This window comes from Rhinolophus hipposideros, assembly GCF_964194185.1.
Source record: "Rhinolophus hipposideros genome assembly, chromosome: X".
Taxonomy (NCBI): domain Eukaryota; kingdom Metazoa; phylum Chordata; class Mammalia; order Chiroptera; family Rhinolophidae; genus Rhinolophus; species Rhinolophus hipposideros.
The window spans coordinates 116,714,932-117,003,289 of NC_138046.1; the positions used below are offsets into that span (position 1 = coordinate 116,714,932).

General features: G+C 40.7%; 5 protein-coding genes and 1 pseudogene across 22 annotated transcripts; 2 read left to right on the forward strand and 4 right to left on the reverse strand.

The window, feature by feature from the left end:
• The first annotated feature begins 11,568 nt into the window (after positions 1-11,568).
• RBBP7 (RB binding protein 7, chromatin remodeling factor) lies at positions 11,569-30,011 on the forward strand. Of its 5 annotated transcripts, none has more exons than XM_081041746.1 (12): positions 11,569-11,895; positions 12,718-12,862; positions 16,934-17,079; positions 20,951-21,124; positions 22,117-22,232; positions 23,952-24,112; positions 24,818-24,944; positions 25,068-25,145; positions 25,768-25,844; positions 27,983-28,040; positions 28,666-28,776; positions 29,550-30,011. In XM_081041746.1, the coding sequence occupies exons 1-12, from the start codon at positions 11,880-11,882 to the stop codon at positions 29,616-29,618; spliced, it is 1,278 nt and encodes a 425-aa protein (XP_080897872.1). In that variant the 5' UTR covers positions 11,569-11,879; the 3' UTR covers positions 29,619-30,011. The 5 variants fall into 5 exon arrangements, with proteins under 5 accessions (XP_080897872.1, XP_080897873.1, XP_080897874.1 ...); XM_081041747.1 differs by having other exon boundaries at positions 11,613-11,895; positions 20,978-21,124; XM_081041748.1 differs by lacking the exon at positions 11,569-11,895 and adding an exon at positions 12,017-12,107.
• Positions 30,012-30,937: 926 nt separating this feature from the next.
• Positions 30,938-74,341, reverse strand: TXLNG (taxilin gamma). 2 transcript variants are annotated; one of them, XM_081041741.1, is made up of 10 exons: positions 74,172-74,341; positions 54,857-55,160; positions 52,532-52,623; positions 48,906-49,076; positions 47,364-47,558; positions 45,246-45,365; positions 43,769-43,843; positions 37,239-37,331; positions 35,115-35,210; positions 30,938-34,150 (listed from the first exon to the last, which is right to left on the reverse strand). In XM_081041741.1, the coding sequence occupies exons 1-10, from the start codon at positions 74,271-74,273 to the stop codon at positions 33,845-33,847; spliced, it is 1,554 nt and encodes a 517-aa protein (XP_080897867.1). In that variant the 5' UTR covers positions 74,274-74,341; the 3' UTR covers positions 30,938-33,844. The 2 variants fall into 2 exon arrangements, with proteins under 2 accessions (XP_080897867.1, XP_080897868.1); XM_081041742.1 differs by lacking the exon at positions 74,172-74,341 and having other exon boundaries at positions 52,532-52,652; positions 54,857-54,944.
• Positions 74,342-95,624: 21,283 nt separating this feature from the next.
• SYAP1 (synapse associated protein 1) lies at positions 95,625-122,912 on the reverse strand. Its single transcript, XM_081041759.1, has 9 exons — positions 122,541-122,912; positions 116,077-116,195; positions 115,155-115,221; positions 111,614-111,687; positions 106,892-107,031; positions 102,221-102,369; positions 100,891-100,949; positions 100,297-100,438; positions 95,625-98,447 (listed from the first exon to the last, which is right to left on the reverse strand). Exons 1-9 carry the CDS (start codon positions 122,749-122,751, stop codon positions 98,320-98,322), a joined length of 1,089 nt encoding a protein of 362 aa, XP_080897885.1. The 5' UTR covers positions 122,752-122,912; the 3' UTR covers positions 95,625-98,319.
• A 26-nt stretch (positions 122,913-122,938) lies between these two features.
• On the forward strand, positions 122,939-224,771 carry CTPS2 (CTP synthase 2). 12 transcript variants are annotated; one of them, XM_081041751.1, is made up of 21 exons: positions 123,057-123,446; positions 124,346-124,399; positions 134,565-134,769; positions 138,933-139,103; positions 140,935-141,035; positions 149,348-149,464; positions 149,610-149,693; positions 150,530-150,610; positions 154,735-154,886; positions 158,345-158,477; positions 160,887-160,975; positions 161,895-161,989; positions 164,102-164,164; positions 164,271-164,314; positions 190,492-190,588; positions 201,485-201,540; positions 203,640-203,736; positions 209,459-209,603; positions 219,377-219,394; positions 223,446-223,556; positions 224,546-224,771. In XM_081041751.1, exons 3-20 carry the CDS (start codon positions 134,604-134,606, stop codon positions 223,513-223,515), a joined length of 1,779 nt encoding a protein of 592 aa, XP_080897877.1. In that variant the 5' UTR covers positions 123,057-123,446; positions 124,346-124,399; positions 134,565-134,603; the 3' UTR covers positions 223,516-223,556; positions 224,546-224,771. The 12 variants fall into 12 exon arrangements, 10 of the variants coding, with proteins under 10 accessions (XP_080897882.1, XP_080897877.1, XP_080897884.1 ...); XM_081041756.1 differs by lacking the exon at positions 219,377-219,394 and having other exon boundaries at positions 122,939-123,446; XM_081041758.1 differs by lacking the exon at positions 219,377-219,394 and having other exon boundaries at positions 223,446-223,553.
• On the reverse strand, positions 174,004-177,267 carry S100G (S100 calcium binding protein G). The gene is made up of 2 exons (XM_081041760.1): positions 177,130-177,267; positions 174,004-174,267 (listed from the first exon to the last, which is right to left on the reverse strand). The coding sequence occupies exons 1-2, from the start codon at positions 177,262-177,264 to the stop codon at positions 174,163-174,165; spliced, it is 240 nt and encodes a 79-aa protein (XP_080897886.1). The 5' UTR covers positions 177,265-177,267; the 3' UTR covers positions 174,004-174,162.
• A 2,643-nt stretch (positions 224,772-227,414) lies between the features above and the next one.
• On the reverse strand, positions 227,415-227,864 carry LOC308494230 (large ribosomal subunit protein eL36-like; annotated as a pseudogene). Its single transcript has one exon. The product of its transcript is annotated as a large ribosomal subunit protein eL36-like (transcript).
• Positions 227,865-288,358: the final 60,494 nt, after the last annotated feature.

The following is a 288,358-nucleotide window of genomic DNA, read 5'->3' on the forward strand; positions in this document are numbered from 1 at the left end:
AAAATGAAGATCACCCAGAATCCTGTTACCCAGAGAGAATCACTTAGTAATGTAGCTAAATATAAGGTCGCACTACACATTGTGGTATTCCCCTCCTCACCACACACACAACAATTTACTTAGCTTTAAAAAGATACACAGCAAGCAATGCACGTGGCCAAAAAGCAGCTGCCTCATGGGGTCTGGCCGCAAGGTCAGGCCAGCTTCAGGGTCCCTCCACCATCGGAAGCACGTTCACTTGCAAGCACTGGGCTGAACCTGGGGCAGAGAACAACTGAGGGCAGCCACCTCTTGGATTCTGCACCTACATGTATGTCTACTACGCTTGGTGCATTGCCTCTGAGAATAAGTGCCAAGTCACATCCCCCCACTGCAGCTGCAACTCATCAATCAGGGGGTGCACAATGAATGTTTTTGAAAAGCAGGTACAAGCTGTCCTGCTAACAGTCTGCACTTATCTTAGCTGGGTACATTCTAGATGGCAAACACACAGAGTTGCTTTGTCTTTGCTTTTTAAAAAGTAGCTTTATTGAGATACAATTCACATACCGGACAATTTGTCCATTTAACATATACAGTCGACGACTGGGTCTTAGTATATTCACAGGTTTGTGTGACTATCACCACAATCTAATTTTAGAACATTTCATCCTCCCTAAAAGAAACCCAAAGCCATTAGCAGTCACTCCCCATTTCCCCTCAAACCTCCCAACCCTAGGTAATCACTAACCTCCTATGTATCTCTAACCGATTTGCCTATTATGGACATTTCATACAAACAAAATCATATAACATGTGGCTTTTTATGCCTGGCTTCTTTCACTGAGCTTATTTTCAAGGTTCATCCATGTTGTATCATGTATCAGCACTTCATTTCTTTTTATTGCCAAATAATATTCCATTGTATGGACAGACCATAATTTATTTATCCATTCATCAGCTGGGGGACACTTGGGTTGTTTTCACTTTTGGGTTATTATAAATAATGCTAATATGAACATTCCTGTACAACTTTTTGAATGGATAAGTATTTTCATTTCTTTTGTGTACATACCTAGGAGTAGAATTGCTGGGTCATGTGATAACTCTGTGTCTAACTTTTTGAGGCACTGCCAAACTGTTTTCCAAAGCAGCTGCCCCATTTTACATTCCCATCAGCAATGTTTCAAGGTTCATTTCCCCAATATCCTTGCCAACACTTGTTATTGACTGTCTTCTTTATTATACCCATTCTTGTGGGTGTAAAGTGAATTCTCATGGTTTTTATTTGCATTTCCCTCTTCACATGCTTGTTGGTAACAGGATTCAGGACACACTACCCAAATTTACTACTCTTAGCTCATACTCTTTTTGTCTTACCGTATTTTCCCATGACTCTCTACTCTTCATCAAACCTAGCATAAAAGCATTCAGGTTTAACTGCTTCGTTGGGTCTTCATTTCCTTATGAAGGCTCCCGTGTCATGTAAAACTCATATTAAATAAATGTGTATGCTTTCCTCTTGTTAATCTGTCTTTTGTTACATGAGCCCCAACTGAGTTTAGAAGGGTAGAGGGAAATTTTTTTCCTCCCGTACACCATTTGTACATCTTTATTTGAGAAATGTCTATTCAGATTCTTTGCCCATTTTTAAATTGGGTCATTTGTCTTTTATTATTGATTTATAAGAGTTCTTTATAGGGCCGGCCCAGTGGCTCAGGCGGTTGGAGCTCCGTGCTTCTAACTCCGAAGGCTGCCGGTTCAATTCCCACATGGGCCAGCAGGCTCTCAACCACAAGGTTGCTGGTTCGATTCCTCGACTCCCACAAGGGATGGTGGGCTGCGCCCCCTGCAACTAGAAAATGGCAACTGGACCTGGAGCTGAGCTGCGCCCTCCACAACTAAGATGGAAAGGACAGCAACTTGACTTGGGGAAAAAAAAGTCGCAGAAGTACACACTGTTCCCCAATAAAGTCCTGTTCCACTTCCCCAGTAAAACTCTTTTTAAAAAAATTTTGTTAGCTTTTCCGGGTCCCTTGACCTTGCATATGAATTTGAGGATCAGCTTATCAATTCTGCGAAGAAATTAGCTGAGAGTATGACCGGGATAGCACTGAACCTATAGATCGCTCACACTATTTTATAACCTGCTTTCCTGCTTTTTTTCCTAGTTAAATATATTATGGACACCTTTCCATTTCAATAATTACAGTTTCATTATCTTTTTTTCTTAAGTAATAATTCAACAAATATTTATTAAATAATTACAGGACACAAGGTGGTCTGGTTGCAGATTATACAGAGATGAATCAGGCACATATCCTATCTGTAAAAAGGAGCTTTCTACCTAAGAAGATAAATAGGGCATGAACATAAATAACTGTAGTCCATGGGGCCGGCCCGGTGGCTCAGGCGGTTGGAGCTCCATGCTCCTAACTCCAAAGGCTGCCGGTTCGATTCCCACATGGGCCAGTGGGCTCTCTACCACAAGGTTGCTGGTTTGATCCCCACATGGGCCACTGTGAGCTGCGCCCTCCACAACTAGATTGAAACAATTATTTGACTTGGAGCTGACAGGTCCTGAAAAAACACAAATAAGTAAATAAAATAAAATAAATTTAAAAAAAAAAAACATAAATTAAATAAATAAATAACGTAGTCCAGGTATGAGAGAGAGATAAAATGCTACAATAAAGATTATTTACAAATATGAGGAAGGAGGTAAAGCTTCCACATAGATATAGTCATTTAGCTAGACTAGAGTTTCTCAATCTTAGCACTATTGATATTTGAGGATCATTCTGTGTGGTGGGGCCATCCTGTGCATTGTAGGATGTTTACAGCATCCCTGGTCTCCAGTAGCACTTCCCTCCCCCAGTTGTGAAAACCCGAAATGTCTCTGGACATTGCCAAATGTCCCCTGGGAGGCAAAACTGATTTCCATACTAAATATGGGTTAATCCAAATTTAAAGTCATGGCCCCCTCAATTCAAATTGCCCTGACTTCTTAGGAATTAAAGGATTCAACAAAAATCATCCACATTTTTATATGCTTGCAATTTAAATAGCATTGTGGTATACGTTAAGATGGTTGCCAATGTTTTTCAATCTAGTTCTCTGGTACCTCTTTCTTCACTCAGTTTGATTCATTAAACATCATTATTAAACATTTATGACTACCCATAGGGAACATGGGACATGTGGCTTATATAAATGTTGTACCTCCTCTCACTGAGTAGAAATTAAGAGTGGCTTTATTTCATATCAGGATAACAAAATAAGGTCCCTGTGACCTATTGACTTTACATTATAATAAAAATCTTTATGTTCGTTTAAGACTAAACTATTGTGATGTTTAGTCACAAGGCATAGTTAATAAAGGGTTTCACTGAAACTATAACTAAGATTTCCCCCAAAGGTCAGAATATTTACGCTAACTTGAAATGATCATCTTATTTTCAAGGTCACTGAAGCCAAAATTGTAGATAAACACACAAAATGGCTTTCAAACTAACACAGACAGGAAACATTTGATACAGATATAATAGAAACAAGTTTTCCCTAAAGTTATAAAGTACACCAAAAAGTCTTGATAAAGGAAATTCTGGAATTTTCTGTGTGAGTCTGTTCTTTGCCAGAACTCCCACAGGCAAGTGATGCCAGCTCAGCTGATCTATCAATGCGGTCATTGAAAGCCTCACTGGCTGGGACAGATACAAATCATTAAGTAAATCCTTTGGGAAACGTAAGGGGGGAATTAATCTCTATTTCTAAGGACAGAATTTCACTGACATCGAGTCCAACTCCTCACTTCGGAGGCTTGGAGAGGATAAGACTTTCTTTAATTAATAGACTTAATTTTTTTTAGCAGCTTTAGGTTCACAGAACAATTGCATGGAAGTACAGAGTTCCCACATAGCTCCTCACCGCACCAATCGTTTCCCATGTTAATCTTGATTAAATCAATTTCACACGTGTTAATCCTGCATTTGTGTGGTACCTTTGTTACAACTGATGAGCCAATATAGGCACATTATTGTCATTAACTAAAGTCCATCGTTTACATTAGGGTTACCTCTTTGGGTTGTACATCCTATGGCTTTTGACAAACATATTTACGGAATCATACAAAATAATTTCACTACCCTAAAAGCTCTGCATCCCGTCTATTCATCCCTTCTTCCCTCCTCCTGAAACCCTGGCATTCTTTTTACTGTCTCCATAGTTTTTAGCCATTCTGATAGGTGTGTAGTAGTATCTCATTGCTAGTTTAGTTTGCAATTCTTTACTGACATATGCTATTGACCATCTTTTCATGTGCTTATTTGCCATCAGTATATTTGGTGATATGTCCATTCATTAAATAACAAGATGTGACATTTGCACCAAAATAATGAGCAATGGCAGGAGTGGATGGAGGGGAAAATGAAACACATTTCACCATGAGTTGATAGTGATTGAAGCTGGGTGGTGTGTGCATGGGTGTTTGTTCCACTATTCTCTTTTCTTTTATGTATGTTTGAAATTGTCATAATTTAAAAGTTTTTTTAAAAACCCACACATGCTGGAACTATTGTCTTTACTTCCGTTAATAAATGCAACAAGACTAAAAGTATCACTACGGTTTTTTTTATTGCTCCTGAACACCACTTTTCATTTTAATTAAAATTTTTGAGATAATTGTAGATTCACATACAGTTTAAGAACTACTATAGAGACATCCTGTGTATATGTTACCCAGTTTCCCCAAAACATAACATCTTGCAAAACTATAGTATAATATCACAACCAGGATATTGATATAATCCACTCATTCAGATATCCCATGTTACTTGTACTCATTGGTGTGTGTATGTGTGTGCTATACAATTTTATCACCTGTGTATCACCTGTGTAGGTTTGTGTATCCACCACCACTGTGAAGATTCTGAACAGTTCCAATGCCACAAGCAGAAGGATTCCTCGTTTTGCCCTTTTCTAACCACAATCATATTTCCCGAACCCTCACCCCCAATCCCTAACCCCTGGCAGCTACTAATCTCACCTTGATTTCTAAAAGTTTGTCGTTTCAAAAATGCTATATGGATGGAATCATAAAGAACGTGGCCGGCGCCGGCCCGGTGGCTCAGGTGGTTAGAGCTCCATGCTCCTAACTCCGAAGGCTGCCAGTTCGATTCCCACATGGGCCAGTGGGCTCTCAACCACAAGGTTGCCAGTTCAATTCCTCGAGTCCCGCAAGGGATGGTGGGCAGCGCCCCCCGCAACTAGAAACGGCAACTGGACCTGGAGCTGAGCTGCGCCCTCCACAACTAAGACTGAAAGGACAACAACTTGACTTGGGGAAAAAAAAGGCCTGGAAGTACACACTGTTCCCCAATAAAGTCCTGTTCCCCTTCCCCAATAAAATCTTTAAAAAAAAAAAAGAATGTGGCCTTATGGTACTGGTTTTTTTCGCTGAACATAATTCCCTAGAGATCCATCCAGATTGTTGTGTGTATAAATAGTTTCTTCCTTTTTATTACCGAGTACCGTGTTTCCCTGAAAATAAGACCACGTCTTATATTAATTTTTGCTCTGAAAGACGCCTTAGGGCTTATGTTCAGGGGATGTCATCCTGAAAAATCATGCTAGGCCTTATTTTCCGGTTAGGTCTTATTTTCGGGGAAACACGGCAGTACTCCATGGTATGGCTATAGCAGTCTGTTTAATTATTCACCAACTGAAGGCCACCTGGGCTGACTTCAGTTTTTGGCTATCACAAATAAAGCTGCTATGAACATTCATAGGTGTATTTTTCATCTAACATTTTGTTTTGCTACTAGTACAATAATTTCCCCTTCTATTCATTAATTATAGAAGATTGGTAATTTTGCAAACTTTCCAAATAAAATCTGTTGGCTTAATCGATCCATACATTTGAAGCATGTATAATTTCTCTTAAGGGAGATTATGAAGTATTTTCTTGAAGATATAATTAATTTCTCTCACTTTTCTTCTAACATATTTTGAAAAGCAATTCTCAATAGGAATTTGTAAATGACCTTACAATTACAGACCTTTTGATGACTAAGATAGTTTTACATCAATGCTGGTTTCCTCTTTGTAATAATCAAACGAAACAATCTTGCTGTACCTCCTGCCCCTCATAAATATGTATTAGGAGACAAATTTTCCTACTGATCTATCCATATGCCATCACTAAGGGCCAGAGAACATGTTACGGGTTTGAAATTTGCGCCCTGAGGTCCTTCGGCATAAAGTACAATAATGATGTAATTTACATTCAGCTACAGATATATTGAAAATTTCCAATTCACTAGAAAATTCTATTTTCAAAAGCCATTACTGATCCTTTTAAAAGCAAAGCATGCTTTTGTCGTGACTTTTTACCCACCATCTCTTAGCTCTAAGCTAACCCTTTTTTGCTCTGCTCTTTGATGCCTGGGCTAGGACCCTGCAAATTGCTTTTCCCAAACTCCCAAGCCAGTTGCCTTCCTGGTAGTTTATGTCAATGGGAGGTTCTGAAGGGAGATTATAAGGAGGGAGATAGGACCTCTGGTTGTCAGCTTCCATCAAGAGCCTTACCCCACAACCCTGACCCCAGGACTCCAGCCTCCAGCTTCTTTCAGCCTTCCCAGCATCACCATACCAAGTCCCCACAGAGGCACCAACACCTCGCAGCCATGCCTGACTTGGTGCTCAGAACAGGCGCTGTGTGGAGTGCCTCCACTAGAGATCCGTGCACCAGCCAGCACAGGACCTGTCCTTGGCTCCCAGGTTTTGGTAACCTCACTTCTTTCCTTTTGTTCCCTCAGCCCTAAGCATGATAGCTGCTTCTCAAAGTTACTAATATCATCCCCAGGGGTACAGGAAGCAGTGACAAATATCCGGGTTACCACGTTGTCCCCTCTTTCAGCCTTCTAACACCCATGTACCCAATTATCTCTATCGAATCGCCCTACTGAAAACACAGCATGGCTTTCTGTTTTCCTGTAGCTTTTATACAATTGCATACAAAACTTTGTAATATTTTAGTATCTTATCTATTTCCTCTCCAACTAGGTCATGGTCCTTATTCATGAGAATCTGTGGTTGAATACAGGACTTTGGAGGAGGGAGGGAGAAAGGGTTAGGTGACCACCAGAGATTCTTTGGTTGTAAGCCACAAATGGACTCAGGCTAACTTAAGCAAAAAGGGAATATGGAAGGATATGAGGAGCTCACAGAATCAAAGGAGTGGGATTTGGAAAGGTTGGGAACCAGAACCATTCCAGAGTTCTAGGAAGTACAAACCAATGGTCGGCACCTTTTGGTGCTTCACCAGTAGGAATGTACGGAATCCACATTCCAGGAAGGGCATAGCTGACTGGCCCCCACCGGGGTTAATTGCCTAACCTTTGGCTGGTGGAGAGCAAGGTATCTTGATGGACAGTCCTACCAAACTGCAAGAAGGTTGAAGAAGGAAGGAGGAGCTCACCCAAAAGAGATTTAGCATGCTATTTCCAGGACAATGAAAAATGGTTGATGGCCAGCAATTAACAATAAATTTTCACTACAGTGAACTGCGGAAGCAGTCTTCACTTGTAAATTACAATGCATTGTATATTAAAACTTGCTTGGGCTGGAAAGCTCAGAGCAATTTTTCTAAAAGAAGGTTCGTATGTGAAGCTTCCTTGTCACTGCTTATGGATTGGGATGAGGCCAGGAGGAGTTTCCTATTCAATGTTTTCTGTTTGACAAATATTTATTTACTACGCCCCAGTGATTCTAAGTCTAAGCCCCAGGGAATCTGGTCTAGGTCATTTGCTTTATTCAGTGTCACCAATGAGAAGCCCACATTGCTTAACATTAGCAGCTAATACAACAGGGTAAGTTGGCCTTTCAGAAATCCAGAGGGACACCCTACAAAGATTAAATATTAACACACTTAGAAGTATAAAACAATTACTTCACTATACTTAAATATCACAATAGTAAATGAAAACAAAGTATAGGTTCAAACAAGTACAGTGAGTTTTTACAATAATTTTCCTTCAGCTCTCTCTCACACAATTGCATTAAACAATATTTTAAGAGAAATTACTTAGCATTCTATCACATTAAGACAACTCTTTTCATTTGTCTGCATTACTCTTCTACCATTCGTTTATATTTTTTTTTCTAAAATGTATGGGGGTTTTTCTGTTTATAAGAGTAATGCCTGTCCATTGGAGAAAATTTTTAAATAAAGCAACATATGAATAAAACAACCATCATCCACAATAATACCGGTAACCAAGAGACAATGGCTATTAATATGTTTGTGTATTTTCTTCTGTTGCTAATGATTTGAATGAAAATGATTTGGCCAGAAACAAAATTGGTTTTCATTATGTTCCTCTTTTGCTTGTGTAATTTTCAGATTTTCTTTAATGAGCTTTGATTTGCAATAAGAAAATCAAATGATAAAGCAATGTATAAAAGAGCAGGTGCTCTATATATCTTGTTCATTCCAGGTATATCCAGACCACCAGTTAGCACACAGTAGGTACCTCAAAAATATTTCTGAATGGCTAAGATTTTCTCCAAAAACTAGTGAGACAGGGATGCTAATGAACACAGAATCACTGGGCAGCCATGTTTGGGGATATTCCCTCTCTCATTCCTTTTGGTAAGCAGTTCATTCTAACACATACAATCACTTTTGCTGTCTTCATATAAGACCGATTGAATTCAAATTCCAACTCCAACACTCACTAGCTATGTGATCTTGGCAAGAAATTTCACCACTCTCTGCCTGAGCTTCCTCATCTGGTAAATACTGGCCCAGGTGCTGGGAATACAACAAAACAAAGATCCTGCCATCAATTTACATTCTAGTGTAGGAGGAAAGCCTAAGAACAAACATGTGTCGGGTTATGATAAGTGCTATGAGAAAAAAACATAAAGGGGACAGAGAGTGATTACCTGTGGGGGCAAAATGAGGGAGTGTTGCTATTTTATAAAGGGTGTTCAGGCGACTAGCTAGAGGTTTCAAAAATATCCTAGTGTCCTTTGTTTTTCAAACTCCAAGTTGTGACTAAGAGAGATCACAAAATCAATGTAAAGGGTAACTTGCATATTTAAAAAATGAAATAAAATACCAGCGTGCATCACACATATTAAAGGTCAGCACTGTTTGGTGTAACTTGTTTCAGTTTGTATACAAGTGTACTAGTCTGTAAAACACCATCAGCAAGGAGAAATGGTGATTAACACTACAGCAACTTTGAGGTAAGCAGTCTTAGAGAAAGGTAGGTGCCTAAATAGGGCCCCTCTCGGTTAAGGTAGCCCACACCTTGTGCATGCACCTGTTGGTGCCTTACTCGATGAGTAGACTAAGCTGAGTGCAAGTGAGACAAAAAGGCAACCACAGAGAAAGTGGGAGAAAAGATGAGGACCAGAGCTAAGAAGTTGGGGTGAAAGGCAAAAAAACAAAACTGAACAGTTAAAACAATTCAAAAGAGAAAACTGGTATTTCATTTTTGATGCAAAAAAAGTACCTGACTGGAAAAAAGACCAAAAAATTTTTAGAGAAACAGAATTGATAATTACACACACACACACACACACACAGCTAATGCAATATGCTGTGCATGATACTTTTGGATTACATATATGATAGTGCCTGCATAGTTTCAGAAACTCCTAAGTATCTGCTTCATACTCCCTTCTCTGACCCTCAGTGAACTGGACAATACAAAGATTTTAAAACAACATCGTCTGGTAAAATTTTTCAACTCTTTAAACATTTCATAAGTTTTGGAAATCATGCTCACCCATCAGAAATAAGTAAAATATATTAAAGGGAGACTGGAAATCAAATCGTCTGCCAAGCCTTCTCTTGCTGTGCACGTGAGGAGGTACCCACTGAAGTAGAGCTGTAAGACACAATTATTCCAGAACAAAGTGGGCAAACTACAGTCCTCCGACTAAATTGAACCCTCTGCCTGTTTTTGTATGGTCCATAAGCCAAATTTTTTTTCCATTTTCAAGAGGTTGAAAAAATTCAAAAGAATATTTTGTGACACATGAAAATTACATGAAGTTCAAATTTCAGTGTCTATAAAGTTTTATTGGAATACAGCCAGGTTCACCATGTTATCCAGGGCTGCTTTCTCGCTACAACACGGCCGTTGAGTAGTTGTCCCCAAAGCCTGAAATACGATCTGGTTAGAGAAACGTTTGCCAACTAGTATCCTAAAACATGAGCATGGCTGTATTGTTTAAACACCCTCCCAACTGTCTTCCCTCTCCAGCGCCTCCCCTCCTCGGCTTTGGTCTCTTAAGATTCCTGGGCCTGACATGAAGGCATATCGTATAGGAAACCAAAGACACCCGACAGTAAATTTCTATATAAGGTAATATGAGTGGTTCTGCCAAGACTAGGTTTAACGTCTGGGTTTGTTTCCCGATCAGAAAAGTGGGCATCACAGCGGCAAATGCACGATTTCCTTTGAAAATCACCATGGTGACTTGCATGAAGGCACTTGGAAAATATCAAGGCAGCAAATGTTCCGCGGGATGCTTATGCAGGGCGAGCCTCTCTCGGAGTCTGGATATAGACTATTGTTCCCTTTGCACGTAGCACCACGACCACCTCCTCCTACCCTGTCCCCTCCGCCCCGGGCCCTTTTAGCCTTGCAGCCGGCTTTCTCCTCACCCCAACGCACTCCTCAGGGGCTACCAAGCTCCCGGGCAGAGGAGGGCTCAGGAAAGCCAGCCCATGCTGGTTTCGCGCAGCTTTCCCCAGCCAGCTTCGGGTGGGTTTGCCCTGGGACACCCCGCAGGTGTTAAGAATGACTCAGCAGGGGCCCGGGGCTGGGAAGGAGACAATAACTCCAGTGCAGGGACAAAATCCTCTGAATACACGAGAGGCTGCAAATCATCGTCTGAAGGACCGAAATGTGTGAACAAACGAAAATGTAATTCAAGTCAGCTTTGGGCCTTTGGCGGCCTGCCACAGGTTTAACCTAACAGGGAGGCCCGCGGTCTTCTGCACTCACAAAACGCCCACGGCCTCTGCAAAAAGTCCCCTTTGCCTCCGACAAACCCCACCTAGGCTCGCCCAGGCCTTAGGAAAGGCCAGTCGGCAGGAGGGAAACCTTTCGGGGTGCACAGAATTGCATGCCCGTGATTATCGGGGAGACTTTGAGGGCACACTAATCTCTCGAGACTAGAAACCATTTTCTTCTCTCGCTCTGAGATTTTGCTTGGCTAAGCGGTGGCAGCCTCCCTGCCCCCCTTTCACCCCCACAGCCGCGGCTGCTGCAAGCAACCACGCCCCGCGGCCTCAGGGCTCGCCTCCTGGGCTCGCAGCCCCCGCGCAGCCAGCAAGCCTCGCCTCCAATCGCCCCACCCCCGCGCGCCCCCATCCGCCCCCACGCCCGGCCCTGGGAGCGCAGGGCGAGTCCTCGCGCCTGCGCCTCGACAACTTCCTGTCGCGGAACGCCCCGCCTACCCACAGAAGCCCGCCTCCAAACGCCGCGTGAAACCTACCTGTCACACGTCATTGGTCGAGAGGACGATGCCGTCTGCTCTCAAGCCCGCCTCCCTACCGCCTCTTACTTTTCCCAGGACGGGTGCGCCTGCGCTTAGCTGCCTGGGCGGGCTGGGAGGCGCGGGTTGAAAAGTCTCGTTCCAAGTTTGGAGAGAGAGAGAGAGAGAAGAGCTCCTCAGTCCTCGGTACCCGTGAGCTGGGAGGAGGCGGGAGAGAAGGACTCTGCGTCTGGGGAGCACCCAGGCCGTAAGACAGAGCTCAGGCTTCGAGAGCTAGAAGTGTGTGGCGCGCCTGGGAAAGGCAGGAGCGCCTGCAGTTGGGCTGCTCTTGGCAAGCGAGGGGAGTCCGAGGCGGCGGCGAGGGGCGAACAACCCGACGCAAGATGGCGAGTAAAGAGAGTAAGAGGCCCTGCGGGGCGGCGCGCGCCGGGGCCGCGGGGGGCGGCGGGCTCGCGGGGCCGCGGCACGCGCCGGCGAAAGGCGCGAATTGGCGTGCGGAGCAGGGGGCGGGGCCGGGCGCGAGGCTGGGCGAGCGCCTCCAGGGGCCTACGCGGGACGCGGCGCGGAGCGGAGGGCTCTGAGCACTTCCGGAGTCGGGCGCGGGGCCGCGGGTAGGGCCCCTTTCCCCCCTCTTGCCCCCCCTCTCCGGCGGCGGCGCTCCCTCTGTCGCCCTCGGCCCCCGAGCGGAGGCGGCCTTCGCCGCCGGAAAGCGGGCACGGCGGCTCCTTCCACGCGCGCGCCGACGCCTCGGGGTCGCGGCCCTTGTCCGGGGAATTCTGGAACCCGCCGGTCTATGGCTGCCGAAGCCGGCTTTGTGGGAGCGGAGGCCTCTTGTGGGGGATGGAGGGAGCGGGTCGGTGGCTTTCTGCTACACGTGGATTCGTCTCCCTGGGTGGGTTGTGGAGCCCCTCTACGAACTGGTCGTCGTCTTAGAACAGGTGCGAACGGCTGTAATCGGCAAAACAATTTCGACGTCCGTGTAATTAATTACCCAGTTCTGTATACGCAAGCGATATTGATCTCAAAGTGCAAAATATCAGCTTCCTGGTGTTAATATTCTCTCCATGTTCTGGAGGAGCAGTTGTTCGAGTCCAAATTAGAGGTAAAGAGAAAGAGTAGATTAGGTGTGGCTTTCTCGAGGTGACCTCCAGTATCTGTGTACAGGTTTTTACTTAAATCCCTTTCAACCCTTTAATCGTATGGGCTTTCTCCAAATTTCAGTGTTTGAAGATACTGTGGAGGAGCGTGTCATCAATGAAGAATATAAAATCTGGAAGAAGAATACACCGTTTCTGTATGACCTGGTTATGACCCATGCTCTTCAGTGGCCAAGTCTTACCGTTCAGTGGCTTCCTGAAGTGACTAAGTAAGGGTTCCTGGCAACTTTTATTTTACACAAATTTCACTGTTGGCCTGAATTTCCTACTTCTGGCATTTTATACATAGAACATAAGCGTGTAATCAATTTAGCCCTTGGATGAGGTGGCAGGTGATTTTTTATTTTCAAAACTAACAAGCGATTTATGGGATGATTTCTGATGTATAAGTGGGGCGTTGAAGTGGGAGAAAGAATCTCTTGTGAGATTAATGATATTTGCTGGAAGCACCACATATATTTAACATTTCTTGGGCTTAAATATGAAACAGCATCTCTTTGGGCCCAGATGAATGGATTTCTTTCAAACTTTGTTGAAAAATAAATGTACAGAAGAGTGCACAAATCATAACCATGTGGCTTGATGAATTTTTACAAAGTGAACGCACCCATATAACCAGCCCCCAAGATGCGTACGTTTTAATTGGCAAAGGGGAAAAGAATTTAGCAACAGTTCAAAAAAAAAAGGTGATATTGGCTTACAGTATGGAATACACTTTGAGGTTGCTATTGGTCTTCATAAGAGTGTTTTGTTTTCAGCTATTTCTAAAATTTCTCTGGTAATAATTGCTGACATTTATTGAGCACTTAGAACAGGGCCTGGCACATCTACAGTTTTTAATGTTGTTATTTGGTTTAGTATTCAGAATAAGTACTTTGATTACTTTTTATCATCCTTGTTTTACTGATGTTAAGTAACATGCCTAAGATCGCACAGATGGCAAATGGTGGAGAGGGGCTTTCAAACCTAAAAGAGGTAGCCCCAGAATTTAGGTAGTGCCTGCACTAGACAACCTTCCTCATACGTTTGGACTTTTTCCTGTAGGAACTTGACCATGCACTTTAGAAGCGTATTAAACTTGGGTATTGTGTGCATATAATTGAATGAGGATTAATCAAACTCTAATCTAGAACGGGATTTTGCAACAAGTTACAAAAATAGAGTAAGTTAATTTAATAATAAAATTACTCATAATGGCCAGATTCTCCGTATACGAACATTGACTTCCATACAGTTAGGGGCTTCCTTTGAAGTTCCCAAAGAAATCTCAGTGTAAAAATATGGATGTGGGAAGAGTAGCCAAGAACTAAATAATGGAGACTTCTAAGCGTTGACATTTAAAATAACTTGGAGCATCAATTAGTTAAGGGTACTCATGTGCATTTGACTCTTTGTGTCTTCCTATTAATCGGATTTAAGTTCTTAATTTACATTCTCTTGGAGCTTTTTGACTGACTATAACAATAGCAAAGAGTGAGGGCTTTAAGGTTAGAGACCTGAGTTTCAATCCGCCCCCTTTTTAGTAGCTTTGTGAATTAGGGCAAGTTGGTCAGTCTCTATCCCTGAGTTATCTGGTCTGTTAATGGAGGTGCTGATGGTATTGACTGCCTACGTTTGAGGGAATTAAATAAGGTCATGCATGTTAAAGTGCTGGTGCAGGGTAAGTACACAGCAGTGACTGGTGCTGACTCCTATTCAGAAATAATTTGTTAGAGAGGATGCAGTAACACTGTTTCTCCATTTAGATTTCAATGAAAGCTGCTTACTGGAGTCTTTAGAATGGTACCTATAATGTGTTTTGCATAGAGATTTTTTTAAAGATTATAGATCTGTATACTCTCAGTCCAGGTATTTCTTTTATATGAACACTTAAGAACTTAGCAGAAAATACTTTAAGTAAATTATGTATTCCATGGTGTTCTTTGCATGCAAAGAAGTGGGATCTGGTTGTGGGACGTGCAGTGGCTCTGGGAATGCAAGAAAATGCCAGCCAGCCTGCATTCTTGGATGTTGAGGATGGCTGTGTGTGCTTTGCAGGGTTCTTTTTGGGGTATGAAGGGACTGTGATTGTGTTTTGTCACTACACGGAGCAGTAGAAATGTTGGCTGCTGTTATGGCTTGGGTCTTTGAGGAACTTGACCCTACTCAATCTCACAAGGCCTTCTGCCTACATACAACCTTCTTCTGAATGGTTACCTGCAGTTTCTGAGCTGTTGTCCTTAAATTGAGTTAGGTAATTGTCCACATAATTGATTTGGCTTTTTAAATTTTTTTAGATGTTTCTTAAATTACTTTTCAAAACTGATAGATCATTATTTTATATTCTCTTATTAAATAATTTCTTAGATGTATTGAGACTAATTTATTCTCTACCTAAAAAGCTTTGCAGTCATTCAAATTCAGATGGTACGAAAGTACATAGAGTGAAAAATAAATCCCCCTTCCGCACTCTCCTAGTTTCCTTACCCAGAGTGGAGTCAGTTGTTTGCAATTTCTTATTCATCCTGCCAGCATGAAGCACTTACATATATCTTTCCTCCCATCTTTTTCTCTAGTAGCAAGTTGTTCACTTGACTTTTTAGTTATGGATTTATATTGGAGACTTTTTCCTTATCAGCATGTTTAGATATGCTCTTTTGTTTTAAGGGCTCCATAGAATTCCATTTATGGGTATACTATAGTTTATGTCACCGGTTCCTTGTTGATTGATATTTAGGTTTTCAGTCTTACTGCTTCAGACAATGCTGCTGAGAGTAACCTTGCAATAATCTATAATTGTTGGGTAAATTTCTTAGCAGTGGAGTCAAAGTGCTCAAAAGATTCTGGCACTGAAAATGAACAAGGTCAATTATCATTAGTCTTCTGCAGCCTTAGGCATATCCAGTATTGGAGGAAAATAGTGTAATATTGATTGGTTCAGGAAAATAGGCTTGTATTTTAATGATAGAGACAAAAGGATTTGTAGGAAAAAGAAAAATCCTTATATAATGATCGAGTCGGGAAAGCAGAATAATTGAATTTTAGAGTCGAGGAATTTTTCAGATCCTCCGGTCCATCTTGGGACCGTGCTCCTTAGAAACGTCCTGTTATGAACTGACCTGTTTATCTGCAACTTTTACCTGTTGGTCTTAGTTTTTCTGTGTAACCCCATAAAAAATAAGTCATTTCCTCCTCCCTTTTATGTCAGCCCTAACGTTGCTCTATGGTGCCTCCTTTCTCTCAAGCATTCCTATTTCTTTTCAAATGGTTCTCGTGAGATATGTTTAAGTTCCCTTTCATTTTGAGCCACTATTCCCTGTAAAGGTTTCATTTTGTCTAAGTCCTCCTAAAACACATTGCCTAGAGCCTCATTTTCTAAGTGTGGTTTTTCCAGTTAAAAAAAAGTGGGCGAGTGCTCATGCGCATTGCCTCCCCCGTGTAACTTTTTTAAAGATGGAATTAGTTACCTTTTTGATAACCACATCATATTCTTGGCCACTGAATATAAATCGACTAATACCCATGTCTTTTTTCCATCAAGCTGTTGTTGTTTAGCCATGGCGGCCTTATTCTGTTCTTGGAGTTGTATGTGTGTTTATTGTTCTTTTTTTTACCTTAAGCCAAAGCTTGGTAAAATTTCATTTTGTGTTTTTTAGTTATTACTAAATTACATGCCTCAAACCTTTTTTCAAAACTACTGAATCCAAAGCCCTACTTCTCAGTCCTCCTCACTGAGGTGGGACCATGGGGCACAGATAAAAGTTGTTATTCCAGATAATAAAATGGGAAAGCATTGTTAATTGACATAGATGCAAAATCACTACCCGGACCAGGGTGCCAAGAGGCATCAACAGGTTCTTCAGCCTCAAAGTAAATTTCCATAGAACTAGTAACAAAGACACCTGCCCCGTCCAATTGAGAACGCCCATTTCATAAACTTGAAGCACCATAAACATAATAAATAAGGGGGTTTCACATCATGCCACTTGCACTCATAACCTGTGTTTTTTAAGTGAAGAAACTGAGGCCCGCAGGGAAGTTGTGATTTAAGGAATTGCATATAGCTAACCTTAGTGTGAGCCAGGATTTAAACGCAGTTTTTCTGACTCAGTGCCTTATTCTTTCCATTGCACCTTGTTGTTGCCTTTTATTGGGATATCAGAAACATCTAGTGTATTAAAATGGAAGATACATTTTAGACAAGAAGTCATGATTTATGAGTACAAAGATTGATGACGGACTGAATTTGATAGCAACTCATTTCTTGTAGGATTAGTGTGACTTATTTTGTTTCCAAACAGACCCGAAGGAAAGGATTATGCCCTTCATTGGCTAGTTCTGGGAACTCACACGTCTGATGAGCAGAATCACCTGGTGGTTGCTCGAGTCCATATTCCGAATGATGATGCGCAGTTTGATGCTTCCCACTGTGACAGTGAGAAGGGTGGTAGGTATATCCCAGCTATCCCGATATTGGTGTCTTAAAGGAGTGTGCCTCCATAGAGTTGTATGTTACTAAAACTTGATACTAATATCTTTTTTGGCTCAGCAGTTTAACTACTAGGACTTTATCCTACAGAACTACTCTTCCCACGTGTGCACAAGGATTTCATATGGCATTATTTGCAGGATTGAAAGAAAAATTAGAATCAACCTACCGTGTTTCCCCGAAAATAAGACCTAGCTGGACCATCAAGTCTAATGCATCTTTTGGAGCAAAAAGTAAAATAAGACGGGGTCTTATATTATACCCGGTCTTATGTTAAAATAAGACCGGGTCTTATATTAATTGTTGCTCCAAAAGACGCATTAGAGCTGATGGTCCAGCTAGGTCTTATTTTTTGGGAAACACGGTGGTAAAGCCACCCAGATATTAGTTCATAGGAAATTGGTTAAACACATTATGGTATGTTTGAAATATTGTGTAGCAGTTACTAAGAATGAGATAAATCTGAAATTTCACACACGCGCACAAAGAATGAGAGAAATCTGTATGCACTGGTATGGAAAGATATCCAAGAGAAGTTGAGTGACTGGTGTATGCATAGAAAAAAAGTCAGGAAGCCTATATACCAAACAGTTAATCAGTTAATGGTGGATTTTTTTTATGGAAGCTGTTGACTTCCGTGGGTTTTTTCCTTCCTCCTATACAGTTAATCAGTTAATAGTGGGGGGTTTTTTTATGGAAGCCGTTGACTTCCGTGGGGTTTTTTTTTTTCTTCCTCCTGTCAAACATTTTTATTCTTTTGTTTTGTTATTCCCACCACCACCCAAGTTCCAAGTTCAGTGATAACAAATTATGCTCATGGCTGAAGTTTGTTACAATAAAGGGTACAGAACAAAAGCATCAGGAAGAAGATACACATCAGGGAGGACAGGGAGGTCTGGTACAAGGGGAGGCCGGGGCTGCACACAATGTGCTTTCTGGCAGCAGATGACAGGGCCACGTGCAGAGTATCCACCCAGGGAAACCCATGCCAGTGTCAGGGTCTGAGACTTGTATGGGGGCTGGTTTCGTAGGCACATCCTGCTGGCAGCCAGCATTGACACTGGAACGCAGGACCCCAATAATAAAACCAGGTATGTGTCATCAATCTTGACATTTGTGCACAGCAATCCAGACAAACTGTTACAGCATGGTCCACTGCTCCCGGTGTACATCTCAAAATCATCACTCCATCAGTGACAACGAACATTCAGAGGTCTGTGTTCTCAGGGGTTGGTGAAGGGTCACTCATGGTCCCAGTGTCCCTCAGCTACGAGAACTGAGCGACCAGACCTGCTGAGTTCGTGCTTTCCGCCCAGCCCCAAAGGTTTTTCTCTTTCTAAATGTGTAACTGGTTTCATTTTATTGACATTTTTTTCAGTTCCAGTTGACTTTCAATATTATTTTATATTAGTTTCAGGTGTACAGGGTAGTAGTTAGACATTTATGTAATTTATGAAGTGATTCTCCCCAGTAAGTGTAGTACCACCTAAGTCTACTACCCACTGGTACCATACATGGTTATTGCAATATTATTGACTATATTCCCCATACTGTACTTTACCTCCCTGTGACTATTTTGTAACTATCAATTGTACTTAATCCCTTCCCATTTTTCTCCCAGCCACCTCCCCCCCCCAATGGTTTAATAGACAGATTTTAACATTTTTCTAGTTTTTGCTTTTGGTTTTTTTTCTTATTGAAAACACTATTATAGTTCAAGTCCCACCACGCCTACCCCATCCCTCCCTTCCTCTCCAGAATTCATCACTGTCTTGCAATTAGCGTGCCATTTTCAACTGTTTGTATTTTTATTACTCATACAGTAGTTAAATACACATCGTTCTGCAGCTTGCTTTTTCCACTCAGTGTTGTTTTTTATGTGTATGTATACCATGTTGATGTCTGTCATTCTTTTAACTGCTGTGTAGTATTCCATTGTGATCGATTCTTCTACCAAAGGGCAGTTGGGTTGTACCTATGTGGTTTTTTGGTCTTACAAACAGTGCTTCAGTGAATATCCTTGCCATGTCTCCTTGTCCACATGTGGGAGAATTTATCCAGTGGGGTGGAATTGCTGAGTTGTATCGTGTATTTATTGTCAATTTAAAATAATATACAACTATTTTCCAAAATGATTTATACGGTTTACCACTCCTACAATTCAGTCCATTCCCCTAGAAACGTATGCATTATTTCTGTAAATATTGCTATAATCAGAAAGTTTGTAATGGCTTTTAGTCCTAAAGGATGTACTTATTGGACTTTGTCTTAGGAATTAGTCTCTATGCATAATATGTGGACATATATTAAGTTACTAAAGTCACTTGTCCAATGTATTACATTCTAACAAGTAACTGAAATAATTCAAAGTCAACACTTCTATTATGGCATTTTTTAATGTCATTAAGATAGTTATTCAGACTTTTTCTTTAAAAAAGGGAGCTGTTCAGTTTGGTTTTGCTAAAGGAGTTGGGAAACTTGAGTATCTTCATAACAGAAGGAATCTTTGGAGTTCATGGGGATGGGGGCAAGTTTGGAGCAGGGTCTCAGGAGGTGGGGGGGTGAGCGGATCAGGAGGGGTGGTCTTAGAAAGGCTGAGGCACATACGAGTATCTCCCATGGGCACGGTGGGCAGGGCAAGTGCTGAGAGGGAAATAAGCGACTACATGTGGCTGTTTGAGTGTCATCATCGTGTGGAATGTCATCATCGTGTGGAATGGGAGATGATTTTCAGCCACACAGAAATAGTGAGCTGTGTTTGCCATGGGTAGAATGGCTAAATTATGGTATTAAGCCATGGGAGCCATTCATTAAGCATTCCCACATAGTAAGAGCTGGCTAAAGCTGAAATGGCTTACTGTTTTCAGTGTTTTCTCCAGGTCCCATACAGTCTGTTTGTCTTGTTACCTGCCTGGCTTCATTAGGCATTTGAGTTAGTGTTCCCTGACTTGAGTCACAGGGTGAGCTAAAAGGAATGTGCAAAGAAGAAGCAATATAGGTCAGGAAAAAAAATAACAATTACGTGAAGCCTCCAAACTTTTTAAGCATCAGCAACTAATTCAAGTTTTTATCTATGACCACAAAAAATGTTCTTGTTTGCTATTATCTGCTTAGATGTTCTGCTTGTATTCTTTCTGCTATCGTCCTGCTGCTTCCCAGACATTATCATACTTTTTATGTGGCTTCCTTACTTTCCCAAGGCCTTTTTATTAACTTTTTAACACTAGTAGTCTTATTCCCATACCAGATAGAGAGGCTAAGCCCCTTGTTTTAGCTTTGGCTCTCCACTAGCAGTTGAACCAAGTATGCTGGTGAAACCAACATGTATGTGTGTCTTGCGGGTGGACAGGGGTTAGGTAGCATGGGTATCTTATTTGAGGCTGCTTCTGACTTGAGACTCTAGGAGTGTTTATACTCCTGAGGGTGAAACCTTCCCTGTCTTAATGAAACTAAAATATGATGCTAATTTACTGCAGCGCTTCCAGACGAGTTGTATTTGCACTAAAAGGCTGAGGTGTGTTTATGTAGTTATTTGAATTTTAGTGAATAACTACATCATCACAACTGAAAGAGGCCAATTTTTAATTGTTTTAAATCCAAGGTAGAACTGAATTAACTTGCATAAAATAGCTCTCAATATTTTCCAATGCAAATGGGCTTTGAGAATAAATTCTCAAAGTGGCAAGTGAACCCACATTTTTGTGTCTTCTCTCTTTCTCTCTCTCTCTCGATTTGTTGTATTCTGTCAGGCTAAAATTGGCTGGGTTGATTAAGTGAGTTGTGAATTTTAATCGTAAGTGTATGTGTTTATTCTTTCTTCTCACATTAGAATTTGGTGGCTTTGGTTCTGTGACAGGAAAAATTGAATGTGAAATTAAAATTAATCACGAAGGAGAAGTCAACCGTGCTCGTTACATGCCGCAGAATCCTCACATCATTGCTACCAAAACACCATCTTCTGACGTGCTGGTTTTTGACTATACAAAGCACCCTGCTAAGCCAGGTATGTAGTAAGAAAACCACGCCATTGCTTAACCATTTTTCTTAATTAGAAATAATTGCTTTGAAGTCAAACTAAAATTTCAAAGTTAAAAATTATTTTGTGTATCCCATAACCACCCTCAAATTTAGTGATTTAACAGAAGGACCTCATAGCAGGTTACGCACCTGGCAGCAAAGGATACAGAGCAAAAGCCGGAAGAAAAAAGATACACATCATGCAGAGTCCAGAGAGGTCAGACACAGGCTTCTGGCTCCTTCCCCACTGGGGCTGCAACACGTTTTCTCCCTAGTAGCAAACCGCAGGGCTGTGTGTTTAGTGTCTGCCCAGGAAAGCCCGTTTGAGTCTCAGGGTTTGGTGACATAGACACATCCCACCTACTCTATGGCCCAGCCGTGTAAGGGAACCTCAGGACCCCAGCAGTGAGGCCTTGATAAACAGTCCTACAGGAATCTTGCTAAACAATCTTACAAGTCTTGACAAGCTGCCACAGCATGCCCCATTGCTCTGGGCGTACACAACTTCGTCATTCAGTGACATGAAGAATTTTGTGAGGGGTGTACGCCCAGGGTCTGGCTAAGGGTCAGTTGTAGTTGCAGGCTACCCTGGAGACAGGCAAAGAATGAGCAGCCAGACCTGCTGTGCTGTTTTCCTCACAAAAATATTTTTAAAAATTGACTCGGGTGGGGCAGGTTGTTATCACACAAATTTGTAGGATAGCTATAGTTTTCAGTGTTTTGTGTTAGAGCTAGTACTAGGTTTTAGTACTAAGAAACCAGTCGTTTTCAGGTCATGAGATCTGGTTTACATTGAGTATTTGAAACGAAGCACAAAGAACAGCTTTTCAAGGAGCCTGTGGGTAAGACCGAGTCCTTGTGTGTGTGCAGTGCTTTTCCACGTGTCATAAATGTTACGGCTCACTCAGGAGTGAGACTGCTCTTACCAGTTCTGATAAACAGATAATCAGTAGTTAATGTATTTCTTTTCTTCTTTAGACCCAAGTGGAGAATGCAATCCTGATCTTAGGTTAAGAGGCCACCAGAAGGAAGGCTATGGCCTTTCCTGGAATTCTAATTTGAGTGGACATCTCCTGAGTGCATCTGATGATCATGTGAGAAACCTGTTCTTCCTAACCTACTCGTGTGCTGAGAGTTAAAGACGGTGTCACACTGAAGGAGTACTGCATAGATGACAGCTTTTCTAGGGTGATACTACTGCTTATTGAGATAATGTTTGCACAGGATTTAGAACAGTGGTTATCAGACTGTCCTTTTAGAGCCTTAGAATTCCACAAAGCTCTTTTGAAGCAGCCTTAGAATGGGGGGAAGGTGGGCTAAAGGTGTTCCATTATGTAAAAGTGGACCTCTATAATGGAAACTATAAATAGGAGGCCTGATTAATATAAATTACATCTTAGTTTATTTTGTATTGTGTACTCATCACTACTAATTCTAAAACATTTTCATCACATGTCACAGAAAGAAACTCCATACCCATTAAGCAGTCACTCTCCAATTTCTCCTTCTCCTATCTACTGGAAACCACTAATATAGTCTCTATCTGTATAGATGTGTCTATTCTTAATATTTCATATAAATGAAATCATACGTGTGGCCACTTCTGTCTGGCTTCTTTCATCAAAGGTCATCCATGTTAAAACATATGTCAGTACTTCATTTCTTTTTATAGCTGAATAATATTTCATTATGTAGATGTACTGTAATTTACTAATTTAACAGTTGATGGACATTTGGGTTGTTTCCACTTATGGGCTATTTTGAGTGATGCTGTGAACATTTTTGAACAAGTTTTGTGTGGATGTATGTTTTCATTTCTCTTGGGTAATTACCTAGGAGTGGAATTTCTGGATCATACGGTAACTGTGTTTAACTTACGGAGGAACTGCCAGCCTTTTCCCAAGCAGCTGCACCAGTTCACATTCCCAGCAGCAGTGTGCCAGGGTTCCAGCTTCTCCGTGTCCTCACCAACTCTTGTTATTGTCTGTCGTTTTGAGTCTAGCCATCCTAGTGTGGATGTCAAGATCTCGTGGTTTTGATTTGCATTTCTCTCATGACTAACGATGTTGAGCATTTTTTCATGTGCTTATTGGCCATTTGCACATCTTTGGAAAAATACGTATTGAAATCCTTTGTCCGTTTAAAATTTTTTTATTGAGTTATAAGAGTTCTTTATATATTTTAGATACAGATTCTTTATCAGACACATGATTTCACAGAATTTTCTCCCATTCGGTGGGTTTTCTTTTCACTTTTTTGGTGATGGCCTCTGAAGCACAAAAGTTTTTAATTTTGAGTCCAGTTTATGTATTTTTATTTTGTCTCTTCTGCTTTTGGTATATCTAGTAAGAAACCATTACATAACCCACCATCACACAGATTTCCACCTGTTTTCTTCTAAAAATTGTATAGTTTTAGCTCTTACATGTACCGTGTTTCCCCCAAAATAAGACCTAGCCGGACCATCAGCTCTAATGCGTCCCTTGTAGCAAAGATTAATATAAGGCCCTCTTTTACTTGACTGAATGTATGTAATTCAAACTGAAACCTGAGTGTCCCTTGCTTGGCAGCATGCTGGGTCTCCCCCTGCCCTCATTACGGTGTTTTCCTTTCCTCCCAAGTTCTGATCATGGAAGCTGACAGCCATGTTCTCTACTGTTTGTGAAGCCTCACTTTGTTTATATTACTCTCCCTCATGTTTACTTCTAACCTTGATATAGTTACATGGTTAAGTGTTTACCAGGTGTGTTAGATGAGACGTTAGCATTTACATTCGGTCTCTCGTGCCTTGTGTTGTGTTTTTCTTCCTTTAGACGGTGTGTCTGTGGGATATAAATGCGGGCCCGAAGGAAGGCAAAGTTGTGGATGCTAAAGCGATCTTCACGGGCCACTCGGCTGTTGTGGAGGACGTGGCCTGGCACCTGCTGCACGAGTCCCTCTTTGGCTCTGTCGCTGATGACCAGAAACTTATGATGTAAGGTGGACAACAGGGTCCTGTATGCGTGTCCCGAGTGACCACCAGCGGGTGTGCTGGCTTGTGCTTTCATTTCTTCTTTGCAAGTTCTGTCCCGACCTTTAGCAAAGAAAGGGGTAAAAAACGGCTTTAGCGAGGTAGAACTGACAAATCATAGACTGCACCTACACTATGGCCTTTTCACATAACAGTTACTGCGCTATGTGAATGTACACAACTTTAAAAAGGAAAGAGGTATGTCAACGTGAAGAAACATGCTCGGTGTAGTAGTAAGTACCAGAATTGGGATCAAGGTGACTTGCGTTGAAGATGAGGGCAGAGCATGATTGCATCAGGGCATGGCCACCGGGCTGCATTCAACCACCTGTTGAATGCTTTTTGTCTCATAAAGAAATACCTGAGGCAAATAAGGCTAAAGACTGAAGTTAGACAAGGCCGGGTGGTACATGTTACTCTCTACAGCGTCAGTATTTTGGGTATGCTTGAAATAGCTGGTAAAGTCAGACAGGAATCTAAGAAACAAGAAGCCGGAAACTAGCCCTAGTTCTCTGTAGGTTTAGAATGTATCACTCAGTAGTTGGAAGTCTGAATTGCCACTCGGCGTGGGTGGTGTCTGAAGGGGCAAGTGAAGCCGTGGTGTGCAGTGGTGCTGACAGGGAACGTGGCCTCCTTGTGTGCTGTGTGCCTTGTTCCTTTGTGCTTTAGATGGGACACCAGGTCCAATACCACCTCCAAGCCGAGCCACCTGGTGGATGCGCACACCGCCGAGGTCAATTGCCTGTCATTCAATCCCTACAGCGAGTTCATTCTTGCAACTGGCTCTGCAGATAAGGTTTGTATGTGTTTGCGTATTTGGTGTTTACAGACCCACTTGTCTTGGATGGTAATCAGATATTTTAAAATTCTTATGTAAAGTGCAAAAATGAATTCCTTTTCATTTGTTACTGTTCTTCAGACTGTGGCTTTATGGGATCTGCGCAATTTAAAATTAAAACTCCATACCTTTGAATCTCACAAAGATGAAATTTTCCAGGTATGTGACAGTTTTCTGATGTTTCTATGTCAGGTTTCAGTAACTTTTTGGTAGGAGGAAATGTAAAAAAATTTTCCTTTTATATAGCGGGTATGGGACATTTTATTTTTTTAAATGCTCCTCTAAGTTAACTGGTTAACTAGTGGGAAATAACTTGGAGCTTATTGAGAGATTAGTTCAAAAGTAGAAGAAAACGCCTTGCGAAACAGGATCAGTTTAAAATTCCAAGGATTCTTCGGTTAAGGTATGTGAGCATGGTGGCTCCTCCAGGGAAAAAATATCTTGGACGTGGTTTCAACTAGAGATTTGCATAGGTAAAGATACACTTCATTGAAAATTTTAAAAGCTTCTGGGATGGTTATGGGGCTGGATAAGCTTATTGGGACCTTTAGCTGAGTTCTGCTGTATTGGGGAGCACGACCTTCCTGGGGGCAAGCCAGGGATACGGGCCATTTAAGAGCACTTAAAAGGATAGACGTAGCACAAGGAGGGCCTGAGGGCTGGAGGCCAAGGGGAAGATGCAGAACATGTCATGGGAAAATAGTAAAGATTAGATCAGTACAATAGCCACAAACCTAATATGAACAGATGGTTCTTTACATTTTCAAATATGTATTGCTAGGTCCACTGGTCTCCACATAACGAAACTATTCTGGCTTCAAGTGGTACTGATCGCCGCCTGAATGTGTGGGATTTAAGGTAACTCAGAATCGGTGATACGCTGCTGCATCAATATGCAAACCTGGCAGGTTATGGACTTCATCAATTTAGAAGAGCAATTTGCTAACCCTAGCCTAATAAGTCTGACACTGAAGTAACTTTTAAGTACCTTCCTGAAGAGTCTTTGTTCCATAAAATAGAAGTGAATCAGCACATGGACTGTAAAATAAATTTATGCAGTGTTTTGTTTTTGTATTGATATTCAGGCATGATGTTGGGGGAGGGGTGCATTTGTGTTTTAACATCCCAATGATTGATTGAAAACCCTTTTGCTGTAGAAAGGGGTAAAGATACTAGCTTTTCATGTGTCCTTAGATCTCATGTACACCTGTAGGGATAGTCTTTCTCAGTTTTTCTACCATTTGCTCTTCTGGGCTTTCATCGATTCATTTGGCAGATGAGCTCCTGCTGTGGGTTATGTAACTGCTGGAGATACACTGGGGGATAGGATAAGCACAGCCCATGCTGTCAGACAGCTTATGTTCTCCTGGGGGCTCATTGTATAAAGAGTTTCTCCCAATTCTTAAAGCTCCTTGACTTCAGAGTTGCCATTCTAAGAATTTCAGACTCCTTTCCCTTTTTTTGGTCTCAGCCTTTAGAGCTATTAATAACGTTGCTCAGTTACATATTTCTCTGTAAAATGTCATTATCTTACATTTAGATCACTAAATTACCAAAGAATAACTTTTTCCCTAGCTGTGTTAAATATATTGCTTTGAAATGGACTGTTTTCAGTGTAGTAAAACCAAGGCTACCTTTATTACATACAGATAGTAAAGCCATCCTTCAGAGTACGGAACAGACAGTGCAGAATAAAATGCTGGTATTGTAAAATTTGTAAACATCTAAGTCTCCGTGTTCTTACGGAACAAACTCTGGCCATGATAGATGCTTGAAAATGTAGAGAATCTTTGAAGCAGATATTTGAGTATATTATTCTGCTTTTTTTTAGTTTTTTTTTTAATTGGGGAATATTGGGGAACAATGTGTTTCTCCGAGCCCACCAGCTCCAAGTCGTCGTCCTTCCATCTAGTAGTGGAGGGCGCAGCTCAGCTCCAAGTCCAGGTGCCCGCCGTTTTCAGTCTTTAGTTGCAGGGATCGCAGCCCACCACCCACCATCCCATGCAGGAATTGAACCGCCAACCTTGTTGAGAGCTCGCACTCTAACCAACTGAGCCATCTGGCTGCCCCCTATTCTATTTTATATGAAAACAACTTTAGTAGTAAACTTGGAAACCTTAAACAAAAGTCTGTAGTGGATGTATGAGGTGGTACAGCAAAGTTGGAACTCTGATGCCCTGGCAACTGGATTGTTCTTAAAGGTGCCAATAATAAATTTGCAGGCATTGTATAATTTCTTCTTAAAATCCATCCATGACTTGCTTACTATTAAAATTGCATTAGATAAAATTACAGATTAAAATGGTGTGAGCAATTATACAGTTGTCTAGCAGTCCATATGTTTGGTTTGATTGGGTTTATGGGAAGGAAAAAAAGACTACCACTTGGAAGACTGTGTTTTGGCTATTTTTTCCAGCAGTTATTACTAGCAAAGTCCGCCTTTGGGTTAGATATCAGATAGGGCTGTGGAACTTAAGAGTGATTTCACTGTTGGGACTGCTGCCAGATTCCACAAATTGAAGTTTTATTTAAGAGAAGGAAAAAACTTAATCTTTCCTTGACTTACATATTTCAGTTTTGGTGTCATATCTTTAGACAGATCTGTGGGACTGCTGTTACTATATCTCACTCTTGGAATGAAAAAGGCATTAAGAGTGAAGTGTAGGGACCAGGCCTCATTTCCTCTGTAGGTATTTTATATACTTGTCACCTTTTAATTCTAATGCAGTAAACACTACAGTAAAAATATTGAATGAATTTTATTTACTAAATTTCTGTTTTGCAACATCAGTGATAAACAGCTTTTACCTGTTTCCCGAAAGTAAATACCTCACACTCCCACCAAATAATATAAAAACTAATTCATAGCACTATAGAAAGACATTGTTTTTACAGTATGTGTGCTTTAAGATGTGCTTTCTGGGCTGATAGTGGTTTTTCAAACAGTCATGTTACAAGAATTTCAGTAACGAGAGCATTATATTCTTTCTTAATAGCAAAATTGGAGAAGAACAATCAGCAGAAGATGCAGAAGATGGGCCTCCAGAACTCCTGGTATATATTGGCTTTCTCATATGCAAGATGAGAGGTCACATTTCAGTTAGAGTCTGTCATTGATCCATGTATATGGAAAATGAGTCAGAACTTCAAATTCTAGCTCTTGATGATTTCAAATTGGAGGTCTTGGAAGTTACTGTGATTGGAATATTTATTTTATTATTTTTTTATTTATATTTATTGAAAATAGGAAATGGAGCTCAGTAGGTTTTTACCCATGTTTCATTAAGACTAATTTGAGCTCCTGGGAAATATAGTAATTTCTCACTGATTTTAATTGTTATGTTTCTGAGGGGGGTTTTTTGGTGGGGTGGGGGACACAGGTGTTGGTATTCAATTAGCAACACTTCACACTAACAGTATGGGAAATTTTTAATGACTTGATTTTTAAGTTCCCTGCCCAGAAACGAAACTTCCTTGATCTTGTTGCTGTCAGTGCCCACCATCTCCCTCGTATTCGTAATCGAATCATCTCAGCATCTCCTAGGCCCCTTGAAGGTTTATATAGTAGTGTACTAAGCCTATACCGCCCTCCCTCCAAACAGGACAGTGACCTCCCCACCCCCTGCTGTGGCAAGACTGGTGCTCTAAAAACTAACTTTGAACATTATATTATCAACAGTTCATTCATGGAGGACACACTGCCAAGATATCAGATTTTAGCTGGAACCCCAATGAGCCTTGGGTCATTTGCTCAGTGTCTGAGGATAACATCATGCAGATATGGCAAATGGTGAGCTAAAATACTGTTTTTCCTAAATGACTGTCTTGCAAAGGATTGACTAATGACATAATGTAATAGAAATAGTTCAAACATCTAAGTGTATATTATACCAGTATTTATAGAAAGGAAACAAATCTTTGAAAACTTTGCCATTTTAATGAGTCTGGTTCAGTATTCATCTGTCCGGCCAGGAGAAATCTGTATACAGATGTAGACACAGCATGTGCTGATTTCCATAATTATTGCACTCTTCATCAACTGGGCTCTTGGCGTGGCTGCTGCCCCGAGTCTGCTGTGTCACAGGCATGAGGGATACAGGAGGACAGTGTCCACGCCTCCACGTGATACTGATTGTCTGATGACGAGCACTAAGTACATGAATGACATTTCTAAGGCATTGAGTTGTTAACCAACCCTTTCATAAGCCTCGGGGCTAGCGCTCTCTAAAGGATGCTTGAAATGCTTTGGGGAAACACCTTTTATGAAAAATAATTGAAATACTGCATGGGCAGCTAGGTATGTATGTGAAATTATACACTGGCAAATAATTTTTGAGAACACTGGCCTGCCTTTCCTCATTAAATTGACCAAAAGTCTTTGGGGGAACAACATGCAAAAGAAAGGACTAAATAAATTTAAATGTCTGCATTTAATTTCCAGCACTGAAACACATTGACACATGAATCCAAAAATCTGGAGAGTTATTAAACGCTATTTTTAGATAATTGACGTTGTAAAAACCATGGGGAGTTTTACCTGTGAATTTATTTGGTTATCTCCAGGCTGAAAATATTTACAATGATGAAGAGTCAGATGTCACCACATCGGAACTGGAGGGGCAAGGATCTTAAACCCAAAGTATGAGAAACGTTTCTGTTGAATGTAATGCTAACATGAATGCTTGGTTTATCAAGCACCAAAAAGCATTGTATAGTAGTAAATGTTAAGTGGGCTGGCATATGGCATTCTTTCTTTACCTTCTGATTCTAGCACTTTCAAGTGAGCTATTGCGTACTGTATCATATTGTAGCTTTTAGGGAAGAAATGAAGGTTGCTTAAGAAAGAACATCACAGTTGTTTTAAAATTCAAGTAGCAGGGTACTTACTGCCTTTGATTCAAGTATTTTAAGTCCTTGTTTTCTCAAACTAAGTGCTTGCTGTTCCTGAATATGCAAGAATAACTTTTACACTTTTTCCCTCCAACACTTACTGATTGGCTTTGCAGAAATAAAGTTTTAAAATAATTTTTATTGTATTCTTTTAGAACCTGGGTGTGATGATGTGTGTGTGTGTGTGTGTGTGTGTGTGTGCACGCGCGCGCATGCCTCCTTGTAAGGAAGCTGTTAGGGACCCAATGACAGTACCGTAAGTCCAGAGGTGGGGAGAACTCAGCCGTCGTACATTTGTAAACCTAGAACTATTTTAACTTCCATATCATTTGCCCCATATCCTATTTGTGCCTTAACTTGGGCAGTTTTAAACAAACTATATTTCTACCCCCCAACAAAAAAAAGGAAAGCTTATTTGTTTATATGACAGGCTTCAGCAGAGGGGACAAAATTAGCCTGCAGGTTGGCCCCTCAATCTATTTTGTAGGGCCTGCCAGCTAGGAGTGGTTTTCACATTTATTTTTAAAAGTTGGTTTAGATGGAAATAGAAATATGCAACAAAGATCTTGTGTGACCCACTAAGCCTAAAATACTTACTATACCTGACTTAAGAGAAAAATTTTGTGGACCCCTCATATGTGACTGTATGTTACTTTTTGCTCATCATCAATTAAGATCTTTCCGATGTGCCTCTCTCTGTATATATAATATGTACACCTAAATATACGTATTCTCCTGCTATTCAAATATGTACACCCTGGAATGTGCTGAGCAGGCAAGACTAGAGAAATCCATAGTCCTTGTAGTTTTTTAAAGCTCTGACAGCAGCGACACTAGAATTTTTCTAATTATCTATTTTAAAGGCAAAAAAGGTACTAACAGTAAGTGGTCTGATTACAGGTCTGCTGCCACCCAGAGGGTGGGACGGTTAGCCATCCCTTATTATTTAAATTGTACAGTAACTAAAATACTTTTTAAAGTCTGAGAAACCAACTATCTACAATTGTCTTTGGACTCAACTTATAAGGTCACGTGGATAACGAAAGAATACACAGAAGCTGTTAAATTTATCATACATATTTACTTAATCTATACAGAATCGAGTAGATAAAATCAGATTCACATTAGTGAAAAATCTCTACAAAATGTCTTTGAAAAGCAAAACAAAACTGCCTCTTAACAATTTGTATCCTCATGAAAGACGTGGGCTGTAAAAATAAAGCAGTGTGTTTAGCACAAACTAGAAGATATCTGCATCATTTTTTCACAGTTATTTCCATCTACAGTCTGAAAGAGGTAGATTTTTCTGCAACACCTGAGAACTGAATTGTGATAACCAGGTGTAATAAAGGCAGTTGCATACATAACTAAAAAATACTGGTCTCAAGACCAAGAAATGTATTCCTACAAGTCTGAGGATGAAATGGTCCATTATTCCAAGACCCAAGTTTTCTTTACACCTAGGAGTCTACTGCCACTATAAATAATACACATCAAGACTCCACGACGGTGCAACAAATGCAATTGAAGTGAATTTGAGATTTAAACCTTTTCTGAGCCAGCCTAGTAGCATTACAGTGTTCTAGAATATGGTAGATATAACAGGGCGTGCTACAAAGCCACAACACTGGGCTGGTGAGGTGATTGCTTTAGGGGGGTGACCTCAGAGGGTCCCATTTGTTTTTATTCACAGGATAATAGGAGAGATTCTGAAAGGACACCAAACGCATCCCAGACAGAATCCATATCCTTTAAACACCATGACAGCATCTAGCTAAAAATACATAGTGTAAGCCAAAAGCAGCAGGCCAAGTACTGTTAATCACATTGCTTTATAAAGCCCTTGAAAACAGGCAACGGGTCCAAGAGTTAAAATCTTCCTCACAGCACAAGCACCACAGAGATGTGGTGGGCTACACAAATGGCTTAAAAGGTTAAGAGCTATACGTCCAGCAGAATTCTTGTGAAATGTGATCATTAGTACTAATTTTAAAGTAGATATGTAAGAAATATATATATACACACACACACACATATATATATATAAGATCTATATACAGAGGGTGCCAAAAAAATGCATACACATTTTAAGAAAGGAACAGAATTGCATTAAAATTCTAAAATATGCTGGTAATAAAAGATGAATACAAGTCATGTGTATGCATTTTTTTTGGCACCCCTGGTATATTTGTCTATATATATATGTATATATATATATGTGTGTGTATATATATATGTATATGTATGTATATGTATATATATATCTACATTTCCTCCTGGGAAAATGAGTCCAATGTTTCAGTTAGTAGTCAGGGGGGGTATTTCTAAGAGGCTGCTGGAGGGAGAGTATGTTTCTGCTTTCAGTCCATGCTGAGAGTGATTAACCTACTTTGTGGATTTCTTTTCCTCCACTGTCCGGCCCCTTGATTAACATGACGGATGGTGGAAGCTTACATTTAATCTTCCACTCCAGGCGCTGTTTCCCTATCTATTGGACAATTTTCAATTCTTTCAACCTAGTTTAGATCATAAATGTGATAGGACTTTACAAATAAAACTTTAAGATAGAGAAAACCCCTTGAACTGGAGAGAACAGTTTATTCAGTCCAGTAAGCAATTTAAAAAGTGTCAGTGTGATAAGTTTTGCTCAGTGGAATGTGCTAACATCAGTTCTAATGGAGCCTTTTTATTTCATAAAGTATTTCAATGCAAATTATACTAAGGACAGTCAAAACTTTTATCACTGAAGCCTGATGAACTATTTGCATAACTTAACCATATTCAACACTGTAAACAAAATTAATCCAAAAGTGATGTCCTTAACTTTGATAAGTTCCCACATTCCAAGTATAGAGACCTTGGTAATACTGGTTTTTTTCTTTAAAAATAAACAGCCACTAAGAAAACGGTGAGAAACAGACTTGAAAGCATATGTAATAGATGCTGACTACTTAATTCTGCTAAGTTTTCCCAAAGTGAAAAAAGTTTAGTTCCAGTCTCTTTGGGAAATGGAATCCTCCGTTAAGATAACCCGCTTTAGACAACCTGGAGAACTTGACTGGTGGGAGTCGCGTAACGGCTGAACACCAACCAACTTCAAGTAGCCGGGAGGCAGTGGGGGGACAAGCTACACATGGTCTTCAACTGACCTGAAGGAGGACTATCGGTGACTGCTTTCTTTGGAAAGTGGGAAATGTGTATCCAAATCCCAAATGGAAAGCAAACAGAAAGCACCTACCCCTCAGAAGCATCCGAGTGGTCCAAATTCAGCACTGGTTCTAACTATGTAACCTGAAGCCAAAGCAGTATGACTGTTGTTAGTCACACAAACATTAGGCCTGTATGTCTGGCGATTTGCCTGCATATACTACTTTGTTTAGAAGTGATGCCACTATGTACATGTTTTGCCAAAACAGGAATTTTGAGGGTTGTGGCCTGGTCTCAATTTGTCAAGTGATACAAATATCAAAAAAATCAAATATGAAGAAAATATGCTGTTTGTTTCTGGTCCAACCCTAGAATTTTTTTACTTGGGATTTAAATGGGCTATTAGACAAAACTAGTCATCTTGATGTTTTTTGATTAATATTGATGGGGAGGCAGGACGTTTAAATGAATATTGTTTCACATCAGAACAAAGTTCCCTTGTAATGGTCAGCCCTGTCTTGAGTGAAATTTTAATTAGGATGATTCTGTGCAAGGAGCAGGGAAGAAAGGACAGGGCAGTGACCACATGCATTCCAATGAAGGGCAATGAGGCTGATGTGCCACACAGCTGAGGAAAACGTAGTCGAGTAAAACTATGCAAAACTGCTAAGCAGCCTCCTGTACCACAGAAGTCCAGTAGTTCTAAGAAAATACAGATATGGTAGAAAAAGTAAGAAAATTTTCACCACAAAACCAATAGTTACTACTAACAGAGAAAATTATACACAAAATAGAGCTCTCAGTACAGTGATCAGACTTTCTCAGTCCACTGACTCGATGGCTGGCCCGGCGCCTGGGGACGCGGCCTTGGGCGCCGCCTCTGCAGGGACTCGGGGGCCCCTGTTCGAGGCTGCGTTCAGCTCCTGGGGAGAAAGCAGGGCGCCAGCACAGGGCTGTGTCACACGAGGCGCCGCGTCGGCACCGGCCACTTTCCCCAAGACCTGCTCCTTGAGGACTTCCACCTTCTCGTTGAGCTCGTTCCGCTCTGTCTGAAGAGCCCTGCACAGCTTCTCTAACCGGTCCAGTTTTACTTGAAGGGCCTTATATTCTTTGTCACGGACAGTTTTCTGTACGGAAAAAACAACAACAGGATTTACATTACGTTCAGAGTATGGATGAGGTTCCGGATACCAAAAAGTTAAGTAATCTGAGCTACATCAAAACAATTTATTCTTGAACACGTTCAGTTTCTTCTAACACCTAACATTCTAGGTCGCTTCACTGCAGACGTACCTACAAATACATTTGTAACAATACTGTTCTAGGGTGATGGCAAAGCATTTTTTAAAATAACCAAAATCTACTTTTTAAAACACTGACAAAACATTAAGGAAATTCAAAGTACTCATCACAAAGACTAGTAGATAAAAAAGTAAGGGCCTGATTAAAAAGAGAAAAGGACTTAACTTGGCAGTTTTTCTGTTCTACCAATTTTTAGATGACCAGACTGAGGTGTGAAATCTAGTGCTGTGGACAGTACATTTCAGCTTCATAAGACTGGCAAAAAGTACTTGGCTGCCTTTTTGAAAGGACTAAGTCAAAGCAGGAGGAAAGAAAGGCACATGAGTTGTTCCCTGGGGAAGCTGATCAGTGCTCGGTGCCCTGCACCCCCAGTATCAACACCAACAAGGACAGACACCCCCCTCGGGCTTAGTGAATCAAACTGGGTGGAGCCTAGCAATCTGGGCTTTACTTCAGCTGCAGTTTGATGCGAGCTCAAGGTTGAGAAACCACTGCTGTACAAGCAAGCAAAATCTAGATGCTTTACAGCTGTCTCCAACACAAGCCTGGGCCCACCCACTGGGGACAGGGAAATGTAATGCCGCACACGGGCCCTACACCTACGAGCCAACTTACTGCAGAAAAGCCGGCACACACTGTACTCAGCGAGCCTCCCTCCCTGCCCCAGCTCTGGCCAGAGTCCTCAACTATCACCACTGTCACAACACGCGTCCCCTGCCCTGCCAGGTACCTGCACTTCATGAGTCCCCCTGACTAAGAACATGCCTCAGTGGCAGGAAACCACCTCACCTCTTCAGCCATTTGCAGAAGAGCTTTGTTGTTGTTTTCCCATTTGGTGCGCCATATTATTGTTTCTTTTTCCAGTTTTTTAATTTTCTTTGTCATCTGTGAATCAACACAATTGCAAATTTAAATTCAAACTCTCCACCCTGCACCAGCACAGAAAGGTCTGACCGTTCCTCCCCACCCCCGTCACTGCACCTGCCTGGCCCAGCTGACAGCTGTGCCTGTCTGTTGCTAGCAGAGCTTATCTCAGAAGCTCCTAGGAACCAAAGCAGGGTTTCGTATCGTGAGGAAAACAAATCTAATCTCCCCAGTTTCTGAGGCAGCAGCACGTGGAGGAAGCTGGCAGACACCAGACAGAGCCCAGTTAAGATGGAGTGCATCTTTCATCCCATATGTGGGTAGCAAGAAACGAGACCCTTTCTCCCCAATTAGAATGAAAAAATGGCCCATGTTCATGAGTTTTCTGTCTGAATCAGATAAAGGAATTCACCTGATCCTTGTAAGGACAGGTTTTCAGCCACCCAAAAGATTGAGAAGTGTTCCTCTAACACAGCCTCCAAGAACACATCAGTTTCAGAACTAGAGGAAGCATAATTTAGGTAAGACTCCACTAACCAAGAAAAAAAGTAGTTAATCCTTAGCTTTGGTCACCCTCACAACTCACGAGACTGCTTTACTTCTGATTTTGCTAACAATAAAATGGGTCCCAAAATAAAAAGGTTCTGAAATCTGCTACAAGAACCCAGTTTTGAGATTCAGAATGAGATGTATCTGCCCGTCAGTGAGCCCCACTTTCAGGATCCCTTTATGCACTGTTGACTGTGCCCCAGCTCTGATCCCAGGCACTGGTAAGGGAAACAAGGATAAGACAGAGCCAGTGCCCTGGGCCGCGGGTAATCACCCACAAACGTCTACCACAAAGCCAAGTGAAACAAACGCCATGGGAAGAACACGTGGCAGATATGGGTTGAGTGCTGACCTACTCTAGCCACTAACACAGAGGAAAGTCCAGAGAAGTCGCCAAAAGGATACTGAATGGGGGAGCCCACGTCTTAACACTGTTTGGCCTCAACAGCACGCGTGCTGGAGCCCAGCTAAGGCGTTTGCTGTGTAAGAGTCCCCCTCGAGTGGAGCCTCAGCTGAAAGGACTGGCAGGCAGAACTCATCTGCTGCTCACTGAATTCTCCAGATTGCTGGGTCTAAAAATATCTGAAGGTGGTAATCTGAGAACTTAACATGGCCAAGCACTGTCTATATGATGTTATAAAGGGTAGGGATTTTTGTTCTTTTTAACGAGGAAGGAGCAGAAAGACAGGTTAAATAACTTGTCCACGGCCACATATGATGCACCTGGGACCTTAACCCAGGCTGTGCACTCCCGGCCACTACGTAAAACCTAGTGATAGTCACGACTAACATCTACTGAACACTTACGAAGGGCCGGGCGCCGCTGTACTTCTCCCCAACCCACCAGTTTTCAGAAGTCCTCATTTTAAGGGGAATATGCTAGATAAACTAAGGATGGATCGATGGATGGATGGATGGATGGATGGATGGATGGATGGATGGATGGATATGATGTATTTTGGTTCTCAGCTTGGTATCAAGGATGTCTCTTTCCTTACCGTAGGAAGGAAAATTAAATCAAAGCCAAAGAATTGGTTTGGTTGAGGGAAAAAGAATTCAGTGGGAGTAATAGTTAAGAGAAAAAAGCTAAAAGGGCAGAAACACATATCAACATATCAACCAACCAAAATATGTAATTACTGTTCTGGGTTTGGATGTCTTTTGTTAAGGGGAGGGGGTGGGGGCATGGGAATGACCTGAAGTAAATAAAAAAAGACACAACAAACAAAAGAAGAAACCACTTTATTTCTAACAACAAGTTGTATTTAATAGAGGAATTCATTTTAATAAAGATAGAACTTTAGAAGCACAGAGATCACCAGCTACATGGGGATACACTGAGGGCAAAATGACCAAATGTGATGCCAATGGAGGATCAGAAAAGATGACATTAAGACGGTACCGTAACAACATAAACTCATCCAAGTAGTGATCATGCTTAAAATAGCTTCTTATATAAATTCCCTTTTAAGTAATATTCTACTAAAAATATGCAAATACCTTTTCCATTTCCTGCCGGAAGGTTGTAAATAGTTCATTGCTTTTTGCCATGGTAGTCTGGAATTCTTCAAACTTATCCATATAAAGAGAAAGCTACAGAAAAGAGTATGAAATATTCTGAGTTCCCAATAAACGATTTAAAATCCCAAAGACTTTCAAAAAGAACCACTATCATTAAATGTTACTTGTTTTATAGGTGACAGAAATAAGGAAAAATGCATACCCAATCCTTTAACACCAGACTTAGATGGCTGAAGTTCTAAAAACCCAGTGAAATGCACCGACTGTTGACTTAGCCATCTTTGTAGATGTAATGTTTAAAATGCAAATATTTACTAGTTCCATTCCACCAATTATAATGAAAACTGAGGGATATGGTATAGCTATAAAATTACATATAACTAATCTTTTATGAACTACCCCCCACCCTTCCTTACATCTGAAAAATTGTCCTTGGAAAAAGATCATTCTTTTAGAATACCACCTGCACAGTTCTTAGCTTGATATCAAGGATATCTTATTCCTTACTATAGGCAGGAAAATGAAACAGAAGCCAAAGAATTGGTTTGCTGTGGGGAGAAAGAATTCAGTTAGAGTACAGTTAAGAGAGAAAAGAAAAGCTAAAAGGCAGAAATACTGATTTTTCTTTTAACTCCTATCCTCAAGGAATTATTCCAGCTGGGAAAATAATGCTAATCAACAAGTCAAGTAGAATACAGACTGGGGAATCAAAATTCACTCCCCCTAGAACAGGAGTTCAGAGAAGAGGGGCACAGGAGGGGTCAAAACAGAACAGTCAGGAGAAGTTTCATGTGGGCGAGGCCTGAGCTAGGCCTCAAGGAAGGCTGAATTATTTTAGACCAAGAGGGAACTCTTGGGCTCATCTAATGTAACTACATTAATTTCAGGATGAGGAAACAGGCCCAGAGGAATGAAGTGTTTTGCTCAAGATCACATAATACACATAAGGAAAGCAGAGAAGAATAAAGGATCATCAGAGACCAAGAAATAGCACAAGCGATGCCTTTCCACTTTCAGCAGTGCTGCGTGAGGAATTATTAACCAGAACCAGTGAACAGGATGGGAAGGGGGTAGGTGTGATGGAGTGGAACCCGCCCACCAGTTACCGTGTTTCCCCGAAAATAAGACCGGGTCTTACATTAGGGCTTATGTTCAGGGGATGTCATCCTGAAAAATCACGCTAGGGCTTATTTTCCAGTTAGGTCTTATTCTGGGGGAAACACGGCATCAGGCGGGATGGGCCATGTGGGGAGCACTTAGAAGCAAGCTCTGCTTGTGTGGGAGGGAGAAAGACTGAAAGCACTGGTACCCGTGGCAACAGGCTGGACAAGGGGGCTGTAAGATCACCAAAGCATGCCTGAAGAAAGGTGAGGGCAAGGGCAAGGATGAATGGAAATTTCGGGGCAAAGAAGAATGCAGGGAACTTGTGAGCACGCACTGTGGGTGCCTCTGAAGCTGCTGGCGTGGACACAGAAACAATGGTGGCGGTGCTCAGGCAGAACAAGGAAGCAGTGCTGGCACATGAGGGTCATTAGAAGGCACGGCAGTTTTAGTGCGGTCCGTTTCTGTGGAAGATGGAACACCCAGGAACACTGTCCCGTGCGGGAATTCAATGCTGGCCACACTGGGTAGTCAGTGGGCGCTTCCATCACACCTGAACTTATGTGGCTGGATTACAAAATACTAATACTGTGAGGTCATCAAATCCTGAAAACTGACACGGTAAGGGCACAGAAGGAGACCAACTCTTGGGAAGGACAGCCCCGTTTGGGGAGCAGGAAAAGGAAGAGGTGACAGCAAAGGAAAAGAAATTAGTGCTTAGAGAACATGACCGAGGGTGACAGATCAGACAACAGAAGTGGCACTGGTAACAGTACAACAATCAGCTGCCTGTGGGCTTGACAGATGGGCCCTCTGACGCTTTGCACTGGGGACTTAGCAGTGATGCCACCAGCACTCAAGTCCATTTTCCATCTTCCCAAGCCATGTACAAACTTTTTATACCTTTTCCACATAGATTCTCTTCTCCATTTTTATGGACAACTGAGTTAATAGAGCTAACAAGACGTTCAATTGTCCTATAAGTATTCTAGCATGATCATAACTTAGGGTGGGAAGTTCAAAAGACTTCTTGAATTTTCACTCTAAGTTATGTGAGCTTTGGAGGAAGTATCACCGCAATGTAAAATGTGCCCAAAGACAAACAGCACTCCAAGGAGGTGCTCACAAAGATCCAGGCCGATCTCAATATATCAGTGCATTTTAGAACTAATTTAGAGTCCTTACCTTAAAGAAACTGATTAATAATAAATTTTTAAAATGAACGATACTTTTTTCAATACAATGTAATCTAATTAACTGAAAAAGGGTGATTTATAAGTACAAGCCTAATTTTCCCCGTCCTTAAAGACATGAGAAGTCTTTTCTATACCTCTTCTTTGAGTCAGAAGACAACATCTGATATCCTTAAATCACACAAGGCAACCACAGAGGAAAACTGCATTAGGACAAAACGAAGGGGACTAGATTGAAAAGTAGGGAGGTGTGGGGACAGAGCCAGGAGAGCAGTTTCCAGGCTCTTGGCCTCACATAGAAAGGTGCTGGCTCAGGTAGTAAATGGCCACCAACTGTGATTGGATGGCCATCAGCTGTGGCTAGTTGGCCGTCGGCTGTAACCAGTGAGCCACTGGCCACTAATATAACTGCCGTGGCTACGCTAGCAGAAAATGGGGGCCTAGCAAGAAGATGATGGCTGAGCTGGCAAGCGCGGACTGCTGTTAGGACGGCAGGTTGCGGACAATGTGGCTCCTGCTTCCTGTGTCTCCGCAGGCCGCCCCGCACGACAGGAGGCAACAAAGAAAACCCTAGGCCTCAGTGGCTTCACAGGTGAAGGCTACCAAACATTTACAGAAGAATTAATGCCAACTCTTCTCAAACGCTTCCAAAAAATTAAAGAGGAGAGAACACTCCCAAACTCATTTTACAAGGCCAGCATTATCCTGTTACCAAAGCCAGATGATGATACTTACAAGAAAAATTACAGACCAACATTCCTAATGAAAATAGAAGCAAAAATTCTCAACAACATACTAGCAAACTGATTCAATAGCACATTAAAAGGATCACACACCATGATCAAATAAGATTTATCCATGGGATAGCAAGGACGGTTCAAATATGCAAATCTATATGCAAATCAATAAATGGGATACACCACATTAATAGAAAGACAAAACTCATATGATCATCTCAATAGATGCAGAAAAAGCATCTGACAAATTTAACATCCACTCATGATAAAAACGCTCAACAAATTGAGTATAGAAGGAACATACTTCAACATAATCAAGTCCATATGTGACAGACCCACAGCTAACATCATACTCAACAGTAAAAGGCTGAAAGCTTTTCCTTTAAAATCAGGATCAAGACAAGGGGACCCACTGTCACCATTTCTGTTCATTCTACACAGTACTGGAATTCCTAGCTAGAGCAATTAGGCAAGAAAAAGAAATAAAAGGCATCCAAATTAGAAAGAAGTCAAATTATCTGTTTGCTGATGAGATGATCTTATATACAGCAAATCTGAAGACTCCACCAAAACACTGTTATAACAAATTCAGTAAAGTTTCAGGATACAAAAATCAACATACAGAACTCAAAGGCGTTTCTATATACTAACAACAAAATATCTGAAAAAGAAATAACCCAATTTACAATAGCATCAAAAATAATAATAAAATACTTAAAAAACAAATTTGACCAAAATGAAATACCTATACACTGAAAACTGTAAGACACTGAGGAAAGCAATTGAAGACGACAACAGTTAAGTGAAAAGATAGATATTCCATGTTCATATATCAGAAGAGTTAATTTTGTTAAAATGTTCATACTATCCAAAACTATACATTCAAATGCAATACCTATCAAAATTGCAATGGCTTTTTTCACAGAAATAGGAAAAAACCCTGAAATCTGTATGGAACCCAGAAGAGCCCAAACAGACAAAGCAATCCTGAGAAAGCACAAAGCTGGAGGCACTATGCTCCCTGATGTCAAACTATACTACAAAGCTAAACTAGTAAGAACAGTATGCTACTGGCATAAAAACTGAGACATAGACCAATAGAACAGAACTGAGAGCTAAGAAATAAACCTACACAAATATGGTCAATTAATATTTGAAAAGGGAGCCAAGAAAATGGGGAAAGAAAAGACTCTCTTCAATAAATGGTGCTTAGAAAAATGTGTAACCACATGCAGAATAAAATTGGACCATCTGAACCACTCAAAAATTTACTTGAAATGGATTAAAGATTTAAGATCTGAAACTAAAACTCATAGAAGAAAACATAGGTAAAGAACTCCAACAGTGATCTTAGCAATGATTTTTTTTTGCATATGACACCAAAAACACAAGCAGCAAAATCTAAAATCAACAAATAGAACTACATTGAATTAAAAAGCTTCCGCACAGCAAAAGACACAACAATATGAAAAGGCAACCTATGGAATGGGACAAAATATCTGCAAACCATATATCTGATAGAGGTTAATATCCAAGGTATATAAGGAACTCATACAACTCAACAGCAAAAAAACAAACAATACAACTTAAAAATTGGCTGACAACTTGAATAGACACTTTTCCAAAGACATACAGATGGCCAACAGGTAGATGAATAGATGTTCAACGTCACTAATCATCAGGAAAAAATGCAAATCAAAAGCACAAAGAGATATCACCTCACACCTGTTAGAATGGCTAAAACTAAGAGAGAACAAATGCTGGCAAGGCTGTGGAGAAAAGGGAACTCTGTACAATGTTGGTGGAATTACAAATCGGTGCAGCCGCTGTGGAAACCAGTATGGCGGTTTCTCAAAACATTACCATTAAAACTACCTTATGACCCAGCAATCCCACTACTGGGGACATATCCAAAGGAGATAGAATCGGGATCTCACAGAGATCTCTGCACTCTCATGTTCACTGCAGCATTGTTCACAATAACCATGGTACAGAAACAACCTAAATGTCCGTTGACAGATGAATGGATAGAGAAAATGTGATGTGATATACATATATATATATACACACACACACACACATTTTAAGAGATGTTATCTATGTATTACTTTTCAAAGTTGAACTGAATTACAGTAGCAATGTGTAGTATGACATTCGCTCAAAAGATGGTGTTAATCAAATGAATGTTTAATAGTTTTTTGTGCTTTTTCTAAAGTGCGTTTTCCCACCAGCTCCAAGTCAAGTAGTTGTTTCAATCTAGTTGTGGAGGGCGCAGCTCACAGTGGCCCATGCGGGGATCGAACCAGTAACCTTGTTGTTAAGAGGACCACGCTGTAATCAACTGAGCTAACGGGCTGCCCCTTTAATACAGTTTTTTCCTTTCTTAAAATGTGTATACATTTTTTTGGGCACCCCGGTATATACACACACACAATGGAATATTATTCAGCCATACAAAAGGGATATTTTGCCATTTGTGACAACATGGATGGACCTTGGGGAAATTATGCTAAGTGAAGTCAGAGAAAGACTAATACTGTGCACTCTCACTTATATGTGGAATCTAAAAAAGTCAGTCTTAAAAACAAAGAGTAGAATGGTGGTTGGCAGAGATGAGGGGTGGTAAAAATGGGGAGATGTTGGTCAAAGGGTACAAACTGCCAATCATAAGATGAAAAAATTCCAGGGATCTACTGTATAGCATGGCGAGTATAGTTAACACTGTATCATATACTTAAAAAAAAAGTCAAATACAGAGGGCCCCCATTAAAAACACCTCCAAAGTTCCACCTGGGACTGGAACTGTATGATCAACAGGCAGTTGTTAAACTATATGAAATTGCCATTTTGTAGGTCAAAGAAGTAGCAGCAATTTCATACGGTTCCACTTGATATAAAAGAACTAAATAGGGTAAGGGGGGTGGGGAGAGGGAGATGAGGGTAAGGGGGATCAAATATATGGTGATAGAAGGAGAACTGACTCTGGATGGTGAACACACAATGGGATTTATAGATGATGTAATACAGAATTGTACACCTGAAATCTATGTAATTTCACTAACAATTGTCACCCCAATAAATTAAAAAAAAAAAAGAACTAAATAAAATCTGAAGATTTATCAGTTTTTTTCCTTAGTTGGAAATTAGCTGACACACATGGGTAGACTGAGAAAGGGAAACAAGAGCTGGAATATTAGAAAGGGGACACTGCAGATGCCATGACCAATCTTCCCTGTCTGCCTGAGACCTAAGTGTTTCCTGGGACACAGTACTTTGAGTGCTAACATCAGGAAAGCCCTGGGCGAAGGGCAATAAGTTGGTCACCCTAAATCAAGGGGAAAAGTCCAAGAGGTACACGTGAGCTACTCTCAGTTCTGGCTGGGAACAAACAAAAGAATCTTGGAAGAGATTCGAGGTATATACCAAATGAACCACAGATTTTTCCTACAAATTCTACTATCCCCTGCTGTCAAGTTACCTGCTGTTTTAGTTGTACTTCTTGCTGCTTCATTTGTTCGTATTTGTGCCTCGATTCTGTTGCTTCTTTTAACAACTAGAAAACAGAAACATTCTGGCAAAACACTAATCGTAATTACAAATGTGACTACAATGTCCAGATAGTTAGGCTTAATCCTTCCACTCATTATTTTAGCAAGAACCACAAGTCTATAGGTGAAATATTGTTATATCAAATGCCAGTTACCTATATCTTCAGTCTGTTCCACTTGTTAACACTTAGGAAAGCAGGAATAACCTTATTGCTTAGAGAAAGTACCGTGGAAGCCTAATAATAGGTTTACAAAACCCAGGGTTAAATTGTGTTTTAGGTGAAAATAATCAGAAGTGTAATATTAGCAGAAAGCATGGCTACGAATCTTGACATTATCTGGGTGATTCAGAAAGCCCTTCTACCCCATAGAGGCAAGATGAAGCAGGGTGAAAGGCTATGGAGCAAAGCAATGAAATCAGAGACCTGGTTTCTGATCACATTTTAACAAGTGGGGGAGAGGGAGGTGGGAGCTTTAATTTATATACTTGGGTTTTCAAGAAAATTACACAGTGAAGTTTCATACATAGTAGGCAGCTGTTAAATTCAATCCCTGAAGTAAAATATCACAAACTCCAAATAAGCCTCAAAAAGTCCTTCAACCAACCAGAAAGTATATATGTATAATGTGCGCATGTGTGTGTATACGTGAAATTTACACTCCAACTCTGAAAATGACAACCAAATCATCGGTTATGCACGGGACAGTACTGTCAGTTCACACGAATGCACTCAGCACGACATGTTCACATCATGAGGGCTACTCAAGGAACCAAGTCTTCATATCGGCTCACCTCGGGGCCAAGGCTACTGGAGGGAAAGCTGGATGAACAGTCCTCATTATAACCATTTGTTTTTATTGCTGAATTTGAATTTATTGTTGAATATACATACCCAATGAGATTCCACTGTATTCACAATTATGAACAGGCAATAAAATCTGAGCACACACTCTGAGAACAATGCTGAGTGATTAGGGTATAGAGAATTCTGTTAAAATGTTATCAGAAAATTTTACAACTGAACAAATAATTTCCCTAATTTCAAAACAAAATGTACCAGTATTATATGAAACTCTTGATATTAAATTGAATTGCTAAATTTAATGTGCGAAAATACTGGTATAATTCTTGAACTTGATGACTATTACCTAAGAAGTAAAATAAATATTCTAAGCACAGAAAAGTCAAATAAGTGCAGATCTTTCCAGTAACGTGGTCTAATCTCTCCAGTGTATCTTCTACATAAAAAGGTAAATAGAAATAAAAAGTCAAATGCCTTTTAACACACACATGCCCTTCTCAATCTAGAGCAATGACCCATTGCTACATTAAATGTAGAATAAGCTTACATGTTTAAATGGTTTGGGTTACAAGTTGGCAATAATTTCTTTTTTAAGAAAACTTACGAACTCTCTCTCTCTTTGATGTTTTTCATCAGCTTCTTTTATTAGCTGTGTCGTTTGCTGAAGTTTGGCGTCCACAAGCTGTTGTTGCAGTTCCTTATGTTTGAACACTTTATCAATATGCTATGGGAAAAATCAAATTTCTTCCATCATTTAATGAAAAAGGAGCACAATGACGAGGAAACATAAGTTACAATGCCTTGGTTTTTTTTTTGTTTTTTTTTTGCCTTGCTTCTTACTCTACTTTTCCCGCTAATGCCACCAGAGCTCATAATAACTGTCTTCCTGTCCTGCACCTGAAGATGCTGAGCCTTCCCTTATCACCCCCGTGCCCCTCCCTTTCACAGGTGGGCCGTCAAGAGCCCTGGCAGGCACATGCCTGTACTTCCTATTTCTGTCCTCCAATGACAATGAGGCTCAAACTGTTATCAAGAAAAAAAATGGATAAGGAGCTCAAACTGTTAACCCATACATCATGCCCGGAATTCTTGGAGATTCTTTCTACCCATTAAATTTTCCCAAATTTCTCAGTTGGAGGCAAAAGGCTGTGATAGTAGGAACGGCCCCAGGCAAGTTCCCCAGCTCCCCTACCTATGGGGGGCTGACCACAGCCACACCGCAGAGCTCTCAAGGCCAAGGGTTACACTACGTTAAGGTGTTTGGTAGGAGTAAACATTTGGTAAAGGGATGTTATTTCGAAACAAAATTGTTAAGTGGCTATTTATGTACAATCAAGTCATCAGAACATCCCTTCTCAAATGCAGAAATCTGGAGTTCTTCCTGACCAAAGAAAGAACATCCGATAATATTCAAAATACATAACTCACAAGTAATGTGATTTAAACATACAATTTTCAAATTTTCTACATCTATGATTGTGACAGACTGTCATATTAAACAAAATTAAAAGAATAATTATAAGAAAATTGAGGGCTTTATAATCTAATAGAAAATTTATTCTCTAGGATAAAAAAAAAAAAGTCTTCAATAAACACACCGTAATAAAAAAAGAGAAAAGGAAATCTTTATGTGAGAGACTTGAGACATATCAACCAGTGAAAAGGACAGACTTTATTTGGATTGTTATCTAAATAGTTTTTTTAAAAAATGGGGGGGAGACAACCAGAAAAATCTGAATAATGACTAGGTATTTAATATTAAATAATTATTGTTAATGTTTCAGGTGTGAACATGGTATTGTGGGTAAAAAAGTATCCTTATCTTTTTGAGGTACACCCTCCAAAATCTATGAGTGGCATCGTCTGACATCTTGGATTTGCTTCAAAATAACCCAGAGAAAGGTGATGGGAATATAGCTGAAACTATGGTTTCATCTACTGAAGCCAGGTGGATTGTCAGGCCTCATATTCTCTACTTTTGTTTAAGCCTGTAATTTTCCATTATAAAAAGAAAAGGGGGAAAAAAGGCAGAAGAGTGATAAAATCATTTCAAAAACGAACAGTTTTTGAAGGATTGTATGTAAAACTCCAAATCAATCTAAAGTTTGCCTTGAAAACTGGATAAAGTAACGCCCAGAAGATGACACAATCTTAAGTCTTAGTTGGAGGCCAATAAACCAAGACCAGCAGCCATGGATCCCTCCAGTAAACTCTTTACGTCAATGGGTATATGTATGAGGGTTTAGAAATAGATTCTTAGTTTCTCCCAAACAGTATAAAACCCCCATTTAAAAAATATCTGAAACACGCAGATGTCATGCAATGGTGGTCTACACTGTATAGATTATCACAGATACCTGAGATTTGGGGGATTTGGGGGCCAAATATTTATTCATTATTTGTCTAGGTAAGTGGGAAAAAATCTGGATGTTAAGATCAGCCTTCCACGGTATCCCATGGAAGACAAGTAGTACTTACTATTACTATGTCCCCAAGAACCTGCCGCCCGTACCCAACCCACGGCCCCCCGCACCATTGCGTGGCGACCCCAGAGCATCCCCGTTGCTGTGGTGACCGAGCCTTTCCTAACAAAGGTCCACCTTCCACTACACATACACCAAAGTTCTAAAACACCCTGCGACAACAGTTTTGCTTGCTTTAGTAGTCAATGGTGGAAAGTTCTAGCTAATCACGAGAAGTTGTCAAAACAAAACACCTTTACCTCCTCCCTCAGTGCGTACTGTTCAATGAGCTTCTTCAGCTTCTCTCCCAGTTCAATGTTTTCCTGGCGGAGTTTGGCATTGTGGATGTCATGCTGTTCCAGCTGTGCTTGGATTTCATTTAAAGTAATTTGGAAGTGTGCAGTTGCTTCTTTACGTCTTTCTTCCTCCTCTCGTGCCTGCTGCATATTTTCTTCCTTATTATTAAAAATAGTTTCTGTTAATGGTATAGACCTATGGATAAGATGCTCACAAAAGAAGCTGCTGCTCTGTGGGTTCATTTACTGCTGCCCTGAAATGTTACTTCTGAACTGGAATTCCTTCCCTTTATTTATGACCAGAAGGCTTGCATTTAAAAGCAAGCAGCTTTTCCACCGTAGGTAAAACAAGAGACACAAACTGCCCTGCCATAAGTAAGTGCTACCGGTATGTGACCATCTACAATTCACTACACTGAAAAACAAGGAGCTTGCCCATGCAGTCAGCTCCCCCTACCTATGCTCCCAAATACCCTTCTGGCTGCTTCCATAAGGCAGCATCTAAAATCAGCTTCAAGACACAGATCCCCTCTTGCACCTTATTTTCTGAGTCATACCTTCTACTTTCTAGAGGGCAATGGGACAAATGGAATCTTTAAAAGCCTACCTGCATCTCTTACTAGGATACAAGTGTTAAAAGACTTTTACGCGTCTTAGCAGTTATCAGTCCAATCAAAATAATTGTCTTGCTAGGGGAAAAAATACCACCTATTTTCATTAACACCTAAATCCAAGGGTTCCCATTTCCGAAGCCCCATTTCCTGAGTGCACCTGGATTCCAGGGCCTTAGGGGTTTGCTGTGGTGGGGAGTCTGAGATCCTGCTCAGTCAAAATCACACCTGAAATCTATGTAAATTTACTAACAATTGTCACCCCAATAAAATTAATTAAAAAAAAAAAAGAAAGAAAGAAATAACTAATAGCATTAGAGAACAAGGAAAAAAAAAAAAATCAAACCAAACTGTACACAAGGATGGGCCTGCCCCGATGCCTGCTTTTTCCTTCTTCCCCTGTTGGTACCAATAAATCTTTGGGTGCCTGCTCCCTCTTCCTTTATGACCGGCCAAGGTATAAGCACTATTCTAAAAGTCCTTAGGAACTGGGTAGTTGGGGGTGAAGGAGCTAGCGCAATCCCGGAGGAGCTCAGCACATGCCTTCCTTCCCAGACTCATTCTGCCTCAAGTCTGTTCCCACTCACTTCTCATTTCATGTCAGCTTCTCATACATGGTAATTAACTACATCAGTGCTCAGCAGAAAACTGGCACCTTGGAGCTTCCTAAGCCATGGCTCCAAGCAGGAGAGCTTGCTCTAAACATCAATCTCATCTATATCCCCAGGACCAAGTGTGGGGGGGAGCACTAAGCAGCAGCAGGACAAGCAAACAGAAAGCAAGGTGGCAGTTCTGTCTCCAAGTAGAGACAAGGATTTATTTCAAACAGGTACATGGTAATTATAAAATGAGCTAACTCGTTCCCCCTGAAAAACAGAAAAATGAACCAACTAACCTTTAACGTCTTGTTGTGACGCTGAAGTTCCCTGCAAAGAGACTCCAATTTGCTTCTCGCCAAGATAGCCTTGCTGTGTTCACTCTGCAAGTGAACTTTCTCTTTCACGATCTGGGCTTGCTTCTTCTGCAGAATCTTCATTTGCTTCTGAACATTCCTGCTCTCCTCCAGCTAAAATAACAAGCGCTTTACATTTAGGAAGTACAATGAAAACCTTTGAGTTATGGCTGGAAGAATTACAGTAAGAGCTATGGAACACATTTTCAAATATTATAGTGTAGTACTTTTATTTTGTTTCATGCCATTCTAATCCACCAACCTTCCTTTTTCCAGTTATGATAGGAAAGTAAGCAAATAACTTAGGGTAAGAACAAAACAATCTTAATCTCTATTTCTTATTAAAAACAATAAAAATGATGTTTTCGGAAAACTTTTTAGGAATCAACACCTCAGAATTTTACTTTTCTGAAAATACACACAGGCTACTTTAATGAAATGGTCCTCCGATTAGAACTTAAGCAGCGCTTAGGGTTCTTTGCAGTGAGGGGGAATCACTGCAAATTTAGGTTTGGAGCAAATGAGTCTATTTCAAGGTTAAATCAACACTTAAAGATAAGATGGCAGCCTCACTGACCTTTTACTGAAAGAAATGATGCTGAGTCACAATTTCAAGAGCAAGAGTGACACCTTGTGGCCTATCAAAACATACCAAGCATGTTCACAGGAGATGTGCTTACAGTTATTAAAAATACCTTTATGTTTTTTTGTTTGGTTCCTTCATTTGTTGCTTTCTGTTTTATATTCTACATGAGTGAAATCATATGGTTCTTCTTTTCCGACTGACTTATTTCATTTAGCACGATACTGTTAAGATCCTTCCATGTTGTCACAAATGGGCAGTATTTTATCTTTTCTTATGCCTGAGTAGTACTCCATTGTATAAATGTACCACATCTCAAAGGAGACTAAACTTTGGGTGATGAGCACACAATGCAATGTACAGATGATGTATATAGAACTGTACACACTTGAAACTTATGTAATCTTATTAACCAGTCATCCCAACAAATTTAATTCAAAATGCCTTTATGGAAATCCCTGCTGGAAAATTCATTTTGTTTCTGTATAATACTTTTGTAAAGTAATCTTACTATGGACCACGGGCTGTGGCACAGTTCCAAGAGACTGCCGGTTCTGCACCTACCATATTTAACTCCAGCCCTCCCCGACTCAAGGTAACTACAATCCTGAATCCTGGGATCACTACTCCTTTGCTCTCCTTTCATGGTACATCATGTGTGTGTGGCCCTAAAAGAAATCATTTTGGTTTTAGTTGTTTTGACTTTATTGTGGCTACTGCATCAGAGGAACGAAATTTTTTATTTTCTTTAATTTAAGCTTAAATAGCCACACATGGCTAACGGCTACTATTTCGGACAGCTCAGGTATAGATGCCATTGCTAGGACACATTCAGATTGTTCGCATGTAGCTATGGATCAGGGGACAGCACACTTTTTCGCTAAAAGGCCAGAAAGTAAATGTTTTAGGCTTTTCAGACCACATATGGTATCTGTTGTGTCTTTTCCTAAACAACACTTTAAAAAGGTAAAAACCATTCTTAGCTTGTAGGCAGTACAAAAACAGGCCTCTCTGGATTTGGCCCATAGGTTGCATTAATATTCCACTTTTAAAAAAATATACCACACACAACACATTATTGATCTGTTCTCTTGTCAATGGGCGTTTGGGTTGTTTCCACATTTTACTATAATGGTATGAACATTCTCATATGTGTTTCCTGGTATACACATGCAAGAATTTCTCTTGGGTGCAAACCTAGAAGTGGGGTTGCTAGGCAGTGATTTCTGTGTGTTCTATTCCCATGACAATGCCAAACTGTCTTCCAGAGTAGCTGGCAAATTTCTTCTCCATCAACAATTTATAAGAGGTCATGCAGATGCACTTCCTCTCTACAACTCGTGCAATCAGAATTCTTACTTTATGCCACTACGATGGCCATAAAATGGCATCGTGTTGTGGTCCCGATTTGCATTTCCCTGATCACTAATATGCTCAAACATCTCTTTGTATGTTTATGTACCTTTACATTAAGCTATCCGTACATCTGCATGTTTTTCCACTTATGTAAAATACCTCTGATATGTCTCTTGCCCAGTTTTCCATTGGGTTATTTATTCTTTTTGTGTTTATTTGTAGGTGTTCCTTAGATATTCTTGATACTAAACCTTCTGTAGATTATATTTGTTAGAAATGTTCTCCCAAGTTTGTAATGTCTTCTCGCTTTCTTTTAAAGTGTCTTTTAACGAACAGAAAGTCTTAATTTCAATATAGCCAATTTTTTGCAATGCTTTCACTGATAGTGCTTTCTGTGTTATAAGAAATCCTTCCCTTAACCCAAGTTTGGAAAAATATTCCCCTATTAATATATCTAAACAAATTTAAATGATAGCTAAGATTTTTAAAGGTTAATTTTTGACATTTAAGTCCTTAATTTATTTGGAATTGATCACTGTGTATGATACATAAGGATCTAATTTCATTTTTTTCATAAGGATACCCACTTTTTATGTTCCTTTAATTTCACGAGGATGTGAGGTATCCTCCCAAATGCACCCACAGATTCCAGGAAATGCAATGCCAAATCCCCAAGTGGTATTTTATCCCCATGGAACTAGTAGTTTGAATCTAAAATTTTATAGAGTAAAGAGCCAAGAATAGTCAAGATTGCTAAAGGTTAGGAGAAGAAAGGGCAAACAGTCGCCTAGGGCAATCCTTCTAAGCCTCACACAACTTACTGGGACTTTTGTTAAAAGGCACTTTCTGATTCTCTGGGTCTGGGTTGGGGCCTGAGAGTCTCCATTTTAACAAGCTCCCAGGTGGTGACCACGATACTGTCAGCTCTTGGATCACACTTTAAGTAGCAAGGGTGTAGGGTGTTTTCATTTGTGACTTTTATGTGTAATTCTTCGAGTAATAAACAGAATTCATTTTTAGAGCTGGTCAGTGACAAAAAGTAGTGTTTATACCATGGAATAACTGCTTTAACAACAGATGAAAATGCATATAAATTGTCAATGATAATTAATGCTACTGGAAATAACATAGGACCAGAACAAATGAGGTCAGCTTCTCTGCAAGATGGAAAAAGGAATGTCTGGCACATAGCAGATGCTAAATAAAAATTTCCTGAGGCACAATACTGTTTTAGGAGACTATTTCATCTAACTCACAATTTCAATCACAATGGTTAGGGCCTTTATCTCTAGAATTCCCTTGGGAAAAAAATATAGGAACCACTACACCCCAAATGACAAAAAGCATCATAACACAGGCATGAACTGACTTAGAAATACATTAAGACTGAATTTTACAAAATCTATACCATTATCTTAGCATTATACTGTTCTGTATGTATTACCTTATAAAATGATGTCATACAAGCAACAAAAAAGCCCCAAGAAATCAGATTCTCTTCTTCAATTTTTGAATAAAATACAATTTTACATTTAAAGCTACATCAAAATCATATTTTAAAACTCTTATCAAGCACATACACATTTTGCTATACTTTATATGGACCTCACGCCCTTGATTTAATACTCACAAGATCAGCGTATTTCTTACAAAGAGCTGCCAGCTTCTCTTCTGGAGTTGAAAGGGTGTTTAGGGCTTGCATCAATAATAAAACTTCTTTTCCTGATGATGAATAAGATAAGAAGTAAGTCCTGGAAGAAGAATGAGATCAAATCTAACCTGCAAATTCTGTATAACACTTCCCATGTTCTGACACCCAGAGTAAAATAATTTATGCCTATAACTAGAAATAAGAGATTTAAGAAAGCTATTTTTAAATTCTGGATTAGCAGGCACCCTTCTCCCCACCCACCCCCAAATGTCTTCACTCAATAACACTGCTAGCTATTTGTAAGAATTCTTGCTGAAGGCTTAAAAAGTCCCTTGCTTAACCACTAATGTCCAAGTTAAGACAAAGGGCAAGTTACAAAGGGCAGAATATTTTTAAAAGCTTCCTCCTAACCAAGTACAAATACAGAAGCAAGTTTGAAGGGAATTTCAATTGGTACTCTGCCTAAGATGCACATAATTACTTGTGACATGTCTGTTGTTCTATGAGCAATTTCAGTAACTTCTGATGATTTAGTAAGTATATTCTGTGTGCTAACCAAGTTCATTGTAAATAAAAAGATGCCAAGACAGCTCCTCTTTGGGGAAAAGAGCTTAACAACAATATTTAAAGACTAGGCAGGGAGAAGCAGGTGGCTTAGACAGGAGTGGACAAATGGTGTTTCAAAATAAGTGACAATGTTTTATTTCTTAAGCTGGGTGTTAGGTACCATTTTTATTTTTTTTAATATTCACTCATATGTAGGATATTTCATTAAAAACATATTAAAATGACTTTGGTATATGGTATTCAAACTGCTATGACGAAAAAAGCAGGCTGATTTCAAAATAGAGTACTTTTCTATCCACATAAAATTTCAGTAACAAAACCTTCTTTCAGCCCAAGGCCAGTCAAGAATTTTAAGAGATGATTGAACATGATTATTGAATATAATTAGAAGTCACCGTAATGTAACCTACAATTTTTGTGATGATTTTTAAATTCACACTCCCATCTGGGTTTTTTTGACATACAATTCACATACCATAATATTCACCCTTTTAAAGTATACGATTGACTATCTTTACAGGGTTGTGCAACCATCAGCACTAATTTCAGAACATTTCATCACCCCACAAATAAACTGCATAGCTATTAGCAGTCACTGCCCACCGCTCCTTCCTCCAGGCAACCACTACTCTAACTTTCTGTCTCCATGGATTTGCCAATACTGGACATGTCATGTAACACAGAATCATAGAATGCCTTTTGGGTCTGGTTTCTTTCACTTAGCATAATTTTTTCGAGGTTCACCCACAGAAGATGTATCAGTACTACATTCCTTTTTATAGCTGAACAATATTCCACTGTACAAATATAGCACATTTTCTTATCCATTCTTATCAGTTCATGGTAACTGCTGTTGCAACTTTTTAGCTATTATGAATAATACTGCCACAAACACTCGTGTACACCGTTTTGCATGGACACATATTTTGAATCTTCTTGGGCACATTTCTGGAGGTAGAATTTCTGGGACACATGGTCACGTTATGTGTTAACTTTTTAAGACTATCTGCTTTTACACACACAACTGGGGCTGCTGACTTTGAAGTAATTCGTCTTATTTGTAAGGAATTAAAATTATTTTTGTATTTCCATAAATGTTTAAGTTTTCTAAGTTTGCAGAAAAATGGATTTAATAAGGATAACTCTAATTTAGCATATAGAAAACCATACAAATCAAACACTGTTAATCTTAGGTACAGTAAATATAAAAAACTTAGGGGCAACCACTAAGACTAAACTAAAAGGGGATTTTAGATTTCAGGAGATTCAACATATCACATTCTTAGTCCTCAATGTCAAACACAGCAGGAGAAAGAAAACATACCCTTGAAAGACAGTCTTAAACCACTTTCTGAACTACCGATAACACTATGTCGCCTCTAAAATTTTATGACTAATTTTTAAATAAAGTGATCAAATAAATGTACAGTTTTCACCGTAAATGTAGGTTGGACTACATGAAAGATGCAAACAAGGCAAGTCACGTTTACTTCTGTCAAGTTGGCCCCCAATGTTTTCGCGAAAGCCAGTTCTTGGTTACTTAGAACTCCCCACTCCACTATCTCGGCACCCGCACATAACTGCAGCAGACAGGCAGACAGACCCCACGACAGACAACAGATGCAGCAGCCTAACAACACAACCTAAGTATTGGCCACCTTCATAATCACCTGTGCGGCAGGAATAAGTAAAGGAGCTGCGTGGGCCAAGGCCCAAGCACTGAGCAGATGTTATTACCTAAGGCTTTTTCTTTGTTCCTGCTGCACTCTGCATCTTGCTGACCATCAGGGGGATCTGTTCGAGCTTCTCGCCCAGGAATTTCCTCTCTTGCCTCTGGTGTGCAGTACGCTGGACTCACCAAACTCCTGTTCTTTGTTATAAAGTCACTGCCTTCATCCTCTTCCAGTGAATGCTTGTTATTTGTGCCACCATAATTTGAATCTTGATGCTGAAGAATAGTGTTTGACTGAGAATTATGTAACATATCCGCTTTCACTCCTAGCCCGCACATTCCAGTTTCTTCCATTGTGCCAATCACAAACTAGAGGGAAGGGAGGAGAAAAAAGATGGAAAGAGGGGTTAAATCAAATGTAATCAATGTTTACAACCAATGGCACACCACAGGCTGACAGCTGTTTGCTTAGTTGTTTTGTAAAACGGATGTACATGAAGTAGGTAGTTCCTAAATTTGAATGAGAGGTGAACCATCTGTAAAGTGTAAAAAAATTAAAGTTAAAACAAATCACACAAGAAAGTAGTACTTAAGGAAGCAAGAAATGCCATTTATTTGTAAAGCTAAACTTCTTTCCCTATATAAAGCTCACCATTTAATTAACATCTTAACAGACATGAAATTATCCCAAGTTAATGAACATTAATTATTCTTGTCTTGATGATAACTATAACTAGACTTTTGGTGGTGATCACTTTGTAGTGTGTACAGATGTTGAATTATAATGCTGCACATCTGAAACTTATATAATGTTGTATACCGATTTTACCTCAATTAAAAACATTATTCTGGTCTTAGCTTCAAGGAGATGGTGCAGTAGAGAAGGCTCCCTAGTTATCCAGCATAAACCTATGCTCCTCCAATATCCTATGAGCTGGCAATGCTGGCTGGACAAGTGCTCAGCCAGGGACCACATCTGCCAGCCCTCACAGCTAGGTGGGAGTCCCAATGGAATGTGAGCGCCCAAGTGATGACTGTCCCTTCTGCAACAAGACTTTTATTCTTAGAAGCACACATTCTGGCTGAATGCAGGTCTCCAAGACCCTCAGAAATAAAAGCAGCCTGGAGCCCTAAATCCCATGTACCGACAAGGAAAGTCACGCTTTTACAAAGAATACCCACACCACAATTATTAAACTACAAGGTTTCATGGATGAACCTCGAAATCATTAAGCCACGTGAAAGAACCAGACACAAAAAGCCACATACTGGCCACACAAAACCACTAATAGAGGAGCAAGAAAATAAATTTCTCTCATGTTAAGCCACAGAAATTTTGAGAATAATGTTTTAAACAGCTATCCCTACCCTAATACAGATGGTAGTAGGCACGGAAGAGAGCACTTTATTCTAGTATTTTATTCTCCAATCAGTAATTTTACCTTACTCTCTCTTCTATATTGTTAACCCCATTTATTTATGAGATTTTCCCCTTTGTTAACACTGCTTAATCATATGATGTGGCACAAATTTAGAATCTGTACGTTTCCTCTCAGTATCAAAGAGGGCTTCTTCCTGTTTTGAATAATACAATTGAGGGGGAAGGTATCTAACCTTTCTCTTACCACAAGTGGACAAAAGCTACTTTCCAAAGTTAATGGGAGAACAGAGATTATTTCAAGTTATCATAATATCCAACTGAAAAACTAATTTAAAGTTTCAAAGCAGAGGATAAGGGAGTTAAATCCTTATCTTTTATAGCCTAACATTGATAAATCAAGTACTGTGCTTTTTAAAGTTGGTACAGCCACTTTGAAAAACTCTTCAGCAACATGGATGGATACCTTCTAATCCAGTTAATTCTAATCCTAGAATTTTACCCAAATGTGTACATATGTACAGCTGAAGGCCAAGAATGTTTAGAGCAATGCTATTCGTAACTGCCCCAAAATGGAATCAACCCAAATGTCTATCAACAGAAGAATGGATATATTCTAGTATGTTCATACCATCCAGCAATGAGAAGAAACTACTACTAGATACAGCAACACAGATGAGTCTCATAGATCGAATGTTGCAAGGAAGGTGCCAGAAGAACACACTGCAGGAAACCATCTATATATATAAAGTTTAAAAACCACCCATATATATAAAGCTAAGCAGTGGTGCTGGAAATCTGGATGGCGGTCACTGTGGAGGGTTGGGCTTCCTGGGGTCCTTGGAAATGTTCTCTGTCTGGACCTAGATGGGGCAGTACAGACGCTCACTTTGTGAAAATTCATTAAGCCTAAACATTTGTGCTTTGTATACTTTCCTGAATGGATGTTTGATAAGGTTTATTCTAAAAGTTGTAATTTATACATTATTCCAAAGTTATGAAGGACCAAAACAGAAATATTTCCCTTTGGAGAGAAAGATTAGAGATGTGTTGCTTTTTATGATATTTTAAAAATAAGAATAATATACACGTAATACTTTCATTTAACACTTTTGCTGTGACATTCAGATGTTTTCCTGTGGCTTGCACTAAACAACAAAGATGTTTTGCATATGCCATATTGTGTAACATTTTGTAATCAATTTTTTATGTCATCAATGCCATTTGATTCTAATTTATACTTAAATCTAATTGATGCCACTTAGTATGTTTTCAGTATTTTTTGCTAAAATTCAATATAATGGTAAATTTATTATTTAAACCATATAACAAAGGTTTAAAATAAATATGTCATTTATGTACAAAGCAGTTCAGAATGTTATTAAATACATAAAATAGTCAAAATTATCAACTTTTTATTTTTTGCGGATTTCTGACACATTTTGATTAAAAAAAAACCTTGAAACCAATTAACGCAGTAAAAGAGTTAAGTAATGCATTATGGGGAAATGGGTTGTCTGTTTTCAGAGTTAAGGTTTGACGCCATACTCTAAACCTAATTCAGATTTTAAAAACTTACAAATAGTGAAGAATCTTAAATTTCAAAAAATTTTAAAATTTCACTTTAAATTTTTGTATGTAATGCATTCCACAGTAGTGTTTTCAAGTATAATCCATTGGTATTAAGTTTATTTAAAAATTCATGATGAAGGTTTAGGAAATGCCCTTTGTTAAATTCCATTAGTGCAGAAACTTTTTAAAGCCATTAAGATACCCAAATAACATACTAAAGAAGTATGAATAGCACACCAAATGCAAAGTGATCATTTTAACACCACCTTATATATATATATATATAACTACTAGTGCCACCTCTACCGTATGTCAAATATTAAGCTGCCATGTACTAGTTGGACACATAGATAATGTTAATAGAGACCCTTTACACAAAGGCAATGCAGAGGGGAGAAAAAAAAAGTACAATTAATACCATCTTCCCCAATTTTTAAAAGATAATTTTCAAACCTATTCTCTGAAAACCATTAGTATTAAGAATAGGGTTACAAAACCACAATGATGGCTTTAAATATTGTTGAAAGTCTGTTAAAAGATAATTAAAATAAAGATACATTCTCTAACACATAATAGAATTTCTCAGATGTGTAATAATAAAACCCACATAATACCAGAAAGCGTGATGTCAAACCATATCAAAATATAATGAGCAACAACTTGGTGGAAGACGGGAAGCATAAATAATTTTCACCAAGGAAAACCTGAGGACTCTCCTAGTATCAATTTTAAGAAATCTACGTTAAGGAAATTGGTTAATTTGTAATTTTTTAGTTCTGTTAGTGATTTTTCATAACACCTTTGTTGAGATGTAATTCACATACAATTCACCAACTTAAAATGTACAATTCACTGGTTTTTAATGTAGTCACAGAGTTGTGCAGCCATCACCACAATCATATTTAGAACATTTTCTTCACCTCAGAAAGAAACTCAGTACTCTGACTATAAACTCCTAATCCTCCCATTACCCGCAGCGCTAGATAACTAATGTACTTTCTGTCGCCATGTATGGTTATTCTGGACATTTCATATAAACGAATCATACAATATGTGGCCTGTTGCGTCCAGCTTCTTTCACACAGCGTAATGATTTCAGGGTTCATAGATGAAACCTTGTAGTTGCAGTATATATCAGTACTTCATTTTTCCCCCCTTCACGCACAAGATGTTATGTCAACATTTGTTTACATTTCTCCGGGGTATGTACCTAGGAATGCAACTGCTGGGTCATATGGTCACTCTGTATTTTAACCTTCTGAGGAACTACCACACTGTTTTTCAAGTGAGTCAGCCGTTTTACATTCCCACCAGCAGTGTATGAGGGTTCCAATTGCTTCACCTCAACACTGTCCTTTTGATGATAGCCATCCTAATTGGTGTGAAGGTATCTCATCTAATGACTAATAATGTTGAGAATCTTTTCATGTGCTTACTGGTCATCTGTATACCTTCTTTAGAGAAATGTCTCTTCAGATCCTTTGTCTACTTTTTAATTGGGTTATCTGTTATTTTATTATTGAGTTGTAAGAGTTCTTTACATGCTAGATACAAGTCCCTTATCAGATATATGATTTGCAAATATTTCCTCTTATTACTGTTTTTCATTCTCTCAATTTTGGACAAAAGGCATAATACATTCACCTATTTCAAAATGCCATAGGAGATTTAATTAAAAGTTACTCTGGCTTTCAGATTAAAGGCATACAGGTCAACTACAATTACCACAGATAGAGAAAAGACAGTTTAAAGATTTTAGAAAATCCAAAACATTCATCCAACTCAAATTAACAGCTGGTGGCACTGAACATAAAGATATTAAGTTAATCTGTACAGTACACAACCATCATACCTCATGTTGTCCTAATTTTATCTCATCAATCTCTATCTCTATTTTCAGTTAATACTTCTTATTTTTTGTCTTTCCAGATACTCCTTTCACCTCTAAATTTCTGTCACACATAGTCTACTATCACTTATTTGGCAAGCACATCCTCCTAGCAATAGTTTATATATAAAAGGCACTCAAATGCCGGTTGATGGAGAGCAACAAGGGACCAAAAAGGCTGCTGAAAACCAGCCATGAAAGCACCTAAGCGTTATTACAGAAGTCAGAGAAAAATACTATTATTACTTTATCATTAGGAAAGCAAGACAGTATTTTATTTCCCTTCTCTCCCATGCAATTAATTTTGATGTGTTTTTCACATTTGCTAATAGAGGACTTACTTTGGCTCTACAAAATCTTTTTGTTTATGAATAAGCCCAGTTCCAGATGGGTTTGATTCAAATCCTAGTCTACAAATACTCTACAGCAGGTCCCAGTTTGTAAAGACTATTCTTTCAAGAAGCAACTTGAGGTTCTGCATTGGGCTCATATGAAGCAAATTTTGAGGCCAATAACTTTACTCAAATTGTAAACGATTTCTCAGCCCTCATCTCCTTAAGCAGAGAATTCTACCTCATGTGGCCAATACAACTCCTGTGCTGCCCAATCTGATAGCCATTCTGGATGTCTTTCCTTGGGCACATCACTTGCATAAACAGCAGCGGCAGCTACCACTTACACCACAACTGCTACACCCAGGCATCACTGTAAGCACTTTCCTACATTAACTAATTGAATCCTCATAATAATGCCACAAGATAGGTACTATTATTGCTTCCATTTTACAGGTGGGCAAACTGCAGCATGGTTAAGTACCTTGCCTAAGGTCAGTTAGTAAATAACAGCAAAGATATGAACCCTGGCAGTCTAGCTTGAGTCCACATTCTGAACCATAATAAGACACTGCTTTTGTGACTACTTTTTGTCTTCTGGACACACATCCTTGTTCTGGCCTAGCCATCTTACAAAAGTCTATTTACTAACGGGGAGAGAGGTTCCCAAAATACTATGTATAAAACTAAATTACAAAACAGTATGCACCACATATTTTACACATACACACATATGTGGATGTGTACATACATATATGCATATACACCCTCACATCGAAAGTATTGGGAGGAAATACATCTACATATTAATAATGGTTATTTTTAAATAATATAATTATGGGTGGTGCTTCTTTTTGCTTCACTATGTTTTCTAGTTTTACCACAGTGAATTTTCATTACTCCTGGAATCTAAAAAATCATTCAAAAAGAAACCTACTTGCATTAATAACAGAACACTGGAAGCATCACAGAATGTATGTAAATTGTACTAAAAATTCTAAAAAATTAATCTTCTATTTAACATAAATGGATTCTCAAATGAAGTAAAGAATGCTAAGACCTATAACCCAATAAAAATGGGCAAACGATATGGATATGAAGCAAGAATTCACAGAAAGAAAATACAAGTGTCTTGTAAACATATGCCTAACTTTACTCACAATAAGAGAAACATAACTTAAAACTGGCAGATCCCCTTTTTCACATCAAAAACTTTGACCACATTCTGTGGGAGAGGGTGTGGGTTACTCTCAAGCATTCCTGCCTGGGGAATAAATTGGTTTAACCACTAAGGAGTCCAGTTCAGGATGGGGATTGTCTGGGAAGGGGCACAAGGGAACATTCTGGGTGATGGGAATGGCCTGTGTCTTGATGAAGGTTTGGTTACAGAGAGAGCTGCATGAATTTGTTAAAACTCAGCATGTACATACTTAATACCATGGCTTCATGGGGGAAGAGACAGATGGACAGAGAAGTGAAAAGTCAAGTAAAGTGTCAATGGTAGAATCTAGGTGGTGGCAATATAGATTATTCAGTATCAAATTCTTTCAATTTCACTGTATGTTTGAAAATTTTCATAAGATGTTGGGAAAAAAATGATCATGCCACATGTGGTTTGACCAGCAAATTAATTTCTTATCCATTTTTCCTACCAATAAACCAGTAGATTTGTGAAATGACACACATAAGGATATTTATGCAGCATTATTTGTAGTAACAAAAAAAATCAGAAATACCCTAAATGTCAATCAATAATGGACTAAACTGTGGTACACCCATACAGTGGAGTACAATAGCATCTGTTCAAAAAGAATAAGGTAGTTGTATAGTTACTGATCTGTAAGGATAGGTTGAAAAGGGAAAAAGAAAACTACCCCATAGTATGCATTGTATGCCACAATTTGGGTGGACGTGGAGCGGTGTATAAGAAATATATTAATGGAGAGAAACTGGGTGAGTGGGGTCAGAGGGGAAGACCATGGGGCATTCACAGCATGCCTGTTTTTACCTTTTGACCATGAGCTACCTTCATTACATTTTTTTTAAAATACCAAGATGAACAGAATTCTCTAATATAGTACCTATCGTTAGAAAAGACAAGAGGAAGAGAAAATGCTTATTTAAAGGGGCAGCATATATAGCTCTTGTAGCCTGACAGACACTGGAGAGCACACCATTTGGCCCCAGAAGAGTCTACTAGAACCCTAAACCCCCATAACCCTTCCCCCAGCCACTCCTCTTCTGTCAAAGGATACATTTCTCCATCTTCCTTCCACTGACTCAATACTTGGAGCTAAGAGGACTCCTTCACTGAAGAAAAAATGCCTTCAAAATGGACAATCACCTGTTAATCAACAATTCATTGTAGAAGCAAAGAATAACTATTACAGAAATTTTTGCGAATGAACATGAATATTCTGTATTCATCTATTAGTTGTAATAGCTTCTTGGATCAATACATTTGAAACTGAGACTGCATGGGAATTAAAAGCCTAAAAGAAAAAAAAATTAAGTTTCTTTCCCTTGTACTCTGAATACAGAGAAAGAATAATTTTAAATTTAAAACTTTTAGTTATGTTCTTTCAAATACTGTTGAAGCTAAACACCATATTTTTTTTGGCTTGTTTTGTTTAAAGAGCTTAAATGTTGTCAGTAATGGTTGTTCTTTTACTAAGACTGGTCTAAAAAAAAAAAAAAAAAGCCAACACCCACATTCACTTCCTAATTATTTCAACTACCATCTGCTTAAATGAGCTAGAACGCCTTCAGCCAGTGGCAGGCATGTGCTGAAAGCAGAAATCACAGTCCTGGCCCCAGGAGTCTCCGCCCGACCTTTGGAGAGAGAGGGTGTGAAGGCTTGTGCACATTTATGCATTTTCCTGGGGAGGGATCCTTAGCTTGACTTGGGTTCCCAAAGAAATCGATCAAGTAGATAAAAGGAACCTTCAGAACGTAAGCCCAGTTACCCCACATTTAACCTTTCCCATCCAACTGCGGGGTAAGTCTTATTGTTCCCAGATAAGGAAAATGAGACTTAGTGAGGCGAAGTAACTGACACAAGATCAGTAGAAAGGGCCCGCAAAATTCAAAACCAGGTCTATCAAACTCAAGAGCCTATGCTCTCCACTGCACCGCCCCCTCACTTCATCCGTCAGCCTTGGCAAGTCAAAGGTCAAAGTCAAACAGATCACTCATGCAGTTATAAAATGAATCTAATAAGTTAAAACGTCTAAAAATACATAGCATGCTAGATATACCAGTATGACTAGAAAAACATTGAGAAAGGCCCATACCATTTTTTGTAGTGATTAACTCTGAGATCGAGGAAGGGGAGACAGGATTAATTTGGGGGTACAGATATCTATAAACAATTTTATGTGATTATTTAAGGCATATGGTTGGGTTTTTTTTAAAAAAAACTTCGCATCTTAGTATAAATTATCTCTAAAAACCCCTGCAACCCTGCTTCTAATAACTTACCCTAAGAGTTGTCAACTACCAAAGAGGAATGGGAGGCCGCGAGGGCACGCTGGCCCACTCAGTGTGAGCCAGCAAAGGAAGCAGCAACTCACAGGGAAATGCTGACAACCCCGTACCAGCTCAGGACACCCACAAGCCACTGTATTTAGCTTTTAAATATGAACCTCCATCCTGAACGTTTCCAGTATTTTCAGGGGCTTTTACATTTCCAAATACAAATTTTACAAACATCCCTATTTTAAAAATTGCATTTTCATGTGCTTCTTTATTTTTGTAATAGGTGGATAGAGTTGGTGGGTTCATGTGCTTTTTAAATTAGAAAAGTGACTTAAGCCTTATATGAGTCATTTAAAATAGTTTGTATAACAAAACTATAATATTTTAATATTTCAAAGAATTATTCTGGATAGCAAAGTTTTCCAGACAGCCAACGCTTTATCAATCATTCATCTCAAAATTCTGCTTTAACCATTTTGGATCAAAGTCTTTAAAATATGTATTATATAACTCAATGCCTCCCTTAAATAGTAGTCTGTTTTACTGTGTTAGAACAAAGGAATGAAATAAAATTAAAGGGTTTTATTTGTAACAGATAAAATGATGTATGACTGTGCACTAGTATATAATTATATTCTGGTGTACATGTCTCTACAACATGCCTGTACTCTTTAAAACAATAAATTCCTAATATCTCAAAATATAAACTTCCAAAGGTGAGATCTTATTTTTATTTCAGGCATGAAATACTTGTCTGAGACTTCCTAATTACATAGCACTGTCTTCAAAACCAGACCACACAGACCCATGATATATGGGAATTTACTATATTAAAAATGACGTCATTTCAAATTAAAATGATTTGAAGGAAAGAAATGACTTGAGATATCTCCAAGCCATACGGGGGGAAAAGTGATATCCTATCTCACCTCTCCAAGACTGAAACATGAAAAATGAAAACCACAAAGAAATAGAAGTCCTAAGTAAAAATCTTTTCATAACCTTGGCATGGGAAAGGCCTTTCTAAGGAAATCAAAAAACTCAGAAGCTATTTTATTCTTTAAAGGAGAGTAAAATCAATTTACTAAATAATTGAAAACTTTGCACTAGCCAAAAGACATTAGTAAGGGCTTCAAATGAGTCAGAGACCCAATGTTCAAGGGTTTTTAAACAAGCAAACACAGTTAAATTAAAAATACCCAACATACAAAAACATATTCAACCTCATTCATAATTAAAGAAATACAAATCAAAACACAAATCAAAGTAAGATACCATCTTCTACCTACCAGATTTTAAAGGATTTTACAAAACAAAGCAAACTTTGGTGTGGGCAAACAGGCCCCTCAGTACAGTCCTGGGGAGTGTAAGCTGGTAGAGCATTGGTTTTGTAGAGGTGTTTAGCAGTATCTATCAATGCCTGAATGCACATTCACTTTCACAGTCGATTCCACCACTAGTTTACTCCACAGATACTCTCACTCAAGGGCAAAGGCTATTTATTCACCAAACCACTGCTTGTCTACCAATAAGGAACTTGTTAAATAAATAATGGTCATCCATACAAGGAAAACTGTGCAGCTATTAAAAAAAATAAGGTATATCCGTGTCAATATGGACAGAATGCCAAGGTCTCAGTGAGTAGGCAAAAAGATAAACATCTGGTACAGGACGAACATGTCAGTATAAATAAATGTATTCATACGTAAGCCAGTGCATGGATAAAAGTTTTCTACAAGGATAGTACCAAAATCGCTCACCACGTTTATCTCTGGAGTGTGGACCTAGAAATTAGAAATGAAGGGAGACTTATTTTTTCATTTTATACCTTTCATTCTATTTTAACTTATTTATTATGTGAATGTATGACTTTCACTTTTTAAAAAAAGACCTCTAAAGTTGATTATTTAACTGTAATGAAGTTAAGTTTTGTGTTGATAATCACAGTATTATACTTATTCATTTTTCCACCACTACCCCAAACTCAGTCTGAAGATTGCAGGAGTTTGTATCTCATTTCATATATTCTCCCTTCACCCTGCTCTACACACCTCTGGGGCTGTCCCCCCTAATCTTTACACTCAAGTCTTCTACAGGATGATAGAAGTGAGATCTACTAAGAGTGGAGTTTTGTAGCAGTTCTCATTTATTTCCTTCTTAAAACAATTCTGCAAATTGAAATATCTCATTTAAACTTGGCCTCGATTTATAACTATGGCTAGGATATCTGCTAAATCACTTTGTTTAAAAAAATTCAATCATGGATAATTAACTATTCCCAAGTGGAATCACATGGTCAATATCTAAGCCTACTGTTTGAGATACATGGAATAATAACAGAGGATTAACATAGTGTATCTAAGGCTAGTTCTGAGAGAGAAGAGAAAGGAAAAAAACCTAAAATTTACTAATTGCTATGTGCCATTAATACACTAAGTTTTAATGTATTAATGGCATTTTAATACATCATTTAATACATTATTTAGGTTAGCCATACAATTCTAAAATAGTGAGATTATTCCATTATATAGATAAACTAGGGGGAAAGTAGGAAGGGGAAAAAAGCCATTATTTGAGACCTACATTTATTGAGCGCGGTATGGAAGTAATACTTCTATGGGGGAAGTTCTAAAGAATCACATTTAAAGTTAAGAATCATGATTAATATCGAAATGTCCATCAACAGATGGATGAACAAAATGTGGTATATACATACATTAGAATATTATTCAGCCTTAAACAGGAAGAAAAAGTTCTGACACATGCTACAACATGGATGAACCTGGTAGTCACTATGTTAAGTTAAAAACAACAGACACAAAAGGACAAAACATTGTTATGATCCCACTTACATGAAATACCTAGAATAGTCAAAATCAGAGACAGAAAATAGAAGGGTTGGGTGCCAGGGGCTGGGGGTGAGGAAAATGGAGTACAGAGCTGCAGTTTGGGAAGATGAAAAAGTTCAGATGGCTGGTGCTGTGGGTTGCACGCTGTTAATGTACTTAATCCCACTGAACTATATGCCTAAAAATGGTAAAAACAGTAAATTTCATGTTATGTATATTTTACCACCCACAGAAGAATCCTGATGAATATATTTTGGTTTAGAACGTTCTTCAAGCCTTTAGCAAATAAAAGCTAACTTTATACTGGTCCTCAGGAATTAAATGTAAAAATATTTTGGTTGCTATGTTTACTGAATCGCTCCACTAGCAAGATGAAGCAGCTGAGTCAGTAATAATTGGGATGTAACATTTCTAAGAACAAGTCTTAGGAATAAGGCCATGAATAAGAAGCCTATTCTCTTCTGACAGCATGGTCGTGGGAAAGATGAAACGAGGAAAAGCAGACCCCACTTCTGATAAAATCCTGGTGCAATTGGTTCTCAAACTACGATCTGTGGACCGTTCCAGGTGGTCTGCAAGCTCAAAAACTATTTTCATGATAATACTGAGATGTTATTTGTCTTTTTGGGATTGACATGTACTCCAGTGGTGCAAAAGCAGTAATGAGAAACACTGCTGGCTCCTTAGCACAAATCAAGGCAGTGGCACAAAACTATACTAAAAGTCATGGTTTTCTTCACCACCATGTATTCACTGAGGGCAGAGGAGGGGGAAACCATTTCTACTTAAAAACGCCCTTGAAGAAGCAATAAAAATTTTCAGTTTGTATTAAATATCAACCCTTGAGTACACATCTTTCTATGTGAAGACACAGAGAGTACACATAAAGCACTTCTGCCGCGCACCAAAGTCTGACTGGCAATCTTGAGGAAAAGTACTACCATGTTTCCCTGAAAATAAGATGTAGCCGGACAATCTTATATTAATTTTTGCTACATAAGACACCTTAGAGCTGATGGTCTGGCTAGGTCTTATTTTCGGGGAAATAGGGTAACGCAGTTGTTTGAATTATGAGCCTAACTAGCAGCTTTTTTCATGGATTACCTTGTTTCTTTTTTTTTTAAAGACAAACTGGTTGTTTATTCAGACTTGGGTATTTGGCAGACATTTTCTCTAATATATGAAGTGAGCCTATTACTTCAAGGCAAACAACTGACAATATTTGTTGCCAGTATAAAACCTGAGTTTTCAAGAAAAATTTAAAATTTTTGAAAATTATCTGCCACCATGAGCTTGAAAGCTTCCCAATACTTAAATACTTAAATCTTGTATTAATTGTATGGTATGTGAATTATACCTACATAAAGCTCTTATCCAAAAAATTAATAAATGAATATACGAGTAAAGCCAGAGCAATGACGGACTTCTGAGGGATATAAATTGGAGGCAAGGTAAGTTGTAGTTGTCCCAACTCCTCACTTTTGGCAGCAAAAGGCCCCAGAAAGATATGTCACAGTCTGCATGAAGACAGGGGTAACACATGGAGGCATTAATAGGTAAATGAGAAAAAAGAGGGGCAAACCAGTGCTGACGTCAGGATGAGGGAACCTGACTTCCCCCGCTGGTGAAGGACACAGCTGCTTTGGCCTCATGATCTCTTGTAGGTGAAATCTAGTGGGGCTACTACCTATAGCAATAGGTGCTAACATCTCTATTAGACTGTGCACAGCACTTGCCTTTTAAAATGAGGATGATGGCATTAGATACCACATTTAACTTCTATGGCTATTTCTTTTATAAAAAATAAAGGCTGCTGGACTCCATGATTTGCAAAATCACTTCTAGCTCTAAAACTGTAATTCAATGATTATCTACAATCTGAGCGGTACCTGTTAGCCTAAACACCTATCTAGGAAGCAAAAGGAAATTCAAAGATTTTAATGCCCAAAGCTACTGAAATATGCTTGAGCCTGACACACTTTGCACAGGGGCAGGGCCGGGTCACATAATTGGCATCTTTAAGCCACAGACTCCTGGGATGTAAAATGGTCCTCTGCTTTTATGAAGTACCTAAACAGAACATCCCTGTCCCAACTGATGGAGTCACTCTTCGCCAGCTCCACATGTACCCATGATGCACCCCTGAAACATCAGGCCTTGTTTCCTTGTCATACTGACCCAGACAACTCCAGCTCTTTGTTAACATGCTGTCGTGGGGCCCTTAAAAGTTCTAAAACAGGGGTCTCTCTAAACCCTCTACCTTTCAATTTATCCAAATTACACATGGAGGTGCCTTTGCAGGGAATTTCAGTACAGCACACGTCCCAAGTCATATGTCTTAAGTTCAACCTAGTGCCTAAGTGAATGAAACAAAAGGTATTAGACCTATAAGGCTGAAAACTCCCCTGGTTCCTGGGTTACAAGAGCTTTTCCGTAGCCCTAAAGACCCAACCCCACCCTTCGTACTTTGTTTTCATACCTACCCCCAAGTTTGGCTCACATTCAACAAGGACCACATTTTTATTTACTACCCTCAAAAAATGTGTTAAGAGAGCACAAGCCACATGGAATAGGGGGAACAGCTGTCACTGAATATACCACCTACTACCTCCTGTGTGGCCAGGGAGAGGTCAATCTCTCCGTTTCCTTCTGTCAACTAGGGATAAACAGTACCTACCTTCTAGAGTAGTAAGAATACTAGATATAATTAATATAAATTGCTAGTGTGCAGCAGAACTGTTACAATAATATCTGAATAAGGATGCACTTGCAAATCATGCAAAACACCTACATTCTCACTTTTAATATGGCCCACATGTCAATCCAAAAAATCCTTAAAGAAATGTACTTCTAAGCTACTGGTACATCTTCCTTGCCAAACCATTCTACTTTGACCTTCCTGAGAGGAGGGAAAGAAGAAAAATCAAAAAGTAGGGTTTAGCAATATTACTCATGGTAGACTAGAGCAGGAAGTGGGGGATGAGGGTCATTCTGGGGACATTTTGGAAATGAAACAATGCAAATCAACACCCTGAGCAAGAAATGCTAATAAAATTATTTTGATAGCACAGGAGGACAACACTGGTCGTTTTATATATCTTTTCCTTTAAGCAATAAAATTTAAGTAGTTGTAAGTACCAAGAGAATTTCAATTAGGAAATAAATTGAATCATTAAAATACACTCTCAGGGTTCAAATCCTTAAAGGATCACCTGACCTATTTTTATCTTCTTCTGGAAATGTCCCACTTGGGAATATTTTAAACATAACTAATTCTCAATATTGATAAATACTATATTAAATGTGTACACTACACATTTTAAATACTGTCACATTAACTAAAAGTTACTAATAATCAGAAAAGGAACTGGGGGGAGGAGGGTGGGAAGGAGAGGAAGAGGCAAAGGGATTTCTTCAGGACAGTGGGTGAAAGCTTACTAGGTAAGCAGAAACTGTCCATGCAGTAGGGTACATGAGTTGCACTATCAATTACACATACCAACTCTAGGTCAACATCACCAGCTCTGAGCTATGTTATTTAAGCAAAGGGCTTTTTGTTGTTGTTTTTTATCCCTGACTGAGCCTCAGATGCTTTATCTACATACCTGGGGATACCACCTACTATGCAAAGGACATATTCATATGCAAGCACATTGTAAGTGCCAAGCACAGTGCAGGGAACAGTGAGGACTCATAAATATCTTTCCTTTGAAACACAACTCTACACAGTGTAAAATCTGAACAGTATATCCATTGAAAAGAAATCTATTATAGTGAATTCTGGGAAGAATCCCACACAAAAGCAAATCACATGCACCCTGTATTATGGCATCTGGATTTGACATGCATTCCTAACTAAAACTTCTCTAGCCAAAATCAATATAAACGACACACAAAATAATATATGAAACACCTTCCAGTCACATACAATAAATACACGTAGCATATTATAGTCTAAAACCGTGGTATTACTAGAGGAATATGCTGTGGCTGGTCTGCTCTCATTATTGCTTTGCCTGTTTGGTTCATGTGAAAATGAAATTTACCAAAGCTTGATGACAGAATTAGACAACAATGTTGTAAATAGAAGATCACTTTGATTCTTACTACTTCATCTGTGTGCCCGAAGAGTGGAAATTCATCAAGTCCGCAAATGGGGAGAAAAACAAGATAACGAAATGGTTTCTTCCTACCCCATACTCTTGCCCCACGGTGAACTGATTTCTCCTCATTGTGTCTATCACAGATTCTGGGAAGAGGGAAGAATACAAAGGTTGGAAAATGGATTTACAAAATTAACAGCACCCTAAAAGATTAATGGATCTTTCATATAGTCTCCCCTTCAAACGAAGTAAAATTCTATGTGCCCAACACTGCTGAATGATTCACATCAACTCTTATTCTTCACAACAATCCGATGTGGTCGGTATTAGCGTCACCCCCACTTTAAAGATGATGCAACTGAGGCTTAGAACGATTGAGAAACTTGTCCAAGGTTGCACAGCTAATAAATGGCAGAGAGCCAAGAGTCTTGACTCCAAAATCCATACTATTTACCCATTACTACACTACTTATTACTGTAGTGTAGATGAAAGAATATTTATTGGGTTCCAGACTCAGCTTCACCCCTTGGGCAAATCACTGGCCCTTGGTGAGCAGTTTGTCATTTGTAAATAAGGGCAATGACAGCTGCCCAGCCTTCTCCAGAGCATCCATGTGATGCTGAAAGAGTTAATGTGTGTGCAAATATGCCGTGAAAACTCAGAATGTACACCACCAAGAAACCCTCATGTAAACTATGGACTTTAGTTAGTAATAGTATATCAACATTGGTTCCTCAATTCTAACAATGTACCATACTAATGCAAGATGTAAATAATAAGGAAAAAGGGTGTGGGGGATATATGGGAACTCTGCAATTTATGCTCAATTTTTCTGCAAGCCTAAAACTAACTGCTCAATCTTTATAGAACAAATTCTACATAGGGGTTTAGGAAGTAATATGAATGAGCCTGGTGTTCTAAAAAATGCCTGGAATACCCGAAAATGTGCATCCCATCTTTTTAGACCAATGTCGTCCATTAGCACTTTATACAATGATGGAAATACTCTAGATCTGCTCTAATACAGTAGCCACTGGACCCACTGATTACTTAGCACTTGAAATGTGGCTAGTATGACTAAGGAACAGAATTTTTATTTTTTTATTTAATTTTAACATTTAAGTAGGCACATGTGACTAGAGGCTATCATATTAGACAGGATAGTTTTAGACAATTCAAGAGACCCCCTAGAAATAAACTGTAATATTAACTTTAGAAGAAAAAAGTTACCTCAAAAGACCATTCAAATGGATTTAGTTATGAAACAATGCCACAATTAACCTAGCAGGTCAAGAGTGACTAAGCAGATGGTTAAAACACCAGGAACCAATAAAGCCCACCTCCAATTGCTTCTCACTTTAAGTCTCATAACGTAACCGAAGAGTGACAAAGCAGTTGGTCACTTTTAATTCCTTCAGTATTTTCAAAACAACCCAATTAAACATCATTTCTGCTTCCTGAAAAATAGAGCAGAGGACATGTTAGAATTAGGAATATTTTTTCAATTCAGTGACCCAGAGAAAATAAAAAATTTAGGGTCATAAGGAAATAACTTGAGTGATTTTTGCAAGCCAGTCAACCAATTTTTTAAATGAAAATTCAAAAACTAATATTTACCCATGTATTTTAATTCCTTATCACAAGTCAATTGGAAATCAGAAGGAAAAAAGACGCCCAGAAAAGCATGAGCAAAGAAGGTACAAGAAGTAAACAAAAATGAACAGCACAGACACATGACTATTCATATCCAGCTGTTAACCAAAGGGCTGCCTCAAAGAGTCATTACCTCTTATCTCTGTCATTTAAAATGCTAGTTGGTTAAACCTCAGTTCCTTATTCAGACTTTTTGTCCTTATCCCAGTGGCATAAAAGGGAGGTTATGTCCTCAATTGCGTGGCTTTTTATCAGAGTCCTCCCTTGGGGGACCTATGAAACCAAACACTGAGATTGGCTCCCCACCATCAGGCAATGCCTGAAGTGTCCAAAGTGACAGTGTTGAATCCCTAGAGAACTTTTGGTCCACAGCTTCTTTTTCAGGCCTGCAAGTACTGGATCTTTCTTTCAGAGTACAAAGAGAGGGAGAGAAAGACAGGTAACTGAGAAGTAGTAACACCCTCATGCAGAGACGTAAAAATACCTGACCTTAGAAACAGGCCCGAAAAAGCTAATTCTTGACACTTGCTCACGTGTAAACTGAACCTTTGTTCTCCTTTTTCAAGTTCACGGATCACATTAGAAAAAAATATTTCGTAATTTTATACAGAAGGGATTTTTACAAGTATTCAAATGCATAATTAAGTACAGGTGACCCTTGAACAACACAGGTTTGAACTGCGTGGCCTGCTTATACACAGTGTTTATTTTCAATACCTGTACTGTTTTCCATCTCTGGTTGGGAGTCCATGGACGCAGAGAGCCACCAACTGTACGCACTGATCTTCAGCATTTCATATAGGGTTATTGAACATCCCCTGCTGGATTTTGGTATCTGCGGGTCCTGGAATCAATCCCCCTTGGATACTGGGGGACAACTATGCAGTTAAGTTTTGGGGGAGTCAAAAGTTAGTCGGGGTGGAAGTGCCCCTAACCCCCGCATTGTTCAAGGGTTAACTATAATATTAAACAGCCCTGAGTGATCAAGCAGGAGGTCCAATGTTTCAAGATGTTTAAGGTGTAAGGAAATAGAGAGGGGGTTCCCACCTGCCCAGCCCCTTTCCCTGCAGTTCTCCATTCCTGCACCCTGAAAGCCCTGTTCGCCATTCCTTGTGCAATCTTTTTCAAACTCCACCCACTGACTCCAGAACAAGTGGAATTCTCCCATTCTGAAGGTCTCGATTTTCCTGTATCCAGGCAGACACTGAAAACTCCTTGACGTGAGTCAAGTAAGGCAAGGGGAACGGTCTAGCCAGTCTCCAGATTGAGAGACCAAAGGGCAGGGTCAGGGAGACGGTCAAGTTCGCGCTCACAAAAAAAATTTTAAAAAAAAAAAAAGGGGAAAGAAAGAAAAGGGGGGGAGAGCAAGAAGAGTGAGGGGGGGCAGGATTGGGAAGACCAGCTACCATGCGAAGTGGCTACCAACTCTGAGGGACTCAGGTCCTCCAGCATCGCCTCCCTATCGCCGGCCCCACGTGCACCCAAGCCGGTGGCGCCCAGAGACGACCGCTGGGTGCCTGGGTCTGGGGACCGAGCGGCCCCTCCGGACCCGCGACGACCGCCCGCGCGCTCAGTGACAGGGAGCGCAGGGGGGCGGGGGGAGCGGGGCGCAGAGCAGCTCCGGCTCCCGCGCGGTTATCTTACTGCGCAACAGCCTCGCACGCGCACCCCGCAGCGCTCCCTGCGCACCTGCCGGGCGCGAGGGCGAGCCCGTGGCCCCAACCGCGGACCCCAATAGCAGCACCCAGCACAAGGAGCACAGGGAGCAAGCGGAGGGCGGGGGTTGGGAGAAAGACGTGGTGCCAGCGGCGCCCGCCGCACGTGGCTGTCACACCTGGCGCGCCCCCGCCTCGCACCCCTTCCCCCTCCCAACCGGCTGCGCCCCCTGTCCTTCCTCCCCCCTCCGCCGCGCGTCCCCAAGTCCCAACAGTTGCCCCTTCCCACTCCATCCATCCCAGTCCCACTCCCCCCACCTGCTCCCACTGTCGTCACCCCCGAGAGAAATAAGGGCCGGATGTTCGTCCGGTGGCTAAAGGTAAACCGGGGAGAGTGAAGAGGTGGACCCCGAAAAAGGTAGCCCGAGCATTCCCCCGGCCCAGCAACAACGCGGACGCCCCCTAAACTGACCTTCGGCCGCGGGCTGCGTCGCCGTCCTCCACGTCCGGCCTCAGTCGCCTCCTCGGCACCGCCGCCTCTACCCCGCGCTGCTTCTTCTACCCGCGTCGCCATGAGGTGACGGCAGCAGCCAAACAAGCGTCCCGACAAGGGGCACACAACCTCGCAGGGCCTTGCGTCCCGCCCCTGAACCCGTACGGCCAATCGCCGCACGTCAGGCTCCCCACGTGACCGGAGGAGGTTGACCCCTGAGGGGCTGGAGCAGGATGGGGGTGGGGAGCTTTGAAGCCGGGGCCGGCCTTCTGCAGAGCCGCTAGGCGAACAGAGACCGCGCGCGTCTGCGCAGACGGAGAAAGGGACTCTAGCTGACTACAAGTCCCAGCAGGCTGTGCCGCCACGGCTACTGGCCCGGATCGGGATTGGAGCATAATGCGGCGTGCTGAGACGGGGAGAGTATCCGCCGTGCTGTGCGCGCAACCTACTGGGACTTGTAGTTTTCTGGAGACGACGTGCCGGTACCGCAAGGTACACTTTATTATCCTGCGGGGAAAGTTTAGAACTATTCCAGCGTTTGGCAGGGAGCGGGATGGGGGAGGCCTTGTTGTGTTTTTGTTTTTGTTGCTCTTCTTCGGAATTGAGCTCGACTGATTTGAGGATAAGGGGAAATATTTCGTGACTTTCAAGGCAGGAGAGATGTAATGGCTTTCAGAATTTGAGGTTTCTGACTAGGACACCTGCCCCAAGTTCTGCCTCTCCACCAGAGCTCTCAGCACCGTGCACCTGTTCCGAGCTCCTGCCAGATCCGGGCTGCGTCCTATTCACCTTGGCTGAACCGCCCCGGCTTCTAGCATCGTTCCCCGCACTTAGTTGGCGCTAAATACATGTTGAATGCATACTGTTTTCTCTGCCAGTCCTTTCGTTACGGAATTTTTTTTAAAAACTCAGTTTGCCGAATCGATTTTTTTTTCTTGACATGATTGGGACGGGGGTGGAGTTTTCCTCAGGAATATTCCCTAAATCCATCTGATGGAACCAGATCTCCAGTGACGGAGTTTCTGAAAGTCACAGACCGCCATGAAATCCTGATATATAGTCTTAAATAATTAGTTATGAAAATCTGTGTAAATCCTATACCATTTTTTATTAGAGTTGAATACAAAACAGTGGTAGCAGACTGCAAAAAAAATGTAATCACATACATGAAAGTAAATGTCAACATTGGGGAAATTCCATCTATTAATTATTTCTGTAAATTTGGGCAAAGTACCATTTTATTTTGTGGGCAGAACACCTCTATCCAGCCTTGAGATTTCAAAACTAAAGCAATAGTTAATGAACCCCTACCCAGACTCTGTAAAGTCAATGGTGTCAGCTACCATGCCTCACCTTCTTAAAGGCAAAAGTCCCAGCAAGATGCAGAATACATCTATCAGTGATGTTGCTTCTAAGGTGTCCAGGGAATTGAGCGTCAAAATGCAGTGTAGTTAAATTATGGTACAATGTAATACCATGCAGCTACTAAAAATGATAAACATGTTTTAAATTGACCTAGAAAATATACATAGCGTAGTGAGCTTAAAATTTTCCATTTATATAGAATTGCTTGTATGTTTATAAAGAGATGTTTAGAAGACTATTAACCAAAATGTTAATAATGTTTTTCCCTGGGTTGTGAGATTTGGGAGTATTTTCACTTCATGATTTTCTGTTTGATATAAGTATGTATGGAACAAAAATATCAATAATTATCTTTAGTAAGAAAACAAACTGTGCAAGGGACTTCAAGTCTTAAGATAAATGAAAAATTTAATTGTATTTATTTATACACATTCTTATTTCAAAAGGAGTTTGGGTGGCTTGTAAACATACCAGTATACAAAATATGCCATGACCTACATGTGTATTCGTATATAGATATATATCATGTCATTCAGAGAGAGAGAAGAGTAAAGTGAAAATGAAAGGATAGAAAAAATAAGATGAAGTCATGGGTGAGTTGAATGCATAAAACACATGCCTGAAGGTCTTGTACACAAGCTGGAGGTGAGTCAATTTTTTGTTTTGAGCTTCCTGACTGCTGAGAAAAGAGGAAAATACAATTTTCAGAGTGATTCACAACATTACAACATAAAAACAAACTGGTTGCTCAAGAGAAGCATAGCTATTACTGCTCCTGCAACAAATAGGAATTTTAGAGGTCTGTTTCTTATAACATCTTTAATGTAGGCACTGGTGCTTTTGAAATCTGTCCACAAGTTCCTTGATGCTCCTTCTTTCAAAAGGTGGAGTCTGATTCCCCACTTCTTGAATGTGGGCCAGGCTTAGTGATTGACATCTAAGGAACAGAGCATAGCAGGAGTGCTGTGTAGCTCCCAACGCTGGTGAGAGAAAGAATAGCTTCTGCCTAGCTCTCCAGATCTTGGGTCACTCTCTTCTTCCTTGGGTCAGACCAACCTGATTTCTGATAGACCTATTCTTTGTTTAGATTTTTATCTTAAATGTCGCAAAGAGGTTACTGTCAAGGCTTTGCCCAAGGCCCTGTAAAGCACTTTGCTTATCTCTGCTGGAATTCATTGTTGGGGTAATATTTTAGGTCTTCAAGGGCTGTCAAGTCTTTAAAGGGCACAGCTGCTGTTCTGTTTGTATTAATTATTCTCACTTTTGCTCAAGGAATTATTGTCTCTGTTAAGAAGTGTGCCTGCCTAGAAGGTGAAGGTCAAAAGGAAACAGCTCCTCATTAGGTAGGGGGTGTTCTTCCCAGGCTCCCTGAGGTCTATGGATAGAACCTGAATATGGGCCCATTTATTCGGATATTTATTACACAGCCATGAGCCTGAGGCACAAAACAGTTCTGAACAGTAAGCTCAACAAAGTCCCAATTCTCTATCATTTTTGCATGAAATGCAAGGCACCCTAGAAGGACTCACCACTTATTACAGAGCAAGATTCTGTCAACCTTATGGGAGGTATCGGGAAACTTGGAACCCTCAGAGGACCATTTAGATGTTTAGCCTGCAGTATCTTTAAAGCAACAGGCTTCAGACTTGCTAGGTTCTTATACCCTGTCAGTGCAAGGGTGAGGAGAGTCTCACAGATTTTACACAGTGCACATATCTTGAATATCATTGATTTCACCAGTGTGAGCCCATTTCTGACACCCGTTATACTGACTAACAAGCTATTCATTTCACCAATGAAAATCCATTTCTAACCTTCATTTTGCTGCTTAGCAAAGCCTTGGTATTAATTGAACTATGGCTAACAGAAGCATTTATAGTAGCTGGAATATGGACTCCCTGAATAATACAGCTGACCACCCCTGGCGTGTGAAGTCCTGAGCAAGGTCATTGCCAGACCCTAATTTAACACACACACACACACACACACACACAGGCTCCTACTACTACTACACTGTCTACTGACAGTAAATTACAGACCATGTCATACTCTATAATATGATCACAGGCATTGACAAATCTAAAGAAGCAATATGTCTTATCAGAAGAGTGGAAAGCTAGAAAAGAGTCAGAGAGGCCAGTCTGGAAGAGCCTATCCAAGCAATGTTTGGGAGAGAGGATCTTGGTAAAAAAAGAGATCTTCAAAAATAATGGCCCTATTTGCAAGGCTATCCCTAGTGTGGGGGTGGAGGCCCTAGCTTCCTAACCTAATGCCTTTGAATAGAGAGAATTGCTTTGATTTCTTACTCACAAAACAACCTTGCCATTATAATCTGTCTCCCACATAGGTCTGACTACTGGGAGAGAGATTGGGGGGAGGCGCACGTAGATATGTGTACATTTCCATTCCGTGAGATTCTTCCGTTGCTCATTGTTAAGAAAGGAATATTCTGACTTTGCAGATCAGGTCTGAGAGCTGTATTCTGGAGAGAGTGTATTCTGGGAATGTGTCCAGAAGCCCCGCTGGCACCCAGAGTGTTTTAGGTGCGCCCATTATGCATTCCTAGCACGCGGTACTTCCCATACCTGGCCAGTCCCACTCTTCAGGGTAAGGGCTTGTTTAATTCACTCTTTCCCCAGCCAGGTGATAAAGAAAGTGAGGGCAGGGACTATGCCCACGGAACCCCTGCATTCCCAGTGCCCAACAGAATGCCAGGCTCAGAGAAAGCTCTCAACACATACGTATTGAGAAAAAGAACCTTAGAATAGATAAAATGCACTTATCACTCACTTTTCTGTATCTGTACAAATGAGGGCCAAACCCTGAATTCCCCAAGGTGATGTCCCTTCGTGCGACCTCTTGGAGAGTCTCGTGGTGGTAATGTCCCTCTGCAACACTGAGAAGACCTCAGGCAGTGACGGGTCCAAGATCTTCCCAGGATAAATTTGGTGGCAATTGAAAGTTCATCAATTAAATATTTAGTGAGCACCTACTACATTCTGAGCACTTTATTAGACACCAGGCATACCACGATTTAGAATAAGGGCTCCCAGGCCATCACTGGATGGTGACATGCACAACAAATAATAGCATAATTCATCACACAGAGGTATTGCAAAATAACCTCTTAAGGGTTATTTTCTACTGGTGGTGAGGGGGGGCGAGGTTTAAGGTGGCATCTGAGCTGTATCTTGAAGGGTCAACAACAATTAACTATGCTAGTTTGACTTATCCAACTCAGTATATTTGCAGAGAAAGAAAAGCTCCTACTAACCGTTAAAGTAGCCAAAAGTATTATTTCATCAAAAGAATTGAATTTCATGTTTGTTGCGTACTATTGGGGTTGTAGGTAGTGAAAAGGAGTGTTTGCTTTTTCATAGAACAAAGAGCTTATTGTTTAACTTGATCACCCAATATCATCCTTCTGAGCTAACCCTGATTTTAGTCCTTATAGGAATTCAGCCAATTTCAGCATTTGCTATACACTTCCACATTTCTGGCAGATACTGAAAGATTTAGAAAATGACTATACTTTGTACCTAGATTGTTCAGGCTTATTAATGGCAGGCTGTAGAGTATACTATTAGATTGGCACACTCTGGAGTGCCAGATCCTGCAGGAAGAGGATACTTCAAATAAAAACTCTTGTCATGTACAGCATATTCGGAAAGAGCACACGCATTTCAAAAATTCAAATACAGATATTGCAGACTTCAGAGCATTGGTTTCATGAATTTTGTCCTGATTTATTTCCCCAAGTCTTGGCTATAATTATAGAGTTTCAAGGAAATGGAAACTATATTATACATAAGGACAATGGTAAAGAAAAATACAAAATATTCTTGGGGTTAGGCTTTACAGAAAATCACCATATAAAATGTCAAGTTTTCCTGGAGAAAATATTCTGACTCGAAGTATTATCCTTCATCACCAGTGTTTTCCAAAGTTGGTGTGAGAAACACAATTTCAAATTCTCCTAGATAATAAAATACAGATTCTAGGGCCCCCTCCAAGATCTAATTTGGAGAAGACTAGCTTCTTAAGGGATATTTGTCTTCCCATCCATGAATATAGCATATCTTTCCATTCATTTATGTGTTCTTTAATATCTCCTTATATTGCATGTACATCTTTTGCCAGGTTTATTCCTAGCTATCGTATAATTTTTGTTGCTAATTAAAATGGTAAAATGAAAATATTAAAAAAAATAAAATATTAGAATGAAATATTTCAGATATACAAAAAGCTATAAAGCAAATATAAAGAATAACTGTCTACAGGTTATTCATCAGACATATCCTGTCAAAGACAGAAACCATACGGTTATTTTCACATATAAAATTTAATATAAAGATAAGATAACATGACTGAATTACCTGACATGTTGGAATGTATTGAGAGGAGAATAACATTTCTAGCAGAGACTCTGGAAAAGAAATGGGAATAAGTGTATGGAAAATCAAGTAAATGAAAACATAAGGCAATTATTAACTCAGAGACCAAAAAAGTTGATCAAGAAAAGTAATGTAGTCACAGTACACTATATGACAAGATTGTGAATAGTATTCACATGGAAATAATGTAAAAAAGAGATTAACAAAATTAAAACAGAACTGTATCAGGAGGATGGTGATGTGGAAATGTATACAAGGTCAGACACTTAAGTTTGCAAACTCATCCTAGAAAAAGTGCTACATACCTCATTGCTGAATATCACTATGGTCACCTTTGAAGTACTCCCCTTGGGAAACTATGCACCAAGGCCAGCACCTAGTCCACCTTTCAAAGCAATTTTGGAACTCTTTCTGGAATGGCCATCAGAGCTGTCGTCGTATTACGCTTGATGTCCCGAGTGTGATCAAAATGTCTTCCTTTCAATATTTACTTTATCTTTGGGTAAAGAAAGAAGTCATTGGGGGCCAGATCAGGTGAGTAAGGAGGGTGTTCCAATACAGTTATTTGTTTAGTGGCTAAAAACTCCCTTACAGACAGTGCCATGTGAGCTGGAGCATTGCCGTGATGCAAGAGCCATGAATTGTTGGTGAAAAGTTCAGGTCGTCTAACATTTTCACACAGCCTTTTCAGCACTTCCAAATAGTAAACTTTGTTAACTGTCCAGCTGGTACAAATTCATAATGAATAATCCCTCTGATATCAAAACAGGTTAGTAACATCGTTGCGACAAGTTTGCAAACTTAATTGTCTGACCTTCTTTGCTCTAGAAAAGTTTCTTTAATTCATTCATAATATTTTCCTCTCCATTTATTTTTCTCTTTCTGGACTTCCATTAGTTAGATGTACATTCTGGAATCATCCCCTGATTTTTCTTATATTTTCTTTCCTATTTTCTACATCTTATTTGGCTCTATTTTCTAGAAGGTGGTCTCAACTTTGTCTTCTAATATTTCTAATGAAATTTTGACCTACACCACCATATTTTTAATTCTGTAGACCTATTTCTTATTCTCTTAATTTTTTTTTCTATAGCATACTGTTATTTTTTCATGGATGCAACACTTTCTAAAATCCCATTCAAGATATTAGAGTTTCTGTTTCTTTTCATAAAGTTTCCTAACTGCCTTTCTTCTAATGGTTTTAGCATCATTGGTGAAAATTGACTAGATTCTTACTTTATTTGGCCTTGCAAAATGATACTTCTTGTATTTATTAGCTGGAATTATTCTATAAGAATTCTTTGTGTCATCAACACTTCTTCAAAACTACTTTTACATCCTGAATATGGTAAACAAAGGGCTAAAAATAGTTAAGACAATTCTTGAAGAATAAATACTTTTTCCCATCAAAAGGAACCAGACCTCCTTGGAGAAATGTCTTATTCCAGGTCTGGGGCAGGAAATCTAAAAGATGAGTATGGAACATCATGTCTTGTGTACATTTGTATATGAGTGAGTGAGTGTGTGTGTGAGTGTGTGTGTGTGTGTGTGTGCCACAAAGCAATGAAGCTATCAAAAATTACTAAGGTTGTGGGGTGGCCGGTGAGTTCAGTTGGTTAGAGCACTAGCTCTTAACAACAAGGTTGCCGGTTCGAGCCCCACGTGGGCCACTGTGAGCTGTGCCCTCCACAACTAGATTGAAACAACTACTTGACTTGGAGCTGATGGGTCCTGGAAAAACACACCTAAATAAATAAAAGTTAAAAAAAAGATTACTAAGGTTGAATCAAAAGGACTCAGGAGACTACTTGAAGAAGCTCCTATTGGTCTAAGATGGGACAATTTAGGCATCGATAAGGATAAAAACCGAAAATGGATAAACACACATCAAATATATTTAAACTATGAGTTCACAGAGCCTCAACTATTGGGGTTGAGGTCCCTGTAATTCTTTGACTTCTTTTTCTTGGTCTCAAGGAGGTATCTGAATCTGCAGCCATTACATCCATGTTCCAGGAAACAGAAAAAAGATCGAAACGAACTAGCATTTCTGGAAGTTCCCCAAAGACTGACTTACTTCTCATTGGCCATTCTCACCTGCTGGGTACACTAGAAAATGTAGTTACGTAGTTTTATTCCTCCAATCTGAGCACATTGCTGCCCCTAAAATACAAACGCTCTGTTAGGAGCATGGACGGAGAGAAATGATGCTGGATAGGGAGTCAGCTGTGTCGGCCACACTTTTGTATCTTTAGTTATATCCCATTTCTCATTTCTAATTATTATTTGGACTTTCTTTTTTCCTTTGATCAAATCTTTTTAAAAATTATTTTGGCTTCCTTGATTCTTTGTTGTACTTCTGCTATGTTTATTATCTTACTCTTGCAATTTCTTTTTCTTTGCTTTTTATGAAATCACTATTGATTTTTCTTATTTTTTTTTACTATGTGAAGCACAGAAATTTCTGAAAACAGGTAAAAATAAAGAATTTTTAAAAAGTCATGACCACCGATAATATTTTTGTGTAAGCATTTTTCTATGCATAAACATGCCCAATACACACATACATATGCATTTTTGAAAGAAAAAGTATAGACAAATTTTTGTAATTTGCCTTTTTTTATATTTCATTTATTCTATTGTGAACCTTCTCTCATGTCAAATACAGACCTCCGACATCATTTTAAGTGGTCAACAAAATCCGTTATCCCAAAGAAATCACTCTCAGAGCCTTGGATGAACAAAGCATGTGGAATCAGGATCCCGGGTAGACTGAGGACCAGGCCTTTGCCTGCCAAGCAGACTTCAGTGGACTTCAGCTACAGCTCCAATCTCCAGGGCGATGACTCAGATCTCATTTGCATAACCATAGTTGCACTACAGGCAATATATTTTCAAGTTAAAGCTGCAGGTTTCTTTTAAACCTATTATTTCAAAGAATGAGGCTTTTCTTTACCCAATTGACTGAAGGAGCTGACAGACCTCTAAACTGGGCTTAACTTCACCCTCAGTGTTCCAGGAGTGGCAGATCCCTGGCAACTGTCTCTCCGGGAGCCAAAACATGTTTGGGTTTCTCTTAAGATGAAACAAATTTTGCACCTTTTCTTAAAGGTTTCCGTGCAGAAAAACAAACTTGAGGTTTGATTCAATTCTTCAAGTTCTTGTGTTTGTGTTTAATATGTAGCACATATTGTATGTTCTTTCTATTGGACAGCTGTGACATTTTTCTTACTGTTTCCTTGAAATCTTGATGAAGTCTTCTTTTCTTATTCTAGTTCTATAGTCTCTACCTCTTTTCACTTTACTGTTTGTAGAATTTTTTTTTCCACCTGTATTTGAAGCTTACCTAGGTGAAGTCATTCTGTTCTTTTGGGTCTTGCTTTTTTTTTGTTGTTCAACATTATATTTGTAAGATTCATAGATTCATTCACATGACTGTGTGTACCTGTTGTTTGTTCAAGTTCTTTGTTCTTCACTGTGGCGTTATGAAATTATATTTCCATTCTATGTTGATGGACATTTGGGTAGGGTGCAGCCGGAAGCTACGGTACTAAAATACTATTATGAACATTCTTGCACAAATCACCTAGTTGCATATAGGGGTATAACCTTCCATTTAGCTTGCATTTTACTAAGTAATGGTAATTTTCTTCATAAGTAGTTATATCATTTTATACTCCCTAGGAGAGGAATTTCTGGTCAAAGAGAAGTGCATATTCAACTTTTTATTTAAGTAATGCCAATTTTTGCTTTTTCCCAAAGACATCGAACCAGTGTACACTCTCAACAGCAGTATATCGACATTTTTGTTGTTTCACATGCTCACCAACTCTTGCTATTTTCAGAATTTTGCATTTTTGACCTTCTGGTGGGTGTGAAATCCATCATTTAAAATATTTGCATGTAATTCCATTGTATGGATGAGCCATCACTCGTTGAAATCAAGATTCTGGTGTAGGATATGTAAGTAGTTTCTAAGTTTTCTGTTTTATAATCAAAGCAGCGCTTGTCCAATGACTTCCTTAGAATAAATTCCAGAGTGGAAATGAACATTTAAATTTTTGATCCATATTACCCAACTGCCATCTGGAAACATTTTGCAATTTTACATTCCCATCTACATTATTTGCATACCTCCCCCCACCCTTGTCAAAAGTAGCTTTTTAAAAAAGTTATTTTGTTAATCTAAATGATGCATAATTTTAATTTTAGCAGTCAAATGACACAAGGCTTTTAAAACAGCACACTCTTGACTTGTCCTTCCCTTTCCCCAATTCCCACTTCCCAAGAGCCACCATTTTAAACTCTTAGCAGTTTCATCAGTTTTTCCTTTATCTCATAATATACCACGCTTTCTTGATTTTCAGTTTTAAATTGTGGCAGAGACTGCTAGTTTCCCATCCTGATACCAATTTTTCCTTGGCCTTCAGAGGCAGCACACCTCCCAAATTCCTGAGGTTTTCCAGGGTTCTGAAACATCAAAATGTTCTTGTCACCTCCTGACTGCTGTTGCCTGCCCTCCCTTTTTGGTCATTATTATGAATTTATAACTTTTCTTTTTATTCCTTTACTGTTATTTAATGGAGTTTGTGGATGGAGTGGAGACATATGCACATATTCAACCTACCACGTTCAATTTGAAAGTCCAAGATATTGTATATTTCAGAAAATTAAAAAAACACTGAAAACAGATCTAAAACAGTATCTATTTCACAAAAGCCTACCTTAAAATAGGATAACATGTAGGACATGGCATAGACCTTAAAAAAGCATTCAATCCCATCCTTTCATTTTTCTTTTTTTAAATAATTTTTTAATTTTTAATTTTTTTTGAAAGACACACACTGAGTGAAACAAAAGGAATGGGAAAAGATATTTCAGGAAAATGGAAACAAACAAACAAATGCAATATTATTCAATATTATATTATCATATGTATAATACTATATATATATTTTTTTTTAATTTATTGGGATGACAATTGTTAATGAAATTACATAATTTCAGGTGTACAATTCTGTATTACATCATCTATAAATCCCATTGTGTGTTCACCACCCAGAGTCAGTTCTCCTTCCATCACCATATATTTGATCCCCCTTACCCTCATCTCCCACCCCCCACCCAATACAATATATATTGATATACAATATTTTATTAGTTTCAGGTGTACAACATAGTGATTAGACATTTATATAACTTATGAAGTGATCACCCTGATAAATCTAGTACTCATCTGACACCATACATAGTTATTACAATATTATTGACTATATTCCTTATCCTACACTTTACATCCACATGACTATTTTGTAACTACCAATTTGTACTTCTTAATCCCTTCTTCTTTTTCACCCACCCACCCAAACTCCCACCTATCTGATAACCATCAGTTCATCCTCTGTATCCGTGAGTCGGTTTCTGTTTTATTTTACATTCAACATATAAGTGAGATCATATGGCACTTGTCTTTCTCTGTCTGACATACTCCATTCAGCACAATACCCTCTATGTTGTCCATCCATGTTGTTGCAATATTTGCCAATATTTCATTCTTTTTTATGGTTGACTAATATTCCATTGTGTATATGTACCACCTCTTCTTTATCCATTCATCCATTGATGGACATCCAGGCTGCTTCCATATCTTGGCCATTGTAAATAATGCTGCAATGAACATATGGATGCACATGTCCCTTTGATGTAGTGTTTTGGGTTTCTTTGGATAAATACCCAGAAGTGGGATTCTGGGTCTTCTTTGTCTCTTGTTATAGCCTTTGCTTTAAAGTCTGTTTAGTCTGGTACAAGTATTGCTTCTCTAGCATCTGTTTGTTTGTTTCCATTTTCATGAAATATCTTTTTCCATTCTTTTACTTTCAGTCAGTGTGTGTCTTTCAATCTGAAGTAAATCTCTTGCAGGCAGCATATGTAAGGGTCTTGTTTTTTTATTTAGTCAGCCACTCTATGTTTTTTGATTGAAGAATTTAGTCCATTTACCTTTAAAGAAATTGCTGATAGATATGTAGTTATTGCCATTTTACTACTCATATTTTTTATTTAGTTTTTCTTCTTTTTCTTAAAGAAGTCCCTTTAACATTTCTTGTAATAGTAGTTTGGTGTTGAACTCCTTTAGCTTTTCCTTGTCTGAGATGCTCTTTATCTCTCTTTTGATTCTAAATGAAAGCTTTGCTAAGTAGAGTAATCTTGGTTGTAGGTCCTTGCTTTTCATTATTTTGAATATTTCATGTCAATCTCTTCTGGCCTGCAAAGTCTCTGTTGAGAAATCAGCTGACAGTCTTATGGGAGCTCCCTTGTAGGTAACTAACTGCTTTTCTCTTGCTGTTTTTAAGATTCTCTCTTTGTCTTTAACCTTTGACATTCTAATTATGATGTGTCTTGGTGTGGGCCTCTTTTGGTTCATCTTATTTAGGAATCTTTGCATTTCCTGGGCTTGTATGTCTGATTCCATTGCCAGGTTATGGAAGATTTCCATCATTATGTCTTTAAATAGATTTTCAATTCCTTGCTCTCTCTCTCTCTCTCTCTCTCTCTCTCTCTCTCTCCTCCTTCTGGTACTTGAATGATTTGAATGTTGGTATGCTTGATGTTGTCCCAGAGGCCCCTTAAACTATACTCATTTTTTGGATTTATTTTTCTTTTTGCTGTTCTGATTGGGTGTTTTATGCTACCTTAACTTCTAAATCACTGATTAAGTTCTTTGCTTTATTTAATCTACTGTTGATTCCCTCTAATGTATTCTCCATTTTAGTTATTGTATTCTTCATTTCTGACTAGCTCTTTTTTATGTTTTCTATCTCCATTTTTATGTTTCCTATCTCTTTGTTGAAGTTCTCCCTGAGATCACTGAGCATCCTTAAAAGCAGTGTTTTGAACTCTGCATCTGCTAGATTGCTTATCTCCATTTTGTTTAGTTCTTTTTCTGGAGCTTTGTTCTGTTCTTTCATTTGGAACATGTTTGTCTCCCCATTTGGGCTGCCTTCCTGTGTTTGTTTCTATGTATTTGTAGGGCTGCTATGTCTCCTGGTCTTAGTAGAGTGGCCTTATGTAGTAGGTGTCCTGTGGGGCCCAGTGGCACAGTCTCCCTAGTCACCTGAGCCGGGTGCTCCCGGTGTGTCCTTTGTGTGGATTGTGTGTGCCCTCCTATTGTCATTGAGTGGTGGTTGCTGTTTGCATGCCAGTGGGAGGAACTGACACTCAGACTGATTGGTTGTGAGGACTAGCCTTGACTGCAGTGGAGGAGCTGTTGTGCAGGAGCTGAACCTATGGAGTAGGATTCTCTTTAGCAGGGCTCTGGTGCCCACCCAGTCTGCCCTTTGCATGTGTTGTCAACGAAGGCAATTTAGTGGTTCTCTGGCTAGGTCTGAAGATGGCCACTGGGTGTGCCAGCCCTGGGGCCTCCTGGGAGGGGCCCCAAGTCAGACTAAGTTCAGCTACAGCTTGTGCCCTACCCGGGGTCACCTGGCATGAGCCACAAAGCAATCTGCAGTTGACAGCCAACCGTGTTGGGCTTGGAGTTGCCTAGGAGAGACTAAGCTGCAAACCAAGGCTAGCTGCCACTAGTGCAGGGGTTGGGGCTGCTCAGCAAGATGTATGGGGCATGCCAAGGTCAGATGCTACTTGTTTGGGTTTTGTGAAACTTTGAGAGATTTTAGAAAAGTCCACAGCCTGAGCCAAGACAGGCTATTTTTATGGAAAAGTCACTGGAAGTGGCTGGGATGGACCCACAAGTTGGGTGGAGTGGGTTCCAGGGAATCATCAGGGCGGGGCAATCCCTGTTAGCCACATTGATGGAGACTCTGATATGGCAGCCCAGGAGAGGGGAGGGCTCAGCAAAAAAATAATGGATTCTGCCAGCACTTGTGTCTGTGAGAAAGCTGCCCTTCTAGCCCTCGCATTGAAGCCAGAAAGTTCAGTTCCTCCCTGTATGTCTCCACCGCCCCCTAAGCTGTTGTCCCCGCACTGGAGCTCAGATCAAGTGAGCCATCAGGGAGTCAGTCTATGCACGGTCCCATGAAGAGGAATGCCTGGGACTGCAGCTGCCCTTGTCTCACTCAGCCACAATTTCCTCTGGTTTTCACAGCCAGAAGTTGTGGGGACTTCTCTTCCCAGCATTGGACACCTGGGCTGGGCCTCCTGGTATCCCTCACTGCTTGCGGGGAATCTTTGCAGCTGAGATATCCCTCCCACCACCCACAGGTTTGAGACAAGCCCGTTCCATGTCTCTGCCCCTCCTACCAGTCTCATAGTGACCTCTTCTGTATATCCTTAGTTATAGGACTTCTGTTCAGTTAGACTTCAGGTGATTCTTGTTATGAAATTACTTTTGTGTGTTGTCCAGATTTTGAAGTGTCTATTTTCATGCCTTAATTTCACAAACATGCATTCTGTTAATTTGATTAACAAAGAACACTTTACAGGTGATGTCATAGAAATGGCGGCAGCAGGATGCACTCTTTGAGTTCTCCTCCGGATCCTATCACAAACGGGACATCTATAATCCATCGAAGGACTCTCTCCTCATCATGCAGAACAGCTAAGAGACTTGTACAAGGATTACTTGAAGGACAATATACACAACACAAGCGTCACCTTTGGAGCACACACAGAGGAGAAGAACGAAGTAGTACAAATCAAATATAAAGGACACATACTACATAAGATAACCCAGCAAGAACTAATAACTGTAGGGGATCTACCTAATACATTGAAGCAAACACAGAGAGTCAGCCAGAATGAGAAAACAAAGAAACATGTCCCAAATAAAAGAACAGAAGAAACCTCCAGAAATGGAACCAAATGAAACAGAGGTAACCAACCTATCAGAGACAGAGTTCAGAACACTGGTGATAAGAATGTTTAAGGAGCTTAGAGAAGACATAAAGAAGGATAGTGAAATTATAATGAACAACCAGTTAGAACTAAAGAACCCAATTACTGAAATAAAGAACTCACTTGAAGGAATTAACAGCAGGTTAGATGAAGCAGAGGATCGAATCAGCAACTTAGAAGAAAAGTTAGCAGAGATCACCCAAACAGAACAACAGAAAGAAAGAAGAATAAAAAACAAGATGGTTTAAGAGACCTCTGGGGTAACATCAAGCACAACAACATGTGCATCATAGGAATACCAGAAGGTGAAGAGAGGAAGCAAGGAACTGAGAACATATTTGAAGTAATAATGTCTGAAAACTTCCCTAATCTGATGAAAGAAACCAACATACAAGCCCAGGAAGTGCAGAGAGTTCCAACCAGGATAAACCCAAACAGGTCCACACCAAGACACATTATAGTTAAAATGGCAAAGGTTAAAGACAAAGAGAATCCTAAAAGCAGCAAGAGAAAGACAGAGGGTTACATACAAAGTAACTCCCATAAGACTATCAAATGACTTTTCTACAGAAATATTGAAGGCCAGGAGGGAGTGGCAGGAGATACTCAAAGTGATGGAAAACAAAGGCCTACAACCTAGATTGCTTTATCCAGCAAGGCTATCATTTAAAGTTGATGGAGAGATAAAGAGCTTCCCAGAAAAGAATAACCTAAAGGAATTTATTACCACCAAGCTAGCATTGCAAGAAATACTAAAAGGACTTCTGTAAATAGAAGAAAGATGAAAACAATCTAACAATCTAACTACAAATTTTAAAATGGCAATAACTATATACCTATCAATAATCACTTTAAATGTAAATGGATTAAATGCTCCAATCAAGAGACATAGGGTGGCTGAGTGGATAAGAAAGCAAGACTCTTGTATATGCTGTAGTCCAGAGACTCACCTCAGATCAAAAGACACACACAGGCTGAAAGTCAAGGGTTGGACTAAGATATTTCATGCAAATGGAAATGAGAAAAAATCTGGAGTTGCAATACTTATATCTGACAAAATAGACTTTAAAATGAAAAACGTATTAAAAGACAAAGATGGGCACTATATAATAATAAAGGGATTGATCCGAGAAGAGGACATAACCCTAGTAAACATCTATGCACCCAACATAGGAGCACCTAAATATATAAAATATATAAATATATAAATATAATATAATATATATTTATATATTTATATATATATATAAATATATAAATATATAAATATATAAAACAGATATTGACTGACATAAAGACAGAGATCAACAGTAACACTATCATAGTAGGGGACTTGAAAACACGTCTGACAACAAGGGACAAGTCTTCCAGACAGAAAATCAATATGGAAACAACAGCCTTAAATGACACATTGGACCACTTGAATTTAATTGATATTTTCAGAGCATTTCATCCCAAAGATGCAGAATACACGTTCTTCTCAAGCGTGCATGGAACATTTTCCAAGATAGACCATATGTTAGGCCACAAAACAAGTCTTGATAAATTTAAGAAAATTGAAATCATACCAATTGTCTTCTCTGACTACAGTGCTATGAAATTAGAAATGAACTACAGGAAAAAAACTGGAAGACACACCAATTCATGGAGGCTGAATAAAATGTTACTAAATAATGAATGGGTCAAGCAGGAGATCAAGGAAGAAATCAAAAGATATCTTGAGACAAATGAAAATGAAAATACGACGACCCAAAATCTTTGGGATGCCACGAAAGCAGTCCTAAGAGGGAAATTCATAGCATTGCAGGCCTACCTAAAGAAACAAGAAAAATCACTAATCACAGTCTATCTTCACACTTAAGGGATCTGGAAAAAGAACAGCAAAATAAGCCCAAAGGGAGTACAGGGAAGGAGATAATAAGCATCATAGCGGAAATAAATGAAATAGAAACCAGAAAAACAATACAAAAGATCAATGAATCCAAGAGTTGGTTCTTAGAGAAGATACACAAAATTGACAAACCTTTAGCCAGACTCATTAAAAAAAAGAGAGGACCCAAATTAATAAAATCAGAAATGAAAGAGGAGAAGTAACAACAGACACCGCAGAAATACAAAAAATTTTAAGAAATTACTATGAGCAACTATATGCCAACAAATTTGACAAGCTGGAAGAAATGGACAATTTTCTAGAGGCGTACAGCCTTCCAAGGCAAACTCAAGAAGAAACAAAACCTGAATAGATTGATTACCACCATGGAAATTGAATCAGTAATCAACAATCTCCCAACAAACAAAAGCCCTGGACCAGATGGCTTTACAGGTGAATTTTACAAAACGTTCAAAAAAGAATTATCACCTATTCTCCTCAAGCTCTTCCAAAAAATCTAGAAGGAGGGAAGCCTCCCAAACACTTTTTACGAAGCCACTATCACCCTGATCCCAAAATCAGACAAAGACACCACACAAAAAAGAAAACTACAGGCCGATATCTCTAATGAACATAGATACAAAAATCCTCAACACAATATTTGCAAACAGAATTTAGCAATACATTAAAAAGATCATACACCATGATCAAGTGGGATTCATCCCTGGTATGCAAGGGTGGTTCAACATCCGCAAATCAATTAATGTGATACACCACATTAACAAAATGAAAAATAAAACCACATGATGATATCAATAGATGCAGAAAAAGCATTTGATAAAATCCAGCAGCCATTTATGATAAAAACCCTAAGAAAGTGGGAATAAAGGGATCATATCTCAACATAATAAAGGCCATATATGATAAACCCACAGCTAACATCATACTCAATGGGGAAAAGCTAAAACCATTCCCCTTAAGATCAGGAACAAGGTTGCCCACTTTCTTCACTTCTATTCAACATAGTGCTGGAAGTTCTAGCCACAGCAATCAGACAAGAAAAAGAAATAAAAGGCATCCAAATCGATAAGGAGGAAGTAAAATTGTCATTATATGCAGATGACATGATACTATATAAAGAGAACCCTAAAGACTCCACCAAGAAACTATTAGAGCTGATAGATGAATTTAGTAAAGTAGCAGGACACAAAATTAATATTCAGAAATTAGTTGCATTTGTATATACCAATAATAAAACATCAGAAGGAGAAATGTTAAAAAGGAATTCAATTTACAATTGCTCCAAAGACTATAAAATACCTGAGAATAAATTTAACCAAAGAAGTAAAAGATCTATACTCAGAAAATTATAAGACACTGAAGAAAGAAATGAAAGAAGATACAAATAGATGGAAACACATACCATGTTCATGGATAGGAAGAATTAATATAGTTAAAATGTCCATACTGCCTAAGGCAATATACATATTCAACACAATTCCTATCAAACTACCAATGAGGTTTTTCACAGAAATAGAACATATAATCCTAAAATTTATATGGGACCATAAAAGACCCCAGATAGCCTCAGCAATGTTGAGAAATAAGAACTAAGTGGGAGGTATAACAATACCTGACGTCAAATTATACTACAAGGCTATAGTAATCAAAACCACATGGTACTGGCATAAAAACAGACACATGGATCAATGGAACAGAATAGAGAGTCCAGAAATAAATCCTTGCCTATATGGCCATTTAATCTATGACAATGGAAGCAAGAATGTACAGTGGGGTAAAGACAGTCTATTCAATAAATGGTGCTGGGAAACCTGGACAGACACATGCAAAAAAATGAAGCTGGACCACCTCCTTACACCATATACAAAAATAAATTCAAAATTGGTTAAAGACTTAAATGTAAGATCTGAGACCATAAAATTCCTAGAAGAAAATATAGGAAGAAATTTCACAGACATTACCCAGAGTAAGATTTTTACTGATATATCCCCTCATGCCAGGGAAGTAAGAGAAAAATAAACATGTGGGATTACATCAAACTAAAAAGTTTTTTCACAGCAAAGGAAACCATCAATAAAACAAAAAGAGATCCTACTGAATGGGGAAAGATATTTGCCAATGGTATATCTGATAAGGGGTTAATAACACAAATTTATAAAAAAAACTCACTCAACTCAACTGCAAAAAACAAACAACCCAATTAAAACATGGGCAGAGGACATGAAGAGACATTTTTCTAAAAAGGACATACAGATGGCAAACAGACATATGAAGAAATGGTCAACCTCACTAACCATCAGAGAAATGCAAATATAAACCACAATGAGATACCACCTCACCCCAGTCAAAATGGCTATTATCAATAAATCAACAAACAACAAGTGCTGGCGCGGATGTGGAGAAAAGGGAACGCTTGTGCAGTGTTGGTGGGATTGCAGATTGGTGCAGCCACTATGGAAAACAGTATGGAGGTATCTCAAAAATCTGAAAATGGAACTACCTTATGACCCAGCAATTCCACTCCTAGGTATCTATCCGGAGAAACCCAAAACTCCAATTCAAAAATCTTTATGCACTCCTATGTTTATTGCAGCACTATTCACAATAGCCAAGGCATGGAAACAACTGAAATGCCCATTGGTAGATGACTGGATTAAGAAACTGTGGGACATTTATGCAATGGAGTATTACGCAGCCATAAAGAAGAAAGAAATCTTACCATTTGCAACAACATGGATGGACCTAGAGAACATTAAGTGAAATAAGTCAGACAGAGAAAGACAAATACCATATGATCTCACTTATATGTGGAATCTAAAGAAAAGAATAAGTGAATGAACTAATCAGAAACAGTTTTGGAGACATAGAGGAAAAACTGAGGGTTGCTAGATGGGAGGGGGGGTGGTGATAAGGGGGAAGGTGAGGGGATTAGAAAACAGTCAGTAACCACAAGATGGCCATGGGGTTTTGAAAATTAATTTGGGGAATATAATCAACAATGTTGTAAAGATTTTGTAGGGTATCGATGGACACGTGTCCCATTTGGGAGACCACCTCAGGGATGATGTAGATGCCTGATCACTGCACTGTACACCTGAAGCTGAAGCTGAACAATAATGAATGCCAAGTACAATTTTGTATATATATGTATATACTAATTAAAAAAAACGAAAAAGACCATTCTCTGTAAAAAAGAAAAGAACACTTTACACTAATTTTGCTAGTGGCATTACATTGTATTCTTGTGCCACACTCAATTGATACAGGCATACAATTTAGCTCAGTTCTCACATTACATTTACACCCTGCAGTAATCACCATTAAAGAGTTAAAATTGTTGAGTGATTCAGCCATTTTGCTGTATCTGGATTTTTGCAATGTCTAAGTGCAGTAATAGCAGAGAAGAATATTATGCACTTAATGGCTATTATGATTATAACGTGGATACTTTGGTAATAACCAAAATCCCCCATTATGATGAATTGACGTATTACATCTACTTATTAGACCACAGGCTTAATTTTTTCCCAGCTTTATTGAGAACAGGCTTAATTCTTATAGGAGCTGGTTAACTTTGTCGAGTTTTAGCTCTAGCTAGCAGGAAGCATAGTCAGCGCTCATCATAGTCATCAGGAAAGAACTAGATCAACATATATCATCACTGGTGGAGGAGCAAAAATCCCACAGGAAGCTTGAGTCAAAGACCTACTGACTGTGGATTAGAATGATCTTTTATTATAAAGGACAACCTACTGCATTTGAGAAGTCTACAATGTAAAATATTTTCTTAAGACTCTATGTTACCTCAAGGCAGTTTTAATTCTAACAATAGGAGCTTACACACAGATAACTGAAATAGTTACAGGCCCACTTTACCAGAATTTTTATTCAGGAAAAACCATTGTAACATAGCTTACCATTATAAGTGAGGTTTATTTATTTAGAACAAAGTGTAATATAGTTTTTAATATTGCAAATAAATCAGGATGCACTGAATAAATGCTGTAAAAAGTCATAGTTTAACAACTGAAATAATAAATGGCTCTATTTAAACAAATCCCTCTGTGTGAAGACCAGATAATAATGATTTGTGAGAAATATATACCTGCATGTGATTAAAGTTTCATGTATATTTGTCATCTGTCATGACTCATTAGTCTTCTTAGCACCTTCATTTTGAGGTACTGCAACATGCATTTTGTAATTGTATTTTCTTATCAATGTAGTCTGTGGAAGTAATCATTCATTCAAATGGCCTGTTTCCTCCCCAATAAATCTGATTATACTGACTATATCAAAATCTCTACCACTTAGATTTTTAAAAGCCAAAAACTAAATTTTCTAAAATTAAATTCACCTAGTTTTTATAGTTGAAAAATGTTTATCTTTACTTAAAAATGGAGGGAAAATCTATTACCAGAAAGAGCAACTATTATCAAATTATTTAAATTACAGAAGCACATTCAGGGTCCTGGTTTTTACATCAAAGCAGTCAAGGAGGCAAATAAAATGTTGCAAGTTGGATGTGACCATAAATTTTCTTTTGGTAAACCTTTAATATGTTATAAAAACCCTATTTGTAACAATATTTTGATTGTGGAAAACCATCTTGGTTACAGTAGAGCATCTGAAAGCACTGTGAGTAGAAGTATAAAAGCTCTGGTTTGACGTTTCAAAAATTACAAATTGAGATTTCCCACTTTGTGTGAGACTTCCCACTTTTGAGTATAAGCAGATTCTGCCATTGTAACCGAGTCCACCGTAACACAGCAGCCTCCTGCTAAGTCAGGCCATGTCCGCTGAGGATTTAACATTCTTGTCATAAAGTGCTGTAACCATAAATGGATATGGTTATTTCTTGTACAATACTGACTTCATGTACCTAAAACAGGCTTTAAAGACTTAGTTTGGTTCGATGCCTTATTACCTTTTAAACTATTTTTATTTGGTCTCACATGCATAAACATGCCCCACACATGAGCCATCCATCCTTTACAGCCTTCAGGGCGCGTCAGTGCCCTCCCTCCCCCCGCTGCCACCCAAGCAGCTTGCAAACATGTACAACGGTTCTCAGAGAGCCTCATCTCTGCGCTTCGTAGCGTCCTTATCCTCTGAAATGTGTGGTATTAGAAATGTCTGATTTCACAAGCTTATTTGTGGTCTCCCTGGGAACTTGGTTCCTCTTAATTTGGCAGTGTGGAAAGGGGAGTGGGCAGTGGGTACCGACTGGAATAGCAGAGGAAGCACCTGTAACTAGAAAAAGACAGTCATCCGAGGACGCCAGTGGTTGGGTAAGAAGCAAAAGGCACCAGAATCCTTGGCTGCCTTGAGTGCATCAGTTCAGCGCTTCTCAACCCATAACGTCCATTCTAACCCCTGGGCGTCTTGGTAATGTGGAGTCTGGGCCAACGTCTGAGCTCCTCAGAAACTCCCAAGACAGGCTGCCCATACTGGTTCCAGCCAGCAGTGAGCAGTGAGGTATAATTCCCTTAGTATCTTTGTATTTTAACATTTTGTGAAGCTTATGTGTTTTTATGCTCCATGTATCTTGTTGGCTAAGCCCCAGGCATGTCATAAGTACTTAGAAATTTTCCACCAAACATGGTTACAAATTATTTTGCCCTTTAAGGGAATAACACTTCAGTTACCTGTAAAATTTGCAAAAGCAGAACATTTTACTCCTTGATGAATCCATAAAAACATAATTAACCATTTTTATGCTGTGTATAAAGTTTTATTTTATTCTTTTATTTTTACATGGCAATGCACAATTCCGTTCTTTTGTTTTCTTTCTAAAGAGGGCGCAGCTCACGGTGGCCTATGCGGGGATCGAACTGGCAACTTTGGTGCTACCAGCACCGCGCTCTAACCAACCGAGCTAACGGGCCATCCCCAATTGGCTTGTTTTTAAATACAATGAGTATCATGTAAAATTGACAGTAACAATGGTAACATATTTCTATTATGATTTTAGGTTTTCAATTTTCTCTAAAAGCTTTCTTTTGTATTTATTCAACATTCATCAGTAAAAATTTTAGTGCATCTACTAAGAGCCAAACACTGTCATATTCTGATCTGCTTACACCTAGGATTTTCAGCTACTTAAAAACATTTAATGTTTTTCCCTCCAGCAAACTCTTTGAAACCAAACCTTTCCCTCTAATAGGATTACTTCAGAAGTTGCCAGTTATCACCTCTGACTGAACCCAAACTCAACAATCAGCAACTGTGGAAGCACGGTGGAAATCTCTTGATAATGGGGGCAGCGGTTTCATAGAATACAAGCGGTTTATTGCTACGACTCAAGTGATCCAAGCTGAGACAGTCTGACTCATTTACATGTGAGTATCCCAAACTACAAACATAACAGTAGCAAACGCTTGGACCTACATTCATTTCTCTCGTTGACTACACGTTTGCCAAAGGACCACAGACTAATTTTTATGGGGCCAAGAATAAAAATATGTACATTTTTCTTAAAAAGAATTGTTTTAATTCTATTCCCCTTTGTGAAATAAAGGCTCCTTGAAAAATATGAAAAGTTCAGGAAGCAAATACCTCAGATGTTAAGCTACCCTGTTCTTTTAAAATAACCATCTTCTGGGAATATGGGCCTAATAGTTTAGCAGAATACAAGTATGAAGTTCTGTAAGTTGTATGCAGAGGAACACAATTTTATAAAGACTGACAGTTTAATTAAGACAAGCAAAGCCAAAACACATATGTGGTGATGATTTAAGCAACAAGAGATTTTAAGGTGAACAGGCTTCTGATGGTCATTAATACAAAAAGGACGAGAGGCTCTGCTTTCTACAAAAACCATGATTTTTGTACAAGTATAAAAGCTCTGGTTTAATGTTTCAAAAATTACAAATTGAGATTTCCCACTTTGTGTAAGACTTCCCACTTTTGAGTATAAGGAGATTCTGCCATTGTAATTTAGGAAAACAGTATTATACTATACTTGAAACTATACTTGAAATTTAGGAAAACAGTGTTATTAAATGTGGCACAATGAAGAACAAACAAGAAAGAAAGAAAAGGCCCCCGAGAAAAATATTTTTGCAGTCTTTCTCAATGTAAAATCGCATGATGTTTATACCATTCAAATTGACATAATTATTTTAGTTTTTGGCTTCCAGATGGAATTTTAGAAAATATCAAGAAAAAAGTTCTAAAAGTGCTTCCTCTTAAGTTCTTTGGTACAATTTGGTCATTTTGATAGCTGTCAATCATTAAGTGCGTTAACATAATTATCAATGAAAATGCAACATGAAGTACAAATGTTTAGAAAACCACAGCTGAAGAATATATTTTTGACCTCACGGAAAACAGAACTCTAAGATTTTACTTATGTTTCTGAAGCTAGGATATACATACTGACTACAGTACATCTCTAACTGGATTTATATTAAAGAAATATTACATAAAACATCCTTTTTTGATTACTACAATAACTGTCTCATATACTTTTTTTAAAAGAGGCAAGTTTCAAGTTGAAAAAGGAATAATTTTGAATTTCATAAAGTTATACTCTTTTGTGCCTTCTGATTCAGTGAGTGTTGCCATCTAGAATTTAATGTCAGTTACAGAATGTTAAGGATTATTCTTATATTTCGGGAAACAGCTAATTTTCCTCCTGCAGCATCTTCTCTATTTCCTTATCCCAGTTTTCATCTCGTTTCTCTGATTCTGTCACCACTTCATATTCTTGAAGTTCTTGTTGTAGTTCTTTTTCCCAATCTGCAGAATCCTCTAAAAGAAATAAATGAGAAGGAAAAGATTCTGAATTCATCATGTTGGCTTTAACAATTTTCTCAATTATAACTACCTATGTAAGTCTGAGCCACAGTAATTTTTAACGTCTCAGACTTCCTCACTGTGTGAGCTCAGAAAAACGGAGCAAATTTTAACAGTGACCAAGAGAAACATGATTAGAAAGATAAATTTGTTAAATGTAGAACCAAAGGTGTCAGATGTTGTCAGTAAATTTGGGGTGTTATTTCACTTCACCTAGGCCTCTCGTTTCCTTCAACTTATATGGATAATTGATAATGAATATTTGGTTGCAAATTAGTTTTTACCACTAACAATGATGATGATTGTTAGTGGTTAACAGCTAATGTTTCTTGAGCACTTACTGAGCCAGGTACTGTGCTAACCACTCTCTACATATCACTCTTTTTTTTTTTCCTTTAGAACAGTCCATGGACTAGACACCACTATTATACACATTGTACAAATGGGGAAATGGAGGCTGACAGAGGTTAAGGGACTTGCCCAAGATCACACAGCTTGACAGTGACAGATAAACGGATGGAACCAGATCTGCAGGCTCCACAGTCCCACTTTAGCAGTAGTGTCCCTAGAGTGGCAAGAGACACCAGCACCGGAAGTCAGGCGGTCTCTTGCTGAAGGCTGGCCCCTCACATTGGGCTCCATCTGAGCTCTCTCGCACTGGTCTTCTGCGTTGTGATTTAGAACGGCAACTTTCTGTTTGGATACTCACTATACCTGTGTGTGTGTGTGTGTGTGTGTGTGTGTACACATATGTGCATATGTTTCTACAGGATAAGGCGTCTGCTATGCAAGGTTATAAAATAGGGAGGAAACAAAACAAACCGGCTATTTAAAAAGTTAAGCTAAAATACATTTTCATCTTTTAAAAATAGACAAACTTAGTAGCTATAGAGAAAACAAAAACCAAATCTTTTAATTTTTTGCAGCAGTGACCTCAAGGGAAAAGACAGTGTGTTGCATAGCAACCAAACAATTTCAGATATATTTATTAGGCACTTACTATGTGCCAGGCTCCATGTTAGGTACTCTGGGGGACAACTACCCTTGAGGAACTTACAACTACTATAGAAAAGAATATGAAGTGGCCCCAGTTACAACTAGGACAGAAATTCAGAGAAAAACAGCTTGCCAGAGCAGCAGGGAGCTAGCCTTTGAGAGGCTGGATAGTTTTCCCAGCGGTGCTCTCTGCACAACCTGTGGGAACAGCCGGCTCCCTGAACTGTAAGTCTCAGAAGGCTTCAGGAACCACCTTCATTGGAAAGCCAGTCATTTGTCCTGATGTGCCAAAGAAAGCAACGTTTTTCCTAAACCATTTTTTTAGAGGCAGCATGCATCTTCCCGGAAGCAATGCTCCTGAAGCACACACAGCAGCTGGGAAAAGAATCTTCTAGCTGCAAGCATAAACCCAAGGAGGATACCAGCTTTTAAAGCAGAGCGCCAGGGGGCAGTGTCTCCACGTGAAAGATGTGCTTGCTTTCTCCCCAGTTCCTGGGCACATGTCCTCGGGACTGAGAGGCCTTGGGGGTATCACTTACCCTCTCTGGGTCTGAGTTTCTCTTTGCTGCTGTGCATACCTAGAGCAGAGGGGTGTGAGATCTGGCCACGTGTGCTAGAATCCACCTTCTACTGGGGGACAGAGAAGCAATTCTGGAAGGCAGCTATGCTCCCCACTATACCACCAATGCAGCCCGAGAAGCAATTTGATGCAAGTGACAACGTATTTCTATATATCAGCTTCAGAATAACGATTTTCTACAATCAACTTCAGAACTGGGGAACAGAATGGTTGTGGGGTTTTTTGTACCTTCTAGTACGGTCTCCTCCTTTTTGTCGAGCACCAGCTGCTCCATTTCCTTCCTCAGATCCTCCTGATTTAAGTTACAGGCATCGAAGGCGTCACTGACAAACTCAGAAACAACTGGGCTGGTAGAGATCTCCTCTTCATCCTGAAATGCAACAAACGAGCTCTGGAAATGGTTTTCTCAGCGACAGTTTTGTGCTAGTGCTCATTTGTGGCCATCTCACAATTTAATCCCGCTTCATTTTCGTTTCCTTCTTCTGCTAGTCAAATGATCACCGCTCTCCCACCTTCTAACCTGCACAGTTGGTTGGTAACTCAATGAGTTACCTCCTGAATCTATTATGTTCACTCATGGTTTGTTTGGTTCATGCCAATCATTCTGTCCAATTCCCGATGAGCACTTGTAGAATGATTTATGCCAGGGATCACCTCACGTCTCAGCTGTAGGTCCTTAACTATTCAAGTACCAGACCCCGCTTCTTCAGAACAAATAAGACCCGTATTCATAAGTCATTTGAAATGGTATCTCAGGTAGTTAACACAGAGTGACTTCATTTCCAGATATCAACTATTAAGTACAACATAAAACTGTATTACCTCTTGAGTTTTAAGCTGAGATTTGATTACAACAGGTGGCGTTTTGGGCCGTACTGCCTCTAAGAAGTGAGAATAAAAGAGACAATAATTGCTCGATTCAATTCTGAATACATATAATAATAACAACTAAAATATCCACAAGTATGATTGATACTAAGTAATTTACAGAAATGAGCTTTTAAAATGTTCTGCTTTCAGCTTTTAAGTCAGTACAAGAAATAGGCAGGTGAAACCATCTCAACCTCTTTCTTTTACGGATATTTTAAATATATCATCACATCTGATGCCGCTTACATAAAATTTTCAGCAGGAAATAATTTTGACTTTAGTGTTAGCAAAATCCACTGACAAATAGTTCTGTTCTTTCTTTTAGGTAATGAGAATTATTTGCCAACTTTTCCTTTTGTCACAAATGCTAAAAATCACAAATGCTTGGGCCGCCTTTGTATCTTATTAACCTTACCAGATGTACAGTCTTTACTGAACCCTGTCTTAAGCCCATTTTTGTTATACAGGTGGTATTTGGTAAAATGGTATTTTCCAATAAAATTAATAAAAGGAAATACTAAAGAATGATAGGCACTTGGGACTCATGTTACTATCTATACACAAAATGCAAAATTTTACTGTGTAGAACAACTGCATTAGTGGTCTGTGCCCTCGGACACACTGCTTTGCATGAATTATTTCCATGAAATTCCATGAACAGAAAAGTCTCCAGTTGTAAAGAGTACACAAATTTGACACAAAATACATTTATTTTAATTATTCTTAGATATTAAATCATTGCTGATAATTATAAAACACTTTCCCCAACAACCAGGGGTAAACTGTCACAATAAGAAAGAGTCAAATGTGTAAGTTAATGGCGTCTAGCTCCGAGCTGGATATTTGTAACTTGGAGTGGAATGGAGCTTAGTTCTGCTTTAGACTATAGTAGTGGGGGAACATCAGGTTGAATGGAAGACTGAGAAAGAAAGAAAAGGGGTAGACTGATTCAGTGGAGGACAGAAGGTAAAAAAAAAAACAGTCACATGGTAAAGGGCAAGGAAAGAGACGGGAAGATGGCTGGTGATCGAGGGAGAAATAAATGGAAGAAATAAAAAAACAAGAATGAGAAAAAGATAGCAAAGTAAAAGAGAGCTTGGCAAAGACATGTGGGTGGGATCAGAGAGAAGACAACAAGAGCAGAAAGAATATTTCCTCTGGAAAGAAAAGAATTTTCCATTTAATGATGACATTCCTGGTACATACAAGATGACAAGCTCATGGGAGTCTCTAAGACTGTTTTAAAAGTAACTCGTTATTTCCCAGTGTTCTCGGAACGTACCCGTCAGGGGCGATGCATTCTCTCCGCCATGGCTCTTCCCCTCTTTCCTGACGGCCTGCTGCTGGGCGGCCAGGGCTGTGAGCTGGGCCGACTGCTTAATCAGGGAGACTCGGTAAAAGTAGTTCCTCCAAAACACTTCTTCCTTCACGCTTTTAAAGACAAACAACACATTTGAGCACACATGCACACAAATGCATGCAGGGGTTATATGTTGCAGTGGAGATTGGAATAGAAGATTTTTAGGGGCATTTGCAAATCCAAGTGAGGTTCAAAGATTCTCATTTGCTTTCGAAGTGAGTAACAGGATAAAAAGAACAGTTATCTCCACAGCAGCCAAAGCAAACTTGCAGAACACCCATGAAGCCGCAGCATTTCTGGATATTTTAATGATGCCAACACTGCCCTCAGCAGAGGAAAACAGGCTGCTGCTGGGAAAGCAGCTTGATCAACCTGGGAGACGGGAAGCACAGCCAGGACTCCACCAATTATTTGCTGTTTACCGAACAATTAAGCGCTTTCAAACAGTGAGAAGAAAGGATTGTGGGCGTTGTTCCTTATAAAAGGAAATGTTTGGCAGCTTGCAACTAACTAGCAATCTGTAAGAATCAGCAATGAAGTGACAGATGGGTGATAATGTGACATGTGAGTCTGAACTGGATCCTTTTGCTAAAAAGGATGTTATTGGGACAAAAGGACAAACCCGAATAGTGGCTGAGAATTAGATTGCAATAACGGGCAGAAGCGAGTTTCCTGGTTCAGATGGTTACATTATGGTTGTACAGGAGAATCCTTGTTTATAGGAAATACACAGTAAAGCAATCAGGGGTGGTGGGGCATCAGGTCCCAAATGGCTCAGAAAAAAAAAGTTCTTTAGACTGTACTTCTCACCTTTCTATAAGTTTGTGATTGTTCCAAAATAATAATAATAATAACAACAACAACAACAACAACAACAACATTGATGACTATGCTCACCTCAGAGCAATTCAATAAAAATATCAAGGGTAGAAGACAAAAGAAGACTCCGCAAAAACAGAATGCACCCTACCCTCCCACCCCTGTCACACACACAGAAACCTAGGACAGCTAAGGAATGGCTTTGGTGACCTGCAGGCTATTTACGGTGGTTTTGTTTTTTGCCTGAGAAGTCCTTCATTTTATGTTCTAAAAATGCCTTGCTAGTAGAAATGACAAAAGAGTAGGAGGGAAGGTTTCTCTACCTCCTGGTTTACTAGAAGAAAGGCAGGTTCTTGGGGGGGGGGGGGGGTGGGAGGAATCGAGGAAGAAAACATGACAGAAAGACTTGGAAGGAATAGAAGAAAATCAGTGACAACTAAGAGGAAACACTGAGACCCAGGCTTGTGAATGAGGACAGGGCTTGCCTTAGATAGGACATCAGAACACGGGGCTGTCACATCTGTGAGTGGGGAAGCTGGGCCAGGAAGCTAGCTAGCTTTTTAAGTGCCAGAGGCAAAATGCAAGATTATTTCCACAAACTAGGCCACGTAACAAGCCGATATGCTGCTAGATGCAGCCATCTTTTCTTTCATTAATCCCAGCATTTACTGGTGCCACATGCACCAGGCCCCATGCTAGGTGCTGGGGGCTAAAGGATGAATAAGATAAGTGGTCTGCCCACATAGATGATCACAGGAATAATGACCTCTTACTTGTTCAGTTCTTACCATGTGCCCAAAGCAGCATTTCCCAAACTTACGTGGCCTCACAACTCTCTTTTCCTCGTAATGTCTTTTGGAAGGAGGGAGACCGGGCTTAACAGCACTCAGTAAGGATTCACAGCCGAACACAAGTTCAGCACAGCACGTATCAGTATGCTGCACGTGCTGGAAGAGCTAATGAAATTGTAGGCTGCATTTAAAATTACACGAGACACACTGCGGTGTGCTCTTCTGCAATCAGACAACGTGTCATATCCACTTCGGGTAACTCACTTTCACAGGGTAAATAACTCGGAGGGTGAGGGGGTACAGAGACTAAGACACCTGGGGAACAAATGCAGGAACCGGGGCTTTTACCCGGATAAGTTCAAGCGCCTTAAACCATCACATCACAGCTACACAAAACTGAGCTTAGCTTTCCCATGAGGTAGTGAGCGGCCTGAATATTTTCAAGGTCACTTTTAATTTTGACTCTATAGAATGAACAAAATGAAACTGTGTACTATCCAACTACAGTGGATTATGGGCAATGTTTGCTCTCCATAATAACAAACATCTGGATTGTCTTCTTTTCCAGTCTCTCCCTCTTGACGTAAGAGGAAGTGGTCACAGGCACACTGCAGAAATATTCAGTTACCCTCTGGAGAGTGTCACAAGGCAGATGCCGTACTAAAGGTTCAGAGAAGCCCTATAATAAAGAAAGAATCCATGGAACGTAGCAACTCTCCAACATTTATCTGACTGCTTGTGCTGTCATGGACTATTTGAAGGCATTAGTATGCTGTGAAGAGCCTCCGGGAAATGAAGGGCATATGTCCCAGTCCAGGACTGGAAAGGACTGTGTGATTTCCCTATTGTCGGAGTGAAGGCCTCAAGGCATTTTGAAATACAGACCGAGTGTTTGTTTTCTAAGTCATTCCCGGTTAAGGATGGCTTCTGTTAAGAACAAGTGTCTCAAATGATCAAAGATGCACTTCTGTATGTCAGAAGGAAGAGTCCAGAAGTCTTATATTTTTGTGTTACGGCTCCATTTTGTTTTGTTATGGAAATTTCAACAACAGTGGAGAGACTACAACAAAAAACCTTCACGTACCCGTGAGCTAACTTCAATAATTATCAGTATTTTGTCAGTCAGGTTGCATCTACGCCTTGCCCCCACCCCCACGCTTTGCTGTGGGTGGGGGTTGGAATATTTGAAGGCAATGCCAGATATCATAGCTTTTCATCCATAAATATTTCAGTAAGCATTTCTAATACATAAAGACTTATAAAAATAATAACCCTAATTTCTAAAGCATCCCTAACAGAATTTGCAGTAGGAAACTAGACTTATATGACTCAATGGGCCGCTTACTTAGCGACAAATCCAAAATACTATTTGCCAAATACCAATTCTCCCAAGCTTTAAAAAACTACGATTACCGTCAGCAGTGAGAGGGAGTCCCGGATTGTCCAAACCAAAACTATGGACGACAACCCAGGCCTTGTGTCATGACGCCTCAAGGCCTCTGGACAGTCCCGAGTGTCGAGCCTGCGGCTTGGCCCAGGGTGATTCCAATGTTCTTCACACTGATGGAGCCTTCAAGTGCGAAGCCCACCTGATCCCCAGAGCTTTGCTGCTCTTCTCTCAGAAAGAGGCTGCTCTGCAGAACAGGTACAACCTCAAATTCTGAGGTGAAAGAGCTTAAAACAGATACATACATACAAATGAACTGTTCAAAAGTCAACTCCCAGGGTTTGGTAAGCATAATAGTAATTAACGACCAATATGCTAATAATCGTGGAGACAAGAGTTTCACTAAAAAGAAAAAAAATAAAGAAAAGATTCTACACAACTGTTGTTCTAAGTCTGGGCTGAACAGGAGGAGAGGTGGACAGGCCCTAAAGGAGCGGTGACATGGCTCCAATTCCCATGCTGCCCCTTCCGGCCAGGGACTGTTCCCACTGGGCAGAGATTGAGGGTTCACTATGAGCTAAGCTACTCCACACTCAAGGACAGCTGGCACAGCTGAGAATGGGGGTGTAACGTTGCATAGAAGCCCCAGGGGCCAGGCTGTCTCCATTATTCTGCCTGTGGCCAGGCAGGAGGTTAAGGAGTCCCTTTGGGGAAGCCACCAGGCCCAGAAGGCCTGCGGGAACACACAACCTGAAACACCTTTCAGCATGGCACCGTCACCCAAAGGATGGATAAAGAAATCCTACAACACAAAAGACAGCAGAAAGTGAACACAAAGATTCAGAGAAAAGAGCAGAGAGAAAAGAGTTATCTCAAGAAAACTATACTTCATGTCCTCAGAGAACAGTGACACTGCATCCCTATAATGAGAATAGAGGGTTAGAAACAAAGAATACTCACAGAATAAGAAGGATGGCTGACTCTAAAAATGTGAGATGCGAAACAAGGGATTGGAATTAGAAAAGGTGAGGAAGAGCCTGTGGTGGCAGAGGGGAAGGGAAGGGGACCTACAGCTGACGACTGTCCCAGAAACAGAAGACATTATGCTTGTGCGGAACTCAAAGGGCAGGCAGGGATTCTGGGAGGGGAGAGAGAGAGCCTTAGGGCAGAGGAAAAGCAGCAGGTGGGTGGGGAAGAGAACAAGAACACTGCTGCTGGAGGGCAGAGCTGGAGTGGCCGGTCCTGATGGGCCTGGGAGACCTTAACTGTATTCTGGAAGACACCAGCACATCTGTTTTTGTAGGAAAATGCGTCCTACCTTCTAACCAGAGATAAAAGAGCACATCTCAGCCCTACTCCAAACTTCCCAAAAGTCCACTCCTGGTTTCCATTCTTTGGTGCCGTGTGTGTGGGGGGGTGGGGGTGGGTGGGTGTATGTGTGTGTGGTGCTGAAGGGCCACAGAGCAGAGTCTGAGACTGTTCTGGCCCCCATTCCAAGATTCTTCCCTGATACGGTGCACATGACCAAGGCCATTAGAAAATGCAAATCTATGTTTCGTGAGCGGTGCCACTCCGGCTCGAGAAGACAATGCTTACAGTTTCGGAACAAGGGAGAATCTCATCCTGCTCAGCAGTTCGTCCTCTTGGAGCATGACCAGGGCAACGGGGTACATCTGATCAAAGTCAAAATGAAACTGCACACCAGCTGGAGGGTCACGAAGGAAATTCCTCTTGTCCTTTGATGAAAAGGGGGAAAACCATAAATGCAATTAACATGTAATAATGCATCATTGATTTGACAAATACTGAATTCTCCCAGAGACTTCAGCCCGAAGTCCAATAAGCTATCATTAACCTGTCCACTTAAGAGAGCAGAGAATGAGCAGAAAACGACCAACTCTCTTGATAAGAGAGACTGTAATGGGGACTGTAATGGTGGCACTAAATCTTCTATTTTGAGATTTAAATCTCTGGTATAATTCGATTAAACAAGTGTAATTTAGCTTGGGACTTCTTGAAAGCTTTCTTTTCTTTCTTTGCCTCCTTTCCACCAAGCCTTAATGACTCTGTTTACTATACATTTACAATTTAATCTAGGACAATTTAATCCAGTTTCAATGGTTCTATTTACTTGGGCCTTACAGACCTGGCCCTGTGACTTAGGCGAGGTTTTCACATCTGTATGGGATCCACTCCTAGCTCCAACTTAAATTTACATAATATATGCAAAGGTTGTGATAACCAGTTTAACTGAACCTTCCCCCACCCCAACAGACAAAGCCAAACATAATAGAAGATTCCCTTACAGGCCAAAGCAATTTACATGCTGGTTAGAAAATATAAAACTTCAGATGAAACAAAGACTCGGGGCAGTAGTCTCCAGCAGACTCTGCCCTGCCCTCCCTCCTCTTACTTTAATAAATCTTCCTTCTGTATTTCTACCGGCCTCGTGAATTCTTTCACAACCCTTGAGCGAACAGCCACAACAACTATCATGTATTTTTAAGTCTCAATTGGAGAGAGCGGCTTGGGAGGCTGGGAAATTCAATCATGAATTAGTTGAAATTATACAGTTTGAAATCATACGAACACATGTTTGTTTCAGTGGGCACCATTAGATATGTGAAAACTAGTATAAATAAACTTAGAAACATTCTAACCCAAAGTTCAAGTCAGCTAACCATGGTGGCCATATTGGGAAAGTCAGGTGCACAGCCCTGCTCATTTCTCAAGTGTGCACGGGCCATGCTTTTGTCCCACACTTCTTGACAGCACATGAAGGCCCAGGCTCTGCCTGATAAATCTCTGCGAAGCTCCACGGGTCAGTCCCTGAACCAAGGGCCAGGCAATGCCAGGGTGACTGACAGAGCCACGGTGTGGCTTCTCTGCAGAGCGTGGCCAGGCTGGGGAAGGGCTCAGTGTTGGTTCATTAACAAACATTCACTGAGTGCTGGTGTTACAGTCTGGGCCCCCACTCTACATCCCAGCTTCTCTGTCATGACACTGTGAAGCAAGCACTTCCATCCTCGCTTAACAGATGAGGAAAGTGGGTCAGGGAAGCAAAAGGCCTTGTCCAAGGTCAGGTATGTGCTAGAGCGAGCGGCAGGGCCAGCATGCCGAGCCTCCCCTTCTGGTCGGGTGCTCCTCTGAGTCTAGCACAGCCTCAAACAAAGGGCTGCCTATGCGTCTCACAGGCTCTGTCCAATTTAATCTAGGACGTTCACTTTGCTCTGCAAGATGAACACGGCCACAGGTGTGACAACACTATGGGGACAACAAGACACTGAAATCCTGCCACCTTGGACTTAGCAGTGCTGCCAGCTTTCTCACGTAAACTCTGAGCTGCTCACTGCAGCGAACTCTGACTCCTGCAAGTTTCCGATGATAGGATGCCGACAGTAGGGAGGGGAGGAAAGTGAAATAACGGGCTCCCCTCAACACTTCCCTGCCTTGCCAGATATCCATCTGTCTTTTAAAAATATCCGACAAATAACAACTTTAAATGAATTCTTCACAGTGCTACACTCAGGTTTAGGATACCTTAAAAAAAGGGTTAGAGAATTCACAATCCATTAAGAGGTAGTCAACACATGGATAAAATGTCACACAAATATTGTATTATCAGTATATTAAATTGGAGTCTCATTAAAAAACAATTCAATCCAAGACTGTTAGAGAAAACATCCCCCTCACAGAAGACCCTTGTATGGCTTGCGACCCACAGCCAGTACAGAATGTGCGAATTCTGAAAGGGTGCTGTGGGTGCTGTGACTCTCCAACGCACCCAGGCCCATGACACCCAACCTGGAAGATCTGTGAGAGTCCGTGTTTCATTTGGAGCACTTCTCTTTGGTTAGCCAAGAAGGAAACAAAATGAAAGACCCAAAGTCAAATTCCCTGGGTTACCTCACCCTGGACAGGCAATTTCTGAGGAAAGGAGGGTGGCTTTGAATTCCTCTGCGATGGAGCGTGACTCACGCTGGTTAGCATATAAAGGGATGTCTCCAAACCATCCTCTCTCCTATAGACTGAGCATATAACCAAGGCAAAAAACTGCTGTTGTGGACCACTCAAAGCATTAAAATTGGTTTTTTGTTTGTTTTTTTTTAAGAAATAGGGTAGAAACAATCAAACAGCAAACATCATTTTGTTTGTAAATATGATACACACCTGTTTTTTAAAAATTTGAAACACCAAAGAAAAGCAGAGTCAAAACTCCCACCATCTACAGACAACCCCACAACCCCTCCTAGACATGTCTCTCTGCATATATACAGTTTGACATAAATAGGAAGATACTCCCTTTTCACTCAGGGTCATCAACATCTTCCCATCTCCGAAGTAGACACATTTACTCTGAATGAACCACAATGTATTTAACCAGGCCCATGTTGGTAGTCAGCACATTGTTTCTAATCTTTCCTTATACAGAACTCTGCAGTAACATCACTTTACAGATAGACAACGTTTATTCTCTTCTAAAGCGATCCCTTCAGGCTAAATTCCTAGAAGTGGGATTTCTGGTTCAAGACTAGTATTATTTCAATACATAGTGCCCAAACTCTCTTCCAGAAAGATTGTAGCAGTGTATGCTGCTACTGAAAGTACCAGTTTCATCTCACCTTGCCCATGTTGGATTTTTAACCATTTTTGGTTTTTGAGAATTCCTACATTAATAAAGCAAGAACCTGAACCTAAGTGGATTTTAGTTGTTACCTTCTAATATAAAACATTTCCAAGCTTGAAACTGCCCCCAATGTTTCCCCTAAGTTTCTACAACAGCCTCCTAATGGGCCTAGTTACAAAACAATGGCTGGAGTGCGGGCAGTCAGGGCAGTGGGGCCTGAGGCAGGAGACGTGTATACAACAGGAAGCCTCAGAAGCCAGCAGAGGGAGTTTAGATTTTAGTCCCTGAGCAACGAGGATTAGAAGGGTCCATGTCAGGGAGTGACACAAAGTGATGTACACCATCAGTGGATCCCTCAGGCTGCTGAGATACGCTTGTACTGGAAAGGGGTAAGGAAGGGACAATTGGGATGTCTCAGGCAGGAGATGATGGCACCAGGACCTCAGGACCACAGTGGTGGCAGTAGAGAAGTAAACTAGGACTATATTATGAACACAGCATTGTCAGGACCAGGGTGCGATGGGGGAGGGAAGGCCTGACTCAAGGAAGACCCCTAGGTTTGTGGCTAGAAAAAAATTGATGAATAACTGGAATCTTATTCTGAGATGGAGAAGATAAGGAGAGGAACAGGTATGGGGGAAACAGGCACTGGGGGGACTTGACTGGAGAGTATCTGATGTTTGCCCTCACATGACACTGGCTCTCACTGCCCAATTCCCTTCTGGGGACAAGCAGGGCTGTGACATCAGTGTCGGGTTTGGCTGTAACATCGTGTTCACAATGAACTCGTAATGGATGTTCCGGCCTTTCAAGTGCTTACTAATGGAAAGAAAAACTTTAAAATGCCCTGGGGGAGGGCAATGGAAAGGAGGTACAACCCAGCTCTATGTTTGTTTGTTGCCTAGACTGAGGTTCCATTTATGACTGCTTAAAAAAAAAAAAGTGGGTGAAAAACAAAGCTTGAAAACCACTGATATAGTAAAAAGCTCTGTTTGTTGAGTCCCATGCCAGGCGGGGTGCTCAGTGCTGAGGGCAGACATCAAAGCCAGTGTCTGACCGCTACGAGTTCACAGCCCAGTGCAGACACAGATAAGAGAGAGTCACAATTGAGAGTCTTGTCCCCACACTTGTACAATGGTGATAAAAGCCCTTACCTACTTCACAGATGTGTGGTGAGGCTCTAAAGAGATAATGTGTGAGAAAGTGCTTTCCGGAACTGGCAGGTATACACAATTGTTAACTGGTATTGCTATGTTCCCTCTGAGGTCCCAAGTGAAATTTTTGTGGGCCAGCATATGGAATTTTATTTCTTTCAATTTCAGTTTCAAAGAAATACATATAGCAGTTAAAAAGAACATTTAGAATACAATCATTTCATTCAGAAGAATTAGAATGCTGTCTAGAAACTATATGATAGCATATTTCAAAAGATTATCTATCTTAATAACATAAAAGAATTCTTTTAAGGCCGAAAGAATTATTTTGTATAGTAGGCTATACTTTTCCATTAGGAAAAAAGGACTTAAGGAGAAGCAAATTAAAAGTTAGTGAAAAAAAATAGTAAAAGTTGATGTGTACATTCCTAATATCTCAAAATATTTAAAAAATTGTATAGAAGAAAAACATTCTGCTAAGGATAAAGTCATGATAGGAAGAAAGTACTTCTATACAGAATATCACAAGATACTTACAGCTGATAAGGCCAAAATTTGTTGTTGAATTGTTTCTTCATCATTACTATCAACCCATGGGGGTACTGCTGCTTCTAAAAGGTTTTTAACAGCAAAGAAGAAAAAACAGGTTACAAGGGTTACACTGCAAACGTGGTTTGAAAAAAAATGAAAAAGTTCCACACAACCTTTTTAGCAATTAACTAATGAGTTCCAAATATGACCATTCAACACAATTCCCAGACTTAATGTATGAATCTCGTGCATGTATGCATTTGGTAAAAAAATTACTTGAAATATGCAGTGGAGATATTGGGCAACACCTTGACCAGGTGATCAAAATCAGTATCAGCAGTGAGGGAGAGATAGCCATTGTGACCTCCAAATGTGATATTCTGAGAAGGACACATCATTTCTGTAGTATTCTGGCCACGAATGCATAATCTGAGTCTAATCCCAAGGAAATATCATACAAAACCCAAATGAGGAATGGTCCATTTAACAAAAAAGGGGGGAGGGTTATTCTTAAAAAACATTAATGTTATAAAAGACAAGGAAAGGCTATGGGAATGTTCCAGATTAAAGGAGGCTAAGAGACATGACAAAAAATGCAATACTGTACCCTAGACTGGATGCTGCGTTGAGGGTGAAATGTACAAAGGACCTCACTAGGTCAATTCATGAAATCAGAATATGAGTATTGTATCAGTGTTAAATTTCCTAAAGCTGGAAAACTAACAATCTAAGTAGGGGTATACGGGTGTTCTCTGTACTACTCATTCTTGCAACTTTTCTGTATATTGAAATTATTTCCTAATAAAAGTTTTTGTAAAAAGTTACTGTACTTGACTCATGACAAACGGTGATAAGGAGGCTGCAAGATAGCGGCTAGAAATTGAGAAAAGGGTTGTCAAGAGTGAAAGCAAATGCAGAAAGAAATGGGCAAATCGGCGCAATAAACAACAGGGCTGGGATCAAACCCTCTGAGCCTTTGGAAGTGCTGGGAATACCAAGACACCTAACACCCAGCCTGTGTCTCTGGGGCTCACAAGGAAACGAGATGATTACAACTGAGCATGATTAGCATGCCAGATGACAAATGGCAACCACCTGGACAGGTGAGTCCTATGGGGTTTCTCTGGTGACTCTGGAACCCATCTTGGACTAGGAGGAGGAGTTCACTGGTGGGAGTGTGTGTGTGGGGGGCGCAGTGTGTTCAGAGAGAGCAGCTCTACCGTCCAAGCCTGGAGCAGGGCAAGAGGGCAGAGTTAAGGCTATGGAGGTGGGTGGTCAGCACAGAAGACATACGTGCAAAGGGTCCTCATATTTTTGCAGAAAGAATCCCTTTTATTATTATGCTGCAAAAGTCGGATGGAGAAAACATCCTGTAGTGGGCCAATTGATAGAAAACTGATGTGCATGCATGGATGAAAACATGGGCAGATGGACAGACACCCAGTTCATTCTTTGGCTCATCTTGAACAAGCAAATGGTGGCAATTATAATCCAAATTCTGTTAATTATAAGATAAAATAAACATATTTTCATACTTAAAAGAAATTGGGGTAAAGACCCTCTAAGACTTTTTTTCTTATGTTACTTACTATAACATTTTTGTCTCCATTTTAAGTCTATTCACCTTGGGCAGCTTCTCCTAGCACTACTTACCTCAGATAATGAGGTCCTCACAAGGCCTGAGCTGGTAAGGATAAGACACCCTCCATACCCCCCTTCCTCTGAAACTGCTCTATTTTGAGTGACCAATAACTTCCTGGTTGTCCAACCCTGTGGACACTTCCTAGTTCTTTTCTCTCTAGGCCGGTTTCCTTGTCTGGAAAATGGAGGTAACAATAAGTACTTCACAGAGTTACTATGACCGTCAGGCGAACAAATGAATGCGGAGCATTTTACAATCCCTTTCCTCTCTGCAGACCATGCTCTCCTTGAAATTCTCCCTCCTCGGGCTTCCACTGCTTCTCTCTTCCTTGGGTAAATTGGCACTGTTTTTTTGTTGTTGCTTTGTTTTTTTAAATTTATTGGGGTGACAATTGTTAGTAAAATTACGTAGATTTCAGGTGTACAATTCTGTATTACATCATCTATAAACCCATTGTGTGTTCACCACCCAGAGTCAGCTCTCCTTCCATCACCATATATTTGATCCCCGGGCACTGGTTTTGATGGCAGATTTGTTTCATCACTTACCAGCTGAGTGACCTTCAGCAAATTACTTAACCTTGCTGAGCTTTCCATTCATTACATGAGATGTTACATATAAAGTGCCCGCCATTTAGCAGGCACTCAGAAACTGTCAATTCCTTCCGCTCCTCACTTTCCCTAAACACCATAAATCTCTGCTCATCTCTCTTCATGCTTGGCACACTCTGCATCTCGGAGCTCACCTACTCTTACGGTTCTTCCATGACTTGACTACTAATCTGTATCTATAGATGGAATTCTCCTTCATGCTTCCAACAGAAATAAATAGCTGCTGTAGCCTGTTCACTTAATTTAGAGCACTGCCACGCAACGGAACTATCTGCAAGGATGGGAATGTTCTACATCTGCATGGAACAGTATGGAAGCCACCAGCCCCATGTGGTTACTGGGCAATTGAAATGTGACTGAAGAATGGAATTTTCCCAACATGCCACCTGCATTCCCTTCCTGCCTTGGTACATGTTCCTCTCACCTGGCTGTCTAATGGGCACCTCAAAAATGAAATCACCTCCAAGCTTTTCATCCCCATGCCCTCACAATCCCTATCTCAGAGGCACCAACCAGCTCCTATACCAAGTCCCCGAGCTAGGGTCAATTTTACTGCTTCGCGTGACACTCTAGGTTATGCTAATCTGTATAGTTTATTTGTCCCAGAGAGCTGCTTCATACTTTTGAGTTTATGTAGGAACGACAATGCCTGATGGGAACTCACCACAGGACTAACCAGTTCTTTTTGAATTTGTAGCACTGCTCAAACCGAGTGAATTATTTTACCCTATTTTTGCCAAGTTCAAAGACATGATGCCAGTTTTGTGTTTGAACACCATCAAACAGTAAAAGTGGACATTTTGAGATCTTGTAACTGCAAACATTGAAAAAAGCATTTGTCAGTAAAGAAACGTATTAAGTTCCTCAAACCCTCATGACTTTGCATGGCCCTCTGTCATTTCCCTGGAAAACTCTTTTGTTCTTTGAAGAGAATGGAAAGGGAGCTAACATTTGCTAAGGGTCCATTATATGCACATCAGACACTGTGTTGGACGTGACATAAACTGAGAAATGAAAGCTTACTCTCTCTTTTTCAGAGCCAGCTCCTCAGAGGGGCCGTCACTGGCTGACCTCACCCACTATCCCAGCCGCAGGGAATGATTCCTTCCTTCCTTTAAACGCCAAAGGTTTATGTGTTTGTCTTTCCCACGAGTGTTTGCCCTACCCAAAGGATGGAAGCCGTTACTTATACATTTTTTGTATTCTCAGAGCCTTATCATGGTGTTTGCATGTAAAAGGTGCTCAATAAAATTTGGCAGGTAAGTGAGTCGTGTACAACAAACCTATACCATACCTGATTTTTTTGTATGCTGTTCCTCAACAAATTTTTTCTGTTCCTTCTGAAAATCCCCTATAATTGTCTGTCAAAAAAATACATAAAGAGTCAAATTACCTTGAAAAATCTATTATTAGATAAGAATTACATTCAAGATCGGTGAAGTCTATTTGAGATATTTTATTCATTTTCTTCAATAAAAAGGCTAAAAAAGTGGTAGTTCCCCCTTTCCACAAGAAGGATTGTCAACATTTTTCAATTTTAAGTATACAACCCCCTTTATGATGAATTATCTTTGCAAATGCAAACATAAAATAAGTTAAAAATTGAAATTTTGTATTATTCAAAAAAATAAGACAGCTCACACAAAAATTGAAATTTTGTATTATTCAAAAAAATAAGACAGCTCAACTCTCATTCTGACAAATAGTACACACAACAAAAATATCTAAACGACAAGCTATCTAAAGTTTAATTGATGACCTCCTTCGTTCAAATTACCAACAGAAACGAAATTCCCTAGGCCCCCTTTTTTTTTAACCACTATAAAAAAATTAACACACTCATGCGTTAGTGTCTAAAAGGGTTGTTCCTAATGAGCTAAGACTTTAAAAACTTAACCAGATGATACAAAAGTATAAATATACTTTGAAGTGGTTACAGTTGAAAATTAAACTCACAATATGAAAAGTTTAGTATTACCCAAAAGTATCAATATATTTTAGACTGCATTAAAATAAAAACCAAGGTTATTTAAATCAGATGATTTATGTCACAGCCACTTGTTACACAAAGAGAGAAAAAAACCAAGAATCTCAACTATTAATATTTTTATCAGAATATGATATCCTACTTGGGTTAATAAAGTTCCTAAGAAGGGACAATATTAGCTGTTAATGAATTTCATAAATTTCTACTACCAAAAGAAATTTAAATGTACCTTATCAATGATGTCATCTATCTTCCCTTCTTCTACTGATTTCTTTATCGTTTGTGCTGTTTCAGCAACTGATTCAGTTATTTTTTTTGTAGCAGCGGTCGCAAAATTGAATAGATAGTCTGTAAAGAATAAAAATGAGTCAATGCTCCATTTGAGTACAATGGTTATTGTATTTGTAATTTCTCCCTGAAAGAGCTCTTATAAGAATCTTAAATCACAGGGCATGTTCCTTATCAACCAGGACTTAAAACGAAAAATGAGAAGCACTGATAGTACTCCACTTTCTTGGTGGATTGGCCACCCATATTGGGCCATTGATTCATCTCTTTCAAAGACCCTTAGCAAACTCCCCAGTTCTCCCCCTGTAGCTGTTTCAAACTTGCCTTGCCCTTCTCCAGTCTCTAGTTCTAACTTATCTCAGTAAATAACCTCCCCTCCAACTTTACAAATAAGATCAAGGCTCCTTTATACTTTTCCTCCTTTGTAGACCCTCAGTATCCCATCTTTATTTTCTTCCTCTTCCTCCTGTTCAAAGAAAAAACCATCCCTCCTTTCTTAGATTAACCCATCCCATGATAAATCTGGGGGATTTCAATAAATAGAAATCTTGGCAAGTCCTAATATAAATATAAATCCTTCTTTAATAATGAGCAAATATGTAGAACAAAACGAAAACCGTAAGACACAAACTTCCACTTTCACCTTCACCTTCACCAAACGAAAACAAAACTAACCTTCCTGAAGACCTGAAAATACGTATGTGTCAAGGCTCTACTGCACTACAATATAAAGGCCTGTATGCAGATAATATAATGTCAAAGTCCACACTCTCTCTGCACAATCTGGTCCGCAGGAAGTGACCTCAGGTAGGTCCCGAAACTGGACTTGCAGGGGGATGGTTCAGGGCAACTGGCCTTTGAATGTCATCTCACAGGAAAGATTCTAAGGGCAGTCTTGCCTCTGCCACCTGCATGTGCTGGGGGGTCGAGGGGCGGGGATGGTGATGGTGGTTAACTCTCAAAATACTCAGGCAGGCAGAAAACCCCGATAAGAATGACAAAGGGAGCTTGGCATACCTGACAAAATCCTCACTCTGTGATACCACTTTTAGACAATCAGGCAACTTGTCCCTGGAGCAGCAGTACGGCTCCCAATCTGAATGACCATCTCTCCCACTTCCCACATCCTTTACCATTAAACAGTCTTTTCCCCACTGTGTCTGGTGGCACCCATCTGTCAATGACATCAACACCCCATTATGACTATACCAGAGGACACTACTTGTTGCTGGTCTCACTCTCCCCTCTCTTATTCTACATTCATATGACCACAAGAAATTCTCGAGGATCTCCAAGGAGGCGACAAATACGTTATTCCTTGCTTTGAAAACTTTTATCTGCTCTCCCTTTACCTGGCTAAGTTTACACAGGCTATGGATCTCTGCGCATGTATCACTTCTCAGGAAATGTTCCCGGACTCCTTGACTGGAGTAGGCGCCTGAGATATGCTCCCTCAGAACCCACATTGCCCAATCAACAATACTCAGGACCCTCTACTGATCCCCTAGTGAGTCTGTCTTCTCAGACTGAAGGCCTGGCCTACGCCGGACTGGGGCAGTGACCAAGGCTGTCTGATTCACCCAGTGAGTGACCAGTATTTATTGAAAGGATGCATGGGGAGTGACACAAGTGTGAGCGTTAGGGAGATCCTTCACTTCTCTCTCAGTGTGACTAGTCTACTTGCCCAGAGTGGTAAGACAACATGGGTAGACAGCCACACTTTGTGAAAATATTCTTTGCAGATAGACAAAGAAATCTAAAGTTCCAACAGAGCAGGGTTATCTATAAGATTTCTCAGGAATACGTTTTGAATTAGAATCGACATTTTTTCCTAAGGGAGGACTGTCATTTAAAAACTGGTATTTTTAGGGGCAGCTGGATAGCTCAGATGGTTAGAGCGTGAGCTCTGAACAACAGGGTTGGTGGTTCAATTCCCACATGGGCCAGTGAGCTGCGCCCTCCACAACTAGATTGAAGGACAACCACTTGGAGTTGATGGGCCCTGAGAAACACACTGTTCCCCAATAAAATTTATAAAAAACGAAAACAAAAAAAAAACCCCAAAGTGGTATTTTTAGCATAATAATCTCAACTCTCAGATTTTAATGACTCCAGGGGTGGAGTACACTGAACACACTAAACAAAGGTGAAAGCACAGTTCTGGCCCGCAAGGAATGTCCGTTTCTAAACAAACAAACAAACAAACAAACCAACAAACAACTTAAAGGCAACCAGAAGAGCAAGATTATTCATAAAACAAAGCCACTCAGAGAAGGTCTCCCAGGAGTAATTAGAGTGGCCTGGATTCTGAAGTCAGAGGGAGAGGGAAGCGGGAGAGCATGACAAGAGATTTTCAGGTAGAAGCTCATAAAGACGAGAAGTGGTTTATTAACTTTCCCAAGAGATCATCTGACACCAGGTTAAAGACAGTTTTTATTAAGTGGTTAGAAAAAAACTGAGACTAAGATCAGAGTCAACAGGAAGTAAACGGAGGTCAATGTCAACTTCTGGAACTTAGGCACAAAAAAGGGTGGCACCGAAGAAGAGGAAGTAAAACATCTGTGAGTTAGTCAACCTCCACAACCTTATGGAAGGAGGAGGCAGATTGTGAACACCAAAAGTAGTCATTTGATTTTCATTTTCATTATGTCATTTTAGTCTCACAACCATCCTGGGAAGAGCAGGTATAACTGCTCAGTTTACAGACAGGAAGCCAAGGCTCGCAGAGGATACACGATTTGTCCATTATGATGGGGCAGACCCATCTCACTGACTGCCCAGCCAAGAGCCTATCCCCGCCCTCCTTGCTAAAGAAACCCCAATTTAGATGGATGCTCATCAAACCTGGTGGTGGTTTTAGGGACCCCGAACACAAACAATCAAGCTCTTCTCGTTAAGCCTCTGTTGGGCTTTCTATAATTTGCAGCTGAACTTTTTGTAAGTTGCAAATGGGACCACAATAAAGACAGTAAGTAGTGTATGGATCTCAAACACAGGCTATCTGCCTTGAAGTGGCAAGCTGGTGTCCCAATCCCGTACAGCCTCACGTCAAATGAGCAAATGACAAAGGCTTGCAGAATTGAATGAAATGATAAAGGTAAAGGAAAGTGGGAAGGTTCTCAAAGGTCAGAAAACACATACATTCATCAGAGTAAAGAGAGGAAGGCAGAGTTTAAGGCTTCCTGTTAGAATGGGAAAATAAATTCAGATAGTGGTTTCCAAGGCATATATAAGAATATTAACATTCTTCTGAAGAGGCTGGCTAATTTTTCCAAAATACTATATTTCATACAATTTTAGAATCTTTTGTGTTGGAAGGGACTTTAGAAGTTACCTAATTCAACCTCCTATCCAGGTACCCCACTTCCAGGGATGGGGAACACATGACTTCTAAGGGCAGCCAATTATTACTGTTATCCATCTCTAATTCAGAAATCCTTTTTCACTTCCCTTGTCATTTTCACCTCTCAGACTAAGATCTGTCCTCTTAATATACAACAACTGTAAAAAATAAATAAATAACCTGAGAGAATTTTGAGCAACGCCCCTCAGTTTCTTCTTCAAGCTACAATTTCCAGTTCCTTTCAGTATTTTGTTCATAAGCTGTGGGATCCAAGCCCTTGACCATCTGTCTGCACTCCTCATGGTAAACCTGGGTTTGTCATCAGATCTGAATTGGGATTTTACTTCTGTATCAAAGCAGACATGTATTTTTCTATATACACAGTAACTTTTGGAGCCCTCTTAGTTGTAAACTAAGCAAAATAGTCACCTAGAACTTGAAATACATTTGCCTTGCAGAAAAAGAGGCGGCTGGCCTAATTAACACAGTTCCACTGCAAATACTAAGAGCACTTTTCAAAGGAGAAGGAAAAGGAGGTCGCCCTTCCTCCATTCCTGGGCATGGACTGGTCTTAGGGATGGTTTTAAAAAAGCCAAAGCTCATCTTGGACCACCCTCCCACTTATTTAAACTGTGTGAGTGACTCAGACATTTAACTCTCTTAGAGGCTCGGGTATTTTTTCTTTTTAAAGAAAGAGTGTAGGTAAAGCTCTAATTTGGTCAACTGTAACAAAAACCAACCAACCAATTTGTGAATAAGAAGTTACTTTGGGGCATGAGGCCTTCAGGGAGGTAGGGAGGAGTTCTTCAAGGAGTTCCCTCATAAACTACCCTCCCCTGAAGCAGGTGATCCTAAGTTTATCAGAATGGAGGGCCAAGGATGGGAAGGTTTGGTTATTGATGAGGGAGTGGAAAGCAGGCCTACTTGTAACTGGTTAAGTTGCCTAAATTTGTAAATATGTCATGAACTAGAAGGATTTAGGGTCCAATCTTGAAGGGAGGCACTAAACAAATGTTTACAGAACAAATGGGGCTCCTAGAAGATTCCATGTAGATTTGTAAAGGCTAAAGAAACTAATCTACTTAGTGAAACTCAGGCTCAGAGATGTTTAGTTTCAGTTTTCAAAACATAGATGGGTATTTTTACTATTTTTTAAAATTTTTATTTATTTATTTATTTTTTTAAGGAGGGCGCAGCTCATGGTGGCCCATGCGGGGATTTACCTGGCAGCCTTGGTGCTACCAGCACCGCGCTCTAACCAACTGAGCTCACCAGCCACCCCTAGATGGGCCTTTTTAAAGATAACATACCTCTTAGGATGAATATGTCGAAATGAAAAAATATCATCTCTCGCCTTTCTGAATGAAGACTTGTGTATAAACTAGAACCTTTACTTCTTTTTAAAAAATCACATAAATATCAGAACCAAAAGAGCCTCGGCAGTGAGTTTGGAATTTATTCCAAATGAGTTTCATTTATTTGGCAGTGAGTTTCCATTTATTTGGAAACTTTAAATTCACAATACATGTGTGGGCAGGGAAAGGGGATACTTCCATCTAACCTCGGCTTCCCCAAACATCAAGGAAGTCTGGTGAGAAAAGAGATCGCAGCATTAGGTTCCCAAGTAGACATACGTATCGAATACACATTTATTAAAAAATATTCACAGGTCTTTGTCACTAAATACAAACGTGAAGTTCAATAAAGCTGTCACTAAGTTTTAAGAAGCCAATTTTGACACTGCCCTGAAGAAAAATGAAAATGGTTCTCTAAGTGCTATGAAATCGGGTAAACCCCCATAACCTGCTTTTCCTAATGTGGCTCCACTTTTATCTATCCCAACTACTTAATATGGCTTTTCTTCTCTGGTCAAATTCATCTCACATCTCTTTGTCCAATAGGCCAAGCTTATTTTCCCCCAGTTTTCCACACAGGAAATAGTCATTCCCTCTTTAGTGATTTCATTACACAGCACTTAGTTTTATTTCTCTTGTGCACTGTTTGGGGGCCTTGCACTGAGACTATGTACTGCCATGATTTGAGGTTATGTCTGTTTCCCGTGCTCCTCTACCCTGAAGTAAAACTTTTTGAATATTGCAGCCTTTCTTATTCAAGTATGTGTTTCTCTACTCAGGCTCCAGCCTCTCCCAGTGCTCCTGACTTAGTAGCTTCTTTAAAAATGCTCGCTAAATGTAATATGTACCTTTGCTACAAGTTCTCTCACTTGTAGCAATGTGTGCTTTAGGGCCTATCTTCTCAAAGACGTTTTCGTTCACTAAACTGGCCATGGTCTCTCCAGAATCAGAATTACTAGAGCACCTGTTTATCCTTCAAGACTACGTACTACTTCTATTCTCTTCCCTAACTACACAGTAAACTCTGGAAAGGGCACGGGCTTTGAAATTAGACAAGCCTAGGTTCAAATTCCACCGTTACCACTTACTATCTATCAGTATAACTCAGGGCAACGGGCTCTGAGCTTGTTCTCCCAACTCACTGGGGTGTTTAACAGATGAAATGAGATATCGTTCATAAAACATCTAGTACTGAAACTTGCACAGACAAAAACTGGCAGGAAAAAGGTCCCACTGCACCTGAAAAGGAGATGAGCCGAGGTCTTCAATAAGTCTTCCTCAATTTACTTAGGACAATACGTTCTGCCCTAAGGGCAAAAACGCCCTTTTTCAACCAACTCAAGCTCCCCAACTGGCTGCCATCCTGGGGGTGGGAAGTTGTGGAGGTGAAAGTTGGCGAGTTGAACACAAAGATTCCTTGTCAAACCTAAAGACGTCGGGCCATACCGCTTTACTGCGGCCCTGCTCCTAATGTTTACACTTTGCAAAGAGTGACAAGTCACCAGGAACTTGAGGCACCGTATTTGACTGCTAGATGAAGCTTTGGCCCAGTTCTTCACCAACCTCTCCCGTCCTGAGAGGACCTACCGACAAGACACACCTTCCTCCACCCCCACATCCCTCGATCAGCCAGGCCCGCGCCCCAGGGGTATCAAAAGGAAGGTTGCGAGCACTCCCAGACAGTCTCTGGTCCCTGGGGAGACTCACTGCCGAGGCCTTTGGCCTGGTGAAGGAGCTCCTGGTCCTCGGCTTGGTGCGACTCCCCGTCTGCCGGCTCCGCCACCGCCTCGGAGCGCTGCTCGGGTGCAGTGTCTCCCTTAGGCTGCCCGTCTCCCTCAGGCTGCCCGTTTTCCTCGGACTGGCGGTCACCGGTCTCTGGCTGCTGCAAGCCAAACCAACTGCTCAAACCCCGGAACATCCCGCCCTCCGGGCCGCTGCCGCGATCCCGGTCACCGGAGACCCTAGCGGGTGTCGCCTTCACAATGCGCGTTTCCCCAGGAGATGACCGGAAGTGCGACCCCACAGCAGCCAATCTGTCCGTCACCCCGCCTCTATAGCAACTCCGACGCCGGCCTCGCTGTGTCACTTCCGTCCAGGAGCCCCGCCCCCTCTGGCTGTTTATTTCGGTCACTATTACGCGCGTGGAAAGCGGAGGAAGGGCTTTTCCCACGTAGTCCCGCTCCGCCCCTTTTCCTCCATCCCCAGCTTTGTACTGGCTGACCTAGGCGTATAAACGGCGTCTTTGTCACTCTAAGAAGCTTGGCTGGTGACTTAGCCTCGCCTTTTCTGGTTCAGCTGGGCTGGCCCCGTGTAAATGGATATCTTTAGCCTCCTCCTGCGTCGGAATCAAAACTAGCCCAGAACCTCTAGATCCAGCTACCAATTTACAGAGAATACAGACGACGGAGAAAGGTGTTAAAGGACATCGCAGGATGCAGGCACCAGAATCTAAGTTGTGAGAAACCACAGGACAAACGATATTGTTTATTCAAATAAATACCAAGGAAAGGCAGAAAGGGAACCTATAGATTCAAAACGATTTAAGAGACATAATGCATGGCACTTTGTGGATTTTATTCGAATCCTAATTCAAACAAGCACATTGGGGAAAAGGTATGATTTTATAAAAATTGGAAGTTTGGGCACTCGATAGATCATGAAATTATGGAATTGCTAAATTTAAAAAATTTTAATTGTGGTAGAATACACAGGAAATTTACCATCTTAACCATTTTATTTTTGGTTGCCAAATGATCTTTAATTGAAATCTTTTCCCTTGTACTCCTTAACTAGCTGGGCATTCCACTGCATCACCACACCCTCTATGATGTCATGAGGGTGGTGGCCATCAACATTGCAGCCCACAGACTGGGCAGTCCCGGAGAGCTCTTTATGGTTCCAGAGAGTTCTCTAAGTAAAGACCGGTGCCACATCTGTCGGGCAATGTTGACAATCTCATCAAAAGTGGTATTTCCACTGTGCTTAATGTTTTTTGCTTCTGTGTGTCTCTTGGCGGTTTTTCAAGGGCTTTGATGATCAGGGCAGAGGCAGAAGGTACCACCTCAATCTGGGCCTGTGTGTTCTGCATGCTCAGTTTCACTGTAATCCTCAGACCCTTCTAATCACGGGTTGCTTTGGTCATTTCATCACCAACCTTTTTTGGAGAGAGACCCAGGGGGCTGATCTTGGGGATTAGGGCAGACGTGCCACCAACTTCCCAATGGTGCACCTCAGGTTTACGACTGATCTTATTGGGGTGGAACCAATGAACTTCAGCGGCCTGGTGGAGGTGGCTGGTGTCTGATGAACCTGGACTCCGGATGACAGAAGAAATTTGCCCTTTGGCTTCCTCTGAGTTAAAAGCCATAGGCCATCTTAACCATTTTTAAGTGTACAGTTCAGTAGTGTTAAGCACATTCACACTGTTATGCAACCAATCTCCAAAACTTTTTGTAGTGCAAAAATGAAATTCTGTACCCATTAAACAACTCCCCATTCTCTCCTCTCCCCAGACCTTGGTAACCAAGCTACTTTCTGTATGAATTTGATTACTTCAGGAACCTCAGGTAAGTGGAATTGTACCATATTTGTCTTTCTGTGACTGGCTTATTTCACTTAGCAAATGTCGCTGAGGTTCATTTATATTGTAGCATGTGTCAGAATTTCTTTAAAATCCTGCCTTAAGAAAAGCTACCTTAAAAAACGCTCAATAACATTCCATTGTATGTATATACCACATTTTGTTTATCAATTCATGTGTTTATAGACATAGGAATTGTTAATTTTTAAATTGTAATGGGGTGTGTATGTGTGTGTATAAAGGCATTCTTTTAGAGAGTCATACTGAGATATTTACCAATGAAATTGTAGGGTTGCTGGCATTTGCTTCAAATTAATACAAGATGTGGGAGAGGGTATGGGTGGAGATATAGGTGAAACAAGCCTGGCCATGGTTTGATAATTGTTGAGGCTGGGTGGTTATACTATTATGTCTGCTTTTCTATATACCGGGGATGCCAAAAAAAATGTATACACATTTTAAGAGATGTTATCTATGCTCAAGTAGTAGTTTGCTGTAATCAGAAGTGTCTGGACGCTGATGCCAACCACTTTGAGCACCTCTTGTAATTGCAGAAGTCAAACGTGACTTGTATTCATCTTTTGTTATCCGTATATATTGAGTATTACAATTAATAGTTTTTTTCCTTTCTTAAAATGTGTATACATTTTTTGACACCCTCTGTATTTAACCTTTTCCATAATAACATATAAACAAATGAACAAAAAGCTGGCCAAGTTAACAACTACCCCTTCAAAGCAGGGAGTTCATGAACATATTTTCCAAACACAGTCTCAAACAATCTGTTGGCGAAGGACACCCCTTAGTCCTCCCCCTCCTCCCACCATTTTGAGAAGAGTAGCCTAGTTCCCGTGAGTATGTGGGGAATGAATTCCAATTCTGATTTCCCTGATCTTCTGATTTCCCTGATCTCCAGTTTTCCAGCCTGAGGCATATTTACAATTCAGGTCCAGGAATTTGGCTTAACAAGCCCAACCTGTTTTGCTTTGTTTTTCCAAATAGCTTTAGTGAGATACAACTCACATACCATAAAACTCACCAGTTTAAAGTGGACAATTAGATGGTTTTTGGTGTATTACACTATTAATTTTTTAAATTATAGTAAATTATATAAAACATAAAATTTGCCATTATAACCATTTTGAAGTGTACAATTCAGTGGCATCAATGACATTCCAACCTGTTTTTAGAGATTGGGTATTGATTCAGCTTTGAAAGTCAAGAGACATCTTAGGACCAATGTCTTTTTAGGATTTATTGAGTAAGTGAGAACCTGAAAGTGGTCAACACTTTCCAGAAAAAGAATATTTAGTTCAAGTGTAATTGGAATGAGCTCAGAATTCCATTCAGAAGCCTGGGAGGATGGTTCTAACTCCACCGTCTAATAGGTGAAGACTTTTGACTTGTTATTCTTCAAGTTTCTTCTCCAAAAGGAATGCAGTGCTGGCCCTTCCAATAGCAGAGGTGGGGGCCCAGCCCATTCAGCCTTACTTTTGCTTTATCTCCAGGACCACCCAAATCCATGGTGAAGGCTATATTCCCCAAGGGACAGACATTCTGTCCCTCACAATCATTTGGAAAAGAAGACTTTTTCAAAATGAGAGATTTAAAAAAACATGAACAATCAACTTAATGACAGACTTTTGTTCCTCTCTTTTTTATCCTCAATGCTATGCTGGTAGTAAGTAAGCCATGAATAAACACTTGTTGAAGTAGGACACACCCTTATCCCACAGAAATCAGTCAGTCTTCTGAACTCTATTATCAAATTTGTTTTTCTGCTCACTTTTTTTTCCATTTTGGATTGCTAATACAATAGTTATCATAATAACCCCCGTGTAGTCACAAAGTATCTTTCTTTCATTAGCCTCATAGCTCAGTGGAATAAGATAAAGATGAGGACTTACATCCTGTGGTGAAGAGTCTGGCTTTGGGGACAGATGTTTTATATTGATATTGAGGGTAAACAGAGTTTGTCACTCCCAAATATACCTTTTGGGATATTGATTATTTTAAGCTGATTATTTTCAAGAAACGAAAGACTCAGGAAAAAACTTGGACCTTCCCCCTAACTGCCTAAAAGAATTTATTTAGAGGACCTGCTCCAGGAAGGGAGATGTCATCAGAGATAACTAACTACAGTTTAATATAAACTAGTGTGTGACAGACAGAGAGGAGACTAGCAAGGACCATTTGTTAAGTCCTCCCTGTGTCCCATCGTTCAAGGTGGCTCAGCAAACATCTATTTACCAACCATTTGCTTTTCCATCTCCATGGGAATTGCCTTCCTGCCCTGGAAGTCCCCCAAACAACACCCCCTACCCTTCTCCTTAGCTCAAGATGACATATATACCTTAACTGCCTGATCTGTCCTCAGGTCTCATACTCTTATGGAACCCCCACGTGTACATATGTAATAACTTTGGTCATTTTCTCCTGTTAATCTGTCTCATGTTAATTTGATTATTAGTCTAGAAGAAGTTAAAGGGGTAGGAGGAAATATTATTTTTCCTCCCCACAATGTTCTGGCTTTGCTACTTATATTAGCTAATGTACCTTTGGTCAGGGCACTTCACATCTCTAAGCCTCAGGTTCGTCATATTTACAAAAAGAAGAACATAACTGTCCTGGTTGTAAAAAGGAAATGAAGTACTGCAATGTGGAAGGAAACCTTACGTACATGGCAGGTGTTAAGTATTACCATTAATGTCAACCTGTATCACAAGCATCCTTCCACTGAGTCTTCTGGACTACTTGTTTCATAGCAAACTTCTGTGCCTCCTGCCTTTTTACAAGGTGTTTCCTCCTTTAAAAAATCTTATTCATTCATTTATTCATTCATTCCTGGCCTTCACAGAGACTTGGGTCTCCCCTCTAGTTCCTGCTGTGTGGAGCTTCTGCTCATTTTCCCAGAAGTTGACATCACTATCCCTAGCTCCTTACTGTTCTTCCATGACACTGCTCTGTCATACTTAGGCAGGAGAAACTCCCTTCTGTTTTGAAATTCATTTAATTTTGCCATACAACCCTCTACACTACCTTGGTGCTGTCATCTATTAGCTTTGGGGTCACTCCTCCACAGTCACGGGGGACTTGGTTTATTGACCTCATTTGACTCCTCTAAGATCCACCATCCTTCCAGGGTCCTCAGTGTCCCACACCCTGGCCTGGTAGGCGCTAGATTCAATGCCAGCAATGCCTACTCACTTGACTGTTTCAGCAGTCAGACCCTAAACCATACCATCCAGAAGTACTTCCTCTTTGGCGCCTTTAATATCAATACCACACTCTGGTGACAACTCATCACTTCCCTCATTCCCATGGGCCCCTGTCTTTGGTCCCTCTCTTCTCTTTCCCCCAGTCTATCAGAGACCTGCTGCTCTCTGTTTCTTTCCTCTGTGGACTAGACCTCTGATGCATTACTACTGTTCTTTCAGTGTCCTCAACTTCCTCATTCTCTTGTCCTTCTACTGTACTCAAACGGCAAACTCTGGTGTTATCATAAATATCTATATTTATATACCTACATCTCGATATCTTGTAAAATAATATCTGAACATCATTATACAGTTATGGTTTCTAAACTCCACTAGGTGTTCAGTGACACTTGTCGAACTTGGCACACTAGAGTGTCCAAATTTTCACCCCGCTCCTAACCCTTTCATTTTACTCTAAACCCTTCTCTTGTCCATAGTTAGATGCTTTCTCCTTCAGTGGTTTGTGTATGGTCTTCCCTTTACCTTAATGACCTCCTGTGTTCCTTCCCAGGCACCAACCATCCTCCAAAAATACTCTTAAAAAGTCACTTGGTAAAGTCCTGATTGTCCGCCTTCCTGCATTTTCTTAATACACAGTGATTGTTCTGGGAACCTTACTGATTCCAATAGACATGCAGACCCCTCAGATTGTGAGCCCCTCAAAGGCAGGTACCCCCCCCCTTTTTTTGTCCTCTTCTCAGCACTCCTGCAGTTCCTGGAGTGTAGCAGGGGACCCACAAACTTTTATGACAGTGAGGTTCTTCACAGTGGTTAGAACAGGACAGGAGGACCCCACGAAAGGATCTCGGGGTGCCAAGGGGCCAGGGCTTTTGCTGGACCGTGCTATTCACCTGGGTCCCCGAAGGGTCTTTGCTAAGTGAGCCGCAGAGGGGAGGAGCAGTCCCAGGCCGAGTGAGGCCTGGGGCCAAATGCGTCCAGGGCAGAGGGTGACGGGAAGCTGTGCCGTAGGAGTCACTTTTTAGGCGCTGTTTTGTTGCATCGCACAAACCCGGGTGTAAACCTCAAGCTCACCAGCGTGAGTCAGCTGGGCCGGCGGCGGCAGGCGAGGGAAAGGTGGGCGAAGAGGGCGCCGCGCACCCCGAGGCCTGCGCCGGAGGCGGGAAGAACCCGGGGGCTACTCAAGACACCCCTAGCGGCGGCCCCCTCTCCAGCCCCACAGGTGAGCGCGGGCCAGCCGTGGGGCGGAGCCCGTCGTTACCACCCTCCACCCTCCAGGCGCCACCACCACCGCGCAGGTAACTCCCCGTCCGGCCCACCCCCGGGCTCCCAGGGCCTCTTCGCCGGGGCCACCCGCGTCCCCAAGGCCTCTCCGCCCGCGCCCCCAGCCCGGGTGCTCACTTAAGGCCGGGCGCCTTTGTCCCCTCCCCAATGGCGCCAGCGCCCAGTCCGAGAGAGGCCAGCGGCCGGGCGCATCCCGGCACCCAGATCACGCAGACCCAGTGGGTGCGGGGCCGAGGCCGCCCCGCGGGTGCTCACTGCGGTCCAGCCCTGTCGCGGCCGCTACCCTGGGCTGGTAGCGTAGCGTCTCCAGGGTGCGCTTCTCCCCTCCCCATTTCTCCGGGGCCTGGGGAGCTCTGAGATGGCGTTGGCGGAAGTGAAGCCCCGCGCAGTGAAATGGCCTTTCTGTGCTCTCCTGGCCTATACACTCGTTAAACAACGACCCTCGCGTTTCCCCCATAATAGCTGGTTAGGGTGCACTGTGCAGAAGTACGATGCTGCTACAAAACAGCTTTCTTTTCCCAGCAATTTTTACAAATTTGATGTATACTTTACATACAATAAAATGTCCCCTTTTAAGTGTGCAGATCGGGGTCTGACAAATTATACACTCCTGTAACCACTACCCCGACATAGACCATTTCCATCACTCCAGAATGTTCCCTCCTGCCCCTTCCAGTCAATCCACATCCTCCTCCCCTCCCCCCCATTTCTATCATAGCTTAATTTTGCCTATTCTGGAGCTTCATAAAATGGGATCATTCAGTAAGTACTGTCGCTTCTAACATTGCGTTTTAAATGGCTGTTGACAAGGTGTCTCTTGGTGCTTCTGATGTTTTTAGTTGCTCTAGGCCTGCACTATCCAGTGTGGCAGCCACTGGTGAGTGGAGCACTGGAAATGTGGCAAGTCTGAATTGAGATGTGCAGAGTGAACACACCTGATTTTAGAGGACTTAGTACCAAAAAAAAAAAAAAAGAAGATGTAGAATGAAAGCATTTTGGATACATTGGGTTAAATAAGATTATTACAATTAACTTCATCTGTTTATTTTTTACTATGGCTACTAGAGAATTTAAAATTACACAGCTGGCTTGTGTAATGTTTTTGTAGGACAAGCAGACCGTGTAGCCCTACGTACTCCTATTTTACAGACATTTTGTCCCGCTCACTGTATGTGAGTAAGTGAAAACTTCAGTCTTCACATGGGAAACAAAACATCTCGATTGAGGGAAGTAGCTTGAAGAGCCTGCCTTTTCCTGCAGTTTTAAAAACTTTGCTTCAAACTTTTTGTTTGTTTAAAAGAGGTTTAAAAAGGACTAGGTGTCTCTTTGGTATTAAGTGACATAATCAAGAAGGTCTTTGTAAAACATCTAATGTGCTTCAAAAAGCACATTTGAAAATATATAGAACTCGTAATTGCCTACACTCCACTTTTCTATGGCATTCTTTGATTTTGCTAACTTTTCTAAATGGGAAGTCATTTCAACAGTGTGACGGTGCCAGAATAAGGTATAATTACAGCACCGCTTATTTGTGCCTTAATTGCACAGGAAAGGTGAAGTCTAAGACTGCAGGGACCTTAACTTTTTGTTCACCCCAGGAATCCCCAGGACCTGGGAACATGCTAAGCATATAGTAGACATTTAGCAAACATTTGTGGGCTGATTGAATCAGCAAGTAGAGGGCTCTGAACACAACAGCTGAATTCATTTAGCACTTGGGTGCACTCTTGTAAATGCTCATACACCTCTATAAGGCAGGCACTGTTATGATCCCTGTGTACTGCGTAGGTAGAGAAAATTGAGGTTTAGAAAAGTTGAAGAAGTTGCCCATGGTCAGAGCTGTAAATGACAGAGTAGCATTTGAATCCAGGCTCAGACTTGAGGAGGGGCAGTTATCAAAATAGAAGAAGTCAGGAGTGGGATGGGTAAGGGAGGGCTGTGAAAAAATTACCACTATAATGAGAACCTGGGCCAGTAGGAGTAGAAAGAGATGAATATTCAGATACATTTTGGATCTACAGGGGGAGCATTCTGGGTTTGGATTGAGATTCTTTTAAGCTAAATGAGTGGATGGCCAGGTAGTTAGGGAAGAGGACCAATGGCGTTGAAGGAGACCAAGTGTATTGTGTAGAGAAAGGCAGGCCCAGGGACTTAGGGAAGCCATTTGGGATGGGACATGTATATTGTGGATGGCTTCGGTTTACTCACCCTCACCATGGTCAGGTAGTTCAAATTCAACTCACAGCTCAGAAGTGAGATAACTTTACACCTTTAAGTTAAGATAGTTTGCTTTGAATGTTAAGCAATGGACAGTACAAAATCAGGATGGGTGTTCCTTTGAGGAAATAAGATAAATGGGTGATTGAAACCATTCCTCCCTGATTGCGTTTGTGCTTAATTTCCAAGTATTTTAAAAAATTCATGAATTAAAATAGAAAGAAGGATTTATACTTATTAGCTTTTATTAGTTACTTTCTTTTTTTGCAGTTGTAATTTTGTGTTAGTGGTCTTAGTTGCCAATTTGCCTGCCATCCATGACTATGCAAATAACATTGTTAAAGCTTACTTGCACATGCGTGGTGAAATGGCAAGCACGGAAGGCCCCTGCACAGGTTCAAGGGAAAAACAATAGTATTCAAAGTAAAGAAAACCAAGTAGCTATTGGGCTTCCTGTCTGACTCTCAAACAAAAAGGTTTGAATCAGACAGCTGCAGAAAAGTCAAATAAAATTTCCGTATGACATAATTTCTCTTTTTTTCCCTGCTTGGATATTCCTGCATGGTAAAACTGATAGGTAATGGAACAGATTCAGTGCTCAGCATGCTTAGTTAAGGAAGATACATTTATTATTATTAATAGTGACATTAATAGCTAAATTTTATTAAGTTCTTACTATCTGTTAATATAGGAGTTGATTTTGACCCCCTCCATACCAGGCATCAGCAAATATTTCCTGTAAAAGGCCAGATAGTAAATATTTCAGGCTTTGTAGGCCAGAGGTCTCTGTCATCACAATTACCCAGCTCTGCCACTGTAGCGAGAAAGTGACCGTAGACAATATGTGAGTGGGTGTGGCTGTGGGCTCATAAAACTCGATTTATGGACACTGAAGTTTGAATTTCATACAATTTTAATATGTCATGAAATATTCTTCTTTTGATCTTTTCTTAACATTCAAAATGTTAAAAAACATTCTTATCTTGGGGACCATACAAAAATAGACAGTGGGTCAGATGTGACCAGTGGGCTCTGGTTTGCTGACCTCTGATCTATACCTTAGCTCAATTAATCTTGAGAACCACCTAGAGATTTTTTCATGTTGGCATATTTGAATATTTATTTTTTAAAAATAGACTTTACTTTTTAGAGCAATTTTGGGTTCACAGTGAAACTGAGCAGAAAGTACTGAGTTCCCATATACACCCTGACCCATGTACACAGCCTCCCCCACTATCAGCATCCCCACTGGAGTGGTACATTTGTTACAATCGACGAACCTACGCTGACACATCAATGTAGTCTGCATTTCAGTTATTGTATTCTTCATATCTGACTGGTTCTTTTTTATGTTTTCTATCTCCAGTTTTATGTTTCCTATCTCTGTTGAAGTTCTCCCTGAGATCACTGAGCATCCTTAAAAGCAGTGTTTTGAACTCTGCATCTGGTAGATTGCTTGTCTCCATTTTGTTTAGTTCTTTTCATGGAGCCTTAGTCTGTTCTTTCATTTGGGACATGTTTCTTTGTCTCCACATTTTGGCTGCCTCCCTGTGTTTGTTTTTACGTATTAGTTGGGCTGCTATGTCTCCTGGTCTTAGTAGAGTGGCCTTATGTAGTAGGTGCCCTGTGGGGCCCAGTGGCTCAGTCTCCCTGTTCACTTGAGCCCAGTGCTGCAGGTATGTCACTTGTTTGGGTTGTGTGTGCCTTCCTGTTGTAGCTGAGCCTTCATTGCTGTTAGCATGTCACTGGGAGGGATTGTCCCTCAGGCTGATTGGTTGTGAGGATTGGCTGTAACTACAGTGGAGGAGTTGTTGTGCAAGGGCTGACCCTATGGAGCAGCATTCTCTTTAGTAGGACTCTAGTGCCTGCCCATTGTGCCCTTTGGGTGTGTCTTTTGTGAAGGTGTGGTCTGAAACTGGCCAATGTGGTATGTTGGTTCTGGGGCCTTTTGGGAGGGGCTCTGGTGCAGCCAAGGTCACCTGCTGCCTGTGGCCTGTCCGAGGCCACTTGGTATGAGCTGCAAAGTGATCTGCAGGTGGTTGCCGCTTGTGCTGGGCTTGGAGGTGCCTAGGAGAGGATAAGCTGCCAGCCAAGGCTAGTGCCGTGCTTGGGGCTACTTGGCAAGAGGTATGGGGCATGCTGAGACCAGATGTTGCTTGTTTTGGGTTTGTGAACCTTTGGGACATTTTAAGAAAATCTGCAGCATGAGCCGAGACAGGCTGTTTGTATGGAAAAGACACTGAAGTGGCTTTGGTGGGCCCGCAAATTGGGTGGGGTGGGGTCTCAGGGAATCACCAGGGCAGGGGAACAGTGTTGGCTAGGTTGATGAAAATTCAGATATGGTGGCCACCTGTGTCTGCATGCTGGGATGGGGAAGGGCTCAGCAAAGGAACAATGGCTTCTGCCAGCACTTGTGTGGGGGCGGGGGCGGGGGAAGCTGTCCCTCCAACCCTTGTCTTGAAGCCAGACAGTTCAGTTTCTCCCCGTATGTCCCTGGCACCCCCTGAGCTGATGCCCCAGCACTTGGAACTGCGTGAGTGAGTCCGTCAGTGAGTAAGTCCATGAGTGGACCCTTTAAGAGTAGCTCCTGGGACTCCAGCTGCCTCCTGTCTCACTCAGCCACAATCTCCACTGGTTTTTATAGCCAGGAGTTGTGGGGACTTCTCTTCCAGGCACTGGAACCCCAGGGTGGGGAGCCTTACGTGGGGCTAGAACCCCTCGCTCCTCAGAGGGACTTCTGCAGCTGAGATATCCCTCCTGATTTTTAACTAACGCACATGGGTGTGGGACCAGGCCTTCCGCGTCTGCCATTCCTTCCAGTCTCGTAGTAGCTTCTTCTGTATATCCTTAGTTATAGGACTTCTGTTCAGCTCGACTGCAGGCAATTCTCAATGATGGTTGTTCTGTAGTTTAGTTGTAATTTTGATGTGGTCATGAAAGGAGGCAAGCACAGCATTTACCTATTCCGCCATCTTGACTGGGAGTCTCCTCCCCTGAATTCTAAGGGACTGCTATTTTTCCTTTACACAGGTGAAGAAACAGGCACAGAATGGATTAGTAACTTGCCCACGTACAGCTTGTACATATCTGTCTGACAAGAGCACCTGATCTCTTATAAATTTTACCATGCCTCTGAATCCCAGAGAAATTTGTTGGTTTTTTTTGTGGTGAAGTTTGTTGCATGACATAGTTGAGGTAAATGGAAAATCAGGTCAATGGGATCAGCCACTTTGCTTGCAGAAAGTAGCCACATCTTCTTACATGTTGACAAAAATTAAAAGCCTAGAAGATAAGACTTTGTTTCAAAACTTTCAAATATTTAGGTTAGATAGAAAAATGCAGTATGCTTTTGAAATTCTGGTTTAACACACTCTCTGCTTTACTGGTTTAAGAACATTTTTCTCTTCTCTGATCCTCAGTTTTATTACCTTTCAGATTATATCTGGGTGTTGGCATCCAGCCATTCCTCTGCCAATGAAGTACATCCTGGTCACTGGTGGGGTCATTTCAGGCATTGGGAAAGGGATCATTGCGAGCAGCATTGGGACTATTCTGAAGTCATGTGGACTCCGAGTTACTGCCATCAAAATCGACCCCTATATCAACATCGATGCGGGCACTTTTTCACCTTATGAGCATGGTATGAAAGAGAACCACTTCCTCACTTTTAAAGCACTGGGTTAAATTGCAGTTCTTTCTTATATTTTGGTAATTTCTTTAGGATGGAGTTCCAGAAGTAGAGCTGTTGGATCATACATTATGAATATGCGAAATGTTCTCATGGTCGTTGATACATTGTTCAGATTGCTGATGACATTCCAAATCAGTCCACCCTTTTAGAAAACAATGTGAGGATACCATTTTTATTGCACCGTTTGCAGTATGAATTAGTTTTATTTTATCATAAAGGTTATATATTTCTCTTAATATTTTATTGTTAAGAGAAAATTCAGACAATGTAGAATATATGACAATTATATTGACAATATATGATGGCATGAAGAAAATAAAAATCATCCATTTCCCACTTCTCGGAGTGACTATTATTAATGTGTACGTTTTGATGTACATAGTAATTATTTTTAAAAAGACAGCCCTTACTTTCATTTAAAAATTTTTACATACAATCAGGAAAGTGCATAAATCATGTGTATCTCTTGATGAAATGAACATACTGTGTAGTCAGCCCCCAAATCAAAAACCAGAAAACCCCTTTGCCCCAAACCACCAAGGTAACTGTCTTGTAACACCATAAATTAGTTTTGCTTGTTTTTGAACTTTTAATGAATTGACTCTTACAATCTTACATTATTTTAAATCTAATTTACAAAACTTAATGTACTGTGAATATTTTTCTGTATTCTGTACTCTTAAAGGCTTCACAGAATCTGAACAATAATAGGAAATAATTTCCACTGTATTGATATAAACAACACTGTGATGGAAATCTTTAAAATTTATTTTTTTAAACACCTAGGTGTGGAATTTCTGATTTGACAGGTAGGCATGTTTTTCAGGCTTTTGACACATAATGCATATTGCCAAAGGTTTTTTAGGTTCATGATCCTTTATTTATAACTCTAAAATCCATGAAGTTCTGAAATTTTAAAATTCTTCATAGGTTTGTGGCTATTTATAGTCTTGTTTCAAAAATGTTGAAATTGAAAAAAATTCATAAAGCGGTGGCTATTTCTAGTCTTCATTTTACTTGGAATGTGTTTACTTTGGGGGTGTTTTCTAATATGTAGAAAGTATTCTATGTCCTTTCTATAATCAGAGAAATTCCAAATTCCAACTTTCATCTTGTCTCCAAGATTTTTCCGATAATGCTTGTAGATCTGCACCAATCTATATCCTCATCAACAGTGTATAAAAGACTCCAATTCTTTATATCCTTGCTGAATATTATTCTTTTTACATTTTACTAACCTGAGCATCAACCAAAAAACCAAAAAAGGGTATTTCATTGTTTTAATTTAGATTTGATTTTCATTTTGTCTCTAGAATGATTTATTCAAATCTATGGTAGACTGTATTTTTGTTTGAAACTGTCACCCAAAGTCCTTCTGTGGAGTAAATTTCCCCGCCCCATTGATGTTGGCCTTTGGCCATTTACGGTGGTTAACTCGACCTGGTTTGTTTGGAACTTTCCTGATTTCGAAACTAAAAGTCCTGCATCCTGGGAGCCCTATTAGTCCTGGGCAAAGTGGAGAGGTTGGTAGCCATACTTGGCCATGTGATTTATTCTTTCTATGGGAGATTAGTGAATATGACATATGTCTTGTTGAAGCAGAAATTTTCAGCGCAATGGCATGATTTGGCTCAGTCTCTCCTGTGTTTCTGCCCTCTGCCATGATATTTCTCCTGCAGCCTGGGTCCTGGAATGAGAATGCCCAGCAGACTCACAACTGACCCACAGCCCCCATGTAACATGAGGGAGAAATCAATAAATGTTGTGTAAGTTGCTGAGATTTTAGGCTTGTTTGGTATGCAGTAAAATTGATGAATGCCATGTGATATGCCAGTTTTCCTTTGGGTTTTTAAAATGATTTTCAAGAATACTTGGTGTAAAGTATATTAACCTATATTTATCACATGTATATATTTTTACTCTGTTTGAAATTTGTCTTGATATGACCTCTGTTAGTTCCTGATACATTTCAATTTACCATTTATGTGATTAAATATATCAGCTGTTTCCTTTATGTTTTCTGCCTTTGATGTCACCTTTAGGCTTCTCTGCCCCAGGAATACTTAAATATCCACCCATATTTTCTTCTGGCACGTTTATAGTTTAATTTACTTTTACTTTAACATTGTTAACACATCTGGTGTGAGGTAAGGATATAACATAATTTGTTTTCTCAAAGTTTTTTTTCTGACTAGCCAATTATTCCTTGTGGCTTTTATCAAAGATTTCATCCTTTCTCCACTGACTTGAAATACCACCTTTTATTATGTACTAAATTTCTCTCTATACTTAGGTCTGTCTTTGTACTCTGTTCTGTTCCAAATCTCTTTGTTTCTTCCTGTCTACCATTTTAATAGCTGCAGCTTTTTATTATCAAGTAGGTCAGGACTTTTCTCATTATTCCTTTTCTTCTTTTTTAAAATGTTTCGAAATGTTCACTGTCTTCAAGATTAACTAGGAATTATTTTGTCAAACTTTACAAGAAATCAAATTGAAGTTTTTGACAGGAATTGCTTTAACTTTATAAATTAACTTGGGAAGAATTAAACACTAAAAAGTATTGACTGGCCCATTCAGGAACTTTATAAGTGGCTTTGATTTTATTCATACCTTCTTTTATGTCTCTAAAGTAAGGTTTATAGGTTTTCTTCATGTAAGTCCTAACATTTCTTTGAAGTTTATTTCTGAGTATTTTATATACTTTGATTTGTGATGATATCTTTTGTTTTTGAGTCACATGTTAAATTCCTTTATGTAATAGAGACCTTTTTGGATATTTCGGTTTTGTGTATTTGTTAATGTTATCTTGTTCTATATTTGTATATATTGAAATATATAGATGTATTTCAATCTTCCTTTACTCACTGTTATTCATTGTAAGGGCTTTTATTTATATTTGTTTTTTGGTTTGGTAATCACACCTGTTTTTCTTCCAAATTAACTTTGCTGTCACTATCAAGTTTAAAAAAATCTATTGGAATTTTAATTATAATTGCTGTTTTTGAAGACTTGTCATCTGCAGTTTTTCTTTCTCTTCTAAGAACATAATGCGTACATACTTTTAAAATTTAGGAATGTATAATTTGAAGACCTTTGCCATATACCTGGAGTACTGCCAAACTGGATCTGGCTTAAATTACCTAAAGGGGTTTCAGAGATCGTCTCTTATTTGTCAGAAGTTAAGATTATCAAAGTAAAAAGACTTTTTCATAGATTGGTGCTTCCTGATTAACGTGACAAAGTGGAATTTGGACTGGAAATAGAATTTAGGAAATAGGAAAATATTGTAATTTCATCAATTTCCTCTTTTGTCCTTAGAGATCTTCCCGACCACACTTAGGTACCTTATAAGGGAGACATAAAGGAGGATATAAAAGGTTTCTGATTAGGTTTGCAAACAAGCCAACCTTTTTTGCTGTGAACATCTCACAGCAGGAGTAAATGATAGAATTTCCTTCATCAGGTTCAATTCTTATTAGGTGGCTTTAGAACATTGGACTCCCAACTGACGCCCCCAAATGACACTGGAGACCCAGAGACATGCGCAATAATCAACGCAGGTACTCCTTGTGGGGTTAAGACTATATCTAGATCCTTTTTCATGGGGCTGTTGTGCAGATGGCTTATTGCACACACTGGTTTTTTTGCTTCACTTTCACCAAGTTGCCCCATGGGCTCCCTGGGGCCCTGCTTTTCACCTACTGTCAGTTTAATTGTGGCTTTAACCAAGAAGGGAGTCAATTAAAACTTTCTTATGCCAATTCCAGAGTCCAAGATACCTGTGCTTTGAAGTAAATTGCTATTAATTTTAAAACTTGCTGTTTCAGAGTCCCTTTTTCATGTGGTATGTGAGGAGTTTGAAAAAGTTAAATCTTGAAGACAGAATTTCAGTAAGCATTTAAAGAAATACCACAATAGGATACCAGAATTTTTCTGATGCGTTTTCAAGGATATAAGTGAATTGTTAAGTTTTTCCATCAAAATAATGAAATGATGATAGAATATGGCTTATAAATAAGTCTCTTAGCAGCTTTTTAATAAAATGTGTCCGTCTTTGAAAAATGATCTACTGGGAGCAAATTAAACATTTTTACATTGCCTTTTTTTTCTAGGTGAGGTGTTTGTCTTAAATGATGGTGGAGAAGTTGATTTAGACCTTGGAAATTATGAAAGGTTCTTGGATATTAATCTTTATAAAGACAACAACATCACCACTGGGAAGATATATCAGCATGTGATTAATAAAGAGAGGCGTGGTGACTACCTGGGGAAAACAGTACAAGGTATTATATTCCCCAAACATTAGGGAGCCCTGTGTGCTGCGCACCTATATCCTGCTGTAAATAGACGTGACTGTGACGAGGTCCTTGCCCTCCACATGGTCGCATCCTTTTCAGATCTTTCCCTTTTCCTCAGAAGTGTCAATTCATCCTCCATGTTCCTGATTGTATTCTCATCAGTCCTTTTTTTTTTTTTTTTTACTAATGCCATTGCTTCCCTTAGTGCATAGATTGCCTGTCTTGTCTCTCTCTAGCTTTTAGTTATGAAATCCATGGAGAACCACTTATTCATTATTTTTATCTGATTGGGATGCAGCTTTTTTTTGTGGTTTTATTTTTTTGTCTTTTATTTAATATGATCTGTTTCTCCTCTTCTCTCATATCTTTGCATGCGTGCTGATTACTCCCCTTTGAAGGACAGCGTTGGGGAGGGACTGAGGGATTGAACTGGAGTGGCAGGTAGCGTGGGCTGACCCTTTGTTCACCAACCCTTTCCCTCGATGGTATGGTTCTCTTTTATCTTAGAAGGGATTCCCCCCACACACACACCTCTGAAGTCTTGTATTTGTAAGTTCCTACATGGTAGGGTAAAGGCCCCTTTAAATCACTTTCATGTTGGAACCAGCTGAGAAGTAGATGTAGGATTAACACAGATCGAGAGCAAAAGATCAGCTATGTTATTGCTAAAATTGGCTGGTGTGGCCTAGACGTCCAGTACAATGATGCTTTCTAATAGTTTTCCCCCAAGTGTCAATCTTGGGAAGAGCCACGGAAGGGAGAGTTGCTGCCTCACATCTGTGTTGTCCCAATGATGGAGGAGATGGCAAGTCCCCAGACCTGGACCCTGAGCCCTAATCCATGCGTAGTCCACATGGAGGCAGAACGCAGCAGACCTCATCCTCCCTGAAAGGAGTGGGCCAGGCATGTGCAGTGGGTCGTTCCAAATGCACCGATCAAAGATGACTTCTTCCTGCCTTCCAGGGTGCTGCAGGGGTGAGGTGGGGCAGGTGACAGGTGGAAGCTTCGCCTCAGCTTCCTAAAGGCTAACGTTTCTACTTCCTGCCGTCACATTAGGTTAGGTGGCTGTGCTGAGTCCCCATGCCCCCACGGGGATGTCACCTTTCTGTCTGTTCAGTTGAGATAGCTAGCTGCAAGCCTGCTCACCACCCAAGGGAACCTTGGGCCTCATAGACTTGCAGAGATGTTGCCTTTTGTCCTCTTCAGCTGACATTAGTAGGTACAGGCCCCTGGTCAGCACACAGACCTTGTCTATACCCTCTTGAGTGGATTCCCCCACACTGGCTGGTGGGCTGCCTAGGGTCTGCAGGGCCCGGCCACTCTGCGTTCTTCTTTCCTCTGAAGTCTAGCATTCAGCATCCTAGGCAGCCCTCCTTGCACAGTTTTTCGTTGGCATCATAGGTGCTTTCTAGTTGCATCAAGATGGTATTTCTGCTTTCTGTTTCTTGTTCTCTGTGGTCGGTCAGTTTCAAGAGAAAAGACATAACACTTAAATGACTAAATCTATACTGCACCTGTGGTATTAATTTCAGTGAAGGAAGATCATAGCATTAGGACTGTAGCTTATCTAATTTCCCAGGTGGCTGTCAGGTTATTTGGGAGATCTAAAGACAGTGATACAGTGATAGGGGCGGCCGATTAGCTCAGTTGGTTAGAGCCTAGTGCTAATAACACCAAGGTCACCAGTTCGATCCCCACTTGGGCCACTGTGAGCTACGCCCTCCTTAAAAAAAAAAAAAAAAGAAAAAAAGGCAGTGATACATTCCTTTCTTGTGACCATGAAATAAGCTTTTGTGCTAATTAATTCTTTCTACAGTTGTCCCTCACATTACCGATGCTGTCCAGGAGTGGGTTATGAATCAAGCCATGGTGCCCGTGGATGGGCATAAGGAAGAGCCCCAAATATGCGTTATTGAGGTAAGCGTGGCACTGTTCTTTATAAACTTATATCCTTCTGGGTTTTTAAGCATCTGATCTTTATTCATTCAACAAATATGTAGAGATGGTCTCCTGTGTGCCAGACACTGGGCTAGGAGGTAGATTACACCGGGGAGTGACATAAACGGTCCCTGCCCTTTTCACAAGTCAGTGGGCAAGGTTGGCATTAAACAGAGTGAGTACCCTTGGGGTGGGCATGCAGCAACCTGCATGCGAAGACCTCAGTTGCTTATAACGTCAATGTTTGGGGCTCCTCTGCCAAGCCTGGGTTAGGAGTCTCTGGCCTTGAGGAGCTTGCAGATCACCCTGCCTCACACAACTGAATGCATTCTAGTGAGCGCTATTTGAGAAGCATTTGCAAAGTGCATTGGAAGTAGAGAGAGACGGAGTTAGGGAAGTCTGATGGGAGAGGTGATTTGGAGGTATTAGCAGTTTAAAGGAAGAACATAGTATTTGAACGTGCTACTTGTTCCCTTCTTCCCTTACTGTCAATGTGCAGAATGAGAATAACATCCATATACTCCTTATTTAAATGTCAGTTGATGTAATAGCTAGGCAGGAGAGCAGAATAACGAACATTTTGTTTCCTAGGGTCAGACTGCTCAGGGTCAAATTCTTCCTGTGACCCCTGAGTGGTGTCTAGGTCAGTGGTGAGAGACTGGAGCTAGACTGTTTGTGTTCATGGCCCAGTTGGGTCCCTTACCAGCTGGGCGACCTTGGACGAGTTCTCTTAACTTCTTTGTGTCTCAATATATTCATCTGGTCAATAGGGATAATGATAATACTTAACTCATTGTTTTGAGGATTAAATAAGTCAGCACATTTAGTGCTTAGAATAGTGTAGATCTATAGTATGTGCTCAAAAATCATTAGCCATTATTAAGGTGCCTGTGTGACTCTTGGCAAATTACTTCTCAAAGCTTCAATGTACTCATCTATAACAATGTGATAATAATGTAATATTGTAATAATGACAAGATGATAATAACAGAGTTGTTGCGAGGATTCAATGTGACAATATAAAGCGCTTGGCAATGTCTGGCTTTCGAAAGTGCTCAATAAACATGTTAGTTGTTATTATTGCCATCGCTATCAGTGTTAGCAGATAGATATTATGCTATCTACGAGATCCATTTTGTTAATAATAGAGCTGAAAAATGTAACATAATGTGCCATAGTATATATTAACTATTTTGTACTACTGCAATAGTATGGCTGATAAACTTAATATAAATGTGTAAGTGTGCTATACAAAATTTTCTCTTCCTTGGTATTTATTCCTTCACAATTTACGAGGCAAGAGGGAATGCTTCCTTTCTAATTGTTTAAAATTGGAGTATAACAGAAACACAGAAAAGTGTACATATACATGTATAGGCTGATGAAGTTTTACAAATGGAATACACCTGCATAATTAGGCTTGCTTCCTTCAAAGACATTTAATATCTAATACAGTGAACAGTTTGCAAGCAAATTGGGCAACAATAAAAACAAACAGTGTGAGAAAAGAGAAAGGCAGGTAAAAGCTCCAGGAAGAATACCAACTGGGCATAGATTGACTGTACAGCGAAGGAGATTTACACGGTCACTCCATTTACTGATTTTCAATTTTTAGGCTCGATGTCAGGATGTATCAGATGAGGCTTAAAAGCAGGGATGTAAATGATCTCAGCTCTGAAAAGAGGATTCATGAGGTGGACGGGGTGGAGAAGTGTTGGGGTGAAGGAGGGAGATAAGAACCTCATTTACTCTGTGAGGTGCCTACAGATACTGTTAGCACATTCATTCGCTGCTTGATGACAGGGGATGTCTGAGTTCTGAGAAATGTGTCATCAGGTGATTCTGTCACTGTGCAAACATCATAGCATGCACTTACACACGCCTAGATGGTCTGGCCTACTGCACACTCAGGCTGTGTGGGGTAGCCCATTGCTCCTGGGCTACAAGCCTGGACAGCATGTCACTGTGCAAAACATGAGAGTAAATCAAGAACAAGCCAAAATGATGCAATCAAGAGACGCGTGCAGTAAACATGAGCTATATGGGGCTGCTGCTGGCGTAACATGGCATACTGTTTTACGGCAAACATTTCTTTTTTCCTTTTTTCCTTTTTGTTAAATTTATTGGGGTGACAAGCAAACATTTCAAATAAGTAGATAGAGTAGACTCTAAAGTAGCAACACAAATTCTAGTTTGGTAAGTACATAAACCAGTGACATAGTCGTTTATTGTCATTATCAAGTATTACGTAGTGTATTTGGATAACAGTATAATGTAACATTTGTATACACTACAAAGCGATCACTCCCAAAGTGTAGTTACTGTCCATCACCATACAATTAACGCCTTGTATCCCTTTTGCCCATCCTTACCCCCGTTTCCCTCTAGTTACCACTGATCTATTTTCTGTATAAGTTTGTTTTTGTTGAGTTTTTTTTGTACTTTTTTTTTTCTTTTTAGATTCCATATAGGAGTGAGGCATTTGTCGTTTTCCTTCTGACTTGTTTCGCTTAGCATAATAGCCTCAAGGTCCATCCATGTTGTCACAAATGGCAAAACTTCATTCTTTTTTTGTGGCTGAGCAGTATTCCGTGTGTGTGTGTGTGTGTGTGTGTGTGTCACATCTTCTATATCCATTCATCCATTGACAGACATTTTGTTTTAGTTTTTATAGGTGAAAAAATAGCCTTTTCTTAAGACTATTAGCTTAATCACAAGGAAAGTTCCAAATGGTCGTGTGTATGGATGTTTTTGCTTTTTATTGTCTGATTCTACTCCTTTTTAAAAAGTCTATATTTTTAATAGTAATCACAAAAAAAGAGAATTTTTTTTTTTTAATGTACTTGAGGTGCCCCTGAACTTCATTAAAATATAAGCCCAATTTGACCTTGGGATGAGCCTTATTAATACTTTTTAATCTTCCCAGCTTTTCTAGCCATTGTTTTTGGAGAATCATCCTTGAACAAAGCTTTCATATTTCATTCTGGGCCTGGCACACTTGAGTCTCTTTGTCATCATTTTACAAAGAAGTTTGCTATAGAGTCAGACTTTAATTGTTTGCACAATGAAATCAAGAATTCTCAATGACATCTCAAATTAAATTGCAGTTTCCATCTCAACAAACAACAAACAAACATTTTAGGCCTGTATCTGCATTTTGTTCTTTTTTTTTCATGTGTATGTTCTTTATATTTTTTTATTCTGCTCTTGAATTCACTTGTTTGGCTTAACAAACATTAATTTAGCACTTTAATAACTAGTAGCTTTATGATAGCTACAAAGATGATGAGACAATGACTCCTGCTATTCAGGACTCATCGTCTCAATTTTTAATGTCATGGAAACAGAGAAACGGTGCCACGTTGTCCCTAGCAAAACTTCTCCATGCAACCCTGATGTTTGTATTTGCTTATTGGACATCAGGTCAGACATCCTTCTGGGTTTGTTTTAAGTTGTGTTCAACATTTGTGTTTGTGCATGATTTAAGCTTTCGAAGAAGGGTCGCCAAAGCTGATTTTTAGTTTTAAGTGTGTAGAAGCTTTTGAAATGTCTCCAAAGCCTTTTTGTAGTGAGGCGTTAACTTCTCAGGCCAGTGGAGCTGACAGGCATTTGTACAGGTCAACTAAGCATGAACCTGCAATAATTTTTGATTGGCTTCAAAGAATAAAAGGTCCCTCCCTCCCTCTTTCCCTCTTTTCCTCCTTCTTTCCTTCCTTCCTTCTTTCCTTCCCTCCTTCCTTCCTTTTCAAAAGAGAGGACACCTTTTAAGGCAAAACCGACATTGCACATCTCATTAATTTGCTGCGGCTTCAATTTCAACTTTGGATAGATCTTAAAATATTGTCACGAGTGCTATTTTCCCTATTATGTGGGAAAATAATTAACTTAGGACTATTCTAGTAATAATACTGAAACTTTCTGATCATGATGATAATGGAGAGCCAGAGGGGCTGTAAGGGAACCTTCTGAATTAGCAGAGAGAATGCAGTACCACGGCAGGCCACGTGAGGGCAGAAGCGAATAATGTTTAAAGTTTTTGCCTCCTTTTTCCAGATTTCCTGTTGACTCCCAGAATGCCCCCATCAAAAAACAGAAGCTATCTCCATAGGGTTTAGTTTAAGTGCAGACCTCTTTTTTTCCTAAAAAAAATTTTCCCCATTAGATTCTCCTGCACTGTAGTTGTTGAGCCCTTATACTGCTCACCCCCTGCCAGTTTCCTGATTGCTTGTGCTCTTCCTTGGATTTTCATAATTAAGATTGTCATTCTTTTACAGAACGATCATGTTTCTATCTGTTCCATACCCAGGAAACCCGAATTTTAATTATGTTTTACTATCTGAGTTAAAGATAATTTCTTCTGTAGCAATGAAATCCTGAGACTTCTTAGTTTGATTTCATTGTAATTATGGAAACAGGTACCAGAATGCTGTTACCTAGGGCTTATACTGAATTTTGACACCCTTCTGTTCTGTCCTGACAAGTAACCTAAACCCCCAGTGCTGCGTGTAGGGCGCTGGGCTTATGCTGGAGATATATGGCAGGCATGTTCCTGCCCTCATGGGGCTTCCAGCCTAGAAGGATAGAGAGACAGGAAACAAGGACACAAATAAAATAATGGCACCTTGTGGTGAATTACCAGGAAGGGCACAGACAGGATGCTGTGATAGGGGCAGCGGGAGGGAGGCTGCTTTAGGTGTGTGATCAACCTTGGGCTTTCTGAGGGGGGACACAGCTCCCTGGGCTGAAGAATAAAAGGGAGATAGATGCAAATGAATAAGGAGGGTCGGAGGGAGAGCTCCAGGGGCCAGAGCTCGAGGGGCCGGAAGGAAGGGTGTGCCCTTCTGAGGCCCTGAAAGACCAGTGGGACCCAAGCACAGGGAGCACGTGAGGGTGGGGGAGACAGGGTGCAAGGGCCAGATCCAATAGGGCCATTTGCTGGCTGCATAAAGGAGTTTAGATTTTATTTTTAGTGAAGCAGTGAGCCACAGCAGGGTGTAAGCACAGGAGAGAGATATTCTGAGTTTTTAAAAGGTCACTCAGCTTGGTGTGTGACAAATGGTTTTATTGTAGGACTGGAGAGGGTGGAGGTTGGGGGGCTATTAAGATTGAGGGTCAGCAAACTTTTTTAGTAAAGGGCCAGATAGTAAATAGATTTAGCCTTGCAGGTCAGAGAGTCCCTGTCACAGCTACTCGACTCTGCAATTGTAGTGCAAAAGCAGCCATAGGCAAAATGTAAAGGAATGGGCATAGCCATGTGCCAATAAAACTATGCATAAAGACAGGCTGCAGGCCATGGTTTGCCACCCCGTGGTTTAGATTACTGCAGTAATCCTGGCAAAAGATGGTGTGGGTTTTGGTGTCTAGGATGGAAGCAATGGAGAGCTGTGCAAGAGGTTTTGGAGGTATGACCCACTGAACCGGGTTGGGTGAAGAAAAGGGGGCATGGAAGATAACTTCCAAGAATTCTAGCTTGAACCATTTGGTGGGAGGAGATGCTATTTGCTGAGATGAGGAAGCACCCAGAGAAACAGGCCCAGAGGTCGGGGACCAGGAGCTCAGTTTGGGACACGGTAAGTTTGAGTAATTATTGTCAAGGACAAACTGGCCACAAAGCCCAGTGGTGCTGGGAAGAGAGGTCAGGGCTCGAAGTAGATTCCAGACCCCATCAGGCAGCAGAAGCCAAAGAAGATGGTGAATTCTGGGGCTGGGCCCACTGTGATCTCTTCTTCCTTAACATCCAGATCATTCCACATAGTGCTGAAATTTTACTCCAGATTATTGTTCTCTAGCTCTGCCTTATTTTCTTTGCTACATTCTGAGCTCCTCAGGAGCACCTGTCTTAAATTCTTCCCAGCACCGCATGTATAGTGTTGAGCATGGGGTAGCTGTTCAAATGCTAAATTTATTTTAAAATCCATGTGATAGTCTTTAAGTATTTAAATATGAGGATGAATGAGTTAAGGTGAACTTTATCCTGGGCTAAAGTAAAATGCTTAAGTAACTATTGAAAGCACATTGTAAATTAACATTTGTCAAAGGATTATACTGTCAGACATATTCTCAGGGCTTTTGGTACTGCTTGTTTTATAAAGCCAGCATGTTTTAATAGTAGTGATTTAATTCTAGTAGTACCACCATTGCAAGGAGACTGTTCAGATGCTTGCAGGTGTGTGTGTGTGTGTGTGTGTGTGTGTGTGTGTGTGTTTGTGTGTACGTGTACACGTGTGTACACGCGCGGTGCTCAGGTGTTCATTCATGGAGAGAAAGAGAAAGAAGGGGAGGGAGAGAGAGAGAGAATGCTCACTATTTCACACCAGGCAGAGCCAGGTACCTCTCACTTTTCTCATATTGTCACTGGATTTGAATTTTACCTTTCAACTGGACCATTGGTAGAACCAAGCTGATGTTGCTCCTCTGTGGCCTAATGCTGAATCTTTTTATCTGCTTATGAATTCCCTTCTCTTAAAGCCCTCCATTTTACTGTTTAACATTTTCAGTCTTGATAAGGTGAGGCGTTGACAGCCTTATAATGATCCCCCATTTTGGGGAGTGGGGTGGGAATTTACTAGTCTGCAACATTGAAGCGAATCAGTCGTAGCATGACTCGCTCACTTAATTTAGTCCATCTCTCCACACAACAGGCAGAGTGATATGAACACCAGAATCAGATCATTCTTGAAGTCCTCCTTGCTGTCGCTTTCTTCTCTCTTCTTTTTTTATTTTATTTTATTATTATTATTTTTAAAGACTTGATTGGGGAAGGGGAACAGGACTTTATTGGGGAACAGTGTTTACTTCCAGGACTTTTTTCCAAGTTGCTGTCTGTGGGGACACAGCCCCAAAAAGCAGTTTCCAGGCTCTCGGCCTCACATAGAAAGGTGCTGGCTCGGGTAGTAAATGGCCATCAACTGTGATCAGATGGCCAGCAGCTGTGGCTAGTTGGCCGTCAGCTGTAACCCGTAAGCCATTGGCCACTAATATAACGGCTGTGGCTACGCTAGCAGGTAGGAAATGGGGGCTAGCAAGAAGATGGTGGCTGGCAAGCGCAGACTGCTGTTAGGCAGATTATGTAGATCCTGCTTCCTGTGTCTCCAGCCCAGCTGCCAGCGAGAATATATTGGTTTGACTCCCCTATCTATGGCTCCATAAGTGTTCCTTTTTGGCCTTACCGTGTCCTGCGTTCTTATGTGGGGAGCGGGACCAGAGACCCTGCACGACAAATGGCGCAGCGAGCAGGGTTCCCTGCACGACACTGTCCTTTCAATCTTAGTTGTGGAAGGTGCCGTTCAGCTTCAAGTTGTTGTCCTTTCAGTCTTAGTTGTGGAGGGCACAGCTCAGCTCCAGGTCCAGTTGCTGTTGCTAGTTGCAGGGGCCGCAGCCCATATCCCTTGTGGGAGTCGAACCGGCAACCTTGTGGTTGAGAGCCCACTGGTTGGGCCCACTGGTTGGTTGGGCTCTCCAACCAACTGAGCCATCGGGATCTCAGCGGCAGCTCAGCTCAAGGTGCCGTGTTCAATGTTAGTTGCAGGGTGCGGAGCCCACCATCCCTTGTGGGACTCGAGGAATTGAACTGGCAACCTTGTAGTTGAGAGCCCACTGGCCCAGGTGGGAATCAAACCGGCAGCCTTCGGAGTTAGGAGCATGGATCGCTAACTGCCTGAGCCACCGGGCCGGCCCTCTTCTCTCTTAAGCCTCTGCTTGTTCTCTTTCCTGTTTACCTAGCTGTTACACACCATCCCTTCTTCTTATTTTATTTTCTAGTCTTCATTTTCTCTTCCCTTTGCTTCTTCTCCCTCTTAAATGTACAGCACTTTTCTTTTTTATTTCTAACAGCTTTAGTGAGGTTTAATTTATAGATCATAAATTTCACCTGTTTTATTTTTTAAATTTCTTTTCTTTTCTTTTTTAATTGGGGAATATTGGGGAACAGTGTGTTTCTCCAGGGCCCATCAGCTCCAAGTCATTGTCCAATCTAGTTGTGGAGGGCGCAGCTCAGCTCCAACTCCAGCTGCTGTTTTCAATCTTTAGTTGCAGGGGGCACAGCCCACCATCCCATGTGGGAATCGAACTGGCAACCCTGTTGTTAAGAGCCTGCGCTCTAACCAACTGAGCCATCCGGCCGCCCAGTCTCATCTGTCTTAAGTGTACAATTCAGTGATCTTTCGTATATTTACAAACTTCTGTTCTTGTACAACCATCAAACTTTAGTTGTTCTGCTTAGCTTATCAAGAATTTTTCTATTAGTCTGTGTAACATGGAAGATCACTTGAGTCTTTTCTTTCCATTCCCAGCTGGGCGGCACCATCGGAGACATTGAAGGAATGCCATTTGTGGAAGCGTTCAGACAATTCCAGTTTAAAGCAAAAAAAGACAATTTCTGTAACATCCATGTTAGCCTTGTCCCACAGGTGAGCTTTCCAGAGAAGTATGTAGACAAGAACTTCTGTAAGTCTTCCTGTGATGTTCTGTTTATTCCACATTTTAACTAGAGAGCCATTCACTATCCAGGAGAGCTAAATGCCCAATGTACTGACAGTGACCCTTTCTTTTCAGCCCAGTGCTACCGGAGAGCAGAAAACCAAACCCACACAAAATAGTGTCCGTGCGCTGAGGGGGTTAGGCCTGTCTCCTGATCTGGTGAGTTAAAGAGAGTTGGTAAATTTCTTGGAATAGGATCTCCTTTTCTTAACCTATAATATCGTTTAAGTCCTTTCTAGCTCTCAAATGGTTCCTGTGACATTGAGCTTTTTGTATCTGGGAGTCAGGGAAGGCTTATTCCCTCATCCTCAAGGGTTGTTTCACACATTTCTAAATTGGCCATCGGTTCTCCAGGCCCTCCGTTGATTGGCCACAATGACAGCTGAGCAAGTGCCATGTCCTGTCATTTCGTACGGTACCTGGGTCCTTGGGAATGAGATGGGACCCTGGAGATTTTCCTGTGACCCTGCTAGGATGGGCTATCACTGCTCTTGTTTATAAGTAAATAAGGGCCTGTAGGCCTGCAGCCTGTAAATAAAGTTTTATTGGGACATGGTACCATCCACTGTCTACATTTGTCTATAGCTGCCTTTGCACAGCAGGGTGCAATTGCATAGTCAGGATGGTGACTGCATGACCTGCAAAACCTAAAATATTTAATACCTGGCCCTTAGACAAAGTTTCCCAACCCCTGGTCTAGCTCTGTTCTTGTGTTTTTAAAAAAGTAACATTTGTGAGCCTTGCCTCTACTTGTGAGAGACGCCTTCACATTGTGAGCTCTTACTGGTAGATTTGTGTTGAGTTTGATTATAGTTGCTTATATCAGTGTTCAGACCAGTTTCTAAAAGTCCAATGGAATGCCCAGAGTGAATATGTACATACTTGGTCAAGTCTATTGTAGCAAAAAGAAATTTACCTAGCTTCCTCCTGAAAATGAATGGTGGCGTGGACAGCCGATTCCTGCCTGCTGACCTGTGCATAACTAACTTTGACAGATTGTCTGCCGAAGTTCAACGCCCATCGAAATGGCCGTGAAGGAAAAGATTTCTATGTTTTGTCACGTGAACCCTGAACAGGTTAGTGCTACTCTTTAGATTTTATTGCCTTGCAGGCACTTCTGCTGATGCCAAAGTTTTACAGCTCTTAAATTATCGTATTGCTTTTCATAGCATTTATGAAAATTCATATCCAACCATGGCTTCCTTGCCTTTAAGTGAACACTCCTGAGTCCTTAGATAGAGTGCATGTTTCGTTGCATATTCATTCCTTAAGTTATAGGTACAAAACCAGGTGGGCTTTTTAACTTGTAGTCATATCTCTAGAGAGAGAACCATGTGAAGCCTGCTTATCCGTTTCTTTATCTTGTCTTTCTAGGGCACTGACTGCTTTCACTGCGATTTCTCCTTTGTACCTGCTACAGCTTAACTCACCCCAAAGCACACATTACATTGACATTCATGCTATCACTTCTGATTACATCAGTGGCCTCGGTTCAGTTCACTGCCACAGAAACTGTACCGTGATTTGGGCTCAGGTCCTCTGTCCTGTCAGATTTTCCACCTGGGTATCTGAGAGTCCACTTTTCCTTTTCCTTTTATTCTCTTATCTCTGTCTCTTGTTTACAGTAAGGCTCAGGCACAAGGGATTGGAGTTGGCTATAATTTAAAAAGTGATACAACCAGCGCTCAGGAAAAGGGTGAGGTTTAGCAGAAGCCTTTTGTTTTCTTCAGATAAGCTCTGAGTTCTCTGAAGCCTGAAAACCATCCAATCAGATTTCTATATCGTGGGGAAGTCTGATGAAGTGCCTCCTGTCCCATGCTTCAGGGTCAGTGCATAAGTCTGAACTACTTTGAAAAATGTCATGGCAGGTTGAAAGCACTCTCCTGTGTTTGTATGGTGTCAAGCCACTTTGATTGTATTCAATTTTTTTTTGTACCCTTCCAATTGGTAAATAGTACTCTCTGTATTAAACAAATATAACTTGGTTTCCTAAATAGAAGGAGACTACAGCTTTTAGAGTTGGGTGTTTTGAGAGCTCTATTGACGTGCAAACATCCAAACCTGTAGAGAACTTTTATAAGAGTTTATTTGAGCCAAACAGATGAATGCCAGGAAGCAAGATCTCAAATGCTCCGAAGAATGAGAGTTTTGCAGTTCTTTTTATATATTTGGAATTAAGGAGGGAAAGTAAGGAAGATTACATGAAGGTGGGAGAAAGCAAGGTGGGGATTGGATTACAGGATAGTTAAAAAGATTATGTACTCCCTTTAGGGTGGTTATGCCTCTGAGGGGTCTGAAAAAGAGGGTTACTCTGGCATTTCAAAATTGTGTTAACCTAGACACACAATAACAATGGACAGGGCTGGCTTAAGGCAAGGATAAACTGTTTACTAGAGAAGTTTATAGGCCTAAGGTGTGACTACCCGCCATGACCTACCCAATTAGAAATCTGTGATCAGATCACCCTGTGAGGTTATTTTCAGTCACCGGGCTTGTCATATTTACAGAGCCCCCTTTTCCCTCACAGTTCTGAGACAGGAGATTTAGTTCAAACTTTTGACCATATTGAGTATTTTTTCTATATAACTATAGATTCTGAAGAATGCTGTGTCCCATCAGTCCACAGGACAGTTTATTAGCCATTTTTCAGCGCATCATTTTTTCTGATAATGAGTTAATGCTCCCATTTCATAGTTCCCAGCGAATTTGCTTTTAAAGCACTTCTCATCTGGGTTGCCCAAGAGGGAATAGAGAATCCAAGGTGTCTCTGTGGATGTGGCCCATTACTGTGACATCTGAAAAAATATCTCTCTGGCTTGGAGGATGAGTAACTAGGTCCAGATTCCATGTCTTCCACGTGTGGGAGTTGTGGACGTCCAGAGCTTTAATTTTTGTGACAGAGCCTCATATGAGTGACATCTCGGCACTTTCATTTGTGTTGGTGAATGCACAAGTGAGGCATACTAGTCTTAAGTATCAGGTTGGTGATGTCCAAACAGCTTAGGAATTCCCTGGATGGATAGCGATGGATTTGGGGAAGACTGCACACATATTGTTGGCAGAGCATTTTTTGGCGTTTATTTAGGATGTAGCAGATCCTTAAGTGCCTGCCAGTAGCTTCTTGGATGTACTTGAGAGGATGGTGAAAGCTTGTTAGGGTAAGTGTGAAAAACAACCACACCACCTGGCAGGGGAGCCATTCACCTCTAACAGGTGCAATTAATTTGATTGTGGGCTTGTAAATGAAGGGGGCGGACAAAAGCAACCACAGCAGCAGCAACAGCAACAAATGAATGAACAAATAGACTGCATACCCACATTTCGGAGACAAGGTGTATGTCTTCAATGCTACTGCTTTAACCTAAACTTAGAAGATGGTACCTTGGGCCATATGTTTTGATATTGACATATAAAACACCCACATTCCAACACCAATTCTCTGACACCAGCTGGGGGTCCTGCAATTCAACTCTGACACTAATGCCCCAGAGTGACAGTCAGACTCCCTAGGTTTAAGGGCTCAGTCCTTCACAAGACTGCCCTCGCTTCAGACACCAGCCACAGTTTCCCCAAACTACTCACACTTCTGCCTGGCTGACTACAAATTTGGGTCTCCCCACCACTCCTTCAGGTTTGAGAATTCTCTAGAATGACTCACAAAACTCAGGAAAGTGCTATATATTTACCATTTGTATGGACGGAGTCCCAGAGAGCAGTTTCCAGGCTCTCGACCTCATGTGGAGAAGTGCTGGCTCGGATAGTAGATGGCCATCAGCTGTGACTAATTGGCCGTCAGCTGTAACCAGTTAGCCATTAGCCACTAATATAACTGCTGTGGCTACGCTGGCAAGCATGGGTTGTGGCTAGCAAGCAGATTGTGGGTTGCTGATTGTGTTGATCCTACTTCCTGTGTCTTTCCCGGCCACCAGCGAGACTGGCGTGCAGGAAGACCCCTCATTGGGGTACTGGCGGATGTTTGCTTTTGTGTCTCGACCAGCTGCCAGCGAGAATATAGTGGTATGACTCCCCTATCTATGGCTCCGTTGTTGTTCCTTTTTGGCCTCACCATATCCTGCTTTCTTGTGCGAGGAGCGGCAGCTGAGTCCCCGCATTTGACCATTACTATGTTATTATGAAGGGTTCAGATGAACAGCTAGATGAAGAGACACATAGGGCAAAATCTAGGAGAGTCCTGAGTACCAGAGCTTTTATCTCCATGGAGTCAGGGTGAGCCAGCCTCCTGGCACACCTGTGTATTCACCAACCAGGATCTGAGTCTTGGTGTTCACTAAATCATTATTGTCATGCGGGGTGGCATGTGGGACGTCATGCAAGATCTCTAGTCCCACTCCCCACATAACGAAGGATAGGGTGAGGCCAAAAAGGAAGACACACAGAGCCAGAGATAGGGGAGTCATATCACTATAATCTCGCTGGCGGCTGGGTTGGAGACATAGGAAGCAGGAGCCACACTGTCCACAACCCGCCGTCCTAACTGCAATCTGCGTTTGCCAGCCACCATCTCCTTGCTGCTAGCGTAGCCACGGCAGTTATATTATTGGCTAATGGCTCACTGGTTACAGCCAACAGCCAACTAGCCACAGCTGATGGCCATCCAATCACAGTTGATGGCCGTTTACTACCTGAGCCAGCACCTTTCCACATGAGGCCGAGAGCCTGGAAACTGCACTCCTGGCTCTGTCCCCACAATTGTCCAGGATATTGAACTCAATCTCTAGCCGCCCATTCCCTCCCCGGAGGTCAGGTGGCTAAAAGTTCCAGCCCTCTAATGACTTGGTTAGTTTTTCTGGTGAATAACTCCCATCCTGAAGCCATCTAGGGGCCACCCTGAGTCACCTCATTAGCATAATGAAAATACCCCATCACTCAGGAAATTCCAAAGGTTTTTGAATCTCTGTTTCAGTAACTGGAAACAAAAACCATATACTATATATTTTTTTTATTCTACCACAGCATCCATGGTTCCAGAGGTAGAATAATGAATTCAAACCTTTTTGTAATTAGATGAAACTAACCTTGGGTGAATTCTGCCTCTTGTTTAGGTGGCTGGACTCTTGGTTTTGTTCTATTAGTATAAATGAACTGCCAGGCTGTTGAGTTCTGGCTTTTTCTTCAGCTCCTTCTTATGTCATATTTGAGTCATTCCACTTAAATATGGTGTTTTATCATCATTAACCAGGTCATATGTATCCATGATGTTTCTTCCACGTACCGAGTGCCTGTGCTTTTGGAGGAACAAGGCATTGTTAAATATTTTAAAGAGAGATTGGATTTGCCCATTGGTGATTCTGCAAGTAATTTGCTTTTCAAGTGGAGAAATATGGCTGACAGGTACGTGAAAGATGTTACTAATGTAATCTTTAATAATTCTTGTGTTTAGGAGTAGGACTGAGACGTACCTTAAAAGGTACCTATATTGCGTTCGGCTTTCTCTGTATGTATGTTTTTTGTCTGGATATGTCTAAAGCTCTAGCACATTGTTAGAATGTTTTGCTGTATTCTTTGAAGATTTCTGGGGCCTTTGGAGCATTTTGTTAGCTTATTTCTTAGTTTCTGTATATTTTAAAGTTTTAAATGTCGTGGGTTTTTCTGTTTGTTTTTTTGTCTTGTTTTGCTAGTTTTTAAGATTTTGGGGAAAGGGAGTCATCACTTTGTGAGGGGTGTAATGTCTAACTTTTACATTGTTTTGTACACCTGAAACAAACAAAACAAACAAACAAAAAGATTTGGTTAACATTTCCTAAAGAAAATCGTTTTGAATGGGAAGTTTTGCCTATATTATTGTTGTTCCATCCTGCGTTTATTAGCTCTCAGCATCTTTATTAAAACCCCTGATAAGTTTTAATTTTATTAGTTTCTGCAAGGTTGTTTCATTTGAAGTCATGTGGAAATTAAATCTCCATCGCCTGTTTTCTTTTATTAAATATAGATGGGGTGTGACTCCGTAAAGCCTTGGCTGCCTGGTTTCTTGTGCAGCTTAGGGAGAGGCAGGAGATGCCCCAGTTACAAGTGTAGGCTCTGGTCTTGCTAAGAGAGTAGAACTTAAAAGTTCTCATCACAAGAAATAAAATTTGCAACTATATGTGGTGACAGATGTTAACTACACTTATTGTGGTGATCATTTTGCAATATCTATATCAAATCATTATGTTGTGTACACTGATACTAATATGTTACATGTCAATTATATCTAAATTAAAAAAAAAAAGTGGGCTTTGGCATCAGGCACAGTGGATCCTGATCCCAGCTGCTTCTCTTCTCACTAGCTGTGTGAGTTTGAGCAGATTACTTAACCACTCTGGGCTTTTTCTCCTATCCATGTATAACAGGGGGATACTAGTACATACATAGTGGAAATTATGAGAGAAAACAGGTAAGGCTTTAACAGTGAATTAGATACTAAATATTGATTATTGATGTTGGTAACAATAATTAAAATGATTTGGTGACAAAAATCACTGACCTTGGTAGAAGACTAGTAGATTGAAATTCTCTTACCCTTTCACTTAAAAATTTAAAAAGTGTTTTAGAATTTCTAGGGCAAGTAGAATCAGGAATAAAATGCAGTTTCTGAGCTTAGGTACTCTAATGAATGATGATAAATTAAACCGCTGCCCTGCAGAATGCTTAAGGAATCAGTCATTTTGTAGGAATTTTCTGAGTAGCTTCGGGCTGATTCTCTTTGAGCACTAGAAATTTAAATATTTTAACTCTTTTTATTGGAAATAGCTCTAGATTATACTCTGTGCCTCTGTGCTTTTTTTTTTTGAAATGTGTGTGTGTGTGTTTTGTTTTTTGTTTTTTTATTGGGGAATATTGGGGAACAGTGTGTTTCTCTCAGCTCTAAGTCGTTGTCCTTCAATCTAGTTGTAGAGGGCGCAGCTCAGTTCCAAGTCCAGTTGCCATTTTCAATCTTAGTTGCAGGGTGCTCAGCCCACCATGCCATGCAGGAATTGAACCGGCAACCTGTTGTTGAGAGCTTGCGCTCTAACCAACTGAGCCATCTGGCTGCCCCTTCAGGAGCTCAGCGGCAGCTCAGCTCAAGTCATTTTCTTCAGTCTAGTTGTGGAGGGTGCAGCTCACTGACCCATGTGGGAATCGAACCGGCAACCCTATTGTTCAGAGCTCGTACTCTAACCAACTGAGCCATCCGGCCGCCCTGCCTCTGTGCTTTTTAAAGCCAGTTTTTGGTTTTCCTATTAGTTTCCTGTGGCTGCTATATAACAAAGCACAACAAACTAGGTGGCTTAAAACAGCATTCTCTCACAGTTATGGAGGTCAAAAGTTCAAAATCAAGGCATCAGCAGGGTTGGTTCCTTCCAGAGGTTCAGAGAGAGAATCTGTCCCTTGTTCTGTCCTAGCTTCTGGTGACTGTCAGCAGTCCTTGGTGTTCCTTGGTTTGTGGCTGTAGGTCCAAGAGGGAAAGAGGTCACCAGGGAGATGGGCTGAGGATAACTGCCTGGACAGTGGCCCTTCTCCATGGTTGGTGTGACCCAGTGCACTCACCTGTCCCACCTGGCTTGGATGACTCCTCCTCACTTGAGAAGACCGGACATGAGTGAGTGGAAAGGAAGGAGGACTTGGCAGTATTGACTCCAGTCTTGCGTCCTTCCCGGGAGCAGAGCTGATGTCCCTCCCTCGATGCAGGAGTGAGAACGGGTTGGGGGAGGAGGAGGGCTCAGCTAAGCTGCTGTGCTCAAATGTGGTTGTGATCGCCAGTGCGCATAGGCCAAACTCTGGGCCAGGAAGCACTTCCCTCTGGTGTCTCTTGACATCTTAGCTTGACACCGACTTGCTTTGTTACCAGTGTCCTTTATGTAGAGCTGGGGTGAAGCATGCGCAGCTCTGTAATCTCCAGAGCAACATAAACTTAAGTAGCAAGTGAAAGGTTGAGTCCCCTTCTCTCAGGTACTTCAGTCAGCTTCCTAGAAAGTCAGCTTTACTGTCAGTTTTGACCTCTTCACTTCTTGTGCATTTCTCTCCTCCCAGCCTGTTGACATCTTGTTGCTCTTGTGCTCTCTGCAGATGTTAATATGAATGAAGAATATTCCACACTACAGTAGCATAAGGTGTTGGGAGGAAGAGTTTGCTTCCAAGCCTTAAAATATCTTCAGCCCCAAGATGACATTTCCACATACTTAGTATCAGACCAGACATTTTTCATGTTCTTTGAACAGATTTCCTGACAAAACCAACAGTAAAGATTGTGGCTCTAATAGTAAAATGTGATTGAGCGTTTTATGTAGAATGGAATTTTCTCATAAAAATGATCTAAACGCATTGTAACACTTTAAATAGTACTCTTAGCACCATTTTTCAGGCATGCCATGAATAACCTGGCTTTTGTGGGCCAGCTGGGAATGTAACAATTTTTACTGTAGACACTTGGAATGTATTTTCTTATATAATGTCACCTTACAAAGTTAATATTGGAATGTTTCCTGTTGACACTTGGAATGCATTTTCTTATACAGTGCTATTTAAGGATAGCTCATGTTTATGAGATGCGGACAACTTTTTATATTTTTAATGCTTTTAACTTTTTCTCTGATTTATATCTGTGCCTGCTTATGTAAACCAATATTGGGATTTCCTATGATTTTGAAATCCGTTGGCATTAGGTTTTAGTTCTTTGTGGGTGGGATGGGGATTTGAATTAAGTACATTAAGTTCAGGGCGCATCTGCTCCTAAGGTTTTGAAAAGTACCTTGGGATAAGAGGGGTGGCTGTCATTATGTTGGTGATGGCATGTTACATGCGTATAACCTTAAATTTGTCTTCCCTCCCAGGTACGAAAGATTACAGAAAACCTGCTCCATCGCCCTGGTCGGCAAATACACCAAGCTCAGAGACTGCTATGCCTCTGTGTTCAAAGCCCTGGAACACTCAGCCTTGGCCATCAACCACAAGTTGAATCTGATGGTGAGTCCCTGCCTGGTCTTCTGGATATTTCAGTCATTCACCCTAATATCTTGTGTCTCAGAGAGGTAGGTTGTGTTGAAGGAGCCCTCAAACCACCTCCAGGTTTGATGATTCTCTAGGACTCAGCATATACTCAGACTTATGGCTAAGCTTAATTACAGTGAAAGGATACAGAGCAAAATCAGCAAGGAGAAAAGGCACACAGGATCAAGTTTGGGGGCAACTTCAAAGAGGCCTCTCCCAGTGGAGTCACAGAGGACTTGCTGAATTCCCCCAGCAACGAGCTGTGACAACATGTATGAAGTAGTGCTGTCTGCCAGGGGAGCTCACTACAGACTCGGCACCCAGGGTTTTTATTGGGAGCTGGTCACATTGGAACCCTCTGCTTACAAAGTACCAAAATACCATGCTCCCAGAAAGAAAGCAGGTGATCAGCATAAATTGTGTTGTTTCTACAAACTGTAGGCACAATGAGCCACTCTTACCAGTTCTGAAAATAGGGGGTACCTTTCCCAAATCCAAGTTTCCAGATGCCAGCCAAGGGCCAACCTTATAAGCAGCCTTTCCAAGGATGGCGATCAGGCCTGCTGTGCTAACTTTGTTCTGCATACAGGTTTAAGGCACAATTTTTGAAATTAGGCCGCACGTATCCAGGGCCATATATACTTCATGCGCATTTAAGTACATTGTATTTGCCTAACTGGAAAATAGAACTTTTTTCCTTTCAGTTTTGGAATTCACTCCAGTTTTTCAAAATGCTGTATTGCCTTTTCTAACTTGGAGGAGTGATATCTGGCAAACAGTGACCATTTTTTAAAATCAGTATTATGGGATAGCAGAGGTGGAGCTATTTATATGGCTTGAGTATTTTTTGTGTGTTTGTTAGCTATAGAAGTAGTATATACTCAGTGCAGAAAATTTTAAAAAGGCATCATGTAAAATGCAGACAGCAAGATTCCTCCTCCCTGAAGTCACACTTCTCTGTAGTACCTGTTACCCCAGTTTGATGAATATCTTTCCAGACTTTTCTCTCTCTCTCTATATATATAAATGTTTATAATGGTATTCTGTATGGGTATATCACAGTTCAGTCAGTCCTTATTGTATTGATTTAAGTGGTAAAACCGTTACATATGAGCAAAAGGACACATTTATGTGTCCAAGAAATTTAGTAACTTGCACTTAGACACCAGCTTAGGACCTATCCGACTTCTCTCTCATCGCTATGTAGCCACCTTCTTTTCTAACCACTTTTTATTTTTGGCTTTACAATTAATGTTTTACTTCCCGTTCTCCTCCAAGTCCTCTACCCCCTAGTAGTAAAAAGGAAACAGGAATAGAAAAATTGTTATGATACAAATTTTGTGAAGCCATTAAAATTTTGTATGTTAAGATATAGTCAGATAGTGATTTTTACAAAAGATACTGAAATAATATAGTTATGTAGGGACTGTTATGTACATAGGAATTGTACATGATTTTAAAAAATTACTATTTTTAATTAAAGTTTCTTGGGGTGACAGTGGTTCGTATGGTTACATAGGTCTCAAATGTACAATTCTGTGATACATCATTTATAAATCCCATTGTGTGTTCACCACCCAGAGTCAGTTCTCCTTCCATCATCATATATTTGATCCCGTTTACCTTCATTTTTCGTTTAATAGAGTTTATTGACACTCGCTTCTACTCAGTACTATTGGAGACATGGTCTTGGCATATTCTTTTTGAGTCCAGTCTGTTGCTGTGTTTACCTCACCTGCTTTCCAGTCCTTCCTCCATTTCCCATTTTGTCCCAGAATGACCCTTCCAAAATCACTCTCGGCTCCTTCTGTTCCTGTTGTCCCCTTACTTAAGACCTTTCAGTGGCTTCAAGTGTAAACTTCTCTGACTGGGTGGAGCCTCTTTTGAGGGTCCCAGAGTGGTCACCACTTTCTCTCTTTCCTCTGAGGTTTCATGCACACTGTTTCTTCACCCCCCCACTTTGTGTCCCGCACACCTCCCAGTGTGCACATACGTGCTCATCTTACTTCTGCTCGTCCTCGAGGGCTTCGCGTCTTGGGCATCACCTCCCCAGCAGTCTTCCCTGATGGTGCTCCCTCCCTTCTTTACTCCAGTGTCTAGGTCTAGACTTGGTGTGGGTCCTGGTTTCCTCCCCAGCATTCTCTTCCCTGCTCACTATAGCCATTATCCCATTATGGTGTTGTTGCCTGTTTATCTGGTTTCTTAATCTTCCTGAAAGATTATAAAAGCCTCAAGACCAGAGATCACGTTTTTCTGTCCCAAGTGTCCAGTATAGGGTTTGCATAACAAGTACTTCCTAAATTGTGTCATAGTGTTAGACAGTTCTAGTATTTCTGAGTATTTGTTTTTCTTAAATGTTCCTTTAATCTGTTGGATGTTTTTTAGTACATAGACTCCATCGACCTGGAGCACAGCACTGAAGCTGAGGACCCTGTCAAATTCCATGAAGCGTGGCAGAAGCTATGCAAAGCTGAGTGAGTCTTGGGGACCATCTATCCCAGTTAGCAGAACGCCATTGTGCTTTTTCTGTCATGATTTGATTGACCCCAGTTACTAATTTTCGTGCATTTGGAAAGGTGGTCTGGAGTACGGTGGTCATTACGGGTGCTTGGGCCGCATTCACACTGCACTTACTTTACAAGGTGCCATGCTAATGTTAGTGGCTTGTGCTATGAAAACGGTTTTGTTTTGGGGACAATGGGGATCCTGTCTCGGAGAGAAAGTATGCTTATTGTACCGAATGGTGCAGCACAAGGATGACAACCCTTCTCTCTTGGTTATGTTTTCTTTTGCATGTCATTTGATTCTTGTTTCTATTCCGTAAGTAATCAACAGAACTCTTGGGTGGCATTGTATTGTGAGGGTAGCATGACCCTGCCCCCCTTTTTTTCTCTTGAACACCTGTCTTTTCAAATGACTATTTGCTTAGAAGGTCTCTAAAGTGTCTTCTAACAAGGAAATTTTCACATGCCCTGCTTTAATTAGCAATTGAAATCTTAACCTGATTTTACCAGTTTAACTCTTTCTGATTATATAGGAGATCTTAACATTTTTATGTTGTTTTTTTTTAAAAAAATACCTTAAGCTATTTTTATTCAGATAATTCTCTCAGTGGCATTTTTAACTGGATTGAGTTTCTCAATCTCTATGCTTATGCCACACAGATCTACTAAAAATATATATCGAGGTCAATTGTGAAAAATTATTGCCTCTTCTTCATACCCTGGGAGGATTTCAAGCAGAAAGTTCAAGATGTCAGATCATGTAATCAATTGTGAATACAGACCTCAAGCATATGCTCTAGCATTGGATTGGGGACCAGGAAGCATGAAAGGTTGAAAACAAGAGTCTTAAAATAATGTGAAATTCACCCTCATCTTTTGTTGATTGCAGTGGTGTTCTTGTGCCAGGAGGCTTTGGAATCAGAGGAACGCTGGGAAAACTCCAGGCGATTTCTTGGGCAAGGGCGAAGAAGATTCCTTTTCTGGGTAAAGCTCATGTTTATTGATCCTAACTGAGTTTATTAGATTTAAAAAAAAAAATTAGTTTCAGGTGTACAAAGCAATATAATAGTTAGACATTTCACCCCTCACAAAGTGATGACCCCCCGCCCCCAAGTTTATTAGAGTTTTGACACCTAGTAGGGGTAACACTTAATAGGGTTTGTTAACATGAAAGTGTGAACACTGATTTGAGTATTCAGGCACCAAATAGTCTCAGGGGTCAGCAAACTATATCTTGCAGGTCATACCTGGCTTGTGTCCTGTTTTTGTAAATAAAGTTTTATTGGTATACAGCCACTCCAATTTGCTTATATATTGTCTATAGCAGCTTTTGTGGTCCAATGGCAGGGTGTGAGACCCTACAGCCTGCAAAGCCTAAAGTCTTTACTATCTGGCCTTTTACAGAAAGAGTTTGTTGACCTAGGAGAACTTACCATTGCTCTGGTTGGGTAGCAAGAGGCCTGGCCAAGTTGTGTCCATACCTGCCCTTACCTTCTCCAGTTCCCACCCAAATCCACCTTTTCATCATTTCAAGCAGAGAAACCATTCAACAGAACTCCACAATGTTCTTTGTAATCAGAAAAAGAATGTTTAAGTTGAAATTTATATGCTCTTTCTATTAGGTTGGTGCAAAAGTAATTGCGGTTTAAAAGGTTTTTAAAAAAATTATAAAAACTGTGATTGCTTTTGCACCAACCTAATAGAAAAGATAATACAGAAAGACCGTCCAACATTATAGGAACAGCTCTGTTGAAATTTGGTAGTGCTGGGTCTTTTAAATGCCTTTGTTCACATTGTAAAGCATGGCTTCTATGCCAGTGAAATCAGATGAAATGGACCCTTGATGGGACAAAGGCAGTCCTGCAGGTGGGATTCAGGCAGGAGAGGGAGGAGGGAGAGGCTGTACTTCACACTGTGCTTGGATCTATTGGTTGGTTTACAGTCCGAGTGGACACGTTTTGGTACCTTTTACTATCAGCAGACTATTCATTTGCCCCATTGCCTTTGTTCTTTGATTAACTTTCTAGATGTTCTCCACTGGGATCCATTTTCAAAAGAGAATCCAGTAGTTACCTTGATACCTCGTTTCGTTTTACTTGTCTAAGCTCATCTGGGCCATTGTTTTCTTTTGAAGTAACCTTGTTTGGTTTCTGTCTAAACGTGGTTAGTGTTCTTCAGATAATTTTCGCTGTGCAGAAAGCTCGCAGCTCTTTAGCTTTCTCTTTAACACGGCGTGTCTTTATGCCTTAGCCATATGGAACTTTCTGAAATCCCCCCAAAGCGCTCAGCTGTTTCATGCTTACTGACTTTCGTTCTGGCATGCCTGGCATATTGACTGCTCTCTCCTTTGAGTTCCTTCTGTACCTTGGATATATCTACAAGAGCATCTGGAATGCTCCTCGGCATTTGTTTAGTGGAGAGAATTGGTGAGCCTCAGTGAATGTGGAGGTGGTGAAGAGTGCATCCCTGTGGCAACAGGCGTGGGGCTACACTGGACTCTTTCCCTCCTTATTGAGCACTCTCTTCAATTCCATTTTGCATCTCCCTGCCCTTCCCTCCACCACGCTCAAGCCCACAGTGTAGGTGCCAGCTCCCCCAGCTTCTGCTGTTTTCCTACAGTGAGGTTATAGGGCTGTTTTGGGCTCCCCTGCCCACCTGTGGGCTCTCCTCAGATTCCAGCCCGCTGGCCAACCTGAGGTTGCTCTCAGGCAAAGCCTGTATTTAAGGCTGGGAAACTGAAAAGGGGGAGTATGAAGTCTCCTTGAGTTGGATGTTGTTACGTATTCTCTGAAGGACTCAGGTACTCTGGGAAAGCCCTGCAGCCTGCACATCTGCCTTAATTTAGACACACATTTGGAGGGAGGCAGATTTGCCTTTTGGACCTTGCCCTGTCCTTTTCTGCCCTTTTCTGACATTGAATTCCTTCTTCAAGATCAGGTCATCTAACCCCCTTCCCTCCCTCTGCTACAGACATTCTGAGTGCACAGGGTACAGCAGTGAATCAAGCAGGCAGAGACAGACAGCAAACAAACGAACAGAAAATAGGAAGCAATACAATATATGTTCATGTGCTTTACATATGTGCTTTTTCAATAGGAGTTTGCCTTGGGATGCAACTAGCAGTGATAGAGTTTGCAAGGAACTGCCTGAACTTGAAAGGTAGGTCTGAGATTTACTACTAACCTTTTATTTAGAAAAATTCTTTATACTTAAATGATTTTTCAGCAATATTGATGAATTATTGAACTCATTTCTTAATCTTCAGATGCTGATTCCACAGAATTTGAGCCAAACGCCCGCTTTCCTGTGGTAAGTGGCTTGTGTATCTTTCTGGATCGGGTCATTGTCATTTCGTTTCTGGCTCTTGCCTAAACTTATAAGGGGCTATTATAATTTTTTTCATTATACTATCTGGATATTTTTAAATTATATATGATTTGATTATTATTTTTCTTACATCCAACTGCTTTGTTTTCCATATTCCATCTTATCAGCCATGTCTTGAAGAAAGACACAATCCTGGACTTATTTCTCTTTGCAGCAGTTTGCAAGCTTAATGTTTAGGAAAGGATTAAATTGACTGTGACAACAATTTATAGCAGCTAATATAAATAAATGGGCTGGCCTATCCCTAGACTCATCCCAGTCTGTCTAGTTTCCACACTGGCAATCATCTGTCTTTCTAAAGCAAAAGTGACAGCTGTTCTTCCACTGCTTCTCATCGTCCACTGATTCTTTTTCTCGTAAAATATTCAATTCAAGGTTCTTGTCTGGAAGTGAAGGCTGTTGTGCTCTGTCACCTGCCGCTTTGCTAATTCAACCCATGGCATCCCTGTCCCTCCCATGCTTGGGGTTTATGTTTGGACAATCTGAAAAAGGTTTTAGATGTATCCTGAGAATTCCCTATACCTGAGATGTCCCACTCCTGCAACCTCCCTTCCCCTGGAGTCGCAATAAAACCAGTGAAGAATTTCGTTAAAAAAATAAACCAAGCCCAACGACTGGCAACTTCCTATTCATCCTTGGAAGCCTTTCCTGACCTTTCTTTTCTAGCTTCTGCTGTGGGGGAGGAAGAAACTTTCCTCTACCCTTCAAGTTCTTCTAGCTGGTCAATAATTAAATCTACATGAGACAGAGTAACAAGAGAAAATAGCCAAATTTAATTACATACGTACGTATGGGAACCCCACATACATGAGAGGTCCAGGGACAGAAACGTAAATGAGCATCCTGACCTAAGGATAAGGTAAGGCACCTTGGAGCTTCTGAGGGGAGGACGGTTATTCTCAGGTCAATATGAAGAGCAGATGTTCAGTAATTAGTCGTTTGCCTGCCCTATAGACAGGTTTTTTAAAAAGGTTATCTTTGATAATCTCTTATTATGAGCAAGGGCCCTAATTCAAATTCTTCTAGGTAGTTAAGCAGGGGAGGCAGAAGTTTCTCTTGAGCCCACAGCATCTTAACTGCCTTTAGCTCAAAACAATCCACATACCAACAGAGGCACATCTTGGGGTGACTTGTTCTGAACTCCTACAGTGCCATGCACCCACCTCTATCAGAGTGCGTACCTCGCCATTGTAATTTTTTTTAAAACAGTTTTATTGAGATATAATTCACATATCATAAAATTTAGCCATTTAAAATGTATAATTCAATGGCTTTTAGCATATTCACAGATCTGTGCAACCATCACCACAATCGATTTTGGACCATTTTCAATACCCTGAAGGAAACCCCATACCCCTTAGCAGACACCCCAAGCCTCCTCGTCTCCCTCCCCTCCCCCAGCCCTAGGCAACCATTAATCTGTTTCCTGTCTCTATGAGTTTGCCTGTTCTGGGCATTCCATATAAATAGAATCATAGAACATGTGGCCTTTTATGACTGGCTTTTTTTCACTTAACATGTTGTCAAGATCTGTGTATATTATAGCATCTATCAGTACTTCGTTTCTTTTTATTGCTGAATAACATTCCATTACATAGACATACCACATTTTAGTAATCCATTCGTCCTCTGATGGACATTTGAATTGTTTCCATTTTTCGGCAATTACGAATAATGCTGCTGTGAACATTTGTGTACAAGTTGTTGTGTGAACATCTGTTTTCATTTCACATGGGTATATATACCTAGGAGTGCACTTGTAGGTCATATGGCAACTGTATGTTTAACCTTTGGAGGAACTGCCAGACTCTTTTCCAAAGTGGCTGCAACATTTTACATTCCCACCAGCAGTGGATGAGGGCTTCACTTTTTCCATATCTTACTCCTTATTGTCTGTCTTTTGCATATAGGCACCCTAGTACACAAAGTTGCATCTCTTTGTGGCTTTGATTTGCATTTCCCTCATGGCTTAGGATGTTGAGCATCTTTTCATGTGTTTACTGACCACTTTTATGTCATCTTTGGAGACATAGCTATTCAGATCCCTTGCCCATTTTTAAATCAGGTTATTTGGCTTTTTATTATTAAATTGTAAGTGTTGATAAAGTAAACTGGCATCTTAAGATGACTAACCATAGAACTGGGAGGTCTATGGGCGGAGCTGGGCTCCCTGTTGCTCTCTAGACCTGACTTCCTGTTAAAACTTTGTGGTTCTAACTTCCACGAGAGGGATTTATTTATACGTATAGGGGGCCATCTTGGGAAGAGGTCACTTTTTGCACATGGGTGGCTGGCCGGAGGTCCCCGGCCAGAGGTGTCCGTCCTCACACTGCTGTGGTGGTTTTCTTTCTTTTTATTTTCCCGAATAAAACCGACAGTGTTCTTTATGTATTCTAGGTACAAGTTCCTCATTAGATATGTAATTTGCACTATTGACATTTTGGGCCGGGTAATTATTATAGGGACTGTCCTGGGCGTTCAGCAGCCTCCTTTGACCTCTACCCACTAGATGTCAGTAATACACTTCTTCCAACCCCCAACTGTGACACTAAAAACATACCTCCAGACATTGCCAAACATCCTCTAGAGGCACAGGCAGAATCATCCCCATTGAGAACCACCGATTTAGAGATGTTCACTTATATTTCTCTCCCCTCCAGCCTATTACCTCCCTTCCTTTATGGTAGCCACTAATTCTTTTTTTTTAATGTGTTATCTTACCATTTTAAAAATATAAGTAAACCTGTATGTCTATTTGTAACCCCCTCCACTTCTTAGATAAGTGGTAGCATACTCTGCACATTTTTTTCTGCTTGCTTTTTTCACTTAACACTATATTCTGGAGATCACTCCATGGGAGGATATACAGATACTCTTCACTCCTTTTGTAACTTACAGTTCAGACCACAATAAACCATAACTTCCCAGGCAGATGGTACTCTTAAGTTTTATGCTCAGAAGACCTAATACTAATGAAGAGTTCCTGATGAGGCTTTAATATAAACACATTTCCTGACAAATGGTTGCAGACAGATCATGGATTTTCTTTTTTAAGATAATACTTTGGGATAGGAAATGATTTTACCAGTAGGTGCCACTGTTACAATAGCTTTGGCAACTTTCTTTGATGATTTTACTGGTTTTGTTTGTGCGTGTGTGTACACTCACCTACCCACACACATACATGGACACATGTTTCCTTTTTAACAAACACATGTTAGCATGCTTGAGACACTGTTTCCTCTTGCTTTTTGTACTGATCACATCAATGCCCAGGTATATTCCACATGCTTGCCCTACTGTCTGCATCATTTTTTATTTAACCGGTCTCATACTGATGAATATTTGGGTTGTGTTCATTATTTTGCTACTTTAAATCATGCTGTAAATTAGTAACCATTTACATATGTCCTTGTACCCATACATACACACTTCCATGGGATGAATTCCTAGAAGGCGAATTGCTAAGTCAGGATGTGTGCATTTTATGTTTTGAAAGCTTCTATACTCACAAGTGAGATGAGAACAATAAAACCTAATTGCTACTGAAAATCTTTATGGCCTGCAATCAGTTTGTTGGAGAAAAATAGCCTTAAGAGCCAGCATTTGTGATGATGGTGAGAAGTCTTATTAAAGAAAAAAACCAAGGTAATAGAATCACCAGGTAGCAAATACCAGGAAGCCTGGGGAATCACTTGAGCAAATAACAATGACTTACAGTGGGTAATGGCCATTCTGGCCCTTGTAGCTAAATAGTAAATAATTTGGAAACCTGGAGCCTCCTTTAGGATGTATTTGCTGCTAAAATCTGTTTCATAGGTATGGGGGAGGAAAAATACTTTTCCCTCTACCCTTCTAGGTTCTTGGTTGAAAACCCCCTGTAATAAAAGACAGGTTAACAGGAAAAAAACACAAACAGAAGTTTAGTAACACGTATCCCTCCTGTCTACATGGGAGAGATCCAGGAAAACAGTAACTCCCCCAAATGACCCAAGCCACCACCTTCAATACCATCTCCAGCTAAAGACAAAAGAAGTTGTTGGGAGTGGGGGGATGAGTTAGTTACCGGAGATCCCCCAGAAAAGAAGAAAACAAGGGTAAGATTGTTATGCAGATTTAAGTTCTGCCTTCTCCTTTGGTAAGTTTCTAGAGATTTAGAGTCACCTCTTACTCCTGGTACAGAGAGGGAGACTCCCTTACAAACGGAGATTTCCCTTATAAATGTCTCTAAAAAAAGGGTAACTCCTACTAGTTTTCAGAGTTTCCCCTGTGTATGCTGTTTCTTAAAAATAATCAGCTCAAGCTAATCCTATGTGAAAGAGACATATTTTAGGGTGTTAAATTTTCATCCCCTTTGTGAGCCATCATGCATAATACCCACCTTGGGCATGCATAATTAATCTCATGGTTGCTCATGAAATCAGCAGAGACACTGGTGTCCAGGACAGGTATCTAAGAGGAAGTGTCTTTTATACACATAAAGAGAGAAATCAATTTTTCTCTAAGAGTGAAGGTAGACTCTGAGAGTACCAGGGGAGAGTGAGTAAAATTTATTTTATTGTGTCAGTTCTCTGCTTAACCCACAAGGTGAAATAGAGAGCTCTGGGACTTGGCAGAAATTTAGGGTTCTACAGTGAGTCTGATTTTTTGGTGTGCTTCAGAGTAGCTTTCCCTGCCTTCTAGATGATGCTTACCAGGAACGCAGCTGTAAGTGACTTGCATTTTGACTCTATATCAATCACATGGCGGCTGCTGTCACCCTTGACCTTGAATTTGGCTTTAGACCTCTCCCGTTCAAGTGGAGAATAGTTCATGGCATCATGGACTTTATATTTAGAATATCTTTGGCTTTTGAGACATATAGGAAAAGGATTTCAATCCAATGTTTAGGTATATGAATGTACTTAATTTTTAGCATTTCTTTTTTGTTGATTGAAAACAGTAACTTTAAAAATCTGAATTTCCATAAGATATATAGCATCCTAAAAACAGAACCCATGTCCCACCTTCAGACACATCAACACACACATGCACACTTGGATGGTGGTATTCTTAAGGAAAAATGAGAAATCTGAAGGATTTCAAGCAGATGCCAGTGGAAATTTGAGATTGAGGTATTTGATAATATTTCACTTTTAGTTATTGATCATAGATGTGACTTCTTTTACAATTTTTTGATCCAGGGATTTCCAAAGTCAAAAATAATTTTACCTCCGACACAGTGGGTTTGTGAAATAGCCACAAAAAATTAAAAGTCAATTCAGGTGAAGCGTAATTTGTGTTATTCATTAAGCATAATTAATGCATAACATTTTCCTACCTTTAGTTGAAGCTCTGTTTGAGATATTTTCTTCTTCCATGTTATTTTTCAATAACTTCACATGGAAAGCAAATTAAGAGACATTTAAAAAACAAAACAAAACACCAGACCACCACTTAGAGTGACCTTTTAGGCAACTTTTATTACTTTGATGACTGCTTTGCATTTAGAACATTGTAGTAAATATCTCCCAACTAACAAAATGACCTTATAGAAGTCATTTGGAGCTTAGTTTGGGCTAAAGAACTTTTTTCCCCATAAAAGCAGCTGACAAAGACAGCTATACTTGTGTAAAATGGCCTTTTATGGACCAGTCTGGGAGCCTAGTAGTCATTTAATCCTGTCTCTGTGGGGACGATAGGTTCAGAGTTGATATAAGGCCATAGTAACTACTTTCTGCATGGGGAAAAAAAAAAAATCTCCCAGGCATGATGGCCACTGCCTAATGGCTAGGGCATCTTTTCCACCCGACCCTCCCCCTGAACCGAGACTACTTTTTGAAAAGAGACAGCCTGGCTAGGAGTAAGCCCTATTAGTGAATCACAAGGGTAGTCCATAATTTTAACAATAAATGAATGACTAAATGAGTCCTTCAAAGCTAATGTATTTTAAAGCTTTTATACCTTGAGCTCAATGGGAAATGCCTTAGGAATAGGTATTTCAACCACTTGAAAGGTTTTTTTGCGCTAGAAATAACTGGATACTAGCGGAAAGAGATTATTAAAAAGAAAAAAGTCACCGTGCATTTGGAGCTCGTCCATTTAAGTGCAGTCCTAAATACAGTGTATTACAAATGAGCTGCTGCCACCACCCTGTTGGTAGTTTAGTTGGAGATACAAAACAGACTGGTGAGACATACAACCAAATATATGGGCAGTATGTGAGTACGCCCTCATTAATGCTATCAGCACTGTCAGCTAGAACTTTCTGCCGTGGTAGAATGTTCTGTATATGTGCCATCTAATAACCATATGGGGCTATGGAGCACTTGAAATGTAGCTAGTGTGGCAGAGGTGCTGAATTTTACCATGTTTCCCTGCAAATAAAACCTAACCGGAAAATAAGCCCTAGCATGATTTTTCAGGAGGACATCCCTTGAACCTAAGTCCTGATGCGTCTTTTGGAGCAAAAATTAATATAAGACCCAGTCTTATTTTCAGGGAAACACGGTAGATTTCATTTAATTTTAATTAATTTAAATGTCAATAGCCACCTGATCTGGTGGTCAGGGGATTACACAGCACAGGTGGACCTTAGATACTTAAGAATTCAGTTGGGAAAAATACTGTGGGTTAGAGTAAGAAGGGAAGATTGTCAAAGGCTTGGAGACTTAATAGAAAGGAGGGGAAGCATGTACTAGGCCGGAATGTCCAATATTTGGTCATAAAATAGTAGCTTGGCTGAAGCATATCACTCGTGTAGGGAAGTGAAGGGAAAGAAAGGAGATTGGTGTGGATTTATGGAGGTCCTTGAGTGTCAGTGTCAAAATTAATCCTGAAGACAATAGGGAACCAAGAAGATGACACCTGTTAACTGTGACATATTATGCTAATACCATACTCGTTACTGAAGGCTTTCCAATAGAATGGGCACTTTAGGGAGCTTCAACTAACACGGGAGATAGAGGGCTGAGGGGGAAGACAAGACTCCGGGCAGGGCGCAGCGCTGAGTATTACAGCAGCCCTGGTCTGCAATCTAAGGAGCCAGGTTGGAACGGGAATTAAAGTAGAAAGACCTGACTGGCAGAGCGGCTTTAAGGAACGAATCAACAAGATTTAGTGACTGGACAGTTAAGAATTATTCCTTCAGCAAATAGCTGTTGGGCCTCTCCTATGTGCCGGGCCTGGATCTAGATTTGGGGGCACATCAGGGGGGAAAACCAGATAAAACCCTTGCCCTGGTGGAGCCTATAGTCTAGTGAGGATTGCAGTTTTGTGACTGACAAAATGCTGGTACTATTGATTCAAGAGGAAATTCAACTGAATCCTGTTGGGTTTGGGAGATGAGATCAATGTTGGAAATCTAGCCATGGAGAACAAAATAGACATGTATACACAAACAAACACACACACACACACAGACATCACACACCCACACCACACACAGTGCTCCATATGTTTTCACCCTTCCTCAGGGTTAAACCTCAAACCATAATTTGTCTAAGCAATGCAGAGAAGGTATTCCTCCCATGCATTTCCTGTGTGTCACCATTGTTCCTTGGAGGCCTTCTGCCTCGCTACTGCCTCCACCCTACCCCCCACCACAGACTCTTTGTTGGTGCCTCATCTTCCTAAAGCACATTCATGTCACTCTGTGACTCCTACACCTTCCTGTTCCCTTTCAGACGTTTGTTTAGCACAGGAACTAAGGACTTGAATGATCTGAAGCCAGTGTGCCCTTTTCATTCCTCGTAGCTGGCTTTCCACTCAAAATAGAGTGTGTATGCTCCCTGAACTGCCTTGCACTTGGACATGATGTGTGTACTTGGGGTGTTTTCTCTCCTTTTGAATGCCAATTGCTGCCCCCTCCATGTAGGCTCCCCTCAAGCCTCTTGCTACAAATCACAGTTGAAATACTACTGCCATTAAGCCTTTTCCTGGCCTGCCTGATCCCAGACTTCCTGACTTAGGATCTCAGAGACCTGGAAATGGGTATCTCTTAAGGTATCTTGTATAATGCCTTGCCCATAGTAGGTGCTTTGTATATGTTGGAGTTGTAAGCGATCATGTGTATTTACTCTGCAAGTGGCTGATTGCGATTAGGACATAGGCTAAAATGGGAAGCTAGCATGATGTAGATAATAGAACTCAACACAGCACACGCAACAAAAAATGAAACCCCAAGCTGTAGATTAATATTGGTTATTAATAAAGATGTGAAAAACTTAAATAAAATATTAGAGTGTCTAAAAGCACTAAAGATTAATCGATCATGACTGGATAGTGTGTCTCAGGAATTAAATTGATTAATGCATCATATTGATCAAACAGAGAACGCTTATATCACCACACATGCTCAGCAGGCAATCTACAGTAGCTAAACCCTGGTGCTCACAATCTCATAACAAACTAGCAAGAGAAGGGTAATTTTTAAACATGAAAGAATATCTTTTATAAACCAATATCCAACAGTAAACTCAGTGGGGAAATGGTAGGAGATTCCTATTAAAACCAGAAACGAATGAAAGATGAGTACTCTTGTGACTAATAAAGTTGTTAAAATGAGACCGACTAATGCTGTCTGGGGATTGAAGCTGGCGTTCTCCTGCCTGTTTGTAGAAATATGAATCAATACAACCTTTTGGAAAATCAATTAGGTGATCTGTTTCACAAACCGTAAAAATATTCATACCCTCTGACTCAGACATTTGCTTCCCAGAAATTCTCCTAAGGAAATCTGATATGTTGACAGAGATATGAACAGGTACTCATTATGACATTGTTTAAAAGAATCAGAAATGGCAATAATCTAAATGCCCCACAATGGGGAAATAGTTAAGACTATTATAGGGTATCCCTACAGTGGAATATAATTAGTCATTAGAAATGTTTAGGGCTTTTGATGCCATGAGAACGTGCTTGTGTTGAATTAGAATGATCCAGGTTGTATTTAAACATTCCCTCGCTGTATGTGAAAATCTCCTTTGTTTCTTGGTGGAGGGTTAGAAGTCAGTTTTCTTGTTGTTGTTTTTCCCCCGTTAAACTTCCCTCCCACACTCCCTCCCCACAGCTGGGCTCCACAAGGGGAACTTGAGGGCAAGCTGTTTCTCAGACCTCCAGAGTCCCGGCAGCACAGGGTACCAGAGCTGGGAGGGCCCTACGTCTTCCCGTCCCTTGTATTTTCCTCATCACATACCAGAACTAAGGCCACCCCCTTAGTGATGGAACAGAACTGACTCTTGGTGCTGTATTCCTTCTACTCCCTGAGAGGGTCATTGATTCAGAAAGCACCCCGAGTCCTGGAAGATGACTTTAAAGACAAGTGTCTATTTTTGGAAGTAAGTTTCTCGCCAGCTATTGACTAGAGTTGAAATTGGAAATGATGCGAGCACTAAGTAGTCGGGGAGGGAGAGAAGGAGAGGGTTATTCTGGTGGAAGAGTGAAAGGAGTTGATTTGGCATGCCACGATTCTTTCCAAGTCTCTGGCACCATCTTTGTAGTCTTTGTCAAAATCATGGAACTATTCTGGATCTTCTTTCTTTTTTTTTTTTGACTCTATAAAACTAGATGCATCACACTAAGGTTCCTTTCAAGTCTGTTAAACTATTGGGGTCAGTAATAGACAAGGTGAAGCATGTCTAAGAAATTCTTTATTAGCCATAATTGGATATCACTGCCAGATCATTATAACTGGAAAGAATTAAACAGAGACATTGGGAACTCTGTGTAGAATAGGGCCACATGTCAGGTGCTCTTCTCTGGGTCATCAGAATAATACTTGGTTTTTTCTTTCACTGGGCTATCTTGTTCAGTACCACCTGGAATTCTTCAAAACTAACTTCTCCGTCTCCATTCTTGTCCAGTTCTTTAAAGAGGTCCTCTAGGGTGCTTGGACCCTGGTGTTAGACAGAAAGGATGAGATGGGGAGAGGAGAGAAAATGAATCAGTTGTCTGCTGCTACACATTTTCCAAACTTAGAAGCTCTGTGTCTGTGTTCCAAGAAGGTAGCTGAGTTTTCAATTACATGCTACTGATAGTTAGAGGTGGAAAAACCAACGTTAGCTGTAGTGCTGCTCCATGTCACAGGATGGACTACCCTTTTTATTTTCTATATCACCCATTATTTTAATATTGATAATTTATATTTTAATATATATATAATTGGTTTTCTATGTAATCTTATGTATTTTCCTTTATGCGTCTAAAATCATTCTATTGAGGAGTTTGAGGGCTTAACTGGACTGCCGAGGTGCCTATGGCCCACTAACAGTTGAGGACCGCTGCCCCAAGGCTTCTTGGGGGCTGGTTTTGTGTCTGACACCAGGGCTGGGCTGGCACACAACCGAGGCAGCACGCATAGCTTGCTACTGGCCGGTACTGTGCCAAGGGCTTCCCTGTAGCTTGTGCAATCCTCCCAACCACTCTGTGGGGGAGATCCACCTCACAGATAAGGAAACTGAGGGTCTGAGACAGCAGCTAACTTACTCCAGGGCCCACAGCTGGTAAGTAGGGGGCTTGGGGTTCAAACATGGACTCTGAAGCCCAACCGCTTAACTAGCCACCACCTCATTTTCCCCAAACCCTTGGTGGCAGCCTACCTCTGTGCTATGTGAGATGACTTTGGATCACTGGTTCTCACAATTTGGTACACATCCGAATCACTGGATGGGCCTGCTAACCTTAGTAAATACAGATTGATGGGCCCACTCCCAGAGTTGCTGATTCACCTGGCCTGGGGTGGGGCCTGAGAATCTGTATTCTGTTCCCAGGCGGTATGGATGTTCCTGGTCCAGGCCCAGCCATGCTCAGAGCCACTGCTTGAGATGTTACATGAGATCATGTGCAGCCTGTAGAATCTAAGCAGCCTTAATACTAAGTCTTATCTCCATTACAAAAATTCAAATCTTAAAGCCATTACAGCTCTGACTTTCAGGTAAGAGTCTATCCGTGGCAAAACAGTACTTAGGAAACCTCTTGAAATAACAGCTTGTTTTATACATCAGCTTCAAGAAAATGTTTTTAATTGTAAAACTCACATAACATAACATTTACCGTCTTAACTATTTCTAAGTGTACAGTTCAGTAGTGTTAACTATGTTCGCGCTGTTGGACAGCAGACCTATATATCAAGATATGTTTTAACCCTTAAGATTCCTACAAAGACACTTGGCACTTTGCTATGATCACAAGACCAAACTGTAAGTTAGTTATTCAGCACTTAACTTGGTAATAAGTTAGTTATTACTAAACACTGTTTTCCTGAAAGCATTTACTCGATTCTAAACCATACAAGGTGATGATGTAAACAGAGTGTAGCATGGAAAAACTTAGTGATCCTTTTGGAAATATAATCAGGCACATGACTTGGTAAGTAGATTTTTCAGAACTTACCATTAGTCTTCCGACCGCTATCCAAATTTTAAGCCATATGTACTTTTTATGGGAAATACATACAATGTAGAAAAATTTAGAAAACTTCACCAGTCTTGCCATTTAAAACAACTTGTTTGATTGCCCAGGCTCTCGTGTCAGATTATTATTTTTCTTTCTTTTATCATTATATTCCTTCCTTTTATTATTATTCCTTCCTATTATTATTTTTCTTTCTTTTGGAAAAAAATAAGAGGTTTTTTAGAATTTAATCTTTTCCCCAGAAAACTTTGTTTTAATTTTTAATTCTATTTTTCTGCTAGTGCCTTTTATCGTGTTTTAAAGTTATTTTATATTTCAACTGTAAGAAAAATGAGAAGATATTGGATTATAAGGTCATTGAATTCAGCTGTTTTTCTTTTTAGTTCTAGAAACAGAAACCTCCTCAACAACTAAAACCAGAAAACTTCTTATATGTCATAGTGGCAGAAGGGACATTTCTGGTTGAAATCTGGGAAGCAAATGCTTTCTTTTGAAGTTACAGCTAAAAAGTGACCAAGTTGGACGTAACAATTGCTGTCCTTCCAGTTTGAAAATAGTTTTTAGTTGCAAAGCAAAGAAAGTATATCAGAACACAGAGAATGCTCCTTTCTCTCTTCCTTACTGCCTCTAAATGCATTTTGATTCTGACAACTCTGTGATGGTTCTTTATGGCTAAAGAAATTGTATCATTTCCTGAAAGTGGCTGAGAAATGCATGTTTGCCTCCTTAACACAAATTTATCGCTAAACACAAATTAACAGAACTTTAAATGCATTTGAAATATAAATGGATTTTCCCCGAGGGTAATTTGTCAGACAGAAGCTGGGTTTTTTTTTAACAGACTGCCAAGTCAGTGTTGGTCTTTTTGAGAGATTCTGCCTATGACAGTGAAGCATGTCCAGTGCCAACTAATATTATTTTACTGGCCTCTTTGTTTTCCTAAAGCTTGGCACAGATGTGCTGAATCCAGGCTGGAGACCTTAGTGTGTTTGCGTGGTGACCTGTGTGGGTCTTCCAGGGCTAGCTGGGTAAAAGTGCCATCGCTGCTTCCACTTCCTATGGCTGGCCTTGGAGAGTTGTGTGCTAAGGCTGTGGGGGATAGAAGGCTTGGCCCCTGCTTTCTAGGAGCTTGCCATCTAAAATGTGGCCTGCCCAACCGGGGGAGGAAAGCACATGTCTAAGTGCTCTCCCTTCCGCAATGCCTGCACCTTGGCTGCTGTGCGCTTTGCTCCAGACAGAGCTCTGAGCCGTATCACAGACCTCAGCCTCTCCCCGTGTCCTTCCCTCTCCCCTCCCTTCCCAGCCTCAGAGGCCCACTTCAGCCAGCTCTGCAGTTGTGCACTCACTTTCAGTAAACTGGGGAATTCAGTCTGAATGAGGAGTGTCAGCTCATTCTTTGACAGCTGATTTGGATCACCTTCTCTGGCTGCGTATTTTTCAAAAATGCTCTTCAGTTCTTTAGAAGACATCTTGGCACTCATCTTGGTGTCCTGTAAATTGGGAAAGAAATTAACTTACCAAAAAGCTGCAGTGGAGTTTTGTAACGATGATTACCAGCAGGAGATGAGTGTCATGGTGCTATTTCCTTGGCATAGGTGGGGGACAGTAAAGAAAAGACTGGGGAAGGAGGAGAAGAGAGGGAGAGGGAACTGTGGGAGCTATATCAGTGACTGCCAATGTGTTTAAAAAAGTAAGCATCTTAGATAGTATGTTAAATGTCTGTTCTCAGAGTATATCTGTTCGGAGATAGTCCCTGGAGCCGAACACTTAGTAACTATGACATTCTTTACTTTTTATGTACCTGGTCTGAACTCTGTAGGCTGTGGTCTTGAAGAACCTGACCACAGCTTCTAGCCTCTAAATTACTGGTAATATCTTTAGTTGGTACAAACCCACTTTCTCTCCAGGCTATTCTCTTTCACACCATTCTGAAAGGTAGCAGAAGGACCTCCAGGTAGTACTAGAAGGACACTTACCTGTTCCCTGAACAGCGAGGCAGCTGAAAGAATCAAATAGGAGTGTGGAGAGCTGAGCAGAATCATGCGACTTTTATAGTCTGTACAGATAGACACACCACCCTGATGATGAAATTTTCCTTTCGTTTGCCATTTAAAGGTAATTATTAATGGTTTTTGAAATCCAATCTTAAGACTGCATAAACCTCATAATTAAGGGTGTTGTAAAACTGGCCAACCAGCACAGACTTGTTGAAGCACCTGACTGGTAGAATGGATACCTTGATCACTGAAGTTCCCCAGGTAGGGATAATCTTCTCTAACAGGACTTTAGCCGCTAAGAGGCAGTGGCCTGTCTACAAGGGAAAGCTTCAGCCCAGTGAGAAAACATACAGACCATGACTAAAACATATGTGTATCCATGAAACGGGGGAAGCTGTATGAAATCTATTTGCCAGACTGTGAATATTCCATTAGGCCATTTAAAATGTCCAGCGGCAGTACGAACAGGCTTTCCTGGGTTGTACTTTGGACAGGTAGTACAAGTAAGGCAGGTACTTTCACGGCCTTAATATAATATCTCCCCATCAATATTGATTCATAAATGTTATCATTTTGTCAGTGGACCAATGGTTTAATGCGTATACAGTAATTAATAGTGGAAACTTCAGAGTCTCTGGTAGGACTGGCTTGTTTTTTGGTCCGAACCAGAGCTTTCTCTTCTATTAAATCAGCAATTGTTGGATTTCCAAACTTGTTTTTCTTTTTCTGAAACCAGCTGTTGGGCTTTTCTGGCCAGTTTTTCTAAGTTATCAACTGGGGAAATATCCCTTTGGACCATGAAAGAGGTTTGACTGCTGCTGATGCCTGTAAGGGCAGCATTCCTTGTAGAAGTGTCAGCAAGGTGATTTCTTTTAGCTTTCAAAGTCAAGTTTAGAATGCCCTGGGATCTTAATACTAGCTAATGCAGCAAATAAAAGTATAGCATCCAATAATTCCTGAACATACGGGCCGTTTTAAGTTTTATTTCCTTACTGGAAGTAAAGAAGCCACATTGCTTCCATAGCATTCCCAAATCATGAGCTACTTCAAAGGCATATTGACTATCAGTATAAATGCTGGCAGTTTTGCCCTTGGCCAAAATACAAACCTGAGTGAAAGCAAATAACTCAGCCTGCTGTGCTGCAGTAGCCAAAGGTAGAAATGCCTCAAGGACTTCAAAAGGGGCTACAATTGCATGACCAGCATAGTACTTACCACTTTTCGTTTTTAAAATATGAACCATCTGTAAACCATGAGAAATCAGCTTTACCCAGAGTAGCCTCCTCCAAACCATGATGAGAAGTCAGGAGGTGATCCGTTGGTGTCAGGCAGTCAAGAAGGGCTTCATGGGTCTCAGAAGGGCGAAGAGTAGCTGGATTGAGGTTATCAGAATGTGAAAGAGTTATATGGGAATCGGTTAACAAAAGGATTTCATAGGAGGTGGAGGCAGCTAACTGAAAAATGTTGAGTGTGTTGAGAATTCAGAAGGGGTTCTACTGCATGGGGCACAAAGATGTTTAGAGGGAATCCTACAGCAATTTCCTCTGTGGCCTTAACCAGGCGGGCAGTGGCAGTAATGGCTCTAAGTCAAGGGGGGGAATCCCCATGCCACAGGGTCCAGTTGCTGACTGCAATATCCTAGGGGTCTATGGTGGTCCCCATGTTTTGTGGGTGAGTACCCCAAGGGCATTCCTTTCCTTTTCGTATACAAGAAGGAAAAAGGGGATCTGATCATTGGGATGTCCAAAAGAGGGGGTGGGGGTGAGGGAGAAGGATCATTAAACTCTCATTTAAGGCTTTAAAGGCAACTATGTTGTCCCATTCTTCCCAGTAAATTGGGTCAAGACCGTCATTCTTTAGTAATACGTACATAGCTTTTGTCATAAGAGAGAGATTCGTTATCAATTTGAAGAAAAGTTTCTCCAAGCCAATTAAGAGGGGAGATTGGAAAAACGTCCCTGTAGTTCCTTGGGGCCCCATCACTGGGGATGGGGAAGACCTTGGGAAGGGTGGTCAGAAGTCTGATTACAAGCCAAGAGCTCCTGAAGCATTTAAACTTGCGACCGTCCCTTTTCCAACGTCCTGGCTCCTTGCAAAAATGGCAGAAACTGGGAGTCTTTTGGTTTCATATTGGGGCTTTCATCTGCCAAGGCTGAAAATGAAAAGTCTTGGTAATCTTACTTCTAAGTGGCCCATCTAGAGTATGAGCACGCTGATTAGCCAAATTGACCAAATCTAGGATGGACGTAGTCTCCCATTTCATCCTGCTTTTCTGAAGTAGGAGGGGAAAGGTCTTGGTTCAGCTCATTGACAAACAAAGAGTTAAAGGTCATCCAAGTGAAATCAACATCTGAAGAAAGGCCAGAATTTTCCTTAAAAATGACCTGAAGTCGGTTATAATATTTATGAACAGATTCATCAGACTTTTGTGAGCAAGTCTGAATTTTGCTCCAATCAACGGGCTTTGGGAAAGCCTTAGGAATTGCTCCTTGTAGTTCTCTAGTGAATTCTCAAGTTTCTTCTCAACAAATTAGAGGCGTGTTGTTTTACATCCCTTTCAGAATGTTCCCATTGGGCAATTCTCATCCAGTATCGAGCCTGGCCTTCACCAACTAACGTATGAATTAACCGATATAAATCAGAAAACTCAGGCTGATAGGTCTGAATAACAATAACAAATTTCTCAGCAAACTTGTGAGGGTCCTCAGTTACCTTAGGAAATTCCTAACTCAGCTTTAGTCCAGGGAATGTATGAAATCTGAGGTCTATTAGGATCCCCACAGGGCTTCACTTCAAATGGAAAGATACTGATAAGTTCAGAGGAGGAAGGAGTGGGAGAGAATTCAGGGGAAGGAGGCACAGAGGTGAGTCTGGGGATATAAGGAAGACATAGTAGACGGCAAGATGGCATCAGATGACATTGAGGTGGAGCTTGAAACAAAGGAATTGGAGAAAAAGAGCTTGAAGATGCTGGAGAAGAAGCCTGAGGCAAAGTATTCATAGAATAGGGTACCCGTAGATGGAGCCTGAGACAGTGGAGTACAGGGCAAGGACAAGACAGCGCTGTAGATGAAGGACATGTGGGAAGCCATGTTTTCTCTCTTTAAAAGTTCAGTAGCCTCTGTTAATTCTAAAACTTTATTTTGCAAAGAGGCAACTTCAGATTCTTGGTCCCATTTGGAAGCCTCAAACTTCCATCCAAACTAGGCATTCCATTCAGCTTTGCCAATTTTAGCACTATTGTTGTCCAGTTTGGTTTTAGGAAAATTAAATTTGAGAATCTCAAAAGTTCGTCACAGTGGCCACTGGTTTTATGAATTACTTTTGATCATATCTGTCCATTTAGTTAAGTATGTGAATGAAAAGTGCTAGAGTCCCTGAAGGAGAGATGGTCTTAAAGTATTAAATAACTGAGATCCACTTTTCAGATACTTCTCTCTAGCGTAAGGGTCCAAAGGTATCTACAACACCTCAAGCAACCTGCAGGGCAGAAATCAGCCAGCCTTATTCTAGAACAGTCTGATCACAGATCAGACCAAAGGCTTAACAAGCCAGTTCTAGGAAACAACTGGCTCTCTGGAGAGCCTGTGTGTATGTAGGCTGAGCAGCACTTTTTAAAATGAGACAGTCCGGTCTAATACTCAACCAAAAGCCGACTAATTTCAGTAGAAATAGCCCCAGTTCCAAAAGGAATTGGACGAAAACCAGCTAGTCTCAAAAGATAACCTGGTCCTAAAGAAAATCAGGCTGCCATGCCAAATCGAGTACTCACGGACAAACAACAACCAACAGACAAAGAAAGCCTTTTAACAAACAAAAAAACCTCTCTAAACAGTTCCTAAATAAAGTCCAGAGAGCTTCAAAATGCAAAAAGCAGAAGGTGGATTCCAGGAGAAACCTGCAGTTAGCCCAAGAGGCTTCCTGTGGCCCCAGCACCTAGCTGCTCATCTATTCAAATGCTGTCAGGGTTTAGGAAGTGGGGAGAAGATGCACAATAATTTGTAGTTCTGTTTGGCAAAGCAAGATTACCAAGTAGCATGGTCATTTTTAAACTTTTAAATTATTATTATTATTATTTTTTTTAAATGAAGGTTTATATATATTTTTTTTACATTTTTTTTTTTGCCTCTTTGTGTGTGTGTGTGTGTGTGTGTGTTGAGAGCCCACTGGCCCATGTGGGAATCGAACCGGCAGCCTTGGGAGTTAGGAGCATGGAGCTCTAACCGCCTGAGCCACCGGGCCGGCCCAACTTTTAAATTATTTGTTGTCTCCATATCTGCTTTTTATTTCTTGTTACCCTTTTCTTTACCAAATACATTTTGTTAATCATTCTGAAAACTTGTGAAAACACTTGACTTTTAATTCAGTTGGAAATACTTTTGGAATTGCCAGGATTTAAAATTGGAGACTAAATTTATTTCTATTGGAAAGAGTTCCATGAAAGAACTAGGACATTTTCAGAGGACATTGATCTAATACTGATTGTAACCCACAAGAAGTGGTTCCAGATCAACTTTAAAAGCATTTACAGCTTTTAAATACTTCCACACTTGTGTAATTTTCTCTGACCCTTCATTATATTATGTACAAATTGAGATTGAAACTATTGGATTGTATTTCTCGCTGATGCTTTTTAGTCTAAAATTCTAGGGACTTATTTACCTTGGACAACAAATGTGAAATCTTACAGAGTTCCTTAAAAGCTTCCTGCCAATCCTAAGCATTTATCATTCCATGCACCTTTGCTGTGTTGTATATGTTATTCTTGCTTTTATTACAGATTATTTTACTTTGGAATGCATTGTATTGACCATGTATTGACTCCCTTCTTGGAGTAAAGAAAGATAGGTATTTTGTTTTCAGTTGTAAGATTTTTACACAAAAATATTCTGATTTTGGCAGTGTATTTTAATCAAGATTTTATAGATTTTTTGGTGTTTTTTGTACTTACACTCTGTTTTACCTGGGAGGAAGTAGGCTTCTGTTGAACGATCATAAGAAATATTCTTTTCCCCCAATACCTTTAAAAAAATGTAAATCTATAGAAAATTTGCAAAAATAGTCAATGAACAGCAATTCAACTTTTGCCCAAATTCACTAATTGCTAACATTTCCTTTCTCTTTCTATGGATGGACACTCCTCCCACCCCCCTGCCAATCATTTGAGAATCAGTTACAGACATCCAGACACTTTCCCACTAAATGCCTCAGCATCTTCTAAGGACAAGGACATTCTCCTACACAGCCACAATGCCATTATCACAGCCCATATTCAAATCCCCCCCCAGTTGTTGAAATAGCATCTTATCATCTGTTCTCTCAAATTACCACTTGTGAGCTAGAATCCACATGGCAGTTGTTATATTTCTTGAGTCTATTGAAGAAATAATTTTAATAACTATATATGATCTTAATAACTATATGACATGTAACTATATGATTTTAATAACTATGTATTATATGACAGATAACATGTTATATATAAAACATGGCATGTATTGTATAATGACACATGTGTCTGTGCATAAAATTAACTCCAAGGAAAACATTTGGAACAGTATTGGTTAATAGTCTTTTAGGCTACAAATCTCTTGTTTCAAGGGAAGACCTCTGATTAAAATAGGCCCAGTGCTACTTATTGTCAGAACTTATGTTTGTAATAAATGCTAACAGAACTTGAAAAACTACCTGTGGGTCTTCTTCAATTTTCACTTGCTTCCCTCTGCCAGTCACATCTCCTGTCTCCTATTTTTCCATTTACCTGTGGTCTCAAATGTGAGGGTATACCTGCAGTGGGAAGCATGAAATCCACCAATACACATTCACATGAAACATTAACTAAAAATATATGGACACGGGTGATAAATACAGGGTGTGTTCAAAAGAGTGCATTTTGAAACCAGAGAAGGGGAAAAATGACAGGCATAAGATTGGTAATGGAAAAATGGAGAGGCAAAGGTTATTTATCACTTCTGTTCAATTGCTTGATCTTTGGACAGACTTAAGTTTTTCCTGGGAAAGCCAAGAGGAACTTATTTTAAACACTCCAGGCACCGCAGCCATGTTATTCCACTTGAAGTCCACAGCAGGCAGAGTGCCTGGAAAAGCACCTTTGGGAAGAGGGTAGAAAGTCAGAATCCAGGCCCTGCAATACAAATAGTGTGGAATGCTGTCTGTGAGTTTGTGTTGTCTTTGATCCTGCGACTTAGAGGAAACCCTGACTAAAGTGCAGTTGCCCCCAAAAGGGAGCACCCTTCCCCTTGCCTGCACCCTGTGCCCTCCGACAGAGCTCACCTTCTTTTGCACGTCCAGCCTTTGCCTGGGCTGTGAGGCTCACAGGCTTGGGGCCTGTCTGTGCTGCCCTGGGAGTTGAGTTCCTAGGGGCCTCTTCATTGTAGCCTGCTCTTACTGAGGGCTCATTTTTACCGTGGGCTGTGTATTGCCCCCGACACCTGACCTATTATTACCTTGGGAAGTCCTCACAGCATCCTTGTGAAGTGGGTACTGCTGTTACCTGCAGCCTATAGAGACATTCAAGGACCTGCTCAAGGTCACATCGCCCGGGAGTTGTGGAGGTGGAGTTCAAGTTCAGGGCCAGCTTGCACACTCAGCCAGGAAGAGGACTTCTGTGAGGAGAGCTGGCCAATGTTGGTGTGAGGCCCAGAGGTAGGACTTAGACTTAAATGTTATGGTCACACCCGAGGATATAAAAACATTCTTTTCCTAATGGAAGTAACATAGGCCCTTCTTCTACTCGTTTAAAAAAACAAGTTTAAAAGACTAGAGCGGTGGCTGGTTAGCTCAGTTGGTTAGAGCATGGTGCTAATAACACCAAGGGTGCTGGTTCGATCCCCGCATGGGGCGCTGTGAGCTGCGCCCTCCTAAAAAAAAAAAAAAGGCGAAAAAAACCCGCCAACAAAACCCAGACTGGACAATATATACATATTCACAGTACTGCTCAGTGGGGTTACCATCGTAGACTCCATTCACGCTGCTCCGCGATGCCGCAGGTTGGGAAGACAGAAAGGGAGGTAGGTGAGAGGCAGACTTGGGCACTGCAGTGCCCCTGACCCAGAGCAGGGCGCTGCCCTCCCCTCCTGTCTGCTGAAGTGACCCACCTGCAGGTCGGGACAATCCACGGCATCTCAGCCCCCTCCACTACTCTCAGGCCCACCGACTAGTCCCTCGGTCTCTGTTAGTTTTTGATAAAAATCTAGGGAGATCTCATTATGGAGCACTTGATCGGAGTCTGAGACTGTGCTGAACTCTGGTGGAGACACATGAGCCCTCACTTTAGTTTATGAGAGGAGGCACATATATGAAAGGAGGGAGGAGGTTAAAGTTGTATACAATAAAGGGCTGTGTCCGTTTCCTGCCGCGGCCGTGCAAATTACCGCAACCTTAGTGGCTTAAAACAACACACATTTATTACAGTCCTGGAGCTCAGAAGTATAAAGTGGGTCGGTCAGAAGCGCTGTGTTCCTTCTGGAGGCTCTCGGGGAGAATCTGTTCCCTTGCCTTTTCCAGCTTCTAGAGGCTGTCTTCTCATGGCCCCTTCCTTCATCTTCAAAGCCAGCGACGTGGCCTCTTCCAATCTCTCTCTCTCTGTGTTCTCTACTTTATTGTCACATCTCCGTCTCTTACTCTGACCCTCCTTTGTCCTTCTCATAAAGACCCTGTGGTGACATTGGGCTCACCCAGATAACCCAGGATAATCTTCCCATCTCAAGAGCCTTAATTTAATGTCTGCAAAGTCCCTTTTGCCATAGAAGGTGACATATTCCCAGGTTCTGGGGACTAGGAGTTGGACATCTTTTGGGGGGCCATTATTCAACTTGCCATAAGGACTAATTGAACATGAATTACCAGTCTATAGGTTATTTATTTGGTAGGATGAGCATAACAATGGCATTTATTATGGAACAGTGGGAGAACTGGACGGGGTGCCTCTAATCCATGAGCCCTTGTGGAATCGTAGGGGAAGGCATCTCAGGAGAAGTAGTCAAGAGTGTAGTGGGATTGTGGGGAGGGGAGCAGAGGGGCCATCAGCAATGGACCGATCGGGCTGAGGTAGAAACCACAAGTGAGAATATGTGGGGAGAGCAAAGCTAGATGGTTCCTGAATGAGGTGGAACCTGAATGCCACATGGAAGAGTTTGGATTTGATTTGTAATGATGGGAGGCTATTGTAGCTAGCAATGCGAAACAGTATTAGGTAACATAATATTGATATAAAATTGGTTCATACTTTATACTCAACTTGATTATGACTCATAGAGAATCAAAATCAGAAGTAGACTTGGAAAAAAAAAATGAACAGAAAACCTAATATGCAGGAAGAAAGGAACAGGTTAGGGAAATCCTTGTAAGGAATACTTGAGGAATATTCTAGAAAGTCTGAGAGAATCACTGTGTGTGTTGCCTAAAAGATTAGAAATGGTGTGCTGGCGGGGAGGGGGGAGGCTCCTCCACTGTTTCCAAATGAAATATCCAAAGGCACGGGACGTGAGGGCAGCCAGCCTTACCAGGGTTCTTTAAGGTCGTAGGAAGGCTTATGGTACTTCATGTGCTGCCACTCAGGAATTTCATCTTTGATAAGAGAGCCTAACCACCCTAGACTTTGTTGTTTAAGGCGCCTGGGACGTATGAAGTGTTGAACCCATTACACTTTTATCATGTGCTGCAGAAATCTCAGTAAAGGTTAATTAGTGCATATCTATCCCTATGTGGTACTTTTACATCTCCTAAAGCTTTATCACCACCAATATTCGTTACTTATTGATTCTTTTTTATTTTTCTTACGCTATTTGACTCGGTTCCAAGAAAGGACAGATCTGTAGTAGGACTCAGATGACAGCCAGTATTTAGGCAAAATCAGAGTGGGCCGAAGCAATCCTTTTGCAATGGAAAAGGCATTTTCTTCTTCGATGCAAGCTCTAGGGAATTTGGGAAATGTTGGGATTAAAACTAAAGCATATTCAAGGTTCTCTTCTTTCACCACCCCAGTAATGATAAACGATATGTTTTGTAACTGTAACATTCTCCTGTCTCTCAGGCTTTCTCAGGAAGGAATGCCAGGAACAAAGATGTTTTCCTTAATTTTGTTGCTCAATCAGGTGGCTTCTAACCCACCAGGCAGTCATATTGTCATCTTTACAGCTTGCAGGATTGCCTGATAGCTCTCCAAGGCAGCTGGTTGGACCAGGCTTGGCCTCTGTCTTCTCAAACCTTCCCTTTCCTGAGTGTTTCGACCCCACCAGCTTGTGCCCGGCCAGGACGTTCTCTGACTGATTGTGTGTTGGGCATCCCACGATGAGGCCCTCCTAAGCCAGGCCAGAGAGAGTGGCAACTCTCCTGTCAGTTCTGGCTCTGCTTTTCTCCTTTCACTGACGTTCAGGGCATCATTCAGAGTTGGAAAGCTACTTCCACCTGCTCCCGCCTCTTTTCTCTATCATTTTCTTTGCCTTCTCCACTGGTTTCTGTGCTATCGCATGTTTTAGTAGGAGGATCAGCATGGTTGTCACACCTTGGGATTTCTTTCTGTGCTATCATTTCAGGAGAAGGTTATATTTATTGCTTCTGAAAACAGCAGGGATGATGTGAACTAATACCCCAGTGGAAGATCTAAATAATACATTTCACTATTTGCCTGTAAATTTGTATTTTCATTAAAATAATACCATGTACAAAGTTTTAAAAAACTAACAGTTCCCCCCCAAAAAAAATCACCAACAGTTTCAAAAGGCCTTTAAAGAAAAAATTCAGTAATCCTCACCTCCTCTCTACCACTCTCAACTTTTCTGGCCTTTTCTCCTGATATTTACCTCCATGTTTCTAAATAATGTTCTCATGTTGCTCTGTCAGGAATTTGCAGGCCTCCTTCTATGTTGGAAGAGTATTTAACAGCCCCTGTGCCCACTTCATTTTCTATGTTGGAAGAGTATTTAACAGCCCCTGTGCCCACTTCATTTTCTATGTTGGAAGAGTATTTAACAGCCCCTGTGCCCACTTCATTTTCTATGTTGGAAGAGTATTTAACAGCCCCTGTGCCCACTTCATTTTCCTTCTCTCCTCCTCCCCACTTTAATTTTGGAAATATTCTCTGGTCTTGAGGTGTTTGTCAAGTTCATCCCAAGTAAGCAGTAAGTCAGGCTTCCTGTTCTTTGTTGAGTCGTTTGACTCTATTCTCAGTGGTTCACATTAGAACATTTCTTGACTACCAAAGGTGCCAATACCTGAACAAACTGTATTAAAAGACTCTTTTTGGGTAGATGGACCCCATGCAGTAAATAAGAGTGGTGAAGAATCACAGTACAATTATAAGAGGAAACCAGGGGGAGCTCATCGCTGTGGTCTTCCTAAGACAGTTCAAGTTGTCTTAAACGTATAAGTGGAAATTGAGGCTGTGAATAAACTTAGGACTTTTTACAAATCTCTGGCAGGTAGTGCAGTCTCACCTGAAACTTTCCTAGAAAATACATACAGGGCTGGGCATTTGCAAACTGGAAGCTAATGCCCTCTGTAACCTCACTCCAGTAATACTTAATCTAGGCATAATTAGCCAACCAGAGAAGATAGGAAAGAGATGCCAAAGCCAAGAGCACTTCAGAACAGAGCATTCCACCAACAAGATGTGTAATAAACTTTTTTTCTCTACCCCTTCTCCTCTGTGACTCTTAGAGCATTACTTAGGGCACAGAGTTCAGATGGCTTGGAAAATTCTTCTGGGGTACTGATAAGATCAGTCAAGTTCCTGGAAAATTTTTATTTCAGGGAATTCCAGTTAAGGCTTCCTATAGAGCAATATGTAGCACTTAGGGTATGAAAAAAAACAAAAACAAAAAAACAGAAGCAAAGGTTATGAGAGGGAAGCCTGAGGAATTCCATTAGAACAGGTTTACTCACCAAGCTGTAGTCTGTTCTAACAACTTAAAAAAATAGATGATGTGGGTGAGGAGGTAGAAGAGGGTAAAAGGGGTCAAATATATGGTGATGGAAGGAGAACTGACTCTGGGTGGTGAGCACACAATGCAGTGTACAGATGATGTACTATAGAAATGTATACTTGAAACCTATATAATCTTATTAACCAATGTCACCCCAATAAATGTAATAAAATTTTTAAAAATAGATGAAACAAAACCATGAGACGGTAGGAAACAGAACTGAGAAAACAGCATGGCTAACAAGAGCAAGCTTCTCATAAAAATCACGTTTCTGAATTTCTGAAGTAATCATAAAAATAAATCTGAAATTATTTAGTCTGAGTTCGTTCATTTGCGCATTCATTCAGTAGATACCATATGGCAGTTCCACAAATCAAGGGGCTGGGAATGCAAAAGTAAGGAAGAACAGCACTGTTCCAGCTCTCAAAGATTTAAGTCTAACAGAGCACTGTGCAGACACAAACTAAGGGAAGTGCGATGGCGGGGAGGGCGTAGATAGAGGACCCTGACTAGGCTATGGCGCCCAGGAATATCCGCTCCCATAGAAGCTCATATTGGATAGTTGAGCTAAGATCTCAAGGTTGAGGATGGTGTCACTTAGAAAAAGAGGGTCGGGGAATGGGAGAAGATGTTCTAGGCAGAGGAAACAGCATGTGTCAAGTCCCCATGGCAGGAGGAAAGAAAAAGCACTTGAGGAACTGAAGTAAGGCCACAGTGTCACAGCTCAGGGTGTGAGGGGAAGGTCATGGCAGATGAGTCTGGAGAGCTAGGCTGGACTGATACCACGTAATCAAGGATTTCAAGCAGGAAAAATAGCACAAGTACTCTGCCTGCTGCGTACAGGGTGGACTAGGGCCTTGCGAATGTGGGGCAACCAGTCAGTAAGCTCTGGCTGTAGCCTGGGTGAGGGGCTGTGGTTTGGGTGTTGGTCGGAGCTGTGGATGCATGCAGGAAGTCTGGAGAGGGGAAATTGATAGGATTTGACAGATTGGGTATGAGGGGTGAGGAAGAGGGAGAGATCCACGGTGACGCTTAGATTTCTGACCTGTACAGTGTGTTAGAATGGATGCTATTACCCTTTTTTCTTTTTAATTTTTTTTTATTGGGGAACAGTGTGTTTTTCCAGGACCCATCAGCTCCAAGTCAAGTCGTTGTTTTCAATCTAGTTGTGGAGGGCGCAGCTCCCTGGCCCATGTGGGAACTGAACCGGCGACCTTGGTGTTATAAACACTGAGCTCTAACCATTGAGCAAACTAGCCACCTCCCCTCCCCCCCCTTTTAAAGAATCCTTCTAATGGTTTTCTACAAATAAGTACTTCTGATATACTTTTCCACAAGGATTGACAGATTTGCTTGTGGAAAATCTTTAGGAAATGAAGTGGGCAGTGGGAGAGGGTGGTTATTATGGGAGGGATGTGAAAACCAAAGTGGGAGGCCCCAGATAGACATCCAGAACTTGAAGTGTGAACATTGCCCAGAACTGACAAGTTGAGTAATGACAGGAGGAAGGTCATAAAGACGCCCCTGATGAATTTTTTTTACAAGTGATTTGAATGAAAGATGAGAAGCAGAGAGGAAAAGGAAACAAACTGGGAGGCCTGTGTAAAGCGTGGCTGTATTTGAATAGGAAAATTGGAAGGAGCCTCAGATCTTATTGTTTATGGAACATCCTTATGCAATGATCATTCCTCTAAAAGTAGAGCTTGAAATTTGGGGAATTACATGTTTACAAGATGACAAAACCAGACTTGTTTTGTTTTCTAAGGTGATCGATATGCCGGAACACAACCCTGGCAATATGGGAGGAACAATGAGGCTGGGAATAAGAAGAACTGTTTTCAAAACTGAAAATTCGATTTTAAGTAAGTTTCTCAGAGCATTTGTTTTATAAGACGTCTGGTGTCATTTGCCTTATCCCTTCTACCTCTGCCGCTTTCCTTCCAGCAACCTCAGGTGTTCCGACTTCCTCTCACCAATCCCCCTCACCTGGCTGGTCCTCCTGCTTCCTGATTCCTCTCCCTGGAAGGGTTGGGAGAACACACATCAGCGCCCCTTCTCATTTGGTCCCCATCGATACCCTGTCCAGCGTGCTGCTTTGTGATTTGCAGTGCTCCTGGAGATGGCCGTCCACTTGGCAGGCCCTGATTCCAATTCGGTTCTTGTGAATCCACTTCTCTCCACTATGTTGAAACCCGCTCCCTGTTTAATTGTTTCATGTCTGACTGGTTTGAGCCACTAATTTAGGGACTTCTAGAGGAGGAGGGTAGTTAAGCCTCAGAAGTATATTTCTCTGTTCCCCCAGTAGGTCCAGCATGGGGAGAGGAAAATATGATGTGATCATATTTGCTGATCTGCTCACCTGATATTTGCTGGTCTTCTACTCCGGATAAGATTATTCTAACTTCTGTGGAATTTTGCCCATAGATTAACATAGTCTATGAGAATAACTTAATGTGAAAAAACCCCAAAGCCCTTAATTCAGTTTAGTAAATATATCTCGAGTGCGTACTCTGTGCCATATGCACCAGACTAGATTCTGCAGATATAGTAGTGACCAGGACAGATACCAGCCCTGCCCTCTTGGGGCCTCCAAACAAGTGGAAAGAGTGAGATGAAAGGTGATGTGCACAGTGCTAAAAGGGCCAGCTGCAGAGGAGGAGCCCAGGTACCTGGGGTGCCCAGCATCATTCCCGTGAAGTTATAAGGATACCTGAGAAAAACGCCTTCTTAACTCAAGGAAGAGTAAGACCAGAAACATGGGTTTCTCCTTTAAGGATGATAAACCGCTTCTAAGGAATAAAAAGGTTCCTAGCAAGAAGGAAATTGAAACAGGAAAAGTTTCAAAGTGCACACCTTTCCCAACTTTCTCTGTATAAGAAAACAGACATTGTTCTCTAAGTGACTTTTTTCTTTAAGAATATAAGACTTTTTTCCCTTTATGGCTATTAGCAGCAATTATTTAGCTTTCAGGTGATTTCAAAAACTTTGAAACTTTGTTCAAATGATTGCCTAAATGACAAAAAACAGTTAGAAATTTAATGTTTTAAAATTGCATCTGCTGTAAAAACTTCAGTGATAATCGTACTAAGCTTTTGAAAAAGAGCATGTGTTTAATGTGTTTAAAAATTTTATCTGTCTTGATAGAAATAAGACTGATTTAGGATTTGTTTTTCTTTACACTAGACAAAAAAGTAATGTTGACGATTTTTAAACATAACACTAAAGCTCATTGCTTAATATCTTTTGCCTGCCTGGAAAAAAATTTTAAACAGCTTTATTGAGATATAATTTACATATTATACAATCTCTCTGTTAAAAGTGTACGATTTACTGTTTTTTATTGATTTTCACAGAGTTGTGCAACTGTCACCACAGTCAATTTTTGAACATTTTTATCACCTCAAAAAGAAACTCTGTTCCCTTTAGCTATCACTGTCACTCCTTCAGCCCTAAGCAACCATTAATCTACAAACTGCCTCTTCTGGACATTTCATATAAGGAACCATATGATATGTGGTATTTTGTTTGGCTTCTTTCATTCAGCATATTTTCAGGGTACATCCAACATTGTAACATGTATCAGTCCTTCATTCCCTTTTATGTCTGAATAATATTCCATTGTATGGATATATCACATTGTTTATCAATTCCTCAGTTGATAGACATTTGGGTTGTTTCCAGGCCTGCCTTAAATTGCAGTTATGCTTCACAGTTTGCAAAAGGCATATGTGAACCTGAGGTCCCCTGCAGGCATAAAGTTTTACCCTCCCACCTGTGTGAGGTCTTTTACAAGTCTCCCAAATAGGTTGTGTGGAAGATAAGAGATAAGCATAAGACCACTGACTCTATTGAGTGTCATAAAAATATAAAAACAAATAGCACCATAGTATTTTGTGGCTTTTGTTTTTCCTAGTCGGCATATTTCTTTTGTAGGAGCTTATCTTTTTCCCAAGCCGGCACATTTCTTTTGTAGGACTTTTTTTTTTTTCTCTAGGCAGCGCATTTATTTTGTAGACATTTTTTCCTAGTCTGCACATTTCTACAAGAATGGTTGGAACAAAATGCATTTGGCCACATTGCCTGTGACAATAACTTACTGTTTTGATGCAGAGTATTTTGATACTATTCGTTCTTTATATTTGAATTATATGTCAGTAATTGCAATGCTCTGGATTAAATGGAAAAACAGGAAAGTAAAGAGGGTTTGGTTTTTTTTTAAGTAAAGGAGAATACTTTGAAATAGTACGAAAGCCTAAAGATATTGGTAGACACAATGGCTGTATTACTAGAATGAATCTAATTTTTATTTTTATTTATTTATTTATTTTTTTAAAAGATTTTATTGGGGAAGGGGAACAGGACTTTATTGGGGAACAGTGTGTACTTCCAGGCCTTTTTTCCAAGTCCAGTTGTTGTCCTTTCAGTCTTAGTTGTGGAGAGCGCAGCTCAGCTCCAGGTCCAGTTGCCATTTTTCTAGTTGCAGGGGGCGCAGCCCACCATCCCTTGTGGGAGTCGAACCAGCAACCTTGTGGTTGAGAGGACGCGCTCCAACCAACTGAGCCATCTGGGAGCTCAGGGGCAGCTCAGCTCAAGGTGCCGTGTTCAATTTTAGTTGCAGGGGGCGCTGCCCACCATCCCTTGCGGGACTCGAGGAGTTGAACTGGCAACCTTGTGGTTGAGAGCCCACTGGCCCATGTGGGAATTGAACCGGCAGCCTTCGGAGTTAGGAGCATGGAGCTCTAACCGCCTGAGCCACTGGGCCAGCCCGAATCTAATTTTTATATTCATTAAGAACAGTTCTCTTCTCAGTCACCTGAAAACTATGAATTTGATCTTTCTTTTTTTTTTAACCACTTTATTGAGGAAAGATTGACATGCAAAAAGCTGTGCATATTTAATATGAGTTTTCTGAAGTGGAGATTATAAGTATACATTGATTTGGACAAAGACATAAAATAAATTGGTTTGGACAAAAGTACTGCTAATCATTTCCTGTATTTGTAGGAAATGTGTTCCCAGAGGCTCACTTCTGTCCAGAGTCGTGTGTGTGTGTGTGTGTGTGTGTGTGTGTGTGTGTGTGTGTGTGTGTTGTCTTGGTCTGGAAATGCTTTTTCTTATAAAGGACTGATGATAGTGTATGTGGAATTGTCAAAGCTGGTTCAAGGGTTTTTAGAAATAAGGTATTTTTCCAAACTGTATATCCCTAACTCTTCTCCTAAGTATTAGTTGCATATTCATGGCCTTTTCCAAACTTTATCTATCATACTTAGTTTTTATACAGTCTTCTATTGTAGCATGACTTTTTCATGTATCTAGTCTTCATGTCTATTATTTGGGCAAACAACTTTTAATTGAGTTAAGGAACTGTAATTTACGGATTCATTTCCTGTTGTTAAACATTTCAGGTTGTTCCCCACATTTTGTTAGAAAAATGCTGACGGGAACATCTTGACACAGTGTTTATGTACTTTAGATTATTTCCTTGGGGTAGATTTCCAAGAGTGGGACTAATAGGTCAAAGGGTATGAGCACTTTTATGACTAATATTTCTGCCGGATTGTTTGAAAGAAGAGGTGAACCAGTTCATAATGACATTAACTGCACTGTAGTGTTCTTGCTTTCTCTAGTCTTTTTGCTAGTATATTTAGTATTTTTTTTCTTGCTGTATTAGCAAGTACAAAAAGAACCTTTTATTGTTGTACTTTATTTTGCATTTCTATTCCACTGCTATACAGTAGAAACTCCTCCCCCCCAAAATGTTGATTTACTTGTGTGAATACTGCCCATGTCTCAAGTCTCCAGTAGGACTAAACATGAGAAGGGAGCCATCTACCTGCCCAAAGTCTATTACCTAAATGGTTTCAACCAGAGGTCCATAAACTTTTTCTTTAAACAGCCAGATACTAAACATTTCTGGCTTGGAGGCCATATGGTCTCTGTCTTAACTACTCAACTCTCCCCTTGTAGTATAAAAGCAGCCACAGGTAAATATGGAAAGGGATGAGCAAGATTGTGTTTCAATAAACCTTTATTTATTTATGGACACTGAAATTTGAATTTCATGTCATTTTCATGCATCATGAAATATTCTTCTTGTTTTGACTTTATTCAACCATTTGAAGATGTAAAAGCCATTCTTAGTTCAAGGACTGAACAAAAACAGTCAAGCGAATACTGTTTTGTCTGGGGGTTGCCGTGCTTTGCAGAAACCTGGACTAAACAGAAGGGCAGACTGAATGAAGCACACCTGAGGAAGGAGGCTGCTGCCCTCCTGGAGAGGGTTCAAAGACATCTCCCTACTTGCCCACTTGCCTGCATTTTTCAACTGAGGGAGCAGAGGCTGGGGAAGTGGCTGACGGTCTCTGTGTGGTCAGGACAAGCCTGGCCACTCTTCTTATACAGTTTCTAGTCTCTATTGGAACACCCTGGCTCCACAGCTCGCCATTACGATTGCTCACTCTCCAAAATTTAACTATTAAAACACACGTTTTACAATTGGTAAACTTGTCGAATGCTTTATCCTTCAGATCTGTATATTTTATGCCGTACAAATTACACCTCGATTTGAAAAAGAGCCCCACGTTTTATCTGGGAATGTAGATAGTAGGACTTGTCTGCTTATAGTGACATGTTACTTGGTTGACTAACTCATTCGATGGCTTTTGAAACGCAGGGAGAAATGGTGCAGAGCAGTGAAGCAGTAAACAGGGTGCTTTGAAGTGTGAGAAATCTAGAATGAGTTGTGGCTAGAGATGGAGGGGGTCAGGCTCAGGTGAGAGGGGAGCCAGAGAGAGTACTGAGGAACTTTGTTATGAGAGGGTTTTAAGACTCCAAAAGTAAACTTTATTGTTTTGCCTGTGGCTTAGCTGAGCATGAGAAATGGGAAGATAATAAAGTACATAGCAATTTAGACAAAGTTCAGAGCTCATTCAGGGGACAGCTGACAGCTTGTTTGATGTGTTTCCAAAATATTCCAGGCCCCAGGCTCAAATGTTTTGTCAGGTCCCAGAAATGTTGCCAAGACTTGCCCTGGAATGGAAGCAAGTCTTTGTGCCAAGTGTGGTTTTCAAACCAAAGTGCCACCTACTGGAAAGCACATGTTTTTCAGACCAGTCAAGGTAACATGTTTGAATATGGCATACTCTGGTGTATGTGTGCTGGTAGGAAAGGTAGAGAAAACCCAATTTAAAATAGTCCCGAATTCTACATGTAATTTGTGTAACTCTGCCCTCCAAATCAGCACCCAAATGGTTAGGGAGCCCTTACCTTTAGGAACAGAGGAATGTGAGGGGATAGAAGGGTGCAGAGGAGGCCTGAGCACTCCAGGAGGCGCAGGAGGGAAAGGGCTACCCCCTGAGCACTGGGCTGGGCCAGGGGTGTCCTTAAAAGGGAGCAGATGCCGTTTTGCTCTCTTGGGGTGTCCAGACTAGTGCAGATTGCAGCACCAGGACATATTGGAAGGAATCAGGAGCCCCCTGCAGGGCAGCGTACACAACTGGAGACCAGGTCCTGGTGATTTTCCATTCAGAGTTCTGAGAAGGTGACCCTCATGCTCAGGGCAGATGACACGGAGACAGTGAGACTTGACTCAGTGCTGGCAGATGTCAGCTGGCAGAGGAGGCCATGGAGCGCTCCTCTGGGTGATGCCACAGGCAATGTGGCAGAGTCTAGGGTGCAGGAGGCTGGCAAAGCTGGCTGGACATGGCAGGTGGAAATTGAATGCTTTAGGAAAAGACTTAATTCCTTTTGGGGACCTTCTCTGCATTTTCTCATAATAAGGAGAAGGACTTGACTAAACGCTTGGTTCTGCTTCACTGTAAGAGAAAAGATATTTGTTCTGAGAAAACAGGAAAGAGGCGAATCAGGAGGAGCTGAGTGAGTCCCAGTCTTAAGGATCTGGGTAAAATTCATGGCATTGGAAATGTCAAGTGGTTCAATCGCAAATTTAAAAGAACTGGGGGTAAAAGGAGACAAATTTTCAGGGGCTGGAAAGATTGCTTTTGCTTTCTTATCTCTTATCAGAGCCTTGATAGAGAAAAACAGCTTCTAGTTCCTGGTGTGATTAGATTCTTAGGAAGTTTAAGGAAAAAACCCACACCACACAAAAATCCTTGGCTGGGTTAATGAGGTGATTTACAAAACAGTTTCAAAGAGGTTGCCAGAGATTTAGGGACACGGAAAGTCCGTGCCACGGTCATTTGTCGTGCTGAGACATGAAGTTGAAAGGAGAGTGGTGGGGCGTGACCTCCCAGCCTCCCCATGAATGGTCCATGCTACAGGGTGGCTCTTTTCCCTGCCTCGTCCTGCCTTTTTGTGGGGAAACCACTCGTAACGTGTATTTGTTAATATGGGGGTTCATAGGTCTTGAGACATAGCTCCTTTAATTGTAGCAATGGTACAGGTAAGCTAACATGTCCCTAGGTAGACAGGGAGGTCCCTGGTGGAATAAACAAAGACAATCATATCCTAAAACTTCAGGTTTTGAAATCACTCCTTCACTCCAGGGCATAATGTAACAAGTCCTTGAGGTTAATCATAAAATTCCTTTTGACCTGACAAAGGGAACAGATCTGATAGATAAAGAGTGGGTTACTTTGCAAATTCCTGTAGGATGGGCAAGTATAACAAACCTGGTAGACGAATTTCATTAGAAGGCGCCAGTTCCCTTCTTCAAACAAGTTTCCTTCTTCAAACAGCTCCCCTTCCCCAAGCAGGCAAGGGAAGGTATAAAAGTAGGAGCTTTTGCCTCAGTCATTGGGCACCCCCATTCGGGACCCCCTCCCGCTCGGGAGCTGCAACCTCCTCTCCTGCCTCTACTAAACTATCCTCTTTTTAAAACTTTTTGCCTCTCCTGGGTCCGTGTTTCCATTCTTTGGCTTCAGGAGACACAATCCCAACCTGCACTCAGAAACTGCTAGCAGATCCAACATCACCTACATCAACAACAGATGGCATTCATGTCCCCCTTACTGGACTGTCACCGTGCTGAGCACTTCTCTCAGGACAACTAGTGGAGCACTTCACAGCCTAGCCCCTGGGGCCACACTGGCCTGTCAGAGGCCCCTCCGGCCCCAGCTCTCAGTCACACGCTGCGGAGCTTCTCACCCTTGCTATGCCACAGGTTCTGCACCTGTCAGATGGACATCAGAGTAGTACCCGCTTCGTGGGGTTCTTGTAAGAATTAAATCAGCCATACATGTGGGTCCTTAGAACAGTGCCTTGCCCAGAGAAAGCTCTATTCAAGTGTGGCTGGTAGGATCATAATGTGAAGGGTTTATCGTATTGACCTGTGATTCTCTCAAAGCTCAGCTAAACTTCAGTTAGTGACCTAGTATTAGGCGTGGGGTCCCACTAGGACAGTGGGAGAAAGAGGGGGGCAGGCAGAATCTTTGTTTTACAGGTTCTCTCTGGTCCCTCTGGTCTGCTGCCTTGCTACTGCTAATATGGACTAGAAGAATGCAAAAAAAAAATCTAAGAAAAGAGATGTTAAAAATGGGATAAGAATACTAACTGGGGAGAGGGGGGAACATACAAACAATGAAAAAGAATGTAACACTACAATGTAAAGGTAAAGGCAAAGATTAACATTTTTAAAGTAGAAAATTAGCATTTTTGTACTAGAAAATTGAGATAAAAGCAGATCACGAAAAATAAAATTAGAGAAAAGGGACAAGTTTATACACTGAAATGAAGTGCGATGTTTTATAAAGGAATGATAAACTAAAATCCAAAAGTAATAAATGGAGAAGGAGAAAGATAGTATCTGGCCCTGACTGTGCACTTTCTAAGCACCTGTAATTAAGATATTATGTGCATCATTTCAGTTATTCTTCTTAAGACCCAGCTGCATTTTGTGTGAGAGGAAGGAATTTTAGCAAGGTTAAGTCACTTGGTAGAAAGTCACTGAGTTGATTCTTGACCACCTCACCATACCAGGTGGCTGGGCTTTAGTCAAAGAAGGGATGGCAAAACCCCAACAGCTCCCAGAGCTGAAAGCTTCCTAGTGCTGAGAGCCCTGAGACAGGGTTCCTCAGGTTTCAGCAGGAGTGTCTTATGGGAGGAGAGCAGGGGCTGCAAAACATGAAGACCCCGGTGCTGGCTTCAGAAAGCTAGTCTGAAACCATATGCTTGGCTGGAAGTGGGACATAAACACTGAATCAACATTGGATTGAGCAGCTGGCCAGTCTGGCCCCAGGGCCACATAGGGAATATAAGTGAGTCCACCAGCCAGGGCAAGTCTTGGCAACATATCTGGCATTACTGTGCTATTATTTTCCATTTTTTCTTTCATTTTTATGAACTGATAGTTTGAGTACAAAGGCTCTGTCTTGAATGACCCCCCCCCCATAGCATGGTAGAGTTCTCTCAAAGGAGCTCCCTGCCCCCACGATTCCTGTTTTTTTCTAAAAACGCATACTTTGAGTACTCTCTGTCATTAATATCATCACCAGGGAGCTCAGTCTATATGGACAGAATCGCAAATAGAAGTTCAGTCGTGATAGTTGATCATACCGAGAATACAATCTATTTGCATTTTCTTTTTTTTTTTTTAAAGAGGAGAGTTTATTGAAAGCAAAGGGTCAGAGCTCCCAAGCAGGAGGGGTCCCGAAAGGGGGTGCCCCTATTTCCATTTTCTTCATCCAAGTCAAAAGCTCAAATCAGATACCAGGCATTTGGTCTCTCTTGGTCTCACAGCCTCCTGATATCTTGGAGAGTCAGATAATCCTCTGCCTGTTGAACTGAGCATGGCTCCTGATTCTGTTGGGATTTGACAATGTTCCAGCACTATTGGCAGGTCTTCTCGTCCCTTGGCTGTGTTCTTGGGGTCTGTGTCATGAGGGCTAGTACTGGGGGAATAGTCGTTGGCCCCTCCGACTGCTCCAGTGCTGTAAGCCACTTGGTGCTTGGGCCACCCTGCTTCTCCACCTGCTCCAGTGGGGCCTGTTTCTGAGAGGTATCTGGTGGTGGACCCCACTGCGATCCAGCTGACATTGTGGTCGCTGGCCATCCCACTGATTGCCATGTCCATTGCCGAATAGGTCATGCCCAAGACGCTGCCCTGGGCTGCAGCATGTGCAGGAACCTGGGCATCTTTAAGAAGCCCCACGTGTGACTCTTAGCCGTTGGTATACCAAGAGCGTTGGTGTAGGTGTATTCTCATTTAATCCAGCAGTCCTCTCTCAGCAGTCCTCTCTTCCCTGGCGCTTAGCTTATTTCCAGTTGTTCATTGTTAAATAACGCAGCAGTGCGCATATTCGTAGTTAAATCTCTGTCCTCATTTCTGTTTTCTGGGGTGAAGTCTTAGAGGTTAAATTTAGAGTCAAAGGATAGGCTTTTTTTTTTTTTTTTAATTGGGTAACAGCGTGTTTCTCCAGGGCCCATCAGCTCCAAGTCAAGTCATTGTCCTTCAATCTCGTTGTAGAGGGCGCAGCTCAGCTCCAAGTCCAGGTGCTGTTTTCAATCTAGTTGCAGGGGGCGCAGGGGAATCGAACTGGCAACCTTGTTGTTAAAGGCATGCACTCTAACCAACTGAGCCATCTGGCTGCCCACTGGCAGCTCAGCAGCAGCTCAGCTCAAGTTGTCTTCAATCTAGTTGTGGAGGGCGCAGCTCACTGGCCCATGTGGAAATCCAACCGACAACCGTGTTATTTAGAGCTCACACTCTAACCAACTGAGCCACCTTCTGTCCTTCCGGAAGCTCAGCGGCAGCTCGCTGTCTTCAATCTAGTTGTGGAGGGCGCAGCTCACTGGCCCATGTGGGAATCGAACTGGCAACCTTGTTAAGAGCACACACTCTAACCAACTGAGCTAACTGGCCAACCCTGGATGGGCATATTTTTAAGGTTGGGTGTAAACCAATTTGGCTAGTACCATGTTCAAGTGTGTAATGGAGAAAGCTTTGGGCCAGGTATTGGGACACCCAGGCTCAAGACCACACTGTCCGATGGACCCTTGTCTCATTAGGGAGACCACCTCAGGGATGATGTAGATGCCTGATCCCTGCACTGTACACCTGAAGCTGAAGCTGAACAATAATGAATGTCAACTACAATTTTGTATGTGTATATATATATATATATATATATATATATATATATATATATATATACATGGTTACAAGAAGCAGAGTACAGCAGTACAGCATTAGGAATAGAGGCAGTGGAAATGTATTGGCTGTGTGCGATGTCAGAGGGGTAGTGGATGGGCGGAGGGGGGTTCACACAGTGTGAGGGATATAAATGATAAACGTCTATTACATTGTTTTGTGCACTGGAAACTAATAAAAAAAAAAAGGAAAGAAGGGAGGGAGGGAGGAAGGAAAGAAAGAAAAAGACCACACTGTGCTGCCAGCAGAGCAGGGCTTTGGGCAAGTTTTTTGGTTTCGTTTCTCTTTCTTTGGTTTCATTTTCTTCTTTTGTAAAATGAGCGCCGATATGAATCTACACAGAGTGACGGTGCGGATAGTGCTCGGTCTCAGTCCGGCAGGCAGGTGTATAAAAGGAGGGCACATCCGCTGGAGTCCATGGTGGACTGGCTTAACGGCAGGCTTCCCTTTATGCAACGTGATGGCTTCCTTGAGAATTGCTTCAGGGTTTTCAAGAAGATATTGCTGTCCTGTATTATGTGAGAAGAAAATCTAGATTACTATCTGGAGTCTACTTCATTTTTAGGCCTCTGATAGAGATCAAACAAACTTCCCTCACATATACTCCAAAGCTGATTACTCCAGTATTAATTTCACTCTTGTATCTTTACAGGGAAACTTTATGGTGATGTTCCTTTTATAGAAGAAAGACACAGACATCGCTATGAGGTATGTGTTCACAGTGAATTACTGTGAAATATAGATGCTTAGTGTAAGGAACTCCAGTGATTACAAGCAGGCCTCTGGAGAAGAATGGGGGACGTGGACCTTATGTGGGTGGAGTAGATACTAGAATCAGCCCAGAGTTCTGTTTTCAGGGAGGACTGGTGGGAATCGCTGCTTGGTATGCTATCCACAGTGTCACAACAATTAGGAAAAATAATTTGCTGAGTATAGACCCCTTTTGGTCTTATTTCCATTGGGAATTGACCCAATTGGTGGGACAAAAGCTATTGATCTGCTTTGCTTAAGTGGTGGCTACAAAGTGTAAGGACTACTATGTAGATGACAGTGTGGCTATTCATTCCTTTATACTTAATTTGCATCTGATATGCACTGGAGAGAAAAGGGGCAAAGACACACATAGTCTCCCTCCTGTTGGGAAGCTTACATTCTAATTGGAGAGGACAAAAAAATAGGTAACAAAAATAATTACAGATTAAATCACATATCAGACAAGGCACGTGTATCTAGACTATTAAAAGAATTCTTCCAACTCAGTAATAATAAATAATGGCAAAGGATCTGAATTGACATTTCTCCAAAGAAGATATACAAACGGACAATAAGGAAACGAAAAGATGCTCAACATCATTTGTCATCAGGGAAATGCACAGCAAAACCACAGAGATACTACTTCACACCTGCTAGGATGGCTATAATCAGAAGATGGATTATAGCCAGTGTTGGTGAGGATGTGGAGTAATTGGAACTCTCATACATTGCTGGTAGGGATATAAAATGGTGCAGCCACTTTGGAAAATCATCTGGAAATTCCTTAAAAGGTTCAACGTAGAGTGACCATCTGACCCAGTAATTCCATCCTTAGGTATAGCCCCAAGAGAAATGAAAACATAAGTACATGTAACAACTTGTACACAAATGGTTATAGCAGCATTACTCATAATAGCCAAAAAAGTAGAAACAATTCAAAAGTCCATCAACTAATGAACAAAACATAAAATGTGGTATATCTGTACAATGGAATATTTGACAATAAAAAGAAATGAAATATTGGTACATGCTACAGTATAGATGAACCCAGAAAACATACAGTATGACTCCATTAACATGAAGTGCCTAGAATAGGCAAATATAAAGAGACAGAATGTAGGTTAGTGTTCGCTAGGGCTGAGATGGAGTTGATGAGGGGGTTTGGGGGATGATGGTTAGAGGGTACAGGGTGTATTTTTGTATTGATTGTGGTGATGGTTGAATATACTAAAAACCATTGAGTTGTACATTTTTCGTAGGTGAATTATGTAATATAAGAATTATTTATATATACATATATATATATATATATATATATATATATATATATATGTCAATAAAGCTGTTAACAAAAGGAACAATAATTACAAATTAGGAGAATTAGCCTAATGTTCAAAAATAAAATCAAAGTGTATGGGGTTAAAATTGAGAAGGACAGATGGGACCCATTTTGATTTTAGGTGAGGAAGTGCTTTCTGTGAAGGAGAGTCTGAAAAGTTTGGGAGAAAGCTAGTTATGAGATGAGTGAGGGAGGGGTCCATGAGCTAGGTCATCAAGTTGTCATTTATCACCAGTATTTTAGTAGAAAACTTGCTCCGAGCTTCTCTTTAGCGTTTTTATGAAACTACCTGTAAAGGAAGCTTTGGGGTAACAAGGGAAATAAGACAGTTTCAATCCTCAAGAAGGTTTGTGATTTGGAGAGAGATAGTTGATTTTACACATAACCCAAGGCAAGAAGCAAATATGGGGATGGCTATAAATAGCTGGTTTCAAGGTCCCAACTCAGAATGTCTGTTGTCACAGTCCTACTTTTTGAATCTCATCTTTGGATGAGAGAATGTGGGCCTCCCAGATTTAAGGGTTGTGATTAGACTATTTTTCAGGTTCATCATGAGTTTAAAAATAGGCTTTGGGGGCTGAATATAGAAATTAACTACTAGTTAGAGCATCACTGAAATGGAAAATCCACCTAGTTGATGGAGGACATTTTAATAAGCTGATATGTCTGTATTGTTCTGCTGCCCAAAGACACTTTTGATTTCTTGTTTCTCCAGGTGAACCCTGGCTTGATCAACCAGTTTGAGCAGAGTGACTTAAGTTTTGTAGGTCAGGATGTGGATGGGGAGAGGATGGAAATCATTGAACTCGCAAGTAAGTGGGCTTTTCACTTTTGAAAATTTTTATGGTGCGCTAGCATCTTTTTGTGAACCATAGACATACAAAGCTATAACTTGAGACCCATTTTGTTTGTTCTCTGTCTTTTCCTCTCTCTATCTCTTTGAGATAAATTCCTATCTCTTTCAGATAAATATGCAACTAAATATAAATAATATGACTAAATTTAAAGTGTGTAAAAAAACAGATCGTTGTTGACAAAAAACACCCAACCTAAGAGAAAGCTTATAAGAGTTTGAGTCAAACTGGCGACTATTGCTGGGAAAAAAAATCTCAATGGATTGAGAAAATGCTCTGTGAAATGACGGTTTGCAGCTTATTTTATACATAAAATCAGAGGAGAAAGGTTACATGAAATCCATTGGTGATAGATTAAAGGAGTGGGAGAAAGCAAAGTGGAGAAATCTCTGGGATTGGATAAAAGTAAATTGGAGAGACAGGTATTTCTTTTACATAGGTGGGTACAGGATAGTTAACAGAGATGGTAATCAGGAGACAAGCATAATAATGAGGGATTTTACAGTTGCCAGGTCTGGTCTGGAAAAAGGATTACTGACATTCCAAGGATTTTATCTTAGGTGAAAAAAGACAACAGACAGGCCCACTTAAAGGCACAGATTAACTTTATGAAGGAAGCTAAAGATGTGACTTCCCGCCATGTCCCACTTAGCTACGAAATTTTTTTTATGGTCATGGCATTTTATGTGGTTATTTTCAGTCTCCTGAGCTTGTCAGGTTTACTATGTGGCCCTTTTCCGTCCACACCGTTTATAATCCTAATCATTTGAGCCTATTAGTGTGAACCTACCATAAAATGATGTATTGTTCTGCTTCTCCCAGTTCTACCAGTGGTATGCTTCCTTACCATCCTCCCTGCCCCCTTCTCTTGTTGCCAGCCTCTAGGTTAGGTGCTCTGGGAAAGGCAGGCAGCCCACTGTTGCGTAGTACTCTGCTTTCTCCCTCCTTTGAGGAAGAATAGCCCAGTGCCCTCCTCACTTACTGCTGACTGGTGTTGATGTCTGTTACGTGTGTGGGATCTGGTCTCTTCTTGCACTTAGTTTCTGCCTTTCCCTGTTATTCATGCTCCATGGTCAAGCTTAGGCCAGTCGTTTAACTTTTGAACACTGATGGCTGTACTCAGAGAAGGTTTTAGTAAGACCAACACAGCACAAAGGGATTGGACTTGTGTTGAGGAAGATCACCAAAGAAGTTGAGGGCCTGGGACGCCCTCAGGGGCAGAGGCACAAGCCATACCTGTATTTGTTGATGAGACAGAGGGTGGTGTTCTCATTCAGAGCTGCAAAGACATGGTAAGCCAATGCTTACAGCTGGTCCCAGCCCTTTCTCTTGGCATTCTAGCCCAGGGGTGGGCAGACTGGCCTGTGGGACAGATTCAGCCTGCTGACTCTTTTTGTACCGGTGATGATTTAAGAATGGCTTTCACATTTTTAAATGGTTAAAAAATACATTATGAGATTTGTGACCTGTGAAAATTATATGACATTTTAGTATCCATAAACAGTTTTATTAGAGCACAGTCACACTCATTCATTTGTGTATTGTCTATGGCTGCTTTTATGCTACAATGGCAGTGATGAGTAGTTGGAAAGAGACTTTATGGTCTCCAAAGGCTAACATTATTTACTGTTTGGACCTTTACAGAAATGTTTACCAACCCCTGTTCTAGACCCACACATAGGCACTTCATTTAACTAACTTGAATTTAACATTTTCAGGTGCCTGCTTGACCTGTTTGTGTATCTGGAAATTCTCCTAGCACTTCCTTTATTTAAAGCTAAATTTACATGTTCTCCAAACTATGTAGTTCTTCTTCCTCTTAACTATTTCGGTTAAGGTAGCATCACTCTTCTTGTCCAGGGTTTCTCACCCTCACTATTAACATTTGGAGCAGGTGCATTCTCTGTGGTGGGGGCCGTCCTGTGCACGGTAGGATGTTTAGCAGCGTCCCTGGGCTCTGCACACTGGATGCCAGTAGCACCACCTCCCTCAGCACCCCGAGTTATGACACTTAAAAAAATATCTCCAGACATTGTCAAATGTCCTTGAGGGGCACATTTGCCCCTGGTTGGGAACCACTGTTCTAAACCATGGGCTTGAAATTGGACTTATTTAGCTTTTTCTCTCCCCTTCATATCCCCAACTTGTAATCAGTTGTCAAGTTCTGTAGATTCCATCTCTGGAAAGAAAGACCGCTTATCGGATTGCATTCCCATCCCTATCACCCTAGTCCCAGCACGTTGTGACTCCTAAGGAGGACAGGGCTCCATGCAATGAATGTGACACTAATATGTTGGATAAACCACTCTCATTTGTTGAATGCTTTGTATGTACAGGATACTCTAAAAATGGTAGCATAACTTTCTAGAACCTACCTTTTCAATCTATATAGTGTAGGTTCCAGATGACCTGGACTACTTCCTCTTCTTCTAACTTTCCTATTTCTTTTTCCCTCTTAGCCCATGTCGCTATCCTCTGCTTCATATTCCTTTTCTTTGTCCCTTTCTTTTTCTGTCTCTAATCTGTTCAGATACTTCAGGAGTCCTGAGCAGGGAGGAGAATTGCAGTTGGAAAAGGCTTCTTTGAACTCAGTAGTATGTTACCTGGCTCCTGAAAGAGGAAAGCAAAGGACATTGAATGTGCACTCACTAGATGCTTCTCGCTATACCCCTTCTAGGGACTCCGTGTGCCTTATGTAACTTACAAGGCAGGTAATGTCATTCCCACGTTACACAGGAGACTGAGTGCAAAGAGGTTAAATAACCTGCGCAGAGCCATCCAGCTAGAGTACCTGGTGGGGTTGGAGCCAAACCAGGTCATTTTCTCCTTCTGCCACCACCCCTGTGGGATTTTGTTGTTCTTTTGTTTTTATTGGGCATTCTACTTAAGATTATCAACCCATCCTAAAGTTTTGAATTAGAGCCCAGGGGATTTATTTCCTATAGTCTTTCTGATGGAAATGCCCATCATTTAGAATTTGTATAGAGTGGATCATTGTTTGATGTTGAAGTCTCTTCTGTCTTTCTGGCATCTGAAAGGGCAGAGAATTTCTTAAGCAGATTTCTATTTGTTTGGTTCAAGTATTTATTCTCTCTTAATTCTCCTGGCTCTCATTATTGTCAGCAAATATTAGAAGGCTCTTTTATCACAAGGATTTAGATTCCCATTGACACTTTCAAATTTCATGAGGGTTGTAAAGGAAACAGCACCACTATAAAACCTTGCAATTTTAAAAAGCTGACTGCAAGGGAATTCATTTTATTAAGGAAAATTCCCCAGAAGCTTTGGATCTTAGCTGTCCCTTAGAAGCATATCCACAAATTTCTACATTCCTAAAGGAGTTCTAAAAAGAACAACAAAGCTTGAGATTAGTACAATGTCAGAATTTGGTTCAAAGCAATTAAGAGTATTACTTAAAAGATACTTTATCTGACAGATAGAACATCATCAAAATAAAAACTTTATAGCCTCTTTTATCATATTGGCATAGGAGTCTTTTGGATAAAGTGATTCAAAACAATGATCCATTTATTCAAATATTCTGTCCCTGGCTATGACATGATCCATTCAACTTCTGTCTATAGCGGTACAAAAACACAATTACTGTCTGCTTCTTTCAAAGATATCCCTAGATACCGCAAGATGCATTACATCTTAAATTTAAAGCTACATTGCTTAGTTTCTTTTCTAAGTGTGGATTATTTTTCTTCTACTTTTCTTGAGAGGATACATTCCTAAGAGAAGGTAGCATTCCTCTCACCATAATTTCATTCCTGAGTGATGAAGGCTTCTTCCTAGATGTGGTGTAGAGACTTTCTACACTGATTTTTTCTGGAGTCAGAGATGTCCAGAACTTGCTGCAGTGATGATTCTGCCCTGTTCAGTATGGTAGCCATTAACCATTTGTAGCTATTGAGTATTTGAAACATGCTCAATTAATTTGAATGAATTTAAATAGCCACATTTGGCTAGGGGCTACACTTTTGTAGAGCAAAGCTTTAAATTATAACCGTAGAAAAGTAGACATTTCTGATCAACCATCATGTCCTCACTACTATAAGGTAGCTTTGGGTCTCCAGTGGTAAGTGATGTGGGGATTTGTGATTTTGAATTCCATACTAAATTTTTAGATCATTTCATAAAGCATCTCTTTGAAAGCTTTAAAATTGTTGTACTTATTTCCCCCTATAAAACCTATGTTTTGGGGCCGCCGAATGGCTCAGTTGGTTAGAGTGCGAGCTCTGAGAAACAGGGTTGCCGGTTCGATTCCCACATGGGCCAGTGAGCTGTGCCCTCCACAACTAGATTGAAGACAATGAGCTGCTGCTGAGCTTCCACAGGGGTGGCCAGATGGCTCAGTTGGTTAGAGCGGGAGCTCTCAACAACAAGGTTGCCAATTCAATTCTCGCATGGGATGATGGGCTGCACCCCCTGCAACTAAAGATTGAAAACGGTGACTGGACTTGGAGCTGAGCTGCGCCCTCCACAACTAGGTTGAAGGACAAACGGCTTAGAGCTGATGGGCCCTGGAGAAACACACTGTTCCCCCGATATTCCCCAATAAAATTTATTTTAAAAAAACACCTATATTTTATCATCTTCAGTTTGATATATACAAAGAGAGAAATTTAAGTGATTTTTAAAATAGGGACTACAGCACACAGGCCATGCTCTGTACTATAGTAATTATGGGATTAGAGAGTTACCCAATCTCTAATTAGGAGTTGCTTCCTAACCTGGTGGGGGAAAAAAAAACAACTACAGTTTTTGAGAATTCCAACTGGAGGAAATAATTTTTAATCCTAGAAAATTTCTACCCAGATTTTGAAATGTTGCCCATTTAATTCTTACCATTACAAAATGGGATTTCTGTTAAAAGTAGCTGGGGAAAGCTACTTTTCTGTTCCTATTACATTTAGGAGAATTTGGATTGCTCATATAGGGGCTTCTTACAACCCTCAATGTGAAAAATAGCGTAATTTCCCCCTGATAATGGAAGTAACATGCTCATTGTAAGATTCACACAACACAGAAAAGTATAAGGAAGAAAATGTTTTAAAAATCTTGAACTCTTACCACCTTGAGCCATAACCACCATTAACATGTTGAAAGTCCATCCTTTTTTCACTCAGAGGTTCTTTATCACCAGGGATAAGTTGGCATTGGCTGAAATATGAGTTCAGTTTCATGGCACTATGATTAATACCCAACTTAAAGTTGTGACTAGAAAAGCAGTTGTACTTGCTGTATTCTTAGGGGACGCTTACCTTGGGAAAGGAGACCTTGTAGGAAATGGCCTGAAGCCATCTAAGAGAAAGAATGACCTACAGTCAGCCTAAAGTGTGGGGAATACCGTGAAAAGGGAGCCAATGTAAGTCTATGAAGGGCCTTCAAAAAGCAGGCAGATTTGGGGAAAGCACAATTCATCTTGCCATTTAAAAATTTTTGCTTGACTTTGTTCACTCTAACACCTTCCACAAATGGAATGTTGGATCTCTTAGTAAGTGAGACGTGTTTTGCAATTTGCAATTCTACTGTGAAGATAGATCATGAAAGTTACCAGCTATGATGATAAGTTAAATAAACATCTCACCATTGCATGCGTTTCTGATTCAAAGATAAGACCTTTAAAGTATTTCTCATGTTTGCTTCACTCGCGTCATGGTTGTTCTCATTTCAGATCACCCTTATTTTGTTGGTGTCCAATTCCATCCTGAGTTTTCTTCTAGGCCGATGAAGCCTTCCCCTCCGTACTTGGGACTATTACTCGCGGCAACTGGGAACCTGAATGCCTTCGTGCAACAAGGATGCAAACTGTCCTCCAGGTAAGCAGCTTCCTGCTCTTAGCAATCATCCAAGATTCCATTATCAACATCTCAGTTTTCTCATAAAATTTAATATCGTACTAGGATTTTGTTTTAAGTGAAGAACCATTTTGTCCTTCTCAACAATCGTGACTTTTTCTCTTAATAAAAATAATCACATCTACAACTGTAACATATCAGTTTTCCAAATCATGCTAACGCTGGACATTATTTTAGAAATTTTTGTTATTTTGATAGGTGTAAAATGGGATTTTCTTTTGTGGACTCTGATTAATACGTATATATGATTATTTTATATGTTTATTGGCTCTGTTTAATGAATAGACTGTTCATATCCTTTGCCCTATTTTTCCTTTTGCTATTATATCCTTTCCCTTAATGATTGGGTAAGCTCTTTAAAGGACGTTGATCTTTTGTTAAGTTGCATATATTTTTTCAAAGTGATTTTGTTTTCTTCTAAGTTGTCAATGGTAGTTTTTATTTTCCTTAAAGGGTTTTAAATAAGGACTATAAGTACCGTGTTTCCCCCAAAATAAGACCTAACCGGAAAATAAGCCCTACCATGATTTTTCAGGATGACATCCCCTGAACATAAGCCCTAATGTGTCTTTGGGAGCAAAAATTAATATAAGACCCGGTCTTATTTTCAGAGAAACACGGTAGTTCTCATTTATATACATTTTTAAATTTACGTAGTCAGATCTTTTATGGATTCTGCCTTGAGTGTCATGCATAAAGTCTTTCCTCATCAAAAGATTATATAAATAATAACCCATTGTTTTCACTAGCACTTTTATGGTTTCTATTTTATGCAGTAGTTTAAATCTATAATCTATATGTACTTTATTTTTGGTATAGTGTGTGAGGTAGAGATCTGGCTCCTTCCTGCCCTCAATTGTTAGTAAGTTGAGTAATTTCGGTGGGTTTTAGGGATTTCTGTTTTGTTCCATTAATGATGTCATCTCTTATTTCTGAACCCTTACAACCCTTTGCATTATCATAGCATTATCATAAATCAAGCCCTTGTCTACCTTGTTATTATTTAACATTTTAAAAAAGGTATTTTGCTGCTCTTTGAATCGTACAATGATTTTTAAAATCAGATTTGAATAAAAAATCACGCAGGGGATTTTCATTAAAATTTCTTTACATTTAAATACTAGTTTGGGGAGAATTTATATTTTACTTTTTCTCGTCCAGGTATATGATATGTAATAACTTTTAAAAGTGGAAGGAACTAGCTAGCATTATAGACTAGTTATGGGTTAGTACAATAATAACTGGATATATGTTGTTTAGAAGATTACCATTGCCGACCCTCATCCTAGCAAACAACTCTTGCCATATTGCAGTGGAGGACTGCTGAGATCTGTGCATGGTGTTATATGTGTGTCCTTGCGTTACGCAAGCCTGCTTATTTGCGATGTTACCTGCTAGGAGAAGCTCACGGCTCCCTAGCATTTCTTTTAGCTATGTGTTCAAATGGGAACAGCTTTATATATTTTGCATGTCAGGCGTCTCACTGAACTAATGATCACTCCTTGTACTCTTGAACCAGTGCTGTGGTTTGTACGCTGTGCCCTCTGGAGCTGGAGTCTGGCCTGCTGTGAGGAGCAGGCTGAGGGGCTCCAGGCTCTTCCCGGCTTGAGCTCATGCGGCATGGTTCTGCATTCGAGTCCATATAAAGACGGTCTTCCTGTGTTCTGAGGCTGCATGGCTTACGCAGCAGATCGGAAATTCCAGTGTGCTCCCAGTGTTGGCTGTGTGCTGTGATCCTTCTCAGCCACTTTATTGTCTCCATTATTTCAGGTGCTCACATGTGAAAGGAGGGTGACAGTGAAGCAAGTTAGACGGCTGGGAGAAGTAATTCACACTTAGTAATTCATGCATAGCTATCTGGTTGTTTGTAAGCATCAACTAATATACGAATGGTGTCTGGGTTGTGTGGCCTGCCCACCTGTTTGCTGGATGGCCTGCCAATTCCTGCATGGGGACTGGTGGTTTATGGGTAAAGCTCACTGGAAGTTTCTCAGAAAAGTGAATGCTTGCTAGTGACTACTGAGGAAGGCACAGTATGTCTCGGGGAGAAGGAAAGACCTCTTAACAAAACTCTGATGCTGGTATTGAAATTATAGCTGACTAGCCCACTTCCACGGTTGTCAGAGAATTCCTATGTATCAGCCACACACTGGCGCATTCCTTAAGAGCAGCCAGCATCTTATTTATCTTTGTCTCCCTGGCTCCGTAGCACACTGGGTTTTTTAAAAATTTTTATTCCCCATTAAAGTAATAAATGTAAATAACAGGGGAGGATGGATATAGTCTAGTCTAATCTTGACACCTTACAGGGGGTTTTCCCACTAAGAATGATGACCATGAATTAATCCAGTGACAGACACTAGGATTCCAGAGGAACCCTGCACTTCAACTCTTCTCTGCCCAGCTCCATGGCACTAGCAAGCATCGAAAAGCAAATGATGGCTTTGATGGCCAGGCTCTAATGTGAGCTGATATGGGACTGTATTTCTGTCAGACAAGATTACTGTCTGTAATCAACCCTAAACAAATGTGACAAGGAATATGAACACTAGAATAATGACTTCCTTTCCCAGAAATTGGCGGATGATATTTAACTGTGGCACATGCGCAGGCAACATCTTTAAAGCCCAGAATGTAACAATCCTTGGCTTTGAGCAAACCTACCTGAGCTATAACCTCTGCGTTCTGCCTCATGGAGAACATTTATCTTTTAATGCCTGGGAAGTTGCAGTAAGAATATTATTTGGGGATCTAGAGCTGGTGAGCTAAATTCTCAGCTACTCTGCTATGTGTGGAATGACAGCAGTTATGAAGACCATTCCACCTGGTTTTAGACTTTAGTGGTCTGTTCAAGATGCACATGGTTTTAGGATAGTATTTTTTAGGCTTGTATGATCTACTCAAAACTAACATGCAAAAGCAAACTAAGAGTTTTGGTTTTGGGGGGGGGGTCCCCCAAGACCACCCACATATTCGATGATTCACTAGAAGGAATCAGAATATATTAGGTTGGTGCAAAAGTAATTGCGGTTTTTGCAATTATTTTTAACCTTTTAAACTGCAATTACATTTGCACCAACCTAATAGTTATACTCATGACTAAAATTTATTACAGTGGCAAAATAAGCATACACAGCTGGATCAGTAAGGGAAAAAGGTGTAAGTGGATTCTGGAGAAATCTGTTTGCAGGTTTCCTGTGTTCTCTCTCTCCTGTGAGATGTCACACAGAGCTCACCCTCCCTCTAGCAGTGAAAATGCAATAGCACAGGTGTGTTGTGTATGCCCAGAGAAGCCGATTTGAGATTCAGAGTTCAGGGTTTTCATTGGGGGCTGGTCACATAGGCTTTCTCTACCTAGCAACCACTCAAATTCCAGACTCTCAGAAGGAAAACAAGTGTTTACCATAAATCACGTTGTTTGTGCAGACAGCCTAGGCCCAGTGAAATGAACTTATCAGTTAGTGATGGAGAAAACACTCGGAAAGCCAAGTTCCCAAGTTCCCCCAGAAGCAGGCCCTTTTAGAGATAGCAGCTTCAGGCCTGCTGCGTTAATTCTTTTGCGTAAATCTAACAAATCACTTTTAGAATCAATAAATCCAATGGGAAATTACGGTCCATTAAATACATCTTTGTAATTCTTTGCTGATATCTACCCTCTGGTATCTAAATATAATTTGTCCCATGTATGAAAAGTAACCACAAATTTGTATGGTCTTACTGGCATGTAATGTAGTAGAATGAGACTGTTTCATGTACTTGTAAGAAAAAAATGCTAGGAGATTTACTAAATAAGGGTATACAAAGGTGCTTATAATTGTGAGTTCTTTAGTATCTAGAAACAAGCACATAATCTCTCTCCAGAATTCCATTTTAAGCAACTGGAAACTGAAGAGGGATCAAAGTTTAAAGTTCATAGGTTGTTTTTGAGCACGTGTGTCTCTGGGGCTGCTCTGCAAGGTTCTTTGGCACAAACAATACACACCAAGTTTAGGGACGACTTCCAGTTTTTAGGATGCTGGCATTTACCATGCCCATTTGTCAGGTCAGAGTAAAACTCTCTTGCTTAAGTGGTACTCATTCAACATTGGAAAGCAAGAACTTAAATGAGGTTCAGTCAGCAGTTCACAGAAATGCAGCTCTTTGGAGAAACATGTTTTAAAAGTATAGAATTGGAATCTTAAGACATTTGAGTAGCATTTTATCCTGGATTTTAGAATCTTGGATTCCATGTCTCCACCCACCATATACTCTCTCTTGTGCAGAGAAATTGTCTTTTGGTGGCCAATCAGGAGGCAGGCTGGTACAGAAACAACAGGAAGGAAGTTACTTGGTGATTCACTGTATTCGCTTGATTATGTCAGACCAAACTCAAAAGTTGAACTACTTTTTAATCAAAGGATCCTTAAAAGAAGTACATACCCAGAGCCACTTCCATTTCCTGATCTCTTGCATACTCCTAGGATCTAAGTCCATTCTCTCCTTTGAACTTACTCTTCCCTCTCTACTTTTATCTTTGAATCCTGGCAGCAGTCAAGGAGAGAAGGCACTCCTTTCATTCATCATTGTTTCTGGTCTCTCTTTGGTGACTCTTTGGGTTTTCCTTTTATGTGACATGCTGGCTTCCAGCCTGGGAAGATTTTGTTTTCTGTTGACTTCTAGATGTAGCATTACAGAAAATTTGGAAAATAAAAATGGACCCATACACCCACCAGCCTAACACAATGACTGTGCTCAGTTTTGAATATTTTCTTCCAGTCTTTACTCTATATCCATATATTCTTTTAATGGTTGTAATCATATTAGTGCATGTGTGTATATATATTTTTCTCTCCAACTCTTTTATTTTGAAAACTTTCAAACTTACAGAAAAGATGCAAGAATAGTGCAGTGCACACTTGTATACCTTTCACCTGGATTCATCAATTGTTGCCATTTTACATTTGCTTCTGTATGTGTGTGTGTAAACTTATTTTGGAACACTTATATTAAGTTGCAAAACATCATTGCACTCCACCTCTAAATACTTATCACACATTTCCTAAAATTAAAGACATTTTTCTCACATAACTGCAATATCATTATCACACTTACGAAAATTAACATTTATTCAATGGTATCATTTAATATCCAGTCCATATTTAAATTCTTCCATTTATCCCCAAATGTCTTTTTAACTTTTAAAAAATGAAAAATGTAATAAATGATCCATTCAAGGTTCATTTGGTTATGGTGGTGGGGGAAGAAACTTGCCCCTACCCTTCAAGGTTCTTCCCACTGGTCTAATAATTAAATCGACATGAGACAGATTAACAAGAGAAAATAACCACATTTAATTACATATGTATGTATGGGAACCACACATACATGTGAGAGTCAGAAACCTCACATACACAAGAGGTTCGGAGACAGAAAAGCAAAATGTACATATGATATTCTGCACTAGGGATGAGATAAGGCACCTTGAGGCTTAAGAGAAAAGGAAGGTCATTGCAGGACTATAAGAAGAACATTTATTCAATAATTAGAAGTTTACCCTTCCCTATAGATAAGTCATAAAGAGTTATTGCTGACGATAACTGTTATTATGGGCCTGGGCCCTAATCTAAATTCTTTAAAAGAGAGGTGAAAGTTTCTCGTGAACCTATAGGGTCTCAGTTGCCTTCAGCTCAAAAGAATCCGCATACCACAGAGGCATATCTTGGGGTGACTCATTCAGAACCCCTACATTGCGTTTCCTTAGTTTCTTTTAATCTGGATAAATCACACACACCCCTTTTTAAAATATAACATTGACTTCCCCCCCATTCTTTGTGATTAATTTCACCCATCTACTCACCCACCCCCACTTTCACAACCATCAACTTGTTCTCTGTATCTATGGGTCTGTTTCTGTTTTGTTCATTCATTTGTTTTGTTTTTTCAGATTCCACATATAAATGAAATCATATAGTGTTGGTCTTTCTCTGTCTGACTTATTTCACTTAGTATTACTAATACCCTCACATTCCATCCATGTTTTACAAATGGCAAGATCTCATTCTTTTTTATTTCTGGGTATATTCCATTGTAATAATATTGACTTTTATAAAAAGTCCTGGCTATTTGTCTTGTAGAAATGACCAGAATCTGGATTCATCTGATAGTTTTTTCGTGCTTAGAATCAGGTTAGACATTTTTGGAAGAATAGTTCATTGGGGTTGTTATGTACTTTATAGGTACACATCAGGAGACACGTAAGGCTCATAACTTTCTCTTTTTTTGGTCGCACTGTGGATGATGCTGTTAATCGCCTGGTTAAGGTAGTGACTGGATGTCTCTTTCGTAAAGGAATATTTTCTTCCATTTTGGTTTCTAAAATACCATCCCCCACCGAAATGAACTAGGGTTCCTGGAATAAATGGTTGATTCCAGTACTGGGACAGGGAAAGTATAAGATGAGCCTGGGACGTATTGCTGGACTTATGAGGTGTGATCAGAAAGTAACGGTGAATGTTTAAATTTTAAAAAGAAATTATTACAGTAAAAGACACATTGGCATTAATCCCCCTCAAAATACCTCCCTCCCTCACTTCACACACACTTATCTCATTGTTCGTGCCATTTTCTGAAGCAGTTCTGAAAGTTCTCTTTCATGAATGTCTTTAGTTGTGCTGTTATAGCTGCCTCGATGTACAGAATCATTTCAAAACTCTTACCTTTCATGGTCATTTTGGCTTTGGGGAAGAGCCAGAAGTCACATGGTGCCAGATCCAATGAATAAGGTGGATGAGCACACACCATAATGTTTTTATTGGACAGAAATCGCAGTACCGTAAGCGATGTGTGACACAGAGCCTTTCCGTTGTGATCAGAAAACACGGTGGATGCTGCTGCTGAATGCCATCCAACAGAAAGGCAGGGATCTTCAATACAGGAAGCGGCGCACTGAACCTTAGTAACAGTGTGTGACAAGTTTTAGCTTGTTTGGTGCAGTCAGTCGGGAGTGAGCTATGGTTGAGAGAAGGTGTGTTTTAAAGTGTGCCGTCAATCACCCTCCATAATGACAATGCTCCGTGTCACACATCGTTTCTGGTATACGGCAATTTCTGTCAAATAAAAACATTACGGTGTGTCCTCATCCACCTTATTCACTGGATCTGGCACTGTGCGGCTTCTGGCTCTTCCCCAACGTCAAAATGATTCAGGACATCGAGGTAGCCACGACAGTGCAACTAAAGACACTCAAGAAAGAGGACTTCCAGAACTGCTTCAGAAAGTGGCAAGAATGATGGGATAAGTGTGTTTGAGGGGGGTATTTTGAGGGGGATTAATGGCAATGTGTCTTTTACTGTGATAAATTTTTTTTATTTAAACATTCACCATGTTGTTTGATCATATCTCGTAAAGGAAGGAGGAGCTGAAAAACCAATGGGGAAGTTTTATGCAATGGGGAAGTCAAAGAAGCCAGTTTGATAGGGCTCCTGCTGCCCTCATTTTGGACAATTTGAATATCAAAAAAGAGTAATGACAGTATTGGATTATAACACATTACATTTTTTAAAATTACATAATGATACTCAGAAAAAAAATTTTTTAAGGCCAATTAAAAATGTAGAAGCAACCCCTTCTGTGATAACTACGTCAAATACAGATCAGCAGTGGATGCCAAAAACATTGGAGAAAAGCTTGTGGGAAACAGGATATGTATATGTTCTTAAAGCATCACCACAGATTCTTTATTAATTACAATAGCTTGTCTTTTGAACTTAGCACCTCATGTGCATTTTTCTAAGTTGGATGATGCTCATAATGTTTATTGCCTGCATACTTGAGCGGCACCCAATGCACCACATGTATGAAAGTTTACTTTATCCCAGCCACAGTGCTGTGCACGAGAGAATCCAGGGCTAGTTGAATAAGAACACATTCCCCGTCCTGGAGGACTCATCAGGTAGTATACGTTCTGTAGGTTCTCTACATTTGGGGCCGACAAATCACCTTCCGAGAAAGTGATAAAAACTGTGGACCCACTTCTGGGACAGCCCCAGCATGTGGGAAGTGCCACATTTATAGCTTGTTCTCTTTTCTATGACCACACCCCAGGGGGGACTCCCAGGCTCTCAGGATTATGACTAACATCAGGATAGACATCTCGCTGCCAGTGGTACTCCCATCCCCATCGTCCACAAACCAGGCTGGACTCCCAGAGTAAGCTCAGATTCCTCCCTCCTCCTCCCCATCTCTCATAGTCAGGTGGTCCTGGAGAATATGGGCGTTGGAATCTATCTCCCCTCCCCATGTTGTCTGCTGTGCTGCAAGGGGTGTGGCCTGGACCTCAGCACTCAGGTTCTGGAGCGGAGACTGGCCTCACTCCTCTGTGCATCGGTTTCTTTATAAAAAGGGGATGGTAATAGTACCCACTTTATATGGGAGTAATGAAGATTAAGTCTGCACTAAATGTAAAGCACTCGGCACAGTACCTGGTCTATGGTAGCAAATTAAAGGGGAAGCATTATTATGCTATTATTATTCATTCGACCTTAGTTCTGGTCTTCTTCATGTCTTGCCCACTGCAAAGCCTCCTACTTGGTCTCTGTGTGTCCACCATTCCTTCTCTCAATCCATCTTCTGCCGGTGGAATGATCTTCCTACATTATCTTGGAGCTCAAAACTCTCAGTGGCTTCCCTTGACTATAGGGTAAAATGCACACAAATCCATACGGAACAGTTTGCAGTCCCCTGATCTTCCCAGAGGGATTTAATGCCTTTGCCTCCGCTCACACTGCCCTCTTGACTCTTGATGTACATTCCTGCAGTGCTTAGCGAGAGGGGAGTACAACTCATATCCTGTTAGGCTGTGAGTTCACCTGTCATTACTGACCGAGGGCCTGGGAAGTAGGAGAGACCTCTCTATTGATTATAAGGTGGCATTTCTCCCTCTAAGCCATACTCGTTTTGGCAGCCCTTTGCCTTTGACTAGGAGAGTAAAATACTCTTCTCCCCCTGCATGAATCTGACATGCATTTTCCAGCACTATTTTAAACTTGGAATCATCTTGCCTTTTTTTTTTTTTTTTTTTTTTAACCTTTGGGCTGTGTGGTTCATGTTGCCAAGGGCCATTCTTGCAATATATGGTGCAAATATTTTATTTCCATTGGGACAGTGCGGACGCGTAGAGCGGGTGCTATGGATTTAATTTCTGGGTTTGCCAGTTACTGGGTAATTTTTTCCATATCCTCTCCTAAACCTCAGGCTCTCCATCCTTTAGGGTTGCTATGAGGAACAGTTGAGATGGTGCCTTGTAAACTTCAAACTGATGGGGAAATATTACTTTCCCCCTTTTGTCACATTTCAAGCAAAAGTGAACTGGAAAACAATGATTCTTTTTTTGCTTTAGTTTTTCTAACAGCCCTTTTAAACATCTTCTAAAACAACTCCCCCCGCCCTTTCTCCCGTGATTGTTGGACTCCAACTCCGTACCTTGAGACTTTTCTGGTAAAGTGCTGCTAATAAACCACTTTGCCTACACCTTCCCTTGGGGGTTCGGTGTTGGTTAAAAGGTGCTCTTTATTGATTGTGGTTCACTGCAGTGCTGATGAGGTGGTGGCAGTCAGGAACTGAGTTAATAGTGATATAGACTATTGTGTTCTTTATGCCCTGCCGGGCTTGTATTCTACCGTTTACTATTCATGCAAAACTCATTTAAAGCATACTAAGTTTTTATTCCATTGCTCTTATATTTTTATGGCTTCCAGGGGCTCTTTGAGAAGGAAGTAAGTACAGCAGTAACAATGCTTTGGGGAAAATTGTGTGCATGGCAACCTGTTTTAAAATACGCTTTTTCCACATGAAATGAATTTTGATATAAAGCATTGTAGGAACTCATGCATGCTGGGAATCCTAAGTATGCCATTAAAAAAAATTTAATTCCAACCACCTCTTCCTGTCAATGGGAGAAGAAATAGTTTAACGGCTGCCTCCAGGGTAGCATAAAAGGTGGAATAGATGAGGCATTGCTGTATCCTTTCCCTAGTGCCTTGGAATATATATTTTTTTATATTGGGAATTTCTTAGGAGCCAGGAGTCTTTGACAAACAAACTTGACTGTGGCAAGCCATTTGTTTGTCACAGAACCACATGTAGACTGTTGCTACCAAGTCTTGTAAGTCAAGCCAGGGTTGTAAGGATAGTGATTCCCTGCCTTGCTGCTGGTGATTTTGATTTTGTCTTGTAAGAAATAGTACAGTGAAAAACCTTTTTTAAAAGAATGCTTCCATTATGTGGGGGGCACCTGCATGCATGAGACACATTTGCTGTGATTTTAATTAACTGTAGATAGTCAGACCTAAAAACAAACAAACAAACAAACAAAAAAAAACTTTTTAGGGAGTGACAGGAGGACTTTGCATGGTGATTATGGTTTGTTTTTTAAAATTCTTCATTTGTTTTTAAATCAACACTGTCTAATAGAACTTTCTGCAATGATAGAAATAGTTTATAATCTGCAGCACCGAATATGGCAGTCACCAGCCACGCAAGGCTATTGAGCACTGAAGTGTGGCCCAATGTGTTCGAGTGAGAAATAGTCATTTAGATTTTATTTGATTTTAATTGATTCAAATTTAGATAGGTACGGTGGCTTGTGGCTACCGTACTAGACAGTGGAGGTTTAAGACTTTTCCCTCCTCAAATGTAACAAGACACCCATGAATGGGTCTGTATTCTGTGGCATTTCATAAAATTTAACATGCAAGACCCACGTATCTAGTAACTCTCCCCACCGAGGAGTGTGTGTGTGTGTGTGTGAGTAGATTATTTAAAAAGACAGGTTAGTCTTAAGATAGAGCTGCGATGTCTTGAATTAAGTGAAAATATACCCAGATAAGTGTATCTTAGGACTTCTTTAAGTCTGTTCTGTATGAAACAAAAATGAACCCTTAAGTTACATGTGTCATAGAGTAGCACCCACATTTTTTTGAATGCGCAGGAGCCACTGCTGTTCTGCGCGTGAATGATGATCCGTGTTTGATTTCTAGCAGTTGTTTTTCGCTGCCTCATGAATGCCATAAAATCAGCAAGTTTAGCAGCAATGCCTCTTTTGATAATTCTGTTCTTGAGTGTCGTGGTTTATCTGGTTGTCTTCACCTGGCCCCTGACACACATGAAAGAAAATTAGTGAACCCAGTCATTTGCCTTGGATATGAGTAAATCCAGGCTGAGCCTCACTTATTTAGACTCAGCCTGTGCTATTTTGATGTGTTGGCAGAGTTTGGGGCAGACAGCCATCAGACAGGAAATGAGAGCCATTAGGTTAAAAACAGACCCACCCAAGTCCACTTGCTAGTTTAGATAGTGAATTACTCTTGGTATAGGAAACAATTCTGACAGTCATGCACTTGGCAGTTTTCATGACTTTTTTATATTGCCATGACTTTTTGAGAGATACCATATTATGAACATGTAATCCCCATAAGTAGCAACAGTTTATATTTTGATATGGTTTTTAACGGCACCTTTATACATTCTCTTTTGGCCCTCATAACATTTTGGTGAGATTGTTGGCATTAATACTACTATTTCTAGGCTCTCAAGAGTCAAGTGATCAGTGCATAGGCATATGGCCAATATATCATACAACCAGGAGTGTGAGGGGCAAGATGTGGGCCCACCCTACTCTTCCCCAGGCTCAGAGATGGAGAAGGAAGCAAGTGTAAAACCTGATGATTGAGGAAATGGAGTTTCTTCAGCCATTTGGGCCTTCTCACTTGTGGTGTCAGGGGACATATGTCTCCTTGAGAGGTGATGCTAGCACACTGCAGTACGGCTTCAGTTTGAGCTTGTGGTCTGGGTTAGTATGATGGGGATTCTGGCCTTGAACAAGCTGTGTACCCCCTGAATCACTTGAACACCTTTGGCCTTCATTTCTTCTCAGATAGGGAGTTAAGTGCAATTTCCAAATCCCCTTTCTTTGCTAATTCTATGACAGGAAAGGTTGCATGGAACCAGGAAGGATGCTGCACTTGTACAACAAGTGGTGTGCATGGATAAGGACATATCAACTTTGGGGGCCAGTTTTTTAAAAAAACATTCTTCAGTTATTCCTGTGTTTTCTTTATCGGAAACCATTTTGTAACAGTAGAAGCGATTTTCCTAAACTAAAATATAGCTAGGAGGAAACCTCTACTCGATTGCTTTTAAGGATATGTTCATTTATGTTTAAGATGTCTTTTCTGCCAATTCTTAATCTTCTTCTATCTCCTCTCCAGACTCTAGGCCATCCTCCACCCCTGCCCTTTCCAGTATTTTGTCTAAAAGGCAGGGAGGGCAAGGAAGTTATCTTTTATGATTTTGTTTAGGTATTTATTGATGATACATGCTAAACATGTTTAGAGTAAATCTTTGTTTTCTAACCTGTCAGCATAGAGTTTTTCCAATTGTTCCCTCTCCTCCCTTAAAAAAAAAAAAAAAAAAAAAAAGTTGATTTTCACCTTTTATAGAATTCAGACTTCTATTGCTACAAGTCAGCAAAAACTTGGCCAAGGGTAGGGATAGGTCTGGCATGAAACTGAATTCCTGGCGACGTTATCCCCATAGATCAGTAGAATTCTTGTGGAATTGATCAACCTGCTGACTTATTTGGAATCAAGCAAGAGGAACCCCAAACTGAGCACACAGCTCAGAGCAAAGTGCAATTGTAAGGCTGTCTCACGGAGAAGGTGTATTCCTAAGGGACCCCAACATGGTGACATCTATGCCAATACTTGGTCCTGTTTTGAATATTCCATGTGACTCAGGGTGGTCGAAGCATTTCATAAAGTTTCTAATTTGAAAATTGCATAGTTGTGCAAATTATTTCTCAAATCTTTGGACCTATGAAAATATTTGTGGGACTGGGAAACTTTCATGCTGCTAACCCATAAATCATAGTGAAAGTAGGATCTGAAGTGGATAGGATTTCAAGGCGAGTTTAGAGAGTACATGAATATTTTTTATGCGCACTACTGGGTGTTTCCTGGGTCTTGAGCCATCATGTATGTGCAAATGACCACCAAGTTCAGTGTCCCCATGGAGTTTGCTGACTGTGGATGAGCAACTCTTCCACAATGGAGTTAGCTGTGGTCCTCAAACACAGAGGCAAAAGCCAACCTGCTGTTGAACAAAAAGGAGAGCATTTGACTAACATAATCAAGGATGTGCAGCTATTCTCACTGTTCTCTAGTCCTTTTATATTGCTAAAGGAAAGAGTTATTGTCAGAAAGGTGAAAAATGAAAAAAGTTTGAATGTCCAGGCATTATTATATGCTGTGTTATTGTACTTGAGAACAAACTGAGGTCAGCAGGAATAGGACTAGTGATGCTTAACCTCACATGCAAGAGCAGAGTCACAGAAAAGAAATGGGTCCATCAGCTGACTCTTTCATTTTAACTTCATTTTTTAACATAGTACCTCCGGTAGAAAGCAGACAATAGGTAAGAGGGTCGGGAGCAATCTGCTTTCAAGGCTTTTGTCAAAGTTTAGAAATGATTCGTGGTCTTCTGAAGATTATAAATTTAATCTAAATTGAAATGCTTTTATACATTTTCTGAATAAGTTACTTCCAATTTAAGACAAAAGCAAGTGATTACTTCCTTTGACAAAAGGAGACCGTTGTGTGTGGTTGGACTAACCTCTTCCTGTAGTGAGTAGAAAATAATAATAGAACATTCCTTAGTACTATCGCTGAGTGGGAATTGATTATGGAAAGTGTTTGGGATTGTAAATAGGATAATTGTCTGGTGTGTTTTTTTTAACACCTTACTAAGTTAGTTCCTCTTTTGATCTAGCGATAGATACAGCGACGCCAGTGATGACAGCTTTTCAGAGCCGAGGATAGCTGAGTTGGAAATAAGCTGAAACTAATCCATGACTTGGAGTGCAAGGGACTGCCGGAGGTGGTAAGAAGGACTCTTGAAGTCCTTGTTTGTTTTCCAGACAAGCTGTCCTCTTGATGTAGAAGGGAGCACTGCACTTTTCCACAGGACCCTGCTTACTTGACTAGCAGGTGTAGTCAGACAGACTTGACAGCCGACAATGCCTTTGGAAAGCTGGAATGCACCCGAGGAAGCTAGCGGTTATCATGGAGAGAATGGAATGCACTCGAGCCCAGGAATCAATATATAAGCGCACCTATAAAAGTATACATGGAGGCCGAAGTGATTCGAGTTCGAATAGTTTAGGTCAGGGATCAGCAAACTTTCTCAGGAAAGGACAAATATGTTCAGCTGTGCAGGCCGCGCAGTGTCGGCCACAGATACTCCAGTCGGCCATTTTAGAGGAGAAGCAACCGCAGACAATACGTAACTGAGTGGGCACTGGCAGTGTCCCAGTAAAACTCTCTTTATAATAATAGTTTGCTGGCCCCCGGTCTAAGTCGTTCATGGAGAAGCAGATTTCTTTGGATTTGTATAAAATAGAATAGTATTTTATTTCTTTGTAGGGGGATGCCAGAGCCTGGCTTGGCTTCTGAGGGCAGCTTGTTTTCCCTGCGGCTCTATTAGGCTTTATTAGAGAGGCTAGCAGCCTGGCTAGCTTTATCACATTCCAGCTCAGAGGTTGCTAGTGCCTGGGATTGATTACCCTAGGGTTGTGACAGGCCTTGGAGTGGATGAGCTGCTCTTTTTAGCAGGGACAGCAGCTTTGGGGAAATTTGTAAAGAGCACATGGCTCCACTGTGAGCTCTGTTCATATTTCACTTACGGGATTATTATTCATATTCACCAGGGAAAGTGTGTCCATGTGTATTTAGGTTTGTCTCAAACATGGAGGTCTTTAGAAGCAAACAAAAATGATGCCAAGATTAGCTGGAGGTATTTTAAGGACTTATTCAGGTTCTGATGTTGCTAATACTTATATTCTGGGTTTTTTTGTTTGTTTTGTTTTTAAGGCTCTGAAGTAATTGAAACCAAGATGAAGGAACTATCTGAAGAAAGCACCACATTCATAAAGAATCACTCTGTTCTCCACCAAACATGGGATGTAAAGCCGCAAAGAGAATTAATGATATGTACTTTCATGAAGCAGAACCAAAGGGGTCTTTTCCATTTTCCTCCAGAGTCAGCCTTTGGTTCTCACAAATTTCTGTAGCTGATTAAACCTTTGCCAACAACCTCGCTGGGGAGAAAGTGTGTTCGTTCATGTTTTGTGTGGTATAGCGTGATGTCTGGGTGGTGAGCAAGGATCCTGGTAACTGAGACTTCATCGTGCTGTATGGGAAGGGTGGCAGGGCACATGGGATAACTAATTTTGAGTCAAAAATGAGTCATTCTGTTATCTGGAACTTAACCACAGATTTGGGTGTGGCCCAAGCTTATTTGAATTTCTCACCCTCTCTATTTCTAGTTAAAAGGAAATTTAAACAGGTCCAAGACTAGGGGAGGCAAGTAAGGCTCTCGCTCAGGCACAGAATTGAAGGGGCCATAAAAGCAACAACAACTGAAAACCTCAGGAATCAAGATCAGTAATATATATATTTTTTAATTGAGGTGAAATTCACATAACAGAATTAACCATTTTAAAGTGAACAATCCAGTGGCATTTGGTACATTCACAATGTTGTGCAACCCCATCTTTGTCTATTTTTGAAACATCTCCGAGATTCCAAAATAAATCCCCATACCCATTATCGGTCACTCCCCATTCCTACCTCCCAGCGCCTGGCAACTGCTAATTTCCTTTCTGTTTCTATGATTTGCCTATTCTGGATATTTCATATAAGTGGAATCATACAATATGTGGCTTTATGTGTCTGGCTTCTTTCATTTAACATCATGGTTTCCAGGGTCATCCTTATTGTAGCATACGTCAGTACTTCATTCCTTTTTATCGCTAAATAAAATCCCATTGTATGTATCTACCACAATTTGTTTATCTATTCATCTGTTGATGGACATTTGGGTTGTTTCCCCCTTTCCGCTGTTACGATATCGCTGTTACGAACGTCCACGGGCAAATATTTGTTTGATGCCTGTTTTTAATTCTTTTGGGTTCATACCTAGGATTGGAATTGCTGAGTTTTACAGTAATTCTGTGTAACTTTTTGAGGAAGCATCAGTAATATTTTAATGCAGTATTTTTTTAAAAATCAAAATGAATTTAAAATTTTCACCATGAACAAAGTATCAAATTTTAAAATAAAGACAGGATCCAACCCTGCCCCTCCCTCACCTCCTCCAGTCCTGGCCCTGTTATACATTTTCAACCACTATGCTTCCTGATTTTCCCTGTTGAGTGTGCTTCAGTTAACGTAGTTGTTGCTTACATTTGAGCTTCCTGGTGCTAATTTAGATATTTTAACTGCTTGGTTAATTTTTTGTGGTTGTTTTTGGCCTTTTAACTTTTTTTCCCTTAATGCTCTAAGGTGTTACAGCATTCTTTTGTAAGATGCTGTAGACAATTCACCTACCAAACACATGCAGAAATGAAATGAGTAAGTCTGGTAAACAAAAATATTAAGGAGCTGCAGGACTCCATTTGTGAAAATTACAAGTTGGAGATCACAAGAGGTTCCAAATAAAAAGCCCACAGGTAGGGTAAAACCTGAAATAGGTCTCAAAGAGAGAGGGCTGTAAGCACAGAAGGCATAGTTAATATAACGAAGGGGTAGTCTGGCTGAAATGGGAGTTTTTAATTGTAATGATTACGATTTCTAAAGTCTCTTACAACAGAGTGCTTTCCCTGCTGAGCTAATGATGCATGTAAATAGCACGGGAAGGAAGGGCACTTAAAAACAATAAACCAGCCTTCTTGTTGCTACATAAGATTTTCTCTTTGGGATACCCTTGAACTTGGAATCCAGTAAAGCCACAGAATGGTAGTAGTATGACTGCTTAGGATAGTGGAGCTGCTGTGGGCCGTGAACACATTAAAAGTTATTATAAATCATCAATTCAACAAATGTATCTTGAGCCCCCTGCATGCGTCAAGCATGGTGTCAGGTGCTGGGGAAAGTGTAGGGGAGCAGAATTTGCCCCCCAAATATGTCTCTTTCGTTTAAGGATTATTTTAGGCTGATTATTTTTAAGAAGCCTTCGAAAAGATTTGAAAACCAAGTAGAAGTCACCCTTTTGTAAGAAAGTTACATGTGTAAGGGAAATCTCCGTTTGTAAGATGTCTCCCTCTGTACCCGAAGAGGAGGATGAATAAATCTCTAGAGACTGTTTATCAATGGAGAAGGCTAGGACTTAAATCTATATAACCACCTCTCCCTTGTTTACTGTGCTTTTCCTAGTCACCTCCCATAACTGGTTCCCCACCCCAACATCTTCCTTGTCTTTAGCTGGAGATGGTATCGAAGGTGGTGTCTTGGGCCATTTGGGGAGTTACTCGGTTTTCCTGGGTCTCTCCCATGTAGACAGGAGGGAAACATATTAAACTTCTGTTTGTTTTTCTCCTGTTAATGTGCATTTTTATTACAGGAAGGTCTCAGCCAAGAGCCTAGACGAGTAGAGGGAAAATTATTTTTCCTTCTCTACAGGAACAACCTACCCTCCTTCACCTGACTGTCTCTTGAGGGAAGGCAGGCTTTAAACAGATATATAGGAAAATAAGTCTTTAATTATAATTGTGATATATTCAGGGGGCTATGGGAGTATCAAAGAATAAGGACAGAGAGACTTGTGAGAGTATAAAATGGAGTCCAATGACAAACTGGGGAGCTGGGAAGGCTTACTGAGCAAATCTGGTAAATGTTTTACCCAAATTTGTACCTGTGATCACACAGTACAAAGACGGTAGGCCAAGAACTAGGAGAAACTCAGTGAGCATGTGGTTTCCCAGATGGGCAGGGCAGTTGGCTGAGTGGGGCACTGTTTCAATGATGTCATCACCTGCTTGGTATCAGTCTACACTCCCCCCAACCCCCGAAAAGGTTTCATTACACACAGAGGGTACAGGACTCAGTCCTTCTTGGCTTCCTCGGGGCTGCAAGGACATTGCTCAGCTCCTCCCTCGTCCTCTTGGCTCGGATGTGTGTCCCCACCCTTTTCTTGATGAACTTCAGGACCCGCTTGTCCTTAGAGACCTTGAGCAGCCCCATGGCATGCCGCTCAGAGGGGGCAAAGCCACATACCTCCCGATCATGTTCTGCACAAACTTGGTGTATTTGGTGAGGCGCCCGCGGTGGCGGCTGTGCCTCGGCTTACTGACGTTCTTGGTCACCTTGTGGCCCTTGTTGAGGCCACAGCCATAGGGTAACACAGAGCCATGGCCAGTCATCCCCCAAGCGGCACTGGGACCCCGAGGGTCAGGATGGAGGCAGGTGCTACCCTCATGGGGTCCCACTAAGCTCTACACTTTTACTTGATTGAAATCTGGATTGGGCTAAAGCTGAAAGGACTCATTCTTTCTGTTTTCTCCATAAATAAACCATCTAGTTCCATTCCTAATTGTCACTTTGGTTGCTATTATTTCTTTCTTTACCTTCTATTTTGTTGAAATAAAAAGTACTAGTTATATGCACATCTATGCTCCGTTAAGGTCAGTGCCAGACATTGGCACTCGCCACCATTGCCGCTAGAGCTGAGGTTCTGTAACCCGAAGATGCTGTACAAAATGAGGTCAGATACACAGAAATGTCACCAGAAATCCAGTTGATGAGATGCTGCCTATGGGGAGATCCTTTCTGTGCTGGTGTCTTTGGAGTTTAATTGGATTTCTTGAATGGAGCAAGGAAGAATTCAAAATCATGTAACAGCAACATGTCTAAACCACTCTCTCCCTAAGCTGCCAAACCCCTCCCAGAGCCTCCCTTCTCGCACATCTGTTTTGTTTATGAATGAGATGTGGGATTCTTGCAATCTGTAAAATGGAATCCTACTCGTATTCTCTGGGTCAGTGGTAAGGAACTAGGCTATATACTCAATCTGAGTGGCACTATTTGACTTGTAGTTACATTTGAATATGGGTTTCTTAATAAGCTAAATGTAATGATGATCTGCCATTCTGCCCACACAACTACTTCTAATATTAACAGAAATCATAGGTGAACCATTTTGAAAAACAGATCATTCTATTGTGACTCACACTGACCTTGAACAAAGTAATTGAATTTCCATTTTTCTTTGGGTTTGCTAAACATCAAGATTTTTCACTGGTCTGGTGGGCACCCTACCCTATTACAATGTAGGCTTTCCATGTGGGGGCATCTAGGCTCTGATGGGAATGCAAATTGAACTTGTTGAGCGGCTATTTGCCATGTGGCTTTTGGTCTTTAATCTGAACAGGGAACACTTTCCATCCTTGTAGGTCTTCCTCTGAGAAGAATACCAGTAAAGATCTGGGGGAATCCCGGTAGGCACTGTTATATAGCTGATTTTTAAGCCTTAATGTTAAGTTTAAACTTCCCATCTTTTTCCTGAACAGGAAATTGTTTTGAAAATACATGGCTTTGATTTGTTTTCTCAGGGGGGAGACTATGCTTTCAGTTAATATGCTGGGAGTATTTGGTAGAGTAAGATAAAAGCCTAGAACCTGGGGGTTGAGGACAGCCTTTTAGAAAACTAAATTTTTCCACACTGAATCACCCTCTCTAGGGGAGTCTCTGAATGAGAGAAACCTCATCACGTGTCACAGGCCAGGACAATGACAGTACTTGTTATAATGAACACTTCTATAGAGAATTGCATGGCAAGAGAGCGATATTTAATTAATTTAGATTATCTACATTTCTGAGGTAGCAATTTCTGAATTTATTTGCACAAATATATATTGTTTTAAGGTCAAACTTGAGAAGTATGAAGATTCAGAAGTAAGTTTCAACCCAGACTATGATTTCTTTGTTGCCACCATTGATTTATGCCAGGAAGATTTCTAATAGGATGAATGTGTTTCATGGTTTTTGAAACACCTTTGCTTTCCTGAGTGAATATCACGAGTCTATGGTTTTATACCATAGCCAGATGTTTTTCTTCTGTTCTCCATTGTCCTTTCTGTATTCCAATCTTCCTAAGCACAGCTCTTAACTTGGGTGGAAGGGAGATCCATTTGAACCTGTTTAAGAATAAAAAAGTAAAGCACATGGTTACCCATTCTTTAGTGTTTAAAGGAGGCACTATCTAAAGCCAAGGGGTGGCAAACTATGGCCACGGGCTGAATCCTATCTGTTTTTGTTAAAAAGTGTTGCTGGCACACATTCCTTTACATATCGTGTATGGCTGCTTTCCTGCTAAAACAGCAGAGTTGAATAGTTGCCAGGGAGACCCACAAAGCCTAAAACATTTACTATCTGGCACTTTACAGAAAAAAATTGTTGACTGTTGATCTAAAAGATACAATGCAAGAAAAATTCTTTACAAGACTTCAGTGGAATCTAAGTTTTAAAAATCTTTTTTTTCTGGGCCGGCCCGGTGGCTGAAGCAGTTGGAGCTCTGTGCTCCTAACTCCGAAGGCTGCCGGTTCGATTCCCATATGGGCCGGTGGGCTCTCAGCCACCAGGTTGTCAGTTTGATTCCTCGACTCCCACAAGGGATGGTGGGCTGCGCCCCTGTAACTAGCAACGGCAACTGGACCTGGAGTTGAGCCACGCCCTCCACAACTAAGAATGAAAGGACAACAACTTGACTTGGAAAAAAAGGCCTGGAAGTACACACTGTTCCCTAATAAAGTCCTGTTCCCCTTCCCCAATAAAATCTTTAAAAAACAAACAAACAAACAAACAAAAAACAACATAGTTCTTAAAAAAAAATCTTTTTTTCTATGTCATGAAGCTATTCTCTTTAAAAGGGAATTCATGACATGAGGTTCCACATTGAAAGATTACAGAAAAGTCTCCTTTCAACCTTTGTCCTCAGCCACCTTGCTCCCTTCCCTGGAGGTCATACTAGCAAATGTTCTGCGTTCTTCCAGAGACACATCATGCAAAGATGATTGTTTTACCCTAATATTTAAGCAGCTTTTTTATTTCAGATGAGATTATGTTTCTCTAGTTAGTGAAAAAATAATAATTATGAGATACTGAGGAAAAGTTTACAGGGGAAAGGTCCATAGTTAGTTCGGCTTCTCACAGATACTGCACACATGCTGTGGGCCTAACCCTGAGACAATGCAGCAGAGAATATGGAAGACCTGTAGGATGTGGTCTAGCTGGGGGAGGGCTTAATACAGTGCTTGAACCGAATCCTGATGGATGGCTAGGAGATCAGTAGATGTGTCTGTGTATTATAAACACCGACAAGACCAATCATTGGCTAACCCAAACATTTCACAACAGTGCTCCTGAGACATAGTGAGCCCGCCTCCTCAAATTTGGAACATCCTGAAAATTGTGAGTTGTGAGGGCTGTCAGTATTCTCATTAACAGTCAGAGATACTGGTGGTGAGAACCCCAGGTTCCCATACCAGGTTTTAGAAGAGCTCCAAGATCCCCTTTCTCTTCCCTTCTCTACTCCAGCTGCTGTCTAGACCAGCACTGTCCAAAAGATAGAATGCGAGCCACGTGCATTATTTGAACTTTTCTGGTGGGCATATCAAAAACTAAAAAGAAACAGGTGAAATTAATTTCAGTAATATATTTTAACACAATATGTCTAAAATATTATAATTTTAACTGGTAATCATTATAAAAATTATTAATGAGATATTGTATACTTTTTTTCTCATATTACATCTTCGAAATTTAGTGTGGATTTTATACTTACAGCACATCTCAGTTCAGACCAGCCACATTTCCAGTGCTCAGTAGTGACATGTGGGAGTGCTGTGATAATGCTACACAACAACTAACCCCCCAAATCCCAGTGGCTTACAAAAGCAAGCATTTATTCCTTACTCGTGGGTCTGCAAGTGGTTGTGGATCTGTAGCACTCGGCTTCTGGCTGCAGGTAGGTTTCTTGTCTGCTCGTTTATCTCCAGTGGCTACTCAGGCCCTGTTCTTCTCATGGCCAATGGTGGAAGTGCTAAAGAGGCCCAGCCAGACCAAAGCGGTGAGGGTTGGGATTTATTCTCTGCCCACAGTCAAGGAGGGGACGGAAGGAAGAACTGAGAACAATCCATTCTACCACACTCCTTCTTCTGAGAAATCAACTATGTGGTTTAAATGTGTTTCCTCTCTTAACAGATTACATCATTATCCATTCAGTTGCTCATGTTAGAAGCCTAGGATATATGAGAAGGTCCGGATTGGGAAGGGAGGAACATTTGTTCAATTTTAGATATATTGAGTTTGAGATGACTATGGGGTAGTCAGCGAGATGAGGATACTGGTTTTGGTTGTTTATTTTCCCCTCAAGCTCCTACGGGTTTTGTGCGTGGGGCTGAGGACGAGTATTACTAGTTTCTTAGAGTCCGCTCCACTAAGGTGTCCTGATGATAACCCTCATGAAGTTCCTCTGGATTCTGAACCAAGATTCGCTCTGTTTCCTTTCGTATATAACCCTGTAGTTATTAAATGTCCACATCTAGTCTCTCGGTGTGAAATCCTCATGTGGATTTTTATTACTTCCGAGAAGTTATGTGACTGAAAGGCATTGACAGGTGGTATTTTTCCATCTAGATCTGCTTCAGTCCACCACTTGTAAAGATTCTCCTCAAAAAGAATTTTCTGTGTTTGTGTAAATACACTTGAGTCATCATATCTCGTGCAAATTGTCTGTATTGATTAATGGTCTCTTGTTTGCTTCCTTTTGCTTGTTGTATTTATAGCTCACATTACTTATAATTGTTGGACAACATAATATGGACCAGATGGCTTCATTATTCTGCATTTCACATTTTGAATTTTAAACGTTGTGTTGGACTGCCTGCCAGTGGCCAGCTGTGTCCTAGACGAGATGGGGAAACCAGACCGCATTTCACAGATCCCCGGCCAGATACCATGGACAGTAAGTGCTGTTGAGGCATGAGCACGTAACGTTTCCTCTGGCCCCTTTGCCCTTAATTTCACCTGTGAGTTTAGACTGGAAGGCCAGGGAGGCAGACTGTGCATCAAAGGACGTCTGAATCACTTAGCAGGCCTATGATGGCACTGTGTTCGAAAAGGCTTTTTACCGATAAGCTCACATAATTTATTATATGTTAGGAATTTTAACTATAGCTACTCATATTTAAAAAGGAGAGTATCAGTCAGGGGCCCAGCAAGATTGTATACTCAAACAGCAAAATTGAGGAACGGTTACTTAAGCGACTATTTACGATAGTATGGCTTCCGGAAAACAAAGTACAGTGTAGTAACATTCTAGATTTGAATGGACAGGAGGAGGGAGAACCCAGAGAAAGCAGCTATGGCTACACGAGAGGATGATACTATACAGTAGGTTTCCCAGTAAGTTTTAATTACTGCAAAGATAAAGTACTCCCTTTACTATTTTCTTTACATTTTCCTTAGTTTTATTTTCTTACGTTTATTCTTCCAGATAAACTTTTAAGTCATTTCACTCATTAAAAAATTCTCGTTCTATAATGACTGGGATGGCATTTATACATAACTTTTAGAATTGAAAACTGTCTTCCCTTCTAGAAATGTTCTAACTTTCCATTTATTCAGTCACCTTTTCTTCTCCATGAGTATAGATAATCAAAAGTTGACTACAATTATGTTCACTGCTTTATGTCTTTTATTTGAATATCTGAAAGTAATATTGATTTTGCATTATGCAACTTAACCAGGTAATAGTGCTACCTTAGTTAATCGGTTACTAGTCTAAACATTTCCAACATTTCAAGTATGTCATTTTGAATATAGAAATTCTTCTTGCTCCGAGAACGACTGAAAACCTCTGATTCATGATTAGGTTGGAGAGAAGGAAAGGTATTAAAATTAAATTATTCAATTTTATTTAACTTAACAGACTCTTATATGTAACTTTTGAATTTGTTACGTACCATTGTTTATTTTACGGGTGCCCCGTCCCAGCTTTTGATTTGGTGCCCCGTCCCAGCTTTTGATTTCATCATGTAGCAAAGATACGGGGGAGCAGGTTTAGGATGTGAATCAAATTATCTTCATAATTTCTGGGTGAATAAGGATTTGAAGTTCATCCAGAATTACTGAACAATCAGTAATGGATCTGCTTGGACATCTAACATCCTCCACTGCCCCCCACAGCCACTACCGTGATACGTAGAGAGGAAAGAGAGACCACTTTCTTTCTTTCTTTTTTTTTTTTCCCCAGTTTAGTTGTGGAGGGCGCAGCTCAGCTCCAGGTCAAGTCGTTGTTTTCAATCTAGTTTATGGAGGACGCAGCTCACTGGCCCATGTGGGAATTGAACCGGCGACCTTGGTGTTATTGAGCACTGCGCTTTAACCACTCAGCAAACTGGCTGCCCAAAAGAGGGTACTTTCAAATAGCAAGACTCCCAATGAGTGGGAACCATCAAAAGATGTTATCAACATTAGCCGTTATTTTTCTTTCATGTTTTAGTGATATTTTGGTCTAGCAGAATAAGATGACAGGTGCAGCCCCTATTTGTTACTTGAGTTTCCTTACAGAAAAGGTTCTGGAAACACCAACAGACTTGTACTGTTACCTGAGGCAGAGGGTGTTTGCAGGTGAACATTGGGGTGAAAGGGAAGGAGAGTTGTTGATTTGTTCTCTGCTTCCCATCTGGGTCCAGAGTCAGTTGCTTCTTTACTTTGTTTTAACCTCTCCTCTCTCTTGCCAAGGACAAATCCTGCTTTATTTAGAAGAGACTGTAGCCAAACCAGAAACTGCAAAACTGTAAAAGGGAATTATTTTGGGAAATTATTTTTCTTGATACCTTTAACTAAAATGAAGCAGGCATGAGAATGTGAGGGGGAAATCTAAATGTGGTATGTTTGGGAGAAGGGATGACAGGGTTATTTATTTTTCAGTATATTTTAATTCAAGCAACATGTGAGTCTGCTAGAATCACACAGGTAAAGTGGGGCTCCTTTGTGGCATTGGGTGTCAACCCATGCTGCATATTTGAATCACCTGGGGTGATATGGAAAATGCTAGTGCCTCAGCCTAACCCACAAGTTCTTACTCAGGTTGCCTGGGCTTGGGCCTGGGCCTGGGTCTTTTTTAAAGCTCCCTAGTTATTCTAATGTGCAGCCAACGTTGAGAACCGTTTTGGGGAAATTACCAAGGGTCTGGGAGGATCAGGTTTTAAAATAATGTGTAAAACAAAATCACAGCAATATTTGGCAGGGGATTACAAAATGATGTGTCAACAGAAAGTAGCAGACATCTATTTTAACTCCTCTTGTTAGGGAACAACCAATGTCCTACTAGTTAAGTTTGTGGGGTTATTCTTTTCTAAATTGGCCTTTTCATACTGAAGCAATATTTATATCAAATGAAGACTGGTGTCATTCCCTCACATTTGTCATTAATCAAAGTCATATCTTGACCTTCCAAAATATAACTATCTAGAAAGATCTGACATAGTATGATCAGCCTTCAGATTGTAGAGCTATTCATGCCTGCCATTGTTATAAGATGATTTCCACAAAAAGCAATCTCAAAAAATCATTTTTGGGTCTTCTTTCCTTCCTAAAACATACATAACCATGTCAGTTGCTTCCTGAAAAAAACCTTGGGTTTTATTTCAGCCTTAAATTTATAATTTATATTGGAATACAAAGGTCATTGAACCTTTTGGGATTCATTCATAAAGTATGGGGATTATAGATATTCCTAGCACCTCACAGGCCTCTCATTTTCCCCAGCTTCCAAAAGAGTTCTGCCTAATAATGTGCAGCTAAAGCCAAGATTGAACCTGTGTTTCTGATTACTCTTTATTATGGTTTTTTAATTAAAAAGTTATTACATCGCTGTATTCTTGACACTTTCCTCTGATGCTCCAATTATCCAGGCATCAAAGATCATAAGGAAATAACAAGAGAGAAGAATATTTAAAAAAAACCACCTTGATAACACCAAGGTACACATGCGATAAAATTAGCTCTCTAACTTGTGAATGTGCCTGCATGACGCATAGGTCCTTCTTTCCTATGAGAAGTCGAGTCAAATTTTCAGATTTAAAAAAAAAAGGGAGGGGGGCTGTATCAATTGGGACTAGTTTAATTGTAACATAAATGCCCAATAGAAGTTTGAAGTGTGGAGGTAAGTCTTCCATGGCTCATGTGGTGGTTCTGCTCTACAAAGTCTTCAGAGGCCCAGGCTACTTCCAGCTCTTCCCTCTGCCATTCCTGGGGTATGGCCCCCAGCCTAATGCTCTAAAATGGAACTAGAGCCATCACATCAACATATGAAACAGCAGGATGAAGGAAGGGTTGATGGGGGTCAAGATGGGGGGAAGAGAAAAGGTGATCTCTTACTTTTAAGTAAGGTCCTCACGTAAGATAACATGATAAGATCACATTTACAACTCATTGGCTAGAACTAGGTCTCATGGCCAGCCTAGCTGAACAGGAGGCTGGGAAAGGTAGTCTTTATCTGGTGACCATATGCCCGTCTGAAAATCAGGAGTTTTAAAAAAGGGAGAATGGATATTAGGGGGCAACCAGTAGTCTATGCCTTAGATGGCATATAATGGACTGGATAGTCTCTGGGGAATTGCTTTTCTGAGGCTGAATTCTGCTCCATAAACTCTTATTTTCTTTTGGAGACTCCTCTGCACACACAATTACTATTCAATTATTTTTCAGGATTTCTTCTCTTTTTCTGTGGAACCACAATGGGATAAACAAATAGAACTCCATAGAAATCAAATTTAAAAGAGATCATCCTGCAAAGAAGTGTATTTACATTTTAACCCATCCCTTATTCACACAGACAATTCATTCAGTTGGTCTCATGATATTTTTATTGGAACCCCTCTAAAATTGACATCACAAGATGGAAAAGGTGGTCACCCAAAGAGAAGGATTTGAGCAATGCTGCTGAAGGCCTTCTTGCAAAAAAATATTTCTGCACCCTTACCAACACATCACCAAAGATTCCACCATTAATAGCGCACAGCTTTTTAAAATACAAAGTACCTTGGGGAAACTGTAAAGCATGACTTTCTTTTTAAGCTATTTATAACTTAAAATAAATTAGTTCATTATATACATGAGATCTAGCTGTAATAGGAATTTTGAGATGTGCGACGAAAGGAAAATATAAATTAGGAACATGATGGAAGGACCTGGGTAGGGCCACAAAGGTGCCCCACCTGTCTCCTAAGCATCTCTCATTCCAGTATATACCACTGCTTCCTACTGAAATATAAAGACACTGGTTGGGAATGTTAAAGGGGTTGCTGAAAGAATGGCAGAGCAAAAAAGACAAATATCACTTCAGACTCCAGTTGAAAAAGATATTTGCACACTTAGTTAATTTACTTGGAGGAAATAATCATTTCACAATCTCATATTTATCTGTAATCCAATAAGATTAAATCATGTTTTGAGGCCAAGACTTTATGACAGAAAAAAATAAATCGTACTGCATTACTGGAAACTCTCACTCTGCCCTAAGCCAAGGTATCTGAATCCAATATCACTTTTACAAGCGTTTCCTTTCCTGGTAATGGATTTTTTCCTTTACTTCTTCTGCTGATCAATGAGAATTTGTAAGCCAAGATTGAAAGTGAGAAAGTTCATTGGGATAAGTAAGCTGTCAAAATGGTGGGAAGAAGCATTGGAATTAAATGTCATCTACCATGTCGGCAAGTAATGATACATATCACTTGCATTTCACTGACGTGTTTGTTCTTCTCTGCTGAGTTAACTAGGCTGTAAGAATTCCTCTGAAACAGTTCCCAGAGAACAGAAGAGCCAGGTCAATCATGCTGGGTGATTAGAGTGCAAGCTAGTTGTCTTGTGCCTGTTGGATACTATATGGGAATAGTGCCACCAGGCAGGGCTGGTGTGGAGGCTGAAGGGGTCTAGGTTCTTCATCACAGCAGATGAAGTTAGTGCACCCATCACACCCCCGAGACGCTCATCATTCCTGTACCTACCTGGGCCATGGCTTCTTACCAAACGCACTTGCAACTCTGTCTGACGGGTTTCTCTGGCTGCAGGAGCAGCTTTCTTTTTTCTTTTTTTTTTTTTTAGTTTTAGGTGTACAAAACAATGTAATAGTTAGACATTTACACCCTTCACAAAGTGATAACCCCCTCCCCCAATCTACTACCCCTCTACCATCGTATATAGCTGCTACAATTCCATTGACTATTCCCTGTGCTGTATTCCACATTCTGTGGCTATATATATTTTAAACTATAGTTGACATTCAGTATTATTCAGCTTCAGCTTTCAGCTTCAGGTGTACACTGCAGTGGAGCAGGCTTGTGCTTCAGTCCTGTGCAAGACAAGACAGAGGTAGCAGGGCCTGAAGGCCTCTGGGAGCTACCCTCAACCAGTGAGGGATGGGGTTGGGGGCTAAATCCCTCAGTTTCCCTGTCTCTTGACCTGTCTCTTGAGAAGCCTGTTCAACACTATGTCCTGAGAGCCTCAACAGGATGAAGTCCCTTTTGCTCAGAGTGACAAGATGCTCCTGAGTGCACTCTATATTGGCTTCCTCCCCTTTTCTGTTTCATGTTTTCACTGCCCTATCTGAGCTTCCTCGGATCACCTCCCAAATTAGCCACTTTCATTCAAATCCCTGTCTCAGTGCCTGCTTTTGGGGGAACCCCACCTGAGGTTTAGGCAAGAAAAGTAATAAGAGGAGCAGCCGGTTAGCTAAGTGGTTAGAGCACAGTGCTCAAAGCACCCAGGTCATCGGTTTGATTCCCACATGGGCCAGTGAGCTGCGCCCCCCCCCCCCACAACTAGATTGAAAACAACGACTTGACTTGGAGCTGATGCGTCCTGGAAAAACACACCATTCCCCAATATTCCCCAATAAAAATTTAAAAAGAAAAGTAACAGGAAATAGAAGAAGACATAAAGCCTATCAGTGCAAGAAATTGGACTTCAGTATGCAGAAACCAGGTGGTTATTCCCTCTCAAGAACTTTAACGAACGATTGTGAGAACAAGTAGCAGGGGAAATTTGCTTTCAGTTTAGAAATGATCCTGCTTAGAGAGATGGATTGAGATAGAGATAAATTTAGGCATCAAAGGTCCTCTTCACAGTGCACTATAGATGTTTGGAAGTCTTGCCTGTTTGTGGTAGTCACTGAGACATCTTGGTACTGAGAGAGAGAGGCTAATCTTCATGAATAAATTAAAATTTGGAGCTGTAGAGTGGGGGGATCATCCATTTGGGATGAAGAGGAGACGATCACACAGGTGCAGAGGAGAAACAGGAAGAGAGTGGGGGAATAGTAGAGGCTCTTGCACTCTCACATATGACCACGGTTTGCAAGCTCTTCTGTAGGGAGCGGGCTGTAAGCTGACAAGGGCCTTGCAGCCTGAAAGGTCATTCCCATGGGAAGCCTCGCCTCAGCATCTTCCCAGGAAGAACAAGATAACTAACACTAATACAGCCACAGACATACAAACTTACCAGTACACAAAACAGAATGTTCTACTGGTACCTGCTTGTTTTGCTAATACTTGTTTGTATGGACAATTGTTCTAACACTGTATATAAACCATGTGTGAAATAAAGACTGTGCCACTGCTCTGCCATCCGTGGATGGTGGACCTCCTGATCCCAGCTTTCCTGTCTCCATGTCTTTTCTCAATCTCCTCGCCCTTCCCCCTCAGGCCGAGCCCTCCTGGCTGCGCGGGGCCGTGGCACTCTTCAACCTTGAGAATGTTATACTAAAACTCGTGAAACACTTGGGGTGAATAGGTTCCTTGTAGGTGAAGTGGTGAAGGAACTACTCTTTGCATCTGGGAGGACTTGGGACGCATCAGAGATGGTACTGTTGAACTCTGGTACTCCCACAACTCTGGGAATAAGCAGAAATCAGGAGGAAAATTTTAGGACTGCGCAGGTCATGACATTGGCTTGGGTCTGTGCCCCTTTTTTTCTGGCCTCCTAGGTGCCCAGGGGCCACAGCTGGCATCTCTGAGATGGGTTGAGTACCAGAAAGGGGAACTGAGGAGATGGTAGGAGTTCTTCCAAAATGTCTTCAAAATTTTTCTTTTGAATCAGTTAAGTGTTCCTACTTTCTGGAACAGATAATTGGTTTAAATGGATTTTGGAATTTCCTCTGGTTTGATTTATGACTCTGTGAAAGGGACCTGAAATTGTGCAGTTGTGGGTTAGTTGGAAATTTTTCTTGAAAAATTCAAAGGAAATAGGCAGAAGGCTTTACCTGACTTGGGGTTCTGCTTTCAGCATCACATCCAGCAACTGCCTAATTCTATTTTCTCTTGGTATAATTGTTAAATATTCATTTTCTGTCTATATCTGAAATTCATGAGTTATAGTCTTTCCTCTGCATTTTCCATGATCGATCCTTGTTTCCAGCCAGAAGAATCTTTTCTTATTTTTAATTTCCCAAAAGGCTTCTTAGAACTTAGTTTTTATATACCTTCAATTTTTATATACCCAATTTATGTTGCTCCTCTACGACCATTGCTGTAGGATTCCGTGGTCTTCTCTATCGGTCGCTATTAGTTTTTTTTTGGTTTTTGTTTTTAAACACACACACACACACACACACACACACATTCAACAAACGTTTCTTAAATGCCTACGATGTGTCAAACACTGTGCTTTGCCAGGTACTGAGGCCTGAGGTATTTGCCCTTAAGACGCTTGCATGTGGGAAGTGTCACAGGCAGTGGGCATACTTCACTGTATTGTATAGGAATTAGGGGAGCTGTAGGCGAGGTGGGGACTTGGCATTCAGTCGGAACCAAGTACAGAGTGCTTGAGAGGAAAGTTTTCTTCATAAGTGTTCAGCACCTAATTTAAACATAAATTTTGTTTAGTTTTCATAGTTAATCAACCTACTTTAAAATGCCTACAAGTAAACCTTAAGAAGTCATTTCTAATTCCCAAAATCAGAAGGCCAGGTAATATATGCTGATTGTAAAGTTATCAAAACACACATGCAATTAATTGTACAATCACTTTTTTCATGGACTATGACTTTGTAAACACTTCACCCTGTACTTAGAGTTAATGTTGGTCATCTTACCCATAGCAGAATATTCTGTCATGTTGAGACGGCGTATATATAACCATTACAATTTTGGTGGTCTTTTAGAATACTTCTTATTTTTTGCTTTATAAATAAAATGGTTACAAAATCTTGGTCCATAATCTTTTGTTCCCCTTGTACTAATTCCTTGAGATACATTCTCAGGAGTAAAATAACTGGGTAAAAATATATGACATTTCAATGACTTTAGATATATATTGTCCAACTGTCCTTCAAAAGGATTATTATACTTTTGTTTATTTCTTTTGTTCTTTAGATTCCACATATAGGCAAAATTACATTCATCTGTCTCTCTCTGTCTGACATACTCCACTCAGCACAGTACCCTGCAAGTCCATTCATGCTGCCACAGATGGCAAGAACCTATTCCTTTCCACAGCCAAGCAATATTCCATTGTATATATGTACCACCTCCTCTTTATCCATTCATCCATGGATGGACACCCAAGCTTCCTCTACATCTTGGCCATTGTAAACAGTGCTGCAATGAACATATGGATGCACACGTCCCCTCAAAGTAGCGTTTGGGTTTCTTCGGATGAATACCCGGAAGTGGGGTTACTGGGTCCTTCTTTGTCTCCTGTTATAGCCTTTGTTTTAAAGTCTGTTTTGTCTGGTATAAGTATGGCTACTCCAGATTTTTTGGTTTTTTTCCATTTCCATTTTCATGAAATATCTTTTTCCATCCCTCTACCTTCAGTCTGTGTGTGTCTTTCCATCTGAAGTGAGTCTTTTGTAGGTAGCATATGTAAGGGTTTTGTTTTCTTATCCATTCAGCCTTCCTCTGTGTTTGATCAGAGCATTTAATCCACTTACATTGAAAGTCATTATTGATAGATATATGTAAATATTGCCATTTTATTATTCATATTTTATATCATATTTTTTCTTCTTAAAGAAGTCCCTCTAACATTGCTTGCAATATTGGTTTGGTATTGATGAACTCCTTTACTTTTTTCTTTTCTGGGAAGCTGTTTATCTGTCCTTCAATTCTAAATGATAGCTTCTCTGGGTAGAGTAATCTTGGTTGTAGGTCCTACCTTTTCATCATGTTGAATATTTTGTGCCGGGGCTGGCCCGGTGGCTCAGGCGGTTGGAGCTCCGTGCTCCTAACTCCGAAGGCTGCCAGTTCGATTCCCACATGGGCCAGTGGGCTCTCAACCACAAGGTTGCCGGTTTGACTCCTCGACTCCTGCAAGGGATGGTGGGCAGCCCCCCCTGCAACTAAGATTGAACACCTTGAGCTAAGCTGCCGCTGAGCTGCCACTGAGCTCCCAAATGGCTCAGTTGGTTGGAGCGAGTCCTCTGAACCACAAGGTTGCCAGTTCGACTCCCGCAAGGGATGGTGGGCAATGCCCCCTGCAACTAGCAACTGGCAACTGGACCTGGAGCTGAGCTGCTCCCTCCACAACTAAGATTGAAAGGACAACAACTTGACTTGGAAAAAAGGCCTGGAAGTACACACTGTTCCCCAATAAAGTCCTGTTCCCCTTGCCCCCCCCCAAAAAAAAAAAGAATATTTTGTGCCAATCCCTTCTGGCCTGCAATGTTTCTGTTGATAAATCATTGACATGGGGGCTCCCTTGTAGGCAACTAACTGCTTTTTTTCTTGCTGCTTTTAGGATTCTTTCTTTGTCTTTAACCTTTGCCATTTTAATTATAATGTGTCTTGGTGTGGCCCTGCTTGGGTTCATCTCATTTGGGACTCTCTGCACTTCCTGGGCTTGTATGTCTATTTCCTTTGCCAGGTTAGAAAAGTTGTTAGTCATTATTTCTTCAAATAGGTTCTAAATCCCTTGCTTTCTATCTTCTCATTCTGGTACCCCTATGCTGTGAATGTTATGTTTGATGCTGTCCCAGAGGTCTCTTAAACTATTCTCTTTTTTTTTTTCTTTTTTCCTTTTGCTGTTCTGATTGGGCATTTTCTGCTACCTTGTCTTCCAAATTGCTGATGCGGTCCTCTGCTTCATCTAATCTGCTGGTGATTCCTTCTACTGCATTCTTCATTTCAGTTATTGTATTTTTCACTTCTGACTTGTTCTTTTTTATAGTTTTTATGTCTTTTTCCCCCCTACATTTCTCATTTTTATTTGACAGAAAAAGTTGCTCTTACTGTACAGATTTGAACCTATATGTTTTTTATTTTATGCTTGCTATCTCTTTGTTGAAGTTCTCACTAAGTTCCTTGAGCATTCTTATAACCATTGTTTTGAATTCTGTCTATGGTAGGTTGCTTGCCTCCATTTCATTTAGTTTTTTGTGGAGTTTTCTCCTATTCTTTCATTTGGGACATATTTCTTTGTTTCCTCATTTTGGCTGCCTCTCTGTTTGATTTTATGTATTAGGTAGATCTGCTACATTTCTTGCCAGATGGCCCTATGTAGTAGATGCCCCGTGGGCCCCTGGCACAGTCTCCCTGGTGACCTGAGCTGGGTGCCCCACGAGTGTCCCTTGTGTGGGTTTTGTGTGCCCTCCTATTATATTGAGCTGTGATTGCTGTTGGCATGTGAGTAGGTAGGATGGATCCTTAGGCTGACTTGCTGTGGGGTTTGGCCACGTCTACAGCTTAGGGGTGCTGTGCTGGGGGCTTACCCCACCAAATGGCATTCACCCCAGTGGGCTCTGGTGCCTGTTGAGACTACCCTTTGTGTGTGCCACTTGTGGGGCTAACTGGGCAGTGCTCTGCTGTGGTCTGAAGCCAACCTCCAAGTATGTTGGTTCTGGGGCCTTTTGGGAGGGGCTCTGGTGCAAGCCCAGGTCAGCCACTGCCTGTGATTGGTTCGGACTACCTGGTAAGAGCTACAAAGTGATCCACGGTTGGTCACTGCCTGTGCTGGACCTGGAGGTATATGGGAGAGGCCACGCTGCGAACTGAGGATGGCTGCCACCAGTAATGGGCCTGGGGTAGCTCAACAAAAAGCCACAACACACCAACGCCTGCTGCCACCTGCTGCCGGTTGCCGGCTCTGGTAAGGTTCAGCCACCAATAAAGCCTTTTGCGGTACGGAGTGGCGTGTGACTGGGTCCCAGTGAGTCAGCATGGCAGAGCTGCGGAGCTCACCAAGCCAATCAGATTCAGATTTGGCTAGAGGGTGTGGGCTCAACACAGGAAAGATGGCGCCTCCCTGCCGGCTGCTTGGGAGAAGAACCCCACACTGGGAAATTGCCAGCTGTCCTCCAGGCTGCCCCCTGAAGCCACACACCTCAGTGTGCCCCACATATGACTCCAAGGCCCCCCAAGTCACTGTCCCTCTGCTGGAGCCCAGGGTAAGTGCCTGTGAGCAAGCGAGTCTGTCTGCAGGCCTTTTAAAAGGATGTCTGGGTTTCCCACAACCAACCTGTCCTACCCAGATGGTTGGAATGCCCACTGATTTTAACAGCCACATGTTGTGGGGGCTCCTTTCCTGGCACCAGTACTCCAGGCTAAGGAACCTGATGTGAGGCTTCATTGCTCCTCTGTAGGGAACCTCTGTGGCTGAGATATCCCTCCCAATTTTCATCTGCCACATGGAGGTTTGGGACCAGCCTGTTTCATGTCTCTGCCCCTCCTACCAGTCTTGACGTGGCTTCTTCTTTATATCCTTAGTTATAAAACTTCTGTTCAGTTAGACTTCAGATGGTTCTCCTGGTTGTTTGTTCTATAATTTAGTTGTAATTTTGATGTGTTCATTGGATGAGGCAAGCACATCATGTACCTACTCCTCCATTTTGGATCGTTTCAGGATTATAATATTTTTAAAGCCACATCGATGCGCCCTCACTTTGAGCCAGCAGTGTGGTAAGTGCTTGACACACAGGAGCTCATCCAAGGCCCACAGCAGCTTTAGGACATGAGTACTATTATCTCCCATTTTCCAGATGAGGATACTGTGGGGACAGAGCCAGGAGAGCAGTTTCCAGGCTCTCGGCCTCACGTGGAAAGGTGCTGGCTCAGGTAGTAAATGACCATCAGCTGTGATTAGATGGCCATCAGCTGTGGCTAGTTGGCCGTCAGCTGTAACCAGTGAGCCGTTAGCCACTAATATAACTGCTGTGGCCACGCTGGCAGAAAGAATGGGGGCTAGCAAGAAGATGGCGGCTGGGCTGGCAAGCGTGGATTGCAGTTAGCACGGCGGAGTGCAGTTAGCAAGTGAGGTTGGTTGGCAGAGAGAAGTGGATGGCGGGTTGTGGATCGTGTGGCTCCTCCTGCCTCTTGTGTCTCCAACCCAGCCTCCAGTGAGACTATAGTGGTATGACTCGCCTACCTATGGCTCCATGGGTGTTCCTTTTTGGCCTCACCATATCCTGCGTTCTTATGTGGGGAGCGGAACTAGAGACCCCAGAAGAGACCCCACCGGATGCCCCACGTGACAATACCGAGGCAGTTTCCTGCTCGCAGTCACAATTCAAGCAAGTAGCTGGTTGATATTGTTTTTGCTTGATTTAATTCTGGACTCCTAAACAAAGCATTTCTGTTCAGAAATTTGCAGATTTCCTGATGCTGCTTCATTGCTGATTCTGGTCTGACATAGAGTAGGGAAAGTCCCAAGTGCTGGGTCCTGCAGGTTTCCCTCCACCCTATCCATGGCTGGAGATAACAGGCTTTTTTTAGAGCTCCCTTTGTCTGTGCCCTCTCTCATTCCTGGGATGCAGGCTACTCCAGAGCTTTAGCTGGGATATACAGAAGGGAAAATATAGAAGAAAAAAAACCCCAAGGAACTCTCTTCCAGGTCATCCTGTGAAGCCTGGTTCCTTACCCAGTCCCCCTGCTCTTTACCTACTGTAGTAGGCAAAATAATACCCGTCCGCCCCTCCCACCCCCACACTCCCTGCAAAGATGTTCATGTTCAAATTACTAGAACCTATGAATATGTTACTTTACATAGCAAAGGGACGTTACAAACTTGATTAAGTTAAGGATCTCGCTATGGGGAGATTATCCTGGATTATCTGGCTGGGTCCAATGTAATCACTAGGGTCCTCATAAGAGGGAGGCAGGAGAGTCAGAGTCAGAGGAGATGTGAGGACAGAAGCAGAAGTCAGAGTGATGTGAGGAAGGGACCATGGGCCAAGGAATGCAGGTGGCCTCTAGAAGGTGGAAAGGGCAGGAAATACATTCTCTTCTAGAGTCTACAGATGGAACCCAGCCCTGCAGACCTGTTTTAGGTTTCTGACCTCCAAAACTCCAAGATAACATATTTGTGTTGTTTTAAACCATTAAATTTATGATAATTTGTTTCAGCAGCAAAAGAAAGTGAATTCATCCACCTTTCTGAGTCTTTTGGTGGTTGCCTTATGTATCTTATGTAGGGTTTTTTGTTATAATTACGGGGAGCAATGGAGTAGAGTGTCCTTACTCCATCTTGAATGAAACCAGAGTCCATTATTCTTAATTTTCAAATTTTTATGACTTTGGACAGTAGGAGCTAACTTCTGTGCTCTGTGGACCCTACCTATTAATCCTTGAAAAATTCCTTGCTTTCTGACTCAGCATGATATCTTGTCTCTTTCCTGCTTCAAACATGGAAATAGGGCCAGCCCGGTGGCTCAGGCGGTTAGAGCTCCGTGCTCCTAACTGCAAAGGCTGCTGGTTCAATTCCCATATGGGCCAGTGGGCTCTCAACCACAAGGTTGCCAGTTTAACTCCTCGAGTCCCGCAAGGGATGGTGGGCTGCGCCCCCTGCAACTAGCAATGGCAACTGGACCTGGAGCTGAGCTGCACCCTCCACAACTAAGACTGAAAGGACAACAACTTGACTTGGAAAAAATGTCCTGGAAGTACACACTGTTCTCCAATAAAGGCCTGTTCCCCTTCCCCAATAAAATCTTTAAAAAACAAAAAAAACAACAACATGGAAATAGCCATTTCTCTGAGGAAAATGTTTAAATTAGTGAAAAAATGTTTACATTAAAATGTGTTATCGAATGTTTAAAAAGTTATCGTTGAAGCCCATCACTGTCCCGGTCCTCTTTTCCTTATAAGCACAGGGCAACGCAGGGCTCCACTATCCACATCGCTGACCTACCTGCCAGGAGATACCTCCCTGCCCCTTTTTAGGTACCAACTGACAGGGTTCTGGGGTTCTCCTTCAACAGCCACCCCCACCCCAGGCACATCCATACTCTGGGAGGCTCAGTGAAAGCTTACTTGGGCAGAAGTACTGTGGGGACAGAGCCAGGAGTGCAGTTTCCAGGCTCTCGCCCTCACTTGGAAAGGTGCTCGCTCGGGTAGTAAATGGCCATCAACTGTGATCAGATGGCCAGCAGCTGTGGCTATTTGGCCGTCATCTGTAACCAGTGAGCCATTGGCCACTAATATAACTGCCGTGGCTACGCTCGCAGAAAATGGGGGCTAGCAAGAAGATGGTGGCTGGCAAGCATGGATTGCAGTTAGGACGGCGGGTTGTGGACAATGAGGCTCCTGCTTCCTGTGTCTCCAACCCAGCCACCAGCGAGAATATAGTGATATGACTCCCCTACTTATGGCTCCATGGGTGTTCCTTTTTGGCCTCACCATGTCCTGCGTTCTTATGTGAGGAGTGGGAGCTGAGACCCCCCATGACACCCTGCATGACAAATACCCAGGTTTGCAGCATCCCTCTAACTCAGCACAATGCCTGGTCCACAGAAAGGGGATAAACGTGTATTTAATCAAAGCTAATGGTTCATAATGAGCTGTTCAAAACAAGACAGATATTGCAGAATGCACATAAGTAAGCAAAAAGGCTTATAGAAACAAACCCCAGTCAAGCAATCATGATAAACACACAGGCTTACAACACATCTCACTGGCTCCAGACCCTGCCCACTGAGGTGTTAGGAAGCCTATGCAGTGGGAGAGGCAAGGAATGCTGGGAACTGATTTAGCAATGGCAGGCAGCCTTTTTCACATCCTGTGGGGTTGGGTACAGAATTTATCTTGGGGAAAGACTACTGTGGGGACAGAGTCCTAGCGAGCAGGCTCTTGGTCTCGCGTGGAAAGATGCTGGCTCAGGTAGTAGATGGCCATCAGCTGTGACTAGTTGGCCATCAGCTGTTACTGGTTAGACATTAGCCACTGACATAACTGCCATGGCTACGCTAGGGGGTTGGTTGGTTGGCAGAGAAGCAGACGGCAGGTTGCGGATCTTGCGGCTCCTGCTTCCTTTGTCTCCAACCCAGACGCCAGTGAGAATATAGTGGTGTGACTCCCCTATCTATGGCTCTGTTGTTGTTCCTTTTTGGCCTCACCATATTCTGCATTCTTATGCAGGTAGCAGGACCAGAGACCCCGCATAACAACGACTTTCATTTGGAATGACATTTTGAGGGGCTTTTTGGTTATGCAAATAAATAACCCAGAGTCGAGTCTGGTGACAGAGGTTGAGAACATGGGGAACTAAATTACTTCTTAGAGCTCTGTCTCATTAAGAAAAGGTGTTTGTCCATGAAAAACAGTATTTATTTATTTATTTTGGTAAGAATTTTTTGTAAGCCTAGGAACACAGTTTCATAGGGGGCTGAAACTAGACGTGTGGGGAGATGGGAAAAGATACTGTGCTCTGAGGGGGCAGAAGTATGGAGGCAATTCAGAATGACAGGCAGAACATATACACACTCCCTATAGATATTCTGAAATATTCTGGAGAGATCTGGACCTCCACCAATGGAAAAGTGATAAATTGTCCAGCCCTAGCATGCTTTTTATATAAAGGTGGAGAAAGAAAATGATAATGGGGGAGTAATGGCAGCATCTAACTCAGAGCTGTTGAGAAGAAATATAATGTAAGCTACATACATTGTTTTAAATTTTCTATTAGTCTCATTAAAAAGGTAAAAAAAACCAGATGAAATCAATTTTAGTACCCTATTTTACTTAACCCAATATATCCAAACTATTATTATTTCACTGTTTAATGAACATAAAATATTAATCAGACCTTTTACATTTTTTATTTTAAACCTTTGAAATCCAGTGTATGTTTCACATTAAAAGCACAGCTCAATCCAAATTAGGCCCCATTTAAAGTGCTCAATAGCCAATATGGTTAATAGCTATCATAGTGGACAGTGCAGGTCTGTTTATACTCTGTGATTACTAAGTTAATTCCAAAGCCTGTTTAAAAAAATAAACAGAACTTGCTGTAAGGCCTTGCTTATCTCAAGGACTACATTTCCCTTTGCCATGAAAAACAAAAATGAAAATCCATAATAGCATACATGGTCTCTTTATTTCAGAAGACAGTCTTTACAAAAAACGCACGCACTGCTTACTGCCATGGGTGACTTCTGAGTGGGCGGATAAAATTAAACCCATAGAGAGATGAAAAATAGATTGATGTAATCACTGATGAATTGAAAAATAAAAATATTACAGCTGCATCTGTTTAATGGTTACTTAGGTGATAAATCTCTGCAGGAGCTAGTTTAAAAATGCAATTTCTACTTAATTCATTTTCAGGAGTCTTCTGCGAAAGTGCAATGATGTAAGAAAGGAGGTATTAACTTATTAAAATGAAAGGAAAAGGCACTTTTTTCATTGATTAGAATGGCTGTATCTGACTCATTAACCTTTTTGTCTCTGCTATTTATATGACCCAAGCAACCCTGCCATACCAACCTGGAGTTTGAATAGGTCAAAGCAACAGTGACAAAGCTCATACGCCTTGCATAATTCAAAACCCACGTCATTCAGGTAAATATTTTAATAGGAACATTATTTCTGTTTAATAGCTAACGTGGCTGGGCCATGTGACAATAGGATAAACTCAATATGACATTCACTTGGTCATGCAGCTTTGGAATTATGAGATTCTTGAGTTTAAAAAAATGATGGGAGGCCGGCCCAGTGGCTCAGGCGGTTGGAGCTCCTTGCTCCTAACTCCGAAGGCTGCTGGTTCGATTCCCACATGGGCCAGTGGGCTCTCAACCACAAGGTTGCCAGTTCAATTCCTCGAGTCCCGCAAGGGATGGTGGGCTCTGCCCCCTGCAACTAAGATTGAACACGGCACCTTGAGCTGAGCTGCCTCCCAGATGGCTCAGTTGGTTGGAGCGCGTCCTCTCAACCACAATGTTGCCGGTTCGACTCCCGCAGGGGATGGTGGGCTTGTGCCTCCTGCAACTAGCAATGGCGGCTGGACCTGGGGCTGAGCTGCGCCCTCCACAACTAAGATTGAAAGGACAACAACTTAACTTGGAAAAAAAGTCCTGGAGGTACACACTGTTCCCCAATAAAGTCCTGTTCCCCTTCCCCAATAAAATCTTTTAAAAAAAATTATGGATGAAGTATTTTACATTTCACACATAAAATGAGATCTTCTCACAATGCAACATTACAAATCTGCTTAACACAAATTGGCAGAAAATGAACACTCTTAAATTATCAGGCTCAGCCTCCACCTTCATCACTCTGTTGGAACTCTGGAAGGCTCTCTAATTCCTTCCCATGATCTTCAGAGACTCCAGGAGGTGTCTCATGAAGGCTCCAGGAACTAGCTCCCTTGGCTGCTCTGTGACAACCACATTTATTTCCTCTCCTACTCCAGATCTTTATGGGAAAGTCTCTCCACACTTCTAATGCTTGAGATGGCAGCTGGTTCACTGTTGGTGGTTTCCTGAGATGAGACCGCAGGTGAGGTTTGTCTTGAAGCTGCACGAGTCCCACGTTGAGGGCACTGATGTCTGCCTGGAAGGCACAGTTTCTCTTTGCTGCAAAAGACATGGACAATGGGTCCTGTTGCTCAAGAATGGAACTGCCACAGTGGACACATGGTTGTTCAGCTCTTATGGGTTTTACTTTCTGCTTTGCTTCCGATCCCTTGTTCTGGGACTGTATCATCAACTCAGATAGTATGAAGACATACCTTTTTCTTTGACCTTGCCCACTCTCCTAGTGCCCAAATTGTTCTTTATGATTTTCTTCCCTTAACATGAATTTCTTTAAAAGGCACATTTTAAAAAAAATTAGTATCAGGTGCACAAAACAAGGTAATAGACATTTATCATTTATATCCCTCACACTGTGAATCCCCCTCCCCCCATCCACTACCCCTCTGACATCGCACAGAGCCATTACACTTCCACTGCCTCTATTCCTAATGGTGTACTCCACTTCTTGTAAATATATATATATACAAAATTATAGTTGGCATTCATTATTGTTCAGCTTCAGGTGTACAGTGCAGTGATCAGGCATCTACATCATCCCTGAGGTGGTCTCCGTAATGAGACAATAAAAGGCACATTTTCATAAATGTTCAAGGATCCCCTGTTCCACCTTTCAAACCCCTAAATGTACCTGATTTCTGTGATAAACACAATTTAGACTCAAGCTGAGTTCCCTGTTATACCTAAGGAGAATATTCTAAATTATATTTTTTCCTCTTTTTCATCCTCCTTAGTAAAGTGGTAAATTACCCAGTGAGTAGTATCCATTTCTTTCTTTTTACGGAAACATAAAGTATTTGTTTATTATTGCTACAATTAAGGCAAAATCTCTTTAACAATTGGACTTGATAATGGAAGTATAATCAGAACCATTATTCATGAATTTACAGTTTGTTGTTCTCTGCTATTCAGATTTCACGGTTTCATACACACCATCTACCACAAGACCTTTATTACACAAGAGGAAGAAGAAGGACCTTGGAAGCCACGAAGCATGGCTTAACCCCTTCCCTAGTTACCTGACTTCAGACCAACCACTTACTTGCTGTGAACCTGTTTAATCCTATTAATTTAGTAATCAGCTCCCAGAAGAAAGTCAGGCACACAATAGGTATCCAATGAATATTTGTTGAGTGAAAGAGAGCATTTGTTTGCAAAAAAATCATTTTGAGAATGAGACAGAATCTTTTTTTCTGGTACCCTCATCAAAGTCAAATTTCAATCTTTGTTCTTTTTGGCATTGGTGTCAGATATATGAATAGTGGCAGGGCACAAGACAACATGGTAGGATAGTTAAGAGTCAGAGAAACATGAAGCAGCATAGTGATTAGACGAGTTAGTTAACCTTTCTGATCCTCTTTCCTCACTGCATAAAGGGAATAACGTCTAAGTCTAAGATTGCATGAGGATTAAATGAGGCAACAAGTCTTTAACATATACCTATCACATAATGTTTGCACAACAAATGGTAGCTGTTAAAAAATACTATTGATATTTTTAGAGAAAGAAAAAGAATCTCAAGTGTTTGAACATTATTTGAGTTTGTCACTATTATCTCTGAGCACAGGGCTTGGAAACCATGAAACTTCAAATCTTATGCAAAGGCTATAAAAATGTTCCCCAAATTCTGCATGCTTATATAGATGATATGTATATATTTATATATTAAATATTAATTGTATATTAAATATAAATCAAATATTTATATAAGGCATGCAGAATTTGGGAAACATTTCTACATGTATGTGGATAGGAATAATATTGCAGCAAATTAGTTTGGAGCTCAATGTTTAAGAAGGTTTTATTTTGGGTCATTTCTGCTTTTGTTCCTGGGGGCAGAAACTATTTGACATTCTTGATCCCTATACCTTGTGTATGAATACAATGTCAGAAACTTAATACATTTCTAGGCAGTGATTGCAACAAGGAACTCCATTTCTGAAATACTGTTTTGCCTATTAATTGTAAATGAAGAACAAATAGAAGTCACTGCAAAATTATTGTCTAGGAGAAACAAGAGTTTGGGAGTTGTATTATATAAAAACTGCTCAGCAATAAAGTTTGTGTTATTTTTATAGATAGCTATGGTAATATTTGAGTGTCAAAGCCCTATATTTTTAAAGTATATTGTATATTGAGTTAAAGTAACGAGAATAACTGAGGTTATAGTTATATCAGATTAATGTGATGGTTCAATAAATTTTTCAGAATGCTAGTCTCTCATATAATTAACTATATGTACAACCTAGTACCTACTCTTGATGTTCCCTTAGATGCAAAGCTCTTTTGAAAGTAGAGAAATATTGTTTGGACCAAACTCAATGTGAGTAAATTTTGTTTTATTCTTCAGACAAATATTATAATTGAAACCCAATTATGACTTATGAGCATAAAAAGCTACTTATGACACTATGGCAAACTAGATGATCAGACAACACTTCCAGTTCAAAACAAATGGAAATACTGGATAATATATAACTAACTTCATTTTAAATATATAGCTGAGTTCACAATAAAGTAAAGGAAATCCTTGCAAAGGACAAAACTAGAGAGAAACCAACCCATCCCTCAACTCAAGACCGGCAAACAGAAATTGAAGTTCGGACAGTCTCTGGAAGGTGAAAGGCTGGGGATGGGTCTTGCCAGTCCCAGTAGTGATGGAAATTGGGTTTTGAAGGCCATGTAGAAACAGGAAAGGAGGACTTGGGTCTGTTCAAAGTAGAGAGATGGAACCAAGACAGTCATAAACCTGCAACTCTAGATAAGCTCAATGAAAGTTTTACTGGAAAAGAATCTGTCATTATCAACTGTCACAGGGAGACAATAAGAATATTTGCCTATCTTGTTTTAGTCTCTTGTGGGGAAAGAAAATTCTTTTGAAAACTTGTAACTATGGGCATGCCTTCTTGTAATTTGGATCTTGAATTTTTACATTACCTATTTAAAAAGAGAATCCCCAACTCAAGAAATAGACAAAAAATGTGGTCCAGGCTGATAATGTCTTGAGGTTCCTGACAAAAATTCTCCAGAGCACCATACCTTCAACTCAAGCAACATGTAATTCTCACAGATAAAATTCCACTGAATGTGAATTCACAATTTTTTTTTTAAAGTGGAAATCCATTAAGAGCAAAATTTAGCAGATACAACAAATAGCAAAACTAGAACCCCAGAATGATTAAACATTATGAAATAAGTGTCTTTAAAATGATCTAAGACATAAAGAAATAAGTGAAAACACAAGAAATGAATAAGTACTTTCATATGACAACTAGGCAGATTTTTCAAAAAATATAGAACTTCTAGAATTGAAATATGTATTTGTTGAAATTAAAGTCTTAATGGACAACTTTAACAGCCTATTAGACACTACTCAATAGAGAAACAGTAAACTAGAATATAGATCTGAATAAATTCCCCAGAAAGTAGCACAGAGAGTTAGAGATGGAAAACATGAAAGAAAGGTTAAAAGAGATGGAAAAGTAAATGAGAACTTCAAAATATATACCTAGGAGAAGTTCCAGAAGTAGATATGAATAAGAGAGAGAGAATGTAGAAGATGAATATTCAAAGAGATAATGGCCACAAATTTTCCAGAATTGAATCTCGGTAAAAATAACTAACAAAGTAAATCTACACAGGAACACATAGTGACCAAATGGCAAATCAAATAAAAGCTTAAAAGGAACCAGAGAGGAAAAACATAGATTACCTATGAAAGAAAGACAGACTGATAGCAGATGTCTCAACTGCAGCAAAGGAAGCCAGAATACAATGGAATCTTTGTCATGCTGGTATAAATCTGTGATTAATTCAGAGTGTTCTACTCAAATAAGCTATCATTGAGAATGAGAGTCAAAGAAAGATATTTTTCAGAGAAACAAAAGTTAAATCTACGATTCATACACTCTCACTGAAACAGCTATTAAGTATGTAATTCACTAAGAAGTAATTGAATTTACAATGGAATAAGATGCAAAAAGGAGTGATGATTAAAATTTTTATGAACACATGGGCTAATCTAAAATATTGATATTAGGAACTAACTATAAAAATATTAACATCATGGACATAGAAACAAGGCAAAACTAAAATGTTGATCCAAAGCAACGTAAGGGAAGAGTGGAGATGATCAGAAAAGAATCCATCTCTGGTCCTTGCATTGCTCTAGAATAGATATTTAATTTTATTTTGACTTTGTTAAGCAAGATATTCATGTTAACATTTTAAGGAAAAATCCCTAAAAAGATTAGACTCTGTAGCTTCCCAACCAGTCTGTTTTTGAAACACCTTGTAGTCTAGAAAACCAGACATTAAAAATGAGATAGGTTAAGGGGATAATAGTTAGCCATAATCTACAACAGCCAATAATACCCAACCAGAGGGAGAATTATGGAGCGAGACAAAAGGATTTCATAAACATATAATTGCTTAAATCTGTGTGGCACACTATCTTTAATAAAAATAGCTTGGTTTTAACCAAATACCTGATGGCTTATTGTTTATGCCATTCCACTTTCCTCTATTAATATATTTAATGAAATGGAATTTTTCTTCACAGCATTTCAGCCTGTTGTGAATGGCTGGGGGTGGGGGTGGGGAGAAAAAGAAGAGAACTCAGAGAACCAAATTGCTCATGCACCTTCTTCTCCCCTCATTGTAAATGTATGTGTATGTATATATATATTTCAGCTTTATTGTGGTACCACTGACAACTAAAATTGTAATAAACATCTGTTTTTCCTCCTCCTCCTCGTTCTCCTTCTTCTTCTGATGCGGGCACCTACCCAAGTTCATCTTATTGGAAATGCAAACATAAAAAAGAACTTTAGGGCGATTGGAAGCAATTTCAGATTCTTCTGTGAAATCAGCCATTGCAGAAAGTTCAAATGGATGTTTCATGTTGGGACAAGGGAATGAGGACGCATGTTTGCCTGAGGAAAACAGACAGAATGGTATTGTAGTCAAGGAAAGGCAACATTTTGGAGCAAATAAAATAGATGGTTTCAATCAGAGGTGGTATTCAAAATATCTAACAACCTTTTGGTACCTTGTGGAAGACAGAGTTCCCACAGGTGGCCACTAAAGGGCAACTCCAAGGGAGTACAAGCCTGAAATGATGAGCCACAGCCTTGAGGATCAGATGGGCACTGGGCATTTGTCCGCTGGGTCCCAACACTGTTGTTGACTGAAGTGACATCTTCTCAGCTGAAGAAGTGTCATCTTCTCTGGCTGGGAGGACACATAAAGGTGGACGCTGGTGCATGGGAGTTGTGGTGAGCTAACTGGAAGGCCAGTGGGCACTAAGTGCCCAGGCAGCACCCTTGGGGCTCTCCAGACGTGGGATGGTTAGATCAGTGTGGGAGAGAGGACTGGGGGGGGGGGGGGAATCAGGCAGCAGTTATTTATTAATTGGCATGGGAGCATTTCTGAATTTAACGACCTGGTTTCTAGGTCTTCCTAGTAAAATTGGTGGTTGGGTGGGATTCCCAATTTCTGTAAAGAGATATCAATTAAAACAATGAGCAAAGAAATTGATCAATAGGAGGGCAAGGGGATCATACGTCAGGGGGTAATACATAGAGTTAATCACAGAGGTAGAGCCCCACCCCCACATTTCCTGCAAATGGGGTAAGCAACTTACCCCAGTGCTTCTCATAGTCCCTTTGTCTTCAAATTAGTTTAAAATGGTTTCTTTGGTTCTTTTTATTTATTTTCTTTGTTGACATTTTGACATATTTCCTCATTCCCAAGTGGCTTTGCTCCCACAGAAGATTAAAATTCCCTCCAGAGAGCAAAAATGCCTACTAACCAAGATAAATTATGGTTGCGAGCATAAGTGTATCTCATTTAGTGCTAGCCTTCAGTGGAGGTGTTCATGAAAAATTGTCTGCAAAATTAATTTATGTGAAGAGATAAATTTCCTTCAGCTGATTATGTTTTCAGAGATACCCCTTTGGAAAATGAGATTATCATTCCGTGAGTGCTCAGTAAAAGATATTTTACGCCAAAAACATACACTATGAAATCGGTTAATTTATATGGTAGAATGGATTTGGATTTGAGCTTTCCAAGTCTTTTTTTTTCTCACATAGAATTGCCTGCCCCCTGAGGTTTCTACCAACTGAGGGATTATTTATGTTGACAAGACATTGCAGTTCAATTCAGCTCCAAGATTCAAGCCACACTGTGGGATCCATAAATGATCCCCAGACTGACAACCACAATCGTTGACTTCTAGGCCCAGCACAGCCACCAGGTAACTGGGTGTCTGGCCTTTGTGTTTCGGTCAGAATCAAAGTGACCTTGTACATTTAGTACACTTTCTCTCTGAACCTGCCTAGGCCTTTCTGATTTATATAGCATAGGATTTCCAAGTTAAATGTCTATAAAATATTTGATGTAGGAAATCACTACATACATGCTCTTTTATATTGGTGGGGGAGTTAGCATGTTTCAAACACGCCAGCCTTATCAAATTATAATTTCCTCTCAATATCTGCAGAGATACCAGGACGGTGGTAGTAGGGAATGATAAAATTCAATGTGTATGCATTTTAATGTCCATTGATTGCAACATTATGGGCCCCAAATACTGTGGCTGCAAAATGTTTCACCACCCACTGCAGTTAACCTAACAAACCTTCCCAAATTAAATTGATGTTGGTGAATCTAAATCATCATTAATACCTGAACAGCAAGAACAACCTTGAGATACACTGATAATGCACCAAAACAAAGTATCCTTCCTCAAACCTGGGGGAATGTCATCAGCATGTACAAATGTGCAGAGGGATTTGCTATGTTCCTGGAGGTGGGGACAACGCCTGTCCAGGAGAGATTTCAAGTCCCCATGAAACTCAGATAAAGGGTGAATTTTAGAGTACGAGTACCAGATTTTAGTAACTTTGTTGAAGACACCAGTAAACAAATAGCTTTTCATTTAAATGAAAGAATGACATTTTGGAGTCATTCTGTCTTCTTTAAGAACTGAAGAAACGATTGCATTTCTGCAGCGTGCTTTCCTCATCTCTAAGAGTGGCAGTTGACCTTTTCTGAGCATTTCTTATGTGCCAGGCCCAGCAACAACCATTTTACATGTATTACCTCATTTACTCCTCATTTACTCCTCAGCCACCCTGTGAGGTAGGTATCACTAATACCCCCGTTTTAGAAATGAGGATAGTGAGGAGGATGTTGTACAAGGTAAACCTATCAGGGAAGGATGCAATCTCAGGCAGTCTGACACAAGGCAACACTAGGCAACTAGGCAACACTAGGTTTCTAGGCAACACTGCCTTCAGAGGCTTGTGGACTACACTTTGGTAACCACTGGCTTAAATACAGTTTGCAGGCATGACTGTGAGGGTTGGAAATGGTTTACCTGAGTCTGGAAGACAGGATGGTAGGTGGGAAAAGCTGAAGCGTCACCGGCCAGTACCAAATTCCAGCAGCCTTTACCCACTGTGGGGACAAAGCCCCCCAAAACAGTTTCCAGGCTCTCGGCCTCACAATAGAAAGGTGCTGGCTCGGGTAGTAAATGGCCATCAACTGTGATCAGATGGCCAGCAGCTGTGGCTAGTTGGCTGTCAGCTGTAACCCGTAAGCCATTGGCCACGAATATAACAGCTGTGGCTACGCTAGAAAGAAGAATGGAGGCTAGCAAGAAGATGGTGGCTGGCAAGCGCAGACTGCTGTTAGGCAGATTATGTAGATCCCACTTCCTGTGTCTCCAGCCCAGCCGCCAGCGAGAATATAGTGGTATGACTCCCCTACCTATGGCTCCGTTGTTGTTCCCTTTTGGCCTTACCGTGTCCTGCGTTCTCGTGCGGGGAGCGGGAGCTGAGTCCCTGCATTCCAACTCCTAAGCCTATTTCAATCAGAGTTGCCTTCCTATTAGTGTTCTGAAATTACTTCTTTTACTGCTCTGAAATTATTAAAGTGACCAAATGATCTTCTTAACTGTTCAATCCAATGGATGCTTTCCAGATCTCTGGCAGCCACCCCTGGATTGCTCATTTATCTCAAGACCTGTACCTATACCTTGACTATGAACTTCAGGGCCTTTGTGTAGGTCTGGCTGGTTCCTGACTCTGTCCTTTATACTCACTCAGTCTCGCCTTAGCTCCCATGGTCCTAGCCTATGGTTGTCTACGTTCCTCATCATGGCCACAAGGGCTTAAGAATCTGGATATTTGTCTAGGGGAAAGTGTGGTGTCAGGGCAGGCGAAAGTCTGAGATGTAACATGTGAGTTAGAAAAAGACTATGGCACTGTCATTGAGTCAGCTTCTAGGGCCAAGGGAGTTTTCTCTGGTCCTTATTACTCGCTGATAAATGTATGCATCCAGGAGGCAGGAAGTAATTGTAATTCATAGGTCACTAGACTTTTCAGCTGTGACCACTGCAGACTAATGATCGATGACTGATTGGGTGTTGGGACATTTTACAGCCTGGGGGAAGGGAGGGGAGGTGGGAAGAAATGATTAAAACTGGATTTCCTGCCAGCCAGGAAGAATGAGGGCTCAGTCCAATTTAGGTTGACTTAAAGACAATAAAGAAATGGGGCCTTTCTTGCAGTTAAGTTAACTAGCTGAGATCCACACCTGTTTCCTGTTAAAAGTATCCAATAAATGGTAGGTTTTCATATGGGGAACATCCATAACAATCTAGCTCCCTAAATGTGGCACAGTGTGCTGAGGGGCTCTCGGCTGTCAAAGCAGAAACGGTCTGATGCACCAGGTTTCCAGGATAGATGTGACCACTTCTGACTGCGAAGTGAGCAGAGAAATAAAAATCTTTGTGCCGAGAAGGCGAACTTGTACGATTATTTGACGTAACGAAGGGCACTTGGGGGACTTGTGATTTTGCTTTGGGCAGAGGCTGAGGAAGAAAGACATTTGGCTATTAGCACTGAAATAAATTTATTCTAAGCAACATTTCTGCCCAAATGCATTAACTAATGCAAGAACAAAAATTGAAATTTCAGCTCATTATCATTCCAGTTCTGTCAGCATGATTTTCCTTGAGGCTGTAAATTCTTTCCTTGGAGTCCTCTATATTAACTTTGAATCTTTTGTGTGTTTTCAAATATTGGCTTAAAGCATCACAGATTATTATTTTATTTAAGTAAATTAATTGGCTGTCTAGGTGTAGCCTATTTAAGATACAAATGCATATTTTCACGCAAGTGAAACAAACTTCCATAGGAAGCTGTTTATGATATCAGGTGTCATAGGAAAGTCTTGCATTTATTTACTCTCTGAGTTCTGGCTTCTTGGTTAGGTTATTGTTAAATCATTTATTTATACCATTATCTTGTTAGTAGTGGGACTAGATGTCCTGAAACATTCCTTTTCTTATTTTCCTCATTCCCTGTATCACATATAAACAAATTTAAAAATGAAAACCCTGCTGATGTATATACAGGAAGGATTTTTCTAGCCCTAATTATCCCAGTGAGAAAGGATCTTCTATACTTTCCTTCTACCCATCTCAGTTTTTTGTCTTCCAAATGCCGTTCCACTGGACACCCTTGAAACTTTATTATATTGTGAACAACCTTCCCTTATTTTCAGGCAATGACAGAATTGAAAGTCTGGAAGGTGCTTTAGAGCCTTGACCTCAGTGTGTGGATCATTTTGCCGCATCTCTGTTAATAGCTTTGAATCTCCATCTCTATTCTGAATTGACTGTGCCCTGGTGTGCCAGGTATGATTTTACAATAGCTTTGTGGATATCTTGGTCCGGATGTCAGCTGGGATATGAGAATCAACATGCTTAAAGCCCAAACACACAGAGACATGGCAGCATGCAATCAACTCACCATGACTTCCTTCATGTGCTTCTTTTTCAATATTCCACTTTCCACTAATAATATTACCATCTCCCTTGTCATCTCAACTGGACATCTCTCTCTCTCAGCACTACCCACCCGCCTCCCCCAAAATAATCAGCCCATAAATCCTGTCAATTAAATTTCCATCAGGCCCTGGGCATAGATCTCTTCCTCTGTACTCTTCATCACTGTTCTGATTTACATTTTCATTGTCTCTCGCCTTACCTAATGCCAACTCTCCTAACTTATGTCTTTGCCTTCTCCAGTCTCTTTTCTCTCGAAGCCATTTGTATTATCTAGTGCTGCAAAACAAATTACCCCCAAACTTAACCACTAAAAATGACAAACTCCCAGTTTCCATCGGTAAGAAGCCCCGAAGCAGCTTAGTTGGGCGGCTTTGGATCAGGAGTTCTTTCCAGGCTGCAATCAAGGTATTATCCAGAGCTGCAGTGATCTGAGGCTTGGTAGGGAAATACCTCCTTCCAGCCTCACTCATAGGAGACCTCAGTTTCTTACCATATGGGCTCTCCACCAAACTGCCTTAGCACATGGAAGCTGGCTTCTTCCACAGATAAAAGTTGTAGTCTTTTTGCAACCTAACCTTGAAAATAACATTTATCACTCCTGCCATATTTCATTTGTTAGGAAAGAGACATGAAGTCCAGCCCACAGTCAAGAGGAGTGAAATTAATTTCCATCTCTGAGGAGAGGAGTATCAAAGAATTTGTGTGTGTGTCTTCATAGCCACCACACTTAGTCCCCTGACCAGAAATTATTGATCTTCTTCCCACATGCAAAATCCATATCAAAGAATTTGTGGACATATCTTTAAAACTACCATATCATCTTACACTTCCCAGAAACTAGGAACTTGAGACATATCTTTGTTCTGAATATTTTCACTGACTCCACTTTTGTTCTGAATATTTTCACTGACTCCACTTTGCAATATACAAGGGGCTCAAATTCCCCATTACATATTTTCCACCACTTGCTTATGAAGCTTGCATGCCACACCAAATGATTCACCACTTTCTAATCACATCCTAAATCTACCGTCTTCTGTACCTTTGTAGATGCTGTTTCCCAGGCTGGAAGGTGTTCCCTTATTTCTTTCTTTGCAAATTCTCTGCAAAACTCCAGCCTTACCTCCTTCATAAAGTGTGGTAATAGAATGTATCTACACTATTTGATGGTAAATTCCTAGAGGACAGAAACCATACCTTGTTCATCTCTACATCCCATCAAAATAGGAAGCAGATTTCATTACATATAAGAGATGGTCAACAAATGTCAAGTTAAATGATATGAAGATAGCGCTTCTCCATTTGGTAAAACAAATACTTTGAATTGGTTTTGTCCATGTGGTATACCAACACCACGATATAGCATTTTATTCATTGCATACAATTTTTCAAAGACACAAGGCCAAAATTGTTATGTGTGGGACACCCTGACAGAATTGGTGGTAGATTTTCCAATTATATCAACATCTTCGAAGTACCAGCCTTCTGCTGCTGTGTTGGAGGGCCAAGAAAGGTTCATCTACCAACTTGTAGATGGACCACATATATTCCACAAAGTGAAAATGACGCAGTTGTACAGCTGGGCTGTCTTTAGCTATGTTATAGTGGGACATTTCCCGTTTAATTTCCGAGCTCTTTTCTCCTTTCCACCTCCTTTCCTTCCTCCTTCCCTCCCTTCCCTCCTTCCTTCCTTTTCCCCTTCTCTCCCTCCTTTCTCTCTTTCTCTCTTCCTGCCTTTCTTTCTTCTTCTCATGGTCTACGTCACTTTCTCATCTGACCTCTCCTTGCTTTTTTCTCCCCAAACTCTGTGAGGTTGCTATGTGAATACAAACATCACCACAATCCAGTTTTAGAACATTTCCGTGACCCCAAGAGGTCTCCTGTGCTACCTGAATATTTTTAAAAAATTTGTACCTTTTTTTCTCTTTTGACAAAAGCAAGACAAAATCACTTCAGACAATTTAGAAAATATACTAAAGCAGAAAGAAGAAAATAAAAATGATCAGGTGGGCGGTTGGCTTAGTGGTTAGAGCGCAGTGCTCATAACACCAAGGTGGCAGGCTCAATTACCACATGGACCAGTGAGCTGCGCCCTCCCCAACTAGATTGAAAACAGTGACTTGACTTGGAGCTGAGCTATGACCCCCCCCCCACAACTAGATTGAAAAAATAACAATGACTTGACATGGAGCTGATGGGTCCTGGAAAAACACATTGTTCCCCAATATTCCCCAATTAAAAAAAAATTATCTTTGTTTTATAACCTACAGATAATCATTGCTATTTTGGCATATATTTAACCTCTCTCTACCTACTTATTGATTCATATCTTAGAATGGAAGGTACTATTTAGGATTTGCTGAGAAGTTGATTAGATCTGGGGACACAGCAGCTACATATTAATAATTTTTAAATGGCAAGGAAGATCTCTTTTTATCTTATTGATTCTGAAGAACTTGACTGTATTTTTGACTTCTGAATGACCAGGTTAGTTATCTGTGTGAGAGGGAAAGAAGCCAGTTAAGGCAATGAATATGCCAGTATGTACTGAGAATGAAATGTGGCTTTACCTTTACTTTCCTTGTGTGTGTGGTGGGGGAGGGGATAGTGATTGCTGCCTGCAGACCTCATGGAGGATCCGAAACACAGAAGTCTTGTGTGAGGTGGTGGGAAGAATGTGAGCATGAGAAAATTAGGAGAAATCTTGCAAGGAAAAAGCAAGTTGGTCTTCAAGGGCCTGCCCCCAAACTAAGGGCTCTTGGGACTCTCCAAAATTTCTTTGAAATGGGAAAATGGAGGAGGGAGGAGGATTGAATTAAAGAAGGAACTGTCTGTGATGGTACAGAAGGGACTTAGCATGTCAAGAGATTTCTGATTAACTTTGTTGAGTACCTTGCCCAGAGTAAGAGTCAACGTGTGTACCAGTAAATGGGGACTGTTAAAAAATAAATTCAATTGAATAAATTTGAAGATCTAATTGACTTATAGAACAATTCGTGAACCTGGAAGCATCCCATCTAGCAAGTAGGGAGGAACTATATCAAATGGAAGGCTTTTCTAGGAAGAAGCAAGGCAAGACAGGAAGTTATTAGCAAAAGAAAAGATTGTTTTAGGCAAGGTCACCTTCCTTGGAGAAAGGGTGTGTGTAGGGGGGGGTGGAAGGGGGTGGGGAGTGTCTATCATGCAGATTACTTCATAGTGCTGATCAGGAAATTCCAGATTGACTGACTGGTTAAAGGTCTTATTCCTGGGAGAGGCTGAAACTGCAATTAAGTCTTGGTTTGTTTCTTAGCACAAGTGACTCCATTTTGGGCCTGTTGTTGCTTTCTAGCAGGTATGAATAACAGAGCTAAGAGGTGGAATCAAGATGGATGCTCAAGATGGAATCAGAGGTACGGGGATTCTCTAACCCTGGCTGGAAAATTGGCAGTTTCTGTTTTGTGTTAGCAAATAAGTTGGTTAAATTGTCACCCATGGCATCTTGGGACTCAGACCTTATATGTACAAAGTGTTGTGAGCAAGATGTGGCTATGAAAGTAGCAGTCACACGTTTGTGTCTTTCCACAGTGTCAGACTTTATTAGAATAAAGCCATGGATCTAGTCCTACTGACTCAGTTTCCCATGTGCATTAACCAAGGCTCTGGCCAGAAGACAACCTCCAACAGTCGAGGGAGAGTGGTTTCACAGAAGAGGGTCACACAGATTTGCAAGCAATAGGGTTGAGCAAGGCAAACAGAGTCTAGGAAAAAAGGATGAGAGAGAGAGAGTCTGGTGTCCAGCAAGAGTCCCTTTGGCACTGCGGTACATAGCTTTGGGTGTCAGGCTGGGCTGGTGAGACGGTCAGGAGGCTCCGTCTGGGGACCTTGTGGAGATGCGGCTGTCAGCTCGTCAGTTGCGGCCTGAACGATGAGCCGTCAGAGAGCTCTGATTTTATGCTCAAGACTGGGTGCGGTGCACCCATCTGCAGTCTGATAAAAGCCGTCCAGATGGTTACACTCCACCCTGCGTCTGGAGTTATCTGGTTAGGGCGCTCACGGGGTACGCCTTTCATGGGATGCTCTAGCATGGCTGTCTCTTTGTGACTGACACAGCTATCAGTATTATTAGAATCCATTTTGTGTTCATAATTAATGCTATATACAACCAAGGCTGAAGCTTTGGAGGAATTGGTAAAACAAGTCATAGTGTTGGAATATGCTGGTGATTTTCTGTGGTTTCCAATAGTTCTTACAAGAAAGAGAAAAACATCTCAACTTGAGGCTATTTCAAAACTTTACTATGAGAGATCTTTCTGCCTGCAGCCAGCATCGAAGTTGTCTGAGTCAGAACATCACAGCCCATGCAGGATTGGAAAAGGCAAATTGTCTATTAGAGGTTAAAGTGAAAAGAGAGAGTCAGGAAACAAAGTAGGTAATGAAATTGGGGCCTGGGAAACGCTCCATATCCTTGCGCCTACTGGGCATCTTCTGCAATATGTCTCCTACCTGATCAAAGTTTAGAACATGCAGCCTGAGGATTCCGAGTAGCTGTGCCTCCCTAATCCTGCTACTGTTTTGCATTTCTCTGAATCAGATGGCAAGATGGAGGCCATTAAACTGAAGGCTGGAGGCTAGGCAGAACACTGAGATTTATTACTGAATGATAATATTTCTTAGGTTAGGGTCTAAATTCATGGGCTATGACTTGTCAATATCTCCAACATCTGTTCTTAGCTCAGAGAATTGACTGAATGAATATAAGCAAAAACTTATCAAGCTTTTAAGAAGGTTGTATTGCAGGAGAAATCCAGTGAGCCAAGGTTCATGATTTGCTGTTTAACCTAAAAGGTTATTTTTAGTCTCCCAAACTTGCAGCAATGGGGCTCAAGCTTCTAAAAGGTGCAGCCCCGTGAGAGGAGACTCTCCCACCAATGCCCACCTCAGATACAGATATGGAGGACAGCGAGTAAGGGGGCTTCTCCCAGAGAGTAAAACCAGAGGCAAAAAACCAGAATAATACAAAACAAAAAACCCAGAGCAAAACCAGGAAGTTATCAATATTCCTCTCAAGTAGGATATATTGCTTATCATTATCTTTTTTCCTCCTTTCCTTTTTTTTTTTTCAAATGGAAGTTATTTTTCTAACAGTGGTCCTGTTTTTCCACTCTTCTCTCCCCCTAGCCTTTGTATACTGGGTCTGTTGAAGGTGGTTAAATATCTATCTATAGACTTCTAGACAACAAGATGCTCCATGTAGACTTGTCACCCAGGTGACAAGGGAGATCACCCAGGTATCTTCAGTATAACTTAATGAGACTTGTCATTGGGCTATACTTTTTTGTGAAGGGGGAGAATGCAATTTTGATGGTACATTGAATAATTGCGTAATGTTGGGAGGATACATATTTAAAACTGTATGTATGAAAAGATAGGTGTATAGAGGTTAAGCACTCAGGGCGTGGACTATATTGAATCCTGATGCTATTGTTTGATACAACTGTGACTGAATCTAGAATTCCTTCCTTCTTCTTTTCAATTAATCAAGACTATAATTTACTGCACTGTACGTACACCTGAAGCTTCACTGTTCAGCTTCAGCTGAACAATAATGAATGTCAACTACAATTTTAAATATATGTGTATATATACACACACACATACACACATATATATATATATATATATATATATAGTTACAAGAAGCGGAGTACAGCATTAGGAATAGAGGCAGTGGAAATGTAATGGCTGTGTGCGATGTCAGAGGGGTAGTGGATGGGGGGAGAGGGGTTATCACTGTGTGAGGGATAGAAATGATAAATGTCTAACTATTACATTGTTTTGTGCACCTGAAACTAAAAAAAAAAAGTTAAAAAACAATAAACTAAGTTACATTTCTTGCTCACTAGAAAAAAAAAGGACTATATTTTCTTAATATAAATGAGTTTGAGTTGGTTTTATTATCACTTGCAACCAGAAATGTCCTGACTGATAAAACACATATACAGAGGGTGCCAAAATATATATATATATATATATATACACATTTTAAGAAAGGAAAAAAACTATTAAAATTGTAATACTCAGTATATACCCATAACAAAAGATGAATACAAGTCATGTTTGACTTCTGCAATTACAAGAGGTGCTCAAAGTGGTTCCATCAGCGTCCAGACACTTCTGATGATGGCGAACTACTGCTTGAGCAACACTGACCAAAGTGTCCACTTGTATAGAATTTTTTTGGCACCCCCGGTATATTGAATAAATATTCTCTTGTAGGAGAGTACGAATAATTTTTCTTCTACCTGTAAGGGTGACACTGTATCTTCTATTTTGAGATTTAAACCTCTAGTGTAATTCAATTTAAGAACACAGTTTAGCGTGGGACTTTTTGAAAGTTTTTCTTTTCTTTCCTCTTACCAAACCTTAATAACTCTAATTACTATACATTTACTATGCATATCAGTTTCAATGGTTCTGTTTACTCCAGACCAGGGTCAATGACCCTATTTCCTCAAGGAAAACTCCAGGACACTGGCTTGAAAGAAGTTTTTATATCTGCATATCTCTGGTAAGTGCCTTTTCAATGACATTGTTTACTCCAGGCCAAGACCACCTCTCCCCACCCCCTGTCCTTTGTTCTACCTCTTCTTAGGGGCCTATAAAACTTTTTGGCCCTGCTGGGGGCGAGAGAGGGGCAGGGTGGACTTTGGACCGGAGTCTACCATCCTCCCAGAATGCCCGCATTTTGAACGAACCTGCTTTTCTTTCCACCAACCTCTCCTCTCGAGTTTTGGCTTTCATGTGGCGAGTAGCCAGACGTTTAGCACTGTAACATACCCTTCTATGTTCTTGGCTGAAACCCCCTGTAATAAAAGAGATTAAATGGGAGAAAAACAAACAGAAGCTTAGTAACATATATCCCTCCTGTATATGTGAGAGAGTCCCAGGGAAACTGAGTAATTCCCTGGGATGGCCCAAGCCACCACCTTCAATACCGTATCCACCTACAGATGAAAGATGGGGTGGGGAACCAGTTCTGGGAGGTTATCAGGCAAAGCACAGTAAAATGAAGATTAGGCTGTTACGCAGATTTCAGTCCTTGCCTTCTCCATTGATGAGAGTTTCTAGAGATTAGAGTCATCTTCCTGATAAGCACCTACAAATGAAGATTTCCCTTATATATGTAAATGTCTCTTACAAAAGGGTAACTTCTCAGTTTTCAGAACTTTTCCTGTCCTCTGTTTTATAAAAATAATCAGTTCCAAATAATCTTTATGCCAAAGGGCATATTTTGGGGGGGCAAATTCTGCTCCCCTTCAATCTCAAAGTTTTAACATGTCCATAATTTATAAAGGAAAATGCAACTAAGAAAGTAGACATATATTTATAAGTAGATCAACTCATTTCCTGAAATACAAATTCTTGCAAATTATTCTTTGAAGAAAGAGAATATTCCTCACTATGTTTGCCTCCAAGCACCTTATTGAGTTAATTCCTGAATAATGTATTTCTCAGATTTTAATTAATGGCCATGGCCATAGGTGAATTTTAAACATAACAGGATCAGGTAATTTGTTAATGCTGTTTTTAAAATTGTATTTCATTGGTAAATACATTTGGGGGTTGCAGTCTAATCTTGATGATCATTGAAACTTGCTGGACCATAATAGGTTAAATCCTTGGCCAAGGAAATTTTACAAATAGTTCCCTAAACTGTGAACCTTGCTTATGCAATTCACAGATGTCTGAAAACATTTGAATAATATATTAATGGTTATAGAAAGATAATTATTTTCACTCATAATTAAGTTAACATTTCTAATAAGACATAAATATTACTTCTCTGTTCAGGCATTAAAAATTTTCCACACCATAGATCATTTCATTGCAAGTGAAATCTGAAACGGAAAAGATTAGGTTTCCTAGCTTATTCACTAAAATTCACCATTAATTTTCAAAGTACTGAAATCTTTAGTACTGAAACCGGAGGCCAAATGAGTGGGGGTGGGGGCGCTCGTGCTGCTTGCGCTCAGCCAATAGACGGACACAGGAGTTGGGTCGTAGAATAAGCGTTTATTATCAGAGCACCAGTGGTCTGAGAAGGCAGCGGGTTAACACCTCCAAAATAACTGCTTTAACATTCTCAGACCCACCTGGGATGTTTAAGGGAAAATCTGGGCATTCCTCCAGAGGTCACATGATGGTTCCGGGAGTGACAATTGTTAGTGAAATTACATAGATTTCAGGTGTACAATTCTGTATTACATCATGTATAAATCCCATTGTGTGTTCACCACCCAGAGTCAGTTCTCCTTCCATCATCATACATTTGGATGATCTATTGTTAAGCTATAGGTAGGTCTAGGAAAGGTGAGGCCAGGTACCGGAGAGGCCTCCCCTGTGGGGGTGCCAACCGGACCCTGTTTCAGTACCTTGCTTGGTATTTTCCCCAACTTCCAAAATTTTTATGTTGTTTTCTCTTCTTTTCCTCCACTTAAAGAAAAAAAAATCCTTTCTTGATAGTTTTAGTGTAGTTTGGGGAAGGAACAAAATTAGATGTGTTTTTAATGGGTCATTTTAACTTGGAAGGTACCATTATATATTTATATATTTAAAGTGTCTGGCCCAGAATAGAAACACAATAAATGGTAGCTGTCATCATTATGGGTGGTGGTGGTGGTAGAGCACTAGAAATCAACAAATTATTTCATTCATTCCTGTGTACGAGATTGGACTTTTGATAAATTTGGGTGAGCTCATTCTACCTGGTACATGCAAAATGTACGTTTCCTATGCGTTGATGGATTTTTGAGTTCTTTGTTTCCTCTCAGTTTTGTAATGAGCGTTCAGTTTGAATTGGTCTTCTGAGAAATACAAGGATCTCCTCAAGCACTGTTGAGATTACTGGGAGCGGTCTTTGTGGCATCAGACCTGATTCCTGCCATTAGTCTCTGGAGATCATCTTCTTTGTACGTTCGCATATTATTTCAAATTTGTTTTCTATCTACTTTTGTTTTCCTGAATTAATCTCATCATTGTGGCTTCATGCCATGATAAAAATAGTCCTCCAAGCTTCAGTTTGGGTGGACATTAAATCATATCAAAATCTGTAGGCATTTATTGTTAAGCATCTTGCAAATGCAAGGCCTTCCAGGAGAAATATCAATATGAGGACGTGATCCCTCTCCTCTGGTATCTAAAATGTAATAGAAAGGTAAAAACAAAATACGCAGGTGACTAAAATAAGGCAGAAGATAGCAAAATACATACCATTATATAAAGTGCTTGCTCTGTGAGTCACTCTTTAAAGCACTTTAAAACTAGTTAATTCATTAGAACTTTAAACAATTATTATCATCTTCATTTTCATATGCGGAAACTTTGGCACACACAGATTAAGTAATTTGTCCAAGTTACAGAAGTAGTAAGTAGTAGATGTGGGATTTGATCCCAGAGTCCAGTTCTAGAATCAGCATGCTACCCTGCCTGTGTTAAGCCAAGTGCGAGGTGCCTATTCAAATGAGTGGGTGATCCCAGTGCACATGCGTGACTATGTGTGTGTGTGTGTTTGCACATGCGCACATGCACGTGCATGAAACAGTGGAATAGAAGAGGGTACAGCATTTTGATCTATATCTTTCTGGTTTCCTGTGCTTCTATGTTCAATTCATTACATCCTGATCTTTTGTTAACACTCCAGTTGTACTCAGCTTGAAACACTTCAAAACCCCTGGACCTCTGATTTCTCCCATTAGCTATCCAAGTCTAATCAGGCCAGCAGTTTATGACTTTGGACCAAAAGCCTTTGCAAAATTTCCAGGGCAAGGTAATGGTACATTGTGTTCTTTAGAAAAAGTTATATAGTGTTTCAGACAGAACAGAATGAAAGTCACTGAGTTGGTTTTATGATGGGAATTATCGGATGGATTCATTATTGTATCCAATTGATTCCAGTGTCCAAAATGACTTTAGCTCTGATTTTTGAGGTCTACTTGTTAGGTCAGCTGCGGGCATGGTCAAAGCGGCTGGGAGCCAAGTCATATCCCTCTGCCAAATTAGACCCCTCCCCAGGAGCCAAGTCATTCCCCTTTGCTAAATTAGATCTTTCCTTGCCTGACAGAGACTGGGGCCCCTGGCGTTTCCCAGAAAAGGCAGCAGACTGCTGGTGCGATAAGCAACTCCGGACACAGACGCTCGTGCCCAATCTGCGCTAGGGCGCCTGCTCATCTGCCACCTCACTCAGCCAACCCCCACCCCAAAAATCGCATATATGCCTCCCTCCCTCTACCCGGGGCGTGACTTCGTCTGCGGACCGGTGAACCTCGCCCGGGAGCGCAGAATAAAGCCCTCACTTTTCTCAACCCGCCTGACTAGACTCATTATCTCGCCGCAAGCCTTACACTACTGAGTAAGGACAGAGAATGTGGATGTGTCTGTGTGTGATAATAAGTCAAGTGAGAGTCCCTGCTGGGGCCTAAGTTGTGACTGACTAGTCCTGCAATTCACATATACCTGGAAAGCGGTAATAATGGGGCATCAAGGGTCTGGGGGCAGGAGGCTTCCAGGAGAAATAAGAACAAGGGAGCTCAGGGATTATGGGAAAAGACTTTGGGGAGGGCAGCGTGGTCCTGTCCTGGAGATGCTCTCCAAAATGGCCCCATGGACTCATGGTTGACATCTATGGTTGGAGGGGCTTCAGGCAGCAGGTCCCAGAGGGGATTTTCCAGAGGGTTGATGTGACTCTGGAGCACCAACAATACCATGTGGTACCCATGTGACAAAGTGTGACTAAGGCGGGGAAGAGGACAGTCTTCCCCTTTCACGTGGAGCTCAGTCTGACCTCAGTGTGGTGAGATCCCCAGGGAAGAGATGGTGACCTTCACTGGGGACAGTAGGCAGGGCGCAGAACCAGCTCAAGTGGCAGGGACCTGACTGACTTGTTTGCAGCATACAGGAGACATGTTCGGGGATTCCTGAAAATAATTTAGAGGAGCCTGGAACATAGGGATAGGAGAGAGTGAAGTGTGACTCACATTCTGAGAGTACCTACTAGCTAGCACAGCCCAGGAAGTGGGTGAGGTAGTAACTTCTCTTTTATTGGAGTTAAATGACTCCAATGCAAGTTCGCTACTGTTCTAAATTCGTAGGATAGGTTGTTTTCTTATGTGGGTCTCCTCAAGAAGAAGACCTTGAGATAAACATTCTATGCAAATAGTTCATTGGGGAGTTAGTCCTAAGAAACACTGGTAGGGAATGGGGAAGTGAGATGGAGACAAGAAGGCAGCCAATAAATTGTGTGTTATTAAGCCAGTTACTACTATGGACAACTGGGGCGCAGCCTCACTGGGGAAACCCTGGGAAACACCATAGAACACACACCTCAGAGTCAGCTCTCCTGAGAGGTAAGGGAGCTGGGGTGTTCATTCACCCACTCTTGTCAGTCATGGTGGAGGATTATTCTTAGGGGGCACTTCCAGCAGAGAGAGCTGTTCTGGCAGCTAAAGAATGGCAGGTGCTGGCAGCTGGAAGCCAGATTGCTGTGCATGGAAATGGTAAGTGTGGGGGATATGGGTGGGGTGCAGACAGCATCTGCTATTATTATGGCATGGGAGGTCTTCTAGCTTGTTAGTTCTACTGTTTGATGTTGTTTCGATCATGTAATGGATTTCCCTCTTGACCCACACACAAAAACTTTACTGCCTCCTCTGCTCCCATTTCCTGTTCTGTATGACTCCTCCAATTGTCTCTCCATTTCACTCTCCTCATCACTAATTGGCCTTGGCTTTGGCATCAGAGACCTGTAGAAAGTTACTTCCTTTTCTGAGCTTCACTTTTGCTGTATCTAATGTGATGATGATAGTGATGATGATGATGATGATATCTTTTTAGGACTATTGTGTGTATTGAGGAATGAGTCAACATACAAAGAAGTACATCATAATCTGTGCTTGAGAAGGCTAGTTCTTTCTATGGCCATACTTGTTTTTCCCTTGGCAAAGCCAAAACTTGAAGACTTATTTTCTGAAACCCCCAAAAGCTGAGATGTGTAGGTAAAGGCTGGGTTTGTTCTCTAAAAGAAAATTATGCATTTTATTATTTTTGTAATATTTTATCTGAGTTAATTTGATTACATTTAAAATTTTGTATTTAGTGGAAAAATGCAAAACACACTTCATTGATAACTAAGCATATTACATTTATTTTGATGTCGTTTTTTTTTTTTTTAGTAGTAGTTTCAGGTGCACAAAACAATGTAATAGTTAGACATTTATCATTTCTATCCCTCATACAATGACAATCCCCCCACCCCCATCTACTACCCCTCTGACATTGCACCATTTTGATGTCTTTCATCACTTAACCTATCCCACAAATAGAAATGTGGCAAGAAATGGAGACTCAGCTTTACCAAGCCACAGCCATGGTTCTCCCCTGAATTTAGGCCAATCTCAGAGCCATTTATTGCCTCAGGAGATTGTGGTCTTTTATATTCTTGGTATTTTGTGTCTTGTGGTGTCTATGTTGGCTGTTGATTCGATGGATTACTGCTTTTTGCTCTGAATTATTTAAGATGGAAGGAGAGAAAGGGAAAAGGGAGGAAGAAGAGGAAAAGGGAGGAGGAAAGAGAGCTACTATTGCTGGCTTCTGAGTAACTGGTAATTATTATAATGACAGTTTCCTATCCCGTGCTTGTGCTGTACATGATTACAAAGCCCTTTTACATGCATTTTAAAATTTAAATCCTCATAACTATCCCATAAAATGAGAAGGAAGAAAAGGATCTTTCAAGAACAGGTTTGTACTAATCCTTTGGAGGAGGCAACTGTGAAGGAAAAGAAACTCGGAAAAATAGGATGCATGTATCAAGGCAATAAAATCACACCTTTTGTTTAGAGAAGAAAGACTGTATCCAATGGGGTTTATGTGAAGGTCTTCATTGCTTTAAATGTTGGTATAGTGAAGGGTGGCAGTACTGAGATTTGAACTGGTCTTGGTCCTGGCAGTTCTGAGATGAATCATTTTGTGGAAGTCCTCTGATCACCAGGAGCCCTGGTTTCCTCATCTGCAAAATGGAGATAAAAATACTTGCATGATATGCCACCACATGGGTGTTTGTAAGAATTTAACAAAATGCATGTAAAAGCACTGTGCAAGCTGTAAAGCACTGTACATACTACACGCTGATACTTCCCTGATAATGAAGACATGATCCTGTAGAATTAGGAGAGTCTCAAACATCAAACTAAGAGTTGACTTCTTAATAGCATTGTTGGGTCCAGAGTTTACTTATTTGGAGCTTTAAGATTTGTCTTCTAGAAGATTGTTTAATTATTTGTTTGTTTTTGGAAAGTAAGATGACGATACTTACTGTTTGTCCAGTACCTGTGTTGGCAGTGGAGACGTAATATCAGAATATTTTGGAGGCAACTTTATCCAGATATTTTGGGTAACGTAATGCTATGCAATATGGAATTTCCCAGATAATGGCAGGAACCTCCACTGTGTTGGGTTTTGAAAGATCCAGGTTCAAGTCCACATTCAGCTACATAGTAGCTGTGAGACCTAGGACTAGCTCTTCTAGTTTTTCGTTTGTAAAGAAAGGCTGAAAGTTCTCCTAGGGATCATCGTGAAGCTTGAATGAATCAATGGGCAAGACAAACTATGAATATAAGGTGATATAATTACTGTCATTAGTTACGTTTAAAGAAATGAAACCAACAAGCAAATACATTTTTTAAATAACTAAAAAATTTTGTTACAGTTGACATACGATGTTATATTAATTTCAGGTGTACAACATGGTCATTAGATAGTTATATAACTTCTGAAGTGATCACCCCATAAGTCTAGTATTTAATGATACAAGTTAGAATCAAGCTAGAAATTAATGAGGTATAGTCAATATGGAGACACAAATTGCTTTTTGATAATGATTTCTTTACATATGGATTTGGTATGGGATGTTTACAGGGGATAAATGAAGAACTATGCAAATATGATGCATGTGTACAAGTTTATTTCAAGAATTATATTTTGCCTTGCTGGCAAGCTACAAACTTCTCTTTCTCTCTCTCTCTCTCTCTCTCTCTCTCTCTCTCTCTCTCTCTCTCTCTCTCTCTCTCTCTCTCTCTCTCTCTAAGGAGGGTGCAGTTCATAGTGGCCCATGCGGGGATCGAACCGGCAACCTTGGTGTTATCAGCACTGCGCTCTAACCAACTGAGCTAACCGCCCACCCCAGCTACGAACTTCTAAGAGCTTCATTTGAACCTGTTCAGTCAATGCCTGTTTCAGACTGAGAAGACTATAAATAAGTCTGATTCAGTCTCCAGTAACTCTATAAGATAGCCGTACGGCTAACTGAATCCCAGGGGTCAGAGGGTAGTGTTTAGTGTACCAGTGCTGCCTCAACTCTGAGCAGTTGGTGCTGCTGCTACCTGCGGACTCCCAACGCTGATACTACTGCTGGTCTTCTGAAAATGTTCACACCAGCATGTATAGCTTCGCAATTGTCCTTGCATCTTTATTTCTCTTCTTCAAAATCTAAAGACTCAGGTAGGAGCATCTGGTTGCTGAACTTGGGTCACGTGCATATACACAGATAGCAGAATGCTAGGCGAGGCAGTGCTTCTCAAAGTATAGTCTGCAGATTGGTGCCAGGTTATGGACTAATTGCTTTTATTGTGTGATTAGTAAAAGAACTTGTGCTAGAATGTATATCAATTTAGTGCTTTCTCTATTGAGAAAACTTTGTTGTGGAAAAAGTGTCAGCTTAATTAAATGGTGAGCTACTAAACAGAGCAGCACTTGTCTAGACTTTGTGGTGGGAGGTTAGGACCTGTCAGCAGAGGGCTCCCCACAAAAGGAAGGGTATTTGGAAGTTGTGTAGTCAAAAAACAAATGAGATCAGCCTGAGTAAGCTTGATGCGTACTACTCCACCACAGAGACACCTGCCATCGGGAATGTGAGACTTATGTAGATCTGATTGGTGCTGTGTTGGGCATGATATTGACCCTGTTGCTACTTTCTTTCCCATAGGGTGTGTATCTGGCCACCCTGGTGGGAAGGAAAAAAGACAGTCTTATAATGGCCATCTCAGTTGGCTGGTTGAGAGTCCTCAGCATAATGGTGGGCCAGTGGCCCTTAGATGACTATGGAGTGGGGTCAGCATCTGTCCATTCTGAGTCCTGTCCTTTCTATCTTTCCCAAGCCAAATACTCACAGCATCTTCATGACCATGTGAGCAGTTCTTTATTCAATAGTTCAGGAAATGATCCCAGTGTATTGAGTTGGGGGATGGAATAAGAAGGGGAGGGACTGAAGTAAAGTACTTGACTTTGGTTTGGCTCCCTTGGTCCTTTGTATTATTCATAGAGGCAAAATCCTCCTTGGTGAAGCCATTGGAGCATGTCTCATGCAGACGTCCCATTGTTCTTGAACTCTCTCACCTCTCCTTAACTCCTCTCTCTTTAAGAGTTTCTTTCTAGCACCTCCCCAAGGCTTGCTAATCCTCCCTGTAGATAATGAAGTCCCTATATCTTCTTGAGACTTGAATTCAGATTTCCAAGTAGTCTACTGGATGTGAAGAGTTTTTTCCTCCATTTTAACTGATACTATCTCTGGGCCTGCGAATGGGGTGGGGAAAAGATGGTAAACTGCAGATTATTTCCCTCTTAAGTTCCTAAAAAATGCTACTCTCCATCTAGGGCATTAATTGCCTTCCAAAGACTACTAGACTACTTGAAAATTGCATAGTAGTATCAACATGGCGTTGGAGCTATTCCCTAATATGCTAATGCTGTATTCATTGCTTATACATCTTGAGATTCAGTCTGCAACTTTTCCATGATAATGGATGATGAATGGCACTGCAGTGAAGTTGTTCTATCAAGTTCAGTGTTCTTACTAACTCTGTTGATGGAGAAAGGGAGTGTGGGGGAGAAGTTTTAGTTTACTCAACCTTCTCCTGCCACTCCCTCTTCAGCTGACAAAACTCCATTTCGCATAGATAGATTAACCTTTAGTCAGGTTATAGACATTTTGTGGTCTGAGACCAATTCTGTGCAACTGAGATAATCTTTAATGTTTTAATATTATAGATTAATCTGAACTGCTTACTCTCTACCCCACCTAGGTAGTAAGGATTATACTTTTGGCACTTTTAATGAGAAAAGCTATGGAAAATACATGTTTAATGCTATGGGCTTGAAAGCACAAAATCAAAAAGGAAGGAAGGGAAAACGAAACAAAGAAAATGAAGGTAGGGAAGGAAAGAAAGAGCAGAAAAAATAACTCAAATCTAGAGAGCAAAAGATTATTTCTGTATCTTTTCAAATGTTATATGGTGGGTAGGTTGAACTAATTGGAATTTTCTTGTGTATAGTAATTACTTGCAACAGAATGGTTAATATCCTGTATCTATTAATGGACTCATGTGATAATTATTCATTTTTGTTCTGAGGAAAACAACTGGAGTCATGTTAGTGCAATCTTCTTCCAAAGGGATTTGCATTGGTAAAGGAAATGATTTTTTTCTGAGGTACTCTGAAGACAAATGTGTTGTGGGCATTCACCGATTCCATTAAAAAGTGATCTTTAGCTTCTACATCCCATAACTCCAGATTCAGTGGGCTTGATTTTACTGAATTGCTCTGTTTTAGTGGTACGTAAATGAAAGTGAAGTAAATGACAACAGAAGAAAGGGAAACTAAAAGAGAGTGGGGAGAGAGGAGGAAAGAGGATAGTGCCAAGAGGAGGAGAGCCAGACATAAGCCCTCATCACAGCTGAAGGTTGGAAGGGGGAAGGTAGGACTCCATCTTTGCACAGTGCACAGGTTCTCTAATGTTTCACATTTATGGGACAAAAATCAATGAGTCAATCAGAAAACATTTTAATGAATGTTGTGCATAGAGCAACGTGTGTAGGGGGGAATTGGAGATGTTCAAAATTATGCAAAAAAAGATGCAAATATTCTATATGGTATAAAATATTATAACAAAATATTCTATATGGTAAATGCTGAAGGCTGAGTGGAAACAATAAGTGTTAAGAGCTCTGAGAGGTTAGTAAAGTCACCTTGGAGGAGATAGACCTTGGTTAGACGTTGAAGGATGGGATGATCAAGTCAAGACCTGTGAAGAGCCTGGTATTTTACCCTTCTTGCAAGCTAACAAGTTCGCCTGCCACCGTTTCACGGACGCTGGCAGAAGACATAAGACCCCTGGATCAGACAAAGGACTTTATTCCACACAGCACAGCAACAGAATGAGCCAGAATTGTTTGTCTTATTTTAAAAGAGAAATTTATAGAAGGAATAATAGGAGAAAAAAGAGATCAGAAAGTACATCTTGTTCCTGACACAGTAGAAAATAAGAATCCAAATTGGGTTTTGAGACAACAGATATAGCCCAGTTGGTAGGGCTGGCTAAACACAATTATCTCTAAGAGGAGAGCTGTCTACCAGCTCATTCCTTGTTGCTCATTCCTTGTTCCTTGTCCATGGCTCATTTCTGTTGGCCTTGGTCTCTGATTTTTATAGACAGCCCTAGTTCAGCTGCAAAACGAAACAGAGTGAATGAGGGGTTATTATCCAAGGGTTTGTTTTCTTTCACGGTCACCTTTGCCCAAGCCTGCATTATCCAATACTGTAGCTATGAGCTGCATGGGGCTATTGAGCACTTGAACTGTGGTTACTCTGGATTGAGATGTGCTGTGAGTACAAAATACGCAATGGATTTCAAAGATTTAGTTAAAAAAAAGGAAAATATCTCTAGTGATTTTTATATTGATTATATGTTGAAATTTTATTTTGGATATATTATTTAAATAAAATACATCACTAGAATTAATTTCACTAGTTTCTTTTTACCTATAAAATATGTGGCTACTAGAAAATTAAAATGACATGTGATTTGCATTGTGGTACATGTTATATTTCTCTTGGATGGTGCTGCTCAGGTACATTTGAGATAGAGGGGAGGCTCTCTTGGTTCCCCCTCGTTATCCTCTAAGGGCTGTGTGCCTTCCTGTGCCATCATGGGCCGCAGCTGTGCATGGCCTGGACTGCTGATCTGCATTAAACTGCAATTCTCCTTGATGTGTCTCCACTGCTGTCACTAGCCAGAGTGTCCTCAGAGAGCAGGAGGCGGGATATGGTCAGGACTCGTCTCCCCTCACGACCCTATTCCTCACTTCCTTCACAGTACCTCCTCACAAAGGTTTCTTAGGTGAATCAGGCTTTCCTTCCGGGTCAAAGAATACTAAAGGGAATTGCAACCTATGAAGGAAGGACTTTAAAACTATGTATTGATTATGCCTTATTTCACATGGTCTATGGAAAATGTACTCAGGGGTTAAGCCCCCCCTTTGAGATGCAACACAGTCCATAGTTCTTAACCTTGCTCTCCTGACCTGAGTCTTTACTCATCAGGGAGACCACCTACTTCCAATAGCTCTCATGACAATCTAAGGCCCCACTTTAATGAAACTATCATCTACTCAGGGGATGGTCTCGTCTAAAGATGTCCCCTCCAACCCTGGTCTCCATTCCCTTTGAATACTGACTCTGAAGATCTCACCAAAACATCCTGTCAATAAGACAAATCTGAGTTTATTCTTCCTGCAGTTGAGGGGAAGCACACCTTGACGGAGTCTTAGTAGCTTCCTTATGAGGAAAGGCTAAGGGACATTTCTGAGGTTTTCGAGGCCGATGAAAAACGAGGCTTTCATGCAGAGGTCTGATTAGAATTGAGTAAGGTCATGATATAATAGTTTAGGATTGGTGGGCACAGCAAGGGGTAGATTTTGAAGTGAATGTTTTATCAAAGAGGCTTGGGGAATAAAGTTGTTGATGCCATCTGTCGAAGAGCCCAACAGTTTGATGTTCATTTAAATAATTTTCTTGGGGAAGGTTTCTGGAGCAAGTAATAAAGTTATTTGTGACTTTTATTTTCTTAGGCAAGGAGTTTTTGGGAGAGTAAAGTCATGCTGATAAAGACAGTGGAATAGTAAAGTGATGTTAGTGAAGCTGGCTGAATGGGAAAGCCATGCCAATATAGGCAGTAGGCTGTCTGGGGACAGAGGGTGTGGCTCTCCACCTCCACCAGGACATGCCCCCAGTCTGAGTTATTCAGTCTGCATGGCTCCAGAAGGGAGGTCTTGCACTCTATATCTATAGCACAGAGAAGTAGGGTGCACATTGGCTGATCACACACACACGGACATTGCCTGTCTTAGTTTGGGTTTGCCCCAAGGCAAGGATATGGGTGCGGGTCACCTATTTGGGAGGTGATTCCAGGAAGAGAGACAGGGAAGGTGGAAAGTCAGTTAAGAGGTGCATGAATGAGTGGGATACCACTGCGGGCACCAGAGGCTCAAACCCTCTGAGGACCTTCTGAAAGACTGTGGAAGTAGAAAGTCAGGGTCTTTATTGACTTACTCTCATCCTGGCACTTCCGGAATGTGCAGGTGAGCACATTTCTTTAGTGGCTATCGAGCACCCTCAAGCAGTCCATTGGAACTTCCCAGAGGTTCCAAGGGCAGGGCAATTTCAGCACCTGTTACATTGCCCAACAAGGTGCCAGACCTATAGCAAATGCTTAATAAATGTTTGTTGAACGAATGAATAAACACAAATCATTTATGGACAAGCCTTAGTGCTCAGACGACAGTCAAAACTTGATGATGAGGAAGATAGACTTTTCCTTAACTACTCCATAATTGTAAGACTGCTTCTCTCATGATAGAGTTAGCACCTGACATTATGATGCATTCACCTCCTCTGCCCTCTTTTCTCCCCCTTAGACCTGTCAAGAATGAGAAAAGAGTGAATCACTGGTCCTCTTAATGAAAACTACTTGACCTTCACCTAGACTGGAAATTAACTTACAAAGGTACAAAGTTCTTAGATGGGAAATACTACCCTCCCTCCCATCCCTGCTAGTGGGCATTGGGGAACTGGGGGATAGGCTGACAGGTGTGTTTTTCAATGACCAGAGTTGTTTGTTTTGACATCTTTTCTCTCTGGTTTTGGTGCATTTATTGAGACTCTCTGAAAACAGTGGGGTTAGTGGAGTAGGCTGTAATCCTCAAATCACACAAATAGAGGCCAGATCTGCTGTGTGTGAAGGCCTTGGTGAAAGGCACTGCAAAGTCACAGAGAGAACCAATTTGGGAAGACATGAAATGACTGTATGTGAGGGGGCTCCTCTGACAACAGATAAGACTTTCAGATATGGAGCAAAAGAGAAAAAGGATTATTTAACAAAAATTTATTAAGCATCAACCATATATTCGATATTATGCTCATATTATATGCCCAGCTATGACACAATAAAACTGCATTAGTACTGAACTATGGATTATTAGTTAGTTAGTTAATTAATTAATTAATTTATTTATTTATTACCTGTCACTTTCTTAGGGACTAATTTGGGAGAAACCAAATCGCACTATACTGTGTATAAAATAGAAATGTTAAAGAATACTTTTCTTTTTCTTTCTTTTTTTTTTTTTAAAGTAGTGAAAGAACACTTTATTAGAAGAAAAAGTATACTTCAAAAAGGTAGGAGTGGGCCCGAGCAGGAGGCAGTGGCTCAAGGGCCAATATTAGAAGAGAAAGTACACTCCAAAGGGTTAGGAGAGGGCTATTGCTCAAAGGCTCAAAGACTCAATGGGCCAAAGGCCAAGAATATTTTTCTTTAAAAATGTTAAAATCAGGACTCTTATAACAAATACAAAATGAACACATATGAAATATTTTCTTTATCTCATTAATTACTGAGGGAACCAGTAAGATATTACAACCAGTTCAAAAGAATTCACAATTCAAAGAATGCACATATAAAGGCAATCGGAATGCTTCCAAGTGTTGATGTAAGAATGTCTAAACCTATAGAAAAATTTTATAAGAATTTATTTGAGCCAAATTTGTGAGAATGTGCCTGGAAGCAAGATCTCAATGGATTGAGAAAATGCTCCAGAGAATGGCAGTTTTGCAGCTCGTTTTGTACATTTAGAATCAAAGGAGAAAATGTAAGGAAGGTTACATGAAATCCATTGTTGGTAGATTAAGGAGGTGGGACAAAGCAAAATGGGAAAAGCTCTAAGATTGGATAAAACGCAAAATGGAGAAACACACACTTCTTTTACATTGGTGGGTACAGGATAGTTAACATTTAACGTTTACAGCAAATAGAGATGGTATATGGGCAACAAGACAGCAATGAAGAGTTCTGTGGTCTTGTGCTCTGGTGGTCTGTGCTCTGGTGCCTGCGGTTGTTCTTTGAGGAGTCTGGAAAAGAATATTACTCTGACATTTCAAAGGTATGTTGTCCTAGGTGCATAAGAACAATGGACAGGGCTCATTGAAGGTAAAGACTGACCTTTGCTAAGGAAGCTGTACGCCTGGAATGTGACTACCTGTCATGACCTACCCAGTTAGGAATTTATGATCAGACCATTCTATGTGGTTACTTTTGGTCGCTGAGCTTGTCAGGCCTGCCATGTGGCCCCTTGAGCTTGTCTGGTCTACTACCGTGTTTCCCCGAAAATAAGACCTGGCTGGACCATCATCTCTAATGCGTCTTTTGGAGCAAAAATTAATATAAGACCCGGTCTTATTTTACTATACTATACTATACTATACTATACTATACTATACTATACTATACTATACTATACTACCAGGACTTATGTTAATTTTTGCTCCAAAAGACACATTAGAGCTGATGGTCCAGCTAGGTCTTATTTTCAGGGAAACACAGTATGTAGCTCCTTTTTTATTTACACAATAGAAATAGTTGCAAAACTGGTCATTAACCATAGGCAACAATCCATTTCATTCCACAGACACAATTGGTTTGCATTTCAATGGATGCGAATCATTGACATCATTATCATTTTTCTACAATTTACAGAGCTGTAAAATAGCTCAAAGACATTGAAAGGCACAAACCCCTACAGAATCAGATAATCTGGAAGCATGCATGAGACAGGACATACAGAACATAACTTTTGGGGATTCCATTTCAAAATCTTTCACAAGTTTTTCTGACAGAAGTAAAGAAATATTCTCTGAGCAGTCTATTAGGAAGCAGAATGTAGATTGCAGCCTGGACAAGTCTTTTGAACCAAAGGAAAAATGATTTCTTGTGGCAACATAGCTTGCTGCCTAAGAGATAAGTGAAGAGTCATTTGGGATTGCATCTTTTAAGTACACGAATACTGATCTCTACAGGGGAAGAACAATCAAAGGGAAATTTGATGAAATTTGCCCTTGGAAGAGGAATAGGATCAATTTAACAGTCACTTCATGTACAAAATATTCAGCTAGAGATCAAAATTATTGAGGGAAAAAACGAAATTTTATAAGACTCCCTAATTCAGATTTCATAATTAATTTTGACATGAGGTGGGATGAAAGTTACTTTTATTTGTTATATTTTAACAACTGTATTGAGATATAATTTACACACCACACAATTCACTTATTGAAAGTGTGTAATTAATTGTTTGGGGTTACATCCACAGGATGTGCAGCTATAATCACAGTCTTACGTTCATTCACCCTGTTAAAAAACAAAATTCAACCAAGTAAATGTGAAGATCTAATTGACTTTATTAAGCCATTCATGAATGTGGCAGCATCCCATGTAGCAACTAGAAGGGCCCTCTGAGGGGTTGTAGAAAATGGAAGGTTTTATAGGAAGAAGAGTGGGGCATGGGGGCTATTAACAAAGGGAAAGGAAGGATTAGTTTTAGGCCAGGACATCTTTTTTGTGGAGGGGAGAATGGGGAACAGCAAGGGTTTTATCATGAAGATTGCCTCTTCTTCCTTTGGGGGATGGAGAGGTCTTACACGACAGATTTCCTTACTGGTGCTAGACCAGAAAATTCCAGAATAGTTGATTAAGATTACACTTCTGGCGAAGGTCAAAACTGCAATGAGGTCGGGTATTAAGTCTAGGTATCATGGACTTTAGCACAAGTAACACCATTTAGGGCATGTGGTTTTCTCTTTAACACCCCTAAAAGAAACCTGGGACCTATTAATAGTTCCTTCCCATTCCCCACTCCACTCCATCTTGCCCAGCCCTAAGAAATCACTAAGCTACTTCCTGTTTCTATAGATTTGCCTGTTCTGGACATTCAGTAAAAATGGAACTGCATAGTTGTATTTTATGTCTGGATTCTTTCACATAGCACTTGACGTAATGTTTTCAAGGTTCACCATCAGTACTTCGTTCTTTTCCTTGTTGAATAATATTCCATTGCACTGACATGATATTGTGATTTATAATAAATATGTACTTAGTCTTCATCCTGTTTCTCGCACAGCGCTCCTAAAACCCTTACAATTTCCTAGTGGTGAGAGCGTTAAAGTGTCTTTTTTATGTTAATGAGGTAACTTTTGAAAAGCACCTAAGGATGGGGGCTCGTTGCCCGCAGAGCCAACCCGGTGATTAGAGGGTTAGAAATTTCAGTCCCACTCACTGACTTCAGGAGATTGAAGAGGGGCTGGAGGTTGAATCAGTTGCCAATGGCCAATGATTTAATTAATCATACCTGTGTAATGAAGCCTCCAAAAAATCCCAAAAGGACGGGGTTCGCAGAGCTTCCCAGTCGGTGAACACAGTGGAGGTGCGGGGGCAGGGGGGAGTGGTGCAGGGGCATAGAAACTCCTCACCCTTTCCCCAGACCTTGCCCGGTGCATCTCCTCCATCTGGATGTTCCTGTTAAATCATTTTATAATAACCCAATAATCTAGTAAGGAAAATGTTTCTCTGAGTTCTTCCGTGAGCTACTCTAGCAAGATAATCGAACCCGAGAAGGAGGTTGTGGGTACCTCTGATTTATAGTCAGTTGGTCAGAAGCACAAGTAACCACCTGGAGTTGCAAGTGGTGTGTGAAGTTGGAGGGGGGCAGTCTTGTAGGACTGAGTCCTCAACCTGTGGAATCTGGTGCTATCTCTGGGTAGACAGTGTCAGAATTGAGTCACAATCTCAAATGTCCTGCTGGTGTCCAAGAATTGTTTGGTGTTGTATGGGAAGTCCCCCACAATAAACACATTGGATTGGGTCCAAGAACACTAAAAGAGGGGACATACCAAATTTTTAACCATTCATCAGTTGATGGACATTTAGGTTGTTTCCACTTTTTGGTTATTTTGGTATAGTGCTGCTATGAACATTTGTGTACAAGTTCTTATGTGGACATCTGTTTTCACTTCTCTTGGGTATATATATACCTAGGAGTGGAATTGCTGGGTCATATGGTAACACAATGTTTAACTTTTTGAAGAATTGCCAAATTGTTTTCCAAAGCAGTTGTTCTATTTTATGTTCTCACCAGCAGTGTATGAGGGTCCTAATTTTTTCACATTCTCAACAATACTTGTTACTGTCTATCTTTTTGATTATAGCCATCCTATAAGATGTAAGATGTAAGAATTGATATTTCATTGTGGTTTTGATTATAGCCATCCTATAAGATGTAAGGGTAAGAATTGATATTTCATTGTGGTTTTGATTTACTTGTGTATTTCCCTGATGACTAATGACGTTGAGCACCTTATCATGTGCTTATTGGTCATTTGTAGGTCTTTGGAGAAATGTTTATTGGAGAAATGTTTATTCAGATCCTTTGTCCATTTTTCAGTTGAGTTATTAGTCTTTTTACTATTGAGTAGTAAGTGTTCTTTACATATGCTGGATACTAGTCAGATAGGATTGGCAAATGCGTTCTCCTATTTCGTAGGTTGTCTTTTCACTTTCTTGATGGTGTCTTTTGAAGCACAAAATTTTTAATCTTGATGATGTCCAATCTATTTATGTTTTCTTTTGTCACTTGTGTTTTTGGTGTCATATCTGAGAAATCATTCCTAATCCAAGGTCATGAAGATGTACTTCTATGATTTCTTTTAAGTGTTTTATAGTTTCAGCTTTCACATTTAGGTCTATGATCCATTTTAAGGTAATTTTTCCACATAGTGTGAGATAGGAGTCCAGCTTCATTCTTTTGCATGTTGTCCCAGCATCATTTGTTGAAAAGTATCTTTTCTCCATTGAATTGTCTGGGCACCCTTGTCAAAAATCAATTAACCGTAAATGTAAGGGCTTATTAATGGACTCTCGATTCCATTCCATTGATCCTCATGCCAGTACCATACTGTTTTGATTACTGTAACTTTGCAGTAAGTTTTGAAATCAGGAAGTACGAGTTCTCCAACTTTCTTTTCCTTTTTCCAGTTGGTTTGACTATTATGGGTCCCTTGAATTTCCATATGAATTTTAGGATCAGTTTGTTAATTTCTGCAAAAAAGAAAAGTAGCTGGGATTTTGATAGTATTCACATTGAATTTATAGATCCAAATATTACTTTTAGACTTTAATGAAAAGATTTGTTAAACTGAGTTATTATTTTCCGATACCTGAGCTTTATTCATTCTCAAGTAAACTGTTAGTATGTTTATTAAGTAAAATAGATCTGTTAAGACCTTCACTGATAGCACGTTGGCATTGATTTATTTATAACCCACATTTCATAAATATGTTAAATCTCCCCTTCCTAGTTATTCAATTTATAATAGTATAGTTTTATAGACTATGTACAAAAGAGGATAGGGAGAGGGTGGTAAGGTTTGTTATAGAAATAGTATAACAGAGTCTGGTAATGAAAGAACTTGTCTTTTGACTGTATGTTCATGTTCCAATGTGCTACATCAAACTCAAGAGGTTAAATAGATTGGTAGTTTTTGTTGAGCTTTCCCCATAATTATGTAAATGGATATATTTTAATGCCAAAAATTGTTTTCAGGGAGATTATATTGCTTGTTTTATTCAGATGTTATAAAAATGCGAGGTGCTGTTTTAATAAAGAATATTTTGTGTTTTGGGGGGTTTCTTTTTATAAATTTTATTGGGAAATATTGGGGGACAGTGTGTTTCTCCAGGGCCCATCAGCTCCAAGTAGTTGTCCTTCAATCTAGTTGTGGAGGTCGCAGCTCAGCTCCAAGTCCAGTCACTGTTTTCAATCTTTAGTTGCAGGGGGCGCAGCCCACCATCCGATGAGGGAATTGAACCAGCAACCTTGTTGCTAAGAGCTTGCGCTCTAACCAACTGAGCAATCCAGCCACCTAATAAAGAATATTTTGAATGAACCCATTATAGTCACCCCAAACTCCAGAAAAGGAAATATATTTGAATGGAAAAAAGCAGTGTTACTTTGAGAGTCTAGAATTATAAACCCAGAAGATATCTGAGATTGCGCTTGATTCATAAAGAAAGTGCCAGATCAAATAATTTATTATTTCAGATGCTATAAATTAATCTGGAATATAAAAGCAGTTATTACAGACATAAATCTTAAAAATATTGTTCACAAAGCTGTGAGGCATGATCCTGCCAAGAGAATGAAAGACATTTAGGCTACAAAGACAAACTCAAAATGCCTATGACTCAAACTGGTTTGTCTTTAAAGCAGATTGGACCTCCAGTGTTACGAAGAGAGGAAGTGGGCCACACTGACCCAAGGCGGATTTGGGTTTGTACACATGACCTACCAATTAAGAGGGATTAATATCTGCAACACAGTGCTTTGAAGGAACCATAGATTTGAACTGAGTTGACGTTGAACTACTTGGAGCTGGCTGGAATTTTCTAACCAGGAAAAAAATATTAAAAGCTTGTTTTCCAAACGGTAGAGCCATTTGTTATTGTGCAGCTGTCAAGTACAAGAATACTTTGGGGGCATGGCAGCATGAATGACTGGGAAGGGGTCTCATTCCTGAAATCTGGAAGGTGATGTGCTTTGCTCAGAACAGAGCTCAGGTGCAGCAGGGGCTCAGGAACTGAGGCAATGGGTCTATCATACAACTTGTTCAAATGAACTCTGTCAGTCCTGCTACGAAAGGCTGTACATCACAGGCATATCAAGGATATGATTTTTCCAAGCCTGTGTGGCCTGTGGTTGCTCATTTGGCTCCTCCTCCTCCTGCTGCTGGTGGTGACAAGGTTCTTCACAAAGCCTTGCCTTGGACATGACTAGATGGTACTGAAAGCTGGCACATTTAGCTGGGTTCGACCGGCTGATATTTTTGCCTGCGGTAACCAGGCAGAATAAACATTTTTATTCAATTATTAATTAAAAAAACACTTAGTGAGCACTAGAAGATACTAGGCCCTATGCTAGGATTGGAAGATTTGGAGATGAATGGGACCTAAGGCTCCTGGTCTGTTGGGGAGGCGCACATGCCAGATTTTTGGATCTCTGCTATAATTCATTGAGTAAAGGATTAAGGGAAGAAAAATAAGTTCTGGGGGACAATGAACTCCATTTTGGAGATGTTGAGTTTGTGAAGCTTGTAGAGAATCCAACTAGAGATACCTGGTGGGCAGTTGAAACTGTATCTGAATATTAGGAGAGAAGTCCAAATGGGAAATCTAGATTCGTGAGCCATCATTTTGTAGATGCTAATTGAAGTCATTGACATTGACAAAGTCACACAGAGATTTTACAGAGTTAAGAAGAGAGAAGCTGAATCCCTGGAGAATCCTTCCATTTCAGCAGTGGCATGAGGTGAATGCTATTGTCTGAATAAGCATTGCTCTCATCATTTAATTTACATTTGAAAAGCACGAAGAAACTTGCAAAACACATTCAAAGGAAATTATCACAGCAAATACAGACACGGGACATTTTGAAAGTAAAATTTAAAATTCAGGGTAATAATGACATCCAAAGTATCTTCAGAATCAAAGAGGAAGTTGAAACATTACCTATATTGAGGGAGTAATATGGATAAAGTGGTCAGTTTCTGAACTCCAAGTAAGCTCTAATAACTTTCACTATTTTTATGGGAATGATGGGGTGTAATATTTGATATCAGAACTGTCTGGGATGCATGGCTGAAATCAATATAGAACACTCAAGTGATGAAAGGACAGTTCAAACATAAAACCTAGGAAAATTAAAAACAAATCTGAGACCCAGATTTGTTAATATCCTTGATTGAGATGGGTTGAATTGACAAACAGTATATTAGATATCTATTTTGGTATATCAAACTCCCTCAAAATTTAGCGGCTTAAAACAATAGCAACGTATTATTTCTCATGGATTCTGTGAGTTGGCTGGGCTCCGCTGGGTAGTTGTGCTAGATTGTGGTGTTGACTGCATTCAGCAGGGCGTTCCACTGGGGTGGCGTTGGAATGTACAAGGTAGTATCACATACATATCTGGCCTCAGCTGCAATGACTGGG

Bases quoted from the DNA above. Each gene is read 5' to 3' on its own strand.
- S100G (XM_081041760.1), bottom strand. From the start codon at position 177,264: ATGAGTGCCAAGATGTCTTCTAAAGAACTGAAGAGCATTTTTGAAAAA. The intron at 174,268-177,129 runs GTGAGTGCACAA...GTCTAACACCAG, and splicing joins AATTCCCCAGTTTACTGAAA to GGTCCAAGCACCCTAGAGGA.
- SYAP1 (XM_081041759.1), bottom strand. From the start codon at position 122,751: ATGTTCCGGGGTTTGAGCAGTTGGTTTGGCTTGCAGCAGCCAGAGACC. The intron at 100,439-100,890 runs GTAATACAGTTT...GTTGCATTTCAG, and splicing joins CTCAGCTTAAAACTCAAGAG to GATGAAGAGGAGATCTCTAC. The intron at 98,448-100,296 runs GTACAAAAAACC...TATTTCTTTTAG, and splicing joins GGAGGAGACCGTACTAGAAG to AGGATTCTGCAGATTGGGAA.
- RBBP7 (XM_081041744.1), top strand. From the start codon at position 12,290: ATGGCTGCCGAAGCCGGCTTTGTGGGAGCGGAGGCCTCTTGTGGGGGA. The intron at 24,113-24,817 runs GTAAGGTGGACA...TTTGTGCTTTAG, and splicing joins GATGACCAGAAACTTATGAT to ATGGGACACCAGGTCCAATA. The intron at 28,041-28,665 runs GTATATATTGGC...TATTATCAACAG, and splicing joins ATGGGCCTCCAGAACTCCTG to TTCATTCATGGAGGACACAC.
- TXLNG (XM_081041741.1), bottom strand. From the start codon at position 74,273: ATGGCGACGCGGGTAGAAGAAGCAGCGCGGGGTAGAGGCGGCGGTGCC. The intron at 45,366-47,363 runs GTAAAGGTGTTT...TTTTTCCCATAG, and splicing joins AGTACGCACTGAGGGAGGAG to CATATTGATAAAGTGTTCAA. The intron at 43,844-45,245 runs GTAAGTTTTCTT...TCTGTTTTCTAG, and splicing joins ATCAAAGAGAGAGAGAGTTC to TTGTTAAAAGAAGCAACAGA.
- CTPS2 (XM_081041751.1), top strand. From the start codon at position 134,604: ATGAAGTACATCCTGGTCACTGGTGGGGTCATTTCAGGCATTGGGAAA. The intron at 160,976-161,894 runs GTGAGTCTTGGG...TGTTGATTGCAG, and splicing joins CAGAAGCTATGCAAAGCTGA to TGGTGTTCTTGTGCCAGGAG. The intron at 201,541-203,639 runs GTATGTGTTCAC...TTGTTTCTCCAG, and splicing joins GACACAGACATCGCTATGAG to GTGAACCCTGGCTTGATCAA.